The sequence below is a fragment of the Eubalaena glacialis genome, chromosome X (assembly GCF_028564815.1).
Source record: "Eubalaena glacialis isolate mEubGla1 chromosome X, mEubGla1.1.hap2.+ XY, whole genome shotgun sequence".
Classification (NCBI taxonomy): domain Eukaryota; kingdom Metazoa; phylum Chordata; class Mammalia; order Artiodactyla; family Balaenidae; genus Eubalaena; species Eubalaena glacialis.
In genome coordinates, this window is record NC_083736.1 from 123387863 (window position 1) to 123602292 (window position 214430).

General features: G+C 41.7%; 2 protein-coding genes across 6 annotated transcripts; one reads left to right on the forward strand and one right to left on the reverse strand.

Moving 5' to 3' along the window:
* Positions 1–75478: 75478 nt before the first annotated feature.
* Positions 75479–86806, forward strand: CD40LG (CD40 ligand). Its single transcript, XM_061179068.1, has 5 exons — positions 75479–75634; positions 77471–77602; positions 81657–81714; positions 83650–83712; positions 86430–86806. Exons 1-5 carry the CDS (start codon positions 75479–75481, stop codon positions 86804–86806), a joined length of 786 nt encoding a protein of 261 aa, XP_061035051.1.
* A 10648-nt stretch (positions 86807–97454) lies between these two features.
* On the reverse strand, positions 97455–214226 carry ARHGEF6 (Rac/Cdc42 guanine nucleotide exchange factor 6). Of its 5 annotated transcripts, XM_061177903.1 has the most exons (22): positions 214047–214226; positions 212812–212895; positions 185550–185634; positions 183274–183398; positions 181608–181809; positions 167416–167486; positions 151884–151978; positions 148769–148864; positions 147354–147476; positions 120125–120263; positions 117422–117481; positions 115305–115451; positions 112406–112492; positions 111520–111598; positions 110347–110492; positions 109151–109276; positions 107572–107592; positions 106296–106389; positions 105072–105161; positions 102762–102861; positions 101003–101057; positions 97455–99865 (listed from the first exon to the last, which is right to left on the reverse strand). In XM_061177903.1, exons 1-22 carry the CDS (start codon positions 214209–214211, stop codon positions 99725–99727), a joined length of 2331 nt encoding a protein of 776 aa, XP_061033886.1. In that variant the 5' UTR covers positions 214212–214226; the 3' UTR covers positions 97455–99724. The 5 variants fall into 5 exon arrangements, with proteins under 5 accessions (XP_061033886.1, XP_061033885.1, XP_061033884.1 ...); XM_061177902.1 differs by lacking the exons at positions 212812–212895; positions 214047–214226 and adding an exon at positions 202990–203073; XM_061177901.1 differs by lacking the exons at positions 212812–212895; positions 214047–214226 and adding an exon at positions 202990–203073 and having other exon boundaries at positions 109151–109288.
* Between the last annotated feature and the right edge of the window lie 204 nt (positions 214227–214430).

Here is a 214430-nt window from a genome sequence, read left to right on the forward strand (position 1 = left end):
TTTAAAAGGAGTTCTCAAGAAGTGCTTCAGTCTCTTTAGAGCTTATGTAATTCTTGATATGTTGCCTTGTGGGTATGAGGGGGGCCTTAGTTTCTAGGACAGCCTCCCATCCATTACAGGGCTTTGCTTTACAACAGGCCTGACGGCAGGCTTCCAAGTTTTGCCTAAATGCTGTAGGGGTTGGGGCAGGTAGAGAAGGAAATTGGGTGCATTTGTTTTTTGGTTTTTTTTTTTAACTTTTGTGTTTATTTATTTATTTAGTTATTTATTTATGGCTGTGTTGGGTCTTCGTTTCTGTGCGAGGGCTTTCTCTAGTTGCGGCAAGTGGGGGCCATTCTTCATCGTGGTGCACGGGCCTCTCGTTATCGTGGCCTCTCTTGTTGCGGAGCACAGGCTCCAGACGCGCAGGCTCAGTAATTGTGGCTCACGGGCCTAGTTGCTCCGCGGCATGTGGGATCTTCTCAGACCAGGGCTCGAACCCGTGTCCCCTGCATTGGCAGGCAGATTCTCAACCACTGCGCCACCAAGGAAGCCCGGTGCATTTGTTAAATTCTGAACTAAATGGGAGCAAATCTGTCATTTGGGGGAGCAATTCCTAAGTCCTATATTCAAAAGTCTGGCATTTGCTAAGTCCTTGGGTTTCCTGAGCAAATTTTTTTTAATTAACTTATTAATTAATTTATTTTTGGCTGCGTTGGGTCTTCATTGCTGCGTGTGGGCTTTCTCTAGTTGCAGTGAGCGGGGGCTACTCTTCATTGCAGTGCGCGGGCTTCTCATTGCGGTGGCTTCTCTTGTTGTGGAGCATGGTCTCTACGCACGTGGGCTTCAGTAGTTGTGGCACACGGGCTCAGCAGTTGTGGCACATGGGCTTAGTTGCTCTGCAGCATGTGGGATCTTCACGGACCAGGGCCCGAACCCGTGTCCCCTGCATTGACAGGCAGATTCTTAACCACTGCACGACCAGGGAAGTCCCTCCTGAGCAAAGTTTAAACCACACCATTCTCTTCTCAATAATCTACATTCATATAAACATCTCAGCCTAACTTTTCCGAGGAAAACTGGCTTTGGGATAAGGATGGATCCCCTTCTGGCACTTGTATGGGGAGCAGGAACTTTGAACAGCAAATGGGTCTCTAACTACAGAGACTCTAAGAAATGATGTGGTCTCACTTTGGTAATAATACCTGGGGAAAATACCTACTTTCTCTTTGCATTTGGTGACTTTAAAAAAAAAAAAAAACACACGCAAAAAAACTAAAGGTCAGATTAGCAACCTAGAAATGAAACTAGAATGGAGGTGAGGAAAGAAGTAGTAGTGTAACACTTTACTCCATGGTTGAGAAGAGGAAACAGATCTAGTTATCCAAGCCTCTGGGAGTGAAATGTGGGCCCTTCATTAAAAACAGAAGGAATCCCTTTGCAAATAAACTCTTGGAAAGAAACCTGGGCTAAGCTTTCTCAGAGACTTTGAGTTTTCATTGATTCCTTTGCATTCTATTCAAGTTTCTTGTTTGCAAGGCACAGAAGTTCTTCAAGCTAGTTCAGATCAAGGATGGTGAGGAAATTGGATTAACTCAGAAATATTTACTGAGCATCCACAATGTGCCAGGTTGTGAGCTAGGAGTCCCAGAAGCAGTGACCAAACTGGACACAGGGCCTGTCCTCATAGAGTGTATAGTCTAGCAGGAGAAGAAAAGCACTACACTCACAATTACATGATTTGTTATCTAATTCTAAGTGTGATGTGCACTCTGAGGGAAAGGTATGAGAGACTGTGAGATTTACTGGGGAGGAAGAAATTTTCCTCTACCCTTTTAGATTCTTCTAGGTTCTTCTGGCTGGTCTAAGAATTAAATTGACATGAGACAGATTAACAGGAGAAAATCAAACAAAGTTTAAGAACACGTATACATGGGAGAGACCCAGGAAAACTAACTCCCAAAATGGACTAAACCCTCACCTTTAATACCAAACTTCAGCTAAAGACAAAAGAGGATACTCACGGTAGTGCTTTGGGGCTTCAAAGGGGAGAAAGACAATTCACATGGAGATGGAAAAGAACATATTTGGTAAAAAAAAAAAAAAATGTTTGCTGCTTCTTGCAGAGACAATGGGACACAGAGAGTAATTATAACAGACTTTGCTGGGTTCCTCCCTGTCTACACACCTAGTTCTCACTATAGTTACCAATTATGGTAGCTTCCTGCCTGGAACTGGTCCTCTACACTCTTTAGGCAGTCAGGGGGAAGGCCAAAGCTTCTTCCTGAGTCTCTTTTGGACTTTGATTGTTTTCAGCTCGAAATAATCCGCATGCCAAAGAGACATCTTGGAGTGGCAAATATTTCTCTCCTACAGATCCCATAAGGCCCCAACCTAATAAGACTGGAGGAAAGGTCAGAGAAAGAAGTGGTATTGAAAAGACTCAGGAGGGGACTTTTCTGGTGGTCCAGTGGTTAAGACTCTGTGCTCCCAATGCAGGGGGCCCAGCTTCCATCCCTCGTCAGGGAACTAGATCCCGCATGCAGCAACTAAGATCCGGCATAACCAAGTAAGTAAATAAATAAATATTTTTTTTTAAAAACCACTCAAGAGTATGCCTTTAGCTGGGATGAGGGAGGCTTATCTGGTACCTTTGTTTTTCTTCCTAATTCCCTTATCAGGCAATGCATTCCAAAATCTGCATGGAAATTGAAAAATTAAAACTCAGAAACAATGTCAAAGAATAATCCTCCAAACGTATTTTATATCCCCAAGATCCTTCAACCAGAATGCTCAGTTATTTTCCCTGAACAGATGTTCCTGGATCTTCCATTCACCCAGGGGTTTATTTCTTGGCTGCTCCAGACAAAATGCTGTTTAGCCTGACATTTAAAATGTGTGCGTCTATAGCACTATACCCAGAAGGCACCCCAGAAAGGAATTTTCATTGGTAAATGCATTGCCTTAGTCATGGGAATGGTATGACTAACAGGTTGTGTGAGTGCTGATTACTTAAGTATGACATTATCGAATTTTCAAGTTTTAATTTTCTGTCTTCACAAACGACTGTCTTAGTCTGTTCAGGCTGCTATAACAAATTACCATAGACTGGGTGGCTTAAACAACAGAAATTTATTTCTCAGATTTATGGAGGCTGGGAAGTTCAAAATCAAGACACCAGCAGATTCAGTGTCTGGTGAGAGCCTGATTCTTGGTTCATAAACAGCGTCTTCTTGCTGTGTCCTCACATGGTAGAAGGGACAAGGGAGCTCTCTGGGTCTCTTTTAAAGGGCACTAATCCCACCCGTGAGGGCTCCACCTTCATGGACCTAGTCACTTTCCAAATGCCCCACCTCCAAATACCCTCACACTGGGGGGTTAGGATTTCAATGTATGAATTTGGGGGAGACACATTCAGTCTATTGCAAAAATTATCTATTTTTATAGTGCTGTAGAACTAGTTACACTGTTGACCTATGTTTCATACTTTACGTAGAAGATATCATGTGCTTTTGACAGTTCTATTGTGTTTGCACAGTTACTTCTGTTGGGACTCAAGGCAGGTCAACCCCCAAAATGTCACAGTGGCATATTGATTATTTTGAATTAAAGTTAGTTAAGAAATGGTCAATGTAAGAGGGACACTCTGACCTCCTTTCTGTCTCCTTGAAAGCAGGAAATAAATCTCATGTGAAAGGTGAACGCTTATCACCAGAGATGGGGAATTCAGGCCAAGAAGACTGTAGAAACAAACCTTGTTACTTCTTTCATTGACTACCTCAAGCTCATACTCTGTTTAGATTCTTCTCTAATTGAGCACCCCAAATCTACATTTCTTTGTCCTGTCAATTCCTTACAAATTTATTGTTTCATTGTCTAAAAAGTATAAAAGTTGCCTGCTTTGGCCACTTCTCAGGTTCCATTTCTATGAGACCTCTGTGCTCATGAACTGAAATTTGTTTCTCTTTCTCCTGTTAATTTGTCTTGTGTCAATTTTATTATTAGTCCAGCCACAAGAACTCAAGTGAGGGAGAGGAGGAAATTTCCCTCTCCCCGACACTTTCCATCTGGGAAGTTGGAGAGGAGGCCCTTGCATTGACCCCTGCCCACTGCAGCCTCAGTCAAACATTGCCTCTGACTAAGAGCAACTGCCTAAAGGTGATGAAACATCCAGCAGACACTGAGCCTCTGGACAGGGTCCCATTTTACCTTTCCTACAACCATCTCTCCGTTATATCCAGGATAACTACTGGATAGAGAAAGGGCCTCTTCTCTTCCCACAGCCATTTCTCTCTTGCACGCTTATGGCACCACCAGTACAGGCAGAGTTGTCTGGACTAAGAAAGCAAACTGACCTCAAATTTGCCCAAAACTCAGCACTTTCCATTTTGCAGAAACTTTTTTCAGTTATAGTTGCATAAAAGAATATTTCCTCTTTAAATTTCACTTTGAACTCTACCTTTGGCTGAATCTAAATATCAGAATGAAACTCAGTGAAAACCACAGTGTAGACCCCAAAGAAGTAAAGGTTTACTTGAAACCTGAAGATTTTCTCAAAAGTTTTTGAGAGGGTGCAGATAGAAAGAACCAGCCTCACTCAGAATTACAATAAGGAGTGACATCTAAAACCACAGGTTCTAGGTCTTGGCCACCACGAGAGGTGGGTGGTGAAATAAGAATCATAATAATGATAATAATAATAATTATCACTACTACAACTACTCCTGTGTATTAAGTTTTTACTGTATGCCAGAAGGTGTCATGCTGAGCTATTTTTCAAAATCTCATTGGCTCATGCCAGCAACCATCTGGGTAATTGTGATTAAGACCTCACTTTACAGATGAGGAAATGAGGCTTAGCGAATTCAACACAAATGGCCCATATTCTCACAACCTGTAAGTGTCAGAACTGGGATTTAGACCTACATTTACCTTATGTCAGTGCCCATGTTCTTAACTGAGGCCAGGTAAAGTGGGAAATATTTGAAGTCATAATAAGCTGATTTCCAAAGCAGGGGAGCAGAGTGTCCTTAATATGTCTGGATTCCTATAAATTAATGACAAACATCACACCTGTTGTACATATACAATTGTATACATATATACTCTCTGAAGTTGAGGATGCTGGTGCTCTTGTTAACTCTTATTCTGACTACACGTGAGGCTCACCCTTATTGAAGTGCTTCTTACTGTGTTAATAAAAACATGTTTTATGGCCTGACCAGAAATGCTCTGTCTTGAAGCAAAGAAGGACTAAGGGGAGGCAGCCTGACAGAGGACTGTAAGCTTCAGCTAGGTTAACAAAAGGATTTTGGTTTCCCATGGAGTGACTACAATGCGCAAAACTGCTTATTTTGACAATACTCTTTGGGGCTGTTGTACATGGAGAAAAGTTGGGACCAGGAAGGTAGATGAGTAATAATAGCACTAAGAATAGGCACGTATGCAGCCCTTCTCAGTTGACGAAGGACTTCATATATGGAGTCTCTCACTTGGTACAAATGTTTTTTATAATGGTTTATGTTGAAATAATTATAAATTCACAGGAGGTTGCAAAGAAATACACAAGGAAGTCCTGAGCAGCCTTCCCCTAGCTTCCCCCAAAGTTAACATCTTACACAGCTATAGCACAATATCAAAGTCAAGAAATTGCTACTGGTAAAATCCAGAGATCATATTCAAGTTCTACTAGTTACATACATACACTCTTGTGTTCTGTGTGTTTCTGTGTGTGTGTGTGTGTGTGTGTGTGTGTGTATGAGTGTGGGGGTAAGACTCCATGCAATTTTATCACATGTGAAGGTTTGTATAACCATCACCACAATCGAGATGCTCAACTATGCAATTACCACAAAACTCTCTTGTGTTACACTATTATAGCCACACCCATCCTCTCTCTCCATCCCTGGCAACCACAAGTCTGTTCTCTATAACTATCATTATAGTTTTGTCATTCTGAGAATGTTATATAAATGGACTTATACAGTATTCTTTTTAGATTGGCTTTTTCTCCCTCAGCATAATTCCCTTGAGACTCATCCAAGTTGTTGCATATATCAGTGGTGCATTCCTTTGTATTGCTGAGTTGTATTCCACAGTATGGATTTACCACAGTTTGTTTAACCATTCACCCACTGAAGGACATATGGGTAGTTTCCAGTTTGGGACTATTAGAAATAAAGGTGCTATGAACATTTGTGTACAAGTTCCTGCATGTGAATTTAGGACCATAAAGTGGTTTGTAGTATTCCTTTATTATCCTTTTCATGATTACAGGACCTGCTGTGATATTTTTATTTTACTCCTGATGCTGGCTATTTGTGTCTTCTCTCTTTGTACCTTTTCAAATTTGCTAGAGGTTTATCAATTTTATTGAGTTTTTTCAAAGAACCAGCTTTTTGTTTCATTAATTTTCCCTATTGATTCCATTTTCAATGTCATTGATTTCTGCTCTTATTATTATGTGCTTCCTTCTGCTTTCTTTGGATTTATCTTGCTCTTCTTTTTCTAGGTTCTTAAAAAGATTAGCTTATTGATTTGAGACTTTTTTCCTTTTCCAATGTAAGCATTTAGTGATGTAAATTTCCCTCTCACCACTGCTTTAGATCCATCCCATATATGTTGCTACGTTGTATTTTCATTTTCATTCAGTTTTATGTGTTTTTTTAAATTTCCTTTGAGACTGTCTCTTTGACTCATGGATTATTAAGTGTGTTGCTTAGTTTCCAAGTGTTTGGAGATTTCACTTTTATCTTTGTTATTGATTTCTAGTTTGATTTGGCCAAAGAACATATGCTGTATGATTTTAATTCTTTTAAGTTTGTTAAGGGTTTTTTGTTTTCTTTTGTTTTGTTTTTTATGACCCAGGATATAGTTATATTGTTGAACGTCCCATGAGTGCTTGAAAAAAAAAAGTGTATTCTGCTGTGATTAGTTGTAATGTTCTATATATGTCAATTAGATCCTGTTGGTTAATTGAGTTAACATTGTCTATATCCTTGCTGATTATCTGTCTAGCAGTTCTATCAATTGTTAAGAGTGGGGTATTGAAGTCTCCAACTATTATTATGGATTTGTCTAGTCCTCCTTCATATCTATAGATTTTGCTCACGTACTTTTCAGCTGTGTTTTTTGCTGGTTTTCTCCATGGATTGACCCTTTTATTATTATGTAATATCCTTCTTTGTCTCTGGTAATTTTCCTTGCTCTGAAGTTTACTTTATCTGATATTAATATTGCTACTTCTGCTTTCTTTTGATTAATGTTTGCAAGGTATATCTTTTTCCATCCTTTTACTTTCAAATTGACTATATTGTTATATTTGTAGATTATTGCTTATAGAAAACATATAGCTAGGTCATTTTAAAAAATCTATTCTGCTAATCTCTGTCTTTTATTTGCTGAATTTAGGCTATTTACATTTAAAGTAATAATTGAATTGTTAGGGCTTAAGTCTGTTGTTTCAATATTTGTTTTATGTTTGTTCCCTATTTCTTGTTCTTCTTTTTCTTTCTTCTTTTCTTCCTGTGGGTTACTTGAACAATTTTTAGAATTCCACTTTATTTATTTATAATGCTTTTGAGCATATTGCTTTGTATAGTTTTTCTAGTGGTTGCTATAGGTATTACCACACACATACATAAATTATCACCTACTAATATTGGTGATATTTTGTACAGTTTTTTTAGTGGTTGCTATAGGTATTACCACACACATACATAAATTATCACCTACTAATATAGGTGATATTTTACTACTTTGTTGACATTTTACTACTAATGTTGACATTTTACTACTTTGAGTGAAGTACAGAAATTTTAATTCCATTTAGGTCTCTTTACCCTCCTCGCTTTTCAAATATAATTGTCTTAAATATTTCCTCTGCATGCATTGAGCTCCATATCAGGTAGTGTTATATCATTTGCTTCAGTCATAAAATATAATTAAAGAAATTCATGTGGTGAAGGATAGTCTATAATGTTTACTTCTAGTTTTACCCATTCCATGTTCTTCTTTCCTTCCTGAAGATTCCTGCCTTCTTCTGGTATTTCCTTTCTCTTTAGAGACCTTTATTTAGCTACTCTTTCAGGGAAGGTTTGCTAGTGGCAAATTCTCTTAGTTCTCCTTAATCTGGGAATGGCTTGATTTCTCCTTTGTTCCTGAAGGATAATTTCTCTGGATACAGAATTTTTGATTGACAAGTATTTTCTGCACTTGAAAAATGTTGTGTTATTTCCTTTTGGCCTCCATGATATCATGTGAGAAGCCCACTGTGATTTAAATTGGTGGTCCCCTATAAGATTACCTATAATCCTGTGATCTTCTTTGGTTGCTTTCAAGACTTCATCTTAAGTTTTTAGAAGTTTTGTGATGCTGTGTCTTGGTGTGGATTTTTTTGGGTTTTATCCTAACTGAGATTGGCTCAGCTTCTTGAATTTGTAGGTTTATATCTTTTATCAATTGGGGGGCATTTTCATTCATTACTACTTTGAATGTTTTTTTCAGTCCCACTCTCTCTTTCCTCTCTTTTTGGGACTCATAATTTTTTTATTTGTTTCAAGAGAATTTGTAAATTCAAGAGAATTTGTTATAGATTGTTGAAGCATTTTTATGACATCTGGTTTACAATTCTTGTCAGATAATTCCAACATGAGATTCATTTCAGTATTAATGTCTATTGATTGTTTTTTTCATTCAGATTGTAGTTTTCCTGGGTTTTGGTATGACAGGTGATTTTTTAAATTGTACCCTGTATGTTTTGATTATTATGTTAGGAGACTCTTGATTTTATTTAAATCTTCTATTTTAGCATGTAGTTGCCCTGCTTAGTTTAGTGTGTAGGTTTTGGCCTACATGTATGGGCTTTAGTTCCAATGAAAGTTAGTTTTCTGAGCCCTTAGAAGCCACAATCCTGTGGTCATCTGCTCTGGGTTTAGGCTATGTTTCAAGATTTTAGAAACCCCTAAAGGAACCTGATTGCAGTGTTGCAAGCTTCTATGAAGTCCCAGGGGTTTCTATTCAACTACAATTTTCCAAGACCAGAGACATAGCTCAAAACCCACTGTTCTACTACTATAGTTACTACTATTTTGGCAAATTATGTTGACTAAAGAGAATGTCCTCACAATGGTTGATGTTGACATTTTTATCCTTTCTACCTAAAATGGGTCTATGCTGCAAATTATACCTTCCTAAACAGCATGCATATACCTTTTCCCTACTAATGGATTTTCTTACAGAGTTTGCTTTGAAACAGTTTTCTCTGTCAACTTCATGAAATGATGCTAGTTCAGCTGAAATATTTATTGTAAACAAATACATTTTAACTTCAACTAAGAACTTTAGAGGATAATCTTTTTTATTATCTCTAAGAATTTTATAGGATAGTTTCGTTGATGGACTAAGAGAAGTAGTACTGTATAACTTTCCCATACCATTTTCATTTTAAAAAGTACTTTCCTCCCTGTCATAAACAAAATGTTGGGTGCAGTTTTAGATAGGGTAGTCAAGGAATGCCTTCTCAAAAGAAGGTAACATTTGAACTGAGATGATACAATGAGAATCTAGCTATACAAACATCTGGGGGAATAGCCTCCAAGACAAAGGAAACAGAAGTGCAAAAGCTCTGAGATGGGAACATGATAAGTGTGTTTGAGAAACAACAAGGAAAGAAGTGTAGCAGCATGAGTAAGGAGGCAAGTAATAGTGGAAGAGATCAAAGAGAATGACAGGAGTCATTCCTGTAGGGCCCTATAGGCTATAGTGAGGACATTGGATTTTATTCCAAGGGATTCCACTTAGATAGGTAATAAGGCTTTGGAGGACTTTAAAAGGATTTTGAATGACGTGATCAGATTTTCGTTTTAGAATGATCACTCCGGCTGTGATGTAGAGAATAAATTGAAGTGAGGCCAAGAGTATAATCAGGGAGAGCAATGAGGATGCTATTACAGTGGTCCAAGCAAGAATGACTATTTTCTCTGGACCATGCTTAAACATATAGCCCATTGGTTTGGATGTAAGTGATGAAGAAAATGTGAAGGGTTAAGAATGACTCTTAGGTTTTTGCTTGAGCAACTGTTGAATGGTGATGTCATTTACTGAGATGGGGAAAACTGTAAGAAAAGCATGTTTGTGATGATAGGGAATCAAGTGTTCCACTCTGGCCATGTTAAATTTGAAATGTCTTTTAGACATATAAAGGAAGTGGTTAAGCAAGAGATAAAATATATGAATGTGGAGCTCAGAGAAGAGGTCTGGACTGAAGATGAAAACGTGGGAATCATCAGCATGCATAGATAATATATAAAGCCATGGGACTGAATGAAATCATTTAGAGAGTGCAGACAGATGAAAGAGCCCAACCTTCAAACTCTAGAACATTCCAACATTTAAAGGTGGGATAAAAGGGGGGAAAGTAGAAACAAAACTGAAAAAAGTAACCAGTTGGGTAGAAAAATATGGTTCACTGAAGTTAGGAGAGGAAATTATTTCAAAAAAGAAGAAGTGTTCTGGGACTTCCCTGGTGGCGCAGTGGTTAAGGATCTGCCTGCCAATGCAGGGGACATGGGTTCGAGCCCTGGTCCAGGAAGATCCCACATGCCATGGAGCAACTAAGCCCGTGTGCCACAACAACTGAGCCTGCGCCCTAGAGCCCACAAGCCACAACTACCCAGCCCGCGTGCCACAACTCCTGAAGCCCGCGCGCCTAGAACCCGTGCTCCGCAACAAGAGAAGCCACCGCAATGAGAAGCCCGTGCACTGCAATGAAGAGTAGCCCCCGCTCGCCGCAACTAGAGAAAGCCCACACGCAGCCAAAAATAAAAATTAATTAATTAATTAATTAAAAAGAAAGAAATGTTCAATCATGTTGAATGCTTAAGAGGTTGAATAATATGAAAATAGCAAAATGACTATGGAGTTCAGTAATGTAGAATTTATTAGTGACTTTGACAAATGTATTTTCAGTGGCGTGGTGGGGAATAAAAGCCCAACTGGAGAAGACTGAAGATCGAATGGGTTAACAGGTGAATGGATAAAAAAATATGGCATGTCTGCACAATGGAATATTATTCAGCCATAAAAAGGAATGAAGTACTGATACATGCTACAACATGGATGAACCTTGAAACATTACACTAAATGAAAGAAGCCAGTCACAAAAGACCACATATTATATGATTCCATTTAAATGAAATGTCCAGAATTGGCAATTCTACAGAGACAAAAAGTAGATCAGTGGTTTCTTAAGGTGTGGTAGGATGAGGGATATGGGGGTGATAGAAAAAGGGTACAGAGTTTGTTTTTGAGGATGAAAATGTTCCAATTCTATGATTATACTAAAAACCATTAAATTGTACACTTAAAATGGATGAACTGTATGATATGTGAATTATAGCTTCAATAAAGCTATATTTTTTAGAAAAAAGAGTGAATGGGAAATGAGAAAGTGGAGAGAGTATAGACAATTCTTTGCAAACATTTTATTGCAAAAATTTTGCTTTGAAAAAAAAATTTACTTTAACAGGGAATAGCTGGAGGAGTATATAGCATCAAAAGAGAATTTGTTTTAAGATAGGAATTATTAGAATGTGTTTGTATGTTTATGGAATTGGTGCAATAGGAAGGGAGAAATGAGTGATTCATGAAAGAGAGGTGATCTCTGAAGGTATTTCCAACTACCTGCAGGGTAGATCCACCTGGAGGTTCTATTGGCTTTAACTCAAAATTATATCCCAAATCCATCTAGTTCTTTTCACCTCCACCACTACTACCTTGGTCCAAGTCATCATCATTTCTCAGTGGACTACTGTAACAGCCTCCTAACTTGGTCTCTTGGCTGCCACTCTGGGTGCTCTCAAATCCATTCTCTACCCTGCAGCCAAAGTGATCTTTCTAAATCTTGATTCCCCTGATTAAAACCCTTCAATGACTCACCATTTCCCTTACAATATAGTCCAATCTCCTTAAGTTGGCCTACAAGAGTCTCCTAGATCTGACCCCAAGTCTATGTCCTCATTTCTGAACTTTCTCCCCTTTACATATTAGGTTCAATCATTGTGACCTTCTTTCTGATCCTGGAATTCATGGATATCCTCTCCTCTCACAGCCCACTTCCCACCTCATCACCCTGTAGCATGCCTTACTTCTCCTCATCTTTTAAGACATTTTTTCTAGGTTGTCTTCTTTGACCACCAATATTAAATTATGTCACCTTCTATGTATTCCCATAACCCCCTGAGCTCTTGCTCTCACTGTGCACTGCATACATTTTTGTATCTGTTCAATGATCTCTCTTCCCCAGTAAAGTATAAGCTCCAAGGTTATGAGCAGGGTTAGTTTCTTCTGTGGGCTGTGAGGGCGAATCTGTTCCAGGCTTTTGGTGGTTTGTGGGCAATCTTTGGTGTTCCTCGGCCTGTAGAGCCATCACTTTGATCTCTGCCTTCATGTTCACATGGCATTCTCCCTGTGTCCAGATTTTCCTCTTTTATAAGGACACCTGTCATATTGGATTAGGACCCACTCTAGTAACTTAATTTTAACTATTACCTTTTTAAAGATCCTGTTTCCAAATAAGGTCACATTCTGAGTTAGTGGAGGTTAGGACTTCAGTGTATCTTTTTTTGGTCGGGGGTGGAGTGGGGAGAAGCACACAATTCAACACATAATACTGTTCTATCTCCCGTACCTAACCTAGGGCTTGGCTCCTGGCCTCTAATTCCCACAATGAATACTGAATGAATGAATGCATGCATGCCTGCATCCATGGACGAGCCTTAGGGCATCTGTGAAATGATAAGAAATGTGGTGTGTGTGTATGTGTGAATGCACACACATGTGCGTGTGTCAATGCGTTTTCCTGGGGAGAGGCCCCTTAGCCTTTGGTCCAATTCTCAGTAATCGATGACCGTAGAAAGGCTAAGACCCACTAGCTAATAGGGAAAACATGGCACATTTGCTATGGTATGGGGGTCCTTCATCATATGGCCCCACCTTGCTCTGCAGCCTGGCCTCTTAAACCTCAAACCTCATGTCTCCAGTCACACTGAACTACCTGTGGTGCCCTCCATGGGTCATTCTCTTGTTCACCTCTGAGCCTTTGCATATGCCAGTCTCACCTCTGCCTCATCCAGGATCCACCCTTGTTCATCTGGCAGATTCCTACTCATCTTATCAAAAATCAGCTATGGGGTTAGCCCCTCCAGGAGAGCTTCCCTGACCTCTCTGGGAAGCATATCCGCTTCTGGGCTGCCATGTTCACACCTTCACTAAAGCACCTAACGCTGACAGATATGTCTGTTTCCTCCACCGTTTCCTCCGAGATCCTGGAGGACAGGGACCAATGCTTACTCACCTCTGAATCCCTACACTTAGGTAGGTGTCAGTCACAGAACATACCTTCAAGAGTGAAGTTTTAAAAAAAGAATCACTGCCCTGAGGAAGATGAATTCCAATGTAAAGAATAACCTTCCCATTCCAATAATAAAATGTGTTGCTTAGTGAGCTAAATAGTGTTCATCCTCTAGACATTGCATGGCCACTCATGATGGATGATGATCTAGAAAGAGGATATGCACAGATTGGAGGTTAGGCTGCATCTGATCTCCAAGTCCTCTGCCATATCTGAGAGTCTCTGATTCCATAAAAACACTACCTTCCTCTTTCCTTTACTTTTGAGTGGAATAGCGCTTCTGGACTGGAGGGCATATCACCTTTGAACTGGCTGAGTAGGCCAGGGTTAGAAAAGGTACTTTCCAGAAGTTCACCATCCCAGGCAGACTTACAGTGCCTGGCTTTGCCTTCTCAGCACCTCTGACTTCCCATCTGAAAACTGACTAATACTTGCTAATTGTATGTTCTGAGATCCTTTGATGAAAATGCCATAGTATGTAAGTATCAAGTACTGTTATGAATAATAAAAATGGATGAAGTTTCTGTTGCTTACTCCTTGAGAGACATAGAAAATGGATGTTTCTTGCCAAATCACAAGTCATATCTGCATTGTAGAAAGGAGACTGATAAAACACAATAAACCCCTCAGTCCTTTACATTCAAGGTAGCAATGTATTTGCTTTTCCAAGACTCTCCTTAGTCCGTTCTGGCTGCTATAACAAATTACCATGGAATTGGCGGCTTATAAACAACATAAATTTATTTCTTACACTTCTGGAGGCTGGGAAGTCCAAGATCAAGGCAGCAGCAAATTTGATGACTGGTAAGAGCCCACTTCCTGGTTTACAGATGGTGTCTTCTAGGTGTGTCCTCACATGGCTGAAGGAAATGAGGGATCTCTATGGAGTCTCTTTATAAGGGCACTAATCCCATTCATGAGGGCTTCACCCCCTTGACCTAATCACATTAAGGGTTAGGATTTCAACATACAAATTTTGATGGGGACACAAACATTCAGTCCAAAGCATTTCCTGATTATAAAAATGCCATAGAATCTTTTGGTGTTATTGTGGGTTGTGCTCAGCAGTCTTGCATCAAAGACAATGAAGCCTCACTGCAGCGGCTGTCTAGTGTTTTGTCTACCTAGAGCAGCACTCCCCTTCTGGAAAGTGCTCCTTTCTCCACTCCCACCATGCGATTGAAGGACCACTGCTATGTTTTGGCAAAACTCTGTCGCCTGGACACAGTGATTGGTAAAGATGCAGGTGCCTGATCCAAGCTAGGCCAACCAAAATCTCTCCTGGGACTTCTAATACATTAGAACCAGTAGAAATTCCTCTCTGACATCAACTCTGGGAGGTGTGAGTACAGATCTGACCAGCTACCATGTATCCAGCTGTGTGAAATGAATTAGTCTGAGAGTATGAGGCTGACACTCAGAAAGGCAGAGATGGGAGTCAGAAAAAGAAAGGGAGGGGGAATGGAGAGAGAAAGAGAATCCTGTCAGTTATCAGAGGCTTTTGTTCCAGTTGCCCTTGACTCTCCCATGGCTTCGTTACATTAACCAATAAGTCTCCCTTTTTTGCATAAGCAAAATCCAGCTGGGTTTAAGTCTCTGGCAGCCACAAGAATCATGACTAATATACATATGGAACATGCTTTAGCTCCAAAAATGAATGAAGAGCCTTATAGTCTCCAAGTACTTTCAACTCAAGACAGAGTATTTTCTTTTTTTAAAACCACTTTATTAAGGTATGATTGACATACAAAAAGCTGTACATTAAATATCAACATATACAACTTGAGTTTGGAGATAAGTACACACCTGTGAAACTATCATCACAACCTTTGCCATAAGCATATCCAACACCTCCAAAATTTCTTCCCACCTCCTTCACTATTATTATTTTGTGATAAGAACACTTAAACATAAGATTTACTCTCTTAGCAAATTTTCCAGTATAGAATAGAGTATTGTTAACTACAGGTACCATGCTGTACAATAGATCTCTAGGACTTATCTTTTTTTTTCTTGGAAGTATAGTTGATTTACAGTGTTGTGTTCATTTCTGCTGTACAGCAAAGTGATTCAGTTATATATATATATATATATATATATTCTTTTTTATATTCCTTTCCATTACGGTTTATCTCAGGATTTTGAATATAGTTCCCTGTTAAGACTTATTCATCTTATAACTGAAACTTAGTACCTTTTGACTAATATTTCCTCCTTTCTCCATTCCTGCAGCCCCTGGCAACCACCCTTCCATTCTCTGCTTCTATGAGTTTGACTATTTTCAATTCCCCATAGACGTGATATCGGGTGGTATTTGTCCTTCTGTCACTGCCTTAGTTCACTTAGCATAATGTCCTCCAGGTTCATGAGACAGGATATTTGCTATCAAAGGGACTTTTCTCAAGATCGTCCACTCTTCCTCCTGCAGTAATGACCTGCAGAGTAAAAGGAAAGAGAATGGACTGACTTGGACATGAAAGGGACTTTACAGGTCACAAGGTCAAACCTTCATTGTACAGAAGGGGAAATGGAACTCCAGAGAGGGGAAGGGACAATGCTCCCAAAGTCACACAGTAAGTTACCAACTGGGCCAAAACTAGATTCCATTTTCCTTCTCTCTAGTTTTCCACAGGCCCCCAGTCTGAAATTATATAAATGAAATTGCAGTGCATTTTTCTTAAAACACCAAAGTTTATTTTCTTCATGAAATACACATCAACTCCTACCCCCATTCATTCTATCCCTTCAAGTTTATGAATATGTAAAATGTCAAGAATTTCAAGTTATATATCTGCTGGAAAGTTATGGCCATGACACTTAAGATTTTAGTTCTACAAACTATTTTGATTCAAATCCGTTTCTTGACTTCAGCATGAAGGGCTAATGAAGAATCAAGTCTCTAGTCTTTTCATTTTTCCTCTTGTAAAGCCACTGCTGTATGTAGCCTTAAAAAAAAAATGATGTGACCAGCTTTCCTTTTGACAATTGTATCCTTAAGACTTTCACAAACTGATGACATTGTCATTGTTGTGAAATTGTCCTGCAGCCATTGTGAAAATATAGCACATATCTTGGAATTCATGATGAGATTCACATCACTGTCAGGCCCTTAAATATTTCTTCAGAAGGACATGTGTGCAAGTAACAGGTCATTGCTGATTATCAACCTCTCAGTTGATCAACCAAGCAATCAATCATTGAGTGCCCATTAGGTATCTAGCACTCTTCTAGTTTTTTGGGTAACAAAAGAAATGTAAAGGCCCTGAGACACTTAAAATATATTACTATAGATATATTTTCCATTTTAAACTTGCAGCAGCTTCCTTATGGCAGTTACTCTTGTTTACAATAGGAAGCTACGTGCTACAGTGGAAAGAACACAGGCTTTGGAATTGGCCTGTGTTGGAACTGAATGCCCATTACTAATTGTGCAAACCTGGAGAAGTCACAGCCCACCACCGCCCCTCACTCTCCTCATCTGTAAAGTTATTATAATAAACAATATATCTATTCATAATACTATTAATTAATAAATAATATAAATCTTCTTAATAACTTATAATGTATACCATCAATTCATAATCAATGTTAATGTTATTAATTAATGCTAATATTATTAATCAGCATTGTTAATAATGAATGTTAACATTAATAACTATTACCATTAATGTTAATATTAATTAATGTTGATGCTATTGATATTGACATTAATACTTATTATAATAAAGTTATTATTATTATTATTATTATAGCAATAATACATACCTTTCAGGGTTGTTCTGGTAATGAAATCATTTACCTGGCATATAGTAGGTGCTCAATAAACGCTAACTAGTATTATGATGGATAACCAACATATGTTTAGGTCCAGTTGTTCAAGAAAGTGTGGTAACTCAGGAAAGTTTAGCAGGCATTTTAGGCACCTGTAAAGTATAGGAATTAAGAGCCTGGGCTCCCAAATCTGACAGAACTTGGGTCCAATCCCAGCTGTAGCACTTTAGCTGTGTGACCTTGGACAGATCACTGACCTTCTCAAGCCTCAGTCTTCTCATCCCTCAAATGGGGATAAAAGAATCCACCACATAGAGTTGTTGGCACTATTTAATGAGATAACAACTGGAAAGAATTGATCACAGTGCATTTGTTCACATGTGACGTTGTTAGGACCTGCTCTGTAGAAACACTACGGCCACTTCATAAATTCCTGTTATTTTTTTAAATTTATTTATTTTTATTTTTGGCTGTGTTGGGTCTTCATTGCTGCGCGCGGGCTTTCTCTAGCTTTGGCAAGCCGGGGCTACTGTTTGTTGCGGTGTGCGGGCTTCTCATTGCAGTGGCTTCTCCTGCTGCAGAGCACGGGCTCTAGGCGCATGGGTTTCAGTAGTTGTGGTTCGCAGGCTCAGTAGTTGTGGCTTGTGAGTTTTAGAGCACAGGCCCAGTAGTTGTGGCCCACGGGCTTAGTTGCTCCGCGGCATGTGGGATCTTCCCGGACCGGGGCTCGAACCCGTGTCCCCTGCATTGGCAGGTGGATTCTTAAACACTGCGCCACCAGGGAAGCCCAAATTACTCTTATTTAGACATCATTTTTCTCTCCAATATTCACAGGTAGAAACAACTGAGCTACTCTTTATATTCATCTGCTTTTGTCATAGGTGTCTGAAAATAGCATAAAAAAACAGAGATTTAAGGATTACTTTTAAGAAGCACTTAAAGATTTTCAGGATGATGCATCAGATTTCAAGAGGTCTCTATTATTTTTCAGAGCAAGAGATATAGGCATTCAGCAGTAACTTTTCTGGATACTAATGTACTAAGCAGTCTACTGTTTGGGGGACTTTCCAAGAGGAGACACATTGTAAATATATTAAAATGTTTACAATGAAATAAAATTAATCCTCTAGGTACTGTGAGATCGTGTGCAGCTAATATTTTATCATGAAAATACAACTGCTAATATAGTTCTAAAGGAAAGAAAAGACAAGGTTGAAAGATTGCACTATTTCAAACACATTTTGTAAAAAATAAAAATAAGATCAATTTAAAAATGTTTACTGCATTAAAGTTCTTAAAGTTAAGTTTCTTACAATAAATATGTTTTTTTAATTAAAAAAAAAAAGATTGCACTGGACGTGGTGTCAAGGAGGAAGCAGAACAAGCTGACATTCGTTGACTGTTGGCTACATTACATGATCTCATTTAAACCTCGTGACAACCCCATGAGGTGGATGCTCATGTTAGTCCCATATTACAGAGGGAAAAAACAGGCCCAGAGAGATCAAATAACTTGTCCAAGAGCACACAGTGAATTAGTGATTCAAACATGGGTCTAATAGAGAACAGACGTGTGGTTGCCAAGGGGGAGGTGGGGTGGGGGAGGGATGAAGTGGGAGTTTGGGATTAGCACATGCAAACTCTGATATACAGAATGTATAAACAATGGATAACACAGGGAACTATATTCCATATCCTGTGATAAACCATAATGGAAAAGAATAGGAAAAAGAATGTATATATATGTACAACTGAATCATTTTGCTGTACAGCGGAAATCAACACAACATTGTAAATCAACTATACTTCAATAAAATGAATTTTAAAAAAAGCATGGGTCTATTTAATTCCAAACTCCATACTCATTCCAGATCTAGCCCTTGCACTGACGCCAATGACTTGAGTGCTCTTGGACATGTCATTCAGTTTATTTGTGTCTTGTATCAATTAGGTAGTTTTGGGCTTCAAGGAATAGAGTAACTAACACCAGTTTAAACGACAAATACTTTTAATTTTCTCACATAATAAAATGTTTGGAAATAGTTCCAGTGAAGAGACCACAGCTCAAGCCCCACCCCCTTCTCTCTGTCTTTGCACGCTGCTACCTTCAGTGGCGAAGCACGGTCTCCCACTCAGCAGTGCACTCAGCCGCTCCAAGCATCACACAATCCATCACCTGACAACTTCCAAAAGCAGCAAGTAGGTGTAGGGAAGAGACTTTCTATTTCTATGCCTCTCTCTTTGATCAGAGAGGAAAACCTTTTCCAAAAACCCCCCAGTGGACTTCCCCTTTGTCTCATGGACCCAAACTAGGCCACATGGCCACCCATAACATAATAAGAGAAATGGGTTTACCGTGCTTGGCTTGAACTAGTAATGACAGTGGCTGGGGACATCTTCCCTGAGATCAAGGGCTCTTGGCTTGAAAGCTGAACACAATCAGGAAGACGTGGAGCTGGGAAGGCCGTTGAGCAGGTACCCAACAGCGTCTGACCTGGGCCTCCGTTTCCTTAACAGCAAATGAGTAAGTTGCTCTGGGCCAACTCTCAGTGAGATGGAAGAGCAGGCTCTAGCTGCAGTTAAAAGACAAAACAAAATAAAACCACACTTAATCACAAAAATACACTCAATCAGCGTATGCACGGCCAACTCAAGCTCCTTCCCCATCCTTCAAACTACACTGGCTTTTTTAAGTTCTTTCCTCCATCAAAGCGGACCTTGATATTCCTTTTAAACTAAATTTTATGGATGGTGGTCCTAGGGGTGGGAGGGGATATGAAGGGCCTTGTCCTTCCCTGGCCTTTCCCCTCCCCCCTCCCCCATCCGAACATCTGATCTCAATCAATCTGGGTTTGGGAAGTTGTCCTGTTCTCATGCTGCTCATACAATGTAATAAGACACAGTGGAAATAGTCCACTGCAGTAGCGTAATAGATCCAGAACAGATTTGTTTCCTGTTAGATTTCTAAGTGAATTATACTTGACCTCAAGTCCATCTCAGTCAGAAAATTTTTTACCACGTTTTGTATTGTGCTGAAAAAAATCAACAGTTGTCATATTTTCTTTAAAAGCAGCTGTCAGATTAATCTTGTAACAGTTTAGTGACTTAAAACACGCCCCCCCCCCATGGTTTAGGGATCTGTGCTATGGCAGGAATTCTCATTTATTATTTTGCATTCATTATTTTACCATGAGCCTCTCACCCCAGGGAAATGTAGACACTGAATACTTGTCAAAATATTTCGTAACATTTCTAAAGTTGCAGTACTATGAAAACTGTATTTAAACTGTAAATCAGATCCTTGATAACACTATGGGTTTTTTTCCATATGTAGAAGATTTATTTTCCTATATTTATAGGAAATGTGTTTCCCCCCCCCCCCCACAGCTTTTCCAAAAGACTTATGGCGGTCTATCTTTCCCTTTCCAATGCAGTGATTCAATGTCATTTCAACCTTTTTCTCTTTTCCTTTTAAATACTTCCTGAGCTGGAAAAAAATTGAGTACCCGACTCCTGTGCATGTAGCACCTTCAGCTGTCTCCTCAAGCAAAAGGAAGTAGAGAGTCAGTAATTATCTTGTGAATCCAATCAGTCCACACTTTTGATAGGCAGTCTAGAACACTTGACTTCACCTTGGTCTCAACAGCCTTGGGAGGAGGAAAGGCAAAAAAGTACCTGAATTATCAGGACCAGTTACCCCCTGTCTGGCCTGACTGTGCCTTCGTTTATTCATTCAGTCACAAGGACTAATTGTGCCCTCCCTATGTTACAGGCTCTGACCATTCACCGAGGAAACAGCAATGAACAAGACAAGATCTTTGACCTCAAGAAGTTTATACACACACTCTGTTGGGGGAAATGAACATCCTCCAGTGAAAACACAGAGGATGAGAGCATGAAGGAATTTTAAAGAGCCTCCAGGTTGGTTCAGCCTCCCCAGTGGATTGATGAAATCTTGGACCCAGAGGAAGTATGTAATTTATTGTACCTGAAGATACACAGCTGGTCCGTGGAGCTGGAATTGGAACCCATATCTCTTGAGTAATCATTGCCTAAGTTGCCTACATGGGAGGCTCCTCAATGGAGAAAGAATGCTTGGTGGTCTGTAGAGGTGTCATCAAAGGTATCATCAGGGACTTCCCTGGTGGTGCAGTGGTTAAGAATCCGCCTGCCAATGCAGGGGACATGGGTTCGAGCCCTGGTCCGGGAAGATCCCACATGCCATGGAGCAACTAAGTCCGTGCACCACAACTACTGAGCCTGTGCTCTAGAGCCTGTGAGCCACAACTACTGAAGTCCATGTGCCACAACTACTGAAGTCCGTGCACCTAGAGACCGTGCTCTGCAACAAGAGAAGCCACTGCAATGAGAAGCCCACGCACCACAAGGAACAGTAGCCCCCGCTGGCCGCAACTAGAGAAAGCCCGCGTGCAGCAACAAAGACCCAGCGCAGCCAAAAATAAATAAATAAATAAATTTATGTTTTAAAAAAAGGTGTCGTCAGATGAGTGCAGGAAGGGGGGAGGGGAATGTTGAAGTGGCTTATTCATCAGGCAGTAGTATTCTCCCCAAACATCTCAGCTTATGCATTCATTTCCTAGGGTTGCCGTAATAAATTACCACAAAGTGGGGGGCTTGAAACGAAGGAAATGGATTCTCTTGCAGTTCCAGAGGCTGGAAGTCTGAAGTCAAAGTGTAAGCAGGGTAGGCCCCTTTTTGGAGGTGCTGAAGGAGAATCAGGTCCACACCTGTCTCCTAGCTTCTAGTAGTTGCTGCTAACCCTTGGCAGTCCTGGCCGCTTCCTAGCCCCTGGTGGTGGCCAGCAGTCCTTGGCTTGTGGCTGCATCACTCCAGTCTCTGCCTCCAGCTTCACATGGCCCTCTTCCCTGTGTGTGTCTGTGTCTTCACACAACCTTCTTATAAGGACACCGGACTTCAGATTTAGGGCCCACCCTAATCCAGTATGACCTCATCTTAACTAATTGTATCTGCAAAGACTCTATTTCGAAATAAGGTCAAGTTCTGAGAGGACATGAATGGGGGGGCACTATTTAACCCAGTACACCTTATACTAGGATTTAGTACCAGCAGAATTAGGGTGGGTGTTTGAATGATGTCTAGACTCTCCTTTAACTTTTTCTTCCTAGGGCAAAACAAACAAAAACAAAACTCCAGTTTTGGAAGGAATGTATGCAATAGCAGAATCTGAATGGAATGCTTCTTGTTGTTATTTGTAACTTCTCTTTTCTTGGAAAATACCTAAGTGGGGAACTTGTTGATAGCTTCCTATTAGAAGATCATTTTAATGATTGGCCTCTGATTCTTCCTGGAATCAACTAGTCCATTCTTGAGACGTCTTGGTGTTGGCCCCCTTGCCTTTCTTTTTTCTTTTTTAAATTTTATTTATTTATTTATTGGCTGCATTGGGTCTTCGTTGCTGCGCGCGGGCTTTCTCTAGTTGCAGCGAGCGGGGGCTACTCTTCGTTGCGGTGCTCGGGCTTCTCATTGTGGTGGCTTCTCTTGTTGCGAAGCATGGGCTCTAAGCACACAGGCTTCAGTAGTTGTGGCACGCGGGCTCAGCAGTTGTGGCTCACGGGCTTAGTTGCTCCGCGGCGTGTGGAATCTTCCCGGACCAGGGCTCAAACCTGTGTCCCCTGAATTGGCAGGCAGATTCTTAACCACTGTGCCACCAGGGAAGCGCCCCCTTTGCCTTTCTGCCAAGTCACATATTAACATACCAACTAGCTTCCAGCAACATCAGCAGGTGATCATCACAATTTCACGGAAAAGACAGCTGATCTCGTCAACTTGGGCAAAGATTCTTGCGAGCAAATACCATGAACGGTCTCTTTACCAATTATTGATACAATTCAAGTAGAATTTATGTTCATCTACTCTCATGGCCACTGTTTCCAATCCTGCAGATCAAAACCAGCTCACGTGGGATTCTCTGACTAGGGAGCAAATTCCAGGGCTTCCCCATCCTGTGGCTCCTCTGAATTCCCTGAGGCCAGTTGAAGGGACCTGCTGGGGAGATTGCAGGACCTCATTCACAGCGCAGCTTTCCAGCTGCAGAGTTGAGGAAGATTGCACAACTCTGCTACCAAAAGAGCAAAGCCATCTTACCACTGATTTCATCTTTGAAATAGAAATCTCAAAAAAGAGACTGCTGCTTCTGGTGAGAAGTACAGCAAAGGCCCTTGTCTTAGGTAAAGTAGGGGTAATGGGAATTCAAAATCAGATCATGATGAAAGTTTGAGCCCCTTAGATGATCTGGAGAATTTTCTTCTTTCTGCTCAGGATTATCTATTTTGTTTGCTTCATGACAACAAAATCCCTCTCACCATATGCCAGGGAGAAAGCTGAACGACATGAAACCAACCGTTGAAATCCTTAGATTTGCTCAGGTTCTGGTATAGAGGAAAAATTCTATTGCTTCTCAGTATTTTTTTTTTAAACCAAACATGTCCAGTTTGTTCTTCCCAAATATGCCAACCAGATAGATCACGACACCAAATAAGAAATAAAGCTTCCTAGTAATTCCTGCGTAAAGAATTGCACTGACAGATATTGCAAATTTATTTCGTCCTTATCACCAGACAAGTCGTTGGATCAGGATTTGTGCAAAAATAAGCCAGAGTCAAAAAGGTCTTCAGAAGATCTGTTTGTTGCTGGTGGTTTGTAATTATTTCTTTCATTGAACGAGGAGAAATTTTTCCACCACTGTGGCACAAATCTGAATATCCTTTCTCCACTCTGCACTCCTTACCCGGCCGGTCCTCCTCAAACAACGAATAGAACTCCAAAATGAGTCCCAGGCTCCACTCTGATTGGCCTGCAATGTCCTTGAAGTGCAGTCATACATAATGAACATAATGATGGAGGTCAGGGGAGGGGGTGTAGCTCATTCTATCCCTTTCCATTGATCTTTAAATAAACAGATATATTTTTACTACCTTTCTCACTTTGGGCAATTTTTTTTCCCTGTCATTTGCTGTATGGGAAAAATGTAGCTTCATTAAGCTTTTTCTTACAAAGCATGAGCTTGCAAATATCAATAAACATTTGTGTGTGTATGTGTGTATTTGTTTGCTTCTCTTTTTCCAGCTCTATTGAAGCTAAATTAACAAATAAAATTGTAATATATTTAAAGTGTACAGTGTGGTGATTTGATATACATAAATTGTGAAAGGAGTCTGACAATCAAGTTAATTAACACATCCATCACCTCGCATAGTGAACTTTTATTTCACTTATTTATTTTTTGGGGGAGCAAGAAAACTTAAGTCCTACTCTCTTAGCAAATTTCAATTATACAATACAGTATTATCAACTAGAGTCACCATGTTATACATTAGATCCTCAGAACTTACTCATCTTATAACTGAAATTTTGTACCCTTTTACCAATCCCTCCCCATTTCCCCACTTCCCTGCTCCTAGCAACCACTATTCTACTATCTGTTTCTATGAGTTCAACTTTTTTATTTTTAAGATTGCACGTATGAGTGATACCATGCAGTATTTGTCTTTCTGGCTTATTTCACTTAGCAGAATGCCCTCCAGTTTCATCCATGTTGTTGCAAATGGCAGATTTCCTTCTTTTTTTTAAGGCTGAATAATATTCTGTTGTATATAGATACCACTTTTCTGTATTCATTCATCTGTTGATGGACACTTAAGTCATTTCAACACCTTGGCTATTGTACGTAATACCACAATGAACATGGGAGTACAGATATCTCTTCTAGATAATGGTTTTGTTTCCTTCAAATACCTCCATACTGTTTTCCATAGTAGCGATACCAATTTGCATTCCCACCAACAGTGTACAAGGGTTCCCTTTTCTCCATAACCTCACCAACATTTGTTATCTCTTGTCTCTTTGGTAATAGTCATCCTAACAGATGTGAAGTGATATCTCACTGTGGTTTTGATTTGTATTTCCCTGATAATTAGTGATGTTGAGCACCTTTTCACATACCTGTTAGCCATTTGTATGTCTTCTTTGGGAAAATGTCTATTCAGGTCCTTTGCCCATTTTAAAATTGGGTTATTTGTGGCGGGGGGGAGGGGGGTTGCTACTGAGTTGTATGAGTTACTTGCATATATAACCCCTTACTAGATATGTAGTTTGCAAATATTTTCTCTCATTCTGTGGGTTGCACTTTCATTTTATTGATGGTTTCCTTTTCTGTGAGAAGCTTTTTAGTTTGATGTAGTCCCCCTTATTTATTTTTGCTTTTGGTGTCAAATCCAAAATATCATTGCCAAGAAGCATATCCCCCTAGGTTTTCTTCTAGGAGTTTTACAGTTTCAGGTGTTACATTCAAGTCCTTAATCCATTTTGAGTTGATTTTTGTGTGTGGTTTAAGATAAGGGTCCAATTTCATTCTTTTGCCTGTGGCTATCCAGTTTTTTCAACACCATTTATTGAAGAGATTATCCTTTCCCCATTGTATATTCTTTTTTTTTTTTTTTTTTTTTTTTTAGTCTGCCCTACCATCTGTTGTGCTGGATATTACCACCATCTTGGCCCAATATGACCTTCCCACTTTTCTCTGGGTCTCCCTACTTTCCACCTCCATCCTCTTATTATATCTTACCTACACTTGGAAACAACTCTAGTTTCTCCACTTACCTTTATCAACAAGTAATCCAAATATCAACTGCGTATATAACTCCTTAGAAATCTCAGGTCTGACTCAGTAATCTATGACCTTTGAAGTCCAAAGTTTTCCTAATTCTCTTTATTATTTTTTTTCTAATTTCGATGTACTTACACTCTCAGGACCTCCACTGTTCTCAAGTTCATCTTCCCTGCAAAATCTGTCAACCTAGACATAGACTTAAGTGCCACCCTCTAATTATCTCATAGGGAATCTAGTTTTTAAAAAAGCCTCAGCGAGCCTTATGGACTTTATTAAAGACTCTTTAAGATAACCCATCTCCATTGTATATTCTTAACTCCTTTGTCAAAAATTAATTGACCATACATGCATGGGTTTATTTCTGGGCTTTGTATTTTGTTCCATTAATCTATGTGTCTGTTTTTATGCCAATATCATATGGTTTTGATTACTACAGCTTTGTAATATAGTTTGAAATCAGGAAGTATGATGCCTCCAGCTTTCTTCTCTTCTTTTTTCTCGAAATTGCTTTAGATATCAGGGGTCTTTTGTGGTTCCAAATAAATTTTAGGATTGCTTTATCTATTCCTGTGAAAAATGTCACTGGAATTTTGATAGGGATTACATTGAATCTGTGGATTGCTTTGGATAGTATGGGCATTTTAACAATATTAATTTTTCCAATCCAAGAACATGGAATATCTTTCCATTTATTTGTGTGTCTCCTTGGACTTAAATTACACTTTAGATCAGTTGAACCTAACACACATATACAGAGCATTCCATCCAAGAGCAGCAGAATACACATTCTTATCAACTGTACATGGAGCATTCTCCAAAAGTAGATCATGTTAAGTCATAAAATGTCTTAATACATTTAAGAAGACTGAAAGCATATTAAGCATCTTTCTTTCATCAATATCTTAAGTTTTCAGTGCACAGATCTTTTACCTCATAGTGTCCTTTTCTAGCTTTGGTACCAGGGTAATGCTGGCCTTGCAAAATGAATTTGGAAGTGTTCTCTCTTCTTCAATTTTTTTGGAAGAGTTTGAGAAGGATTGGTATTAATTCTTTTCTAAATGTTTGATAGAATTTACCAGTGAAGCCATCTGGTCCTGTACTTTTTTGTTTGGGGGAGGTTTTTTTTGTTTTTTGTTTTCTGATTCAATGTCCTCACTAGTAATTGGCCTGTTTAGATTTTCTATTTTTTTATGATTTAGTCTTGGTAGGTTGCATATTTCTAGGAGTCTAACCATTTCTTATAGGTTATCTAATTTGTGGTATATAATTGTTCATAGTAGTTTCCTATGATCCTTAGTACTTCTGTGTTATCAGTTGTACTGTCTCCTCTTTCATTTCTGATTTTATTTATTTGAGTCTTTTTTTCCTTAGTTAGTCTATCTAAAGGTTTGTCAATTTTGTTTCTTTTCAAAAAGCCAGCTCTTAATTTCATTGACCTTTTCTATTATCTTTTTAGGCTCTATTTACTTCCTCTCTAATCTTTTTTATTTCCTTCCTTCTAATAAATTTGGGCTTAGTTTCTTCTTCTTTTTTTAGTTCCTCAAGGTGTAAAGTTAGATTGTTTATTTGAGATCTTTCTTTTTTTCTTAATGTAGGTGTTTTTCACTATAATTGCCTTTTAGAACTGTTTTTGCTGTATCCCATAAGTTTTGGAAAGTTGTGTTTCCATTTTCATTTGTCTCAAGATATTTTTTATTTCCCTTTTGATTTCTTCTCTGACCCATTGGTTATTCAACGGCAAGTTGTTTAATGTCCACATATTTGTGAATCTTCCAGGTTTCTTCTTATAATTGATTTCTAACTTCATACCATTGTGGTCCAAAAAGATGCTTGATATGCTTTCAGTCTTCTTAAATGCATTAAGACATTTTATGACTTAACATGATCTACTTTTGGAGAATGCTCCATGTACAGTTGATAAGAATGTGTATTCTGCTGCTCTTGGATGGAATGCTCTGTATGTGTGTTAGGTTCAACTGGTCTAAAGTGTAGTTTAAGTCCAAGGTCTCTTTATTGATTTCTCTGTCTGCATACCCTATCCATTGTTGAAAGTGGGTATTGAAGTCCTCTACTATTATCATATTGCTGTCTGTTTCTGGCTTCAGATCTGTTAATATTGCCTTATATATTTATTTAGGGGCTCTAATGCTAGGTGCATAAATAATTACAATTGTTGTATGCTCCTGATAATTTATCAATAGACATTTGGATAAATAAATTATGGTGGATCCTTCAAAGGATGACTTTTTTTGGCTAAAGAGCCAATAAAAAGCAGGAAGTAGACCTGTATGTATCCACATGGAAAAATCTTTTTTAATACAATTTTTAAAAATATTTATATATTTATTTATTTGGCTGTGCCAGATCTTAGTTGTGGTATGCAGGATCTTTAGTTGCAGCATGCAGGATCTTTAGTTGTGGCATGCGGGATCTTTAGTTGCAGCATGTGGGATCTAGTTCCCTGACCAGGGATTGAACCCAGGCGCTCTGCATTAGGAGTGTGGAGTCTTAACCACTAGACCAGCAGGGAAGTCTCTTTTAATACAATTTTTAAAGGTTACTTCCCATTTACAGTTATTACAAAATATTGGCTATATTCCCTGTGTGGTACAATACGTCCTTGAGCCTATCTTAACACATGTAGAGATCCTTGAGATATAATATTAAGTGAAGAAAAAAGGGGGACACAGAACAATATGCATACTATAATCCCATTTGTGTAAAAAGAAAAAAAAGGAAAGAAAGTCAAAGATATGTATATGTGAACAAGTAAAGTCTGTAAGAAAACACAAGAAGCCATTGACAGTGGGTATGACCTCTGGGGAGGCTGAGGGGATAGAGGTGTTCTCATTTTGTACTTCTTTAATGTTTGAGGGGTTTTTATTCCTTACAGCTACTAGGTGTTATTTTTGTAATCTTCATAGGCCTTTTGAAGAGTTAAATATATACAAATATTTGCAATAATACGCAAGTGGAAAAAAGGGAAAGAGAGTTGAAGGATACCAGAAATCTGTATTTTCAAGAAATATCCCAGAGAATTCTGATGCAGATGACCCAAGACATTTTGACACATTTGTTCTATCTCTTTATGTGTGTGGGTGTGTGTGGGTGTAAATTATGGGACACTTGAAAGTAAATTGCAGACATTTTACCAGCACTTCACTCTTATATACATCAGCATTAATCTCCTAAGAACAAAGATATTCTCCTACATAAGCACAGTGCTATAATCACACCTGAAACATTTACCATTGATGAAATATTAATAACAAACAGTCCAAACTAAGATTTCCTAAATTGTCTCATAATACTTTTTCTTACCTTTTCACTCTGATATCCAGTCGAGAATCATGTATTGCATTTAGTTCTTTTGTCTCCTATAAAACAGTGTCCACCCCCTTTCATCCCCTACCTTTTGAGTTCCATATTTTGGGAAGAACTACCTGCTCTACAGCCGGAGTTCTTGTTACATTTTTCCCTCTCATTCTACTCTTTTTCTCTTTTTCTAGTGTTTGCAAAAATAAGTCTCCAATTTCTGCCATGATTCTCTATTGAACCCACCAAGATCAGGCTTTTGCTCCCACATTCCATATTCCTATCAAGGTCATCAATGACCTCCATGCTCCCCCATGGCCTCCACATTCCCCAATGACCTCCATGATTCCAAATCCAATCGTCAATTTTCAAGCCTTATCTTCCTTGACCCATCAGTGGCATTTGACACAGTGAATTACTCCACTTCCTTGATAGACTTTCTTCCCTTAGCTTCCAAATCAACATTCCGCCCCCCTCCCCTTGGCTTTTTTTCCCCTACCTCACTGGCCATGCCTTAGTCTCCTTAGCTGGCTCCTCCTCACCTTCTCACCTTTAAACATTGGAGTGCCCCCAGCCTCAGACCTCTGTTTCTACCTTTACTCACTTGTCTGCTTCTACTCTAATCTCATACAGTCTATTCTCAAAACAGTAGCTGGAGTGAGCCTTTAAAATGCTTAAGTTAGACCATGTTCCTCCTCTTTTCTCCTCAAAACCCTCCAGAGGCTGCTATCACAGGGTCCTTCCTCCATAGTTCCAGCTCTCATGGGGCTCCTGTAATGCTGTTTCCTCTCTTTGCCTCTTCAGGCCTAGGGTCACCTGCCCCTACCCCATCCCTGTGGTCTCTGTGACCTTGTCTCCTATTACCCTCCCCCTTGGGTCACTCTATTCCGGCCAGCAAGTCCCCTTGATGTTTCTCAAGTCTGTTTCTGCTTCAGGTCTTCACTCTTGCCCCAGATAACCACATCGGTTGCCCCCACTTAATTAAGGGCCCTTCCCAAGTGTCACCTTCTCTGAGAAACTTGCTCCTCCACTGTCTGTAAACTAGCGACCCGCCTCCACCCTGCTGGGCACTCCCCAGCTCTCTTATCCTGTCTTACTTTCTCCATATCATCACCTTGCATATTATGAATTCATTGTTAATTTGTTTACTGCCTGTCTGCCTGCACTAAAATGCAAGCTCCAAAAGGAAGAGATTTTGTTTTTTTCACAGCTCCAAGCCCAGTGTCTAACCTGGCATGTAGGAGGTCCTAAAGAAACATTTTTCTGAATGATGGAATGAATGAATCATGTATGTATATAAAGGCATAGAAGAAAATCTGTGTGAATACACACTGAACTGATCATAGCGGTACCTCTGGGGAGTGGGATTATGGAAGGGGGACTTTCATGTCTGACTTCATATGCTTCTCTATTGTTTGAATTTTTATAGCCAGGACATATTATCTTTGTAATTAGAAAAATACAAACAATAGGCACTTTAAAAAGAACAAGAGCTTTAAAAAGCCAAGAAGCTGCTTAGGAGAACGGGTCAGGCAGCAGGTGGCAGGGTTGTTTCAACTTTTTCTTCTCGCTGCCAGGCTTTTGTGCATCAGAGCCCACAGACGTGCTGGGCTGCTCCTGGCAGAATGCCAGTAAGAGTGGTGTGAATATAGGAAAAAAAGGCTGCAATTACCATACAGCATAATGTGACCAGTGGCTATATCTGTGTGTGGGGTTACCACAGATATTTTTTTAAATCTTCTTTACATTTTTGTGTATGTTTTGATTTTTTCCATATGGACATGTAGTACTTGTGGAATATGAAAAAGAAAAGCACTTCGGTTTTTTTGTTTGTTTGTTTGTTTAATTAATTAATTAATTTATTTTTGGCTGCATTGGGTCTTTGTTGCTGCGTGTGGGCTTTCTCTAGTTGTGGCGAGCGGGGGCTACTCTTCGTTGCAGTGCATGGGCTTCTCATTGCGGTGGCTTCTCTTGTTGTGGAGCATGGACTCTAAGCGCGTGGGCTTCAGTAGTTGTGGCACGTGAGCTCAGTAGTTGTGGCTCGTGGGCTCTAGAGCACAGGCTCATATGGCACACGAGCTTAGTTGCTCTGTGGCATGTGGGATCTTCCCAGACCAGGGCTCGAACCCGTGTCCCCTGCATTGGCAGGCGGATTCTTAACCACTGTGCCACCAGGGAAGCCCTAGCACTTCGTTTTTTAAAAGAAAAAATTTAAAGGATGTCAAGTCCTGCCTCCACAAGCAGGAGGCTTCCCCAGGCCCAGATTGTCGACGCTTCTACTGCATTGCCCTGCCCATGAGAGCACCAAGGATGTGTCTTCAGCTAACTTCAGAACAATAAGCCGGGCGTTCAAACTTATCAATGTCAGTAGATTGAGGAATCACCTCTGCTTCCAGTCACTATAAATTTCCCAGGACTTAGCTGAGGAGTTTGGAGTTATTGTTTTGAAGCCTTAATAGGTTCGCAACTACAGCCCATGTACATCTCCATAGATACATATCTAAAGAAGAAAATCTAGGAAAATGTTTTCATCAGACACTTTCCCCTTACCCTTCTCCCCAAGCTTTTCTCTGCTTTAGAACAGCTGTTCTCACCAGAGGCAGTTCGAAGCAGCGTGGTTTTGTCCCTGCTAACATCAACCAATGATTAAATGAAATGTGCAGCTCTACGTGGCTGAGGCGAGAGGCAGGAGGGCCAGGCAGTGCTCATGCTGCCAGCTGAGTGTGACCGTCACTTGTATCACTGGACCTCCAGGATCTACATGCTTATTTCACCTTCAGGTTAAGATTTTGTTGTTAGTGCCCCACCCCAGCCCCTGTACACATTAATGTCCACCAACAGAGGAATGGATAAAGAAGATGTGGTACGTATATACAATGGAATACTACTCAGCCATAAAAAAGAATGAAATAATGCAACATGGATGGACTTAGAGATTATCATACTAAGTGAAGTAAGTCAGACAGCGAAAGACAAATATCATATGATATCACTTATATGTGGAATCTAAAAAATGATACAAGTGAACTTATTTACAAAGCAGAAATATAGTTACAGATGTAGAAAGTAAATTTATGGTTACCGGGGAATAATGGGGCGGGGAGGGACAAATTGGAAGATTGGGATTGACACATACACACTACTATATATAAAATAGATAACTAATAAGGACCTACTGTATGGCACAGGGAACTTTACTCAATACTCTGTAATGACCAATATGGGAAAAGAATCTAAAGAAGAGTGGATATATGTATATGTATAACTGATTCACTTTGCTGTACACCTGAAACTAACACAACATTGTAAGTCAGCTATACTCCAACATAAAATAAAAATTAAATTAAAAAAAAGATTTTGCTGTTAGTGCCCCACCCCCGTACACCTACCACACACAGACATGCACACATGTGTACACACATGCAAGTGCACAAACACGTAGCTCTGGACAGGAAGCACATGAGGCACCTCTGCCCCTCTGTATTTTCGCCTGTTACCAGGCACCTCTTCCATCTCCCAACTCATGCTGCTGGATCCCCCCAGGGCTTCCTGGCTAATGTCCATCATCCTATTGAACTTCCACGGCCCCAACCCTCCTCCATTCTATACCACTCTATCTATACCATTCTATCCACTCTATCTATACCATTCTGCATGTATTAATATTTCAGTCAGAGCTCCTTTGGATACAAGGAACAGAGACCCACTCAAGCAGGTTCAACAACAAAGTGTGTGAGGGAGCAGGAAGGTGGGCACAAGTTATTGTGAAGAGACACAGATCTCATGGCGCTCCCAAGAGAGCTGCCACAGTGGGAGCTGGGATAGGAAATGAGGCAGCTGCAATTTTTGGCTCTCCTTCCAGAGGCCCACGTTCTCTCTCTTGGTGTCTCTGCTCCTCTCCGCATATCTGTTCCATTCTTCTCTTTCTCTTGACTTGCTTCCTCCTAACGTTTGCTCAGGGATGGTCCCTCACATTTGGTCCAGCTCCAAGTCTGTCTTACAGCCTTTAGGTACCATCTTAGATGATGGCTCAGACTCTCGGCTCCCCAGTACCATATTCCCAAGAGGGGAATCTGATTGCTCAAGTTCATCTTCTTCAGCCAGGCCACAGGAGTCCTGCATAGGACACTAACCTGCCTATGAAGGGGCCATCATTGCTCAAATGCCCACCAATCCAGCTGCAATCAGACAAGACTGGGAAGGGTGGGGTCTCATGGACATTTAGGGTCACAGGAGCGATGGGCTGGGCAGATTCCCTGTGGGTCGGCAGGCAAATTATTAACATCTCTAGTACAGCAAGCCTGGAAACTGTGCTCTGATAATAACCTAGACCAAAGGGCTCTGTCCATCTGCAAGGACTTGCAAATCCTGCATGATATTCTTGTGTGCAGTCTATTTTCAGAGACTCTTACAATTGTCTGGTCCTAAGGTCCATCAGGCCTACTAATACCTGTCCTAGCCCCTGTCACCAGTCCCACACTGCCTCTATTTAAGTATCTTTGTTGAAAAAAAATGTGGTATATTCATACAATGGAATATAATTCAGCCATACAAAGGAATGAAGTAATGACCTGTGCAAAAACAGGGAGGAACCTTGAAAACATTATGCTAAGGAAAAGACACCCATCACAAAAGACCACATACTATATGATTCCATTCATATGAAAGTCCAGAATAGAGACATCTATAGAGACAGAAAGATTAGTGGTGGCCCAGGACTGGGAGCGGGGGTGGGGTAGGGGAGTGATAGCTAAACGGTACAGAGTTTCTTTTTGAGGTCTTGAAACTTCTAAAATTCTAGAATTTACTGTGGTGATAGTAGCCCATATTTGTGAATCTACTAAAATTCACATTTCCCCAAAACTCAAAGTGGCAGAACTGCAGAAAGACTTTTTCTTGGACTAGTGAGAAATTGTTCAAGTGAAGGAAAAATATTAGACACCCTAACTTCCAGTTAACTTTGCCTCATCATGAGATGAGTCATGAAACACACAAAGATACAAATCCCAGCAAACGATAGTCAAGCGTGGTAGTGAAATTCCATCCCAGAGCTCTCGGTCTTCCCACACGAGTTTGAAGAATGAAAGCATAAGGGGATACATGCGTGCATGATGGCGTTAGATTCTGCCAAGGAGTCGTTAGAGTTTAACAGAGCAATTTCTGTTGCTTGTGGGAAGTGGCACATTTAGATGTGGGACAGGCTGTGGCCAGTAAGTCAGAACTAGTTTTGGAAACTCGAAAGTGGCCCAGCTTGTTTGACGGGCCCACGAGTGATGTTCCGTATCACAGCTGCATTTGTAGAACTTGTAGGATACTATCTCAAAGTATTTTTAAGGGTAAACAGAGCAGTAATATGTTTCCAAAACAAATAGCATAAAGAAACATAGGGAAAAGACCAGTGTAGCCATATAGGAAAGAACCAATGGTAGGGCAAGCTTTTTCAAGGCTGACCTTCATAGAAGCTAATTTATATTATTCAGCTCTCCTTTTGAAAGTTCAGTGTCTCCTTTAGAAATTTTCAAATGTATTTAACCATTAAATATTTTGAAAATTATAACCTATAGCTAGCACTCCAACATGGGCTTGTGGATCACTCATGCAAATAGTAGAAAACATTACGTGGTTTTCACAATTAGTTGGTGCTAAAAAAAATGACTTATATGAAGAATATGATTTATATGGTTTATATGTTGATTTAGCCATTATTACAAAATTTGAAAATGGAGAAACTAAATCACTCTACTTGCCACTAAAAAGTACAACATATAGCAAGAAAAAGCAATACTTATTTACATTTTTGTACAAAATATGATATATATCACATGATATTTAAACATGAGAACAGTGAGGTATTCTTTTAAAGACATTCCCCACAACACTCACTTTATATTAGGACTGAAGTCCCATGATCCCTGTGTTAGGTATATTAATGTTAATAATAAAATATTGTTTCTTCTTGAACTTGTTTTCTTGCCTGGTGATGTGAAAATCCTGTTTTACAAAGGTCTGCCTAGCAAAAGAAAGAACACAAATTGGCAGCATTTGGAAACGCTTAGAATAGACTGCTCTGAAATTCATGAATTATTTGGTATTCTATAGTTGTTTCCTTCCGATTTTTAGAAATTGGGTTGGAATGGGCCATCCTCACTTTGAGGTATTCTGGATTCTTATTTGCTTGATGCAGATACAGTTTGAAGACATAAATCTCTGCTTCTGGTGTCAAACTTCCTTCTTTCTGTCACAAGCTCACAGGAAATGAGTGGATAAAATAGACACATCGAATAGATAAGATATAATAAATAACAATATCACAAATACATGCCACTGGAAGGACAGACACTGCCCGGTCTGTCACCTCTACACGCCAGAAGAATTAGTAAATCCTCACCCAGTTTCCCTTTTCAGAGACTGCAAGAGGTAGCCCTGCCCTGGAATTTGACCCAGCCTCCAAAATAAAGAAAAAAACTTTCCATTTCAAAGCTTCTGCCAGCTCTTGGAGTAGGTGGCTCTGTGATAGGTTTGCACAGTCTGAAAGCAGAAGGAGAAACAAAACACAGGCACTCGCTTTGGGTGACAGTGGAAGTTGGCAGGGCCAGCTGGACAGGTTTCGAGAACCTTTGGAAAATGTTCCTCTTCCTCAGTTTGAATTAGACTGGACCGTCCTTGATAATTAATGGAGACCTATGTTGATCCCAAGAGGGGCAGATCACGTCCTAAAGGTATAGGCTTTTTTTTTTTTTTAAGCAAGCATCTGCCTTTTTTTTTTTTTTAATAAATTTATTTATTTATTTTTGGCTGTGTTGGGTCTTCGTTTCTGTGCGAGGGCTTCCTCTAGTTGCGGCGAGCAGGGGCCACTCTTCATCGCGGTGCGCGGGCCTCTCACTCTCGCGGCCTCTCTTGTTGTGGAGCTCCAGACGCGCAGGCTCAGTAGTTGTGGCACACGGGCCCAGTTGCTCCGCGGCATGTGGGATCCTCCCAGACCAGGGCTCGAACCCGTGTCCCCTGCATTGGGAGGCAGATTCTCAACCACTGTGCTACCAGGGAAGCCCCAAGGTATAGGCTTTTGAACCCGCCTGCCTAGGTTCACAATTACCATTCACTAGCTGTGTGACTTGGAGCCTCAAATATGTCACCTGTATAATGTTGATAAAAATAGTCCTTACATGATGCAGTCATTGTGAGGATTAAATTTCCATATCTCACTGAGACTAAGACATCATCATTTGTAGGATAGACCATTATTTTATGTGCTACTAAAAGAGAAAACAACAAACTACCCCTTAAACTCCATACGTCACTGATTTTGAGACATCCTGGTGGCAGAAATGTTAAAGTGTGAAATGTGCACATTTCCTAATTGTTGAAGCACAGCAGTTAATACTGATAAGGTGCTTAGAGCAGTGCTTGGCCTATAGGAGGTGCTCAAAGTTTGCTCTCATGGGGTGGAATGTCCCTCCAGGAAGATAGTCATTCCCGTCTCGAAAATGGGGGCCTTATTTAGAAAGGAAGCCCACAGCCTTCAATAGGGCAGAGTGAGACTAGGAACCGGGACGTGTCCATAGTGGACCCTTATGGAGGGGTTCATTCTTTCATGCTTTTCTGTTGAACACCACAAAGGCAAAAGCCACTTTTAGTGTGCAGTTTTGCATCCTCTCTCCGTCATTGTAATCTGTCTAGTCGCCCTCATCCCCAGCCTTCCAATACTCCTACAGAACTCTGCGTGGTGGAGCCAGTGAGGAATAGAAGGGGAACAGGGCCAGCTCCGCTTTCAGCTCTGAGCTCGGGCCCAGGCAGAAGAGTGGCAGCACACCGGGAAGGGCCATTGTCCAAGAGCCCCACGTGGTGACAGGCTAAGCAGTGAGCAGTGGCCTATGTGGGAGAGTGGCTGAGAGCGCCCAGGCGGCCCCACACCCAGAGAAGTGGCTGCCCAGTGGACATCCGACTGAAGAGCCAATGTGAGGGGGCAAACCTTCTTCCTCGGACTTTAGGAAAAAAGTGATCCTGGGGGTGGCAGAAGCGACTAATGCTTAGGACACATAGCTGATGAAATTAGAAGACGTCTTACACAATCCATAGCAGCAGTCATTGAATCAGATCAATATCTTTACTCTATTTTCTCACTTTTAAAAAGTACATTTTCACATTTCATTATTTCTGAAATCAGAATGTGTGATTATGATGATGGTGAAATGATGATGATGATGATGATAATGATGATAGCTAACACTTATATACAACTTAAAGTGTGCCAGGTGTTATTCTAAGTGCTTTATCTATATTAACTCATTTATAACCCTAGGGATTAGATTACCCCCTCTTTGACAGTTGAGGAATCTGAGGCACAAAAAGGTGAAGTCGATTCTCCAAGATGTCTCACAGGCACACCTACTAAGTGGTAGAGTCATGACCCTAACCTTGACACTGTCATGCAATTGACCAAAACCGTGGGATTTATGTTCTTTCCCCAAAGCTCTTTCTAAACCAATGGTGCCTCTTAAGATACCCAATAGTATCTTAGAATCGAGGAAATCCAAGTGGTGGTTAAATGGTCCCTACAGTCCAATTCCAGTCCCAGCTTCATGCACTGGGGACCTCTGAGGGACAGTGTAGGGCAGAGCCAGAAGGCACAGCTAGTGGCCTCTCCCTGCATTTGAGCCCCCTATGCCACTTTTAAGCTAAGTGAGCTTGGGAGAGTTTTTAAATCCCTCTGATCCTCGGTTTCTTATAAAATGAGGACAATCATAACATTTTCTACCTCGCAGAGCTGCTGTGATGATAAAAAGAGCTAATCCATGTGAAGTTCCTCGAACACAGCAAGTGCTCCTTAAATGGAGACCATTTTCATCTTTCATTTGACCTCTTGGTGTGCTCAGATGAGGGGCCTTCCCCTCAGTGTTCAGTGAAGGGAGTGGTTCTTACTCAGTGAAGACTAGCATCTTCAACTAGTGCCACCCTTCAGTCAGCCCAGGCTCTATAGACTCTTCCAGTGGTTTAGAGGGTGCAGCAGTGGAAAGGGCTCCCTGCGAAGGCCACGAGGCACCCGGGGAACCACCAGGCACAATTTCGTTCCAGATGGGAATGCATAACCTTTGCTTACTTAAACTCGAAAACAACTCCTCTAGATTTTTGTTTCACGTCGTTCACCTTTTGCGAATGTTTCAAACCTGACTTAGGTCTGTGAGACGCCCCAAAGGGCTTTGTTAGGAAATACAAATACTCAAGTCAACGGAAAACAGACACTGAAAAAAGACATCTTGAAGCAATGGGTGACCATGCCAAGAAATACACTCGAAATTAATGATCCACGTGCTGAAGTGACACCAAATTAAGGACCAGAGGGGATGTTGGGAGTGAGCCCGTGGTAATCAGACAAACCCCCTTCTCCCAAGCTTATTTCCTCCTGTTCTCCCCGTGGAATAGAAGACAAGGTTTTAATCCTCCCCAAGGTAAAAACCCTTTTTATGGGTTACTATCATGGAATCAGTGAATTTTAAGAAGGGGTTGGAGAAGAAAAGTGTGGTCAAGAATGGAGAGAAAAAGGTGCCGGACGACCCTAGTGGTAGGACATCTCTGTGGAGGAAGGGGAAATAGAATTCGAGGTTGCACTGTTGTTGCGTTTTCTTGTATAGGAGACATCTTGAAATTGACCTGCGGATTATTGTAAATAAGTACAAGTTTGGCACCTAGCTCCCAGAGACTATCTCATCCCATTTTGCTACAAAGGTCAGTTAGGATGTGCCTCTCTGGTTTCTATTTTCACTTTGACCTACTCCTCTGGGAATGTACATGGATCTTTGGTTTGAAGATTTCAGATTCTCCCCCTCAGCAAGTGTCTCTAGGAGCAAGACCCAAACCACACCCAGCCATCATATCTTTGCCCCTAGTAGCAAACTCATGACCCTATCATTATCAGCACACTGCTTCAACCAGCTAACCAGGTACAACTAAGCCAACAAAGGCATCAACACAGCTAAGCCAACTAAGGCATCAAATCCTGCCTAAGAGCCCCAGGTAGGATTTCTTCCTCTATAGAATAGCCAAACTCTGGGATCTCATCCCAGTATTCAGCAAAATTTTGCTTTGGCTCAGCTTTTCTGAAAATGAAATCAGTCATCTCTGAAAGGTAGAGTGTCTGCTAGGGCCACCTCTGGGCATGGTGCCCACCCAACTCATAGTCTCCAGATAGTACTATGGTGCTCATTTGGCCTTCAGAAGTTCACAGCCCTGATTCTCTGAGGAAGAGGCAGGTATGAAAAACACTTGGGGGAAATGTGTGGGTGGGTAACAAATAATTATAAGCCAGACATTTCGTGAACTATTGTTCTAGGTGGGTTGAATCCTTAGAGGCTAAGTCACCACCTCCAATCTTTTCTGAAAGTAGTTGGGGAGAAGATAAATAATACATGAAATGAGCGTCACAGGTAGAGTTTAACAAAAACACACAAGAGCAGCTAGAAACACTGAGAGCTGGGTAACACTTGTCACAGACAGTGGGAGAAACAAGAATAGCATAATGATTAAAAGATAGGCAGTGGAAGGGGGCTGCCTAGGTTTAGATCTTGCCTTGCTATCCATAGGTCAGTAAGTTAATTAACCTCCTTGGGCCTCAGTTTCCCAATCTGTAAAATGGGTATAGTAACAGGAAAGCTACCTTATGGAATTATTGGAAGATTAAATGTGTTATTATATAGAAAATGATTCCAACACAGCTAAGCATATGATAAGTGCTCTATATCATTGTTTCTGAGTTCCAAATGTTTCTAGAGTGTTCAACTGACTTTGGCTGCTATGCCAGTTTAGCGAGCAGCCATTACAAGCAGAGCAATTCAAAGGCGGATGAGAGGAAAGCTGCTGTGAGTAAAACTTCCAAATTCAGGTCACCAATTACCGCCCGCAAAGTCTTATTCTTCTACACACCCACATTTTGGGGGCAGGGGAGAGTGGGGAGTGTTTCCACATGGAAATTAAAGATTGAAATTGCTTATTTCAGGAAAAGCAAAATTAAACAACATGGAGATACAACTGGGGCCGTCCCCCACCTACTTCCTAGGCAGCTTCATAGGAAGCTGGCATTGGCCCTTTGAGCAGTGCGGGGTCATTTGGGTCTGGTTCTGTCACACACCTACTCTTTTCTATTCCACCATGTAACAAAGAACCAAGTCACCATTCTTCGGTTGCCGATCACTTTGATGAGTGCAACTCTTCATTTCCTAGTAACCGTTTCCTTCCTCATTACTAAGCCCTACCACCCGAAGGCCTCTGAGCTCTTCCACTCTGACTCAGAACAAGAAGCCCGCATGGCAAGCCCGACGCCATGAATCAGAGCTTTTCCAGTGTTTGTTGATAGGAAGGGAAGAATGCAGATATGGCAACAGTGATCACAATGTCGACGGCTTTGGAAACCTCTCAAACCAATTTCTAGTTGCTCGTCATCTAAAGATTGTTCCTGAGGGGTAAAGCACCTTGATGTGAAGGCGGAAACGATGATGCAGAGACTACGAAGGGCTCCCTCTCTACCCCACCTCATCCTATGTCCCACTCACTCCCCTGGCCCATGTGTGCTTCATCCCTCTGGACAGGAGGAAAGGATTTGACACCAAATTCGCGTGAAGGTATTGGTGGTCCTAAGTGTGACTCCCTTAGGTAGGATTTACAAATTTGTTTTGGCCTCACCACGCAGCTTGTGGGATCTTAGTTCCCTGACCAGGGATTGAACCCGGCCCCCAGCAGTGGAAGCGTGGAATCCTAACCACTGGACCACCAGGGAATCTGCTGTATTTACAATTTGAAGGGAATCCCAGCTAGGCTAATGAATCTGTAGTGGTGGACACCCAAGCCTTTGTGACCTCTAGTTCCCAAACCCCAGAATGATATGAGCTAGTCTAGATGAGACCTTTCTCAATTATCGCAACTAAACCATTTCCCCCACCCTGGTCATTCTCTAACCAATGACCCCTTTTCATTTTCTTCATAAGTCTCATTACTATCTAAAATCGTCTTAATAATTTATCTATTTATTTGATTACTGTTTGTCTATCCTCTCAAGTATGGTTTGTTCATTCCTGTATCCTTTAGGGCCCAAAACAGTGTCTGTCACATAATAGGTGCTCCATAAATATTTGGAAAGTGAGTGAAAGAATAATGAACTGAAATGATTTTAAAACAAGTTCTCCTGAAAATAAATTGTTCACCTCCCCATAGCCTTTGATAATTCAGACTCCGTACATTTTTTTATGGGGCAAACAAGACTACCCTCTGTCCCACCTGTACATTAAATTGCACATGGCTATGGCCATGATAAGGAGCACCTGTTATATTGTCGCCATCGTCACTCAAGGTACTTTTGGCGAGAGGTAAGCTGGAGTACCGGCTGCCAGAGGCCAGAACACTCTCCTGGATCTGTACACACCAGCTTGGGGCTGGAAGGTAACACTTCACTTCTAACGTAACTGAAAGGCTGAAGAGGAGTTTGAAAGATGAAGATAACAGGTCTCTGCACGACAACCCCACAGAGCTGAAAGTTCAAAGGTTTCCACTTTGTTAGATGTACATCTTCTAATGATCCCCCGCTCTCTATGGCCTTTGCCTACAATAACCTTCACAATAGCAATAAAGTGTGTAGGTGGCGAGTATTATTAGGCCCATGTGCAGGTGGAGAAAGTGAGGCACGGCCAAGGCGGGGTGAAGTGAATCAACAAGCTGGCTTCTTGCGTACTCTGTTCAAGTCACCACTCATTGAGTGCCTGCCTTGTACAAGGCATGATTCTCCAGCCATGTTAACCAATAACCCATGTTATTGCTCCCTTTCAGACAGCCCCGGGCTTGCTTGTCTCAGGACTGGAAGAGGCTTTTCTGACAGCCTACGAGCTGAGCATACAGCCAGAAACCTACAGAGCTGGGAAGACCAGAGCCCCTGAGATGACACCCAGTGCTTAAGAGGGGTGGGTTTCCTGTGTAGAATGAAAGGAAGTTTCTGATTGGTTCATGAGCACAGGGCTCACTCTGGAGCCAGGCACTGTGCTTCCCCTGCGTTATCTCACTGGGTTCTCACAACCCTGAAGATATAAAGTATCTTTATCCCCCTTTTACAGATGAGGAAACTGAAGTTTACTGACTTGCCCAAGATCACAGAGCTAGTAAGTGGCAGAGCCACTTGAACATGAATCACCGTGTCTCCCTGATTCTGGAGCCATCCTTAAGGCATCTGTGTTTCCAGCTGAAGACATGCCAACCAGTTTGCTACAGCATTCGGGCAGAGCACTGGGAATCTGTCATCCTACACAGACCAGAAAGCTCATTCAGCTGGAGCGCCACACCATCACTGTTGGCTTCAATGGCTGCATCAACAGCACAAGCGCTCAAATGAGGAGCGAATGCATGAATCATGTTGGTCTTGAATTTAATCTTTGAGAAGATGGAACCACATATTTAGAGTCTTCTGCTGGAAAGTAACATTTTACGAAGATTTCTAGCCAACAGCAGGTATAATTTGTAAGTTCCCACACATAAAGGGCTGGCCTTCAGCTATGTGATAAATGAGCCTCTCTAGGAAAGTTTTCCCCCAATGGTTCTGGAAAGTTGGGATTGCTTGCCTCCACTGTCCTTCTTTTGTATGCAGTGACTAAGCAGGAGTAAGTTGCAGTGATCATGAGCAAAAGCTCTGAAGTCAGGCTGCCTGGATTCTATTCTTGGCTCTGATTCTTGTTAGCACTATAATCTTAGGCAAGTTACTTCATCTTTGGGTACCTCCATTTCCTCCTCTGTCTCATGGATTAACTGAGTTATTATTTGTAAAGCACTTAGAACCTGGCATGTAGCAACACTCCATAAGTTATCATGCTGCTTCAAGTAAGAAATGATCCTGTGATGAAAAACTGGCCCGCCGACAGACCACCACATAAAAAAAGCAGAAGCAGCAAGTTGAAGGTTAAGCCTACAAGTTAAAACTTCCATGCACCAAGTATTTCTCTTTCGCCTTTCCAGTGTTTGTTGTTGAATTCCACAGTAGTAGTTAGATTGTGCCCCACCAGAAGCCATACTCTGTGACACCAAAACTCAGAATTGCCCACCTCCGTCTTCTAGCAACTCTGCATAGGTGACTCAGCACTCACTTTCTAATTCCCCCATAGAACTCTAAACCCGAGGCTAGCCTGAACCACAACAGTGGGTGACATTGGCAGTGTATTTTGGGTGGCCCCTCTCACTCCTTCCTTCAGCATCTTCCTCCTCCAATTCTCCCTGATACTCTGTGCTCTTGTAATGACCCTGCCTGGGCAGGGCTCCTTGCAAAGAGACACCCATCAGGCTATTGGTCTAGGGCTCCAGACCTTCCCCAAATGGGATTCTGGTTGAGCAAAGCCTACATCCCCAGTAGCTAGTTGGATTCAAACAGCCTAACCCCGCATTCATGAAACAAATAGGCTCCACCTAAAATTGCTTCCTAGGGACTTCCCTGGTGGTCCAGTGGGTAAAACTCCACGCTCCCAATGCAGGGGGCCCGGGTTCGATCCCTGGTTGGGGAAGTAGGTCCCACATGCATGCCACAACTAAGTAGTCCGAAAGCTGCAACTAAGGATCCTGCAGGCCACAACTAAGACCTGGCACAGCCTAAATAAATAAATATTAAAAAAAAAATAAAATAGCTTCCTAATCTTTGTGAACTGCAGGACTGATCCAAGGCAATTTTGTCATCACCAAGTTGTTTTTCTCCATCCCCCCCTCATGATGGACTCCTTCCTCTTGCCAGGCCACCCTTGATAGGTATGACCTCTATTTTTTCAAGGTCAGCCATAGCAAACCACATCTTAGGAGCATCTGAATAGGAGGTCTATAACATCTCTATTATGTTCTCAGTGGTGAAATGTTTGATGCCGTTATATCTTTTTTTTAATTTCTGAGATAATCTGTTACCATTTTTTCCCTGAAAGTTAAGAGATTAGGGGAATTTTATATTGGAAAGCTCTAAAAGATTGAAAAAAATTAAAAGGCATGATTATCTTTTTCTGGATTCAGAAGAACACATATTTTCAGTAAAATATAATATCAATTCATGCATGTGGAGAGTTTTCATGAAACATTCATCTATTCTTATGAAATGTTGGGTTTTGTGCAAATAAAACTATATGGTGCATGATTTTAGTACTGAATTGATGGATTTCCTCCCTGAGATCTGAGTTCTCTTACTTAACAAACACTTTTCCCTTCACTCAGCAGCCCTATGCTTGGATTTGTTTGCACTCTTCTGCTCCTCTACACTGCTCCCATCCCACTCCACTATCAGTTGCTCGTTCCTGTTTATTGTAGAAACAAAGAAAGATGGGACTTCCCTGGTGGTCCAGTGGGTAAGACACCATGCTCCCAATGCAGGGGCCCCGGGTTCGATCCCTGGTCGGGGAACTAGATCCTGCATGCATGCCACATCTAAGATCCAGAGCAGCCAGAATAAATAAATAAATATTTTTTAAAAAAAGAAATAAACAAAGACAACATGCTATGGGGTGAATTATGTCCCTCAAAATTCATATGTTGAAGTCCTAACCCCCAGTACTTATGACTGTATTTGGAGATGGGGGTCTTTAAAGAAGTAGTTAAGTTAAAAAAGGTCATGGGTGTGGGCCCTGATCCAATATGACTGGTGTTCCCTATAAGAAGAGATTAGGACACAGAGGCACACAGAGGGAAGACTACGTGGAGACACAAGAGAAGATGGTCATCTACAAGCCACGAGGATAATCCTCAGAAGAAACCAACCCTGCAGACACCTTGATTTTGTATGTCTAGCCTCCAGAACTGTTAGATAATAAATTTATGTTGTTTAAGCACCCAGTCTGTGGTACTTTGTTACGGCAGTCTAGCAAACTACTACACTACATATACAGTCAATTAATATTATTCTTTTTGGATAGGTAAGGTGATCAAATATCCAAGTTTTTAATGACCTGTATATGCCAAGGGGCCAGGTATCCTGGGGCAAGTCCTCAAGAGGACAGATATATTCCAGGGCTCAGGGTCACTGATGTGAAATAGCTGTCTGGTTCAACCAACGGTGACTACGGAGCTCAGCACTTTGTCCTCACAGCCTGGCACTCTGGCCCCAGGAAAGTCTATGTTGTGATTCACTCAGTTTATGGGGAACAGTGAAGCTCAGGGGGACACATCCATTTTGTGGATGCCCCTCCCTTCCCAGCACAGCCCACCTAGTCTGAGGCATGTAGTGAAAAGAGGTACCAGCCACAACTGGAAACAATAGGCCTGATTGCCTTGGCCATTGACATAGACTCAGGTGAAGAGCCCAGAATAAAGGAAAAGAACTCACTCTAGGACCACAGCAGAGAGGCAAAGGCCCTGGACTGAGAAACCTGGCTTCTTAATCTTGTTCTCAAGGACCTTGAGCAAATTACCCAACCTCTCAGGGCCTCTTTTTCCTTATCTGTAAAAATGAATGGGTTGTACCCCCTTCCTGCTAAGGCAGGATTTCTCAAGGTGGGATCAGCATGAACCAGCTGCAGCCCAATCATCTGGGATACTTGTTCCCAATAGCATCCTGGGCCCTAACCCAGACAAACTGAATCAGAATCTCCTGTGTTGGAATCTGCATTTTAACCCATTGCTCCAAGGTCTCTTTCAACCCAGTATGTCATGAGTCTATGACCTGTTACCTACTCCACCCCATCCCCATCATCCGTTTAGAAACAGGATGACTTTCTTCCCTGGACCCTTCGCTGCTCTTAGCTTCTGGTTTGATCCTTAGTGCAGCTAGTATTGTGCTTTCTGGCTCTAAAAGCCATATTTCTCCTTCCAGCAAAGGATGGCCCAGAGCAAGGAGAAAAGCAAAAATAAAAGTTTGGTGGGAAATAATTTCGAAACTTCTAAGTTAACATAAACTTTTGATATTGTCTGGTTTTTAATTTTCCAGAACTTGTTTGTCCTTCATGAACACAAATAATCAGTAGGTAGCCTCACTAAAAATTTCCTTGAACTGGTTCCTTTGACTGAAAAAACAACGGAGAGAAGGGTAGGTTCGCTAATCATTTGAGTTCTACCTCGCATAATTGTTTTGCATATCAGTATTTTGGCCTTTCCTGCTAAAGGTCTTTCCTTGGGTTTGCAAACAGGAGTTTGAGAAGAGTCCTGGTACTGACTGAGCTTTCTTGGTAATGTCACAAAATTTCCAACCACAAAGTCAATTTTCATTTGAGTCAGAGCAATTAGAGGAAGACAATGGCTGTGGACAAAACGACTGAAATATTTTATCGAGGAAGCCAAATAGGTAATTCGAATGGGAAAACGTCCTTTTTACAATGATGGGGTACAATCTGCCACCTTTTAGCAGCAAGATGCCCAGAAGATGTTCTTAAAGAAGAGGAGAAAATATGAGTATTCAAGACTCCCTCTCCATAGGTTGTAGGGAAAGGCATTGAAGGCTGCTTTCCTGGGTCCTTCTGTAACATCTGTTTTTCACAATGTTTCTATAATTCAAAGTTGAAACCTTGATTTCCAGTTGATTTAGCACTGCCCGTATTCCAGTGCCTGGGTTGGTGCCTCAGGGAAAGATGTTTATTTCAACTGGTCCAGCATACTATTGACCAGAGTCCCAAGATCACTAATACACATGATCTTGGCCTCAGTATAAAAACATACTGTAGAGTTAGCTAGAAGAGTGCAGAAAAGTCATTTTTAGCCAAGCTGAGCTTTAACTAAAGGAGTGGTACGCTGTTTAGAAGTCAGAATAGCTAAAGCCACCAAACGTTCAAATGGCCCTTTTCACTTGAGAATACTGCTGCTGGAAGCTTTGTTATTTCCTGAATCTGGGCAGCCAGCGATGAAGAATTCTTTGGATGAAGGTCATGCTTTATTCATGAAATTCAGGATACTTTAGAGGGTCCATACTTTTTCCAAGAGGCCCACAATGCAAATGATTTGGATTGATAATGCTTGTGGAAATCAACAAACACAAATTATAGATTGCAAGAACGTCTAAACGTTTACTGGTCTCTAAGTAAAAGGTAGGGTTGGACGTTTTCAGCGACGTGACAAAATGCAGTAACCCTTATCAGAACTACAGAGTCTGGGTGACACCTCCATCAGCTGAGCCACTTAGAGTCAGAGAGTTTCCGCTTCTCACCTTAAGATGTAATGTGATACCCTTGAAGAGGCTAGCATCTTCTCACTTGGTTACCACAGAGGAGGTAGGGTATAAACCCGTCAGGCCACCTTCTCCATCAAACCCACCAACCAGATTAAAAGGTGTGGGAGAAGCGTCCACATATACAAGCCCCACATCAAGGCCATCGAAACAGCTCTTTAGCTGGGAGTAGGTCATATAGGTGCCAATGCAGAATCGAACTTTGAGCATGGCAGATGTGGGTCACTGAAAATGACTCACCCCTTGGCACTCACATGTATTCCATTGCTCATGGAGGGGTACCTGTGTAGACAATCCTGAACCTGATGCTACTCAGGCCTTGGAGCTCCAACTTAAGGGTCTTTGCAGAAATAACTACCTCCACCAGAAAGAATAGAAACGGGCTTCCCTGGTGGCGCAGTGGTTAAGAATCTGCCTGCCAATGCAGGGGACATGGGTTCGATCCCTTGTCCTGGATGATCCCACATGCCGTGGAGCAACTAAGCCCATGCACCACGACTATTGAGCCTGCGCTCTAGAGCCCGTGAGCCACAACTACTGAGCCTGCATGCTGCAACTACTGAAGCTCACCGGCCTAGAGCTGGTGCTCCACAACAAGAGAAGCCACCACAGTGAGGGGCCTGTGCACCTCAACGAAGAGTAGTCCCCGCTCGCCGCAACTGGAGAAGGCCCGCGCACAGCAATGAAGATCCAACACAGCCAAAAATAAATAAATTAATTAAAAAAAAAAAAAAGAAAAGAAAGAAGAGAAACGCTTTGAGAGCAGCAGCCATGTCTTAAACCTCTTAACTCTGCACTTACTGCAGAGCAATAGGAGAAAAACCACAGTCTCACAGTGGTGCGATGTTACTAAAAGAAGCATTCTATTATGTTGCCTTTTAAAACGGTGGTTATTAAAATGTGGGGTAACATAGAAAAATGCTTATTAGGAAAGGGTAAGTAAAGATAAACACATGAGGTGATGGAGGTGTTAATTAACTAGCTGGGGGAATCCTTTCACAAGGTATACGTATATCAAATCATCACAACATATACTGTAAATATCTTACAACATTGTCAATGATACCTCAATAAAGCTTAAAAAGCAAAGGTAAGTTTAAAAAAGCAGGATACAAACATGTGGGTTCTATAATTACAGTGAACATTTTTATGTGAAGAAAAGACGAAGGAACTATGACAACAGTGGCTATGCTAGAAAGGTAGGTTTGTGATTCATTTTATTCTTTTTCTCTTTCTTTTCTTTGGCAATATCATTAAAGAATGTGTTTTCAGCATTTTATTTAAGAGGAGGGTTTCTGTCCAGTTATTGTAAAGCTAAGTTCCCAGGCTGACAGCACGAGTTGATTTTTTCCCTTGCCTAACTCAGTCTTCCAGAAACGGAGAATCTCAGCGGGGTGAGCAATGCTTCATCCTAAAAAGGTTGCCTAGGAGAGGGGCTCAGCTGGGCTCTTGGCTGGCAATGAGTAGGCTCAGAGAAACTCTGAGTCACCCCAGAATGAGACCATCAGCCTCAGTCCCGTCAGTTTCTCTAAATTGAGGTCACGGTGCAGCCCATCCTTCTGTGCGCCTGCCGGTGCAGTCTCAGCTGAGCCAAAGGACGAGGATAAGGGACAGACGGAGGTCCCTGATTTCAGCTCCAAGGGGATGGGCCTGAAGTAGAGAAAAGGGACATGGAGCCTGTTGTGTGCGAGCTGGTGCCTCCATTTCTCGGGAAGGAATATGACCTTTGTGGCTAAGATTTGCCACTTAGAGCTTTCCCCGGTCCCCACAGATCATCCAGTGAATCACTAGGTTCACCAAAGTATTTTGTGAGGGCTGCTTACTACATTGACAAAAAAAAAAAAATCTCGAAAATACATTTGAATCAATCCAGCAATTGTTTATTGCAAAAAATGAGGGGTGGAGGAACAGGGCACCCAAGAAGCTTAATACCTAGTGCTTGCTGGGGACAAAAGAAACAGTTAAGTGCCAGTGCCTGGTGCTACAGAATTAAGTGCCACATGAATGGAAGAGAACTCCAAGGCTACCATAACAACCTCCAAATTTCTCTGCCACCCGCTGGGCACTGGAGCTGATTTCATTTGATTATTAGGCTTTGGTATTTGATAGTTATGGAATTTGCCTCTGAGAGCCAGGGCCCTCCACTTATGATTTACAAAACCAGTTCCTCATAGGGACAAATTGGGAAACAACTTAAATAGAAAGATGCTCACGCCCACACAGTGTTCAGGGGAAAAAGGGGTCATAAACTTACATATTCAGTTGGAGTCCAGTGATGCATTATGTATGCATATTTATTTCTTTATTGAGAGAGAGAGCATGCAAGCTGGTGAGCCTAGAAGGAAATACTCCAAAATGTTATCAGTGGTTATCTTTGGGTTGTGGGTGCTTTTTGTTTCCTCCTTTATATTTTTCTGCATTTTAAAGTTTCCCACAATGAGCACTTATCACTTTTCTCATCAGAAAACCAGAGCTCCATCAGGCATCGGTGGGTGAAGCATTCTAAAATGTAGAGATGTCTGTGAAAAATAATAAAATGGGTTTAAGAACAATTTTAAAGAAATCCCTGGCTAACTGAAAATGAATTCTTAACAGCAATTAAGCCTCTTGGGGTAAACTTTTTCCACTGAGATCCAGGGGTCAGCCACACCCTCCCATAAAGCTGCTCTAGTATCTGAGCATCTTGACAGATGGCCCAGGGCCTGAGCAAACAGGAGCTGAGGGCCTACTGTGTGCCCAGCAGTGCATGGGGAGGGCTGGGGCTGCCGTTTCTGCTCTCCATTGTCAGTGAACTCAACGCCCACTACTTAGAGGAGGAATTTGCATTTTATCTGACTACATCCCTTTCAGCATCCTCTACTGTAGTGAGAGCCATCATAGCACTGAGGTTAAAAGCACAAACCCAGGAATCAGACAGATTTGGATTTTCATCTGCTTTGGGCTGCTTACTAGCTTGGCCAATTAACTGGACCCTTCCCGGCTTGGATTCTTTTCACAAGTGGCTGCTGGGAGCTTCTAATGAGGTAAAGCACATCAACTCCTTAGCATGGTCTGGGCATGTAATAAGTAGTCAGCCCATGTTCGTCCCATCTTATTTCCTTCCCACTCTCACCCCAAGTTCTGAAGTATTGCGGTATCTTGCCAAGGGTCAAAGAGGAAAGAATCTCAAAAACATAGCAATACAAGGCACCGGGTGAAGAAAGAGGATGGCAATGTGGGATGCAGTGAAAATATTTGATACCGTTTCCTAGCCATCCACAAGAAGCACAGATTTTCTCTGTGTAAGGAAGGGCCAAGTTGTGTGGTAGATGATTCAGTTGCCATAGGAGTTTAGAGAAAAGAGAGCTTCCTGGAGGAGCTACTGCTGGGGTTGGCTCTTGGAGGGAGGGGTATGAAGGAGGTGTGAAAGGAGAGGGGGATCTGGCACGTAAGGTGAATGAAAGTGAAGGCACAATGGGGGCAAGAAGGATGCTGGGCTGTCGGCCTAAATAAACAGCTTACTTACAGCAGCAGTTGGTGGGTAGAATATAGGAACAGCAGAGGCCCTCGGGGAACATTTTGTGGTCCAAACTTCTCATTTTACATCAAGAAAAACTGAGACCCAGAAAGGGAAGGCCACGCGGTGACACAACTGGTCAGGAGCACAGCCAGGACAAGAAGCTTGGACTGGGAAAGCCTTGGGGGGCAGGGCCCCTGCCTTAGTCAAAACTGAGTGGGGGGGGAATAGAGGGAAAATGGGGCATGACTGCTAAAGGGAATGTTCTAGAATTTGAGTGTGGTGATGGTTGCACAATTTGTGAATATACTAAAAAGCACTGAACTACACACTTTAAATGCACCCAATTATATGCTATGGGAATTATATCTGAATCAAGGTGTTATAAAAAATACTGAAACCCCAGGGCCCATCCTGGGTCGTGGCCCAGGACAGGGGTTCAGTTTCTGGGAGAGGAATGGGGCAGGTGAACGGCAGGACAGCAGAGTGCGGTACAGTTCAGACCATTTCGCCACTGCGAAACAACTCACACCAAGCAGAAAAGCCTGGGTGCCTCCTAGGTGAGGTATTGAATTCATTCTCTGAAGTTCTCAGGTTTGGCCTTAGATGCCATTTCTCCCCCTCCTTCCCTTGCTCAGGATGCCCTTGATCTCTTCATAAACACTTGAGATCAGAGGGTGCCCTGATCTTAGGGGCACCAGGTGTTAGGTTCCGGGTGCTGGCAGGGAGCTAGCTGGGGCTGTGGAGACCCTGGGGTTTGGGAACTACTTGGGCCAACAGAAGCCCCAGGCAGCTCCCCCATGGCCTCTGGCAACACAACAAACCCCAAAGAGGGGTTCAGCCTTGATGTTCACCTAGGTTATACAGTTTTGCAGCTTTCCACAACTTTTTGTGAAGTTATAAGGGCTCCCTCTTGACCATAGTGGTGAGGTTTTTGGTGAATCAAATCACATATCCCCACAACTATTTTTCCTTAGTTCTCTTTCATTTTTCATTCACTCACTCATCCCCCCAAACAGAAATGGCCCCTGCCCTTGTGGACTTTAGGATCTAGTGGAAGAAAGATCAATCAAATCATCATGGTGGTAGGCAGAATTCTAAGATGGCCCCCCAAGATTCCCATGCCCTGGTGTACATGCCTTCCATAAATCCCCTTCCCTTGCACGTAGGCAGGATCTGTGACTACGATGGGACATCACTCCTGTGATTAGGTTACATTATACTGCAGAGGTGAAGGGATTTTGCAAATGTAATTAAAGTCCCAAATCAGTTGGCTTTGAGTTATTCAAAAGAGAGTTTATCCTGGTGGACCTGACAATGCATCACCAAAAGAAATTGTAAGATGACAATTGGGACAAATGCTACAGGAGGGGAACGCATGGTGCTATGAGGGTCTACAATGGGGATATTTGAAACAACAATCTAACATTCAGCATATTATGTTCTGTTTTCCAGGTGCTGTTCTTGGTGCCCTGTTTAGGGCTCACAATAGCCCTAGGAGCAGAGACCATTGTTGTCCCATTTCACAGGTGATGAGATGACGGCATAGAGAGTTTAGTAACTTGTCCAATGTTGTGTGCTTAGAGAATGATGGAGTTGGGATTTGAAGCCAGGAAGTGTGGCTCTTGTTCTGAGGGTCAAACCAAGCTGCTTAGCTCAGAAAAGCATTCCTTGGGTGGGCAGGTGGGCAGTGCTTGAGGGGAAACAAGAAGTTTGAGCTTAATCTTTCCTGCATCTTTTCCCCTCTTTGGTTTCTATGGTACTGCCCAATCCTGATTCTCTATTCTTTGACCCTGCCTTGCTTCTCTTCTTTCTTGTACCTAATTTTCAGATTCCTCCAAGTTATGGTTACTTGCTCTCTGCCCTCTCTTTTTTTAAGTTTTCTTTCTTTCTGAAAGTGCATTCACTCTAATGAATGATCTTTTAGGTACCGTGAGTCATTCAGTTAATTTTTAGTAATGAATCAAAGCTGATTTCAGAATCAAATGACGTACAGTCGGCCCTCTGTATCCTCATCCGTGGAATCCGCAGGGTTCCACACCTGCGGATTCAACCAGCCGCTGACAGAATATTGACCCTCTCTATCCGCAGATGCAGAACCACAGAGCATCCACGGATACAGAGGGGGATCACTGTAAAGGACTTGAGCATCTGTGGGTTTTGGTATCCGAGGGGGGTTCTGGAACAAATACCCTGTGGATACTGAAGGGTGACTGTATATGTCAATTTGTGTAGAGGTAGTAAAAGTAACTTGGAGTGAAATGACTACTACACCAGTTTGCAATTCTAGCTACTCAGTAGAATCACGTGGGGAAGCTGCCCAGGTGATTCTAATGTACAAACAGGGCTGGGAACCAATGGTTAATACAACCAGTGAAGCCAATCAGCACAATCTTCCTAAAGACCTTCTTAAAAGAGGGCCTAGGAGTTAGCATGGAGGGGTAGTCAGGAAGTGTTACTTTGTTTACAAGACCATGCATGAACAAACAAGCTAGAGCAGCAGTAAAAACATTCTACATCCACTGGTACAACTGAAAAAAACAGGAAAACTGAAAATTGACAGTATATCACTTACCTTAGTGTGCTGCACACAGTGTTAATGAGTGTTTCACAGGTGAGAAAAAAGGCAGTAAGAGATGGGGGGGAGCTGAATCGTCAGACACTGAGAAGTATATATTATTATCACTATTTAAAATATTAGGAAACTGAAGCACAAAGAGTGTGTGACATGCCCGAAGTTAGAGATAGTAAGACTGAAATATAAATTAACTTATGAATGAAGACTGTCACTATTCTTTCTCTTCTAACAGCATTATCAGGGGGACTTCCCTGGTGGTCCAGTGGTTAAGACTCCATGCTCCCAATGCAGGGGGCACGGGTTCAATCCCTGGTTGGGGAACTAAGATCCGGCATGCCGCATGGTGAGGCATAAAAATAAATAAATAAATAAAATAAATAAAAACATTATCAGAAATTGATGTTGAATTGTTTTGCTTCTTCACCATTTATCACAATAGTGTTCTGTTACTAAAGGGAATTCGAATAATAGATTTTCTAATATTAAGCTATTTTTGCATCACTTGAATGAGTCCCTCTTGGTGAAGGTATGAGTATATTAACATACTGCTAGATTCCATTTACTAATATTTTACTTAGCATAGTTTCAGAAAATATTTATGTGTGAAGCTGATAGGCAGTTTAATTTTCCATGTTCTTTGTGAGGTTTTTAAAATTTTATTTTAACACAACACTGTTAATCAACTATGCTCCAATATAAAATAAATTTTTTTAAATTAATTAAAAATATTTTATTTTATTGTGGTAAGAACACCTAACATGAGATTTACCCTCTTAACAATTTTTTAAGTGTACACAATTTTTAAAGTGTACCTATTGTGAGTATAGGTACAATATTTTACAGCAGATCTCTAGAGCTTATTCATCTTGCTTAACTGAAACTTTTGCCCATTGATTAGTAACTCCCCATTTCCCCCACCCCAACTCCTGGCAAACACCATTCCACTCTTTGATTCTATGATTTTAACTATTTTAGATACTGTATATAAGTGGACTCATGCAGTATTTGTCTGTCTTTCTATGACTGACTTACTTCCACTTAGCATAATTTCCTCAAGGTTCATCCATGTTGTCCCATATTGCAGAAATTCCTTCTTTTTTAAGGCTGCATAGTATCCCATTATATGTCTATACCATATTTTCTTTATCCAGTTGTCTGTCAGTGGACATTTAAGTTGTCTCCACATCTTGGCTATTGCTGCAATGAACATAGGAGTGCTAATATCTCTCTGAGATCCTTATTTCAATTCTTTTGGTTATATACCCAGAAGTGGAATTGCTGGATCATATGGTAGTTCTATTTTCAGGTTTTTGAGGAATTTTCATACTGTTTTCCATAGTGGCTGCACCATTTTGTATTCCTATCAACATGTGCAAGGGTTCCATTTTCTCCACATCTTCGTCAACACTTGTTGCCTTTTATTTTTTTTGAGAATAGCAATTGTGACAGGTGTGAAGTGATGGCTCATTGTGGTTTTGATTTGCATTTCCCTGATGATTAGTGACATTGAGCATTTTTTATGTATCTGTTGGCTTTTGTATGTCCTCTTTGGAGAAATGTCTATTCAAGTCTTTAGCCCTTTTTAAAATTGAGTTGTTACTTTTTTTTTTTCTTTTTTGGTAAAAATTCCTTATATATTTTGGAGACTAACCCCTTATCAGATATATGGTTTGAAAATATTTTATCCCATTCTGTAGGTTGCCTTTTCATTCTTTTGAATGTTTTCTTTACTGTACAGAAGGTTTTTAGTTTGATATAGTCCCACTTGTCTATTTTTGTATTTGTTGCCTGTGCTTTTGGTGTCATATCCAAGAAATCATTACCAAGACCAATGTTGTGAAGATTTCCCCCTATGTGTTCTTCTAGGAGTTTTATAGTTTCAGGTCTTCTGTTTAAGTTTTGAATTCATCTTGAGTTGATTTTTGTGTATGGTGTAAGATAAGGGTCCAATTTCATTCTTTTGCTTGTGGCTATCCAGTTTTCCCAACATCATTTGTTGAAAAGACTATCCTTTCACTGTTGTGTATTCTTGGCACCCTTGTCAAAGAGAGTAGACAGTATATATGTGGATTTATGTCTGGGCTCTCTGGTCCGTTCCATTTATCTATATGTCTGTTTTTAGGCCAGTGCCATACTGTTTTGATTATTGTAGCTCTGTAATATATTTTGAAATAAGGAAGTATGAGGCCTCCAGCTTTGTTCTTCTTTCTCAAGATTATTTTGTCTATTCAGGGTCCTTTGTGGTTCCATATGATATTTAGGGTTTTTTTTTTTCTTCTACTGCTGTAAATAAGTCCATCAGGATTTTGATAAGGATGCATTAGATCTGTTGATCACTTTGGGTATATGGACATTTTAATATTAAGTCTTTCAATCCATGAACATGCAATGTCTTTCCATTTGTGTCTTGTTTAATTTTTTTATTAATGTTTTCTAGTTTCAATAGACAAGTCTTTTACCTCCTTAGTTAAAGGTATTTTATTCTTCTCAGTGCTATTATAAATGGGATTGTTTTTCTAATTTCCTTTTCCAATAGTTTCTTGTTAGTGTTTAGAAATGCAACTGATTTTTGTGTGTTATGGGTCGTGAAACTTTACTGAATTTGCTTATTAGTTCTAACAGTTATTTTTTTTTTAACATCTCTATTGGAGGATAATTGCTTTACAATGGTGTGTTAGTTTCTGCTTTATAACAAAGTGAATCAGCTATACATATACATATATCCCCATATCTTTTCCCTCTTACATCTCCCTCCCTCCCACCCTCCCTATCCCACCCCTCTAGGTGGTCACAAAGCACCGAGCTGATCTCCCTGTGCTATGTGGCTGCTTCCCACTAGCTATCTATTTTACATTTGGTAGTGTATATATGTCCATGCCACTCTCTCACTTCGTCCCAGCTTACCCTTCCCCCTCCCTGTGTCCTCAAGTCCATTCTCTACGTCTGCATCTTTATTCCTGTCCTGACCCTAGGTTCTACATAACCTCTTTTTTTTTCTTAGATTCCATATATATGTGTTAGCATACGGTATTTGTTTTTCTCTTTCTGACTTACTTCACTCTGTATGACAGACTCTAGGTCCATCCACCTCACTACAAATAACTCAATTTCGTTTCTTTTTATGGCTGAGTAATATTCCATTGTATATATGTGCCACATCTTCTTTATCCATTCATCTGTCATTGGACACTTAGGTTGCTTCCGTGTCCTGGCTATTGTAAATAGAGCTGCAATGAACATTTTGGTACACGACTCTTTTTGAATTATGGTTTTCTCAGGGTATATGCCCAGTAGTGGGATTGCTGGGTCGTATGGTAGTTCTATTTTTAGTTTTTTAAGGAACCTCCATACTGTTCTCCATAGTAGCTGTATCAATTTACATTCCCACCAACAGTGCAAGAGTGTTCCCTTTTCTCCACACCCTCTCCAGCATTTATTGTTTGTAGATATTTTGATGATGGCCATTCTGACTGGTGTGAGGTGATACCTCATTGTAGTTTTGACTTGCATTTCTCTAATGATTAGAGATGTTGAGCATCTTTTCATGTGTTTGTTGGCAATCTGTATATCTTCTTTGGAGAAATGTCTGTTTAAGTCTTCTGCCCATTTTTGGATTGGGTTGCTTCTAACAGTTATTTTTAATGGAATTTTTAGGGTTTTCTATATATAAGATCATGTCATCTGAAAACAGGGATAATTTTACTTCTTTTCTGATTTGGATGCTTTTTATTTGTTTTTCTTGCCTAATTACTCTGGCTACTTCCAGTTCTATGTTGAATAGAAGTGGCAATAGTGGGTTCCCTTGTCTTGTTCCTGATCTTAGAGGAAATGCTTTCAGCTTTCCACCATTGAGTATGGTGTTAGCTTTGGGCTCATCTTATATGGCCTTTATTTTGGTGAGGTACTTTTCTTCTATTCCTAGTTTGTTGAGAGTTTTTAATCATGAAAAGGTGTTGAATGTTATCAAATATTTTTTTCTGCATCTACTGAGATGATCATGTAATTTTTATCCTTTCTTCTGTTAATGTGGAGCATCACTGATTGAGTTTTGTTTGTTCAACCATTTTTGCATCCTGGGTATAAAGCTCACTTGGTCATGGTGTTTGATCCTTTTAATGTGCTGTTGGATTTGGTTTGCTAATTTTTTTGTTCTTTTTTTAATTTTTATTTTAACAATGTTGTGTTAGTTTCAGGTGTACAGCAGAGTGATTCAGTTATATATACACATATATCTCTTCTTTTTCAAATTCTTTTCCCATTTAGGTTACAGAGCATTGAGCAGAGTTCCCTGTGCTATACAGTAGGTCCATGTTGATTATCTATTTTAAATATAGCAGTGTGTACATGTCAACCCCAAACTTCTAATCTATCCCTCCCTCCCCCGTCCTTCCCCCTGCTAATATTTTTTTTTGAGGACTTTTGCATCTATGTTCATTAGGGACATTGGCCTGTAGTTTTCTTTTCTTGTGGTGTCTTTGGCTTTAGTATCAGGTATCATTATCCTGGCCTCAAAAAATGAGTTTGGAAGTATTTCTTTCTCTTCAATTTTTTGAAAGAGTTTGAGAATGAATGGTATTTACCAGTGAAGCCATCTGGTTCTGGGCTTTTCTTTGTTGGGAGATTTATCACATCTTCTTTATCCATTCATCAATCAACAGACACTTAAGTTGTTTCTATATCTTGGCTATTGTAAATAATGTTGCAATGAACATGAGGGTGCATATATCTTTTTGAATTATTGTTTTTGTTTTCTTTGGATAAATACCCAGAAGTGGAATTGCTGGATCATATGATAGTTCTATTTTTAACTTTCTGAGGAACCTCCATACTGTTTTCCATGGTGGCTGCACCAATTTACATTCTAACCAACAGTGCACAAGGGTCCCCTTTTCTCCACATCCTCACCAACACTTATTATTTCTTGTTTTTTGATAACAGCCATTCTAACAAGTGTGAGATGATGGCTTATTGTGGTTTTGATTTATATTTCCCTGATGGTTAGTGATGTTGACCATCTTTCATGTGCTTGTTGGACATCTTTGGAAAAATATCTATTCAGATCCTCTGCCCATTTTTTAATCAGATTGTTCCTTTTTTCTTTATTGAGAGGTTTTTGATTATCAATTCAATCTCCTTACTCATATTGGTCTGTTCAGATTTTCTGTTTCTTAATGATTCAGTCTTAGTAGGTTGTATGTGTCTACGAATGTATCCATTTTTCTAGGTTATCCAGTTTGTTGGTGTATAATTCTTCATACTAGTCTCTTATGATCCTTTTTATTTCTGTGGCATCAGTTGTAATGTCCTTTCTTTCTTTTCTGACTTTATTTATTTGAGTCTTCTCTCTCTTTTTCTTAGTCTAGCTAAGAGTCAGTCAATTTTGTTCCTTGTTTCAAAAAAACAACTTAGTTTTGTTGATTTTTTCTATTTATTTTTAATTTCATTTATATCATCTCTAACCTTTGTTATTTCCTTCATTCTGCTAACTTTGGACTTAGTTTTTCTTCTTTTTCTAATTCCTTGAAGTGTGAAATTAGGTTTTTCCTTTGTCAGAACTCAATATTAATATTATGCTGGCTTTGGTTTAAAAATGGAGATCTTATTTTTCACTGCTCTAGAACACTTTTTTTTAAAGTAACAAGATTACCTGTTCCGGGCTTCCCTGGTGGCAAAGTGGTTAAGAATCTGCCTGCCAATGCAGGGGACACGGGTTTGAGCCCTGGTCTGGGAAGATCCCACATGCCACGGAGCAGCTAAGCCCATGTGCCACAACTACTGAGCTTGCGCTCTAGAGCCACAACTACTGAGCCCGTGCACCACAACTGCTGAAGCCTGCGTGCCTAGAGCCCGTGCTCCACAACAAGAGAAGCCACCGCAATGAGAAGCCCGCACACTGCAACAAAGAGTAGCCTCCGCTCACTGCAACTAGAGAAAGTCCACGCACAGCAACGAAGACTCAATGCAGCCAAAAATAAATAAATAAAATAAATTTATTAAAAAAAGAAAAAAGATTACCTGCTCCTTGAAAGTTTGAAAGAATTCATTTATGAAGCTGTCTGGGCCTAACGCTGTTTTTTTTTTTTAATTAATTAATTAATTAATTAATTTTTGGCTGTGTTGGGTCTTCATTGCTGCGTGCGGGCTTTCTCTAGTTGCTGCGAGCGGGGGCTACTCTTCATTGCAGTGTGCAGGCTTCTCATTGCGGTGGCTTCTCTTGTTGCAGAGCACAGGCTCTAGGCATGTGGGCTTCTGTAGTTGTGGCACGTGGGCTCAGTAATTGTGGCTTGCAGGCTCTAGAGCGCAGGCTCAGTAGTTGTGGTGCATGGGCTTAGTTGCTCTGCGGCATGTGGGATCTTCCCGGACCAGGGCTTGAACCCATGTCCCCTGCATTGGCAGGTGGATTCTTAACCACTGTGCCACCAGGGAAGCCCTCTAATGCTGTTTAGAAGAGTTAGCTATTTAAAACATTCCTGGTTCTTCCCTGCAGGTCCAGTGGTTAAGACTCCATGCTTCCACTGCAAGGAGCAATGGCCAAAAAACCCCCAAAACATTCCTAGTTTATCCTATAGGGCTTAAGTTAGCCCAAGGAACCCCATGAGGGACAGAAGAAATTTATTCTACTCTATCAGGCCAATTCTTTGCTCTTCCTGTTCACTTATTTACTCATTAGTGATATCCTTCTGTTCACCTGGTAAAACTTCTCTCTTCTTCTTATCCAAATATGGATTAGTTCTAAAATAATATTTACTGTGAAGCGTTTTTCCAGGGTTACATCTAGGGACATGATATACTTGGGGCACTCCCAGTACAATGGGTATGTGATGCAGATTCTTTATATATGCAGGCAACTTTTGAGTTAAAAATGTTCTGGACTTCCTGAGATTGACATTAATTTTTCTTCTCTGTTTCCTCTACATCCTTCTCCCAGCTATTGAATCAGATCCCCTGTGCTAGAGGAGACTGCTATAAGAAGAGGCACAGAACTAGGTGAGGGGGTGGGGAGAGAGTGGAAAACTATCAGAAACCTAACTGGGAATTATATTTTCCCTGCCTCTCCCCCTCCCACCCAAAAAGGCCTACAGTTCTTCCGGGCCATGGTTTGAGCCTGCCATTCTAGAATGTTCCATAATGCAACGATTACTTTCCTGCAGAGGTCATGAAACGTAGACTTTTGGCTTTCCGGTCTTGCTCAGAGATCTTCTTCATTTCAGTGAAATACCAGTCCAGAAGCTGCTTTGAAAGGTGTCATATGCTGTCCCCAGCCTCGGTTTAGGAATAACTTGTGCAAAAGCCACAATTGCTCTTCTTCACAAAACCTCCACTGTGGTTTTTGCACATCACTGCTACCTTGCACACAGCCTTTCCTCTTTCTTACAGGAGTAAGAGAAAGTCTTAGCACTAAGTCAGCTCTGTTCACATTTCCGGTTTCAGAGGAGCTAACTCTGAAAATGCAGTAATTTTCCTTGTTCACCAACTGTGTGGATACGCACCCCACGGCTGGAAAAGTCTTATGCGTCCTAAGCTGCAAATGACAATTTTGCTCCCAGTTGGGAGTAGATTTTGAGACAGGTTTTTTGTTCAGAAGTATGAAAATAGGAGCATAGGTAATTGACATTTTGTACCTGGTGGCTACTAATGGTGTAAACCTTGGAATGCTGGGGGCAGAAGTATCCAGTGTTAGAGAAGAAGACAAATATTCTCTCGACTGTCCTCCCATAGAGCTCCAAAGCCTGGAAGACTTCCTTTCCCAGAATACACGTGGCTTGACCTGGACACAGAAATGTGTGATCTCTCGAAACACTTTTGCTAGACAAGAGAGATCACAAATGTGTGAACTCTCTTGTCTAGCAAATTAGCCAGGAATGGTCTTTAATTAAGACAGTGGTGCAGGGGTGTGAGAGTTCCTTTTTAAGGCAACTTCCTTACCTTCAGTTAATTGGCCCATAATTCTTTTTTTTTTAAAACCTTGCTCTTTTTTTAAATAATTAATTAATTAATTAATTTTAATTTTTGGCTGTGTTGGGTCTTCGTTGCTGTGCATGGGCTTTCTCTAGTTTCAGTGAGCAGGGGCTACTCTTCGTTGCGGTGCGCGGGCTTCTCTTGTTGCGGAGCACGGGCTCTAGGCAAGCGGGCTTCAGTAGTTGTGGCACACGGGCTCAGTAGTTGTGGCTCGCGGGCTCTAGAGCGCAGGCTCAGTAGTTGTGGCACGTGGGCTCAGTAGTTGCGGCTCGCGGGCTCTAGAGCGCAGGCTCAGTAGTTGTGGCACCCGGGCTTAGTTGCTCCGCGGCATGTGGGATCTTCCCGGACCAGGGCTCAAACCCGTGTCCCCTGCATTGGCAGGCGGATTCTTAACCACTGCGCCACCAGGGAAGTCCCCATAATTCTTTTTAAGCTTCCTTTTCTTGTCCTGGCTGTGTGGGAAAAGGTCAGGGAAGGGGAGAATTGTGAAAACCTATGGGGCCCCCAGAGCTCTGCTCCCTGACCCCAGTGCTCAGAAGACCCCACGCCCTCCCTTCTCCAATTTCTTTGCTGGCTTCTGGGCTTCCGGAAACCCAGTCCTTCTCAGCCCTGAGAGTAGCCACACCCACACCCTCTCAGGCAGGGCAGGGAGCAGCCTGCCCTCTGGGAGCCCTCCCCAACACACACACACAAGGCCTTGTGGGAAGGTGTCACCTGTGTGGAGGGCGGTGGGAGGGGATGTGAGAACTGGGGGTTGGGCTACAATGACAGGCAGCGGTGGGAGTGTTTTCTGCCTGCCTCACCCCACTTCCTTTTTCCCAGTTGTTTCAAGAAGTCTTCCTTCTTGACTCACTTTTGGACATTTTCTGTACTTCTCGTGTTCTCTTTCTGAACTGTGACCCTTCTCCGTCCACCTTGCTGCCATCTCCTCTGCGTGAGCATGTCTCTCTCTCTGTGTCAATATTTCTTTTTTTTCCTTCAGTTTAATTTTTATTGGTATACAATTTTTAAAGGTTACTTTCCATTTACAGTTGTTACAAAATATTGGCTATAGTACCCGTGTTGTGTATTTATCTTTTCTAATTTTTTTTTTTTGGCTGCACAATATGCGGGATCTTAGTTCCCCATCCAGGGATGGAACCCACACCCCCTGCAGTGGAAGTGCAGAGTCTTAACCACTGGACCACCAGGGAAGTCCCTTGTGTGTCAGTATTTCTTGATGTGTCTTATTCCTTGTCCCAGTCCTATTCCTTGTCCCAGAACCAAATAAATCATTCTGAGGCTGACAAACCCACCCATCGGCAAAGCCTGCCCTCCCCTTGACCCTGGATCTTTATGTTGAGTGGCAATTTTTTTGGACAAGGAGCCCTTTACAGACTGACCTTGAATGATATCCCTTAGGGGCCACCCTGTAGGTGATGTGAGAGGCCAGCCCTGGAAATTAGCTACCCTTTACTGGGGGTAGGGGTCAGAGGAGCAGGTTATGTGGAAGGACAGAGATTGAGGAGAGAGTGGGGCCTCTCCAGCAGTCCTGCTGCCGTCTGCAGAGCACAACAGCTTGGTCTGAACAAAAATGTTCCTAGTAGCAGAAAATGCTTCTAGGGAGGAGCTTGCTTTTGTTACATCCATTCACTAAAAAGGTACTGATCACCTACCATATACCCAGCACCATTCTAAGTGCTGGAGATACAAGGGCTAGGAGAACAAGACAGACAGAAAGCATTGTCTTTATAGATCTTACATTCTAGAAACTGCTGCTGGACCAGTTGTCAGGACCATGAGTGCTAGTCACAGCCCCATGAGTTATTAGCTATGAAACCTTGGACAATTCTCTGAGTCTCAGATTCTTTATCAACCAGAGGGCTATGCAGTTGAATGGGTTGAATGTGTTGATGGAGATGGAGGTGTGCTCTTTGAAGAGTATCAAATACCACACAAATACAGGGTTTTATTATTGTCTACCCTCCTCACTGCCAGGGCTTTTCAGGAGTACTTCCTAGCCTTGGATCTACAAGAAATGAAGGTACTCTGGGGCTATTTAACTTGGAAAGATTCTGTGAGTGTACGAGCGTACTAGTAATTAAAGATAGGTAGATGGATAAATAGATGACAGGTATATATAGATATATATTTTTTACCACGTGGGATACTTAGAAAATATAGACAAGTTAAAGCAAAAGGATAAAAATCTCCCAGAATTTATCACCCAAAGACAAATCTTGGGGTGCCTTCCAGACTTATTTCTCTACACACGTATAGACCACTGTAGAGCATAACCAGAGGGACCACATAGTCCCCAGGCTTAAGAGTGTGTCCTCTGTTGATGAGCATCTTTCTCCTCATGTCTCAACTGGAGCAGCATTTCAGAAGGTGGGGCCATTTTTTTCTTCCATAAAAGTGTCATGTTAGTTTCCAATGGCCTCTGTAACACAGTGCCACAAACTGGGTGGCTTAAGACAACAGAAATGTATTCGCTCACAGTTCTGGAGGCCAGAAGTCTGAGATCAAGGTGTTGGCAGGGACATGCTCCTCCAAAGGCTCCTTTTTGGCCTCTTCCAGCTTCTGGTGACAGCCAGCAACCACTGATGTTTCTTGGCTTGTGGCTGCATCACTCCAACCTCCACCTCCATCTTCATATGGCCATCTTTCCTCAATTTGAGTCCAAATTTTCCTCTTCATGTAAAGACATCAGTCATTGGATTAGGGCCCATCTTAATTCAGTATGGCCTCATCTTAATTTAACTAATATCTGCAAAGATTCTATTTCCAACTAAGGTCACCTTCACAGATTCCAGGTGGACAAGAACGTGAGGGGGATGCTATTCAACCCAGTACAAAGGTCAATCCTGTTGCTTATTTAAACATGCTTCAGATATGGTTGGGTCCCCCATGTCAAGAGAGAGGTCTCCAGGCATCAGTGACCCTGTGACAATAGGAGGCCCCAGGGCTTCCTGCTCCTCCCAGTCAGAAAACATCTTGATGTCAAAAATCACTGACTGGATTAGACATTGCATTAGATGTAGATGTGCACTGGTGGGAGCCGTTCTAAATCCACACTGGACAAGATGGCACCGTTCACTGTGGGACATTGTGAAGGAGGAAAGTTCTCAGCTCCATTTATTTGCAGGTGAACGCCTGTGTCGCAGCAGCTCTCCAAGGTTGTGGTCATTGTCAACTATTAACTTCTGGGCAAAAATTAACATGCAGAGAGTGGAGGGGAACACACAGCTAATTGCTAACTACCACTCATAGGCACTTTGGAGACACTCTCAACTTACTTTTACACAAGTAGAACTATGGGAACATTCTATTTTTGCCATGATATTTGCACTAACCTCGTATCACAGCGGTCCTTCTAAGTCAGTAAATATATTTCTGCACCCAAATGTATTTCACTAGGAATCCTAAATCTTTTGCTACAACCCTTCCACCTCCCACACCACCCCCGTGGTCCCTGACATCTTACCATTTCACTGACTCTCCCCGCCTTCTTTTGCACCCTCCACCCTGCCAGAGGAAAAAATAGGCTTCCTGCCCCTGGTGTCTCCTTAATCAGATGCAGACATGGCTGGATGTTCTTTGCTGGGCTGCTGAGTCAGAAGCCTGGACGGGTCAGCTTCAGTCTTAGTGAAGTGGCTCAGGAAGGAAGTACTGAGAGAGATGGGTGCCCGGTGCAGTCGGTGGATGGGAGCTGATGGCAGCGAGAAGACCTGAGCCTTCTGAGAGGCAACCTGATTCCTGGGAAAGAGCATTGGCTGGAAGTCTGGAGGCCTGGGGTGGTCTCTGCTCTGTCACTAACTTGCCACCTGCTGACCCTCGTAAGTCATCCCCTTTCTTTGAGCCTCAGTTTCCCCGTTTCGGAAAGCTTGAGGCTGGCCCCAGGAGACACGGTGGGAGAACTAGAGGGCTCCTGAGTCAGTCCCCATGAAGAAGACAGTCTCCTGTGAGGAGAACTAGGACATGAGTCAGGAGCAGAAGCGCTTATTTCAGAAATAGCCCCAATGGGTTGTCGGAACGGACCACAGGAGGGATCAGGGAGGGACTGCCCTAGCCTGGGGTCAGAGCTGAAGAAGGCAGCTTGGAGGAGAGCAGTTAGAAGCTGGGGGAGGGGGAGAGAGAAGAGAGAACTCTGAACAAGTTAAGTCAAGAAGAAGGTTTAGTGTAGGGGTAGATTAGGGGCCCCAGGGAGAGGCTATGCGGAAGGGTTTGGGGCATAGGAGCTAGGAGCCAGCCTATTGAACTCCTGGACTCCGGAGGAAATGCAGAAGGCAGTCTGAGATTGCAGTGAGGGAGGTAAGAAATGAGCTAGAACCACACAGACAAGTGTCACGTATTCAAGCATATCAGGCTGATTTCTGAAGAAAGATGGGTGCCAAAAATGTACACGCCTGTACAGCACTTGATCCCTGAGACCCTTCAACCTGGAACAAAGGGGATGTTTTTACTATAAAGTCTTCATAAGGTGATGCTCCACCTTAAGGGCACATTGGAAAAACCTGGGGTGCTGTGCAGAGCCCAGAACAAGGCTGTGGTCCCAAGAATGCAGCCTCAAGAAGAGAAAGAGCCCCTGGTCTCCAGCCTCTGGGGCCTTGTACATGCTATTCCCTGTACCTGGAATGCATTCTTCCCTCACTCAGAAAATTCCTTCAGGGCTCTGATGTCACCTCTTCCAGGAACCTTCCTGGACCCTCTGGTGCCATCACCTTCCTTCTCCGTACACCCACAACCCCCTGAACTCTCTCTATTGAGGTGCTTCCCCAGTGCACTGTGGTTGACGCCATGCTTTTCTATCTCCTTAACTAGCGGTCCTTTCTTTCTCATTTTGGTTCCCCAGACATATCAGAGAGCCTAGTGCTTGCTAAGTGCTGGGCAAATATTTGCTGAACAGACACTGACTGCTTGATATCAGGCACAAGGGCCTCGTGCAGTCTTGCCATAGGAAACATCAAGGGGAAAATCTTTGGGAATTATACAGAAAGATGCCATGGGGCTTGTGTCTTTCTGCTAGACACACAGTAGTAGGTGTTTAAATCATACAAGGGATGCGGTAGCATCTGAGAGCCCAGTTATGACTAGAATTTCTTCTAGAATTTCCTTCAAAGCAGGCTTCTCCTGCTGTTTGGGAGTCGGGGGGGAGCAGGAAGTGAGAGCACAGAATGCTACCTCCAGGACACAACTCTAGAGTTTTTTTCCTTAGACCTAGAGAAAGAGGAATCACTCATACATTCTCCCTCAGATACTAAGCCATTGACTGCCTCAAGGACAGCCTTCTCTTTCATGCCTTCTTTCCAGGCTTTGCCAGAAGGGCAGAGAGACACTGATGAACACTGACCCTGTCAGGCATGGAGCAGAGAGTCTTGCGTAATTTTCTCATCTAATCCTCAGGCCAACCCTATGAAGCAAGAACTATTATTATCCCTGCTTTATAGGCAAAGCAACCGAGGCACAAAGAGGTTCAATAATTTGCCTAAGATCCCACAACAAGTAGAGTAGTCTGAAACATCTGCTACCAAAATCTGGCTATTTCCACCACCCTAATCTGCCTCTCAGAAGAATTGTTACACTCAAAGAATATCCCCTAGTCTGGTTAATGGTGTTATTATCTTCAAACAATTTTCTTAAATGATTATGTTCTATATTTATGGAAGATTTTAGCATCCAAGAGGACATGGATAGCAAGTGAGCACATGCAGAGATGATCAACATCATTAGCCACTAGAGAAATGCAAATCAAAACTACAATGAGACAATACTACAGACCTATTAGAATGGCTAAGATAAATAATACTGATGATACCAAGTGCTAGTGAGGATAAGGAGCAACTGGAACTCTTAGTCAAAACGATTCTTTGGTGATAGAAGGCAGAATAGTGGTTACCTTTGTGAGAAGTGGAGGTGATTGGAAGGAGACAAGAGGTGGGCTTCCAAGATACTATTAAAAATCTACAAGTCTACAATCTGGGTGATGATTACAATGGGTGTATTTATTTTATGAAAATTCATTAAGCTTATGATTTGTGCACTTTTTCTGTATGTAAAAGTTTACTTCCATAAGAAGTTTATTTTAGGGACTTCCCTGGCAGCGCAGTGGTTAAGACTCCACGCTCCCAATGCAGGGGACGCAGGTTCGACCCCTGGTCAGGGAACTAGGTCCCACATACATGCCACAACTTAAAGTTTGTGTGCCACAACTAAGGAGCCCACGAGCTGCAACTAAGGAGCCTGCCTGCTGCAACTAAGACCCAGTGCAACCAAAAAAATTTTTTTAAGTTTATTTTAAAAATTACAAAAGTAAAATATGCTCATTATAAAAATAATGCAGGGACTTCCCTGGTGGTCCAGTAGTTGACTCCATGCTTCCAATGCAGGGGATGGGGGTTCAATCCCTGGTTGTGGAACTAGGATCCCACATGCCTCATGGTGTGCCCCAAAATTTTTTTTTTTAATTTTTCAATAAATAAAAATAATGCAAAGGGCACAGAGGTATAGATTAAAAAGTAAAACTTGCTCCCCATAAAACTCCATTGTATTCCCAGTGGTAACCACTGTTACCTGTGTTTCTTGTCTATTTAAACACATAAACAAATACAGCTTTTTTTCTTACACTAATGGAGAGTGGAGTCATGGTGCCTACAAGTTAGAAACAAAGAGTAGACATTTGCCAAGAAAATTCACGTTGGAGACATGGGATGGAGGTAGGCAGCTAGAGACTGAGGATCCTGATCATACTCTCAAAACTAATATCTGAAACCAGGCCAACACTCCAATTATCCCCATCCCCAACCACATTCATCTATGCTGGAGATGATTATCACCAACCCCCTCCTAAGCCTTTGGCATGTCAGAGTGAATACAGCCGACTAGAAAGATAGCTGCAGAAGGAAAAAGGGTGGAAGATTCCAGACTAGAAAAGCCAAGGACAGTAGATAGACAATGAACATGGGGATTTGTCAGTGGGGTGCTAGAAGTCAGGATACAAAGTTATGACAGGTGTATTTTCTTCTAGGAAGCCTTCCTGGACATTCTCTCTATCCTACTTCCCTGCTGGGTAGATACTCTTCCTTAACACTCCCACAGCATTCTGTCTTCACCTCTACTGTGGCACTTCTCACATTGTTTCATGGTTGTCTGCTCATGTATTGATTGGCTTCTCTTGACTGGGAGCTCCTGACAGGGTAGGGACTATCATTTTTATCTTTGTATCCCCAGCATCCAGCTCAGCACCTGGGCCACAGTAGGCACTCCGTGAATGTTAATTTGAGCAAATAAACTGATTGAAGGCAATGTCTCCTGAAAATGCTTCTTACCAATCTCGCCTGCAAGTGCAGCATCTGGATGGAAGCAGCAGAGATCACGTCATCTCTGGCTTTCTGCTGCAGACCTGCATGGAGAATCCCACATGGTGCAACCAAAATCGGCAAGGCCAGACAGGACTTTGCATTGGAAGCTTTAAAATGTAAGGCCTGGCTTTGAAGAGGGTGCATAACACAGACAATTTACTATGCATTGATCTGACTAATGGAAAGTAAACAATAGCTTTTATTTTATTATTATTTTTATGTCTTTATTGGAGTATAATTGCTTTACAATGTTGTGTTAGTTTCTGCTGTACAACAAAGTGAATCAGCTATATGTATACATATATCCCCATGTCCTCTCCATCCCACCCTCCTTATGCCACCCCTCTAGGTCGTCACAAAGCATCGAGCTGATCTCCCTGTGCTATGTAGCAGCTTCCCACAAGCCATCCATTTTACATTTGGTAGTGTATATATGTCAATACTACTCTCTCACTTCGTCCCAGCTTCCACGTCCCCCCCAAGTCCTCATGTCTGTTCTCTACATCTGCGTCTTTATTCCTGCCCTGCCACTAGGTCCATCAGTACCATTTTTTTAGATTCCATATATATGCGTTTGTTTTTCTCTTTCTTACTTACTTCACTCTGTATGACAGACTCTTGGTCTGTCCACCTCATTACAAATAACTCAATTTTGCTCCTTTTTATGGCTGAGTAATATTCCATTGTATATATGTGCCACAGCAATAGCTTTTAAATTATCTTCCTTTGAGTGTGATGTGTTCAGGTTAACATGTTGATTGGTCAATGTTAAAAAGCATATATATATATATATATATATGTGATTTTTAGCCTTCCAGATCCCACAGATATGCCTGAAAAGAAACTTTAAAAAGTGAATAAGTATAACTAAATCACTTTGCTGTACAACTGAAACTAACACAACATTGTAAATCAAATATACTCTAATATAAAATTTAAAAAATAAAAACAAAAAAAGTGAATAAGGACTTCCCTGGTGGCGCAGTGGTTAAGAATCCGCCTGCCAATGAAGGGGACACGGGTCTGAGCCCTGGTCTGGGAAGATTTCACGTGCTGCAGAGCAGCTAAGCCCGTGCACCACAACTACTGAGCCTGCGATCTAAAGCCCGCGAGCCACATCTACTGAGCCCGCATGCCACAACTACTGAAACCTGCACGCCTAGAGCCCATGCTCCACAACAAGAGAAGCCACCACAATGAGAAGCCTGCGCACCACAACAATGAGTAGCCCCCGCTCGCAGCAACTAGGGAAAGCCCACGCGCAGCAACGAAGACCCAATGCAGCCAAAAATAAATAAATAAATTTATATAAATAAATAAATAAATAAATAAACAAATAAAACCCCCAAATTCATGGGTCCAGCCCAGACCCCTACCCCCCAAACTCCAGACTCTTAAAAGAAAAGTGAATAAGTAAGTATAGGGTTATTTGTTGCAACATTGTTTAATATCATATGACTGGAAACAACCTAAATGTTCATCAAGAGGAGGCTAGTTAAATTATGGTGTGTCATTTGTACATGGAATACTATGCAGTTGTAAAAAAAAAAGGGAGCACTTTGCTGACGTGGAATAATCTCCAAGGTATAGTGTTAAATGAAAAAACAAAGATGTAGACAGTATATTGTATACTACTGTGTGTAAAAAAGAGTGTCAGAGAATATCTATGTATTTGCTTGAAGGTGCATAAAAGCATCTCTGGGAGGTACATAAGAAACTGACAACACTGGTTGCCAATGAAAAACCAGGAGGAAAAGGCAGAAGGAAGACTCTACATTGCACACTCTTTTCTATCACTTACATATTTAACCATGTGAATGTATTACTCAGTCACAAATAAATGTAAACAGAATGAAATCACAGCAACAATGGGAAACAAGAAAAGGTGACATCAATGTGAAATAAATTTTGAGGGATACCAGGAAGCAAGAAAGCCAATGAATTTGGGCTAACAGAGAAATCAGAGCAGAAAACATTGCAATTCAAGAAATCAGAAGTAAGAGTGGGTTCTCTCAAGGAGGCAGCAATCTCAGAGTTGGTAAATGCAAAGAGCAGGGGTGGGCAGGGAAGGAATCATTATGGCAACTCAATAAAGAGCTGCAGTGGAACAGCTAGGACAGGTGGACCCCTTTTCTCCCTCTCTCCCTTCCCCCATGGACCCTTTGTCAGCAGCAACATTGGGCCTTTGCCCTCAGGCTAACTTTGCCCGAGGAGGACTCTAGGGAGTGTGCTAAGACCTCCACAACGAATAGGCAAAAGAAAACAAAAGGAAAACCAGCCTCAGTCAAGAGTGAAACCCTCTAAAGGGCTCCACCCCCAGAGAAAAGCCCTCCTTACTTTATCAGTTGTGGGGGTCCCGGCCTTCCTGCCTCCACCCACATAACCTAAAGGGAAACCTGCCTGTTGACAAGCTCTACCCACTTAAACAGAACCCACAGTCGGCCCTCCCATTCCGGGGAGAGGTTTGTGGGGGAAACAGATCAATGCAATTGTAGAGGAAACCCATGCCATCCACCCATAAAAGCTAACATAGATCTTCATTCATAAATATGACCAGACAACTAAGGGTCACCAGACGTTTGAGGAAAACTATCAACATGAAGGAGAAGGACCAAAATAAACAAATGGAACTGACCCCAGAGGAAAGAGAGATAATTAAGGGAATAGAAGAAAACGTAAAACAAATATATTGTGATTCGTATCGCCAGAGAGCCTGGCCAGTGCTGTTCTACCAGATTAGAATATTTTACAACTTCCCCTTCTATCCCCTGAAAAGAAAACTTAGTAATTGGGCAAAGATTTACTAATTCCTTACAATGTGTCAGGAAGCAAGGATTCTGAGATTTTTAATTGTCTTTCCTCTAGAAGCTAATGGTAGGGAAATCTGACAAGTCAGTTATGATGTAATGTGTCAAATTCTATGATAGACTGAGCACAGAAGAGGGCACCTTGTCAGCTGGAAGGGCACGTTTCACAGAGCGGGTATCTCTTCAACATTAGTGGATAAAAAAGGAGGGAGTCATGATGTTCATAGGGGACAGCTTGAACAAACACAGCACATTTGGGGAAATAAGCTTAGCCGGACATGGGTGATGCTCAAGTCTGAGCATGAGTGAGTGGTGGGGGATGAAGACAGAAAGGTGGGCAGGGGTCGGAACCTGTGCTATGCTTACAATGGAAACACTATCCTCTAGGCTAGGGTTTTCCAGACATGTTCAGGGAAAAGAGTCCTTGAGAGGCCCTTTGTAGAACAAACAAAATGCTGATATATTTAACTCTTTCTTATGTACTGGAAATAACTTTCCTAGCAGAAACTCTGACTGTGTTCTAGGTTATCAATATAAAATCACAACCACAAGCCTAGTCACATCAGAATGTGTGCGATCCATTGTTTTTTTAGTTTTTTCCTTGATGCTTATTTGTTGCAGATCAATCACCAGCTAGAAGAAAATCAGTAGTAGAAAAGGGTGACAGAGATTTGAGAAAATTTTATGCAAGGAAAACTGAAAAATGAAACAATTCAATCCATTCACTTAATTCTTTCTGTGAACTAAGAAAAAGATAGTCAATATTTGACTTTAGCTGCAGGCACTTTCCTGTACTCCCCAGGTCTACAGATTTCTTGGTAACCTAGTTTAAAAATCACTTCTGAATGCAATAGGCAACTGAAGATTTTTAAAGGGGACCCAACACCAGGGCCGGGCCACTCCTTGTTGGGGGAGAGACAGGTATGGGAGGTCCTGACACAAAGGACATCTGATACAGAATCAGAAAGTAGAGCTAAAATGTGGAAGCTGGATAGGTAGCCAATATTGCGGCAATCTAGAGGACCAGGCAGAAGAAGTATGGGAGAAAGAGGAGGCTTCAAGGATTACAGGACCATCAGGCTATTCCGGAGCTAATCCCATTCACATTGAACATGCCAGGAAACTGTCAGTCTGCTTCCCTGGGTCTAATGCATAGTCTTAGGGTGGTAAAATCAGGTTAGATAATATGGTCACTTACAAGATTTAGAGTTAACATTCTTCTGGTGGTATGGAGGATGGATGGGGTGGGGCAGGAAGGGAAGCAAGGCAATCAATTAGGAACGTACAATTCAGTCATGCAGGAGAGAGGGGATGAGGGCCTAGACTAGGATGTTGCCCAGGGGGATAGAAAGGTGGCAATCGAGAAGCTTTGGGGATGAGGAAGCCACTGGGATTGGGGAGTCATCTGGGCAAGAGAGAGGAAGGAATCCTTGATGACTCCCAAGTCTTGGACAATTATGTGGGTGTAGTAGTACCATTCACTGAGATGGGGAGAGCCTGGAGGGAGAACAAGTCTGGGTTGGAAGTGGAGTGGGGAGATGAGTTAAGTTTGGGGCATGCCAAATGTGGGGTGGCTTTGGGGTATCCAAGTGGACATATTCAGAGGTAGCTGCACTTACAAATCCACAGTTCAGGGCTGCAGTTATACATTTGAGGTTTATCACTATGAAGGTGATAGTGAAAACCATGAAAATGGATGGGAATCATCCAAGGGAAACATGTAGAATGAGAAGAGGGGAGGGGAGGAGCATGAGGATGGGAGATACCAAAGTTTTAAGGGGTACAAGGGAAAACGGAATCACATGAAGAAGGATTCTGAGAGGCAAGAGGGGAGAGGTTTCAGAAGGATGACAACAAAATAATAGGTCAACAGACTACTGGAAAGGTCACTAAAAATTAACTCTAAAAAGTATTCAGCCCAAGTGAGAGAGTGGCTTGGACATATATACACTACCAAATGTAAAATAGATAGTTAGTGGGAAGCAGCCGCATAGCACAAGGAGATCAGCTCCGTGCTTTGTGACCACCTAGAGGGGTGGGATAGGGAGGGTGGGAGGGAGACGCAAGAGGGAGGAAATATGCGGATATATGTATATGTATAGCTGATTCACTTTGCTATAAAGCAGAAACTAACACACCATTGTAAAGCAATTATAGTCCAATAAAGATGTTAAAAAAAAAAGAAATAAAAAGTATTCAGCCCAAACTATTGTGCTAATAATGGTGGAAGCAGTTTCAAGGGGATATTGTAAGCAGAAGTCAGGAAGTGGAGGCAGGGAGATTGGACAATTCTCTCTTGAAGTTGGTCACGTGAACAAACGTGGCATTGTCGGCAACTCTGGTCCCTTCAGCGACCTCTCCCTCGGGGCTTGACTGAGCTGATGGTCACAGGGTCCTTGCAGCTCTGGCATGCTGTCATGGTATGAAGCTGCTCCTGGAGAAGTCCTCAAGCCCCTTTTAGCTCTTGTGATAATTTTCCTTTAGTGGAACTAAGGTTCCTTGTCTAAGAACTGAAGCCTCTAACTTGACTGATCAAAGTTTATCACATGCATTGAAGCCACCTACTTGGCAGATGTAGTGAGATCTGCGCCCAGGACAGGATGCTGGGGCGTGGGAGGGGAAGACAGCAGGTGGTAACTATGCAGATAGCATGCCTATCAGAGGAGTTTGTTACATTTCCTATTTGTGTCTCAAAACAATCTTATAGGAATCACCAAAGCAATCTTATCATGGTTTCTAGACCAGGTTGGGATGTGGGGTAGGGATTTCCACAGCTACTTTTATTTCGAAGGCGATCTGATAAGACCATCAAAAGCCATTCAGAAATGCGTAATTCTACACACTTCAATAATTCAATTAGTTGTCAAGACGCTGGGTGTTTTTGATGTTGTTCATTTGTTTTTTGCTAGTATGTAAGGAGTTGGCAATTATTTGGAAAACTCATATCATAGGCTAAACAAATAGCAAAAAACTCAAAGTGAGAGTGTTTTTCTATAGCTTAATGTGTTTCAACCATCTTTCATGCACATCTTTACTTGATTTCATAACAACCTAGAGGATAAGCAAGGTGGGTACAACTGCCCATTTGGATATGAGGAAACTGAGATCTGGAGAGGGAAAGTGATAGGCTCGAGGTCCACAGCAATTTATTGGTACACCAAGGACTAGAATTCAGGTCTCTTAACTGCAGCCTATTTTCCCTAGTCCAAATGGATACATTGGCATCAACAATTATCTGATGGATTGGAACAGTATAGACAGACAACTTGGCTAAATCTAGCTAATATTCCTACTTTAACTTCAATCCCAGAGTTTTGGCCTGAATTACCCCAAGACCCTACTTCTCTTGGCCTTGGAAAAGTGTATTTTTCTTGAATTATCTTTGCAGCTAAATTTTCTTTACTAATTGTCAGCACTCCTTTTTGCTTTACGCCATGTAGACTTGCCTTGAAAAGCCGCCGGGACTTCGTTGGGTTTAAAGATGAAAGAAATGTTAACAAGCAGTTAGCCAGTGGCAAGCCAGTCACAAAATCAATCCAAACTTTTGTTGATGTTTCTTTCTTTCCCCATCTACCAGGTTCCCGCTTTATATTAGTAAGATTGAAATTGAACTAATTCTATTGCTGGTGGATTCATTTGTCACTTTCCTTGAAACTGGTGAACCCCAAACGTTAGACAGCGATAGGAAAGTACTGCCATTGTCTGTTAATAAGTCTATGACATTTCAAGGCAAGAATGAATGTATGGAAGAAGAAACTTGTTTCTTCTTTACTAACGAAAGGGAAAGCCTGGAAGTGAATGATATGGGTAGGTAAAAAAAAAAAAAAAAAAGAAAAAGAAAAAAAAAACCTTTACGTAACTTTTTTTGCTGGGAGAGAAGACTGCGAAGCACATTTTCCAGGAAGTGTGGGCTGCGACGATTGTGCGCTCTTAACTAATCCTGAGTAAGGTGGCCACTTTGACAGTCTTCTCATGCTGCCTCTGTCACCTTCTCGGTCAGAAGACATCATTTCAACTCGAACGCAGCATGATCGAAACGTACAGCCAACCTTCTCCCCGCTCTGTGGCCACTGGACCACCCGTCAGTATGAAAATTTTTATGTATTTACTTACTGTTTTTCTTATCACCCAGATGATTGGGTCAGCGCTTTTTGCTGTGTATCTTCACAGAAGATTGGACAAGGTAAGTTGAACCGTAGGCCTTTATTAACTAAATTTGGGGTTCTTATTGATGTGTGTGTTGGTTGGTTTTAGTTCTACCCAAATGATGGACAATGGTAAGAACCCAAATAGATAAGTGGTCTTGTGGCATAGTGGTTGTGGTCTAGTTAGTGAGATGTTCTACTCTTTTCTCTGGTCAAGAGCCTTGGCTCTGGAGTCAGACTGCTGGGTTCAAATATTGACTCGGTCCCCTACTAGTTCTGTGATCCCGGGCAAGTTATTTGCCATTTCTATGCCTCAGTTTCCACATTTGAGAAATGGGGATGTTAATGGTACCCACCTCATAGATTAAATTCAAGCTAAGACCAGAGCCAGGCACAAAGTAAGCACTACGTAGACATTAGCTATAATGATTTGCTAAGGTTTTGCTTAAAAAGTAAACTTTTTTTTTTCTGATGGAGACAACTGTTTTTCTTCTAAATATCCAACTAGACAAGGAGAGCATCAATCTGAGGTGAAAATGCATAGTGTTTCAGGTTAGCATAGACATGGGTAAGTCCCTGAAAGTGGCATTCTCTGTATAATTCTTCAAATGCTGATTGTAGTTGCAAGCTGCTCAGTTTCCCTCTGAGATGTTTTACGTTCTTAAATAGTTGGACATACAGAACAAAAGAGTGGAGTAAGTTAGCAGGTTGTTCTGCATTCTTAAGAAAAATAACCATTAGGATTTATCCTGTTTCCACACGTTTACCCACCTCCACTGATAAGCATTATTGGCTGTGTTGACAAAATACCAATCATAGATGAAAAGGAGAAATTTCATCCAATATTTGACTGTTCCTAAAAGTCTAGATGTGGGAATTGTGGATGCACAGCATCTGGAGACTGCGTTTTCTCAGGGATGTGCGAGTGGCCATTATTGGGATGCCAATCTTGAATTAAGACCATGAGGTTTTCTATCAGGATAAGGTGGAGTAGGAACAATTGAGGCAATTCTTGGGTTACCCAAATTTTAGGTTTCACTGCTGAGAAAAGAGCAGGGCTCTGGGTCTGGTTGTTTGTTTGTTTGTGTTTGGCCTGGTGGGCTCTGCCAATCAAATGCCTGGACATAAGCCTAGCCTCTATAGGGGAAATACTGACCTGGGTAGACTCAAATTTACCCTGGCACTTGGGTGTTCTCTTAATGACAGTGAAAGCCACCGGCTAGCTGGATCTTGTTTTGAATCTAAAAATGTAATCTGAATATAAGAAAATGGCACAGAATTAGTTGATTAAACAAGTGAATTTCATATATTTACTTATTCTAAGACATCGGAAAAGAAAATATCTCATTACCTTTGGGAATGAAAGATGATTTCTTTAAAAATGAAAATGTTTTCTGCAAATACTAAACTTAAAAAGAGAGAGATGTAATTAGAACTCAAGTCATTGACACACATTGCAAATTACCTTTTCCAAAGCACTGCAACACAAACACTAAAACTAAGTGGGCAAATTAGCTCAGCAGAAAACTATTTTATAGACTGTGTTTATAATGACCAATCATTACTGAAGCAATGGGAAATATGATCATTAGAGAATGTTGCTGCTACAATACACGGGAAAACGTACACTTTGTGAAATTTCATTAGAATAGCTGTGATTTCTACCTAGCATTGCAGACCACATGACATTTTCTTTGCTGGCTTTTGTAGATTTTTTAAACTGCTAATACCAAATGTCAGTAATCCAGTATACTAACTTGTTATTACGCCCCATTTATATCTGCAAAGTCCTCCTTGTGTCGTTGAGGCCATGGAAGTGATTGTAGAGGCAGACAGAATTACAATGTCTCATGTCCCTGTTATTTCATAAATAGATAGAAGATGAAAGGAATCTTCATGAAGATTTTGTGTTCATGAAAACGATACAGCGATGCAGCAAAGGAGAGGGGTCCTTGTCATTACTGAACTGTGAGGAAATTAGAAGCCAGTTTGAAGACTTGGTCAAGGTAAGGACCTCAGTTGTTGGGAAAAGTGTCATTGAAAAGTTTTGGTTGGGAAACCTGCTAGGTTGGGACACTAAAACGTGACCATGTAAAATTTAAACATGTGTTATATATATACTATAGATACATATCGCCATACATATGTACATACATGTATATATGGGTATGTGTATCAAAAAAGCAAAAATGAAGCCAAAATCCTATGGTTAAAAGGGAAAAGAAAGTTGGAAGTGTGCTCGTTGATAGGAATGCCCTTAAGAAGAACAAAAGAGACTCTCTCTGGGGAAAATACATACTCTCATGGACACATTCACACATGCACATGAGCTCAGACATGCAGATGCCTCAGGGAAAAGGATGAAGTCTACCAAGTTTGTTTTTTGCATTTTCTTATCTTTCCATCGAAACCTTGATGCCTTCCCACTGTGGACCCAGGGTCTGGTCCCCATTTCCCAGGGAAGCGATAACCATTGGCCACTGCAGCGTTGGCAGGCCACAGGTTAAGGGTTTGCCTTTAGTGGGGGCGGTGGGGACTTCTGAACACTGATAGACTCTAACATATGAAGGAACGCTTCTCTCATGATGGGATTTCAGGTGCCATGTAAGTGAGATCTTTTCCTTTTACTGTGAGGAGAGGTGTGGGCAATTGGCGATGGACCGTCTCAGTACCGCTCGAACCAGACCCCGTATCATACCACCTGCTCATGGAGCCAGTCCCCTCTAGGGCCAATCAAGACCTGAGGCAGAAAGTCTGAAGCCTTCTAGCCCAACAGACTGGCGCCCAGCATGAAGTAACTGCAGTGGCCTATGATAGGTACCTAAAGCAAGAGTTTCTAGACTGTTTACTGAGGACATGCCCACAACATTAATTCCACCGCTGTAGACAAGGGGTCTAGGAGCTCTTTCTCCAGAAGAAGAACAGCAAGAAGCCTTTCTGCCTGTTTCCCCCTCAGAACACTGAGTCAAATACCTTGGGCCCTCAGGGGACTTGGGGGTCGTGACTAGGAGGCCGCATCCAGGCTGAGGGCAGCGCTGTGCCAGATGGGTGGGTATCTGGAGAAACCAACAGGAGTTAGCTCTCACATGTGGATAATGTGTAATTAACCTGGGAGTGAAGGACCTGAGATCTTATTTCTGAGCTTATTCCTGTCCTCCTGTACTGTCCCCGGTGTGTCATTTAATCCAGTAGTGAGGACTCTGAAAGCTTATTCCTGGGTCACCTACGGGTATCAGAGTGCAGCTCAGATCTGTTGCTGGCTTTTAGGTTCTTTACACTAATCTAGGTTTTAGAGAAAGACTCCTAACTCTTTATTTGCAAGGCCTGAAAATGATTTGAGTTTCTCTGGTTCTTCAAGGCTTCTGACCAGTATTACAGGGTATTGGAAGGTGTTGCAAATTTAAATGGGAATAAAGCCACTTTGAGAACAACGCTTAAAAATCCTAATAGCATATTTAATGTGCTGGGCTGTGTGACCTTGGGCAAATGACTTCACCTCTCTGGGCCTCATTTTTCTCATCTATCCAATGAGAGGGCTGAGATGATCTGCCAGGGCACTACCAGCTCTGACATCCTGTAATTATGTGATCAGCCTTCAGTTACCCCCAAAGGCAGTGAGAGTGGCTGTTGGTTTCTTCCCTCCCTCCCTCTTTCTTACTGAGAGTTTTACAGTTGTACTGCCAATTCCTCACGGCTGTATTTCAGGTTGGGTATGTAAAGCTTCCCAAATCAGCTACCCAGGACAAAAGTAAGGAAGAAAGTCAGTTTGACCTCTTTGCTTATGCTTGCATGAAAAAAGTGACAGCTCCCAAGTTTCATACTCTGGAAAGGCAGACCTTCTCAGGCATGTCCGCCAGGGCTCCTTCCGTGCAACAGAGGAAGCCCCTTGCCTCCAGTGCTGCGGGGTGGAGTCCGAGTCAACGTCATCTGCACCAACGATACGCACGACAGTCAGACACAAAGTACTCCAGCTCCCCAGTCCTGCTCCAACGATTGACCCCCGTTCCAATATCCATTCCCCGAAACTTCTCATTCTAAAACAATATTTTGGACTTTTTTTTTTAACCCAACAGGCCAACTACAAAATAACCCCCAAACTGGATTATTTATATTCTTAGCTAATGTTAGCAGCCTTTCTTTCTGGGTCACAGTCTGATTGGTCCAGAGCAACCCAAGGTCTGAATCACAGGAAGGGGTCTTCGAAATCATCAGATCCAATTATCAACCCAGAGCTGCTTCTTCTCCCCACAGCCGCTACCCAGTGGTCACTCAATCTCTGTTTGAACACCTCTAGTGACGGGGAACTCATTATTTCCTGAGGCAGGTCGCACCAAGCTGTCACTCTGGGTGGAAGATGGGATTTGGGGCTGATGTTAGAGTAGATGAAGGCAGCATTTTAAATAGTATAATTGCACATTAAAACTTTCTCCCTCCCCCCAGCTCCCTGCTAGAATGATCAGTTCCATGATCGTCTGCTCGCCAATGCCCGAGGTGTCTTTGATAAGGTCAAAGCATCTCCTTTTCAAGTTAAAGGTCAAGCTATCCAACCCTGCCACATGGAGTTCCCACTAAGAGAGAAATAACTAATTCCAGATGTTCTGAAAGTCAACTTTCAAAAGTCTTTCAGTTGAGGTAGGGAGTGAAGCAAGAGGGGTAAAAAGGCTCTGGGGAGTGTGGCTGGGGGAAAGTTCACAGAAAGGCAAGGCCGGGTGCATAAAGGGCAAACTTTGCTGACTTCACGTTTTCATGTTGGCCAAGCCCTGACACCAATGCAACCACCTAGCCTAAAAGTATCTCACCCTCGATCATCACACTCCATCTTTTGAAAAGACACGAAATATTCACTTGTTTGCTTGTTATCTCACAAACATTTTCCTGTTGCAGCACTTTCACACTGCCACACTTCAGCTCAAGTGGAAAGTTGAAGCTCTGGGCCCCGTGAGAGTTTTGAGGCGCGGGCTCCCGGTTAGGCTCCGTGACTTACACCCTCACATCTGGCACTCGAGCCGAGCGTACAAGGAACCCCTCAGCAGTAACAACACTAATTCCTTCTTGGGGAGGAACGAAAAGGAAGGGCGCTGTAGAACTGGAAGGCACACAGGACTTTGATTATCAGAAGATGTGAAAATACTATTGTCTTCCTCATCTGTGTTCAGAGTACAGCGTTAAGCCCAGCCTCGAATGTGATCTCAGTTTCTACTGTCGGCTTCAGCCTCAGATTCCTTGGGTGACCTCATGCCTGCCAGTTAAGCCCACCGTGCCTTTTATTCAGTATCTTTAAATCTTTAAAATGGCAACAGCAGCCTTTATTACCTTCCAATCTGTGTAGATGGCACTCTTTGCTAGCTTCTTTAAGTGCCTCTAGCCTTCCTGCAGTTGCTAATGAGAAGAAACCCCTTAAGAAGTGCTGCGTTTGGCTTGGAATATCAGCCGCATTGGGAGATTACCTGAGTTTCCTATACGCTGATGATTCTAAGTAAGAACGGGCCACACAAGGCAACCAGCAACAAGAGAATCTCTTCAGCCCATTGACAGGGACAACAAAATTTAAAAAAAAAAGTCTGAGGATCTTTTCATAGTCTGGGATTTCTTCCCAAGGTCAAACTTACTATTTCCATTTCCTAAGAGATTTCAGACTAATTTTATTCTAATAGATACACACCATACTTTATGTTAATAATATTCTATATACCAGTTCCCAGGGTAGAATCTGCTCCTCATTCAGCATTATTTGTCAATACTCGTCAAAGCCAGGGAGGTTTGGGTCATAGGAGGGGTCAGGATGGCAGTCATTGGTCTGGAGAGAGCACTGGAAGATAATAAAGCCCAGATTCTGTTTCCAGGTTCACCCCTGGGCTTTCTGGGCTGTCAGCTCATCTGTCAAAGCCATGGGCTCCTAATCGGTAGGATGGAATTAATGACAGGATCTGAGTCTATATGATAATCTTCACCAGACACAGGCAACAGAGTAATGGCAGGTGCCAAATGAATGAAACCTCCCTCTAAAGCCCCCGCCAGAGTTCCTGTCAAAATGACCTTTTGCCATGATTCTTATTTTAGGGTATAATGCAAAGCAAAGAAGTGAAGAAGAAAGAAAAAAACTTTGAAATGCACAAAGGTAGGTTGCTCTTTACCATTTCTACGAATACTTAAAAACTAAAAGGAAGCTTTAGGCCGATCATACTGAACAACCCAGTGTTGCATCAGGGAACTTGTAGCCCTGGAAATAAAACAGGAACACAATTGCCAAATCAATACCTTCTCTGGTGCCTGTGATTTAGAAAGGAGTCGTATGGACATATTTATAGGGAAGGCTGTGTTCCTTTAGTGCTGACAACACCAAGTATGAAGAAATCCCATTATTTTCAACACCTTAATCAAAGCAACCATACAGCCTAGTACCACCTACAGAGGATAAGATGACAAATCGGTCAGCATTTGGTAGCGGTGTCATTCATCACTCAATGATAACAATTTTTTCATGGGGAAACACGGCCAGTGGAGCCTCAGAGACCCAGGAGTGATTCAGTGTGACAGCGCTGTTCTTTGCCCTGTTCTTGATGTCAGAGCATCTCAAACATCCCAGGGTTGGAAGGGACCTTGACGGTTCTCAAATCCCGCACCATCCCCAGATCACGAATCTCCTTCACAACAGCACTGACCATTGACTCTCTGATCAAACATGCCTAGACACCTTCTAGCTCATAAAGCAGCCTGGGCCATCTTTGAACGGCCCTAATAATTATAATAATAAGATTACTCTGTACTCGAGAGAAGGCTTTTCTCCTCTGGAGTTGAAATTTGTTCCTATAATCTCCACTCACTGAATCGAGTTCTGCTATTTGGAGCCATACTAAACAAAGTATATAATTCCTCTTCTGCACAGCAGCTGTCCACATGTTGAAAACAGCAGTCATGGCCCCTGAGCCTTTTCTTCTCCAGGGTAAACCTCCTCAGTGTCTCCCACTGTTCCTCCTGTGACCCTTTCCAGGCTTTTTCCTGTCCTCATTTAGGTCCTTTTCTGGACACACCAACTTCCTCTGTTCTTTTTAGAATGTAGCACCCCAAACCAAATACAATAATGCCTGGAGTGACCCGAGCAGCTGAGTATGGGGAAAATGGAGTGTTGGTAGATGGGTGTTGTTAGACAAACTCCTATATCACAAAGTCAGTGTAAAAGATGGTATGGCTTGTGTAAATTTAATACACACACAGAAATACATACATACATACAGAGATACAGATACTGTTTTCTGAGGCAAAGAGCTTGCTTTAACCATTGGTCTGGATGCAAAGGGTCACCTGATTTCCATGAAGGCTTTGCTTTCAGAATGACTGTAAAATATGTTGAGTGGTACCATGTTGTCTGTTAATTGCTGTGCAATTTGAGGAAACAGTTCATGTGGGTGCTGCCTAGCAGTCTTTGGGAAAATGATACACTTAACAAAGCTGGTCATTTAGGTCATGCAACTTGACTCGTTATTCATAGGACACCTACAAAGTGTCCAGCTCCAGGCTCATTACTGGAAAAAAAAAAAAAAGAACTTCCACACCGTGCCTGCACTTAGGAGATCAGCGCATCTAATTAAGGAGCAAACCTTTTACATGAGCAACAATTAGAGGTAGATATAATACTGTGGCCAGTGCTTGACCAAATCAGACACCATAAGCATTTTACTAGCTAAGTGTGCAGACACGACCTTTGGGCCCACTGAGATGACCAATGGATGGGAGTTGTTCTTAAAATCAAGATTCAAAATGTGTTTAATGAAGATCATTTTCTTTAGCCTGTGTCAATCTATGTAAAGTGGAGTCAAGTACTGAATGACGCTTAGAAGAATGGGCTCGGTGGAAATAGCCAACTCAGTTGTTCAGATTTTAGAAACCAACATTTCCCTCTGGTTTCAAGGGATTTCAAGGCCATCTTACCCTTCCTTTCACATAACCTATTTAAGTACAGTCTCTATGACCCAGCTGCAGAACTAGACCAAATCGTTCTGTGGCCAGTTTTGTGTTTCTTTGGCCTGACAGTTGGTCTTTGGTTTCATTTCAGGTGATCAGAACCCTCAAATCGCGGCACATGTCATCAGCGAGGCCAGTGGTAAAACAGCATCTGGTAAGAGTCCAAAGCATCTGAGCATCAGCCACCCGAGGGGGAAGGCCAGGAGGCTAAAGCAAGGCAGCCTAACAATTAGGCTCCTCTCTTCCTCTGGGGGCCAGTTTACAAAGCTACCCAGACATGCCTCGTGCACTTGCTTTTGTCTTCAAAGTAGGCTCAAGTGCACAGATGGGACTTGAAGGGACAAAAGGAGGTGGGAAGCAATCCCGATGTTCTCATTAGGTTCTTGCTCTGTGGCTGATTCTAAATGATGAATTACTGGGTGGAGGGACCATTATTCTGATAACACAGAAGAGATGACACGTAGTGACCTCCTAACTGGGAGCATCCCTCATCCTAACCCCTCTTCACTATATGCAAATGGGCCTCAAGGGGTATTTCCTGCCATCTGCCAATCCCTGTATGATTAACCCCAGCCTCACTGGGGCCAACCTCAGGGAAATTAAAGGTAAAATCATTTTGCAAAGATCAATAGGTGCCAGGATGTTAGATTTTCCAATGAAGTAACAACAGACGACATACTGTAATCTTTTCAACTCTCAATGATTTTCTTTCCGTATACGTTCTGCCATGACTCTAGCCCTTAGATTTTTTTTTCCCAAATCTGTACCTCACGATAGCTGGTGTTGGACAATATGGCACATCTGATAAATGGATGGAAACATGCACACTAGCATAAAATCCCCTATCTACATAAATGCAGGCCAAGAGCATCAGAGCAGTCTTTGAAAACTTTAACACAGCGCTCTGGAATGGAGTTCTAAGCAGTGTGTGTGTGTGTGTGTGTGTGCGCGCGCACGTGTGTGTGTAAGAGACAGACAGAGATATAGAGAGAGACACAGAGAAAGAGAAGAAAGGAGATAGGACCTCATCTTGGAGGTGGCTTGGGCTTTTCAGTGGGCATAATGCATACGTGGTAATCCTGGATCATGGTACAGGAGTAAGGAACACTGGATAGAAAGTTGTTGAACACTGAGATTTAAGAACCATGACTACCACTTGCTGGGTGACCTTGGGCAAGTCCCTTTACCTTCACAGCAGTTTCCTGTCTCACTTACTTCACAGGGTGACTCTGAGCATCAAATCAGCTAATATAGAAGAAAGTTATTCTGTCAAGTGCTATACAAACATAAGGTGTCATTCCTTAGCTACTTCACTGCAGTTTAGCTGTCAGAAGAGTAACATAAAGCCCTTTTTAATAACACTTATCCCACAATATTTAATAATTCTGCCAAGTACCCCTTTCTCATAAAATCCACTTATGGGAGAATATCACAACCATATCGGGTATGTCCAGGGTGATCATCCACGTGACACAGTCTCATCCAGATTGGATGGATGCCAGCAACAGAGACACCTCCTAGAAGAATAGCTTGCCTTGCATAGAGTTCACAGTGCTCACATGTTCTGCCAAAAGGCCCATGATGGCTGTTGGTCCTAGCATGGTTGACAGTCTGCATCACAGTAGGTCTGCAGGGGATCAGGTGAGAAGAAAGTCACATTTCTTACCCCACAAGCCTCTCAGACCTACTTGGTCACGCTGCTCCAAACTTGACCTACATCTCACAGCAAGGACGAAAATTAGGTAAGGACTTACAAAGATAAACTTTGTGGACTCAAAGGTAGGGAACCTGCCCATGTTTTCTCAATCAGATGGTCCAAAAGTGAAAACATCATAATGAAGCATTTCTAGAGTGATCTGGAGGCCCAAGAAATGTCAGGCATTTCAGGATGCCTTTCCTAATTACTAAAGGATGAGTCTTAACAGGTGGGGTCTTGCACCCTGATAGGCCTAAGACCACCAAATAGGAGTTTAAAAAAAAGCTCAAGGAAGCAAATGCATCAATACTTTCACTTCTCCCCACCCTCCACCCCCGGCAGTCTAGCTCTCTGTGGGAGCTGAGATTTGAAATCGGCTGCACACACTACTTTGAACCCACTCAACATCTCAGCCGAGAAAAATGGCACATTGTTGGTGGGTACTTCGGCTTAGCCACAAGAATACAGGCACTTTCAAGTTGGTGGCGCCCACTACAATGGGAGATCAAAACACAGTGAAATGACAGGTTTATTTTCATACTTCCTTGCCTAATTTTAGTCCTTGCTGTGGGAGGCGGATCGGGTTTGCAAGAGCACAATCAGGTAGGAAGAAAGGGGGTCTTTTCCCTGTGCTGAGGCTGAGCAAGAGAGATCGGCAAGTCTACGACTCCGGAAAATTCAAGGAAAGCAAGATACGAGTTAGTCTTAGCAAGGACTTTGAGTATTTTGGCAGGCGTAATTTATGACCTGGGATTTCTAAGTCATTCACATTCTTTTAAGTTCAAGGGCAAATTGGCTTTAAGAGCTCTTAAAGGGAGAAGGAAACTCACTGTGCTCTGTTACTTGAGTTAATCTTCACAACAAGTCTCTGAAATAGGCTGTAATATTAGCCCCGCGTTACAGGTAAGGAACTGAGAGGCTCAGGGAGGTTGACTTGCCCAAGCTTGAATAAGGCCTGGATGGGAACCCAGCACCGGCGGACTGTGCAACCCATGCTGATTGGTCAGCCGTGGCTCCTCCGTAGACTGAGGGCTGGATGGGTCCTTTCGAATCCCTGACGACCCAAACTTCCACTCCTATGTGATGCCAGTATCCAACACGAAACCATGTTGTCTGTTAGAATCTGAATCATGTATGTTCCACCTCACCACGGATTTGTCCCCTCTCCATTACAGTTCTGCAGTGGGCCCCCAAAGGATACTACACCCTAAGCACCAACTTGGTGACCCTCGAAAACGGGAAACAGCTGGCCGTGAAAAGACAAGGACTCTATTACATCTACGCCCAAGTCACCTTCTGTTCCAATCGGGAAACTTCGAGTCAAGCTCCATTTATAGCCAGCCTCTGCCTAAAGTCCCCAAGTGGATCGGAGAGAATCTTACTGAGAGCCGCAAATACCCACAGTTCCTCCAAACCGTGCGGGCAGCAATCCATTCACTTGGGAGGCGTCTTTGAATTGCCACCGGGCGCTTCGGTGTTTGTCAACGTGACTGATCCAAGCCAAGTGAGCCACGAGACTGGCTTCACGTCGTTTGGCTTACTCAAGCTCTGAACGCTGTAAGCTGGCAGGTTGCGGCTGGGCTGATGCTGGCGGTCTTCACAATCCAGCAAAGCAGTTAAGACCACCCCACCCCACCCCGTTGAACTGCCTATTTATAACCCTAGGATCCTCCTCATGGAGAACTATTTATTATACATCCCGAGGCACGTAGGGCTGCAATGAGTGAATTACCGGGCGGAGGAAACCCCTGTTCCATAAGAGCTTATATTCTGAAGCAGCAACCCCACTGATGCAGACATCCAGAGAGTCTTATGAAAAGACAAAGCCATTACGCACAGCTCGAATTCTGAGTAAGCAGCAGAAAATTAGCCAAGTTTAGTTTTGTTTCTTTGCGTGCAGTGTCCTTCAGTGGAGAATGTATTTGATTTCTCAGTGAAGATGCCGGAGGGAAACGGGGAGCCTCAGCTCACATTCAGTTATGGTGGATTCTGGGTCCCTGCGGCCGCGATGGAGGTGGGGCAGACTTTAGAAAGTATAATGCAGTGGAGAACCGAAAACCCTGCCCCCGCCAATCACCCTGACACTCATTCTCATCTTTTCTTTCTCTCCTACACACACACACACACACACACACACACACACACACACACACACACAGAGTCAGGCTGTTGCTAATCAAGTATCTTATTTCAACCCTGTTCCTATCTCCACCACTGTCGATAGGGTAGGCGGGCAGAGAGGGCAGCTCTGAGGCTGCCCACTCCTTCCAGAGAAATGACTGGATTTAAAGGAAATCTATTGTATCTACCTGCAGTCCCCATTGTTTCCAGAGTGAACTGGTGATTATCTTGTTATTTATTTTTTGAATAATAAAGATCTCTTAACATTATTGTGGTTATTTAGCATCTGAAGCCCCAGGCCAGGCTGGGGGGAGGGGGGATCATTTGGAGGGAATGTTCCCAACCCTTGTGATGCATTCAGAAACTTGGTTCTGAAGCTTGTGGCACCACAAAATATCTTGGTGACAGCACACTCCCTGGAAGGCTGCGATAGCCTTTGATGGATGACAGGAAAGCGTATCCGGTGAAAAGCTTGCTCAGGAAAGGTTGCAGAGGATTGAAAAAAGGCTGGGTTTTTTTCTTGATTAATCACAGCTAAGCGAAGCTTAAACGAGAAGCAGTTGCTTATCTTTTTAATAGCTGTCAAGGCGGTTTCACCTTAGGTAAGAGGACATGGAACTGGGACAAACTGAAGGGAAGCATTGGCCTCTCAGTCTTGTCACTTCCGGTCGAGGGGTTTTTCATGTAAGAAGCCCAGAGTGGCTTCGTCATTCTTACCGGTAGGGGGCCCTTCTTAAGGCAAATACCACGTGTCCAGGCAGAAAAATATGACTGTAGCAATAAGACAGGGGCGTGAGGAGAGTTGGGGGCAGCTCTCGGCCGCTGGCCCTGCTCTTCGGTCCTCTGGATGGCACAGTCCCTTCCTGGCTGAGTGACTTGGAAGGCCTTAGAGCATGAATTTCTAACACAAGGCTGGAGTCGTGCTAGACAGACTTGCTGGGTTGTGTATGGATACTTTCTCCAACAAGAGAACTTTGGTCTGAGCCCTCGTGACATTTGTGGATTCGGGGACTCAGTCAGGGATGTGTCCACAGTGCGATCTTGTCCTCTGGAGCAAAGATCCTTCTTCAGCGTTGCCCTCGGCACGGGAGACTTGAAGGAAGGGGGCAGCGAGCAGACACTGCTCATGATATTCTCACAGGTAGGCCAGGACCCGGTCTAGCTGATGGGAGGGCTTGGCCCAGTCCCGAGGGAAGAAGACAATACATGGGCCATCAATGTCCCTCCCTCAGGGTAGCTGAGCGCCCACTTTGGAGCACAGCCATGGGTGGGCAAGAGGGTCATAAGGGAACTCATGTCCAGCCTGGACAAACCTTTTATAGTCTTTATACACTCACATCCTCTGTTTAAACCTTGCCCCTGCACTTCACGCCCCCTTCTTCTTCTTCTTTGGAAATCATTATCTTCCAGACTAGCTCTACCTCTAGTAACCAAGTGGCTATGGCTAACGATATCTGTTATCAGAAGGAATGCTATAGACACAGAAACTCGAATTTTCTAGGCGATCTCCTCTGCTCCCATGCTTCCTGCTGCCCTCTAAATGCCAGTTCCCGCAGCCCCAGCCGAGAACTTTCTCCTAAGCTTCAGCTTCACATGGCCAAGTGCCTTCAACCTCTCAGACGGCTTCCTCCTAACGTCACACTTGCCCTTCCCAAGAACTCCAGGGCCCATCCCTCCCCTCTCCTCCTCCTGTCCTACCTGCTCACAGGGGGCTGTCTCTCCCAGCGCATGGGTTGAATGACCCCCTTTGTGCTACTGACGTTATGCCTTTAGTCCTGACCTGCCCCCTAGAGTGTGTTCCCTTCTGCCCGCATTTCCGAATGGTGGGCCCAGGAGTCAAATCCAAGGCATCCAAATGGAACCCTTGATCTTCCCCCCGCCCAAGATGGGACCCACTTTCTGTGTTGCCCATTCCAGTGAAGGGCGGCCTCATCCGCGCTGCTTCCTGAGCCAGAACCCAGGCTTGACTCCTCACTGCCCTCACTCCCACGTCCAATCCTACCAGCCCAACGCATCAACCTTATTTCTTAAATACCTCTTAATCTACTTCTTTCTGTCTCTACTATCACGATCCTAGTCCAAACTCCTGTCATCTCTCTTCTGGAAGATTACAACAGCCTCCTAGACTCTCTGCCTCCACCCCTGTTCCCTCTCATCCATTCTCCATGTGCGGCCAGAGGCGAGAGCGAATTCTTTTTCTTTTTGGCTGCACCACGCGGCATACGGAACCATAGTTCCCCAAGCAGGGATCGAACCCGCGCCCCCTGCAGTGGAAGCAAATTCTTAAATACAATTCTGATGTCACCACTCCCCTACTTCTTAACGACCTCAGAATAAAGACCCAAATAATTAACTTATTTCTTCTCCTGCCGATACCTCTCTCAGTGCATTAAGTTCCAACCCTCAGTTCCTCTAAGCAAGGCTACAAACGCTTTCCTGCCTTAGGAGAGATGGGAATGCTATTTTCTCTGCTTGTGGCTCCCCTCCCCTCCCCGCTGCCCCCCGCACTTAGGCTCACAGCACTTACAGGGTGGAGGTGTTTCCTCTGATGCCGGGAGCTGCTTCTAACCCAGGAGTCCATGAAATAATTCTGTGTGTCGGTTAAAGCAAGAATTTGCACCGCCTTAGGCCTTTAAAGCAGTCTGAAGTACTTGGAGACACAAAAAGGGAACATGATTTTTATTATGTTCTTTTTTTCTGTGAAGCACATCTAGGCTCCACAGACAAGTCATTTCCTCTCTTCTGAGCTTCAGCGTCCTCATCTCTAAAGTGGGGATGCTAAGAATACATGCTTTGCAAAGCTTATGAGGATTTGATGAGACCATCAGAGCCCCCAGCAGAGTCTGCTCTCTGGAACAGATTATCCTATAAAGAGCACTAAGGTGGGTCTCCACGTGGTCCCCAGCACACCAGCCTGCACCCAGTGGCATAGGTAAACAGGATGGCATTTTAAAATGATTGAAACCTCTGAGACCAAGGCGAGTGAATGCCTGGCGGCCCAGGTACACATGAAAGGCCTTGCCCATGTAGTAGACCAAAGACCACACCCACTTTGAAGCAAAGTGAAAGCAAAAAAAAAGAAAAGAAAAAAGGCAAGATTAGAGTACATACCGAACACTAGAGCAGGTCTGTGTGTAGCAAAGACTCTTTCCTATAGTTTCCTTGTCAAAAACGGTTAACCATCGGAGGCTGGGGGTTGCCAAATTTTTCAGTAGGCTTGAGCAGTTCCATCTTTACGATATTTAGGCAGGTTTAAAAACAAAACTATGATCACTAATTCTCAATCTAGAGGACATCAGCTTATAAACCTCCCCCTTCCAAGATAAACAACAAAGTCCTACCGTATAGCACAGGGAACTATATTCCCCTGATACACCATAATGGAAAAGAATATGAAAAAGAATATGTATATGTATGTATAACTGAATCACTCTGCTGTACACCAGACACTAATACAACATTGTAAATCAACTATACTTCAATAAAATAAATTTTAAAAAAAACTTCCCCCTTCCATACCACACTTCTCTGAGTAACCCCAGGAGGCAATTCAGTAACTTTCAAGAAAACCAGTTAAATATATAGTTGCTTTCCATTCCCCATTCCTGGAGTTCCACTGAGTTGTGTCATATTTTTCCTGCTAATGTAACCCCACTTAAAGTCCAATAATTTTTGGTACTAACTCTTTATATTCTGTACCTCTCTGATGGTAAACCTCTTTGAAATCCAACATGAAACCTTTAACACATCTTCGATCTGATTCACATTATTTATTTATTTATTTATTTATTTATTTATTTATTTATTTTACTTTTTTATTTTGGCTGCGCTGGGTCTTAGTTATGGCACATGGACTCTTACTTGCAGCATGCATGCAGGATCTAGTTCCCTGACCAGGGATCGAACCCCGGCCCCCTGTGCCGGGAGCGTGGAGTCTTATCCACTGGACCACCAGGGAAGTCCCTGATTCACATTTCTTATTACTAGGAGTTAAAGACTTGGTTTTTCATCCATTCACCCACCCATCCAACACTGATTGGGATGATACGTTCTGTGCTATGCACTCAATGGATATGATCCAGTCCCTGCCCTCAAGTAGCTTACGGAATTTTGCATCACAGGTGTGCAAATGTTGAAAGCCCAGCGTGAATGCTGCAGCGGGGGTCAGGGCCAGTGTAACAGGGAATACACGGGAAGGATATGTAACTCGGACAAGCGGGGCAAGGTAGGTGTCAGGAAAGGCTTTCCAGGACAGGTGGCACACACTGAGTCTTGAGGGATATTGGGGGGGAGGAGGGGCCACAGGGAGGAAGGGAGGACCAGAGGGAGAGCACAGAACATACAAAAGCAGAGACTGTGAAGACAGATAAGAGGTTCAGGGGAGCAGCGAGGGCCTTGTGTGAGAAAGAATCTTGGTGTACAGGCCAAACAGCACCTGCTGAAGCCCAATCTAGGAAGAGCCTTTGTGCTCATCTGGCAGACAGAAACTTCCCTCCGAGCTGCTTGCCCAGAGGGGCTGGCTCTACAGCTTGGCCGACGTCGCCTGCATGCCAAGAGCTGGGTCAGACTGGACCCTGCAGGCTTGGAAGTTGCTGAAAGCTTAGAACCCCACTGGCCTTCTGCTATTGGCACCAAGGCAAGCCTTCACAATTCTTCCAGACAAACAGTGGAGACCTCAAATTATGGGGAAAGTTGGCTCATTCAACAAATATTTCTTGAGTAGGTTCTATGGGCCTGACCCTGTATTAGGCCCCGAATTTACATGGATGAAAGGAGCCTATTCCCCCCTTTTAAGGTAATTAACATTTAGTGTGGAAAAAGACACAAGCAAATAAAGTGCAGCGTGATGGAGTCTGGATTCCCTGAGAAGGCAATGCTTGAGCTTTTTTTTTTTTTTTAATTTATTTGAAAATTATTTCAAACTTACAGAAAATTTGCAAAAATAAGAATAGTACAAATAAAAAGTGGTTTCTGAATCATTTGAGAGTAAGTTGTGTACCTCACGGCCTTCACCCCTAAATACTTCAGCGTGTACTTCCTAAGAATAACGATATTCTTGTTTATAACCACAGGTACAGTTATCAACTTCAGTCGATTTAACATTGATATTGATCTTCCATTTGTATTCCAATTCAGGTAAGTCATCCAATAATATCTTTTATATCATTTTCCCCTCCAGCACGGGATTCAGTCTAGGGTCGGTATTGCATTTAGTTGTCATGTCTCTTTAGTCACCTTTAATCTGGAACATTTCCACAATCTTTGTCCTTTTTTTTTTTTTAATAAATTTATTCATTTACTTCTGGCTGCGTTGGATCTTCGTTGCTGCGTGCGGGCTTTCTCTAGTTGCAGCGAGCGGGGGCTACTCTTCATTGCAGTGCGCAGGCTTCTCATTACGGTGGCTTCTCTTGCTGCGGAGCACAGGCTCTAGGCACGCGGGCTTCAGTAGTTGTGGCATGTGGGCTCAGTAGTTGTGGCTCACACGCTCTAGAGCGCAGGCTCAGTAGTTGTGGCGTGCGGGCTTAGTTGCTCCATGGCATGTGGGATCTTCCTGGACCAGGGCTCAAACCCATGTCCCCCGCATTGGCAGGCGGATTCTTAACCACTGAGCAGGGAAGCCCACAATCTTTGTCTTTAATGACATTGACTTTTTAGACTAATATAGTAACAATCTGTCCCCTTTAAAAAAATTTTTTTAAAAAGTGTTCCTTATTTTGAGTTTGTCTGATGTTTCCTCATGATTAAATTCAGGTTATGCTTTCCTGGATGGAAAACTACATAAATGATGTTCTGTCCTTTGCAGCGTATCACATCTGGAGGCACATGACGGCTGTTCGCCTCCCACTGTTTTTTTTTTTTTTTAATTAATTAATTTATTTATTTTTGGCTGTGTTGGTTTTTTGTTGCTGCTCACGGGCTTTCTCTAGTTGCAGCGAGCGGGGACTACTCTTTGTTGCAGCGCACAGGCTTCTCATTGTACTGGCTTCTCTTGTTGTGGAGCATGGGCTCTAGGTGCACAGGCTTCACTAGTTGTGGCATGTGGGCTCAGTAGTTGTGGCTCATGGGCTCTAGAGCGCAGGCTCAGTAGTTGTGGTGCACGGGCTTAGTTGCTCTGCGGCATGTGGGATCTTCCCAGACCAGGGCTCGAATCCATGTTCCCTGCATTGGCAGGCAGATTCTTAACCACTGCGCCACCAGGGAAGTCCCTGCCTCTCATTGTTGATGTGAATTTTGATCACTCAGTTAAAGTGCTGTCCAATTTCCCCACTCTATCTAGAGTTACTATTTTCCACCTTGCAACTAGTAACCACTCTTTGGGGAAACACTTTAAGACCATACAAGTAACTTGCTCGTCATCAAAGTTTCCCTCTATATTTAGCACCCAATGATAATTTTTGCCTGAATCGGTCTTTGCTATGATGGCTGCAAAACGGGGATTTTCCAACTCCAGAGTTCGTTCCACGTTTACCAGTCAACCCTCAGCATGGTACTGTAAACAAGAGCCTTCCCTTTCTCCCCACTTACTTATTTATCGATATGGACACATAGATTTCTACTTTTTCCAATGTTTTCAAATTCATTACTGTATTTTCGTGCTCAAATTTTCCCTTATTTGGCCAGTAAGAGCCTCTTCAAGTTTGCACCTGTGTCTTTGTAACATGCCCCTATCATATTTCTGAGCATTACTTTCTGGCAGAACAAGCTGTTCCAGGCTCATCTTGTACCTTTCCTGCCTCAGCCGTAGAATCGGCCATTTCTCCAAGGAGCCCTCATTCCTTTCAGTGCAGAGTATAGTGTTTAGAAACCAAGTTCTGGGCACAGCTGTGTTCATTGCTAGGATGTCACTTCTCCTAGGAAATGTATGCGTTTAGATGCCTATGTATACGCATGTAGGTACTAAAGCTGTCAGCCTTAGCAAATAAAATTTCAGGGTAGGGACCTCCCTGGTGGCGCAACGGTTAAGAATAAGCCTGCCAATGCAGGGGACACAGGTTCAATCCCTGGTCCAGGAAGATCCCACATGCCACAGAGCAACTAAGCCCACGTGCCACAACTACTGAGCCTGCGCTCTAGAGCCCGCGAGCCACAACTACTGAGCCCGCACGCCACAACTACTGAGCCCACGTGCCACAACTACTGAAGCCTGTGCACTCTAGGGCCCATGCTCTGCAACAAGAGAAGCCAGTGCAATGAGAAGCCCGCACACCTCAAAGAAGAGTAGCCCCCGCTCACCGCAACTAGAGAAAGCCCATGCACAGCAACGAAGACCCAACGCAGCCAAAAAAAAAAAATTCAGGATACCCAGTTATATTTGAATTTCAGGTAAACATTGAAAAACTTAGTATAAATATATCCCATGCAATATTTGGGACATGATCTATACCAAAACATTATTTGATGTACAGCTGAAACTCCGCTGTAACTGAGCATCTTGTATTTTATCTGGCAACCCTAATTCATACAAACATACACACTACATACATATAAATGTACACATGTACATGCAGAGATACATATGTACATGCGTTTTAGAAATCAGGAGTTCACATAGATACTTGAGCTGACTCTAAATGGAAAGGAATGAATTTGCTTGATGGACAGGGATGGGAAAGGGATTCTAGGCAGGGCAAATGGCATATTATGGGACTTAAGAGAAATTCAAGGAGATCAACTTTACTGAGTGTGGTGGGGAGTAGCAAGAGATTAAATTTTTAAACAGGTGAATGACATAGATCTTTTAGATAATCATTCTACTGGCACCAAAGAGGCCAGACTATTGGCACCAAAGAGGCTAGACTACAAGAGGCAAAGAGATGCATTAGTCTGAGGGAGAGATGATAAGCATCAAAAATAGGCAACGGAGGATGGGGAGAAGTTCAGGGGTTACAACAGAGTTAAAAATGGTAAGACTTGATGACTAGATGTATAAAGGGTTAATGTATAAATTTATACAGGGTTGAGGGAGAGGAAGGAATAAAGGACAATACTTGTTTTTCCGGTTCGGGCAACTAAGTGGCCAGGGGTGCTATGTACTGGAATAGGAAACATTGGAAGAGCAGATCTAGGACTACAAATGAGGAGTACAGTTTGGGACATGCTGAGTTTGAGGTGCTGTAGGACATCCAAGCTGAGATGTCCACAAGGTAGCTGCATCCACGGGTCTGGAGCTCAGGAGAAAAGGTCAGGATAGAAAAATAAGGACCAGGGAGTCATCTACACTTTGATGAATAAAGTTATAGGAATAGACAAGGTTGTCCAGGAAGAGGCTATAGAAAGGAAGAGAAGAGGCAAAGAGCGTCAAGGATCAGCAACATTCAGGGAACAGGCAGGAGGCAGATCCAGCGAAGGAGATTTCGGGGTGGTCAGAAAGGTTGAATGAACGCCAGGAAAGCTGGGATCATGAAAGCCCAGGAAGGAGAGATTTATCAAGGAGGCAAGGGTCAGAAACTGCAGAGAGGTCAAGATGGGTATTGAAAAGTGCTCCCTGGATTTGTCAATAAGAGCTCATCAGTGACTTCAGGAGAGTAGATGGCCGAGGTAGAAGCTGACTTGGCAAGTACCAAGTGCAGAGGAGGAGATGCAGTAGCAAGAGCATGGATTCGAGAGGCAGACGTACCAGGGTTTCAAATCCCTGCTCCACACATACTAGCATATTGTTCAACCACTGTACCTTTGTTCGCTTGTAAGATGGGGATAACAATAGTGAATACCTCATAGGGTTGTTGCAAGGGTTACAGGAGCTTAACTATGTAAAAGAGTGCAGAGCCTAGCACACAGGAGGTGCCATGTTACAGCTATTGCTTCAGCTTCCTACGCTGAGGCGATCTCAAGCAGAAAGGTAATATCAGGTGCCTATAAAATTGACGGCTACAGGGGCTTCCCTGGTGGCGCAGTGGTTAAGAATCCTCCTGCCAATGCAGGGGACACGGGTTTGAGCCCTGGTCCGGGAAGATTCCACATGCTGCGGAGCAACTAAGCCCGTGCGCCACAACTACTGAGCCTGTACTCTAGAGCCCGCGAGCCACAACTACTGAGCCTGTGTCCCACAACTACTGAAGCCCGTGTGCCTAGAGCTCGTGCTCCACAACAAGAGAAGCCACTGCAATGAGAAGCCCGCGCACCGCAACGAAGAGTAGCCCCCCACTCGCCACAACTAGAGAAAGCCTGCGTGCAGCAACAAAGACCCAATGCAGCCAAAAAAAAAAAAAAAAAAAACAGACGGCTACAGAAGTGGAAGTCAGGGGGCTTCCACTGACTATGGCGTCAAGGTCATAACACGGTAGCTGTAATCCAAATCCAGTTTCAGAAGATGCTGCTGCCACTACAGTCAGTCACCCATAGGTAGTACAGAAGCCACGAACATATCCTTGGAACCTCCTGCCAGCCAACAAGCCCCAGGAAGATAGCCTCTGCCTAACTGAAGCCTTTCAAACATTGCACAAAGGCATCTCATTGGCAGAACTGAAAATGTATCAGAACCCACACCGTATCAGAACCCTAGCTGCAAGGGAGTCTGGGCTAGGTGCTTTTTTAGCCTTGGGGTTGCGGGTGGGGGGAGGAATGGATGCTGAGTAGCAACAGATAATATCCAGTGCATCTATCTTGAGGAGGGAGCAAATATTTTCATCCTGACCGCTGACACCAGCATTCCACCTGTGGTCAAAATAGAGCAAAATTGACAAAATCCTGCAAAATATAAAGAGGGATGGAAACAAGACTAAAGATCAAGGGATAAGCTTGAACAAGAAAGTGAATATCTCTTTCTCTTATATTGGAAGGAAAATGGTGAGAAGAGGTACAGACAGTTTATAGGTTGCGGGCAGGAGGAGAGGGGTGGAGAAGTTACAGAAGGTTCTCTCTCAAGAGATGTATTATCTCTTTAAAGTGGGGAACAAATATCATCTGCCCTGAGTGAAAAAGGTAGAAGCTGGTACAGGGGCCTGATGAGCATGGATAGCTAATGAGGGAAACAGAAGAGGAAGCTGACACAGCATGAGAAATCTTTCTGCACACCAGCTAGCAAAAAAAAGAAAAAGAAAATGAAGAAGAAACACAGGACTTATTTTATAAAGCATTGTTATTCTTATTTATTGAAAATGTCCATTTTAAAAGTCTTCAAAATAAAAACAAGTTAGAAAATTTCAGCTGTGTAAGAAGGGACATGACAGAAGAGGAACTGAAAGGCCTCGAAGGGCAGCGGTATGACTACAGAGTAACAGGGACCCATTTATAGAGTACTGTAAACAACACAACTATGGAGACACTGCCGTCAGGTTACCATGGCTTCATTTCCCATATGGGATTATTGAGTGTGAGCGCAGACACCACTCTGCACAAGCTACGTTACCCAGAGTACTCAGGGCCTCTCATCAGAAGGGTCACATCCCCAAAACATGCATATGGACACGTTGCTTTAAAATAAAGACCTTTCAATATTTTAAGCAATCCTATATACCTTATCAACTAAAGTACTTTGTAATCACAAAAATGTTTCCTATGGATATAGTTTGCACATTTATTGCAAGCCATTGACTAACCACAGACAGGGCAGATGCTGTGATCTGTGCTGCTATTATTGTTGTTTTCCATTTGGAGATGAAGGACGGCACCTCTAAACTGTTGGGCTAAAAACAGAACAACAGCCATTCCTAGCAATCTTGTTCGGTCTTCAGCTTCCAAAGACAGCTGTGTGTGGTTGGCTGAGATTGATCTGCGGGAACAGTCCATTTCCCGTGGATGGTGTAATTTCTGCTGTGCAGCAAGCAGTCAACAGCCCCGTACCATGTAGCTATGGGAATTGAGACCCACCCTGTACTAGAAAGGAAAAGGGCTTAACAAGCTGGGGAGTTCAAGCTTCAAGTTTGGTTCCTAAACAACATTCTCAAAACCCACATTTATAGGCACCCATCAAATGTATCTGGGAGACAACTTTGATCAGTCCACTGGTCCTTGGCCTCTCTTTCCAGCGATCTCCTCCACCTGGCCAAACTTCCCGTCTTTGGAACAGACAGGGGCAGGTTGCACTGCTCTGTCCTACAGCCCCAGGCCAACTTTCAACTGTGCTGAATTTGGATGTGTGTTGCCCTCCTGTGACCCTCTTCTAAACCTGGTTTATCACAGTTCTAATTTCTCAGATACTTACAAAGGCGAGGGTTTGATTCAACGAGCAATTTGAGTAAACCAGTTCCAAATAATCAGCTTCACTAGTAACCAGCATACAGCTACTAGAGGGGCCCTTTCTTTCCGGCTATACAAACTGGACCAACAGCACATTTCTGCAAATAATGCTTAGAGTCCTACTCGAAGAGGCTGATGACTATTTACAGCTTCTCACAGCATATATGGGAGAGCAATCAAGGGAATTAAAGCTGTCTGCTAGGGCACAACATCTCCTCAAGTGTAGACTGAAGGATGAGAAGTCGCAATCTGAATATGTGATGGAGAAAAAAGTAACTGCTCACAGTCTATATTTTTAAAAAGCAAAGCACACACATACCAGTTGACACACCACTTGGTATGCTTGGCTAAAAGCACTGGGGAAATAGAAAACTTACACACAAGGCAGAAGGTTAGGGACAAAACCTATCATGCACTGGCAAGAGATGGGCAACTCTGCTACTGAAGGGGAGGACTGTCCAGTGCAATTTGCTAATGGATTTGGTGTTGGCATGGGTGACCAGAGCTTCTGTCCCACAGAGTTAAAATGTAAACCAACACGAAAGGAGGGAGGGCACTACAGTTTTCTTGGTCTTCTAGACAAAATAGGGTAGTCATTAAAAAAAGTGTGCATTGAGGACGGCCCAGGGAAGGGCAGCTGGATCACTGGGCAAACGTGTTAGCCTTTCACCCTACGCCAGTCAGAGTTCCAGAAGTGTCGCCTTCAGTAAATCAGGTACTGAGGGGCTGCCAGGCACAGGAAAGCATTGGGGGGGAAAGTCAAGTTCACATTTAATAAGCCATGGCCGGCCACTTTGGGACAGCAGCCGGTCCAAAAAGAGTGACCCGAGATAATGGCTGGTAAAGAGGCACTATGAATTGAAAGCCATCTGAAGACCATGTAAGTCATTTGCCTACATTAGCTTCCCTTTGCTTACTGAATGGAAAAGACTCTGGGGAGACGTTCACCCCCTCTTGTTTTGACCTCTGTCAAAAAAAATAAACAACCAACCAATAACCAAACAACAACAAACACTGAACCAAACACACACACAGAGAGAGAGAAAGAGAGAGAGAGAGAGAGACTAAGATACGAAATAAAAACCAGAGAAGTGAGCAAACTGAGTCAGATCACTCAGCTGGACATTTCCCGATGCCCTGCGGGCACCCTCTGCCAGCCGCACTGTGATGGTTATGGGAGAATGGAGGTCTTGCTACTGGACTCGGCCCGAATACACTCATCAGTTTGCTTCAACAGCCTCCGGACCAACTTTTCTAGGTCCCTTCTTGATTTCAACTCTTCTTCCAGGCACTGCTTCATTCTTTTATTCTCCTACGATGGGAAAAGGTTGGTTGGTTACCAGACAAAGGGACCCCGCCTCAGGGCTCCTCCTGCCCAGCCTCTTGGCAGCCTTCACCACTGACAACACTTTCCTGCCTCAAGCGCCTCTCCCTCAGCTTCTAAGACAAGGCAGCCTCTTGATTGTTCTACTTCTCGCTGGCCATCCCTTGAAATATAATACAAGCATTCTCTAGGGCTCTGGCCCTGGCCCTCTTCTAATTCAACACACTTTTCACTTAATGTCTCTTCTCTTTCAACTCAAATAACTACATAGGGGCCTCCCCAGTCTCTCTGGTACTGATCTCATCTCAGCTCATGAGCACCAGGTCCACAGTCCCCGATGCCAACTTAGATGTGTTACAAGCACCTTGGACTCATTATGTCCTAAAGTGAACTCATTATCTCCCCCACCACTCAAACTTCTCTTCCTCCTGTGGCTCTTGATTTCCGCGAAGGGCACCACCATATCAAAGTAGATACCCAGGTAAAAAGACTCATCTTCCATCCCTGGCTCTTTCTTAATCCCCACATCATGGCGCCATTTTCCAAAGGCTCTAACTCTGCGATGTGCCTTCCTTTACATCTGTGTCCCTCCTCCACAGCCTGAGTGGCTCTCCCTCCTCAGCTCAGGACTTTATCATGTCTCACCCTGAGTTTTATAATAACCTCCTAAGTGGTCTTCCAGCCTCTGGTCTCTCTCCCTTCAATCCATCCTTAACCCTGTCACCAGGTACAGTCACTCCTCAAACCCAAGGAAGAGTGTCCCTCATGGAGCACTGGATCAGATCTGCAGAGGAGCCCACAAATCATGATTTATGGTTCTGTTTACGCTTACATGCTCATGAATGACTTATCTTTTCTTAAATTCTGTTTGCAAAAGTCAGGGAACATGAAAGTTTGTGATCCTATTGTAAATCCCTAAATAGGTATATAAGCAAGCCTCAGAAATTGAAACCCAAGGCCACGTGGTAAAATCAACAAAACCCACCTGGATGACACAAGGGAACCAAGAATCCCCACCTCACCACCTTGTTCCTGGCCTTCTCCTGAGGGCATCTACCAGTGCACAGCAGGGAAGAGGGAGCAGGCCCGTTAGGATCTGAGAAAACGACTTTCGAATTTCATTACCTGTTTCAGCTCTTTGACCTCATCCTTCAAGGCATAAACAGTATCGACAAGGCTCCTAGGACACAAAGATAAAGTTCATAGATTAATAGATGGCACTGAAGTATTGTTAAGTGATACTTAAGAAGAAAAGCAGCTTTCTAGAAATACAGATCCTGAAAAGCGGTGGCCTTTCTGGTGGATCGGAAGAGATACTGCTATGAATGGTCCTTGTGTTTCTCATTTTTATGGGCTAACAACCAGCATCACACAAGCTCTTTCTAACACCGTGTCACCGCATGTTTTCTATACTTCCCTCCTCCCCTGCTGCTCGCTTCCCAGCTTAGGCAAGTCCAAAAAAAAAATAAAACAGACTAGTGTATTGTACACCTGTAACTTATATAATATAGTACATCAACTCTACTTCAATTTTTTTAAATAAATAAAAAGAAAAGTCAAGAAAAAAAAGAGACTAGGGCTCCTCATAAGGTTTTGATTTCTCTCTTGGGGGCAGGAAGGACCATCACCTGACATACTGTAATGAGAGGTGTCACCAGGCCCTGCCTATCCTACACTATCTGTGCTATGGCATTGCCCTTCTCACCTATCTGACCCTACACCATCGTACATGACACAAACACAAAGTCAGGGGCATTATTTCTAAAAGATTCCATATATTCCAAAAAAGGATAAAGCACCTTGGCAGAACTGTGGAAGAGTCACTTCCTCTCTGGCTCTCTCCCTGGACAAGGACATTGGAGATCTGGGCTCCAGTTCTGACCCTACGACTTACCAGTCCTCTAACCTTAGGTAACCAGTTTTCTTCTCATCCTCTCTTGGTCTTATTTTCTTCACATACAAAATGGGGATAATACCACATTCCCTGAAAACCTCATAAAGTCATTGTAGGGGTTAATATAGCTATAATAATAGTAATTACAACGATCATCATTTATTGAGTAATTATCATGTGCTAGCCTTTGTACTTCTTATTCCATTTAACCTCACAAAAACTCTGAAAGTAATACTATCATACCCATTTTACAGATGAGGAAACTGAGGCACAGAGAGGTGATGGAACTTGCTCCAGGTCACACGGCTAACAAGTACCAGAATCTGGAGTTGAACCAGGGCTGTTATTCTCTTGAGCCCAAGTGCTTTACCATTTGGTCGTATCACTTCATACACCAGATGGAAAAATACATTGACGATGCCAAGCACTGTGAAACACGCTGTCCTATGCAAATTTAGGCCTGACTTCAGAAATGACTCAAGTATAAACAAGTACTTAACCTGATTTTCCCCCGTTAGGTCACCCTCACTACTGTGCAAAGCTAAGTCAGGGACATAATTTCCCTGAATCTCAGTTTCCTCATCTGTAACAGTGGTAAAAGTAACGTTTATCTCCCAGGATTGCGGTAGGAGTTTAAATGAGGTCAAGTATGTGAAAGTCCAGTGCCTGAGTCAATAAATGTGAGAGGCATCCCTCTGGGCAAGGGAATTGGTGCTATGGCCTTCCCAATGCCTCCAAAACCCATGTGGAGTGGTATTCTTGTGTGCCCTGAAGTCCCTTCCTGACCTCCTCTGCCTCTCCTTCCCCCTTCCCTTTGTTGGGGGGCAGCCTCCCCCAGGCTCCCAACTGCACAGTCAGCCAAGAGGGCCACATTCTCAGATGAGGAGGGACTGTCCTTCCGTGCAGGCTTGGCCAAAGCCACGTTGCCCTGCCAGAACCTTCTTTCCAGCCCCCAGAAAAATCAGAAAAGGTTTAGTCCGCTCTACGCACTTTTCTTCGATGATGGTCTGGCCGTTGCTTCTGGTTTCTTCAATGATGAGTTTCTCTTCCTCGGGGAGTAAGACTTGGGGAACGGAATCCTTGCGAGCACCTACAGACAAGGGCGGCAAGAGGCGAGGGAGGGAGTTTACTAGGGGAGACTATTTGTTGAGGGTTAGTTCCTTTCTACTGTTGTTTTTGAGGGGTCTTTGTTGACGGCATCTGGCTGCCTGGCACCCCGAGAGTAGTCATCCAACATTCGCTGACGAAATCCTCCTGACGTGAGAAATTCGAAATGGCCAAATACACTGATTCAATCCTGGGGGTGGGGGGGCACATTTTGTATTCAGAAACACAATGTGAAAAGGCCGCTGTGAGAACTGTCCTCAACCAAGACCCCATCCTTTGCTGTTTTGCCTCTTCCGGAGCAAAGAGCCGGCCAGTGATCATTCCTCCCTGTGCATCTCTGGGGAACGGCACGCCACACCCTGTGGGTTTTGTATTTGAGTGAAAATCATGCAGAACGTAGCACTGCACTGGGACGCAGCATGCTTAAAGGGCCTCAGAAGCATCTTTCACTCCCATTTGTTCTCTTTACCGTCCTACAGGGTGAAGCAGGGTCAGTGAAGACCACTTTGATGGCGGGTAGAGGGGGCGTTGGGGAGATAATCACAACAGCAGCAAAGATGCAGGCGTCCTCACTGCTCTCTGCTCACCATCTCCAGGCTCTGGGATGGAAGAGGTGACAGAGCAGCCATGGGACCTGACCAGACAGCTCTCCTGCACCTGCAACCTCCCCTTCCCTTCTGGATCCTTCCTCTCAGAGCCACTGACTTCCTCTCTTCTAAGCCAAGTTCCTTCAAGTTGTGAACACTCAGTGCCTTCACTCAACCTCCATCCCTTTCCCGAGGTGGATGTGTCTCTGCCTTCCTCGGGGCCCAGTACTTCGTAGGTGCTTAATAAGTGCATAGCAGACTGGCCGACTAACCAACCGACTGGATGCAGCGAGAAACAATAGCGGCCGCTTCTAGGGGTGCAGGACTTCTGGCTGGAGAGGGATGGAGGGTATCGGTCACCAGGATGCGAAAACGCTTACCACGTGCCAAGCACTATGCTAGACACTTTCCACACATAAAAGAGAGGCCAGGGAGGACGGGGGGAAATGAGACTCTTGAGGCCAGAATGCCTGCCCGCACCTCTGAGCAAATCTCCCATTCTATCAGTGTGAGGACAGAAGGCGGCAGGAGGTGAGGTCAGATTTCGTATGAGGGCTGCTGCTTCTGGCATCTCCTTGCCCCCCTCTCTTTCCTAGTTTTTGCGATAAAAACTGCTCTCACTTTCTTTTCCTGACTCCTCGAACCTTGTTATCAGGGCTGGGCATGCCCAAAGCCAGAGGCAGGTTTGGTCTGAGAAGCAGAAGGTGTGACAGTCCCCCCTTCAGAGTCAAATGTGTCAACTTCCACATAGAACGCTTTCCCCATGACGACCTGAGAGACATGTTACTTTGGAAGCATCGGTCAGGGCAGTCCACTGAGGAAGCCCTGCCCATGCTCAAGCCAGGGCTCAGTGGCTGTCCAGATGGAACATTATGGAGAGCTTATCTCTTACACAGATGCAAGACCCTCACACCAGCTATCCTGAATGTCTATAATAATGAAAGGCCAAGGACATAAGCGATGTGACCTGGCTTTTCTAAAAGTACAAGGATGAATCAGAAAGTATTATCTCGCTTTCAGTTTGTAGCCTGAAAGTTGTTGGGGGAAATACCCTCACCTAATGGCTCCCTGATAAATTGTAGACATTCTCAACAGGGCCTGCTAAGCAGCTACATTTCCAGATTTTCAGAGCAACTCTGAAACTTGAGTTTGGTGAAGCTCTGTTTGCTTAAATATGCAGCTGATCAAAGATAGTATTTTGACTTCCTTTCCAAATCTGCCTATAAGAAGAGATTAGCATCAGTTCACAGACACAGGAACTCTCTGGGCTCTTTAATTCCTAACTAGTGTTGGTGAAGGTATCTGCGTACTTCAAAGGAGAGTGACTTTAAAAAAAAAATTTTATTTTCATTTCTATCACCTCCAACCTTTTTACTCTTGCATCTCTCTTTGTCTCTGGGTGAAAAGAAACAGTGGGTAAACAAACCGCTTGGTAGCTAAAACCAGCTTATCTGAAAGATGCAGCCCTGTGCCCGCCCCCCTGCTGCAAGTCACCTGCTTTACACACCCTGCAGCCCATCTGGGTTGCTTTTCTCTTTTTCTAAGAGGCGGTGAGCAGTAGCAAAGAAACATCACTCATTAGAGAAAGTGGTTTGGGGGAACCTACTCGAGCCGTGGCCTTGTTGAAAGCTGGCACTGGTACAGTAGGCTTCGATCACTTTCAGAATCTGAGCGTCCTCTTCCAGAGCAGCCGTACCTGTCAAGTGTAATGAATCGTGACTCCTCAGGGAGATACATGCCTCTGGGCCCCCGAAATGATGCAGTGCCCTCGTGTGCTAGGCACTGGCTTCTCTGACCAATGGTCTCAATGAAAGGCAGGAGAAAAAGCTGACCGGCTGGCTTGGTGGAGGGGAGTGGCGCCGTCCCCAAGGAGCTCTGGGGTGAGCACCAGTGACTTCAGCACCGAGAGTGGCCTGCTCCGGAAGCCACCCGGAGTTCGAAATTGGAGGGTCCTGTCAGTGTCTCAGAGGCTACAAGGCCAGCACTGGGCTTGGCGCTGGCCTCAGTTCTCATCCCATACACCACACCCTTCCTCTCCATCAAATTTCAAGGCTCACTTTCTCTAGGAAGCTTTCCACCATTAATCCCACCCATTTTTTTCCCAACCAGCCAGCCTAGTCATTGATTCTCCCTCTCATTCCCCCACCCCCTCCAACTCATCCTAGAAATGACTGTTAACATGCTGATGTGCACATCCAGGGGTGAGGTGAGGGGTCGGGGAAGCAGAAGCTAGAGTCCAGCAAAGATTTATCCAGACTGTATTACGGACTGATACACACAGCTCTGTCACCCCTTTGTGATACATCACTTACTCCTTCATGTGTCTCCCAGAGCACCTCGTTCCCAGAGAGGCAAATGTGTACATATCGATTGGCTGACCAACTTTGCAGCCGGCCTCTAAACCCAGCCCTGTTTCTATATGCCAGCAGGCTGCTTCCTTGACTAACTGAGAACATCACTGAACATTAAAATTCCAGAGGATCTCAGGTTTCAGGCCTATTTAGTCGACCTCAGTAAAGGCAAATATCTCAGGTGTCAGAAACTAAGAGGGAAGAAAAAAATGTATCCATAGCAAATGGGTCCCTTTAGTGGTTCTAAACCAGGTAGAGCCAAATATTCAACATGAAAACTATATAGATGGTTTGTCTGCCTAAGACGACATGAAAAGCAGCGGGAGACAGCTTATTCCAAAATCTGAGAGGTGGCAGCCAAGCCTTCCCATGCATTTTTCTTCATGTCAAAGGTGATGCTGAGAACACACTGCTTGAATCCTCTTCTTTCAAAAAATTCCTCATCCATAACCGACTTTCTAAAAGCACGAAACACATACTTTTGCGGATGACATATTCCTCCTCCGATGGCTTTCTTTCGGTCTTTCTTTTGTGAAGAAACTTCTTCATCGTTTTGGGGCTTTTACCAGATTCCTGTAAGGATAGAGGTTTCTTTATGAATTAAAAATTTCCCCAAAAAACAAATTAAAAAAGCAAATGAAATTAAATAGAATGGCTCTCTCTTATTTTTGACAGTCTCACTTAGGAGGCTATCAAGATTTAATACTATACACAATAAAAATGGCTCCAATAAACTCTAAAAGGTTAAATAAAACCAAGGCAATGCTATTATCCTCTCAATTGCCAAAGAGATGGGAATAAGAATGGTGTGGGCCTACTGCAGATGCGGCTGCTTCTCTAGGAGGCCAAATGCCTTTAGGGTACCATCTGCAGAGAAAGTAATGGATGTCAATCCTAGAGAAATAACAGTATTCCTAACTTGGTTTATATTTCCCACTGATACAGCTTTAAGGGAATGAAATAACAATTGTAACTATTAATGGGGTATAGACCGCTTTTTGAAGAGCTTCAAAACTATTTAAATAAATTCTCCTTAGCGACAGTCCCACAAAGAAGAATATCAATTTCCATTTGTGAGACAGGAAAATTAAGGCAGAGAGACTAAGTAAATTCCCTGTAGTCAGAGAGAAGAGCCAAATGAAGGATTTCCTGATAAGTAATTTGGGGTTAGGCATAACGTACCTACAGCAAGCTTAAACATACATCTATAAAGTCATATTTTTAATTAGTAGATAAAAGAGAGATGAATTATTGGATTTGCCTTTGCCATATGAATAACCAGCAGGTCTAAAAAAGTGCTCATTAAGTACCCGAGTAAACAGCGATCATCTTATTCCAATCTCCCATGCAATGTATATACAGGATGCATGGATAACAATTACTACCTTAAAAATAACTGCAACAAAGAATTTAATTTCTTCCACTTAGCCTCAGTGATCCACTTAGACTTGAAAACAGACAGACATGAAAAACTCACATGTGACAAAAATAACAGGAAAAATAGAAACAGCATATAAAAAAACCCCACAGAAAACAGACATCTCAGAGGCATTATAAGATGACATTTTCGTACATATTTCACAAGAGCCTACTTTTTTGAAGAAAGTACTTACATGTCAGAATTGTATCTTCATATTTTAGCCACCAATTGTAACAAGGGACAAAACAAGCATAAAGGAAAGCTTCATTCATCAAAGGTTACAGCACAGCATTATATGATGTCACTGTACGCCAAAGATATCGTTCTACCCTTACCTTTAAGATATAAGACATCCTCTAAAGTGAATATGTAAAGAAAGAGAAGATGAGCGTGAGAGGTCGATGGTTATAATGACCAAATCCATTTATCAATAATTCTAAAACAACATTTGAAATGTTAGTGTTATCATAAATTACACAGAGAGAATATCATCATGTTTCCCACATTAGTTTCAGATGCAATATCATCATGCAAAAGCCCAAGGAATACAGTTCTGTGCAGAAAAACAAATGCTGAAAATAACTGAAATACACATCTCCCAGCAGAAACAAAGTGATCATGCCTTAGTTTTAATGGATTAGTTCTGTGAAGGATTAAGTCAACTTTACCCTTCAAAGCTCACCTTAATTTGAACTTAGTAACTGACAATTACAAAATATCCATCATTAAAAAGGGGGCTTAGGTAACTATGAAGTGGCACTCCTGGTTTAGGTAATCAGAGGAGAAAATTGGATGACTGCAGGAATCACCGGTCAATTTCCAAAGCCAACCTGTGGGGCTGTTTCCTGGCCAAATTCTGAATAGAGGTACATAATAAAGATTCAGCTCAAGGATTATTTCTCCTATCATGTCAGGTTGAAAGGATCAAAAAATCCTCCCATATCCAAATATTGTCCTACTTTTACTGCACTAAGAATTGGAGGCAACAATTAAGTGAAACAATTAAGTGAAGCATGGTGTTTTAAATCAAAAACTCAAAATTGAGCTAAGTCTGCGTCACTCATCAAAACACACATTTGACACAAAAATATATGCTGCCTTTGCACCATAATTCTAACACGCGTCTCATAATTGTCACAGGCTTAAATCTTCACTCGGTAAGACCTATTTAAAGAATAGTTACTAATAAGTGAGGATCTTTTCCGAAAGCTGAAATGATGAGAAACTCGTTAGGGTAAAAAAAAAAAACCACCGTTTGGATGGAAAAGGTAACACTCCGCACAGTTACAGAAGATAGTGACTGACATTTCCTGACTACCGCTTCTAGACAAAAAAAAAAAGAAACCCTTGAAATCCGCAGTCTACCCAAATATCAGATGTCCTCTAGGGTTGTCGCTTAAAAGCCTCTTTTTAAAAGACACTCCTTTCATTAAATTCTTTTTCTCTTTCCAACTGCAGCAAATAATTCAGACTTTCATAGTTCAGACCCATGGCTTGGTCCCATAAGACTTTTACTGATTTGGTTTAAGAGATCAAAATGATTCAAAATGCAGAATTGGGACTGCTTGGTGAGCAATTCAATGGTAATGAGGTGGCATTTGTTTGAGATGTGTGTACATCATGACCTATTTATAGAATTATCATATAATCATAAAGGCAAGCCAGAGGCACTCCAGGGGGAGACCAGGGAAACTCAGGCAGTGCACAGAAACCTTGTGGATATTCAAGAAATATGTGTAGATGGACAATGCGGAAATGGAAAATTAATTTAAAAAAATCACTGAGTCTGGCAATTCAAGATTGACTGACGTGTATCACCTGTCATCAATTCTAGCACATTCCCACAGAACTCTTTGTAATAAGCTACGAAATCAGCTTGTCAGAAGCATTTTATACCATATGTAGCAAAATTACCTCTTTATAACCTAGCGCTGCTGATGGTCTAAGTGGAGGCGCAGGTCGCAGACAACTTAAGCTCCACGGTTTTATAATTTGAGGAGGCTCCAAGGGTCCTCGGGGCTGTCCGGTAGAGCTAAAAGACTGGGAAAATGTCTGATGAGATGCTGGCAATCTGCCATCTGAACCCGACCCTTGGGCCATACACTGAGAGAACAACAATAGCTTCGTTGCATCCGCAAAGGCAGCCCCAGAAAGGAAAAGATGGGAAAACAAGTCTCCAGTTGGAGAACTGGAGTTTTCCAGTCAAGACTCTGGGGTCTCTAAGGAACAGCACAAAACTCACTCCACATCTCATGATCCTGCCCTCCCTCTGTCCTGGAATTTCACTCAAGTCAGGTGTTTTCTCCCCTCTAAGGGAGGAAAGTGGAGTAACAGTCAACATTTAATGAGTTTGGTCATGTGTGTGGCACTCACTTAGGCACTTAAATAGGTTATTTCCTGAGAAAACCTTAAGACAAACTTTAGCAAAGTGAAGTAACCAGCCAGCAATTGGCAAAGCCAAGATTTGAACCCAGATCGGATGCCAAAAGCCCTTGTTCTTTCCACCACACACTGTGCTCAAAACTGGGATTTGGGCATCACAGGTTTGAGTGTTAACAGACAACACAGCACATCTTCAATCTCACTCGGCAAGTACAGTAAAATCTCATCAATTCAAATTCCGTGAACTCTAAATTTATGATAAAATGGAAGGAGACAACGCTCAAAGTTCACCCTTAAAGGTTACTGAGGGAATGTGATGCATAAATGAGACTGCGTGGAGATGTTCAAGTACTTCCGAAGGTCAACTCTTTCCTTTGACTTAGCACATTATTAACATGAACGTAATGGTTGCTGATTAAAATAAATGCCGTTTATCATTAAAACATCTTAGCAGGACTTCTGGCTAGAAGAACTTTGCTAGCAGTTAGTTGGAGTACCTTAATACTGTCAAACAAAGCTGCACTCCTCTAAGTCAAACTCTGTTCATTGGGATGGGTCTCCCTCCATAACAAGAAACCAGAATTAGTGAGGTTTGACTGTACTTCAAACCCTATAAATACAGACTATCCAAAGGCTAAGGGCATGCTCACCACTTCTTGTAAGTCCTCAGCAGGCAGGATGTGACAAGAGACTCAATGATCCCTGGACAGGACAGACGGACTACTTACGGAATGAGCGCTACAAGATGACGACGATGTTTTGGATAACGAACTGCAAGAGGCGGGTCCTCTCATCAGCCTGTACAGATGCTCTAGCCAGTCCTGGAAGTCCTGGTTGTTGCCGCAGTGGACCACAATTCTCTCTACCATGTTACCTGCATCACCCGATTAGGAGCATTTGGAAACAGAAGGCAAGGAGGAGCTTGAGCTTGCCTCATTCATAAACACACTTCATTGCAGCTAGGACTTGGGTGTCTATTTTCAGGCGTTTTCATACCTATGAGCTAACCCTGTTGAAACTTGTCTATCAGGAACAGATAAGCGCTGATGACAAAGACAAGACATAAATGCTCATATCTGATTTATAAAACCATCCTGGATTTCTACCGCTTACAGAATCTTGGAAGGAGTAAAAAACTTCACTCTAAACAAACTCACAATCCAAAAATGTAAGCACAGGGTCCATCTAGTTCATAGTCTAAAATGAGAATATTGTATTGCTTTACCCAATATCAAAGATGAAGCAAGATCCAACTAAGACTGGTTCCAATCTCTGGGCCAACACCAAATCTCGGGCTCCCTATTGGGAAAGAAGGGGGTAAAGCCTGCGGCCAGCATCCCAGTGTTAGCCATCGTGTCGTGTCAGTGCAAAAAGTGCAACCATCAAGTGGATATCACACAGGTTTGGCAAAAGGGACAAGAGGCCAAAGTGTCACGAAGCATTATGGAGGTGTGGCATTTTGCTCAATTTGTGAACAAAGTTTCATGGCTTTTCAGCACTTTTTAAAAACACGCCCGAATCTCGCTAATTCATAGCCTGGTGATAAAATGGCTGATAAAAGTCCACATCTTTGGCTCCTCTGCCACCAGGGAACAGATGACAGAAGAGAGAGAAAATTACATTTACATCGGTCCATTTTGTTATTTCTTAGCTCTAACAAGTAGCTCTTATGCAAGAGAAGACTGAAACCAATGGCGAAGCCGAGGCTTTTGAATGACCAGGAGGTTTCCCTGCTATCGCTGTAGCCTAATTAAGCCAGAAAATGGAATATGCTTTGCCATGCCCATGTAAAACTTGCTCATGGACTATAGAACAGAAAATAATAGCACTTATTTATTTAAACCCCACTGCATTTCAAAAAGAATTTGAAGTAGCTACATGAAGAAGAGAAAATTACCTACCAGTGATTTCAAATGTGTAGTCATTCCCTTCAATTTCATCTAATCTAGTCACCACCATTCCTGCTATTGGTATTTTTCCCTACCAGAAAAAGAACATCCCCATTAATTCTGTGGTTATACATGTCTCTGCTTATTTGTTAGATTTTCTGACCCTCTTAGGAATCACTGGTGAATTATGGAGAGACATATTTCTTTGGTCTGTCAATAGATAATATGTTTCCCGGCTTTAAATTTTAATCAGACAAGAAAGCAAGGGGAAAATGTGGCTTGTGTTTTGCTAACACTCCCTAAACCATAAGGTCAGGATTTAATCACAGTTTACTTTTCTAACACATCTTCCTGAGAATCAGAAAACAAAGTAGAAACTCGAATTTCATGAAAATTAGTAATTGCTAGGCCAAGATAGGATAGGCAACAGTAACTTATAATACTCCGCGTTTTGGGAGCAGACTAAAGGAAGCTGAATTTCCTAAGGAGCTGAATGACTTCCAGCTCAGAAACTTGAGTCACGTGATGTGACTGTAATAAGACAACCATAGGGGCAAGTCTCAACTTTATATTTTCTCAGCAATAATGATGTGATATGGGCCTGGAAAATGCTGTTGCTAATTCATCTAGTTGCAGACTTCAATTTCTATTTACACATTCATAACCTAGCTTATAACCAGAGCAGTGGACATTCAGGATAAACTCATTATGCTAACACATACGCCTCTGAGAGAAGGAACATCTGCTCTTATAAACTGTTTAATTACATGAAGGGTCAGACAGAACATTCTGTCTTTTCTGGCTGGAGCTTTTAATGCCGGAGTGGAAATATTGCATCTGGATGGAAACCTGTTTTCATTACGGGTCTTGCTATTTGCTTTATATGAAATCTACTAACCTGATAGATAAAGCCACTCATCCGAGGACTTGCAGATAACATTATCAAGACACTTGAAAATAACATGAGGTACCGCTCTTCTTTTTCCTGAAGTGGAAGGAAAAAGATTAAATGAAAAATATAAATTGCACATTTTGTTTATTAAGAATTTCTGGAATCATTTTTGTAACATAGATCTTATATAAGGCAATGAAACACAGTGATTTTTTTAAAAAAAGGATACCCAACTTAAAAGTACAAAACGCTTTAATTTTACTTTGAAAATGGATACAGGCCCCCAGTTTATCTGTGTCCTTCCTATACATAAGAGTTAAATACAAACAACCATGCTTGTTTCCCGAGCATGTAAGCCTGAAAAGTCACGCAGTTAATGCCTTCCTGCCCAAGTTGCAACCAGAGCACAATGTAAGTCTCAATGTTCCCAAAGTGGAAATGATTTTACTTTGAAAAGTGGCCCAATAAAGGGGTTTTCAGGTGATAGGAAATTTATTATGCCCTAACATGTATGGTAAACTCTTCCTAAAATTACCGTTAATCAATAACTACACAATAATTATTATACCCATATAAAACAAAGAAGGAAACCCTTTTTAAAATGGCACTAAAGGAAATTTTACACACGAAGGCTTCTCTGAACTCCTTAAACAGATATGCAATGAGTAGATGCCAAAGATTGCGCTGGGCTCGCGCGTCCAGCCATCTTAGCTACAATTATCCTCATGTCTGGCTCCGTCTCCTTTCTCCCGCTTGAGAAGAGCAACCTTTCAAGGCTAATTTTTCTAACAAGTGTTCTGCGTTCTCTCACATCTTTCTCTTGCTTGGTCTCATCTCCTGCTCTTGCTTCCAGCTGCCTCTCCTGTCTAACTGGCTTCTTCTGCTGCCTTTAGCATATGCACATCTCCTGTCCATTTCATAAGCTTTCACTTGCCCCTGTGGCTCCTTAGACATAACACCCTATTTCTTGACATTTTATTGCCAAATTACTTGCTGCCTTCGTTTTCTCCCCATTGATCCCTCTCTAACTGCACCCCTGCTGCTCTCTCAAAGTCTTCAATCACTGCCTTCTAGAGAAATCCAATGGCTTCTTCCCGGTCTCCATACTCTTTGACCTCTGACCCTTCTACAGCACTCAGCAGGCTGACCATTTTCAAATGCTCCTCCTAGAATTTCCATGACACACCACACTCCCCTGATTCTCCTCTATCTTCTGCTTTGTCTTTTTTTCTTTTTTTAATCTTTTGGCCTCGCCGCGCAGCATGCGAGGCCAACCTTAGCTCCCCGACCAGGGATCGAACCCCAGCCTCCTGCACTGGAAGCGCGCAGTCTTAACCACTGGACCGCCAGGGAAGTCCCTGTTTCGTCTTCTTTTTCCGGCACTGATTCGTCCTTGCTTTACCCAAGAGGTTTATCCCAAAGGTATGAAAGACTGTTAGAGTCGCTGCATTAACCTTCCCCAGGGTATCTGCATTTTAAATGAGATTGCTTTCTTTTTTCCAATTTTTTAATTGAAGTATAGTTGATTTACAATGTTGCAAGTGTACAGCAAAGTGATTCAGATACATATTCTTTTTCAGATTCTTTTCGTTTTAGGTTATTACAAGATATTGAATATAGTTCCCTGTGCTATATAGTAGGTTCTTGTTGCTTATCTATTTTACGTATAGTAGTTTGAATCTGTTAATCCCAAACTCCTTATTTATCCCTCCCCGCTTTCCCCTTTGGTAACCACATTAACCCACAGTAATGAATCTCTGACAGAGACCTGTCAGGGAGTAAAGGAAGATGTTTGGGGAGGGAGAAGACGATTGTAATACCCCGTAAATCACACCAGGTGATGTAATCAACCTTCTTCCCCTACCCCGCTCCCTTCCTAAAAGACATAATCCATCTTCAGGCTTCCGTGCTTCTCTCTGGATATTTACTTCCCAAGAAGGCACATCTGTCAGGGGCATGTAAACCTCTGCCTCTAACTCTGACCTCCTACCCACATTTCTATACCGTTTCAACAGCTGCCTACAAGTCATCTCCTCCTGGATACCCACCATCACTTGAAAGTTACCAGGTCTGAAATGACATCCGTCATCTCCTCTAGCCTCTGGCTCACCACTTCCTATAGGCTTTCCCTTCTAAACAGGTCTCATATTTGCCCCTTAAGTTTCATTCTCTCTGCCACCACCTTCCTTGGGGGGGGGGTACTTACCACTTTCCAACCCAGCTGGCCTGTCTCTAGCCCCATCCCCTCCAGTTTAGCTGACATATACAGCTGCCAGGTTGTCAGAAACACCCCTTTCGTTTCACCCCTGTTTCTCTACTACTCAGGCCTCGCATGGTTTCCTGCTGCGTCCAGCTGAACTACCCTTGCCGGACATCCGAGGTTCTTCACAACCTGCCTCTCTCGAACCCAATGAATTCGCTCTTTCACTCTGCCCAGGATGCTTCCTCTACTCCTAATAAACTGGCTGCCTCAGTGCGCTGAAGAAAAAAGGCCACATTCCTGCTCTCTCCTGAGATAAGAATGACCTCTCCCTTACAAAATCTTCCCCCTCTCTCTTCATGGCCCCCTCCTCAAGTCCTATCTGCATACAGTCTTTTCTTGGTCTCTCCCTTCTCTGAAATTCTATGGAATCTATTGTAGGGATGGCATGATGTGGCATTGACTATTTTGGTTGGTTTTTTAGTTGCAGCTTGGGTTTTAATCTGTCTCCAACGAGTTCTTTGAAGGCAGAGATCATGGCTGTCCCCAGTGACGGGACTCTGCTTGGTGCTGTGGGCTGGGCAAAGAACAGGTGCTCAGTTTCTGATGCGAAAAGTTTGAGCATTTGACCTTGAGGGAAGAAGAAATAAAGGAAGAAATATACAAAAGACGGAAGAAAGGGTGTTGAGATTTGAAACCTCTTACCTCACATGTTCCATACTGCACCATTACTTGTGACATAAAGATCACATTTCCCAAGGTTTTAATATCCTCCCCTTCCCATGCCTGAATAGGTTCCGAAAGTATCTGCAACTCCAGCTGTTTTCTCTTTCTGAGATCTTGGCACTGCCCCTACAGAACCAAAGCAGAACATACTGAAATAGGAATTCTTCTGAAACAGACCTAAAACAAGGCTAAAGTAAGAAGCGGCTCTTGACTATCAGATTTCCGCTGAGGCCCTATTCCTCACCACGAGTCCCATCACCAGGTCCGTTCCGGACAGACGGAAAGATCCACTACCTTAAATCTCTAGCCTTCAGCCCCTAAACATTTTGTAAGGAAGAGCCACTTCTCATTTTGCAAAACATCAAGATAAAGTGGTAGAAGGGGGTTGCCTCTCCGTCCCCACAAGGAGTAAGGGAAGACAAGTAGCAGAATCACATCCAACAGGACCAGTAGGCTCAGATCTGGTGCTTGGTGTCCCTGCTCGCTCCAGCTCCTCTCCATCTTGTCTACCTTTGCATAAATCGTGCTTTGTTACAAAGCAATTTTATTTTTCTAACTCAGTTTCCAACCAAGTGACATCTTAATTTACAAAATGACTCCAAGAGTTATCGAAAAAGAGAAAAGTAAACTCCTTATGCCACAGTGAATCAAACTGATCTTATAATGAAACATATGCACTGCCCTATACTTTGTTTTGGGACCAGTAGTAGATTGCTATGAAAAAGTACTAAGTTAATTTTTATCCCTAAAAGGATTGGAAAAAGAGATACAACTGAATTTCACAAATACAAACTGAAAATACAAGCCAAGAAATAATATGTGGGGTATGACTACTATATATTTGTATATAGTATATACTATATACATATATATCTCACTGCTTCAGAAAATGTGAGGTTATCTTAAAATAATTTAACAGTATTCACTCCAAATCAAATATGAAAATAAGCATATGGTTAGTTATGTTTCTGTTTCCAAATGACTATCATAGTGTTTTGGGGCATGTTTTCTATAAAATCTCTGCTGCCCCTTTCAGGTAAATGGAAACTTGAGGAAATAAATTCATTGTACACATATTTTTGAGGCCTAGAATGGGAATAAGTATACTATAACCATCAAAGCAAGTTTTACAACATGTAAAATGATTAGAAAGAAATATCATTTTTCAAATGAGACATTTTATATTCAATTTACATAGGAAAAAAGAGAAAGGACACAAATAATTATAAATGCCATGGGTTTCAGCGGGCTGTTCCATTAGGCTGAACCATGTCAAACTGCCAATATTCCACCATTTTTTACCTACAACAGCAATTGTAACCTGATACCTTACACTCTGGTCTTCAACTTGCTGTTTAACTGTGGACACGTCAGGTACAGATCTTTCGACAGCAATAAAAACGAGGTGATGGTGAATGTTGCATCGCAACCTTACAGCAAGAATCAATAACTGAACGGTGATCCCCATCACTTGGAGTACTACAGAAATGTCTAAAATTAAGCTCGACTTAATCACCCCAAATAACATTTTCTTTACTCCTAAAATGCCACCAAGCAGTTTTACATCAGTGGGTTCAAGAGGACATTAAGCCATTGTGCTCGAGATTCAAGATAAAAGGTAACTTTGATAGCACTCTATATACAGCAATTGTATTTTAGTCGGGTTTCTTTTTCCTTTTAGATTTGATGAAGGATTTCTTTTTCATATGCAAAGAATAGACTCACACCTTTCGGCCCAAGTAGATGAATCCGGTATTGATGCCAATCAGTGAAGGACGAGTTGCACAGACATAAGGTGAGTAACACGGGGGTAAAGACAAAGAGACAAAAGGAAACCCCCCACCTACACAGCCATGCTTAATGTGGCAGAGTCTTCAAATGTGAGTGCTTTACACCCTCAGCCTGGCAACCTTTCACAGGTAAGCATGATGTTTGGAAAACAACATTAAATGAAACAATCACTGCGATACGGTCACTAGAGCTTATTGTTTCCACTCTAGAGACCTTTGCAGAAGGAAAGAAACATTACACACAAGTCACTCTTTTAGGAACAAAGCATACAAAATGAAGAATTATAATTTTAGAGCATCACCTACCATGAGAGTTTTGAATGCTATGATTGCTTTCAGAATATCCTGGTGATCTGGATGCGTATCCTATTAAAGGAATACATTTTAAAACAATATTAAAGGAGAACAGAGCAGTGATTGCAGGGGTTAGGGGTGGGAGGAGGGTGTGGCTGCAAAGAGATCCAAAGAGGACATTTTGAGGGATGATGGAATTGTTCTGTATCGAGACAGTAGTGGTGGCAACTCGAATCTATACACATGTTAAAAGTCATAGACCTGTACCCCAAAAGAAAAAAGTCAGTTTTACCATATGCTAACTTGAAGATTAAAAAATCAAACAGCATTTGAGCATTTGGAATCTCAGCACCTCTAATGGTTAGGTGATGAAGAAATTAAGATGGCTGGGAACACATTATATATTTGGTAACAACATACTAGGTACAGTTATCGAGGCAAGAGTTCCCATTTGCCTTTTTGCTGTTATACCTTGGATAATAAATAATAATTATGTGGGGGGGGGCATCATTAGGTCATGTTGTTAGTAAATGACAAGAGGTAGGGAATTGTAGAAACAGAGTGGTGGTTAGAGAGAAATCAATCCAATCTCATTTCCTACACCGCCTCCATTTTCTTTCAGCAGACTCAACATGGCAGACGGGAAAAAATTCCAGGTCTCATACCATGTGCTCCGTCTTAAGCAAGCTGATTATATTTGGTCTGCAATTCCACGGTACTCACAACCCTGAAAAGTGAACAGGTTCAAAAATGGCTTTGAGGAATCCACAGCTGCGTAACTGTTTATGAAGGGAAAGTAGGGTTCCTTGCAGGAGATGTCCAGCTAACCTCTGGAATTCAGCTGCAGTAACAGGAAGACAAAATCTGCTGTTCAATCAGCTTTGGGTGATAAAATACAGAGCTGAGTAGACTAAGGGTCTGACCCAAGCCAAGAACAGCATTGCTTATGAAAAGAAAGGTTGTACTCCTTTATAAATGTATCCTTCCGCAAATCGGCTGACCATTGAGAAGTTCAAGTTCTACTCTGCCATGAGCCCGCAGCCATACTCAATGATCAGAAAGCTGGAAAAGGGTCTCACCAGATGGTGAACTTGTACTCAGGGTACGTATTATCTGATGGTGGGATCCAGGCAGTAGGAGCTCCTGGGATTTTATTTCCTCAAATGAAGTGTCTATGTGCACTTCAGCACTGAACAGTTACAGAAACCGGGGCCACTCGTTTCTGGATTTTTGTGATAAACAAGGAGGGGCAAACCTCAAACGGTCAGTGAACAGGTTTAGCTTTTGGAAAGCCATCCAGAGGTCAACACCTTCCTGGGCCCTAACTGAAATTTCATTCCGGCAGGCCAAAGAACCTGAGAACGTGCTTTCGCTCAGAGTACACGCTTTCAATCCTTACAAATGCTGACAAGACCGGCAGCGTGCAACCTTTTTCTTTAAAGATAATCAAACCCTTTCAAACCTCAAAACCTTTCCCCAGACACAGGAAGAACAAGTAGGGTAAATGCAGCTTCACCCCTCGGGCCCTCCTCACCCACCCCCATCCCCTATGCTCCATCACACAAGAATGGTTCAAGAAGCTACCCCTGCTGATTGGCTTTTAATAAAGAGGATTTGGGCTCTTGAGGCAAAAGTATTCAATTCTCAGGCCTCATTGCAAATCTGAATATTTAGAAAAAGTGATAGCTATGCTACAGCTGTTGCAAGTAAACTGTACATTTATAAACAAAAATGTGAGGGGGCTTTGATGGAGATGTATGGCTGCATAAAGAGAGAAACTGAGAGTGGACGCATTTATTCATCTTTAAAGAAATACCAGAATCTTCCATTGTAATCCAGAGTCAGAAAGCTGAATGACCACAGTGCTCTAGGGATAAACATTCCTGTCTATAATGAAAAATGTTCTGTACATTTTCTGATGCTGTTTTGCTTTGTTTAGCTCCCACAAGAAAGCTGGTTCATATATCAGAGCAACAGAAGATTTCTTGGTGGAAGATTTCTCTGTAGAACCACCATCTACAGATGAGAGGGCAGAAGAAAACCTAAGTCAACCAGTGAGCAGAGACTTGAGGAAGCAACAGGACGGGGGCTGGGAGAAGAGAGGGGAGGGAGAATGGTCATGAATATTTAATAGTAAAGTATGGGTATCTTTCAGTTATTAGATGAATAAGTCCTGGGGATCTAATGTACAGCATGGTGACTATAGTTGATAATACTGTATTGTATACTTCAAAGTTGCTTAAAAAAAAAAAGAAAAGAAAAGATCTTGAAAGTTCTCACTAAAAAAAAAAAAAGGTAGGTATGTGAGGTGGTGGATGTGTTAATTAACGTGACTGTGGTCATGATTTTACAATGTATGTGTATATTAAGTCATCACATTGTACACCTTTAAAAAAATCACGTTGTACAACCTAAATATATACAATTTTTATTGGCCAATCATACCTCAATAAAGCTGGAAAAAATAAGTAAAAATAAGTTAAAAAAAATCTTCAGAGGGGGAAAAAAAAAAAAAGAATGTCCCCTTCTTATTTTGCTGCATAAAGAGGAAAACTAAAAGCCTGGGAAGAGGGAAGACTGGATCAAGTAAATTTTGAAACCCAGGTTTTTTCTGAACTCCTCAGTAAGGCTAGTTTGGAGGCGGTACTGGCTGCTTCCTCCAGAGCAGAGGCTCATCCTTTGTACAGGAGCTTAAAATAGCTCGCCTTCCCTTACCTCCATATGCCGTTCCAACTCTTGCAAGAGAGTAACATACTTTTCCAGTCGCATGAAAGGTTTGCTGAGACTTGTTGTTAAAATGAGGATACCTGGGCTAGACGCACCTTGACTTTCCATAAATCGTTCCAGATCATCACTGGCAAAAGAACGAATATAGTTTTGTTACTGCTTAATATTCCATGTAAAGAGTTACCAACTGAACATGATTTTCCTGTATTTCACAGCATAGAAAACCAAATAAATTTTGTATCACCAACACAAATGCTGCCCAACGCACTTCAACTCAGTTCAATCAGCATGGCGCACAGCACTGGGCTACAGCGGTGAACCAGGCACTTATGATCCCTGGCTTTATTTTCTCATCCAACAATTATTTATTGAGCATCTACTAAGTGACAGGCTCTGTTCTCTGTTGGGAATACAGCCGTGAAGAAAACCAAAACCCCTGCCCTTAAGAAGCCTGCACCCAGAGGCATGGGGCATACAATCTATCATATGACCTCAACGTCAGGTTTGAAAAAATCTTTTCTTAGTCACTGCAAATATTCTAGTTATTGGCTGATGAGATGCCAAGGGGAGTAACTCACCAAGTGCTCCCTATCACTGGGTGCTCCCTATCACTGGGACACCCACTTGTAATGTGCCAGAATCAAGTCCTAAATTCAGATAGCAGCATGTTTGCATGACTAATCACTTAGCCTAGGATCTGAAAACAGTGCAGCAGCCTACCCAAATAACTCGGCTTAAAAAAAAAAAAAAAGACTGTAGGGAATTCCCTGGCGGTCCAGTGGTTGGGACTCTGAGCTTTCACTGCCGTGGGCCCGGGTTCAATCCCTGGTAGGGGAACGAAGATCTCACAAGCCGCGAGGTGTGGCCAAAAAAAAAAGACTGTATTAATATCTTAGGAACCATGTTGTGCAAATGTCTAAGTCTAAACCTGGGTTTTCTCTGCCCTTCAGCACCCTCTGGATTGTCTCCTTTCCACCAATAGGATACTGAGTCCTGGGGCTGCAAGATCATTTTAGTTTATATTTCTGCAAAATAGAATTAAAGAAGGAAACCTGCTTTATCTCTTGACCCCTCTCCCTCCTTGCTCACCCATGCATATCTAATCCGTCACAAGCCTTCTTGTGCCTGTTTATTCCTTTCCATTCCCACTGCCACTGACTCAGCTCAGGCCTTCATCTCTCCGGTCTGGTTCACTGCAATAGTCCAATGGACCCCCCAGCTTCCAGGCTTTCTGGCTTCTGAACCACCCTGCAAACCACCACTTTACTCCTGTTGCTTTCCTACTCAGGAACCTCCAATTGCCTGCAAGATCAAGTCTTAACTTTTTGGATTCCCACTGGCCCCACCAGTCTTCTCATCCCTCTCCAAGAGGAACCCTCTACTACCAAATGACCTACTTATTCTCCTAGTATACATCTTCGACAGCGGTTCCCAACTGTGGCATGTTGCAAAAAGTTGTGCTGTGTTCAAAGAAACTTGCTATCAGTGATAACCTACTAGGGGGTTTGGGGGTGTGGCGGGTTGCAGGTTACCCCTACTATAGATACTCTCCCTCTGCTTGGCTTTTGCGAGCAGGAGAGAAAAAGACATCGTTTCAGCTGTTACACAGCAACCTTGAGTCACGCAGAATCACAGGGATGTCACGGAAGCTAGATCTCATCTGAGTGGTCACGTCTAACCATCAATGCTACCTGTTTTATCTGTTTTTGCAGTCTTGCTCCAGAAGCAGCCAAGGGGAGGGAAGAGCCCTGGACTTGAAATCATAAAACAGATTCAGTGACCCTGATCAGTTACCAACCTCAGCTGACTCATTTGTAAAGCAGAGATAAAACCTACTTCCTACTAAAATTGTGAACCTTAAATATTGGGGTTTATAAGACTAAAATCTTTCATGCTAAGATCTCTGCATGCATTTGTTCTTGTTTAATATTCACAACAACATTTCAACACAGGTGTTATCTTCATTTTACAGACGAGAAACATGAGACTCAGAAAGGGTGAGTGAAAGCAAGTAAATAGCTAAGTTAAGGTTCATACCCAGGTCTGTTGGAAATCACTACTGTCTGATGCTTGATGTGGAACACAGCAGTGGCATGGACCATCTCTGAGGTCTAAACCATGAAAAAAAGGAGGGTGGGAGCTGAGTTGACTTGAATAATGCAGGGAGAACTTCTAGAAGAAATAGTGTTTTGGACCTAGAGATTATCATACTAAGTGAAGTAAGTCAGACAGAGAAAGACAAATATCATATGATATCACTTACATGTGGAATCTGAAATATGACACAAATGAACTTATTTACAAAACAGAAACAGACTCACAGACATAGAAAACAAACTTATGGTTACCAAAGTGGAAAGGGGGTGGGGAAGGGATAAATTAAGAGTTTGGGATTAACAGATACACACTACCATATATAAAATAGATAAACAACAAGATCCTACTATATAGCACAGGGAACTATATTCAATATCCTGTAATAAATCATAATGGAAAAGAATATATATCTATATGTATAACTGAATTACTTTGCTGTATACCTGAAATTAACACAACATTGTAAATCAACTAGATTTCAATAAAAATTTTTAAAAAAGAAATAGTGCTTAATGCAAGCGACTAGGGAAACACAGGTTAACCTGTCTCTGGGTCAGATTTGGCTTAGACTAAAAAATAATCATCACATATAAAATATAATTAGGAAAATAACTCGAAGTTGGAGAGTGCATTTGAGTATGTAATTTTGAGAAAATCACTTTCCTAATTTCTTTTCAATTTGGTAAACAAGTCTTATTTTTTCCTTTCCATGAGTAAATCACTACCTGCATCCTCAACATTCTACTCTAATTGATACAAGGGTTACAACAATTACAAGCAGATGCTAACGTGTACTTTATTACTTTCCATGCAGCATTCTAACTTCTAGGCTTGTTAAATATTACAAAAGAATTAAAAATTTTTTTTCAATATAACGTGAGATCACTATCAGAATAAAACACTGGCTATTGGGGAAAAAGTAACATTAGACTAGTGCAACAAAAGAACAAAACTGCCTTATAAAGCCACTGCCCATTATGATAAATAGATCCTCAAAGACATATTTTACTTAGCCAAATAAAGTTAATGCACAAATTAATATCATACACAAATATAACATGCAAATATATATCGTTATACCAAAACACAATCTGTCTTTCAAATGCAGCTTTTACGTTTTATACAGCCTGTTTGAAGTGCTTTTCAAGTTTAACAGGTTCTGTACATGTGATGTGATACAATAGAAGCAGTTTTCAATGTATGAATGTTGTTTGAAACTCAACATACCCTTATAGAATGCATGGTGGATGGGGCTCTGGTATATTCTAGGTTGGGCTGGAAAACTGAAGAAAAGTATCATACATTATAATAACACTACAGGGCTTAACCATCTCATATAACAGTGTTTCTGTAGAATCTTTGCATAGATTTCCACTTCGAACGATGGTAACTCTAACTAGAGCAGCTAGAAAAGGACCAGATTTTCCCCCCGTTTCGCCTCAGTCTCTCGCCACCAGCCTTTCATGGGAATCACTGTGGTCTGGAAAGGGGAGGTGAGGCATGAGGAGCTGGGAGGCTGGGCGTGGCCAGTGGAAAATCCCCGGGATGCCGCTCACACTGGGTTGGGTGGATCTCACTTAGCCCTTTTTTCACTGATCCAGTCCCAGAGACTAGGCTGCCTGCTTCTTCCCCACCACTTTTTGTTTGTGGTCAGTCTCACTTGCTCCCTTCCCTGGTTCCTCAAAGACAGAACAGAATCTAGTCTCAGAATTTTTCCTATGTGCTTCGTCCCGGAAGCAAGTACACAGCTCTGAGTTTTTCTCAAAGTCTTCATTGCTGACAACAGTGGTAAACAGAGAGTGAATAAAACTAACAAGAGGAAAAGAACACGTGGTGTTTGTGGTAGTCGCCGCAATAGAGCCGGAAGTGAGGTCCAGATCTGCCTCGGCGCTAACTCTCTCCTCCTCTCCCCCCTCTGTCTTTTCACGCCGCCAGGTTCCTCTCCCTTGTGAAAAGGATGGATGCCACAACGAAGCACGGGAGAGAAGTGGGTATTTTTGTAAGGGTGAAGTTACTCCCAGGAAGAAATAAGAGCCACAATAGCAAGCCAGAAGGGGAGAGAGAGGGGAAATCCCCAAAGACCTCACCCAGGGCCGAGCAAAAGACTGGGGCAGTCATTCAAATATATGTAAATATGGGGAACAAACATATCAAGATTGGGGTCTGCTTATATCTCCAAATTCAGATAATGCATCACTGCACTTTTCACAAGGCACCAACGCACAGTCATACAATTTTCAGGCTGCGTCTGGTCTCATTGGCAATCGTCACAAGCATTTCTAGTATGATACTGCTACCTGCCGGCCGAAATGAAGAAGTTCACCTAACTGGCTTGCTCTGACTCAGAGATTTTCCCGCTTCTAAGCATCTACAGCTTTAGCAGAAATCCACCCATGTCCCTATTTCAGCTGAAACCTTCATATAAAACAGGATTTTAATCTGAATTTTCTGAGAATTTCACTCAACTATGCTTTGCCTCTAGTATGTCAGCATAAATTACGACAAGATGCCTAGAAAATAGCTGAGATTATATTAGAAGCACCTCTGAGGATAACCCCAAGTATTTTAATTTAATTTTCATTCCTTACATGTAAATAAACCACTAAGATAAAAATTCAGTTCTATGGGACTCCAGTGAGTCTTCCATCATTTCAAGGGATATTATAAAATTCTCCAAAAAAATCACTAATCATATATAAAATAGATAAACAACAAGGACCTACTGTATAGCACAGGGAACTATATTCAATATCTTGTAATAACTTATAATGGAAAAGAATCTGAAAAAGTATATATATCTATATCTATACATAGATATATGCACACTGAATCACTTTGCTGTACACCTGAAACATTGTAAATAACTATACTTCAATTTTAAAAAAATCACTAACCAAAATCAAGCAAACAGGGTATAATAATTTCCCCCCAAAGCTGAGAATCTTTCAATTAACGGTGCAACAAACTTTAAATCATAATGTTTGAAGGAATCTCTACTGTTATTTATACTTTAAACTCCTAACATGGGTAAATGCAGAGTCAGTAGTATTTTAGCACACAGAATTACAACAGAAAATTCTCTAAACACTACAAAAGTCTGCCATCTGAGGTACACCATTTCTTTCTGGTATTTATCCAGAATTGCTGTTCTCAGATCAGAAGAAAAAGAAAACATGCTCATATAAATGGCAAGCTAACATGATGGGATCTCTTTTCATTGGCATTAAGAAATTTACCCTTATCCACACAGGATGTTTACGTAGCCATCACAGGGAAAATGCCTCTGAACCATATTTTTCTTTACTGAAGATAAGTAGTAAAGTATGAAAACATTCCTGGAAATAATAAAAACAAATTCAGGACTGAGGTTCCCTCGGGGGAGGGAGGGAGGAGCAGGAAATATTGGAAAGTATACACAGGACTCCAATTGCAGCTATAATTTGATTCTTAAGCTGAATGGTGGGTATGTGGGTGTACTTTATTTGGTGGGTACGTGGGTGTACTTTATTTTATCTCTGTTCTTTGTATACTTGAAATATTGCATAATTTTTTTTCTAAAAAACAACGAGAAGTTGGTAGAAGATGAATAAAGCAGACATGGGAGGTGGCAGCAAGTACCTTGTGCTATATGCCGGGTACTTGGTCTACATTATTTCATTGAATCCTCACACCAACCTTGCAAGGTAGGTGATTTTATCCTCATTTTACAAGTGAGGAAACTAAGGCTTAAAGATTAAGTGAATCACCCTGGGTAACACAGCTTCTAAGTGGCAGAACTGTAAACTGAGACAATATAAAACTGGGAAAAAGTTTTTAGGCTGACATCAAGGAGTGGCATGAAGGGGATGGTGGCATGAGATGCTACGTGGACCCATCCCCCGGGGAAACAAGCAGAGCTAGTGGAACCTATAAAAACAACCATTTAAAGTCTCTAGAAAGTGTTCCAGTGACATCTGGTAAATGAAGAAAACATTTATTCAAGAAAATATTCTAAAACTCAGTAAGAACAGGGAGAGCTTGGTATTTGAGCCATGACCTGCTCTCTCCCTCTCTCCCTCCTCCCTCCTCCTGGCTCAGTTTGCCAGAAGCCACTCCAGGCAAGTGTGGACAAGAAGAGAGGGCTCCCTCTGCCCTCAACTCCTAACCCAAGGACACAATATCTCACTAGCGTATCTCAACTGCTTCAGCTCTGAGTTGAAGATGCTGAATGCCTAGTGAGTGTGGCTGAGAGGTTGGATGGAGAGGGAGGACGCAGGCTGAAAATACTGGCACCAAATTACCCTCACCCCAGCTTGCTTGTAGGGTAGAGGTTCTGTGCTGGGAAAGGTAAACAGAGAAGACCAGAGGCTACTGCCCTGCCCAGCACCCAGAGTGGTGGCTCAAAGATTTTGCCCAGGGGAGAGGCAGACAGACTATAGGAACAGAGAGCTTTCCTCAAAGGAATTGGTTCTAGTTGAAAAACAGTGTGGGGAAATTCAAGCCTAAGGTCTCTTGCAAAAGCAATGAAGATTTTGGTGGTAAGCAAATGAGAGAAGGCTGGTCCTCTTAATTAAGAACAACAAGCTACACAAGAGGCCAGCTAGGTCAGTAGAGAGAACCAGCAAATTTCAAAGACTGGTCTCAAAAAACTACCCCTAGAATAAAGAGCCCAGAAATAAACCCACAGGCCTACGGTCAATTAATCTTCGACAAAGGAGGCAAGAATATACAATGGAGAAAAGACAGTCTCTTCTATAAGTGGTGTTGGGAAAGCTGGACAGCTGCATGTAAATCAATGATGTCAGAACACTCCCTCACACCCTACAGAAAAATAAACTCAAAATGGCTTAAAGACTTAAATGTAAGACAGGACATCGTAAAACTCCTAGAAGAGAACATAGGCAAAACATTCTCTGACATAAATTGTACTAATGTTTCCTCAGGTCAGTCTCCCAAGGCAATAGAAATAAAAGCAAAACTAAACAAATGGGACCTAATCAAACTTTAACCTTTTGCACAGCAAAGGAAACCATCAACAAAATGAAAAGATAACCTACAGACTGGGAGAAAATATTTGCAAACAATGTGACTGACAAGGGCTTAATTTCCAAAATATACAAACAGCTCATACAACTCAATATCAAAAAAACAAACAACCCAATCCAAAAATGGGCAGAAGACCTAAGTAGACACTTCTCCGAAGAAGACATACAGATGGCCAACAGGCACATGGAAAGATGCTCAACATCACTAATTATTAGAGAAATGCAAATCAAAACTACAATGAGGTATCACCTCACACAAACAGTAAATAAGAACGTTAATAAAACAAATGCTATAAATATATCCTCACTCTCCTTTCTTCCCTCAGTTTCATTAATAGAAAATTATATTAATAATAACGATGGCAGGCTTCCCTGGTGGTGCAGTGGTTGTGAATCCACCTGCCAATGCAGGGGACACAGGTTCGAGCCCTGGTCCGGGAAGATCCCACGTGCCGCGGAGCAACTAAGCCTGTGCGCCACAACTACTGAGCCTGCGCTCTAGAGCCCGTGAGCCACAACTACTGAAGCCCGTGAGCCACAACTACTGAAACCCGCACGCCTAGAGCCTGTGCTCTGCAGCAAGAGAAGCCACCTCAATGAGAAGCCCGCGCACCACAACAAAGAGTAGCCCCTGCTCTCAGCAACTAGAGAAAACCCACGTGCAGCAGCAAAGACCCAATGCAGCCAAAAATTAAATAAATGAATAAATAAATAAATTTAAAATAATAATAATAATAACGATGGCAATGTATTATTGGGTTCATAACATATAGACATAACGTGTATAACAACAGTAGCACAAAAAGGGAAGTGGAAATAGAGGTATACTAGGAGTAACATTTTTATATCTCACTAGAATTAAGTTACTGTAAACATGAAGCAGATTCAGACAAGTTAAGATATATATATGGAAAGCCTCAAAGCAAACACTAAAAAAATAATTCATGGGGGTGGGAGCAGGGATTGACTGCAATAGGCATAAGGGATCTTCTGTGACAGAAATGTTCTTAAATTGGATTGTGGTGATGGTTGCACAACTCTATACATTTACTAAATGTAAGTTAAACAAATTGGTTAAAAAAGTAAAATAAAATAATTCAAAAACCCATAAAAGGACATTGGGTTTCAGCTCTGACATCCAAAGAGCTTAGAAGTTATCATTACCATCCTCGCAACAAGAAAAACACTGAACAAACTGAAAATCAATTACTTTTCTTAGATCCACTGAGAATTGAGATCACAGGGAAAACCACCACCCCCAAATCTAGAAAGACAGGCAAACACAAAGAATTAGAACTGAGATCAACTTCCCTGAGGAGAAGCCACTGGAGCCAGTAACTGGTAGGACCACTCAAATGGAAATTGTGATGAACTGCAAGAGTCTGAGCGTGGACTAGCTTGACAATTAAAAACTCCCAGGGACCCAGTCCTGGGGAGACCAAACTTTTTGTGGGTTTTGCATCCAGGAACCCAAGCAGGTTCTCATGGAGAAGATCACAGAAAAATCCCTTTGTGTTTCAGGGAGGGGGAGAGAAAACTAACCATTTTGAAATGCTCCCAGAACATTCTCTATAACAAAGGCTTGCTCTCCAAGGGAAAACTATGTTGCCAGAGCCTTATCTGACCCTCTCTCAACTTCCTGTCACATGTGAGAGGAGGAAAAAAAAGTCTAGGAAACTCTTCTACAGATCCAAGCTCAGGGGCACCGGTCCACTAAATAAGTGAAATTTATTCATAATATTATAGAATCCATCCCCTCGACTACACCTTACACCACATCAACATGGCTCCAATATAACAACAGTGGATTACAGCTGAGAGAGCTGCAAGACACAGACTCTATTTATGAAGGAATTCTTAGGAAACACAAAGATACAGAGGGAGGAAAAAAACAAAGAAACTAGAAGAAACTGAAGCCCCTAGTACTCATAAAATTCACAAGCAACAAATGAAAAAATAAATAAGTGGGACTAGATCAAACTAAAAAGCTACTGCACAGCAAAGGAATCCATCAATAAAATGAAAGGCAAACTATGGAATGGGAGAAAATATTTGCAAGTCATAATCTGATAAGGGGCTATATTCAAAACATATAAAGAACTCACACAACTCAATAGCAAAACAAACAAACAAACAAAAAAACAAGCCAAACAATCTGATTTTAAAATGGGCAGAAGAACTGAATAGACATTTTTCCAAAGAAAACATACCAATGACCAACAGGTACATAAAAAGGTACTCAGTATCACGAATCATCAGGGAAATGCAAATCGAAACAACAATGAGATACCACCTCACACCTGTTAGGATGGCTGTTACCAAAAAGACGAGAGATGACAGGTGCTGGAGAGGGTGTGGAGAAAAGGGAACCCTCTTGCACTGTTGGTGGGAATGTAAAGTGGTGCCGCCGCTATGGAAAACTGTATGGACGTTCCTCAAAAAATTAAAAATATATCTACCATATGACCCAGCAATTCCATTCCTGAGTATATATCAAAAAAAAACACCCCAAAAAACCAAAAACACTAATTAGAAAAGATACATGCACCCCAATATTCATAGCAGCACTCTTTACAATGGCCAAGATATGGAAACAACCTGAGTGTCCATGGACAGATGAATGGATAAAAAAGCTGTGAGATATATATATATGACTATTAACCAGCCATGAGAAAGAAAGAGGGCATTACGCTAGGTGAAATAAACCAGACAGAGACAAATTAATACTGTATGGTATCACTTACATGTGGAATCTAAATAAAAAGTCAAACTCAAAAAGAGAGAGAGACAGAGAGAGAGAGAGAGACTTGTCACATATAACAGAATACCCATACTATTAGCCGGTCTCTCAGCAGAATCTTTGCAGGTCAGAAGAGAGTGGAATGATATATTGAAAGTACTGAAAGAAAAATATTGCCAACCAAGAATATAATATCTGGCAAAATTATCCTTCATAAACAAAGGAGAAATAAAGACTTTCCCAAATAAACAAAAGCTGGGGGAGTATATCACCACTAGACCTGCCTTACAAGAAATTCTAAAGAGAGTCCTTTAAGCTGAAATGAAAGGACACTAAACAGCAACACAATAGCATTCTTAAGTATAAAGATCACTGGTAAAGTTAAATATATAGACAAATACAGAATACTATAATACTGTTAGCCATAGTACATAAATTGCTTTAATTCTGGCATAGAAATTAAGAGATAAAAGTATAAAAATAACTATAAAAAGATGCTAATGGATACACAATATAAAAAGATGTATCTTGTGACATTAATAACATAAAGTGGAAGGGAAGGAAAAGTGTAGAGTTGTGTGCGTGACTGAAGTTAAGTTTTTATCAACTTAAAAGAGACTGTTATAAAATGCTTTATGTAAGCCCTAAGGTAACCACAAAGAAAATATCTATAGATGATACACAAATGAAAATGAGAAATGAACCAAATCATGTTACCACACAAAATCAATAAAACACAAAGGAAGACAGCAAGAGACAAGAGACAAAAAAGCTATAAGATAGACAGAAAACAATGAACAATGGCAATAGTAAGTCCTTCCCTTTCAATAATTACTTTAAATTTAAATGGATTAAACTCCTCAATTAAAAGATATAGAATGGCTGAATGGATTTTAAAAAAAAAAAAGACCCAAATATATGCTGTCTACAAAAGTCTCACTTTATTTTTAAAGACACACTCAGGCTGAAAGTGAAGTGATAGAAAAAGACAGGCTATGCAAATGGTAACCAAAGGAGCACAAGGGTGGCCACACTTATATTGGACAAATAGACTTTATATCAAAAACTGTCAAAAGAGACAAAGAAGGACAAAAAAGTATCATAGCAAAAGGATCAACTCACCGAGAAGATATAACAATTAAAATATGTATATATGCAACCAACATCAGAGCACCCAAATATACGAAGCAAATATGGACAGAACTGAAGGGAGAAATAGACAGCAACACAATAATAGCAGAGAATTTTAATACCCCACTAGCAATAATGGATATAACATCCAGATAGAAGATAAGGACTTGAAAAACACTTATAGATCAAATAGACCTAGCAGACATATAAACATCATTCCACCCAACAGAGCAGCATATGCATTCTTTTAGAGTGCCCAAAGACCATTCTCCAGGTTAGGTTACATGTTTTATCACAAAACAAAACTTAACAGCTTTAAAAATATTGAAATCGTACCAAGTATTCTTTCTGACCACAATAGAATGAAACTAGAAATTAATAGAAATAAAACTGGAAAATTCACAAATATATGGAAATTAAACAACACTCTCTTGAACAACCAATGGGCCAAAGAAGAAATCAAAAGGGAAACTAAAAAATATCTTGAGACAAATTATAATAAAAATACAACATATCAAAACTTATGGAATGCAACAAAATATTTCAAAGAGGGAAGTTTATAGTGATAAAGGCCTATATTAAAAAAGAAGAAAGATCTCAAACAATTTGACTTTATACCTCAAGAAATTAGAAAAAGAACAAAAAACCTAGGTCTAAAGTTAGCAGAAGAAAGGAAATAATAAAGATTAGAGCTGAAAAGATAAATGAAATTGACCTTTAGTATGCTAAGAAAAAAGACTCAAATAAAATCAGAAATGAAATAAGAGACATTAAAACTGATGCCACAGAAATAAAAAGGATCATACGAGACTATAGGCATACCTCTTTTTATTGCACTTCACTTTATTTTGCTTCATGTATATCACGGTTGTTACAAATTGAAGGTTTGTGGCAACCCTGTGTCAAGCAAATCTATCAGTGCCATTTTTCCAACAGCATTATTTTTTAATTAAGATATACACATTTTTTAAACATAATATTAATGCACGCTTAATAGACTATAGTATAGTGTAAACATAACTTTTATATGCATTAGGAAACAAAAAAAATTCATGTGACTAGCTTTATTGCAGTGGTCTGGAACCGAACCTGCAATATCTCCAAGGTATGTCTATACTATGAACAATTATACACTAACAAACTGAACAACCTAGAAGAAATAGACAAATTCCTGGAAGCATACAACCTACCAAGACTGACTCATGAAAAAATAGAAAATTTTAACAGACCAATAATGAGTAAGAAGATTGAATTAGTAATCAAAAACCTCCCTGGAGGTGCAGTGGTTAAGAATCTGCCTGCCAATGCAGGGGACATGGGTTTGATCCCTGGTCCCGGAAGATCCCACATGCCGCAGAGCAACTAAGCCTGTGTGCTGCAACTACTGAGCCCACGTGCCACAACTACCGATGCCCGCATGCCTAGAGCCTGTGCTCTGCAACAAGAGAAGCCACCGCAATGAGAAGCCCATGCACCACAACGAAGAGTAGCCTCCGCTTGCCACAACTAGAGAAAGCAATGAAGACCCAACGCAGCCAAAAAAAAAATTAATTAATTTAAAAACCAAAAAACAAACAAACAAAAAAACCTCCCAACAAAGAAAAGCCCAGGACCAGATGGCTTCACTGGTGAATTCAATAAAACATTTAAAAATGAATTAACACTGGGGACTTCCCTGGTGGTCCAGTGGTTAAAACTCCACGCTTACACCGCAGGGGGCGTGGGTTTGATCCCTGGTCGGGGAACTAAGATCCCACATGCCCCGTGGCATGGCCAAAAAATAAATAAATAAATTTTTTTAAAAAAAATGAATTAACACCAATCCTCCTCAAACTCTTCCAAAATAATTAAAGAGATAGAAACACTTTCAACCTCATTTTATGAGACCAGCATTACCCTGATACAAGAGCCAGAGAAAGACACCACAAGAAAAGAAAACTATAGGCCAATATCCTGATGAATATAGATGCCAAAGTCCTCAACAAAATACTAGCAAACCAAATGTAATAGCACACTAAAGGCATCATACACCATGACCAGTGGGAAATACACCTAGGATGCAAGGATGATTTGACATACAGAAATCAATCAATGTGATACATCACACTCAAAGGACAAAAGATAAAAATCATATGATCATCTCAATAGATGCAGAAAAAGCATTTGACAAAAATCCAACATCCTTTCATGATAAAAACAAAAATGCTCAACTAATTAAGAATAGAAGGAAATTGCCTCAACATAAGAAGGCAATATATGAAAAGCACACAGCTAACATCATACTCAATGGTGAAAAACAGAGCTTTTTCCTCTAAGATCAGGAACAAGGCACAGATGCCCACTTTGGTCAATTCTATTCAACACAGTACTGGATGTCCTAGCCAGATAGGCAAGAAAGAAAAATAAAAGGCATCCAAATGGGAAAGGAAGAAGTAAAATGATCTCTGTTCACAGATGACATGATTTTATATGTAGAAAACCCTAAAGACTCCACAAAAAACTGGTTAAACTAATAAACGAATTCAGTAAAGTTGCAGGATTCAAACTTAACATACAGAAATCAGTTGCATTTCTATACATTAACAATGAACTAAGAAAGAAAGAAGAAAGAAAGAAAGGAAGAAAGGAAGGAAGGAAGGAAGAAAGAAAGAAAGAAGGAAAGAAATCTCATTTATTGATATAATAGCATCCAAAGAATAAAATACTTAGGACTAAACTTAACCAAGGAGACCGAAGACCTGTACACTAAAAATTACAAAACATTGATGAAAAAAATTAAAGAAGGAACAAACAAGTGTAAAGACATCCCATGTTCACAGATCAGAAGAGTTTATACTGTTAAAAATGTCCAGACGTCAAAAGTGATCTACAGATTCAATGCAATCCCTATAAATCCTCAATGGCATTTTTTTTTTACAGAAACAGAAAGAAACAATCCCAGAATTCATATGGAACCAAAATGAACCCCAAATAACAAAGTTGGAGGTTTCACACTTCCTTATTCCAAAACATATTACAAATCTACAGTAATTAAGAGTATGGTTGGCACAAAGAGAGACAATAGATCAATGGAACAAATTAGAAAGCCTAGAAATAAATCTATGTATATATGTTTAATTGATCTTTGACAAGGGTGCCAAGAATATATAATGAGAAAAAAACAGTCTTCAACAAATGGTACTGGGAAAACTGAATATGCACATGCAAAAAAAAAAAAAATGAAACTGGAACCTTACCTCACACTACACACAAAAATCAACTCAAAATGGATTCAAGACTTAAACATAAAACCCGAAGCTCTAAAATTCCTGGAAGTAAACAGGAGAAATGCTTCAAAACATTGGTCTTGGCAATGATTTCTTGCATATGATACCAAGAGCACAGTTAACAAAACGAAAAATAGGCAAGTGGAACTACATCAAACTAAAAGGATTTTTCACAGCAAAGGAAACAATCAGCAGAGTGAAAAGGCAACCTATGGAAAAGGAAAAAATATTTACAAATCATATATTTGATAAGGGTCTAATCTCCAAAAAAAATAAGGAACTCCTACAACTCAATAGTAAAGATACTAATAACCTAACTTAGAAGTGGCCAAAGCAACAAACACATGAAAGAATGCTCAACATCATTAATCATTAGAGAAATGCAAATCAAAACTACAATGAGATATCACCTCACACCAGTCAGAATGGCCATCATCAAAAAATCTACAAACAATAAATGCTGGAGGGCTTCCCTGGTGGCGCAGTGGTTGAGAGTCTGCCTGCCAATGCAGGGGACACGGGTTCGAGCCCTGGTCTGGGAAGATCCCACATGCCGCGGAGCAACTAGGCCCGTGAGCCACAATTACTGAGCCTGCGCGTCTGGAGCCTGTGCTCCGCAACAAGGCCGCGATAATGAAAGGCCCGCACACCGCGATGAAGAACGGCCCCCACTTGCCGCAACTAGAGAAAGCCCTCACACAGAAACGAAGACCAAACACAGCCATAAATAAATAAATAAATAAACCCAAAGTTTAAAAAAAAAAAAAGCTCTAAAAATAAATGCTGGAGAGGGTGTGGAGAAAAGGGAACCCTCTTGCACTGTTGGTGGGAATGTAAATTGATACAGCCACTATGGAGAACAGTATGGAGGTTCCTTAAAAAACTAAAAATAGAACTACCATACGACCCAGCAATCCCACTACTGGGCATATACCCTGAGAAAACCATAATTCAGAAAGAGTCATGTACCACAATGTTCATTGCAGCTCTATTTACAATAGCCAGGACATGGAAGCAACCTAAGTGTCCAATGACAGATGAATGGATAAAGAAGATGTGGCACATATATACAATGGAATATTACTCAGCCATAAAGAGAAACAAAATTGAGTTATTTGTAGGGAGGTGGATAGACCTAGAGACTGTCATACAGAGTGAAGTAAGTCAGAAAGAGAAAAACAAATACCATATGCTAACACATATATATGGAATCTAAAAAAAGAAAAAAATGGTCATGAAGAACCTAGGGGCAGGGAGGGAATAAAGACGCAGACCTACTAGAGAATGGACTTGAGGACATGGGGAGGGGAAGGGTAAGCTGGGACAAAGTGAGAGAGTGGCATGGACATATATACACTACCAAATGTAAAACCGATAGCTAGTGGGAAGCAGCCGCATAGCACAGGGAGATCAGCTTGGTGCTTTGTGACCACCTAGAGGGGTGGGATAGGGAGGGTGGGAGGCAGGGAGACGTAAGAGGGAAGAGATATGGGGATATATGTATATGTATAGCTGATTCACTTTGTTATAAAGCAGAAACTAACACAATTGTAAAGCAATTATACTTCAATAAAGATGTTAAAAAAAAAAAAGAAGTGGGCAAAGGACTTCAATAGACATTTTTCCTAAGAAGACATACAAATGGTACATGAAAAGATGCTCAACAACACTAATCATCAGGGAAGTGCAAATCAAAACCACAATGCTATTTTATAATAACTATAAATGGAGTATAACCTTTAAAAATTGTGAATCACTATATTGTACACCTGTAACTTATATAATATTGTACAGCAACTATACTTCAGTTAAATATTACATTAGTATTTATTTGAGGAAAAGAGATACATGACCCTTACTACATGAGATTGTATACATTTAAGTAGAGAAGTGTAATAGTTACTGTAAACACACACACACACAATGAGACATCCCCTCACATCTGATTAGGATGGCCATTATCCAAAATTAAATAAATAAATAAAGACAAACGTTGGCAAAGATGTGAAGAAGTTGGAACCTTTGTGCATTGTTGGTGGGAATGTAAATTGGTGCAGCCACAGTGGAAACAGTATGGAAGTTCCTCAAAACACTGAAAATAGAACTACCATTTAATCCAGCAATCCAACTTCTGGTTATTTATCCAAATAAACTGAAATCAAGATCTCGAAGAGACATTTGCATTCCCATAGCCAAGTTGTGAAACAACATAAATGGCCAGTGATGGATGAATGGATAAAGAAATGTGGTATGCACATGCTTACCTCTTTAAAGAGAAGGAAATCCTGTCATTGTGAAAACATGAATGAACTCTGAGGACATTATGCTAAGTGAAATAAGCCAGTCACAGAAGGAAACATACTACATGATTCCATTTATATAAGGTATCTGAAGTAGTCAAACTCACAGAAGCAGAAAGTAAAATGGTGATTTCCAGGGGCTGGGGTAAGGGGGAAATGGGGAGTTGCTGTTCAGTGGATATAAGTTTCCGTTATGGAAGACGAAAAATTTCTAGAGATCTGCTGTACAAAATTGTGTTTATACTTAACAATACTGTACTGTACACTTAAAAATTTGTTAGGAGGGTAGATCTCATGTTATACGTTTGTTTGTTTTACCACAATAAAAATAGAAGGAAAAAAAGTGGAGGCAAAATAAAACTTTCTTAGGCAAACAAAAACTGAGGGAAACTGTCACCAGTAGACCTCCTATCAAATATTGTTAAAAGAAGTATTTCAGAGAGAAGGAAACTTGGATCTACATGAAAAGGAAGAGTGTCAGAGAATAATAAATGCAGGTAAAATAAAATCTTTTTTCTTATTCTTAATAGATCTAATAGATACCTGTTCAAAGTAATAAAAGCAACAGTATATTGAGTGATTTTATGTTATGGATAAATGAAATGAATGAGAACAATAAGAGATGAGGGGAAAAAATTTAGAATACTCTGTTATAAGGTACCTGCATTACCTGTGAAATGCTAAGTGTTATGTGAAAGTGCTGTTAGGTTAGTGGTAAATGGATATTACAAACTCTAGGGAAATCACTAAAATTTTTTCAGAAAAAGAGAAAGAGAAGAAGAGAAAATGAAATCATATAAAATGTTTAACTAAAACCAGAGAACGCAGGACTTCCCTAGCAGTCCAGTGGTTAAGACTCCGTGCTTCCACTGCAGGGGGCAGAGGTTCAATCCCTGGTTGAGGAACTAAGATCCCACATGCCGTGTGTCACAGTCAAAATATTTAATAATAATAATAATAATAATAATAATAAAACCACAGAAGGCAGTAAAAGGGGGGCAGTAAAGAAAGAACAAGGGAAATGAATAGAAAATGGTTACAAACATTTTAGATATTAATCCAACTATAACAATAATCACTTTAAATGTGAATGGTCTAAATATGTCAATTAAAAGACAGAGATTCTCAAAGTGGATTAAAAAACAAGACTCAATTATATATTGTCTACAAGACACAGACAGATTATAAGCAAAGGTATGGAAAATGAAATATTAACAGCAATCAAAAGATAGCTGGATTAGCTATATTAATTTCAGAAAAAGCTGACATCAGAACATGGAAAACTATCAGGGATAAAGAGAGAGAATTACATAAAGATACAAGGGCCATTTCTCCAACAAGACAAAGCAATCCTTAACATGAATGCACCTAACAACAGAACATCAAAATACATGAGGCAAAAAAAAAAAAAAAAGTGATAGGACTTCCCTGGTGGTGCAGTGGTTAAGAATCCACCTGCCCACCAGTCCCCTCCACCAGGAAGCCTACACAAGCCCCTGAACCAACCTTATCCACTGGGGGCAGACACCAAGAACAACGGGAACTATGAACCTGTAGCCTGCGAAAAGGAGACGCCAAACACAGTAAATTAAGCAAAATGAGAAGACAGAGAAATACACAGCAGATGAAGGAGCAAGGTAAAAATCCACCACACCAGACAAATAAAGAGGAAATAGGCAGCCTACCTGAAAAAGAATTCAGAGTAATGATAGTAAAGATGTTCCAAAATCTTGGAAATAGAATGGAGGAAATAAAAGAAACGTTTAACAAGGACCTAGAAGAACTAAACAGCAAACAAACAATGATGAACAACACAATAAATGAAATTAAAAGTTATCTAGAAGAAATCAATAGCAGAATAAATGAGGCAGAAGAGCAGATAAGTGACCTGGAAGATAAAATAGTGGAAATAACTACCGCAGAGCAGAACAAAGAAAAGAGAATGAAAAGAATTGAGGACAGTCTCAGAGACCTCTGGGACAACATTAAACATACCAACAATCGAATTATAGGGGTCACAGAAGATGAAGAGAAAAAGAAAGGGTCTCAGAAAATATTGGAAGAGATTACAGTAGAAAACTTCCCTAACATGGGAAAGGAAATAATCAATCAAGTCCAGGAAGCACAGAGAGTCCCATACAGGATAAATCCAAGGAGAAACAAGACAAGACACATATTAATCAAGCTATCAAAAAATAAATACAAAGGAAAAATATTAAAAGCAGCAAGGGAAAAGCAACAAATAACATAGAAGGGAATCCCCATAAGGTTAACAGCTGATCTTTCAGCAGAAACTCTACAAGCCAGAAGGCAGTAGCAGGACATATTTAAAGTGATGAAAGGGAAAAACCTACAAGCAAGATTACTCTACCCAGCAAGGATCTCATTCAGATTCGACGAAGAAATTAAAACCTTTACAGACAAGCAAAAGCTAAGAGAATTGAGCACCACCAAACCAGCTTTACAACAAATGCTAAAGGAACTTCTCTAGGCAGGGAACACAAGAAAAGGAAAAGACCTACAACAACAAATCCAAAACAATTAAGAAAATGGTAATAGGAACATACATATCGATAACTACCTAAAATGTAAATGGTTTAAATGCTCCAACCAAAAGACATAGACTGGCTGAATGGATACAAAAACAAGACCCATACACATGCTGTCTACAAGAGACCCTCTTCACATGTAGGGACACATACAGACTGAAAGTGAGGAGATGGAAAAAGATATTCCATGCAAATGGAAATCAAAAGAAAGCTGGAGTAGCAATTCTCATATCAGACAAAATGGACTTTAAAATAAAGACTATTACAAGAGACAAAGAAGGACACTACACAATGATCAAGGGATCAATCCAAGAGGAAGATATAACAATTGTAAATATTTATTCACCTAACACAGGAGCACCTCAGTACAAAAGGCAAATGCTAACAGACATAAAAGGGGAAATCGACAGTAACACAATCATAGTAGGTGACGTTAACACCTCACTTTCACCAATGGACAGATCATCCAAAATGAAAATAAATAAGGAAACACAAGCTTTAAATGATACATTAAACAAGATGGACTTAATTGATATTTATAGGACATTCCATCCAAAAACAACAGAATACACTTTCTTCTCAAGTGCTCATGGTACATTCTCCAGGATACATCATATCTTGGGTCACAAATCAAGCCTTGGTAAATTTAAGAAAACTGAAATCATATCAAGTATCTTTTCTGATCACAACACTATGAGACTAGATATCAATTACAGGAAAAAAACTGTAAAAAATACAAATACATGGAGGCTGAACAATACACTACTAAATAACCAAGAGATCACTGAAGAAATCAAAGAGGAAATCAAAAAATACCTAGAAACAAATGACAATGAAAACACAACGACCCAAAACCTATGGGATGCAGCAAAAGCAGTTCTAAGAGGGAAGTTTATAGCAATACAATCCTACCTCAAGAAACAAGAAAAAACTCAAATAAACAACCTAACCTTACACCCTAAAGCGATTAGAGAAAGAAGAACAAAAAACCCCCAAAGTTAGCAGAAGGAAAGAAATCATAAAGATCAGATCAGAAATAAATGAAAAAGAAATGAAGGAAACAATAGCAAATATCATTAAAACTAAAAGCTGGTTCTTTGAGAAGATAAACAAAATTGATAAACCATTAGCTAGACTCATCAAGAAAAAAAGGGAGAAGACTCAAATCAACAGAATTAGAAATGAAAAAGGAGAAGTAAAAACTGACACTGCAGACATACAAAGGATCATGAGAGATTACACAAGCAACTATATGCCAATGAAATGGACAACCTGGCGGAAATGGACAGATTCTTAGAAAAGCACAACCTTCTGAGACTGAACCAGGAAGAAATAGAAAATATGAACAGAACAATCACAAGCTGAAATTGAAACTGTGATTAAAAATCTTCCAACAACCAAGAGCCCAGGACCAGATGACTTCACAGGCGAATTCTATCAAACATTTAGAGAAGAGCTAACACCTATCCTTCTCAAACTCTTCCAAAATACAGCAGAGGGAGGAACACTCCCAAACTCATTCTACAAGGCCACCATCACCCTGATACCAAAACCAGACAAAGATGTCACAAAAAAAGAAAACTACAGGCCAATATCACTGATGAACACAGATGCGAAAATCCTCAACAAAATACTAGCAAACAGAATCCAACAGCACATTAAAAAGATCATACACCATGATCAAGTGGGGTTTATCCCAGGAATACAAGGATTCTTCAATATACACGTATCAATCAATGTGATACACCATATTAACAAATTGAAGGATGAAAACTATATGATCATCTCAATAGATGCAGAAAAAGCTTTTGACAAAATTCAACACCCATTTATGATAAAAACTCTCCAGAAAGTAGGCATACAGGGAACTTACCTCAACATAATAAAGGCCATATATGACAAATGCACAGCCAACATCGTTCTCAATGGTGAAAAACTGAAATCATTTCCACTAAGATCAGGAACAAGACAAGGTTGCCCACTCTCAGCACTATTATTCAACATAGTTTTGGAAGTTTTACCCACAGCAAACAGACAAGAAAAAGAAATAAAAGGAATCCAAATCGGAAAAGAAGAAGTAAACCTGTCCTTGTTTGCAGATGACATGATAACATACATAGAGAATCCTAAAGATGCTACCAGGAAACTACTAGAGCTAATCAATGAATTTGGTAAAGTAGCAGGATGCAAAATTAATGCACAGAAATCTCTTGCATTCCTATACACTAATGATGAAAAATCCGAAGGCGAAATTAAGGAAACACTCCCATTTACCATTGCAACAAAAAGAATAAAATACCTAGGAATAAACCTACCTAAGGAGAAAAAAGACCTGTATGCAGAAAACTATAAGACACGGATGAGAGAAATTAGAGATGATCCAAACAGATGGAGAGATATATCATGTTCTTTGACTGGAAGAATCAACATTGTGAAAATGACTATACTACCCAAAGCAATCTACAGAGTCAATGCAATCCCTATCAAACTACCAATGGCATTTTTCACAGAACTAGAACAAAAACTTGCACAATCTGTATGGAAACACAAAATACCCCAAATAGCCAAAGCGATCTTGAGAAAGAAAAACGGAGCTGGAGGAATTAGGCTCCCTGACTTCAGACTATACTACAAAGCTACAATAATCAAGACAGTATGGTACTGGCACAAAAACAGAAATACAGATCAATGGAACAGGATAGAAAGCCCAGAGATAAACCCACACACCTATGGTCACCTAATCTATGACACAGGAGGCAAGAATATACAATGGAGAAAAGACAGCCTCTTCAATAAGTGGTGCTGGGAAAACTGGACAGCTACATGTAAAAGAATGAAATTAGAACACTTCCTAACACCATACCCAAAAATAAACTCAAAATGGATTAAAGACCTAAATGTAAGGCCAGACACTATCAAACTCTTAGTGGAAAAAAGAGGAAGAACACTCTTTGACATAAATCCCAGCACAATCCTTTTTGACCCACCTCCTAGAGAAATGGAAATAAAAACAAAAGTAAACAAATGGGACCTAATGAAATTTTAAAGCTTTTGCACAGAGAAGGAAACCATAAACAAGACGAAAAGACAACCCTCAGAATGGGAGAAAATATTTGCAAATGAAGCAACTGACAAAGGATTAATCTCCAAAATATACAAGCACCTCATGCAGCTTAATATCAAAAAAACAAACAACCGAATCCAAAAATGGGCAGAAGACCTAAATAGACATTTCTCCAAAGAACATATACAGATTGCCGGCAAACACAAGAAAGGAAGCTCAACATAATTAATCATAAGAGAAATGCAAATCAAAAGTACAATGAGGGGGGCTTCCCTGGTGGCGCAGTGGTTGAGAATCCGCCTGCCAATGCAGGGGACACGGGTTCGAGCCCTGGTCTGGGAAGATCCCACATGCTGCGGAGCAACTGGGCCCGTGAGCCACAACTACTGAGCCTGCGCGTCTGGAGCCTGTGCTCCGCAACAAGAGAGGCCGCGATAGTGAGAGGCCCGCGCACCGCGATGAAGAGAGGCCCCCACTTGCCGCAACTAGAGAAAGCCCTTGCACAGAAACGAAGACCCAACACAGCCAAAAATAAATAAATAAATAAATACGTAAAAAAAAAAAAAAAAAAAAAGTACAATGAGGTATCACCTCACACCAGTCAGAATGGCCATCATCAAAAAATCTACAAACAATAAATGCTGGAGAGGGTGTGGAGAAAAGGGAACACTCTTGCACTGTTGGTGGGAATGTAAATTGATACAGCCACTATGGAGAACAGTGTGGAGGTTCCTTAAAAAACTAAAAATAGAACTACCATATGACCCAGCAATCCCACTCCTGGGCATATATCCTGAGAAAACCGTAATTCAAAAAAAGTCATGTATCACAATGTTCATTGCAGCACTATTTACAATAACCAGGACATGGAAGCAACCTAAGTGTCCATCAACAGATGAATGGATAAAGAAGATGTGGCACCTATATACAATGGAATATTACTCAGCCATAAGAAGAAACGAAATTGAGTTATTTGTAGTGAGGTGGATGGACCTAGAGTCTGTCATACAGAGTGAAGTAAGTCAGAAAGAGAAAAACAAATACTGTATGCTAACACATATATATGGAATAAAAAAAAAATGGTTCTGAAGAACCTAGGGGCAGGACAGGAATAAAGACGCAGATGTAGAGAATGGTCTTGAGGACACGGGGAGGGGAAAGGGTAAGCTGGGACGAAGTGAGAGAGTTGCATTGACATATATACAGTACCAAATGTAAAATAGATAGCTAGTGGGAAGCAGCCACATATCACAGGGAGATCAGCTCGGTGCTTGGTGACCACCTAGAGGGGTGGGATAGGGAGTGTGGGAGGGAGACGCAAGAGGGAGGGGTATGGGGATATACATATACGTAGAGCTGATTCACTTTGTTATACAGCAGAAACTAACACACCAGTGTAAAGCAATTATACTCCAATAAAGATGTAAAAAAAAAACAAAAACGAATCCGCCTGCCAATGCACGGGACATGGGTTCAAGCCCTGGTCCGGGAAGATCCCACATGCCGCGGAGCAACTAAGCTCGTGCGCCACAACCACTGAGCCTGCGCTCTAGAGCCCGCGAGCCACAACTACTGAGCCCACGTGCTGCAGCTACTGAAGCCCGCAGGCCTAGAGCCCGGGCTCCGCAACAAGAGAAGCCACCGCAATGAGAAGCCCGCGCATTGCAACAAAGAGTAGCCCCTGCTCGCCTCAACTAGAGAAAGCCCACGCGTAGCAATGAAGACCCAACGCAGACAAAAGAAAAACAACTCACAAACAAACAATGATGCCACAACTAAGACGTGGCACAGCCAAAATAAACAAACAAATAAATATTTTTAAAAAGTGATAGAACTGCAAAGGGAAATAGATAGATCCAGTATTGTGATCCATCCGTCTATCAGTAATCAAGAAATCCAGCAGGTCGAAAATTAGTAACGATGTAGTTGAACTGAACATTATCAATTCTGTGACATAAAACACAATGTAACAAATTGATAAGAATAGAAATCAACAAATGGTGCTGGGACAATTGGATATACACATGCAAAAGAATGAAGTTGGACCCCTACCGCATATCATATGTAAAAATTAACTCAAGAAGGATTAAAGAGCTAAACTTGAGTTAACAATATTAAATTCTTAGATAGGCATAAGTCTTCACAACCTAGATTAGGCAACAATTTTTTAGATATAACACCAAAAATATAAGCAAAATAGATAAAATAGATACATTGGATGTCATCAAAATTAAACTTAAAATTAAAACTTTTGTGCTTCAAAAGATACCAAGCAAACCCAGAAAATGAAGTTTTTTGCAAATCACACGTCTGATAAGAGTATATAAAGAAGAATATATAAAGAAATGTTGCCACTCAACAATGAGAAGATGAATAACCCACCTAAAAAAACGGACAAAGGGTTTGAGGGAAAAAATGTTCAACATCATTAGCCCTTAGAGGAATGGAGAGTGACTGCTACTGGGTAAGGGGTTTCTTTGTGGGGTGATGAAAATGTTCTAGACCTAAATAGTGGTGATGGTTGCACAACCTAATATATTAGCAACCACTGAGTTCTACACTTTAAAATGGTGGATTTATGGTATGTGAATCATATCTCAGTAATGAATCAAGTAACCCAATTTAACAATAGGCGAAGGATCTGAATAGACGTTTCCCCAAATGAAGGTACACCAATTGCCAATAAAGCCCATGAAAGATGCTCAACATCATTAGTCATTAGGGAAATGCAAATCAATATCAAAATGAGATATCGTCACTTCATACCCTCTAGAATGGCTATAATCAAAAAGACTGATGATAACAAATGTTGGTGAGGATGTGGAGAAAGTGAAACCGTCATAAACTGCTAGTAGGAATATAAATTGGTGCAGCCACTTTGGAAAACAGTCTCACAGTTCCTCTAAAAGTGAAACATAGAGTTACCGTATGACCCAGCAATTTCACTCCTACGTATCTACCCAAGAGAAATGAAAACATAGGTCTACACAACGACTTGTACATGAATCTTCATAGTAGCACCATTCACAATCCATATGTCCACAAACTGGTGAATGGAAGAACAATATGCGGTATCCATACAATGAAATATTTTTCACTGTATGTATGGCAATTTAAAAAAACAATGTACTGTTAAGTGCAACAACATGGATGAACCTTGAAAACATTATGCTGAGTGAAAGAAGCCAGACACAAAAGGCCATATGTTGTGTGATTCCACTTAAATGAAATGTTCAGAATAAGCAAATCCATAGAGACATAAAGTATTTTAGTGGTTGCCTTGGGCTGGCAATGGGGAGTGACAGCTAATGAGTATAGGTTTGTTTGGAGAATGATGAAAACCTTCTAAAATTGATCGTGGTGATGGTTGCACAACTCTGAATATACTAAAAATAATTTAACTGTACACTTTAAATGGGTGAATTGTATGGTATGTGAATTATATCTCAATAAAGTTATTATATTAAAAAAGAAACGGTAAAATTTTATTTCTTAAGCTGGGTGGTGGGTACGTGGGTGCTCATTTTATGATAATTCGTTAAGTTTGCATTTAGATTATTCACTTTGTAGGTGAAATACGTCTTAATAAAAACATTTTTTTAGAAGTCTGACAGACCTGGATTCTAATTCTGGCTCAATCACTTAACAGCTATGAGTACTTGGGCAGATTACTTAACCTTCTAATGTCTTATCTGTAAAGCAGAGATGGTAATAATAGTAACTCCCTCATAGGCTTTTACATCATGTGCCTGGCACATTGTCAGTGTTATTATTAGCTCTAAGCAGTTGAGCCACTTGCCTAAATAATCCAGAGTCATGGCTTCTCTTTCTTTAAACTCCAACTTCCATATTTGCTATTCCACAAGAGTTCACAACTTTCATCAGGGAAGTAAAATTCACCTTCAAGTAGGACCTACTGAATTCTACCTTCAAAATGCCCTTACATAACAGCTCTATAAAGCCAATCAAGCTCCTAATGAACCAGGACAAAGCCAAAGTTTCCGTCACTTCTGAGGGTTGTTGTCACCTACTGTTCCAGCCTGGGTCTGGGAGTACAAGTCAAATTAAGAGAAGAATAATCTTTTCAGTCTTGAGCAGCTTCCAGAATCATGTCGGTTCTGAATCTAGTCTCCGAGTTCAGTCATAAGAGCCTCTGTGTGTTGTTCTTCCTATTGTCCCACTTGGATTCCTAGCACATGGCTTCAAAGTCCAAACTGTGTCTTCAAGCCTATCCTACAGAATTCTGGCCCAGATGAATGTAGTGAATGTGTCAAGGGTGAGTCGTCAGAGGGTAAGGAAGGGTAGGAGAGATGTGAGCTTATCTGGGTCCCTTGCAAGGACTCTTAAAGGAGATACTGTGCTGCTGTTCCCCATGAATCTGAAACAATTTATATTCATGTATAATTGTCATCAGAGACCTTTGCTTAGAGTACCTGACACCCAGTTCTCAGGGTTAGTTTCCTTCCACCTTTCCCTGCTGATACCTGCCTTTTAGCTATATTACTACTTGAGACTTCCTCTACCAGACAAAGGGAGAGTGAAAAAGAGATGAACCTAGGCAGCTTAGCTCTGCAGCAACTTGGATAAAACATTCACTGGGATGGGGAAGGCTAAACCATTGGCTCTAAATAGAATTTTACTTCAAGAAAGCCTTCCCTGACCCTTCCTTCACTCCACACTTTGATACCATGTTCAAAGTCTCACAGCTTCCTTTTAATTACCCTTTTCTAATACAACATGTTTACAACATTTAATTTCATGTCTATTTCTCTCAAGAGTCTATGCTCCATGAGGGAAGGGACCTTCTCTTCCTTGTTCACTACTGTATCCCCATCAACTACTATAGGACCTTGCACATAGTAGGTGCTCAATAAATTATTTGTTGCATGAATGGACAATAAATCCATATAACAATGAATCAATTTCTGGTATGATGAATGGGGATAATCAAGAGTTCAGTGGGAGATCTTGGATTGCCAAATGAGGTAGTCCTGGGAAAGGATATCATTGCAAAACAGCTTTTTGGGGGAAATGTTAATGATTTACCTGTGCTGGGTGAGTACATTTACAGCTGAAGGATGATTTGCACAGTAAGCCAGATACATAGATTTAAAATGAGGCATGAGGTTCAGTAGACAACCACCTACTTTGTGTTGGTTTTCTGGAAACCTGTAAGCAAAACAGGTGAAACACAGAATGTAAAATAGGAAACGGGATAAAGGAAGATGATTCCAATTAAACCTGGCAACATGCAAACCTTATGAATTCTTTTGCCAAAGTTAAAAAGAAACTTCTACATTATAACCATTTTATCTATGAAATGCAAGTTCTTGGCCACTGTTTTAAACTCTAGCCCCCAAACATAGCTCCAATATATAGGGTGAGATACTTATTTGGAATTACTAGGGTTTTTTAAGTTGCTTATTCAAATTATAATATTCAAATTTAGCCGGGCACACTAAAAATACTCTTGATTAATTTGCATGAAGTTCAAGTACAGACAAAACTAACTGAATCCAAAAATGACACATCACAAAGGAGTATTATGTAGTCTTGGTGGCCTGGTGTTGCTAGGCAAGGTGACATCCAGATGTTTAGAATTACATGGCACCCATTTTAGTTTGCAGAAAAATCAAAAAAACACAAGAAAGAAAAAAAATTACTCGGAATTCCACCATTCAGAGATATCTATTATAACAATGTTGGCATATTCCTTGGACTCTCTTCTACATGTTTCTATATAAAATGAAAAGCAAAGATTACCAATCTAAATAGTAATCTGCTCTTCTCACTTAGTCACCATCTTTCCATACCAATAATATGGATCCCTATCAGCATTTGCAGTGGCTCCTCAGGTCTCTTTAGAGGGGGTTCTCACCAGCTTCGTCCCTGGACAACCACCCGTGTCTCATTAAGCTCAAGAAACAGGCAATTGCCCCAAGTTCCCTATAGACGATGAAAGTCACCAATTCTCCGAGATCCACTACTTGGAAAACGAATCTTGCTCCAGAAACATATTGCCTGATGATCATCACAGTTCATTCTGCAGTATGAAGTTGAACACTTCAACGAGCTAGCTAGCCATCAATGATGCGTTGTGGTTCACATAAAGATATTACTTGGAAAAGTAATTCGCAATGTACAAAAGAAAAATATCTAATCGATGACAAAGGCATCATCCATGGTCAATTTAGACCTTATTTGTCAATATGATTTTTAAATAAAGTGAGAAATAACTGACCAGATGTAGAGTCCTGATAAGCAACTAGTGGGTTGACTCTGTGAATACCACCACCTAGTAGATTTTCTCCGTACTGGGGCAATTTATCAAAGTTGTAATAAATGTATAAATGCATAATAAATATAAAGTGCCCCTATCTAAGACAACAGTTAAAAGAAAACAAAACACACCAAAAAACCCAATGTTGCTAGCTATCCTGATGGCGACGTGCGACACTTACTTTGAACATTCTTCCAAGGTTTGGCAGAGCGTCTGTTGAAACGTGCATACTTCCTCGAAGTTTCCCAATAAAGATGTAAATTCCACAGTACTCAGACTGAAAAATATATATATATGTAGTTTCAGTGAAGAGAACTTGGGGATGACTCTAGTTATCTATCTCTAGTCTAGTTAGCTGATAGTTTGCTAGTAACTGGCAAATGGGAGAAGGGAAGCAATCCCTATATTTTAACTTTTGCTTTTTAATTGACACCAACTCTGTGATCTCAAGCAACTTTCTAAAGCGTCTTTCCTTGATTTCCCTTTTCCATAACAAGAATAATGATCCTAAAGAAAATGAGTGTTTATAAGGGACATTTAGGTATTTTACAAAGCAAGGAGTAAATGAATAACAAGTGCTTAACATCTAAGCATCTACAGAGAACAGAGTGGTGGTCGCCAAAGGCGGGGGAGGGGTGGGTGGAATGGGGGTCAAAAGGTTCAAGCTTCTAGTTATAAAATAAGTAAGTCATAGGGATGAAATGTACAGCATGGTGACCATAGTTAAGAATACTTGTACTGCATAGTGGAAAGAGTTGCTGAGAGAGTAGATCTTAAAAGTTCTCATCACAAGAAAAAGAATTTTGTAACTGTGTGTGATGATGAATGTTAACTAGATTAATTGTGGTGATCATTTCACAATATATACAAATATTGAATCATTACACCATATACCTGAAACTAATACAATGTTATATGTCAATTATATCTCAATAAAAAAATATCTAAGTATCTAAATGGGTAGAATACATCATAGCTGGGAATAAGTATAAAAACTTTTGAATACTCTCCTCTAGAGGAGGTGGGAAAGTAATTGAAAGACATTACATATGCCATTCATAAATCAATTAAAGGAAATCTTGAGCGGAAATAGGAGGGAAGAAAATAGTACTGATGTGTTTGTTTGCTTTTGGAATGGAATGGAGTCAAACACAAACTGAACCATTTTAATCCAGTGCCTCTGTACTAAGAATTTTCTCATCCTTTCTTCCCCTACCAAATAATAGGTGATAAAAACAAGAGCCAGCACGAATACAGCGCTGAACACTGAGGTAAACATTTTACAAATAACAACTCGTCTTAACCTTACAACAACTTTATGAGGTAGGTACTATTGCTGTCTCTGTTTTACACATAAGGAAATCCAGGCACAGAGAGGTTAAAGCAAATCAGCCAAAGTCCCAAAGCCAGTGAATGGTGAAGCCAGAATTTGAACCCAAACATTCTAGCTCCAGAGTCCATGCTCCTAACCACTTTTCGAGAGAAAACTTTTCTGAAGATTTACTTAAAAGGCCAATGTCTGCCACATGTTCTTTCTCCTTAATATAATAATACAAGGGGAGGGTTTCCAGGAGAGTAATTTTTGCTGACAAAGAAAAGGAAGACCCAAACAGACGTTACCAGTAACCCCTAGGGTATAAAAAGCACCCAGTTCCTCTGCTCTGATGCCCTCCTGAACCACAAGCTGGAAAACCCCTCTCATGGGTATCAAAAGCGAAACCCTTTAGCCAGCTTCCCTGGCTGCTGTCCCCCATAGCAGCAAGAACCTGACTTGGGGCTTAACTGGACCTTTCAGGATCAAACAATAAACAGTCCCCTTTGCTCAAATCACTTTGGGATCTACAAGGTAGAACCAATGGAAAGTGACTAGAACTGCACTTTGAATTTCCTTGGGAACAGTGCGGTTCTGACTCCGGTCTCTCACCTCCTCTGCCGTGGCTCTTTTCTTTTCCTTTGACTATTTCTTGATTGCTAATCAGTCACTCCTTCATTTGAAATCTTACCATCTCCGCTGCCAGGGTTACCACTTCAGTTTCCCTCTCCTCCTCTGCCTGTCACCTCTAGAACACGGAACCACATTTTACTCGGTGGCAGGAGACACAGTGGGTTGAGTCTGGCCACTGACTGACCGTGTGATGGGCAGGACCGTGTGATGGGCAGGACCAGAGAGGCTTCTCTGGACTTTGTGTTTTTTTTATTTATTCAATGAGGATAGTCATTTCCTCCAGGGCACTAGACCCAGTGATTCACTGAGGTTCCATTCAGCTCTAAGGGCTATGATTCACAGAGCACTTCATGTTTTACATAATAATAACAAAAGCCACTTTGTTGTTGATCATTTAAACTCTTACAAAACACAGGAATACAAAATCCTTTCATACTGGAGTAAGATTCCCATAGTGCCATGAAAATAACCGAGTAGGAAATTTAACAGGACATTATGCCTAAGCAAGCGTGATTTAGAAAAAGGGAGAAAATAGTGAAATACATTAAACTTATTTAAGCCTGAAGCCAACAGTTTAGGCAATTGTTTGGCAAAAATAAACTCTTAAACTGAGGTACAAGAAGAGGTTTCTGTCCTCCATTCTACGTATCGACTGCTAAATTTACCATTTGACTTATAGATCATAATCTCCAGTAAAGTTTAATCCATTAAAATAAAAAACACACATAAATGCAGTTAGCTATTATTTGTTACATATGCCAGGCCTACAAGTACTAAAAAATGAACGGTCAATATTTTTCTTTTGTGAAAAGTAAGTTTTCAATTCAGGCCTTCAGATTTCTAAGACCAGGATAAGGTTTGAATATTTTTAACACCTCTTTCTCATTCACTTTTGCCTGGGTGAAATACTGGCTTGAATTGCTCTTAGGAACATTCACAAAATGCCACGCTTTTTCCACTCTGGGAGCATGGGAAAGAGTTTCTGCCCTGGCAAGCCAAGGTCAGAGCGAGCACAAGAATTTCCCTGTGCTTTCTGCATAAAAACACCAGCAAGTCCTTTTTCTGGAAGGTAAAACTAGATGTATCACTTCTAAAACGTACAAGATAAAAATGGTGACAGACAGAAAGGCAGATCGGCTCATTCCCTCCACAGCCAGAAGAGAAAGAAAGCCAAGCTCTCCAAAAGCTACATCTTGCATAATTTCTGTTGCCTTGACCATGTTCTTGGCAACCTGTGATCTGTGGAAATTCTTCTAAAGGGCAAAATCAATTATTCAGTGACATAAGAGTAATGACTCCATCTACTGACATCTTGCTTTGCTTAGCGAGGGGTTTAAAATATAAATCTTACTTGTTATTGGACTGCAGGGGTCTTAAGTAAGTAACAAGAAGAGACTGAAGTTCTTTAGCATAATCTTTTTCAGTGTCCAAGATATTCTGTAACACCTATGGAGAAACAAAGGTCAAGGTATTGTAACTGTCAGAAAAGTCCAAGGTAAAATAGAGTTTTAGATGTTTTAACCAAATTATCAGAAAAAAAAAGTCCTATTTACTCAGCTAGCACTGTAAGTAAGGAGCACAAAATCTGAATGCACTTTGTTTCATTCTAGTAAACTACTCTAATAATTGCATGACAACTGGTTATACTGCATAACTCATACGAACACATTTTTTCAGAATTACCCATAATTGGAGGGGCCTTGCCATTTACACAGTACTGCTCAGAATGCTTTCACGTGCTTTAAATCATTTTATCCTCAGCAAAGGTCTCAGCTAACAAAGGATCATCATTCCCATTTTATGGATGAGGAAATTGAGACCAGCTACCTCAAGACATAGAGATTCAGTGTCAGGATAGTTTCATGATAACTGATGTCAAACATCAAAAAGATTTTTTTAATTATGTTCTTGAGAAAATCTTTAGGCGACAAAATCTGAGGACACTGAATTTTTAAGCAGTTAAGACTGGTTTTTTAATAAAGGTAAAAAGTGCTAGTATGAACATTTCAAAGAGAAAAAGAAGCTGAAATGTGAGGAATTTAACAAAGAAAATGATGCTTACCAGTATTATTAATGATAGCCAAATGAAAATCCTATCGGCAAAACAACCAACGTACAGGTCCACAACTTCTCTGCCCCCACCAGCCCTGGGGTCACACCTCATCTCCCAGCCTCTTCTGGAGGCAGCTGTAACCTTCACTCTAAGCTCCTAGAGATCACCAAGTTAACATTTTGATGTATTTTCTCTCATATCTCCTAATCCATTCAACACAAATTTACTGAGTGCCTCCTTGGTGCCAAAGGCCATGCCTGTCCTCAGGGAGTTTCTACTCTGTCTTCAGAGGGAGACATTAAACACGGGCTCACAAGACAATGTGAAGCATTCTTAGCCAGGAGAAGCCCCTTAGCCTACCAATATGCCAGACATATACTCACAAGACAGTGCATGATGATCTGCTATTGACAGGTGGAGTGGACAAAGCAATTGGAGGTCCAGGTAGCCGTGGGTTTTTTGGGAAACAATTGGACTGGAAGGTGGTCGTCCAGGCTCTGCTACCAACGGACAGGTTGCTTCAGTTTTAAGGCTCATCTCAGATTGTGACATTTCACCTACCTCAGGGACCATTGTGAAGAGGTAAGTGTGAGACACTGTACAGGTAGGTGCTGGGTGAGTTGGGAAACAGTCCCTCCAATTTAAGGGGTTAAAAAAAGGTTTCTCAATGGCAGCACTATTGATATTTCACAGCAGATAGCTCTTTGTTGTGAGCAGATGCCCTGTGCACTGTAGGATGTTTAACAACATCCCTGGCGTCTACCCACCAGATGTCAGTTGCATGCCACCCCCTACCCCAGTATGAAAACCAAAAATGTGTCCAGACATTGCCAGATGTCACCTGAAGGGCAATATCACTCCTAGTTGACAAGGACATAGGCCACAGGGTGGCTTCAAAAGCTAGGGCTTAAGTTGTAGCCCCTCCTCCCAGCCACTCATGTCTACTTTCAGTTTCTCTATTCCTCAGGGAGGAATGCCTACTCTCTAAAGGTGTAAGTATAAATTTAAGGGCCTGGAGGTACCAGTGCTCTGTGAAATTAATCCAGGGATGGAACAGAGATGTTACCCCTATAGAAAGTCGAAGCACAACAAAGGAAATTAGAAACTAACTTGAGATGAATAAAAAAGAAAACACAACATCAAAACTTATGGGATGAAGTTAAAGCAGTTCTTAGAGACTGTAAATAGCTGTAAATGCCTACATCAGAAAGAAGAAAGAGGACTTCTGGTTTCCAGTCCAGCATTTAAGGCATTTGGAAGTCATCACTCCATCCTAAAAACAAGTAAATTGTTGAACAACTAGAAAAAAACTTTGCTTACATCTGTCAGGGAATTGAGGCCACAGGCAAAAATGGTACACTTAAAATTGGAGAGACAGACAGGCAGATAGAGAATCATAACTTGCTGGACCAGAAAACCATGAGCAGAAGCCTCCATGGGAAGTGGTATCAGGGTAGGAAAACCTGAACTGTAATTGATGAATTGCTGGGGGCTCAGTGCAGAAACATCTGAGAGTTAAAAACTCTAGGGGGTCCAGTCACAGAGGAGCACACCCACACTTCTGTGAGTTTTACCTCCAGAAGCTGTACCAGGTTATCACAATGAAGATAGGAGGAAAATCTCCCTTGTGCTTCAGGAGAGGGAAGGGAAAAGTAGACATTTTGAAATTTACCAGAGCATTCTGTTCTTCATAACAAGGTCTGCCCTCAAGAGAGAAAGTATTTTACCAAACCCTAACCTATTGGGGTTTTATCAGAGCCTAATATACCTAGGGGAAGAGAAATACCCTACTCCAGCTCCCTCTAGCCTTCCTGTCCTATCTAAGGGAGGGGAGAAAAAGACTGAGAAACACTGCTGAAGTTCACAATCTAGGGACATAAGCTCACCGAAAGACTGAGACCTAATCATAGGACTTGAGAACACTTCCCCTGACCCCATAACTTACCACCATATTACTAAAGGCCTATTTACTGCAGTTCCTCTTACCTAGTACATCACATCTGGCTTCCAACAAAAAATTACAAGGCATATGAAACGGTAAAAAAAACACAGTTTGAAGAGACAGAGCAAACATTAGAACCAGAATCAGATATGGTAGGAACATTGGAATTATCAGACCAGGATTTTAATATAACAATGATTAATATGCTATGGGCTCCAAAGGAAAAAGTAGACAACATGCAAGAACAGATGGGTACTGCAAGCAGGAATAAATACTGAGAAGGAATAAAAATGAAATGCTAGAGATCAAAAACACTCTAATAGAAATGAAGAATGCCTTTGATGGGCTTGTTAGTAAACTGGACCACTGAGGATAGAAGCTCTGGGCTTGAGGATGTGCCAATAGAAACTTTCAAAACTGAAAAGCAAACAGAAAAAAACCTGAAAAATGGAACAAAATATCTAAGAACTGTGGGACAACATCTAAAGGTGTAACCTATGTGTGATGAGAATACCAGAAGGAGAATAAAGAGAGAAAGGTGCAGAAGAAATATTTGAAACAACAATGACTAAGAATTTCCCCAAATTAATGTCAGACACCAAGCCACAGATCCAGGAAGCTCAGAGAAAACCCAGCAGGATAAATGCCCCCCCCCTGCAAAATGCCCCCTAAGCACACCATATTCAAACTCCAGAAAAATCAAAGATAAAGAAAAAAATCTTGAAAAAAGCCAGAGGATAAAAATACTTTACCTATAGAGAAGCTAAGATAAGAATTATACCTGACTTGTCAGAAAGCATACAAGCAAGAGGAGAGTGGAGTAAAATATTTAAAGTGTTGGGGAAAAAAAAACCCCACCAACCTGGAATTCTGTATCTTGTGAAATTTTCCTTCAAAAGTCAAGCAAAAATAGACTTTGTAGGACAAACAAAAATTGAGGGAATATTCTTGCCAGCAGACCTGCTTTGCAAAAAGTGGGGTTTTTTTAAAGTTTGGAGAGGGACTTCCCTGGTGGTCCAGTGGCTAAGACTCCGTGCTCCCAATGCAGGGGGCCCAGGTTTGATCCCCGGTCAGGGAACTAGATCCCGCATGCCGCAACTAAGAGTTCACATGCCACAACGAAGATCCCACCTGCTGCAACTAAGACCCAGCGCAGCCAAATAAATAAATATTTAAAATTTTTAAAAATTAAAAAAATAAAGTTCAGGTGGGATAGGGAGGGTGGGAGGGAAACGCAAGAGGGAGGGGATATGGGGATATAAGTATACATATAGCTGATTCACTTTGTTATACAGCAGAAACTAACACAACAATGTAAAGCAATTACACTCCAATAAAGATGTTAAAAAAAATAAAATAAAAACTAAAGATCAGAGAGAAAGAAAATGTTATAGGTTAGAAACAGATCTTCATAAATAAAGAAAGCATGAAAGAAGGAATAAGTGAAGATAAAATAAAAACTTATTTTTCTGTAAATCAACTATACCTCAATAAAAAAACTTTTATTTTTCTTCTTAATTGATCTAACAGATAACAGTTTGTTCAAAATAATAATAGAAACAATGTATTATATATATATATATATATAATGCTTATGTGTGCTTATGTATAAGTGAAATGAATGACAGCAATGATACAAGGGATAGGAAGGAGGAATTAGGAACACTTTGTTATTATAAAGTATTTGTACTTGTACCTGTGAAGCAATACAGTGTTATTTGAAAGTGGACTTGGACTAGTTCTAAATGTATATTGCAAACTCTAGGGCAATCACTAAAAAAGTTTAAAAAAAATTCTAAAAAGACACAAGCTACCAAAACTGACTCACAAAGAAGTAGAAAATCTGAATATCTCTATAACAAGTAAAGAGATTGAATTAATATTCAAAACAACTTCCCATAAGTTAAAGCCCAGGATGAGATTGCTTTATTGATTAATTCTACCAAAAATTTAAAGAATTCATATCAATCCTTCACAAACACTTAAAATCCTGGAAAAGAAGAGTGTACAAAGTTAGAGTGTATACTTCTCAATTTCAAAACTTACTAAAAAGCTTCAGTAACAAGACAGTTTAGTACTGGTATAAAATAGATATATAGACCAATGGAATAGAATTGAGAGTCCAGAAATGAACTCATGGTGAATTGATTTTTGACAAGAGTGCTGTGAACTTCCAATAAGGAAATAATAGTCTTTTCAAAAAATGGTGCTGGCTAAATGGGAAAAGAATTTGATAAAGAATAGATACATGTATATGTATAACTGAATCACTTTGCTGTACACTTGAAACTAACACAACATTGTTAATCAACTATACTCCAATATAAAATAAAAAGTTAAAAACAAAGGTATATAAAAAGTGGTGCTGGGACTTCCCTGGTGGCGCAGTGGTTGGGAATCCACCTGCCAATGTAGGGGACACGGGTTCGATCCCCGGTCCAGGAAGATCTCACATGCCGCAGAGCAACTAAGCCCATGCACCACAACTACTGAGCCTGTGCTCTAGAGCCTGTGAGCCACAACTACTGAGCCCGTGTGCCACAACTACTGAAGCCTGCGTGCCTAGAGCCTGTGCTCCGCAACAAGAGAAGCCACCGCAATGAGAAGCCCAGGCACCGCAATGAAGAGTAGCCTGCACTCTCCGCAACTAAAGAAGGCCCGTGCACAGCAACAAAGACCCAACGCAGCCAAAATTAAATAAAATAAATAAATAAAAACAACAAAAAAACAAAAACAAAAAACACATGTACCCTCTGATTGTGCAATCCCTCTTTAAAGAAAAAAAAGTGGTGCTGGGACCACTGAATAACTACATACAAAGAAAGAATTTGCACTCCTACTTCACACCATATACAAAAATTAACTCAAAATGGATTCAAGAGTTAAAACTACAAAACTCTTAGAAGAAAACAGAAGAGGAAATCTTCCTGATCTTGAATTCGGCAATGGATTCTTGGATGACACCAAAAGCACAAGCAACAAGAGAAAAAATAGATAAACTGAAATTCATGAAAATTGAAAACTTTTATGTATCAAAGGACATTATCAAGAAAGTAAAAAGACAACCCACAGAATGGGGAAAATATCTACAAATCATATATTTGAAAAGGTTCTACTATTCAGAATATATAAAGCACTCTTACAACTCAATGATAAAAATAATCAGTTAAAAGTTGGCAAAGGATTTAAATAGACATTTCTCCAAAGAAGATATACAAATGGCCAATAAGTGCATAAAAAGATACTCAACATAGTTAACCATTAGGGAAATGCTAATCAAAACCACAATACTACTTCACACTCATTAGGGTGGCTATAATAAAAAGAAAAAAATAGAAAGAACAAGTGTTGGTGAGGGTGTGGAGAAACTGGAACCCTCATACATTGCTGGTGGGAAAGTCAAAAATTGTAACTGCTGTGGAAAAGTTTGGCAGTTCCTCAAAAAGTTAGACATAGAGTTATTACATGACCCAGTAATTCCACTCCTAGAGAAATGAAAACATATGTCTGTGCAAAAATTTGCACATCAATTTTCACAGCAGCATTATAAATAATAACCAAAAAGTGGAAATAATCCAAAGGTCCATAAACAAAACCTGGTATATATCCATAATATGGAAGATTTATTCCGTCATAAAAAGCAATGAAGGGACTTCCCTGGTGGTCCAGTGGTTAAGAATCCGCCTTCCAATGCAGCGGACACAGGTTCGATCCCTGGTTGGGAAACTAAGATCCCACATTCTGCAGGGCAGCTAAGCCTGTGCACTCTAGAGCCTGCGCGCCACAACTAAAGAGCCCGCGCACTGCAACTACGAGCCCGCATACCACAACGAAGATCCCGCGTGCCACAACTAAAACCCGACGCAGCCAAATAAATTAATTAATTTAAAAAAATACTTTCCTTCTTTAAGAAAAAAAAAACAATGAAGTACTGATACATTCTACAACATGGATGAACCTTGAAAATACTATGCTAAGAAAGAAGTCAAACACAAAAGAACAAATATTGTATGATTCAATTTATATGAAACATCCAGAATAGGGAAAACCCATAGAGACAGAAAGTCGATTAGTGGTTGTCATATTACTCTGAACGGGTACAGGGTTTCTTATTGGGGTGATGAAAATGCTGAAAAGTAAGATGGTGGTGATCATCACACAACTCTGTTAATTTACTAAAAATCAGTGAATTGTACACTTTAAAGTGGTGATTTTTGTGGTATGTGATTTATGTGTCATTATAGCTGTTATTTTAAAGTCAAAGCACAAATTTCTCATCTGTTAATAGAAATTTTTCTGTTTTTTCTCTGACTCCAAGTCCTCATCCAGTAGTGTCCTTCTAAACTCAAATGTGTCCATCGTTAGCGGTCTCTGCCCAGCTGGGCTGCTGTTCACTGCAATGTGTTAAATAATCATTTATACTCATGCTCAGCACTAGGATTCATTTTTTTATTCTTAAAAATGGAGAGAGCTGCACTAGAATTCAACAGTACCACATTTTATTAAGAGGTAAAACTCATATGCAGACTACCGTTTTAGCAACATTTGTCTATAGTATTTGTATTGGAGGAAAAAGAGGATGGTGGCCTGGCTTCCCACTTATATTCAGGAGAGAATGAAGTCATCTCATCATCTCCTTTGTTCACATTTTTCTAAAGAGACCATGTCTGGTAATGAGCCATCTCACATCCTCAACCTTGCTTTCAAGCACTGTTGTCTGTAACTGTCACACTACCCAAAGTATAATGTCCATTGAAAAAAAGAAAAACAAAGTAAAAAAGAAAACAAAACAAAACACAGTCATTGCCTGAGGGAATTTTTAAATTAGAAAATTCACGGATATTATTTACATCATAAAATGTGATTTTTAAGACAATTAAACATCACTGCTTTAATTCCATGGTTGCTATAATTCAACATTCCTCCCCTCATTGAAACAGTTTTATTATTTTAACTTCCTTTAAAATGCTATCACAGGTAGTTCCTTTAAGAGAAAGCACTAAGATGTTGCAAGAAAGGTGCTAACTGTCCTGCTCCAGTGGATTTATCTGCTAGGCGAAGCAGCACACTTTCTAAGGGTTCCATCTGTGCTGGAACCACTCACATGGGACAAACGGAGGTAGGAAGGCAGACACTCCCTGCTGCCTTTGAGTACGTTCAGGAGAGCTGAATGGAAACATACACTAAACTCATATTGTTGCAAGTCTTGAGGGTGGCTGAATGCTGACTTTACAAGCTAAATTGACACAGGTGATTAATGAGTCCTTCATTAAATAATGCAAAATTTGTTTGAATGATGATGTACTAAATAGCATTGCCCTTGCTGTGGTTTGATTAGTAGAAATGCTCATCAGGGTGGATGCCTGGGATTCTCTCCCAAATTCACTTGGATTTTTATTGCTTTCCTCAATCTCAGAAGACCAACTGATGAACTGCGGAGACTGGTTCTTTATTTTTCAGGCCACAGGGCATCTACTGTAAAAGGATAAAAAGGGAAGCAGACAGAGAAGGCTATGTGTTCCCGAACAGAAGGCCTCAGTGGTGAGTCAGAACGCAAACAGTCTGGCAGGCCAACCAACTTCAGAGCAGTACAATCTGATCGAGATGAAATCCACTCAAATACTAAAATGGACTGTGTCCAGACATTGCCTTTGCCCCTCTGACTCCATCTTCACAAGGACAACAGAGTATCCTTTTGCTCAATTAACCTCTGACTAAATTCAGAATAAAACAGATGGTGAGAAGCCATAGAAAAAAGAGGCGGAGGCCTTTTGTACCTCCATCCTGGGCTATTGATTTTCCAGTAAAATATATTTCCTCCATTTCCTGGAAAGGCTTTAGAGTGAGTTCATTTTTATAACTCTGTTTTCCATAAGGGAACAAGTCATATAAGTCTGAAGAAATTATTTTAAGAGGCTAAAATGCATAAACAAAAGCTGGAAACAGAGATACATCCCATGATAAAGGAAGATTATAATGGTCCCAGGAAACCTTAATCTAAGCAAAACCATCATACTATAGGAATTCTGAGATAAGTATGATGCCTGCAAAAACGGGTTCATGTTGGTAAACTCCTAGGAGATGGGAAAAGGCAATACACTACTGTATTTATGTCATATTTGACATATATGGCAGAAGAGCCCGCCTGTTTACATTCAAGTGCAGTGATCAATTTCACCCCTCCAGGTCCTTGGTCTTCACAAAACAAGCAGCACTCTTGCCCTGTTATGGACAGATTCTGCAAAACAAAGATGGATTCTGAAAACTCTTGTCACCTCCCTGACCTCAGATGGAAGATATGGATGAGTTAGGCAGGAAATGGGTAGGTAAAAAACAATAGGGGATATGGAGAAGGAATAACTGGATAGATGTGTAAGGTAGTTTAGGCTGGTGGTTTTAAAAAAGGGAGGGTGCACAGAGGTTTTTTAGGGTGGTGAAATTACTCTGAACAACACTGTAACGGTGGATACGTGTCATTATACATTTGTCCAAACCCATAGAATGCCCAACACCAAGAGTGAATGGTAATGTAAACTCTGGACTTTGGTGCTAATGATGGGTCAATGTAGGTTCATCAGTTGTCACACATGGCCCACGCTGGTGGGAGATGCTGATCCTGGGGGAGCCTGTGCATGTGTGTGGGTAGGTGGTATACAGGACATCTCTAACCTTTGGATCAATTTTGCTGTGAACCTAGAACTGCTCTAAAAAATAAAGTTTTTTTTAGAAGGGTAGATAAGTACTAGAAACGCAGAGAAAATTCAGGGTGGGAGCAAGTGGGTAAATAGATGAGTGAGAGAGAAAAGGGGGGCAAACAGAAGATGGGTGGCAGGAGCAAGAACTACAGGAGGCTTCCTGGGATTCTGATGGGATTGAACGGGTCTCAGATTTCTTCCCACCTTTCCGACCGCACGGAGGTTCTGGTTAAGACATCTGCCACACGTTACAATAAAGGAGAAGAAAGTTAGAAAAAATAAATAATACTGGCCCTTACTGATTATATTTTCCTATTTGGATGTAAACCCCAGAGTTTAGTACAGGCAGACCTCGTTTTATTGCGTTTTGCTTTACTGCGCTTCACGGATATTGTGGTTTTTCCACAAATGGAAGGTTTGTGGCAACCCTGCATCAAGCAAGTCTATTGGCGCCGTTTTTCCAACAGCATTTGCTCACTTCATGTCTCTGTGTCACTTTTGGTAATTCTCGCAATAGCCCAAACTTTTTCATTATTATTATATTTGTTATGTGACCAGTGATCTTTGATGTGACTATTGCAAAAAGATTACAACTCGCTGATGGCTCAGATGTTGGCGAGCATTTTTTGCAATAAAATTTTTTTAAATAAGGTGTGTACATTGTTTTTTAAGACAATGCCATTGCACACTTAACAGACTACAGTAAAGTGTAAACATAACTTTTATATGCACTGGGAAAACAAACAACTCATGTAACTCGCTTTATTGTGATGGTCTGGAACTGAACTGGCAATATCTTTGAGGTGTGCCTATATTAGGATTATTGTGAGTCTGGCCTATTTGTGGCAGCACGAGGGACCGCATTCTTACATTGGGCTGCACCAGTTGCAATAAATAAGGAATTTCACCCTCCGAGAGGCATTTTGATGGGGAGAGAAGAGAGCGCAGTCCATTCTGTGACCTGCAGGGACGGATTGCAGGCACGCACATTCTCGCCTGGATGAATGTGCTCACAGGGTTCCCCCTGCCTGAATTCCCTTCCAGCTCTTCTCTGCTTATCTAAGTCCTGACATGCCGTCAATCCTCTCTCCCATTCAACCTTTCCCTTTTTGGTTCTCAAATTTTAGTTTAGTGAGTATCAGCATCACCTGGGGGGGATGGAGAGAAGGGGGCTGAGGGGGTGTTAAAAATGCTGTTTCCTGGGACCTATGGCCAGAGATTCTGATGTAACAAGCCAGATGTGGAGACCAGATATCTGCAGTTTTAACAATCTCCCTGGGGGCTTTCAAATGCAAAAGATCCCCCAACCACATTTGGAGCAACTCATTTTAGGACAGTTTATAACTTGACATCATTGTCTGCCATGTGGCTTATACCATCATGTCCGTCCGGTCTTCCCAGTGAGACCATGGGTGCCAAGACCTAAGCACTGCATGCAAATTAAGCCTGACAACTAAGCTACATAGATTCCTCTTTCTTTTCTTTTCTTTTTTTTAGTTTTATTGAGCTCTAATTGACAAATAAAAATTGTATATATTCAAGGTATACAACTTGATATTTTGATATATGTACACATTGTGAAATGATCACCACAATCAAGCTAATTAACACATCCATCACCTCTCATAGGTACCATTTTCTATTGTTATGCTTATTATTATTATTTATTTTTTAATCCCTCCTGGCATGTAACATCAACTTACAATAGGCAAAGAGAGCCAATGAGCAGAAGATTATTAGAAAAATAATTCATAGAAAATGATATGCTTTTTCTCAGTAGTGAGAGAAGTTTAACAAATGGCAGTGAATTCTGAGGACAATGAAGGAACCAAGGTCAGGCACAGCAAATGCCTCCTCTAGGCTGCCATGTCCCTAAAGGATGAGCTAAACTCTCATTCACAACAACGGGCCCGGAGAGGCCAAGCCTCAGTTAGATGCATTAAACATGCCCCTCTGCAGAAGGTATGAAGGAAGGAAACTACTTTTTGACATGTACTGTTTACATTATCATTCAGTGCTAAATATTTTGTATTTCGTTGATGACTTCCTTTTAATCCAAGGTTTTGTGAGCTTTAAAAAAAAATGCCTCATGGCAGATGCAGGTCTAAGTTGGGTACCCCATGCCACTTGTGATGACACCGGAGAACTTCTAAACATTTCAAAACTGATGTGCCACCAGAAGCATATGGAGGCCTAAATGGGGCTGAAATCAGTAGACAATCCCTTGGAAACCTGAAAAAGGGGAGAGAACGTCTGCAGACTTGCAAATTCCAAGAGGTCTCTATCCTGCCCAAGTTTACAGGATGTGACAGTTAATTTTATGTGTCAACTTGTCTGGGTCATGAGGTGCCCAGATTAAATAATATTTCTGGGCATGTCTGTGAGGGTGTTTCCAGATGAGATGAGCCTTTGAATCAGTAGCCTGAGTAAAGCAGATTGCCCTCCCCAATATGTGTAGGCATCATCCAATCTGTTGAGGGCCCATATAGAACAAAAAGGTGGAGGAAGGGAGAATTTGTTCACTCTGCCTGACTTCTTGAGCTGGGACATCTGGCTTCTGCCCAAGGACTGGAATTTACACCATTAGCTCTCCTGGTTCTCAGGCCTTTGGACTCATACTGAACTACACCGCCATCTGTCCTGGGTCTTCAGCTTACAGACGGCAGATCGTGGGACTTCTCAGCCTCCATAATCACGTGAGCCAATTACTTACAGTAAATCTCTTTACATGGATCCTATTGGTTCTGTCTCTCTGGAGAACCCTGACTAATACACATGACCAAAATAAAGGAAGCATTTGGACTAGCAAGGACTCGCTGAATGCAAGAGCATAAGAACAGGTCTGGTCAGCGACAGTATTGTCAGGGTCTGAGAATAGAAAAATCTCCATGAAGGAGAAATAATGAAGAATACATAATTCCTGTTTAAAATACACACACACACGTCATAGGGTATATATATGTATATATGCGCACACGTGTGCACACACGCGTGCGCGTGCACACACACATACACATCTACCTCAAAGAAAGACTGTCATGAGATTCACCAAGATGTTAATAGTGATCATCTCTGAGTGGTGGGATTACAGGTGATATTTCTTTTCTTCTTTATACTTTTCCTGAACTGTCTGATTTTTTTTTAAATCATTGTTTACATAATGTTATGTAGTCAGAAAAGAAATACTTCCCGTTTTAAAAAAAAATGAAGTAAAAATCAGTCACTAGTGCCCTTATAGTACTAGCAACAGAAAATGTCTACAACTCTTAGGATAAGAGTTAATATAAGATCATATGGGAAATAAAATTTGTTACATTTTTACCAAAAATAAAAAAGATCAGATGGGGACACCTTACATGTGGGTGAACTTGATTTTCCAGGTCTCCAAATACTGTGGGTGAGCTAGAATTATTTTGGTTTGTCTAAGGTATTCAACACAGATTGGGAGGGCAATGAGAACACTCAGAACATATTTTGAATTAGTTGCTGCTAAAAATTTGCCTAAATACTCAAAAATGTAAATTAGAAAAAAACACCAACAATCAACCCAAATCCCTTCACATGCATATCTAGTTACAACAACATGTCTAACTGGTCTCAATAATTCAGCAATATTTACACCACAGCTCTACAGTTCCTTCCCAGGCCATCACGGGCTCTCCAAGACCTTCTGTTTTATTAAGTTTGGTTTGAGACAAAAATCTATCAAAATTTAAATACATATTTTTTTTTTTGGCTCAACAATTTAACTTCTAGGAATCCACCTCACAGATCTTTTTATACTTTGCCAAAGTTACACATATAGGATGTTCACTGCAGAATTGTTTATAATAGTGAGGAGCTGGAAATAATGTACATGAACTCCAACAGGAGATGGGTGATAGAAACTACAGTACAGGGGCTTCCCTGGTGGCACAGTGGTTGAGAATCCGCCTGCCAATGGCAGGGACACGGGTTCGAGCCCTGGTCCGGGAAGATCCCACATGCCGCAGAGCAATTAAGCCCGTGCGCCACAACTACTGAGCTTGCACTCTAGAGCCCACAAGGCACAACTACTGAGCCCACGTGCCACAACTACTGAAGCCCGCACGCCCTAGAGCCCGTGCTCCACAACAAGAGAAGCCACCGCAATGAGAAGCCCGCGCACCACAACAAAGAGTAGCCCCCGCTCGCTGCAACTACAGAAAGCCCGCGGGCGGCAAAAAGACTCAACGCAGCCAAAAATAAAATTAATTAAAAAAAAAAAAAGAAACTACAGTACATCCAGAGTTGGTATATAGTATATATGGGGTTTACATAACGCCCATAAGAATCACGGAGGTTAGTCTGCCTTGGATAATCCCAGCATTTTAAATTGGTAGACTCAGCAGAGGCAGAGAGAGACTGAAAGCAGAGCGATGGTGTGCTCCAGGTCCGCAGGGAGAAGCAGCTACGGTAACACTTTCACCCACCATTTGACTGTACCCTTCCATTAAAAATTAAATCCTTGGGGGTCGCCTGGAAGCTAAAAGTGGTCAGGATCAGAGACAGGGGGGAATTATGTGAAAAAAGGTACAAACTTGCAGTTATAAGATAAATAAGTACTAGGGATGTAATGTACAACATGATAAATATAATTGACACTGTTGTATGCTCTTTAAGACAGTTGTTGAGAGTAAATCCTGAGGAGTTCTCATCACAAGGAAAACATATTTTTTTTTATTTTTTAAATTTTGTAACTCTATGAGATGATGGATATTCAATGACTGATTGGGGTCATCATTTCATGATGTATGTAAGTCACATCATTATGCTGTACACCTTAAACTTACACAGTGCTGCATGTCAATTATATGTCAATAAAACTGGAAGAAAAAAGGAAATAGCAGGTAAATAAATAATTGAAAATGATATAATGTTAAGTGACAACTCAGGACACAAATTGTATATATAGTATGATTGTAACTATGTAATGATATATAGCTATATAGGTGTAGGAAGAAAAGGCATCAAAATATTGCCAGTTTAAAAAGAAAAAGTGGTCAGGGATGAAGGGAGAAGGGAGCCTAGCTCTGTTGGGTAACGTTTTAACCTCGGAAATGTAAGAGGAAGAACAGTGACAAAAGTATCCCCTATGATTATTGTCCAGGTTACCTATGAAGCTCCTACTTGATTTTTCATACCAACTACTGTTTATGTCATCATTACGGAGCAAATTCACTGAAGAATGAAATTCCATTTTTTGAAACCAAATGTATAGAGAGATTTAAAAATTGTTTAGAGACTTCCCTGTCGGTCTAGTGATTAGGACTCCACACTTCCACTGCAGGGGGCACGGGCTCGATCCCTGGTCGGGGAACTAAGATCCCGCAAGCCGCGTGGTGCGGCCAAAAATAAAATAAAATTTAAAAATAAAAACTGTTTATCCATGGACACGATGAAAGGAGCACGTAGTACAAATGCACATAGAGCATTGGGTGAAAAGTGAAACTGTATTTCAGCTGTGATGGGGAAGATGACAGGGCTACCAGACAGGGAGACTTAGAGGTCATGATAACTTGACCTTTTCATTGCTGACTGGGCCAAGTCTGGAAAGGAGACATGGAGGAAAGCAGAGAGTAGATTAAGGAAAAGGATACGATTTCTTTTTCAAACGGGAACTTATTTTGAGTATTGCACATGCCCTATTTATAGCTAATATATTTTGACATATCTGTGTTCAAGCCAGAGCCATCTCATTCCTCCCTCTGTGCCAAAGGGCAGTTTTCCCTTTGGGCTCTCCTCAAGAACAAGGTTGATAATATTTCAGAGGCTATCATAACTGGTTGATTGATTCTAAAATAAAATCACAGTATGCAATCACTTAAAACGTATTGCATTAGAGGAACTTGGGAATTCACCTCCTAACTATCTGGTAAGGCTAGATCTAACTGCTTAAGTTCCCCATAATGTCTACATATTAGCTGATTTCTCTTTTGCTGCAGTTTAGTAGACCTTGCTCTGAACCTTCGTGCTACCCTTGAATTTCTCAGTACAGTGGTTGTAAAACTTCTGGACGTCTGTAACAAGCCTACAAATAAAAGAGCTCCACTGTCATTAGTGGAGACCCTTGCAATGCAACTTTCTCCAGTCTTCCACTGGTGTCACCTCAACACATCAGTGGTTCTCCATGTAGAGAATCAAGAAAATTTTTGTTCATCATCTGAACACTCACCACAGTATAATAATTCTTGGTAAGTGGAGTAGTTTCAAATCCTTTGACAGCCTTGGGGGAGAGAGGTCTCTCTGTGAAAAAGACATTTAAATTATGTTAATATTATACAGGTGTAAGATGAACAGATTATAACATAGGGCAACTAACATACTATAAATATTGTCAAGTGGAAGGCTCAATGGAAATGTACATTCCCAAATAAGTGAAAGTATAATCTTACTATAAACTACAGCTGGTCAAGCTAGAGTTTCTTAATGACAGGGTCAAGGCAAGAATTTCAGTTCCAGTTTAGGCTGTTTCTTCACTCCAGTCTGCCTCTCCATTCAACTTATTCAAAACAGATAAGCAAAGCCAATGCTAACCAAATATGTATATTTGTATCTTGCAACTTACTATACAAGAATAATAGCAGCCATCCTTTCTTAGGGCTGTCTATTGCGCCAAAAACAAAATAATCAGAATCCTTAATACACTGAAAACTAGCAGAAAATTCTTCTTTTATGTATCATTTTAATATCATTATGCTGTGCTATAAAAAGATGCCTTTCTTTTACAAAGTTCGTCTTACCCATATATACACTAATATGTATAAAATAGATAACTAATAAGAACCTGCTGTATAAAAAATAAATAAAATAAACTTCAAAACTTCAAAAAAAAGAAGCCATTTAGGTTATAGGTTCTCACTACACCTAATACCCTCTCTGAATTTTGCAAAGTGGTATTACTCAGGTACCAAGGGCCTACAGAAGAAAGAAGATTTGGGAGAATATGCAGCATGTCCCTGCCTCTATATAAGACTTCTTGGTTTCACAGCCAAACACTAAGCTGCTTTAACACCCCCTAAGATTTTATTAGATAATTCAAATAATTTTAGTGCCACATCTCTATATGTGGTTTCTGATGAGTTCTATGAGTAAGTAAACACACACTTCTGTCATACAGTAGTTAAAGAAATATAGTTTATATAATAAATACTATATCTAGTGCAATAACATACAATTTTATTAGAACTGAAAATCCTAAACAGACCTGACTGGTTTTCATAATATCTTATACTATCCCCTCTTAAACACCACAGTACTCTGTGGCATATATTTACACTCTAAATGAAATAAATTTAGGGGCTTCCCTGGTGGTGCAGTGGTTAAGAATCCTCCTGCCAATGCAGGGGACACAGGTCCGAGCCCTGGTCCGGGAAGATCCCACATGCCGCGGAGCAACTAAGCCCGGGCGCCACAACTACTGAGCCTGTGCTCTAGAGCTCGTTGAGTCACAACTACTGAGCCTGTGTGCCACAACTACTGAAGCCCGTGCGCCTAGAGCCCTGCTACACAACAAGAGAAGCCACCGCAATGAGAAGCCCGCGCACCGCAACGAAGAGTAGCCCCCACTAGCTGCAACTAGAGAAAGCCCGCGCACAGCAACGAAGACCCAACACAGCCAAAAATAAATAAATAAATAAATAAATAAAATCTATTAAAAAAAAAGAAACCACTTAATAAAAATACAAGACAGCGATCATAAATGTTTAACAGTGTCACTACAGACCGTCTTCCCTACCCTCATTTTCTCCTTTGCTTCATTTTGTTTTATATTCCATTTTTATCTTGCTATATCGTATGCTGCTTTAAACTCTTTCTGGGGACTTCCCTGGTGGCGCAGTGGTTAAGAATCCACCTGCCAATGCAGGGGACATGGGTTCGAGCCCTGGTCCGGGAAGATCCCACATGCCACAGAGCAACTAAGCCCATGCGCCACAACTCCTGAGCCTGCACTCTAGAGGTCGCAAGCCACAACTACCAAGCCCGTGCACCACAACTACTGAAGTCCATGTGCATAGAGCCCGTGCTCTGCAACAAGAGAAGCCACTGCAATGAGAAGCCCACGCTCCACAACAAAGAGAAGCCCCCCGCTCGCTGCAACTGGAGAGAGCCCACATGCAGCAACGAAGAACCAACGCAGCCAAATAAATAAATAAAATTAATTAATTAATTAATTTTTAAAAACCAACTCTTTCTGATGTATGGTGGAGTATAAATAACCAAATATTATCATCAGGACTTGATTTTTTTTCTTTTTAAAAACAATATTTTCTAGTTTTATATCTATTACATTCCTACCCTAAAAAATGCAAAATATAGAAAAGAAAAACCAACAATCAACCCATCATCCAGAGCTAACCATCATCCAGAGTAACATTTTGAAGTACGTCTTCCCATTCTTTTTTTTTTTGCTATTAAAATAGATTTTTTTTTATTGGGGTATAGTTGTTTTACAATGTTGTGTTAGTTTCTACTGTACGGCGAAGTGAAGTAGAGTCCCCTGTGCTATACAGCGGGTTCTCATCAGTTATCTATTTTATACATATTAGTGTTCCCATTCTTTTTATACATGTGTTTGGGAACACACACACACAAACACACATAGATCTTTCTTACTTCACCTACAGCTTTGTAATCCTCCTATTACAACATTATTTCACGAACATTTTCCCATTTAACCTTAATTTCTAATTATTATTATATTTAAAATATCCCTTATGTTTATTTGGCACTTAACTGCTTTTAAGACATTTTATTTGATCTTTACAACTACCCTGTAAGGCAGAGATGATCTCGTTTTGTAGAGGAGGTCACTAGGGTGCAGGAAAGTGATGTCAGCTGCTTAAGGGCATGAATTTGAGAAATGGCAGAGCCAAGACTGAAGCCCTGGTGTGTCTTGACAAAAGCCTGTGCTCCTAACCAACAGGACGTCCAGAGATGAAGCTACTGAAGGGCCCGGTCAATGGCATGAGCAGTAGTTCCCCCCCGGAGTTCAGAGGGATCATCAGTTTGATCTGGGATGGTCAGAGAAGACCTTGCTGGGCAGGGGGTACTTGATCTGTCCCTGGAGGGGAGCTAGAATTCAAATAGGCAGAGAAGACAGTAGAGAGTTTTCTAGGCAGGGAAGATTCCAGAAGCACAGCTGTAGAAATGGCAATGCTCAAGGCAGGACTGTTCCTGTGACAGTGAACTGTCCAGCTGGGCCGGGCTGGGTAAAGTGTAAATAAAACAAAAAGGCAACAATGAGGGCCAAATCTGGCACTCCTCAATGCCCCAAAACTGGGGCATAACCAGGTTTGGAAAGCTTCATGCAACTTCAGGGTCTGCCTGGATCCACATGGTGGCTTCACAAGGCTTTACTGGGTAAATTTGAGCAATGCAGAGCCACCCAGCCTATTACTTGAGATTGCAAATGGCAGAGTCAGGAATTGAACCCAAGTATTGTACTGCCCAGCCTGGTGTTCCCCCCAGCACACCATGGTTTTGCACTCGTAGGCATATTCAAAATCGACAGTTACCAAATTCTTTCAGTTTTTTATTAGGCAAGTTTTCTACACTGTACCCTTAATGCTACTTAGAACTCGGTTGTTTTGTGCAATTATGAAATTATGTAAACCAGTCTTGATAAAAATGAAACGTTCTAGAGAAACCAGCAAGATGTGACCACCTTTTGAAAGCAAGGCCAAAAGGAAGGGTAAACAGTAATGGAGAGCCTGCCAAGACAGAAGAGGAAAGGAAAGGCCACAGAAACTGGTCACTGTAACTGAAAAAAAATGTTAACTATGTGAAGTAGAACAGAGAAACATGAATTGAAAGAAAACAGTGGCTGCCATGGAGATTCCTGGGTGGCTGAACAAGATGCAAAAAGAGCTGGTGCTTTGATAAGATCAATAAAATAGTTAACAAGGATTTACTGTAGGACTTCCCTGGTGGCGCAGTGGTTAAGAATCCGCCTGCCAATGCACGGGACAAGGGTTTGAGCCCTGGTCCGAGAAGATCCCACATGCCGTGGAGCAACTAAGCCCGTGCGCCACAACTACTGAGCCTGCGTGCTGCAACTACTGAAGACTGCGCCTAGAGCCCGTGCTCTGCAACAAGAGAAGCCACTGCAATGAGAAGCCCGCACACCACAAGGAAGAGTAGCCCCTGCCCGCCGCAACTAGAGAAAGCTTGCGCACAGCAGCAACAAAGACCCAACACAGCCATAAATAAATAAACGAATAAAATATATATTAAAAAAAGGATTTACTGTATAGCACAGGGGACTATATTCAATATATTGTAATAACCTATAACAGAAAAGAATCGAAAAAAAAGAATATAGATATATACATATAACCAAATCACTTTGCTGTACACCTGAAACTAACACAATATTGTAAATCAACTACACTTCAATAAAAAAATATTACAGCGAAAAAAATTTTTAATAAAATAAAATTGTCAAACCTCTAGCAAGACTGACAGAGGAAAAAAGAGAGAAGACACAAATTACCAATAGGAGGAGTGAAGTAGGGGATATCATTACAGACTCTGGAGATGCCCAAAAGATAATAAAGAAATACCATGAACAACTTAAAACACATAAATTTGATAATTAGGTATGAAATGGAGCAATTCCTCAGAAAACCAAAACTACCACAGTTCACCCAATATTAAATACACCATTTGAATAGCCTTATAATTATTCTGGAAATTGAAGTTATAAATTTAAAACTGTGGAAAAAAGAAATCTCCAGGCCCATATGGTTTCAGTGGAGAGTTCTACCAAATGTTTAAGGAAGAAGCCATAGCAATTATTCCCAATCTCTTACAGAAAATAAAGAGAAGGGATCACTTTCCAATTCATTTTATAAAGTCACTATTAATTACACTGACACCAAAACCAGACAAAGACAGTACAAAAAAGAAAACCGCAGACCCATACCCCTCATGAATTTCGATGCAAAAAACGTTAACAAAGAATTAGCAAATAGAATTCAGTGATATTTTAAAAGAATTGTATACCATAGAATTCATCTCATGGATGTTGGTTAAATATTCAAAAATCAATCAATGAAACCCATGGTATTAATAGTCTAAAAAGAAAAATCACACGATAATAGCAATCGATGCAGCAAAAGCACAGGACAAAATTCAACACCCATTCAAGAAAAAAAAAACTTCCAGAAAAAAAAAGGAATAAAGAGGAACTTCTCCAACTCAATAAAGAGCATCTACGAAAACCCTACAGCTAGCATCTTAACTAGCAGTGAAAGACCTAAGGCTGAATACTTTCCCCCTAAGATGAGGAACAAGACAAGGATGCCTGCTCTCACCACTCTCACTCAGCGTAGTGCTGGAAGGTCTGGCTGTCCCTGCAGTCTTGGTGTAGGATGGGGAATCAATACCAAGAGAAGAAGGAAGTCAGATTTGGAAGGACAACCTTGGAAAGTCTTCAAAAATGTAGTCCTTGCAAACAACTGGCCCCATGAAAAAAATTCAAGGGGTGGATGCAAAGAGAAAAACACCAGCACTAGGTTTCAGTGACAGTTTCTTGCCTCTTGTACCTCCTTTGCCCTTCACCACTGCCTACTCCCGCCACGTGCAGTCCTAGCTGAAACCCACCCTCGGCAACACGCAGAGAAGGAATAAGAATGTGGACGTTCAGAGGAGACAAGTCCAGTCCCTGGGGGTGGTTCAAAGTGATGGGAGGGGAGCAAAATTTGCCACCCCAAAATGTCTCTTTGGCATGTTGGATTATTTCGAGCTGAAAACAATCAAGGCTCTAAAGACTCAGGAAGTCTTTCTTTTCACCACCCCCTTAGCTGCCTAGAGAATTTAGGTAGAGGGCCTGTTCCTGGAACAGAGCTATCAGCAGAGACATATGCAAAGAACTGTGTGTCCCGCTGTCTCTGTCTGGCCCAGCAAACATTTATTTACCAAACATTTGCTTTTCCATCTCTATGTCAATTGCCTTCCCGCCCCTTTGAAGTCCCAAACCCCTACCCCCAACATCCTCTTTTGTCTTTAGCTGAAGTTGGTATTTAAGGTGAGGGTTTCACCATTTTGGCGACTTATTCAGTTCTCCTGGGTCTCTCCCATGTATACATGTTATTAAACTTGGATTTCCTCCTGTTAATATCTCATATTGGCTTAGTTCTCAGACCAGACAGAAGAACCAAGAAGGGTTAGAGGAAAATTTCTTCCTCCCCGATATGATCTAACATGAAAACATAAACCTTTTACATGGTGTTTCTAAGGCCATTAAACAACTGGTCAATTCAATTCAATCAGTGGAAAAAAAAAATCAGTCAATGTAGTGAAGAATTCAAATGGGTTATTTAGCATAACTCAAACAACAACAGTGTCACACAGGTATAGCCATAAGAAACCTTCCTAGGGCATTATGCTAAGTGAAATAAGTCAGACAGAGAAAGACAAATACTGTATGATATGACTTATATGTGGAATCTAAAAAATATAACAAACTAGTGAATATAACAAAAAAGAAGCAGACTCACAAGTATAGAGAACTAGTGGTTACCAGTGAGGAGAGGGGGTGGAGGGGCAAGATAGGAGTAGGGGATTAAAAGGTACAAACTATTAGGTATAAAATAAGCTACAAGGATATATTGTACAACACGAGGAATACAGCGAATATTTTATAACTATAAATGGAGTATAACCTTTAAAAATTGTGGATCACTATATTGTACACCTGTACGATATAGGTGTATAGGTATATAATATTATACATCAACTATATATTATATGATATAATTATAGGTATAATAATATTATATATATTATTAATGTAATAATATTAACAATATGTTATTAATATATTATACCTATCATTATAATACTATATAGTAATATAATATTATACATCAACTATATAATATATAATATTATACATCAACTTATATAATATATACAACTATACTTCAATAAAAAAATGTTACAAATGTCCAAAAAATAAGAGAAACCCTCCTAATTTTTTCTTTTTTTTTTTTTTTTTTTGGCTGCGTTGGGTCTTCATTGCTGCATGCAGGCTTTTTCTAATTGCGGCGAGCAGGGGCTTGGGGCTACTCTTCGTTGCGGTGCGCGGGCTTATTGTGGTGGCCTCTCCCGTTGCGGAGCACAGGCTCTAGGTGCGCAGGCCTCAGCAGCTGTGGCACGTGGGCTCAGTAGTTGTGGCGCACGGGCTTAGTTGCTCCGCGGCATGTGGGATCTTCCCGGACCAGGGCTCAAACCCGTGTCCCCTGCATTGGCAGGCGGATTCTCAACTACTGTGCCACCAGGGAAGCCCAACCCTCCTCATTCTGATGTAAAGATCCCTTTCCCATTAACTCTCGATTCATTCCCCTCCCTTTCTGAGGTACAGATTCCTATGCCTGTTGGTGGTGACAGGTCAAAAAGAAATCTAGTGATAACTAGCTTTCTCTGGACATGAAGCATCTATGTGATAAACCCAGAGGATTAAAACAGGAAGTCTAAATATAAAGCCCAATCCTAGTTTTGGATTTTAATAAGTAGGAAGAGTCATTTCTTAATATGCCTTAGTACAAATTTAATTAGCCATCTACCTAATCCCCTCACTTGACACCTATATTTACCTGAGAAGAAGAAGTTTTAGAAGGATTTAATGATCCCTTAACTGAATCAGTTGCAGAAAACAGAACTTGCTTAAAATATCTGCTCCAATCATACTTGCCTCAATATTTTCTTGGCATGGACATTTTGCCAGGAAAATTTTAATGCAAAGTCCTGACAAAACATGTAGCCTCTCTCGGTAACAAAGACACAAATAAAAAAAGAGATATAGGGACTTCCCTGGTGGCGCAGTGGTTAAGAATCTGCCTGCCAATGCAGGGGACACAGGTTTGAACCCTGGTTCGAGAAGATCCCACATGCCACGGAGTCACTAAGCCCGTACGCCACAACTACTGAGCCTGTGCTCTAGAGACCGTGAGCCACAACTACTGAGCCTGCGTGCCACAACTACTGAAGCCCGTGCACCTAGAGCCTGTGCTCCACAACAAGAGAAGCCACCACAATGAGAAGCCTGTGCACCGCAACAAAGAGTAGCCCCTGCTCACTGCAACTAGAGAAAGCCCACATGCAGCAACGAAGACCCAACACAGCCAAAAATATTAATTAATTAAATTTTTTTAAAAAGAGAGATATAATTTACTACCTTACTGATGTAGTGGCAGACATGACTTTGATGTATAAACAAGTTAATTTACAAGTTACCACTGATTTTGAAGAAAAGGACTGAAAATTGGATAAATGGCTAATTTTCTTATTTATAATGTATCTGACTCAAATGAAATAAAGGAGCAAGGGCCCTTAATATATCTTCTGTAGTTTATATAATGACTAAGTTATTCATACAGGTATTTTTCATGAAGATCCTTGAAAAAATATTTTTAGTCAAAATAGGGTTTATTTTTCTCATGTAACAAGAAATTGACTGGTAACAAGGGCTTCCTAATGTCACCAGTGTCCGGGTCCCATCATCCTTGGTGAGAGGCTTTTATCATCATGGTCACAAAAACCTACTCTATCTTCAGTCTTAAGCTCATGTTAAAAGGTGTGTGTGTGTGTGTGTGTGTGTGTGTGTGTGTAAAACATTATACTCAAATATTATATTTCTTAACTTTCTACACTATTACACTGGTGGTTCTGTAGGTCCTCAGAAATCAACCTCCTCCTGAAGAGAGGAAGAAGCTGTCCCCAGGGCTTCGGCCATAATTATCTCTAGACAAAAGTTACAGTAGAATCTAAAACGCAAAAGGCCACTCCCCAAGGGCAAACTTCCAGAGCATGAAGTGCTCTTGTCAAGGGAAGAAAACACTGCACAGCTCTCCATGGCACAGCCATCTGCAGGGTTAAGGGCTGTCTGGGGCTAGGGTTGCTTCATTTGGTTTCTAAGACAATCCTAAAGAACCTGTAGTATCAGCCTGAATGGTACCCGAGGCTACCATGAACAAGTATGTCAGAATTCCTGACTACTTGAGTGACCTCAGTGTTACACATCTGCCCCAGTAGTAAGCCGATGGTTCCATGCCTGATTCAACTTCATAAAGGACCCAGAAGTTGTATGGCAGAGGGGTTTAAAACTCCAAATTGAAGGTTTCGTTTCTTTGAGCTAGGCATTTAACTTAGAAATCATTTTTTTTTAACTCTTTAAAAATAAATTTTCTTTCCTGAGCTTACATAGCAGTATGGACTTCGTGGAAAGAAATTCCAAAGTTGACAAGTATTTTCTAGACCAAGCATAAAACAGCACAACATTGAATTTATATTGTCCTTCAGCAGCATCCTAGGTAGGTTTTGGCCTGCTTACTGTTTTGTGGAGGCAAGACTTGGGTGGGAAAGAATTCAAGTCAGCAAAGACCTGACACCTACTTTCCCAGCAAGACCTTTGCATTACACCTAGCTCATCTCTTCCACAGTCCCCTAAACTCACTCTGCTCACCTACCACAGCTCCTTCATGGTTTCTGATCTCCCCAACCAATCACTACAACTTAGGTTGTCCTTCTGGGCCTATCCACACAGTCTCCGTGTCTTTGAGGGTTCAGCTCAAGCCCTATCTCCTCCAGGAAGCCTCTCCCGACCTCTCCAGCCACAGTGTTCTCTGTCCACAGATGATCTGCTATGTATTTGACGCTTCATCATCCATCACTTCATACTGTCCATTGTCGGTTTCATCTGCAGCTCTTTTCTCTCTCCCGTGCTCCAAATCCATACTGCCAACCTGCTAGAAATCTTCAGAATGATGACTCGCTGGCGCCTCCACTCAACATGTCCAAAACAACTCATCATCTTCAGTACCAATTACCCCCCCAGCACGCACGCACGCACACGCGCGCGCGCGCACACACACACACACACACCCTTCTCCTATCTTCTCTATTAATGGAGTTCAGCATGTATGTCTAAAGCACTGTATTAGGCACTATGGAGATAGGAAGGTATACAAAGATGAATAATTTCCCTTTGACCTACATGTCAGGATGAGTTAGGCACCCCTCTTCTGCTCACCACTCTCCAGAGTACCCTGTATTTGGAAGTTATCATTCAATATGCTAATGAGATCTTCCCCTCACTAGACTATGAACACCATGAGGGCAAGAGGCATGCCTTAGGTTTCTGTGCCTGACCGGTGCCCAGGTCGGAGACCGATATCCTTGTCCTCTGCTGGCTGGCTAGGTGGATGACATCGCATGCCCTTAAGGAGCTCACCATCAAGCTGGACCCCTAGACTTGGCGTTATGCTCACCTCTTCCCTTTTCCTCATAGCTGATTATCAGCCATTTTTCTTGATTCTATTTTCACAATATCTACTGCATCCATCCACTTTCTCTTCCTCTCCACTGTCGCCAAAGTCACCCACGCCACTATCTGGATTGCTGGGACCTCAGCAGTAGTCTTAACTGGTTTCCCCACATCCTCATTGGTTATCCCCACCACTTCCCTGCCATCCAGCCCCAACACCACCACTAGAAAGATCTCCCTAAACCACATGCAATCCCCTGCTTACAGCCTGTCATTGACACCCTTCTTAATGTAGCTCCAGCTCAAGGCCCCACCCCTTCTCTTCACTCACCAGACCCTCAGCCCAAATCCTCCTACCACCCACTCCATGCTTCCCTACTTCCCGGCTTTAACTTAGTGACTCCTTCTAACCTTCTGCCCATCATAAGCCTCTTTTCATCATTCAAGACCCAAATCAAGTGCTTTTTTCCTCTGAGGTTATCGTTAATCACATCGTTTCTTTACTCCTCCAACAGCTTCGTACGTAGAGCTTTATCTGTGTGACTCTGTCCTATCCTGTCACGGTTGGCTGTGTACACACCTATCTTGACTACTAGACTGTAAGCTCCTTGGGGACAGGGTCCATGAGGACAGATTTTTATAGCCCCCTCCCCACCAAGTACCCAGGAGATGCTCAATGAATAAGCTAAACAGAATTGAATGACCTTTTGATCCCTGGTCCGGGAAGATCCCACATGCCTCAGAGCAGCTAAGCCCGTGTGCCACAACTACTGAGCCTGTGCTCTAGAGCCTGCGAGCCACAACTACTGACCTGCGTGTCACAACTACTGAAGCCCGCATGCCTAGAGCCCATGCTCTGCAATGAAGAGTAGCCCCCACTCGCCGCAACGAGAGAAAGCCCGCGCATAGCAACGAAGACCCAATGCAGCAGAAAATAAATAAATAAATAAATTTATTTAAAAAAAAAAAAAAGAATTGAATGACCTGCCCCACAATATTCATTGATTTTACAAATATTTACTGAGCCCAACAACACAGAAAAAACATCTCTGCCCTTGTGGTACTTACATTCTAATGGTCGGATACAGATGGTAAATGAAATAAATAAGTAAATGTACACTATGTTAGATAGAAAGAAATGGTAAACAAAAACCTACAAAAGGGAAGGGGGATAGGGGCAATGGGAATAGGGTTCAATTTTCTCCTGGGTGACCGGGGAAGGTGCTACCGTGAAGCCAACGAGTGAGCAAAGACCTGAAGTAGGTAAGGGCACCAGCTGTGCTGATATCTGGGGAGAGCGTTCCAGGTGGAGGGACAGCAGGTGAGGCAGGAGCCTGTCTGGAACAGGCAACCAGGAGGCCAGTGTGGCTGAAGTGGGATGAGTGAGGGGGAGAGAGGTCAAAGAGAAGGCCAGAGGGGTCACCAGAGGCCAAATCCTGGAGGGCCTTGTAGGCTATTGGGAATGACCTTGACCTTTACTCTTTTTGAGATGGGGAGCCATTATATTACTCAAGTTACACTTTGAAAGGATCACTCTGGATCTACTGAGTTTAAATTAGATTACAGGGGTGGCAAGGACAGGAGCAGGGATGCCAGTTAGGAAGCTAGTGCAATAAACTAGGTGAGAGATGGTCCATATTCTTCCAGTCTGAGGCCTTCCCTGACGAGCAGGCTTCCTGGCCCCAGCTAGCCAGACCTATCCTTGACAGTTGCATAGGATGCTTCTAAGGGTTAGGTTCCCTAGGTGCTCAAACCAGAGCCAGAAAGCCGCCAGGTGAGTCCTTAACTGAGTTGTAAACCAAAGAGAGTATAGGAAAAGCTCTAAGGGAAGGGGCCAAAGACCAGGACAAACAGCTCAGGGCAGTCGGTCCACAAGGCAGGGGCCAGACTATATGCTACAAGGCTACAAGGCATCTCAATAAGGGACACTATAAGGAGTGCGTGCTGTCTGTCTGCCCCCCACAACCCCTCAAACAATGCTTGGGACTCCCAGGCCAGGAAGCAAGAGCTGTTCCTTTTAGTTTTACAGATGAAGCCAAGTTAGAGTGAATCTGTAAAATTATTTAAAGATCCTAACAACGAGATTACAGCAATTGAAAGATGCAGCAAGGGGTAAAAATTGGCTGTGAAAATCATCAAAACCAAGGAAATTTCAAGCACAGCCTGTGAAAACACTTCAGGGCTCAACAGAAACGTCTCGATTCCCAGTAATATTGCATTGGCCAAAAAGTTCGTTCAGGTTTTTCGTAACAGCTTAACGGAAAAACCCGAACGAACTTTTTGGCCAAGTGAATTAAAAACTGCTGAGACATCTACACATACATATATAATTATAAATCTGTTACTAAACACTTATTCCATTAAAGGAAATGCCCCACCTTCACCCAGCACACAACACAGAAAAGCGTGAAACTAAATTTTATCTCAAATGCTTTAGGGATAAGCTCCTCACAGTGGTTATCTGGGGGAGGAGGTGAAGGAGAGGGGAATTTTTATTATCTACATTATCTATTTCTATAAGTTTTAACTTATTTACAGTGAACCTATAATTTTATTAAATAATAGTATCAATTTTGAGGCATTAAAAAAAGCAATAAAGGGACTTCCCTGGTGGCGCAGTGGTTAAGAATCTGCCTGCCAGTGCAGGAGACATGGGTTCGATCCCTGGTCCGGGAAGATCCCACATGCCGCGGAGCAACTAAGCCCGTGCGCCACAACTACTGAGCCTGCGCTCTAGAGCCCGCAAGCCACAACTACTGAGCCCACATGCCACAACTACTGAAGCCCGCGCACCTAGAGCCCGTGCTCCGCAAAAAGAGAAGCCACCTCAACGAAGAGTAGCCCCCCCCCGTCGCAACTAGAGAAAGCCCGCACACAGCAACGAAGACCCAACGCAGCCAAAAATAAATGAATAAAAATAAATAAATAAATAAATAAATAAATTATTTTTTAAAAAAAGCAATAAAGACATTAACCAAAGGAAAAAATATACTGAGGCGCTAACTACTTAAAAGGAGCCCTTGGGTAAATAGCTTTGAAGAGTGAAGAGATATAATAATGTGAATAACTAAACCTTATTTTATCTGTATCGTGACATTTTTATAATGCTAGGGATTTTTTTTTAAATATAGGCAGGACCTAGTTTCTTCTTTTTTTTTAATTAATTAATTTATTTTATTTATTTATTTTTGGCTGTGGTGGGTCTTCGTTGCTGCGCACAGGCTTTCTCTAGTTGTGGCGAGCGGGGGCTACTCTTCATTGCGGTGCGCGGGCTTCTCATTGCGGTGGCTTCTCTTGTTGCGGAGCATGGGCTCTAGGCACACGGGCTTCCGTAGTTGTGGCTCGTTGGCTCTAGAGTGCAGGCTCAGTAGTTGTGGCGCACGGGCTTAGTTGCTCCGCGGCGTGTGGGATCTTCCCGGACCAGGGCTTGAACCCATGTCCCCTGCATCGGCAGGCGGACTCTTAACCACTGCGCCACCAGGGAAGCCCAGGACCTAGTTTCTTAAATAATAAAAGGCAAGTACGTTACCCAAGAAAGTTCTAGAAAGATTACTGATGAGTGATTAGATTGCATTCTCTGGGTATCATTAATGAGTTAAAGGCAATCTTTTTCAGAATCAAAGTGGCCAGACAGCTTCCTGCAGTCCTATGATTATTATTTCTCCTACACATCTCTGAGACATTTAGACTTAGGTCTGCTCAAAGAGCTTAGGGCTAAAAAAGGAAGTTAGCACATGGCCTCTCTTATTGTTGTATTCTGCCATGGTGATTCTTAGAGTAGCGGGAAGGGCTTTGTACTATATTACACGGGCTAGAATTAGTAGACAGAAGGGGACATAGTTAAGGTGGAACAGTTGTCTGAGCTTTGAATTCTTTTGCTTTTTTAGGTTTTGCTGCCTTGATGTAGTCTAAGTACAACTTGGTTTCAAGATATCTAATCATAGATTTTTTTCCCAGTTCTGTTCTCGTCTTATTTTTGACATACACATACAAGTACAAACAATTCTGTTAACCGATGAAAACTACAAGATTTTTGGTCCGAAGACCAAGAAAGTACAAGAGTCACAGTCAAAAAAGCTTTGAAAAGATTGACTTACCACTGGATTTAATTTCTCGGACATAATTACTAGGGAACCAGCCTGTTCTCCCATTTAATGTGCCTTCCCACCAGCCTCCTTCTTCAACTCTAGTGACATAAATGATGTCCCCTTTACAGACAGACAGTTCATCTTCATTAGTCTGCTTAAAGTTGAATCTCGCCTTTACTATCAATTGGTGACTTCCATTTTCCGTCATCTCCTGGAGAAACAAAAGTCACACCAGATTAGGCGCTCATCTCAATGAGGCAGGGGCAGATATTCTATGAATTTAGGCAAATAAAGTAGGGTGACCAAGGATAAAACCCCAGGTCCATCTCAGTCTTGAGTTTTTAACTTAGGAATGGGCCTAACATGGGTAGGCCTTGGGGGAATGAGGGGAAGGGGATTAATAAAGCCCTCAAAATTGTAGGCAAACTTTTGCATTTGTGAGAATGTGTATTTTGGAGGGGGTCATAGCTTTTATTTCCTTCTCCCCCACCAATTATCTAAAGATACTTCTTTTTTTTTTTTTTTAGCCACGCCGCTCGGCTTGCAGGGATCTTAGTTCCCCAACCAGGGATCGAACCCAGGCCCCCTGCAGTGGAAGCTCAGAGTCCTAACCACTGGATTGCCAGGGAAGTCCCAAAAGATACTTATTTAAATGAGCCAGGAAACAAAGTAGAGTCATAAACTATCCCACTCTGCCTCTACCCAACACCCGAAGTCTTACATAATTATGTGACCAAGATTAGGTACCAACCTCCTCTCAAAAATCTGCCTCCCCCTTCCAATTACTAAGAATATCTTAAATTGTCTAAGACTTAGTCATATGCAAAGATCAAATATCCCACAGTTACCTAAGTCTGGAGTTCTTAACCTGTCACATGTCCCTTTGAGAAGCTGATAGCACAATAAGCCTTGACCCAAAACACAGACCAGTTAAGTTCACATACAGGAGATTTTGCATACAATTTGAGAGGGCCCAAGGGGTATGGAACCATAGAGTGTTCATCAGCTTCTGAAAGAGATCTGCAATCTCAAAAGATTAAGTGCTTTGGAAGTAATTAAAGTACTTTGGAAGTAATAGCTCATGATGGCTTAAAGCAAGTGGGTGGATTTTGACAAGGAATAAAGGTCTCAAAAGAGCAGAAGCTAGGGTGCTCCCTCCCAAATGAAAGCTCCCATTAAGACCAAATGCAAAGATAACCGAGCTATCCCAATATAGGAGCTCGTCCTGGGCTCAATAGGAATGCAAAGAGAAAAAGAAAATGACAGCGGCAATGATGAGAGCAAGTAATATACATTGATTGCCTTCTATGTGCCAGGCACTATTTAGTTCTCCTAATAAGCCGGGGTGGGGTGGGGGGGGAGAGGGGAAATAACAGCAAACTTCCCTCCGGAAGTCGCCCTAATGACTGACATTTGAATTAGCATTCTCAGTTGCTCAGTTCCAGAAAGGGACAGGACTTTGGGGCTTCAAGCCCGATTTTCAGACTCTCTGCCCCACCTGCCTTTGATTTGTGCCCATGGGCCAGCCTGAATTGGGGCGAGCTTCCAAATTCGTTTTCTCACAACGCCCCAAACAACAGGATGGCTATGTCACCACCTATGGAGATGTAACCGAGATAGCAATTGAAGTTTACAAATTTTAAAACAGGCAGGGGGAATTGGGGACCAGACTTACCACTGGCTTTGACTGCCTTTGCAGCCCTGGAGCTGTGCTAGAAACTGCTCCCTGTGGGTTTGTCTGAGAACTATTAGCAGCGCTAAGAGAAGAGGAACGTCCACATGGCCTTTCTGAGAGCTGATCTGTGAAAAGAGGAAAAGGCACCGTAAAGAGAACCCCTTGTGTCAGAAAAACATCTACAGCTTAATATTATCTTTCACGGGACATTATCAAAGGCAACCTGATCATAATTCTAACTGTTCTATGATGAACATGCCGAGCTTATTTCATTCTCCCCCCCACCTCCCTTTTTGGTGGCCAACTTCTTTTTCTTAACCTTACTGGCCATTGCTCTCCAGTAGAATGAAAAACAGCGACAGAACCACATTTTCTCTTAACCCATTTCCCTACAACTCTTCCCTCCTGAACCCGTTGCAACAGTATGCCCTGTTAGCCCAGGCAGAGCTATATTGGGTACCAAACAGCTGTTTGTGGCTCTGATTACTTTGAAATATTTCAAATTTCTCGCTTTGTTTTTTGGCCTATAACTGAGTGGTTCTTTTCTTCCTCACATGGAACAGTCTGTGTGGCACATATAATGTAAAATCCCTCTTATGCCTGGGGGAAGGGGTGGGGAGAATGCGAATGAGAGAGAATGTGTGTTTGAGAAAGATGCAATCTTGATACTGGAATTATTTCTTTAAAAAAATCAAACTCAAGAGTCTTCTCTTGCTTGAAACCTTGTGAAATTCGATCAGCCCAGCGCCGAGCTGGGTGTTTTCAGTCAGCAGCTGGCTTCCTGACAAATTCAAATGAGGGTTCTTTTCCTCTCCATTTATTTTTAAAAGATATAAACTGCAAAAGTCTAAAGCCCAAACATTCCCGAGGCGACAAGCTCAGTATCCAAGTAATTTCCTTGATGCTGTGGGTTTTAACTTTCACCTCCTTGTATTTTATAAATATCTATGGCAAGGGAAGAGACTGTAAAACTTGCTAGGAGAGTTTGGCAAAGGAACATATAATTTGTATGGCATAATGTTCGAATTATACGATCCTCCCTGCCCAGAACTGGATAGTTGTCATGTGTGTTAAATATAGTTACTTGAATTAGCTGTACTTTCTGCTATACGCCTTGCAATAGCTCCAAAGCATTTTCTTCCAGAGAGCAAAAGAACAACTTCAGAGAAGTATTTTTACATTTATTGCTATTATATACAGCTCTTTTGACTAAAACTATAATTACTTGATAGCTTCCTAGATGCTCCAGCCTATTTGGCACTTGATTATATTGTCTGTTCTTGTTCTCTCATTGTTTCACGTGGGTAAGTTGAGTCTCCCTAAATAGACGGTAATTTTCTCCAGGGCAGGGACCAAGTCTTACACTTCCTTTGTAGCACCTGGCAGTGCTGGGCACACAGCCTGTTGACTCTCCAACGGTTTGCGCATCAGGACCCGTGATGGAGCATCAGGGCTCTGGAGTCGGTCAGATGTGGGTCTGAATCCCAGGTCTGCTGCTTACTTTCTACTTGGGCCACTATGGGCCTGACTTTCCTTGTCTGTAATACGGACCTAATACTAACACCTACTCCCAGGCTTGTTTCAAAGATTGAATGAGACCACCGATGGCTCTTAGGACAGCCGAGACCCATGGTAAGGGCTCAACACATTTTAACTATGGTTATTACTGCCCAGCTGTAGGTAAGATACTATATCACGGAAGGAATGAAGTTATACTTTAAGGTTGTCATCATTTGCTTCGCATTTACTAGGATTTATATTTCATTCCGCCAACGTGATGGATACTAAACATTTAAATAAATGATGTTCTTTTCACTCACTATGAACCTGAGGTTTCATTTCCAGTGCAAGGTTACTGAAGGGTTCCTTAACATGGACAAAGACATACAGAAAACTATGAGAAAAAATATGTCTCTGGCGGGCAAAGGGAAGTAACGGCTGCATTTTGTAAACTTTATGAAAAAGGGAACTGATCTTTTTTCCTTTTTATTTTCTGTCTTGTTATACTCCGTTGCCTATTCAATAGCTTTGAAAGAAATTGTTTCTTGGTTCTTATTATATTAAGGGCATTAGAAAAACCTCTGTGACAGTTATGTTTAAATCCTAAACTATGACAGATTAAAGTATCTGGCACCCATCAGTGTTTCTTTAGGGGGAGGAGAGAAGTCTGCCCCAATCGCACAATCCTGGCCATAGATAGTTGGTTCCTAGGGTAATCAGAGACATGTGAACCCAAATGTGTCACCCAGAACCCATCTGTCCCAAGCCCTGCTTACCTTCTGTTGCTTTGTTGACAGCTAAAAGAGTGCTCAGAACCTTGGAAAAATTGACCCCTGCATGAAGGTCATCAGGATCAAATACCTATGAGAAAGGAAATTGAAACTGTTAAGACACTGTAAGTATTCAACGCAACAAACCAAACTATCAGAAGGCCACTTCCTCTAGCTCTCAGGAGAAAAAAAAAATGTAAAAGCCAAGACCCAAACCTCTGTATACCTTTGGGGAGAAATGAAAGCAGCAGCTGAGCCGCCTAATGACATGTGGCGGGCCATCCGTGAGTCAGAGAGAAGCAGTAATGGGAAATGAGAGCCACGCCGAGTCCAGGGCCCACTAGGAAATGCACAGACCTGCTCTTCTGACCTGAGCCCATCAATACTCTCAGCCCAGTTACTGGAAACTCTGTGCTGGGTTACAGTCAATGCCCATCACCTACAGAAGGAGGGGAAGCCTTTGTGACACGCTTTCCTCTGTACAGTTTATTCACTGTTCTCAGCCAGGGCACTGTCTTCAGGACCTTCCTCTCTGCTGCCCATCCTCCCCGAGGCCACCCACTGGGTCCCAACTCCATGTCACCCAACTTTCTGCCCAGGCCTGCCTCTTGCTCCCAGCCTCAATGCCCGGTTTCTGCCCCTTGACCTTGCCCCTCTCAGCTCATCTTCATGGATTTGACCCTTGGGTGGCCTGAGCCTATAGGTTCTTCCTGGCCTTAGGTGACTTTTCCAGATATGACCTCTGACCTTCCTGGTATTACTCAACTGCCAGCAGCAAAACATTAAAGAAATACAATATTTCACTTGGCCTGTCGCAACCATCATTCTGATATCCCACTATCCCTAGGGAAGATACCAAGCAGTTGTTATTTGAAAGACAATTGTAAATTTAAAAATGTATTCAGGGCTTCCCTGGTGGCGCAGTGGTTAAGAATCCACCTGCCAATGCAGGGGACACGGGTTCGAGCCCTGGTCCGGGAAGATCCCACATGCCGCGGAGCAACTAAGCCCGTGCGCCACGACTACTGAGCCTGCACTCTAGAGCCCGCGAGCCACAACTACTGAGCCCACGTGCCACAACTACTGAAGCCCGCGTGCCTAGAGCCCGTGCTCCCAACGAGAAGCCACCGCAATGCGAAGCCTGCGCACCACAATGAGAGTAGCCCCCACTCACCAAACCAGAGAAAAGCCCGCGTGCAGCAATGAAGACCCAACGCAGCCAAAAATAAAATAAATAAAATAAAAATAAATAAATAAATTTTAAAAATAAAATAAATGTTTAAAAAAATAAAAAAAATAAAATAAAATAAAATGTATTCAATATCTTATAATAACCTATAATGGAAAAGAATCTGAAAAAGAATAGATATATAGATATATAACTGAATCACTTTGCTGTACACCTGAAACACTGTAAATCAACTATACTTCAGTAAAAAAAATTAAAATTTTTAAAAATATAAAAATTAAAATGTATTCAATGTTTTAAAATGTATGGAGGTGTCCTCTAGTCTCATAAACGTGTATTTGAAACGAGAAGTATGCTCAAGCACAGGCACAACCTATTAATCTGCCAGCCAATGATGCCAATCTATATATATCTATAGGTAACCAGACGCCCACCTTCTGGACGGAAATACACCTTCAAAAAACATTTCATTCCAGGATGTCTAGAAGTTTGCATCCTTTTTTCCCCAATGTGGGAGCCGCGTCAAGACTCAATTTTATCTTCTTTGTGTACATATTCTAGAAGACCTAAAATCTGTCTCTCGAATGAAAATATAGAGCATCTATTTTTTTTCAAATTTGGCGGGGGGCATCAGTATAAACAATATATGCAAATGTGTGCCCCTTCTGAGACTTACAACTCTACAACTCTTTTTTTTTTTTAATAAATTTATTTATTTATGTATTTATTTTTGGCTGTGTTGGGTCTTTGTTGCCACAGGAAGGCTTTCTCTATTTGCGGCGAGTGGGGATTGCTCTTGGTTGCGGTGCGCGGGCTTCTCATTATGGTGGCTTCTCTTGTTGCAGAGCACGGGCTCTAGGCATGCGCGAGCTTCAGTAGTTGTGGCACATGGGCTCAGTAGTTGTGGTTCGCGGGCTCTAGAGCACAGGCTCAGTAGTTGTGGTGCATGGGCTTAGTTGTTCCACGGCATGTGGGATCTTCCCGGACCAGGGCTCGAACCCGTGTTCCCTGCATTGGCAGGCGGATTCTTAACCACTGCGCCACCAGGGAAGTCCCCACACTCTTTATTCATTTAATCAATGAATGTTTTGCATTCAAACTTAAAATGACTGAAGAGCCCAATCACATCTAAAAATGAAACACTAATACACTTCTAGCAAAGGAATGTCGATATTACTAAAGAGTTAAATGACACTACGATCCAAATATGTTCCTGAATGCTACAATCTAAAATGCAAACGTTGGACTTCCCTGGTGTTCAGTTGTATTGGTACTTGGCTGAATCTGAGAACAAATAAACTGATCAGAAAATGAAACGTGCATCAACAAGAGGCACTGTGTCTACTTGAGGGAAGTTGCCTGCACTATACACAGTTCCCTTTCTAGAAAACCTCAGTACACTAGAATTTACCCACAGATGCTGTTCTGAAGCACTCGGAACTACATAGGAAGAAGTTGGAAGAGGCCTCTCGGGACTAGCAGAGAAGGCAATGCCTGAGGGTTATGATTTCCAAGCAGATGGAAGGTTAGATAGAACCATGAACGCCCTCTATAGCACTGCACCCTCACAAGCCTCACATGGAACGGTACCGAACATTCCACCCCAGACCTTTCTTCCATGCACTTGAGATTGGTCACCTACTAAAACGGAAATATTATTTGGAGGGAGTGCAATACTTTCAGCTGTTATCAGTCTTTTACATCTTAGTGGAAACGAGAGGTGTGAGACCAAGTTTAGAGACGACGATGTGGAGAAAAACTAAGGGCACTGGCACCCAACTGGGAAAAAGCAAGGGAGATTCCCCCAGCATGGAGTGGGTGCGGGGAGAGCAAAGAGAAGTAGATTCCAATACAAGCCACTTGCCTAGGCCTAATCCCAATCATTTATATGTGCAAAATGGAGAACCAATTCCCCTTTTCTATCTGCAAAGCAGTGGGATGGTTAAAAGGTAATGCAAATTTGTACTTTGACGCCGTTAGGCGATTTCACAATACAAAGTCCCGATGACACTCATCTCCCTATACTCTGTGCAAGCCTCACTCGCCTGTTCAGTGTCTCTGGTATGAAACTGAGTCCCAGATTAGCTGAACTTTCTTGATTCCTATTTTGGTGCAGAAATTAGCTGCTTAGTTCCAGTTGGATCTGTGAAGGTCAGATGAACAGCAGGATTCCCTCCCTCCATTTACCACTACTGTGAAGCAGACAGGAAAGAAAGGATTGCTTCTTAGACTACAGCTCGATGGTTTCAAGGTCCCACGCCTGCAGTGGGATGAGGCAAGGTTCAAGTATAACAACGACAAAAAAACATTTACTTTACGTTGGGTAAGCAATAGGAGAGACAAGGATTAAAGTTCATTCAAGATTTTTTTTTTAAGTATTTACATAGAGCCAGCCTAAGGTCTAATCCTACATCGGCAGCTGAAATCAGACAAGGCATTTCATTTTTAAACGTATCCCCACATTTTTCCATTTTGGAGATCCACAATGACAGCAAAACCTATTTTCCATCCACTAAACACCAGGTGTTAATTCTGAACCGTTGGGGATCTGCCAGTATAAGCTGCACAGAAGTTAATATTTATATGGCTTTACAAATAGATCCTTTTTGGAGGAGTTTTCAGTTTCAACATGTATGCTATTTTATGACATTTTCCCTAAACTGAGAAAAGCAAGGAAGCACAGGAGAAGACACTCCCCCCAGCCACTTGGTAACCTTACAGCTACGATTTCCTGACTTACCGAGCCCTTGCTATGCGCTACATGCTGACACCATGCTTGGAGTCTTCATTGCCCTTGATTCTCCAAGCAAGCCTGTAATGTGGGTACAACTATTTCCCCCATTTTATAGATAAGTAAACAGTGACTCAGAGTAAGTAGTTAAGTCACAAAGCAAGAAAGTGATGGAACCAATAAAAATACACAAGAAAGTGCTCCAAGAGGCATTTTAGCCCTGTATGCATACTTTATGTTTTCATGAGACATGAAAAAGATGAGAAAGAAATCCCTTGCTGCTGTCGATATGAAATCCCTTGCAGCATCTGTACCATATGCAGCAAGTTTGTTACAACCTCTAAGATGACTTAATTCAACTAATTGTGACAAAGAGAAAATGGCCTATATGAGAAAGCCCCTGTCTCCCCAGGGGCTTTGCCTAACTCATGTGCTGTCTTTCTCATTTCAAGGGGCAGCCCTGACCCAGCAGGCACCTGGTCATGTTTGCCAGAAGGGGGTTAGGGCTGCCCTGAGTTACTTCTATTTGTTCATCTGGTTCCATCGTCCACATAAGTGAGGTGTTAGCTGGGGGGGTGCAGGGGGAGGGCGGCATCCAGCCCATGGTTATAGGACCAAGTGAAACCATTCCTCGGCATCATGCTCTCAGCACCTGAGGTAACCAGTCACGACCCCAGCCACATCCTTGTTAAGAGAAGAAGCCATACCGCATGTTAGTTCAGATGCCTAGTGATGGGTGATGCCTGTGATGCCTCTAATGTCATGTGGCTTCAGTACCACTCAGTGAACTTCATTTAAAGTTAATTTAGGGTTTGAAGTGATCGCAATAGGCTCCATCACTCAACTATTAAAGTCTAATCAACTGCAAAGCAAGTGATTCAGTGGGACCACATGGACATAGCTTATGTTTCGGCCCAGTTTTTAAAAAAATTCCAAATATTTCAGGAACATTCCATCTCTTCCTTTTTCTTACGGAATAAGATCTTAAATTAACTTAGCCCGTCTTGAGTCACATTCTCTTATCCTCACAGCTGAGCACGCTGCCTCTGTTAACCCCTGAACTTGGGAGGAAATGTCATTACGTCGTGCGACAGAGCAAGCAAATCTGAGCTGCTTAGTCATATTTCACTGGGTGGCAGTGCTCCTGGCTCTGTGGACACGACCTGGGATGCTTCCACTCAGCTCCTACTAAAAGCAGTCACCAAGTCAGCAACAAATAATGCTCTCAGCTCAGAAGCTGGACTCAATTCGCCACTGGTATTCCACTTACTAGAATACAGTGGATGGCATTTGTACCCTGCCTGGTTTTAAATAATAACTGTTCCAATTTGATATGGAGCAAACCCTGCTCTCTACTTCTCTCTTATTTCCTTCCTTTCTCTCCATTTCAGAAATTTAGGGAACAAGATCTGACTTATGCATGTAGTTGCAATAACATCAGTATACTGAAAAGAGCCCTGATGTGAGGGTCAGGAGACTTTGACTCCAATCCCAGATTTGTCACTGCCGAGCAGTTGTGAGGACTTAAGGAAAGCAACACTACTTTCTTTGTGGCTCTGTTTCCCATCAGGACAGTGAGAGATGTCTTTGACCAAAGGAGCGCAGGAAAAGGCCTGCTGGTCCATCATCTGAATAGGGGCTCCCAAAGGCAGCATTTTGGCTGGGTCTCCAAGGTCCAGAATCTGGCCTTCAGTTCTCAAGGCTTTTGAAAATGGACTCATATTAACCACGTTCACAAAAGGCCAATGCATAAGCCAAAATGCCAATTTACTAATTAAAAAAAAAAATGAGCCATGAAGAGGATTGGATACTCCCATTTTATGGGCCAGATCACTCTCTCCCAATAGAGAAATCTACATAGTAAGCCAAATTACAATTAGAAATTTGTCGGATAATACAGAATCAAAGCAAAGGGAGTCTGGGGTATCACGGCCTAACATAATTATTACCTGTTTATAGTTGATTTTTTCAAAATGTCATTTTTAAAATGGCCTATTTATAAATTCTGGCTTTATCTTGCCACCACTGCCTCGTGGGACTCGGATTGCAATTGTGAACAGCTTTGACCATCTATGTCCTTTTGTCTCTGTGGATTTATATAGAGTCACTTTAGATAACTAATACGGGCTTCTAGATGACTTGGACCTCATCTCATCCAGAGCTAGGAAGTCCAGCTCCACAGAGCTCCTGTAATAGGAGCAAAGGTCTGAGCGTAATTGTCACTGCTCACACCTCATCGAGAAGTCCCCAAATCCACTCCGGGAGGCTTCCTCAGCATCACCGACATCAACGTATCCCACCTTATGATCGCCACTCTTCCTTGTTAGCACTCACCTAGGGCAAGAACCTCTTTCTCCACAACAGAGATCTATCTTCAGTTGAGTAGCAAGTGTTGAGGAAAGTGGCGAATGAATGAGGAATGATACAGGCATCTTGGTGGGGATGGTCCCAGGATTAAAAAGAGAAAGAACAACTGGCTTTGGATAATCTCACCGAAAAGAGAGTAGGCATGAAGGAAAGGGAAAGATGAAATCTCTCTTGTCAATAGCGTTTGCCAAGCCAAGGGTGGGAAGCCAGAGGCTTAGAACCCGCCGGCCGCTGTGGCCCTCCCCCTGCCCCGCCTCCTGTGCCTCTGTCACTAGAGCCACACTGGCTGCCAGTTTTGAGGGATGCGGGCAGATGGGTGATGCCCCAGCTGCTGGAGCGTCTGTGCGCCAGAGCTGGGGGTGTCCTTCCCAAGCCCCAAGCCACCACCGCGTCGGAGAAGGGGACTTACTTCTTAGTTGTGCAAACTGGAATGAGGAACACATTTTCCCGGGGACATAGTGTCACCTGCGCCACTTAGTCTCTATGACATCCATAGTTCAGCCACATTAGTTATTAAACTAGCCGCTGTGGGCCAGCCAGAAAACAGAATCACCACGTAGCACCTTGTTTCTATGGGAAAATGTGTTCTGTGTTCCTAACAATAACTTAGAAACAAATATTTGGAAAATAATCCATTTTTATACTGAAGAGTGCCTGAACGTGGGGTCCCAGATCAACATCCTCATCCTTTATATTTCTTCCTTGTCCTTTCACGTGAAGGATGAATTTAAAAAGGAGGAATTAAAAAGAAAAAAATACCCTAGGCACTCTGAGTACTATTTATTTTGGAACTCCCCGTGATGAATCCAGCGACACGTGTGAAGACCATGAAAATAAGCTCAGAAAGTGTAAGAGCCAACAGCTCCTGCCTGTTTAACCGTCCAGGCGGTTAAGGAGGAGACGCTCCTGTGAAGATAGGGTTCCTGCAGCCCCTGTTTTCCTAGGAGCCTCCTATGATTTAGGGTTGGAGCCCGAGAACCTAGCAGAAGCAGCTGCTTCGGGACAAATTCCATGCACAGGAGAGACTGGTGTTAAATGAGCCCCACCCAAAGCTGAGGGAGGGAGGAGGGCAATGGACACAGAAGCCCCTCCTCCAGCAGTCTCATCCGCTGCCTTCCTTAAAGTCCTCCACCAACTCACCCTCACCTCTCTTTCTTCTGAACAGCTACAGCCTTGCAGTCTAGGTAGATGCTGCACACATGCACTCTCAATCACCTACCACTATAATATTCTCTATTTATTCTGTGAGGGTTAAGATTAGCCCTGGCTTTCCCATTGGAAAGCCAACTCTTTGCAGTGCAAAGGGCCCCCCAGCCCTGGTCCAGCATTCAACACATGAGACACTCAATAAATAGTCATTCATTGGTGGCTTGACGGGATGGACTGTCAGAGAAACTTAAATATAAATTGCGCCTAGAATGTAAGCCCCATGAAGCCAGTTCTTTCCAACCTTTTTCACGGCTGGATCCTCAACGTCTAGAAGAGTGCCTGTCACATAGTAGGCGCTCGATAAATGTTTGATGAGTTAATGAAAGTTTAGAAGCTCTCGCCAATTGGTGATTAATTATAATTGAGGAAAAGGCATTGCCGAAATTACAGTAAAGGCAAAAAGAAATATCATTAAGGAAGAAAAAAAAAATCCATTTCCATGTGACTTTTCAGGAAACATCTGTTATCTAAAATAATATACACCTGTGCTCGTCTGCAAACTGAAGCCCTGTGACCATGACGTGACCAAAGATGCTTCAAACTCCATGGTGGTGGATTTCATTAACTCGTCTGCCAATGCGATTACTGGCCTGTCCCAGGTAGTACAGGTTCCTTTTAAATCTCCTCCCAAAGCACCATGATGTGAGCACTATAGAGAAGGGACACTGGAAAGAACTGTGAGATTTTACTGTCTGGCTGGGCTGGGCTATCTTTTTTTTTTTTTTTAACTGTTTATTGTAAAATAGCTTAAATGACAGCCACTAAGAGCCACATTCACCTGTTCATCCCTTGCTCTAAAAGAGGCTCTGAGTCCCAGCAGGGCACAGTGGGATGTGGCAAAACACGGCAAAGTAACCCATGAGAAGTAAGAAGAGGTGATAGGCAATTGGCAAGAATACAAATCACACACCTGAAGTCCCTCTTCCACCAGCTAATCCGGGTGGGAAGGATGCTGTGCCAAAGTTTCTCCTACTTTCTTTCAAGATCACCTTCAACCATTCATTTGGCAAAGACTTTTGGCGCACTTTGCTTACGTCTCTATGTGAGTCACTTTTTCAAGTCTGCCCTTTTCAGAGATGCCCATCAATGCCTAACAGACATCAATCAACCAATTAATTAACTAATTAATTAATTAACTAATTAATTTTCCTCCACCTGACCCCAAACAGGATCTGTGCCTAGGAAACCATCCAAACACAGGAAGGTGGGTGTTCGGGAGCTCAGAGAGCCAAGCCATCAGGAATGGTGCTTTCAGTTAAAATCCACGTCTCTCAGCCTAAGGTAACCCAGCCTATAACTGCCTACAAGGTCAAGTCCACGCTCTTCGAGCCAGCATTCAAAGTCCTTCTCAAGCTGGTCCCACACCTAGCAAGCCCATTGTTTCTCATCATCACCTCCTCGTATGCCCCAGAATCTTTTGCTTCCTTCACTGTGCCTCTCTCTGCTATGCACACTTCTCCTTATGAAAAAGTTCCCTCAACCATCTGAATCCTAGCGGTCCTTAGGAGCCCATCCTCCATCACTCTCCTCCACGGGGTCTTCCCCCAACACTACACCTCAGTACACAAAGGGCTTCTCTTTCTCGCAACTCTGTATTATGCTCTAGATTCTGGAAGCTTGGCTACCTAGCCATCCACTTCTACACGCTGTGAAACTCCACTATTTCCCATACACATGCTGCCTTTTCCCACAATTCTCAGCACTCACCATGTAGACGGTGCACAAGCACTTGCTGACTATTCCTCTTTCCTTTCAACCACAAACTTAAGCAGCTATTTCTTCCACCAGAAACACCTGTCCTTTGGTCATACCTTCCCCAGAAGGAAAGACAGGGAGAAGGTAATTTTTTCCCGGTAGAACTTGATAAATCAGGGCTCATATATTTTCCATCACTTGGGAAGATAGATGCTTCTTTTTGAAGAATATGATTGAGAGAAGCGAAGAATGCTGACAAAGCATTTACCTCACCCAAAGGAAGTGAAGTTACTACCTGGGCTCACTTGGGAGAATCAAAGTTACGGAGTCCTGGATGTGCAAATCTCACATGTGGACAGCCCAGTGAAATCGAGAGAGTTTGGGTAACATAAGGAATAAGAAGTGACGTGAGCACTGGAAAGGCAGAGAAGGTCTTCCAAATGACATTGTGGCACCTAATCTCTCATACCTTTCATTTTCTTTTTTTTTTTTTTTTTAACTTTTAAAAACATGAAACAGTTGCTCCTGCTTGACATAAAGAAACTGAGTAATACTGTATTAGGAAGGACCCGGCTTTCGTTTTAGCCTTATTTTCATCCACTAAAGAGTCATTTCTATGAATAAAGTCAGCTGTTGATAATCTACATATAGACTGTTAGATATTCAATCTATCTAAAATAAATTTTTAAAAATTCATCCACTCATTACCCATTCAACAAATATTTACTGAACACCTGGTATATGCCAGGCACTAATACATAAATGTGTTTTAAGATAAGAAATAAAAAGGATGCCATATAAAATCTAGCAAATAAAATCACCCACAGGTATACCAACTGTCAAACATTGTTGTTCATTCTGTTCTCTTTGCTTGAAGATGATTTTTTAATCCCCAATCAGGATTTTCCCCAATCCATTCCCAAATACCAGCATATCATCAAAGAATGCAAACTGGTCATTTTACAGTAAAAATGCTGATTTACACTATCACAACACACATTTCTCCAAAGAAGTGGCTAAATTTCTTTTGTTAGTAAAATACCGCATTCTCTTGGTTTGCAAACATTTCTCAGGAATTATTGGTAAGTAGCCCCAGTTTGCTGGAAACCTAGCCATGAAGAACAGACAAATTACAAGACAGAATGTTCCTCAGTGTTGAGACCTGCTTCACAGGCCGGGCTCTTCATAAAAGCTGTTAAGAGCTTGACCCCTTCGAGATGCCTCTTAAAGTAATATCCATGTGCTTCCAAAGCATAAGGAAACCTGTATGTTATTGTCTAGGGTGAGAAGTCCTTATAACACTTTCACTCACTGCTTTGCAAACTGCTGCATTTCCTCCCACCTTAATTTAATTCCTTCTCTTCCCTATTGCCCTATTCAATCCCTCAACTGACATGTCTGATCTCTGTAATAATATTCAAGTCCCCAAGAAAGTATAAAGCTGGGATTTTACTCTCTTTCTCTAAGCAGAACTAAGTTAGGAAGGTAAATCTTCTGCCAAGAAGTCAATAAAAATGACATGTGACTATTATGTCATCTGGGCTGATCCACAGCTCTGAACCCACACACCCCTCTGTGTGGAAGGGTCCAGTTTGCCAGGGGATGACAAAGCGGGGAGCTAATTAGACAGATGTCTGGTGTTGTAAGTCTATCTTCCAGATGACAACAGAGGAAGTGGCAATGCCAAGGTTGAAATGCAGATATGGAGCAGCTTCTGGACTGAGTGGACATACGCTTCCTCTAAAAACATAGGTAAGCAAAGGTCCTAAGCAATAGGCAAGTGCCCTCACTCTTCTTCATTTGCAATTCAAAGGCCAGACCTTGTACTTCCTTTTGGTACTAACCCCAAGGTCATCACCAATGGCTCTGCATACCTTATGCTGTGCTGGCAATATCTTCACCTCTCAGATTGATCCTCGGGGGTCGCCTGAGTGATAACATGTGACCAAATTAGAATGGGGCTGGAGTAGGGGAGAGTGGCCAAGATTGCGTGATTTGAATAAAGGGCTGTATTGTGCTCTGTTGCCCCCAGAAACAGCCTGGATTAGAATCAACATTAAAACCAAATTAAAGGGGCTTCCCTGGTGGTGCAATGGCTAAGAATCTGCCTGCCAGTGCAGGGGACACAGGTTCGATCCCTGGTCCGGGAAGATCCCACATGCCGCGGACCAACTAAGCCCGTGCGTGCGCCACGACTACTGAGCCTGCGCTCTGGAGCCTGTGAGCCACAACTACTGAGCCCACGTGCTGCAATACTGAAGCCCGCGTGCCTAGAGCCCGTGCTCCGCAATGAGAGAAGCCACCGCAATGAGAAGCCCGCGCACCGCAACGAAGAGTAGCCCCCGCTCGCCGCAACTAGAGAAAGCCCGCGCGCAGCAACGAAGACCCAACACAGCCAAAAATAAATAAATAAATAAATAAATTTAATTTTAAAAAACAAATTAGAGTTGAGTTAGATTTAAAACAAGATAACTTTGACATCTCCCATCAGGAAGATTCAATTGATCAAATTTTGTAATAAAATGCCTTCCTTTTGGTATTATCAGCATACATTCAATCCAATTCAGAAACTATATTTTTCCCTTTTAAGTATTACATATCGTGGGTTTTTTTTGTTTGTTTCTTTTTGTTTTGTTTTTGTACAGAGGCAATTGATTTTTATTTTCTCCCCTCAACTATGCCCAAATCAACAGGTTTATTACTTATTTCCTGGGAGCAAGGGGGAAAGTTTTTGTCAGTCATAACCAAAAACAAAAAACCATTTGTTGAATTGTTTAATTCAACTAAAACAAGAAGCATCTTGCTCTGGGGTGGATTTTTAAATTTCAAGCTATCGTAATTATAAAACAAATGCATTTGTTTTAAAAGACACACCAACCATTTCATCCAGGTAAACAAGAGAAACTGAAAATATCCTTTTTACACATTCTCCTAGTTTATGCATAGACTAGAAAAGAGTGAAAGGCTTTCCTGATTTTTCAATTCCAAGAGGAATCCGTCCAAACCGTTTCTATTATTAGCACACAAAATGGTAGCTAAAGAAGTTACTGTGGTTAACAACTGAATAATTCATAGTCTCGGAAGAATTCAGTCGCTTTGTCTTCTCCAGTTCCTCTTTAGAACTGGATCCCCAAACATATTTCTTATCCTGAGTTGTTATAAAGGCAACCATATACAAATTCTTCTCAGCACTTAAAAATTGGCCACACTAAGCACTGAGAACTACAGCAAGACATTAAGCTGGAGACTTAACAGGAACTCTTATAACCAGTTCATGAAACTCTTAAGATTACACATACATTGTCAGAAATTAGAGTCACAGGTTCCAGTCTGTGTCCCATGGATATCACTGGGCTATAACATCACTGAAATTTAAACTGCCTTTATGCAGTCTTCCAAATAAAATATGTAAACACAGTAAATATGACCTACAAATAATTTTAAACACATTTCAACACCCTCTAATCTAAATTCAAATTATTTTCTATGAAGTGAGGCACTGAGAATTTCAAGTCTAGAAAAAGAAAAAAAAAACACTTCAATTAGTGAGTGAAAGAGGTTAATAATGTTGACAGGATGAACATTTCTGCTGTTCACCATGAGAACAGAGGTCAAGCCCGCCACCACTCTTCATCTAAAATTCCCAGAAACGGTCAACTTTATTTTGTCTTCAGAAGAGAGATGTTAAGAATTAGAAAATATGTGGGGATTTTAACCTTTGACTTTATTTTCCAAAAACGTTTTTCCAAAAACAAGCGATCTTTGCCAAATAAAGCACAGACCTGAGAAACAAAATGGCTGGATTTTTTTTTTCCTGGTTTAAGTTTCATCCCCGTCTAAATTCTCAATGTGGGAATTCCCTGGCGGTCCAGTGGTTAGGACTCCGTGCTTTCACTGCCAAGGGCCCCGGTTCGATCCCTGGTCGGGGAACTAAGATCCCGCAAGCCGCATGGCGCAGCCAAAAGTTTAAAATATATATATTTACATTTTATATATATAAATTCTCAATGTAACTAGTGTAAAACCTCAGGACCCCTGGAGAAGCCATCATTCCCCAGAGCCCACAGTTTACCTTCTCCTGTATCCAAGGTTTTTTAATGTTAAGATTCCTAAAGGAAGTCTTTCTATAAAGCACAACTCACTTCTTAAACGGAGTTTGCCTAACGTAACTGTCAACAAAAAAGTGAACTTTTTTTTGATAATGCAATGTTATCATTTGTGAACACTAGTCTACTGGGATACATTAAAATTCCAATTAGGAACTAGCTTTTATTGAGCGTTTACTCAGTGCTAGGCACTGGTGCTAAGTGCTTTACTTGCCTTCTCTCATTTAATGCTAAGAGGTGGCATATATCTAATTAGCATATACCTAATAATAATAAAGTAATATATACCTAATATTACCTACCACTACCACCAAGGAAATTAGCATATACCTAATAAGTGACTACTTCAGGTTAGTTCAAGTCCAAGGCTCAAGCTCTTAGCCACTGTACTACTGTACTACTTCTCAAGAACAAAGGTTCCCTGACCGGGAATCAGACCCAGACCAAGGCAGAGAAAGTTACAAATTCTGGCCACTAGACCACACAGCATGTGTTGGGTTGCCTGATCCCACACCAAAAAGGCCCTGATGGTTATGTTTGGCAGTCTGCTTTTTATAGTTTTTGTCTCCTGCTGATTTCATTGCTTCCATGTTACACATAGATACAGACTCATTCTGCTATCGCCAGCAAGTCTAATCTAGAGCAACTTCTCTCTTCTCCCTTTATCACAACTTTCTATTTAAATGCTGTTTTCCAGTTTACAAAGCGCTTCCACATACCTTATCTCATTTAATCTAATTTGCTATTTCTAACCAGTTTGGGGATGAGCAACCAGATTACCCATAATTCCAACAGGCTTCAATAAATAAAAGTAATTAGGCTCTGAGTGAGGGTCTGAGGCAGTCTCCTAGGAATAAAAGTGCACAAGTCTAAGGACAAAGGTGGGGCATCTCTTTTGCAGCCCAGAGCTTCCCCGACCATTCAGTCATTCTAGCAATCATTCATTTAATAAACATTTACTGAGCACCTGCTATGTGCCACATTCTATACTGATTGCTGGCGTTATATGATCAAGTTCTGGTTCCTGCCTTTGAGAAGCTCCAAGGCTAGTAGAGACGGAAATGTGTCCACAGATTACCATGGTGAGAGCGGCAGGTAGCGAAAAGGTAGCTGGGCACAAGGGATTATGGGAAAATGGATGCTAACTGCCCAATCCAGCAGAGAAGATTTCCTAGACAATCCGAGGCTGAAGAGGTTCTCAGCTTGGTGGCAGACACTAGAGGTTGCTAGATGGCTGAACTCTAGATAAACCAGGGAAATAGTTCTCGACTCTGGCTGCACATTAGAATCACTTGGGGAGCTTTCAAAACCAAATAATAACTTCAGAAAACTTTGGGGCAGCACTTACTCAAGCCAAACATATACACACCCTGTGGCCCAGCAGTTCCATTCCTATGTATAAACCCAGCAGAAATGCGCACCAGAAGACATGCGCAGGGATATTCATAGTAGCATTGTTCATAGCAACTCCAAACTGGAAACAACCCAGATGTCCATCAACAGGTGAATGGATAAACAAAATAGGGGACATCCACGTGGTGGAATACTACTAGCAATAAAAAAGAAAGAATGACATGGGGAACTCGTACAAATATTACCCTGAGTGAGAGAAATCTTATACAAACAGATACATACTATATGATTCCACTCATATAAAGTACAAGACAGAAAAAAAAGGAATCTATTGTCTTAGAAGTCAGGGCAGTGGTGCCCACTGGTGAGGGGTAGTGACTGGGAAGGGGCACAAGGCACGTGGCTTTTGAATGCTGATGATGGTGTGTTTCTTAATCGGTGTGCTGACTATACAGATGTGTTCAATTTGTAAGGATTCATCAAACTCTACTTAGGATTTGTGCAGTTTCCTGAATTCATGCTATATGGCAATATAAAATTCGTTTAAACATTAAAAAAAAGAACAAGAAATACCAAGGCCTGGGTCTCACTGCAGACCAATTAACCCAAAAGCTCAGTGTGGGGAGACCCCAACATTTGTTATTTTTTAAAAACACCCCAGGTGGCTCTAATGTGCAGCCATGTGTGCAAACCAAGGTTAGGCATTCCTGTATTTATCAATAGCTCCTCTGGGGGGACAGCCTGGCACGTAGCAAAGGGAACAAGTTCTGAAGTAAGGTACATCAACGATTACATTCTGGCTCCATTTTGCACTGGCAGTGTGTGGCATTTGTCTGGATCATCCCCAAACCTCAGTATAATGGGAACAATATCCCCTCCCTCCCAGGATTGTTGTGAGGATTAAATAAAATAATATACTTAAAGCACCTAGCACAGTACCTAGAACATAGTAGGTGCTTGAGAAATGGTAGGTACTCAACCCCTTTTCCTCCTTCGTGTCTAAGTTCCAGTGATGACCAGATTGCTGTTAACGAACAAAACTCACACTCTCCAATTTCTCCTCCTGAATGAGTTTCTTTGTAAAGACTGAAGTAATATTATACTTGGGCTAGTGATGTCAAACGAATGTCGAACATTTCTGGGCCCTGGTCACTCACTCTGTTCAGCACCTGCTACCCCCGAAGGTGAACGGAGGGGCGGCAGACTGTAGGTAAATACAAACCACAGACCCTCCTTTGGAAAGCTTTGCCCCTGTCCTCACTCCTAAGAACAGCGCTAGCCATGTGAGTTGGCAAAAAGAATAGAAAAAATTAATAGCTTGGAAGACATACCACCCATGAAATGTGCCAAATGAAACACTTTTGTATAAAATGTCATGTTTTCGTAAAAACAAACAAACAAAACAGAATCCTGGGCTGAGAGCAGGAGATTCAGGTGAGAGTTTTGATGATACCACCCGTCAGCTGTATGACTTTGCTTCACTAAACTTTTCTGTTTCTCTGGCCAATGAAAGTAATGCCATCTCTCCTACCGCCTTTACAGGGGCACAGTGAGTTTCAGATAAGATAAATAGAAAGCTTTGCAAAAATTGAAGCAGCAAAGAAAGGCAAGACTGGAAATTTACTTTTTTCCAAACTCCAATCACCAACCACCACCCTCCCTCCCCAAGACTGAGAACTCTCTGATATTAACTGCTCCAAGTGCATGCAGAGACTCCACCAGCCTGAAGCTCGCTTATGTAAGAAGAGACTGCAGCACTGCTTGGCATGTAGCATAATACTTTGCTTAAGAGAAATCCTTGGAAATGCCTCAGCTGAAGTACAAGGGCAAGCCCAGGCCTTACGTTTTGGAGACAGGCGCTCTCAGTCACGGAACACCAGAACTGTGGCTCGAGCAAATGATGTCATCCGAGCTCCTCTTACCATGGTCAATGTCAAAAATTAAGACAGGAAGTTCAAGGACAAATTGTGGGGTTCCCAGGCAAATATAAGTTAGAAAAGCAGTTTGGACCTTAGAATCTTGCCTTAAAAGTTGTCTCCTATTCTGTAATGGTTTTTGGTTTATGTGAAGCTTTTCTTGACAAAAATATACATAGTTGCATAGAAAAATATATTCCCTTAGGACTCTATTTTTACTCCCACTACGCATTAAGAAAAGAAAAAAAAAATCATGTGAGTCACCCCTAGATCCAAAAACAATATCAAACCAAAAATAAAAATATAAGATTCTTGAAGAGACAGAGATAAACTTAAGGGCTCTCCACTCTAGAGCTAAGAAACGAAATCGCTCACATACCTGTTGGGTTCCTAAATGACTGGAAAATGAACACTCGAAATTAACCACAGGCACGTTGAACACCTTGGAGATACAGGACTTTCCCCATCCACAGACCATTCCTGCGACAGACCTGTGTACTCAACACCGAAAATATCCCCAAATGTACAGATGCCGGGGGTTGGGGGGTGGGGGGAGGTCAAGTTAGTATCAAAAAAATAGTACTGTTGACTCCCGCCCTGGTTCCGGGGGAAAGAAGGAATCCGGTCTGATGCAAAGCTCGCAGCCAGAGCCGGACAACTCGCCCCTAAGTTTGGCGCGTCCCAGCTCTCCGCCCGCGGCCCCCGCCCCCGCTCCCCGCACCCCGGAGCTCAGAGCCCCGCGAGGCCCTGGCGGAGGACGGACCCCGCGGCCACGGCCCGGGGAGGAAGGGCGGCTCCTCTCCAACCGGGGTCCTTCGCCCCCACCCCAGGCCCTCGCGCGCTTCCCTTCCCCTGACCCCCTCGCCCCGGGGCAGGTCACCTGGCTCGGCCGCTGCCCGCTGGTCCTCCGGTTGCTCTCTCGGTCCAGCCGCGCCGCCGCCGCCTCCGGGAAGCCGCTCGCCCTCCCGAGTCACGGGGCCGGCAAGCGGGCGGCCGAGCCCGTGCCAAGGCTGCGGGAACCGTTCCACACGGCCGGAGCTGGGACCCTGCCCCGAGAGCGGCCGCCACCAGGGCGAAACTGGAGAGCTGGGCTCGGCTCGCCGGGGCGGGGAGGGGCGGCTGCAACTTTGCTCCTGGACGCGGGCGAGGAGGGGGCGCCCGTCTCCAAACTCCGTGCAGCGCCCGCAACCTCTCCAGTCCGGGGATTTTTTTTTTTAATGTCCCTCCCCCTTTTTTTAATATAAAGGGAAGCCAGAGTCTTGCCCTCAAGTTCTGGTTTCCAGAGCGGCGGGGCCGCTGGGAGGGCGGAAAGCTGGGTGCGGGAGACGCGCCCCGCTGGGTGCGCTGGCGGCGAGCCGGTGGAGGGCGCGAGGGGCGGCGGCGGGCGGGCAGCGGCTGCCCTGGGAAGCCGCCTTCGCGGCCGCTCCGGACCCTGCTCTCAGTACCTCGCTGGCCCCCTCCAGCCCGGAGCCCAGAGCCCGGGAGGGAGAGCGGCCTGGAGGGACCGGGCCAGCGGCGTGGAAGCAGTGACCCGGACCTGGATCGCCGAAGTAGGAACTGGAAGTGACAGCGGCGCAGGGTAGAGCAGCAGCCGCCGCCGCCGCCGCCGCCCGGGTAGCCGTGGCAGCAGCAGAAACCGCGGAGCAGCGGCGGCGGCCACACTGCGCATGCTGCTGCCGCCCGGTTCGGCCCCGAGCCCCGGGCTGCCGCCGCCTGGCCTGCAGCGGGCCTCTGCCAGAGCCTCGGGTGGGAATCCCGGCCTCACAGAGCAGCCCTGCCTGGTGGCCCGCTTCCTCCTCCAGCCCCCGACGCAGCTCGGACCCCCCAAGCTCTATGGTGAGCCGCTGAGACACCCCAGCAAGGAAGCGCTCTCCAGCGGCCCTCCACATCCCTCCTTTCCCCCAGCTGTCCTGGCTGCCCTTCCCGGACTCTCGGATAACAGGCCCCACATCAGATCGTCTCTTTGATAGAGAATGAAAAGGTTCGTGATAGATGGGAAATATTTCCAACCTTACTTGAAGTCCAATTTTTACAGAAATACAATGCAGTCGGTAGATTAGGATGGCCAGAGTCATGGGTGTCATTTGATGGTAACTCACGGCAATTCCAGTAGGAGTGTCAGATTGGCTCAACAGAAAGAAAAAAAAAAAAAGACCAACAACTTACAAAATCCTCTTTAGTCTTCCCACTAGCTCAAATTGAGCGGCTAAATATACAAAGATGTCCCCAGCGGAAAGTGATGGAAACGGGCCAGTTAAAAACAGTGTCCAACAGTGAGACATTACCAATCACTACTCCAGTCTCTTCGTTTTACAGATGAGTCAACCGAGGCCGAGGGAAGGGGACTGGGACTTCTCCGAAAGAAGGTGGCAGGTTCAGGGTCTGAAGGAAGGTCTGCTGCTACCCACTGCAGCTACTGCTTAGTTGGCTGGCCTTCTGCCTCACTCCAGGCACTTGGCTCCAGGGAGGCTTTGCTCTCCTAGAGCCGGAGCTCTCTTACGGGAGATTTTGCCTTGACTCATGATCAGAGCAGCCCCTGGGAAATGGCAGATCGTCCATCCCACAGGCCCCACTTTGGGGAGGGCGCCCCTGCTGTTCCAGTGACAAGGCAGATGGGGTGACTCACGGAGAGAGGAGGCAGTGAGCAGGTGGGGGCAGAGAAAAAGCCATACTGATACCAGCTGATGAGAGAGAAAGAGAGAAGGAGGGAGAAAGAGAGACAGAAGCACTAACTGAGCCTCGTATACATTCAACGATATCCTTCATGAACAAAACATCTTTTTTACAAAGTAGGGTTGGCCCAGGAGCAGAATAGGAGATGGTAGGGTATCCCTGGCAATGTGCGGGTCATAAGGGTGGCAGGTGACAAAGAGGAAGTACCTGTTGAGGATGAGGCAGGGAGAAAGGCTGGCGGAAAGGAAAACCAGAGGACTAGAGCTGAGACAGACCAGTCCTTCCTGGGGCTGTAGCCAGGACCATGCAGTCAGAGAGGTAGCACCCTGGCCACTCTCAAATGATCGCAAGAACTGTATCTGTCCCTGATTCCCGCCAAGTTCAAAGGCAGAACAAAGACAAAACTAGCATTGCTAGGACAGTGTCGTCAAGGGGCTTCCTGGTCACATTAGCGACACTCTACCTAGATATGAGGATTCTTCCATATGTTCTGGAAGATTTTCTCTTGAGGCCTGAGTGTCCTCCCTGCCCTCTCCATTCTGTAAATAAATAAGAAAGATGTATTTGGTTTGCAGAAAAGGAAATACAAATGAACTATAAAGGCATGAGAGATATCCAAACTCACTAGGAATCATGAAAGTCAAATTATAGCAATAAATGAAATACCATTTTCACCCAACGTTTTAGCAAACATTGAAGATAAATAATATCCAGGGCCACCAGGGACATGAAGAAGAGGGCACTTTCTACACTATTGATAAGAGTATAACTTCAGCATTTTTGTAGAGGAATTTGAGAGTATCAAATTTTCACACAGTAATTCCATTTCTATGAAGAAAGATGCGTCAAGAATAATGACAGATGCGCACAATTCTCTATGTGCATGTACAACATGATCCATTGGTATTTATCCCAGGAATGCAAGATTGATTTAACAGACGAAAATTAATCAGTGTAATACAACATATCAGTATAATAAAGGACAAAATCAGTGGTCATCTTAACAGATGCAGAAAAAGCATTTGACAAAATCTGGCACCCTTTCGTGATAAAAACACTCAAAACCTAGGAATAGAAGGGAACACCTTCAACCTGATAAAGAGCATTGAAAACCCACAACTATCATGATACTTAATGGTGAAAGATTGAAAGCTTCCCCCTAAGATCAAAAACAAGACTAGGGTGTCCACTCTCATCACTTCCATTCAACACTGTATAGAAGGTTTCAGCCAGGCATATTAGTCAAGAAAATGAAATAAAAGGCATCCAGATTGGAAAGGAAGAAGCAAAAGTATCTCTGTGCACAGATGACATGATCTTGTACAAGAAAACCACACGGAATCCAATAAACTATTAGAACTAATGACCAAGTTAAAGTTGAAGGACACAAGATCAATATACAAAAATCAACTGTATTTCTATGCACTTGCAATGAACAACCCAAATATGAAATTAAGAAAAAAATTCTATTTGTAGTAGTATCAAAAGGAATAAAATACTTTGGAATAAATTGGACCAAGGAGGTATAAGGCGTGTACACTGAAAATTACAAAACATTGTTGAATGAAATTTTAAAGACCTAAATCAACGGAAAGACATCCTGTGTTTATGGATCAGAAGACTTAATATTGTTCAGATGGCAATATTCCCCAAAGTAATATACAGACTGAACACCATCCTTATTAAAATTCCAGCTGGCTTTTTTGCAGAAATGGACAGACTTATCCTAAAATCTATATGGGCACACAAGGGATCCAGAATAGCCAAAATTATTTTGAAAATGAAGAACAACGTTGGAGGGCTCATGCTTTCTGATTTGAAAACTTACTACACAGCTACATTAAGCAATTCAGTGGGGGAAAGAATAGTCTTTTCAACAAATGGTGTTGAGACAACTGGATATCCACATGTAAAAGAATGAATTTGGACACCTATCTCACACCATACACAAAAACTAACTCAAAATGGATCAAAGAACTAAATGTAAGAGCGAAAACTTGAACACTCTTAGACGAAAATGTAGGAGTAAATCTTCATGACCTTGCACCAGGCAATGGTTTCTTAGCTATGTTACCCAAAACACAAGCAACAAAAGAAAAAAATATGAATTTGACTTCATCAAAATTTTAAAACTTCGTGTTTCAAAAGATACTATCATCAAAATACCAATGGCATTTTTCACAGAACTAGAACAAATAATTTTGAAATTTGTGTGGAAACACAAAAGACCCCAAATAGCCAAAAAAATCTTGAGAAAGAAGAACAGAGCTGGAGGAATTATGCTCCCTGACTTCAGACTATACTACAAAGCTACAGTAATCAAAAGAGTATGGTACTAGCACAAAAACAGACGCATTGATCAATGTAACAGAATAGAGAGCCCAGAAATAAACCCACACACTTATGGTCAATTAATCAATGACAAAGGCAGCAAGAATATACAATGGAGAAAAGACAGTCTCTTCAATAAGTGGTGCTGGGAAAACTGGACAGCTACTTGTAAAAGAATGAAATTAGCACATTCTCTAACACCATACACAAAAATAAACTCAAAATGGATTAAAGGTTGGATACTATAACACTCCTAGAGGAAAACATAGGCAGAACATTCTTGGACATAAATCACAGCAATATTTTTTTGGATCCATCTACTAAAGCAAAGGAAATAAAAACAAAAATAAACAAATGGGACCTAATCAAACTTAAAAGCTTTTGTACAGCAAAGGAAACCATTGACAAAAAGAAAAGACAACCTACTGAATGGGAGAAAATATTTGCAAATGATATGACCAATAAGGAGTTAATATCCAACATATATAAACAGCTCATACAACTCAACATCGAAAAAACAGACAACCAAATTAAAAAATAGGCAGAAGACCTGAATAGACATTTTTCCAAAGAGGAAATGCAGATGGCCAACAGGCACATGAAAAGATGCTCAACATCGTGCTAATCATCAGGGAAATGCAAATCAAAACCATAATGAGATATCACCTCACACCTGTCAGAATGGCTATCATGAAAAAGAACACAGATAACAAATGTTGGGGAGGATGTGGAGAAAAGGGAACCCTCCTACACTGTTGGTGGGAATATAAATTGGTGCAGGGCTTCCCTGATGGTGCAGTGGTTAAGAATCCGCCTGCCAATGCAGGGGACACAGGTTCGAGCCCCGGTCTGGGAAGATCCCACATGCCGCGGAGCAACTAAGCCTGTGCGCCACAACTACTGAGCCTGCGTGCCACAACTACTGAAGTCCACGTGCCCTAGAGCCTGTGCTCCACAACAAGAGAAGCCACCACAATGAGAAACCCGCGCACCACAACAAAGAGTAGCCCCCGCTCGCCGCAAGTAAAGCCCGTGTGCAGCAACAAAGACCCAATGCAGCCAATAAATAAATTTAAAATAAATAAACAAATAAATAAACAAATAAATAAATAAATTGGTGCAGTCACTGTGGAAAACAGTATGGAGGTTTCTCAAAAATAGAGTTTTGTAGAAATGTAGAAAACATTATATATTAGGTTTGTAGATTAGGTTTGTAGGTTTGTATATTAGGTGTATGTTAGGTTTGTAGGTTTGTATATTAGGTTTGTAGGTTTGTAGAAATGTAGAAAACAGTATGGAGGTTTCTCTAAAAACAGAACTACCATGTGACCCAGCAATTCCACTCCTGGGTATATAACCAAAAAAAGCAAAAACACGAATTCGAAAAGATACATGCACCCCAATGTTCATAGCAGCATTGTTTACAATTGCCAAGGTATGGAAGCAACCTAAGTGTCCATCAACAGATGAATGGATAAAGAATATGTGATATATTATACACACACACACACACACACACACACACACAATGGAATACCACTCAGCCATAAAAAAGATGAAAATTTTGCCATTTGCAGCAACATGGATGGACTTGGCATTATGCTAAGTGAAATAAGTCAGACAGAGAAAGACAAATACTGTATGATATCACTTATATGTGGAATCTAAAAAATACAACAAACTAGTGAATAAAACCCAAAAAAAGCAGACTCACAGATACAGAGAACAAACCAGTGGTTGCCTGTGGGGAGAGGGAAGGTAGGAGGGGCTATATAGGGGTAAAGGGGAAAAAAAGGGGTTATTATGGGATTATATGAAATCATGTGTGTGAAACTTTTGAAAATTGTAAAGCACTATAGAATCTAAAGGATTTTTCATTCAATAAAAAATAATTTTAAAAAATTAAATTAAATTTAAAAAAAAGAAAAAGAGGAAATATTAGAAAAAAAGAGAGAGAGAGAGAGAGACACTATCAAAGTCTGGGAGGTGCTTCAGAGATACCTTTGTCTCCCAGGTGTCTCAGCAGACTTCCCTGACCAGTTGCTAGCTGTGTGATCCCCTAGAGACCCTAGGACACTGTAGCCATATGAGAACACAAAGATGGAGGTCACTTGCAGAGGCCAACTGGCCACCCAGAGGGTCAGAAGGCAGCAATTGTCAGTGTTCTGCTGCATCTCCAGCTTCATTTTTCTACATTTCCAAGTTGACCATTTCAAGCTGCCACTCTTTTTTTATATAAATAATAGTGTGTTCTTGGCAATAATCAAGCCCTGCTCTTCTTGCTTTTCATACATTAACAGTTTTATAGCATCAACAAAAAAGTATTCAGCATGCCCTATACTAGGCACTGTCTGAGAGATACTCTATCTAAAGTGACAAGATACGGAAACAATCTAAATGACCATCAATGGGTGAATGGATAAAAAAAGATGTGGCATATACACACAATGGACTGTTATTCAGCCATGAGAAAGGAGGATATTCTGCCATTTGCGACAACAGGGACAGACCTGGAGGACATTATGCTAAGTGAGATAAGTCAGACAGAGAAAGAAAAATACTGTATGGTCTCATTATATGTGGAATCTAAAAAAGTCAAACATAAAAAAAACAGAGAGTCAAATGGTGGTTACCAAGGGGTGGGGGTAAGGTATGAAAAGTGACGCTGTTTAAGGGTACCAACTTGCAACGAGTAGCATATGCCGTAGTGCTCTAATGTCCGCTGTAGTGAACACAGAGAACAATATTGTACTATACTTAGGTGATGTGAGCTACAACGGCAGTCATATTACAATATATAAATCTATCAAAGTAACACAGCGTACACCTTAAATTTACACCATGTTGTATGTCAAATATATTCAATTTTAAAGTAATTAATTTGTTTAAGTTTGCAAATATTTATGTTGAGGTCTGTCTCCCTAGCTACTTGGGAGCTTGAGACTGGATGGTCAGTATTCTTGGCTGCATGGGTACACCCCAGCTTGGCTTTCAGTCTCATTCCTTATGTGCTGATTTTATTAGGCTTCCCTCAGGGTTCTAGGAGTGCCTTGGTATGGCTGCTATACACCCCTTACAGACATAATTTTGCTTTTTTTTTTTTTACAGGCATAATTTTGTGTACAACACTACCTAGTAATAACAGTGTGAGCAGCTATCATGCGTGTCTTATGTGCAGTGACATATGAAGTGTGTCTTAAGTGCATTATTTTATTTGATCTTTAAAACAATCCTATGCAGTAGATATTACTAATGTCTCCATTACACAGATGAGGAAACTGGAGCAGAAAGAGGCCAAGTTACTTTTCCCAGAGTCACACAGTCAGAGCCAAGACTCTGACACAAGTCTGTCAAACTAGAGAAGGTATGTGCTTAACCATGATGCCAGATATTGCCTCCTTACAATAGTCATCTGATGCTCAGGCCAGTCTGAATTATCAAAAAGAAATCAAAATATGCCTGGTGCCTTTCATGTAAGAAATGAAAATTATGTTATACTTTTTTAGAAAGATTTGTATCCAAAGTGGCTAAAAATTAATGGAGTAAGCATTAGGTATCAGAAGAATCCACTTATGTGAAATGACTCATTCTCCAACAATGCCAGACCCAGGAGGTGTTCCTTTTTTTTTTTAAATTTATTTATTTATTTTTGACTGCTTTGGGTCTTCGTTGCTATGCACGGGCTTTCTCTAGTTGCAGCGAGCGGGGGCTACTCTTCGTTGCAGTGCGCGGGCTTCTCATTGCAATGGCTTCTCTTGTTGCGGAGCACGGGCTTCAGTAGTTGTGGCTCATGGGCTCAGTAGTTGTGGCTCGCGGGCTCTAGAGCGCAGAATCAGTAGTTGTGGCACACGGGCTTAGTTTCTCCACGGCATGTGGGATCTTCCAGGACCAGGGCTCGAACCCGTGTCCCTTGCATTGGCAGGCGGATTCTTAACCACTGCGCCACCTGGGAAGTCCCCCAGGAGGTGTTTCTGTATCATCTAGTATTCTTAGAACCACAAAGAAGCTCGGTATACCTTCTGGCAGCTTCAGAGTGCATAAATCACTGGCAACCTCACCATGTTTTTATTTATCAAATAAAAAAGAAAATACCATGATCTGCTCATAGCAGACATGATTCCATAAGGGATATAGAGTAGGTTACACCTACCTCAAAAGCCATACACACTCATGTGCTCATGCGCACACACACACACACACAGAGTGCTAAAATTTGGCAATAGGGAAATCTGGAATAAAATATTCAGAGACAAGCATAGCTTGATGCTATGGCTAACTTTAGGAAAAATTGTGAAGGAAGCAAAGTTTATCTGGGGCAAAGGTACTTGTACTACTACTACTAATAGCTAACACTTGGAGAAGACTTACTATGTACCACGCACTCTTCTGGGACACAAATTCATTGAAATCTCACACCAATCCTATGAGACAGGAGCTGCTATTCTTCCCATTTTACAGGTGGGGAGACTGAGGCAGAGAGGCATAGTAAAGTAACACGCCCAACGTCATAAACCTACTAGTGGGAGAAAACTGAGATTTGAACCTGAGCAGTCTAATGTCCGAATCCAGGCTCAAACCACTACTAATACTTCTCCACAAGTAATACTACTAATGCACATCTACACTTCTTATGTCCTTGATCCTGTGCTGAGCACTCTACATACATTACTTCATAGATCTTTGGAGGTTGGAGGTCTTAGCTCTAAATTATTATGCAGTATCTCATTTGAGCCTTACCACAACCCCATAAGGTAGCTATTATTGTGTCCATTTTACAGATAGAAACACTGAGGCACAGAGACATTAAATAATTTGACACACAGGCGAAAGTATCACCTCCTTTTCAGCAACACCCCCTATACTTACTGTAAGGATCCACATAACATAAAAGAACGCAACGTAATTTAATTTACAATTTCTACCTCAGGGCCAGGTTCTTTCAAGGCCTCTGTTCTAAAGTGTTAGTGGGAAAAAGTGACAATAAGCTTTCCAGTCTTCCCAACTCAGGGGGATTACAGTAACCCTCTGCAGCAGCCAGTGGCCTGCTTTGGGCTCCACTTAAGTAGGGACTCACACCATACAAGCTCTGGCACCGGAAGCCTGCTTTCAGGGCTTGGGTGCTGTTTTTTAAAGGTACCATATTTTGGTTTTGTTTTTTGTTTTGTTTTTAATTGAAGTATAGTTGCTTTACAATGTTGTGTTAATTTCTGCTGTACAGCAAAGTGATTCAGTTATACATATACATACATTCTTTTTTATATTCTTTTCCATTTGGTTTAATCACAGGATATGGAATATAGTTCTCTGTGCTATACAGTAGGATAAAAGGTACCATATTTTGCTCTTTTTTTCTTTTTATTTTCTTTTGTTTTTTGGTGGCATGCAGGATCTTAGTTCCCTGACCAAGGATCGAACCCTTTCTCCCTGCAGGGGAAGTGCAGAGTCTCAACAACTGGACCACCAGGGAAGTCCAGAAGGTACATATTTTGAATTTTTATTTTGTTTTGTTTTGGAATTGGTTTCTGGAAAAGACAAACTAGCAAGCCACGACTGGGGACCACCGATCTTAACCATGGTTTCCATAAAATGCTTCCTCTGTTTCACAGTGAAAATAAACCAAGTACTTTTACTACAACACCATCTTCATTAGCAGAGTGAAAAACGATGACCACGAGGAAGGCAACCTGGGTGGGCTTACCTCCACTTGAAGGGCTGCACATCCTTTCAGGAAGTCATTGATGTTGTTGGTGCAGTCAGCTTCAGTTTGGGGCTCCAGACAGTACTAGGGAAACACAGTCAAATGTCACTTGGAGATTGTCATCACATGCGGGTCACATCATTGCATCATTCACTGATAAGTAGATAAGGTAGGCTTTTTAAGGCGGGGCCAACGTTGCTGTCAATCCAGGAAGAGAAATTAACCACTGAAGGAAGCGATGCAAAAATCTAAACGGTCGGTCTTGTTTCAGATGTCACCAAACCCTTAGTCCCAAGCCGTCTCTACTTACAAACTTTTTCTCATGCTTTCTGCCAAAGCGTAGTGATAGCAAATTAGAGAGACCCTGAAAGTTTTTTGATCCTGGTTCCTGCTTTCAACCTATTACCACCCTCCGTCCTCCTCATGATAATTTATTAAAAAGTGTATTTTCCCCTTCACTGTTCTCTACATTTGATCACATTTCTCAACATTTTCCCACCATTTTATCACTGTTTTTCAAGTTTGAGAAATTATAAGCAAAAGAACTGTACTCAACATCACATTCCCTGCTGACCTTAAGAAAATAATAGTAGGGCTCCACCTTTAAACTTACTTAAAGTGCCCACTTTTTTAATCACATCCTTGTGACCATGGGTTTCCAACATTCACAATTTTGGATTTTTAAAAGAGAGTAAGGTTAGTTTCACTTTGAACACACGTTGCATTTGAAACATATATTTGGTTTCCATTGTTTTAACAGAACGTGTTGTAACATTTTGGATTATTTCTCCAGGTTGCTAAATAGCCTTTCTTTCTTTCAATGGATATTTTATTTCTTTGTGAAGAAAATCTACACTGAATTTAGTCATACCGTCAATAAGCACCATCTGTATCTGTTATTAATCATCCCATTTTTCCTCAGACTCATATGTACCCCAAGTTCAAAACATGTCCTCGGTACACCGGGAGGTATAACATGCATCTCTATGACAGAGCAAGCTCCTTGTCCCTGGCACCAGCGGTGTAACAGGTTTTTACTGTACTAATCTTCGGTGGCCAATTACTAAAGGATAACATTTCATTTTCCAACTACAAAAACAGAAAGAAAGTCGAAGTCTTAGAAAGAGGTTAAAGTAGGAGCGTCCCGTGACCCAGGCAATCGAAAATCTCCAGAGTGACATTATTGCTGCTCTCTGGTGGTAAGCAACCCCAAAGATACTGCAAATTTCCCTTACCTTTTCTATAGAGCCAGGCCTAAGTCTGTTGATCAGTTTGCATAGCACTACCCCATTTTTCAGCGAGGACTTCAAGAACTCCTCCGGATCACAGATGGTCTTTTTGGGGGAATCTAATACTCCCAAAGATATAAGCCATGTCACGATGCGTTCTTCTGGATTCATTACTGAGGACTGTACACTCCGAACAGCTCTCTGGGGCAGCTGCAAGGACTAAGCCACATCCGCGATTGCATCTGCTGTTGTCTTCCTTTTTATGAGTTCTCTTCTCGTGCTTGCAGCGCAAAGCTCTAAAAGAACTTTTCTTAGACAATGGTGGAAGCCACTCCAATTATGGGATTTGAAAACCACAGAGCTCACACTCAACGATGTGGAAATAGAATG

Coding starts and splice junctions, on each gene's coding strand:
- CD40LG (XM_061179068.1), top strand. CDS start 75,479: ATGATCGAAACGTACAGCCAACCTTCTCCCCGCTCTGTGGCCACTGGA. Junction 75,635..77,470: donor TTCACAGAAGATTGGACAAG/GTAAGTTGAACC, acceptor TTTCATAAATAG/ATAGAAGATGAAAGGAATCT. Junction 83,713..86,429: donor CAGTGGTAAAACAGCATCTG/GTAAGAGTCCAA, acceptor TCTCCATTACAG/TTCTGCAGTGGGCCCCCAAA.
- ARHGEF6 (XM_061177903.1), bottom strand. CDS start 214,211: ATGAATCCAGAAGAACGCATCGTGACATGGCTTATATCTTTGGGAGTA. Junction 181,810..183,273: donor AAAGGCAGTCAAAGCCAGTG/GTAAGTCTGGTC, acceptor TTGTTTCTCCAG/GAGATGACGGAAAATGGAAG. Junction 111,599..112,405: donor TGAGTGGCTTTATCTATCAG/GTTAGTAGATTT, acceptor TTTTTCTGGTAG/GGAAAAATACCAATAGCAGG.